General features: G+C 36.5%; 2 protein-coding genes across 7 annotated transcripts; one reads left to right on the top strand and one right to left on the bottom strand.

Annotated features, from left to right (window-relative positions):
• Positions 1–44,248: 44,248 nt before the first annotated feature.
• Positions 44,249–188,018, top strand: Nox4 (NADPH oxidase 4). 6 transcript variants are annotated; one of them, XM_027407585.2, is made up of 18 exons: positions 44,249–44,292; positions 51,375–51,470; positions 84,492–84,602; positions 86,142–86,226; positions 89,538–89,635; positions 91,760–91,787; positions 97,829–97,901; positions 102,234–102,314; positions 109,262–109,478; positions 111,407–111,571; positions 111,707–111,769; positions 136,839–136,899; positions 152,135–152,216; positions 161,860–161,979; positions 164,093–164,201; positions 166,692–166,760; positions 168,099–168,199; positions 186,038–188,018. In XM_027407585.2, exons 1-18 carry the CDS (start codon positions 44,257–44,259, stop codon positions 186,156–186,158), a joined length of 1,716 nt encoding a protein of 571 aa, XP_027263386.1. In that variant the 5' UTR covers positions 44,249–44,256; the 3' UTR covers positions 186,159–188,018. The 6 variants fall into 6 exon arrangements, with proteins under 6 accessions (XP_027263386.1, XP_027263385.1, XP_027263387.1 ...); XM_027407584.2 differs by lacking the exon at positions 44,249–44,292 and adding an exon at positions 50,454–50,802; XM_027407588.2 differs by lacking the exon at positions 44,249–44,292 and adding an exon at positions 50,776–50,802 and having other exon boundaries at positions 84,496–84,602.
• Positions 188,019–206,166: 18,148 nt separating this feature from the next.
• Positions 206,167–272,886, bottom strand: LOC100752294 (tyrosinase). Its single transcript, XM_027407946.2, has 5 exons — positions 272,068–272,886; positions 260,672–260,888; positions 248,120–248,267; positions 215,211–215,392; positions 206,167–206,393 (listed from the first exon to the last, which is right to left on the bottom strand). The coding sequence occupies exons 1-5, from the start codon at positions 272,884–272,886 to the stop codon at positions 206,167–206,169; spliced, it is 1,593 nt and encodes a 530-aa protein (XP_027263747.1).
• Positions 272,887–282,227: the final 9,341 nt, after the last annotated feature.

Genomic DNA, 282,227 nt, shown 5'->3' with positions numbered 1-282,227 from the left:
TCCTCTATGCACATGGAGCACATAAACTCACACAGCCACACAAACATACACATGAATAAGTGAATAAATTAATCTTGAAAAATTGCTATTGAGTTATTGACTTGAGTTTCATTAAAAAAAAAGAGAGACCAGGGAGGGTATGTGAGAAAATTTGGAGGGAGTATAGGGAAGGAAGAAATGTAAGTTTCTTATAATCTCAAAACCAAATTTATAGGAAAAATATTAAATGAATTTAGATTGGTGTTGGGAATTTCCAACAATTTCTGATGAGATTCTAAATATACTCCTGTCATTTTGTACTATGTACATATTTATGCAAAGTGCCTAACACTTTAAAATTTCAGTAGGTACTCAGTCTTTCCTTCAGCTATGGTACTTGTTTCTTAGGGACAGATGACAACATCCTCATTCCAGGCAGTAAGGAAGGGTGGAAGGGGTGAATGAATAGCAAGGAAAGCTACACTATGCCACTTCATCTTACATTACACAGAGAAGCTTTTCACTCACAGCCATGGCTAGCTCCAAGGCATGTATGGAATGGGTTTTCTACTCTGCATGTTCTCTGACTGCCTGAATATTTCATTAATTTGTAAGGAAAGAATGAACATCACTGTCATTGTGTTAATTAATAAGCTAACAATAAATCACTAGACTAACTCCTGACTTTAAATATAGTAAGTAATAAATATATTTTTAAAATAAATTAGACTCATGTCTCCTGGTATTTAAATGATTGAACAATCTTATAGGACTGTTGGCTACAAGCCATATGAATATTAAATGATAACATTTGAAAGTAATTATTTCTGTTTTAGAGCTATTTTCCTTGAATCATTCTTGGGCAATAATTAGGAAGCAGAATCAATTTCCTGTTGTCCATAAATTCAGTGTGTTGCAATGGCATTATATCTTCAGTAGAAAGATAACTATTCTCACTTCTCTTTCTAGACAGAAACATACTGAGTTCATAAAGGATAGTATAAATATGCTGACACAGTGATTTTTTTTCATGTATTAAATAGCCCAAATCCATTCTTATTGTTCTATATTTTTGGTACAGGAACATTCAGTTTGCAGCAAACATATTTTTTTTCTTTTCCTTTTAATTAAATTAGAAACAAGCTTCTTTTACATGTCAATACCAATACCAATCCCTCTCTCTCCTCTCATCTCCTGCCCCCCCAACTGACTTCCTATCCCAACCCCTTTCTGCTCCCCAGGGAGGGGATCTACAAAGTCTGTCATATCATTTGGAGCAGGACCTACATCCTCCCCAGTGTGTCTAGACTGAGAGAATATCCCTCTATGTGGAGAGGGATCCCAAAGTCCATTTGTGGACTAGAGGTAAATACTGATCCACTACCAGTGGCCCAATAGATTGTCCAGACATCCAAACTGACCTCCTCGTTCAAGGGTTCTATAACAGTCCTCTGCTGGTTTCCCAGATATCAGTCTGGGGTCCATGAGCAAACCTTTATTCAGGTCAGCTATTTCTGTGGGTTTTTCCAGCCTGGTCTGGACCCCTGTGCTCATCACTCCTCCCTCTCTGCAACTGGATTCGAGAGTTCAGCTGAGTGTTTAGCTGTGGGTGTCTGCTTCTGCTTCCATCAGCTACCTGATGAAGGCTCTAGGATGGCATAAAGGTAGTCATCAATCTCATTTCTGAGAAGGGCATTTAAGATAGCCTCTCTTGACTATTGTTTAGATTGTTATTTGGGATCACCCTTGTGGATCTCTGGACCTTTCCCTAGTGCCAGAATTCTCTTTAAACCTATAATGACTCCCTCTATTATGGTATCTCTTTTCTTGCTCTCCTCTATTCTTCCCCTGACTAGATCTTCCTTATGTCCTTCTCTCCCCTCCTCTTCTCCCCTTCTCTTTCATCTAACTCCCTCTCCCCTCCCCCATGCTTCCAATTAGTTGAGATCTTGTCCCTTTCCCCTTCTCTGGGGGACCACGTATATCTTTCTTAGGGCCCTTAGCTTCTCTGGCCCATAGTTTCCTAGCTTCTCTGGCATTATGGATTGTAGGCTACAACTTCATTGCTCTAGATCTAAAATCAATATATGACTGAATACATACCATTTTTGTCTTTTTGTGACTGGGTTACCTCACACAGTATGGTTTCTTCTAGTTCTATCCATTTTCCTGCAAATTTCAAGATTCCATTGCTTTTTTTCCCACTGAGTAGTACTCCATTATGTAAATGTACCACATTTTCTCTATCCATTCTTCAGTTGAGGGGCATCTAGGTTGCTTCCAGGTTCTGGATATTACAAATAATGCAGCAAACATCTTTGTCACTGAAGGAATTAAAATACATTTTATGTTGGCGATAGCAAAGTAAATATTAATTTCCATTTTCTGAGAAAGTTAGTGATGAATAGTTAATGATGAATCTATATGGAAAAGGATGAGCACCTAGTTTCCAGTTGGGAAACAGTCGTGATATTGAAAGTGGCATATCAGCATACAGTTTAGGTTAGTGATTAATTTTAAAAGAATTCTATTGACAGTTAGTGGGGGGTTGTTATAATTAAAGTTCTAAAGTGTGAGTTGGAAGGAAGTAATAGACCCTCGAAGAAATGATGAATAAACTTGAAGGAAAACCCATGGAGATTTCTCAGGAAAATGCTTACTTCACTAGCCAAAGGACCTGAATTAATTCACAACACTATCATAAAAAGCAGGTCATGGCAATACTGGACACTAAAGTAGGACACTAAAGATCCCGAAGCTTCGCTGATGAGCTAGTTGAGACAAATCATTGCGCCTCAGATCTCATATCCGGACATTTTGTCAAAAACACACATGGAAAGTTCCTGATCCACTACCTAGTATTCAACACTCAAGGTTGAATACTAGGCCCCATATATACATATACACTCACACATGCATAAATACACAAACCTCAAAGGAAAGTGAGATAAAATTATTGTCTAATGATAGAAATTCTCATGACATGCAGCACTGGGCTTTTACATTGTTTTCAATACATGTGTAGTAAGCATGTTCATTGTTATGTTGTTATGGAGATTTCAAAACAAACCCAAGTTTCCAACAGTTTTTTCTTCTTTCCTTTTTTTGTTTTTTGTTTTGTTGTTGTTGTTTGTTTGTTTTTTGAGAAGGGTCTATGTCATCCATTTGGCTAGCCTTGAACTCATAGAGATCCACATGTCTTTACCTCTCAAGTGATAGGATTAAAGCTGTGAGCCCCCATGCCTTGCCACCCTTTTAAATTTTTTAAAACATAAAATGAGTTTCATTTTGGCATTTTATACAGATATATCTTTCTGTTTTATCCTTATTTCCACTTCCAGAATGTTCTCCTATATCCCTTCCCCGTTTCTTGGTGGACCCCTTCCTCTCTACATCTAGTCCCGCCTTCGGTTTTTGAATCACATATGTTCCATTACCCTTTGCTGCTCCTGCCTCACCCACCATTAGACTGCTAGCTACTCTGTTAGAGACTCATTTCTACTTTCATACCATGTGGGGTCTACACACACACACACACACACACACACACACACACACACACACACACTTAATTTTATAATTATTTATGAGAAAGAATGATATCTATCTTTCTGAGTTTAGCTGATTTTGCTCAACATAATGATCTCCATTTCCGTCCATTTTCCCACAAATATAAAAATTCCACTGTTCTCTACAACTGAAATAAATTCCATTATGACTACATACCATATTTTGTTTGTCCATTCATCTTGTTGTTGTTTTGTTTTGTTTTTTTGTTTTTTTTTATAAACTCTATTCCAGGCAATCAAAAATAGGGCTACTTTCCCCATATACTTTGCCTGATCAGAGCCTCTTCTTAACTTGCATCTTTCAGTTCTTCAGTCTCTACAGCTCTCTCATGAGGCTGTTGCTTAACTTACACAGTAATAAGATAAATTCATGCTCCTTGACTGATGTTTCTGGGACCCCAATTAGCTAATTTTTAAAAACAATTCCTTCCCCACATGGGCTTCCATCCACAGTTTTCATACATAGAGATAAAATGAGATTCTTCTCCATTGATGGTCCATCCCTTGGGAGAATATCTGTCAAATGTCATGAAAATATGCAAGTGGATTTGAGACTTATAAGGACTTTAAGCTTGTGCTGGGGCTGAGATTGACAGAATCTTTTGAGCAGCCCAGCTTACCTATTGGATGAGGCTTTTGCTTTCCATCCAGTCTGAAAGCCATGAGTGAATCTTTGTTTGCCTTGCCTCTTTCTTTTCATATGTCTCCTGTCACTTTTTGGCTGGTCATGGTTACTTTTTTTTTTTCTCTATGAAGCTCTTCTTTTTCTCTTTTTGGGACTGAATCTATTTTTTTTCTTACTTAGACCTATTTTCTCTGACAGAAGGAACTTCTTTTTTTTTGCCACGAAAGTTAAACCTTTTTTTGAATATTTTTATTTTAATTTTAAATTATTTAAATAAATAAATTTATTTTATTTTAAATTATTTTTATTTTAATTTATTTTTCTTTAATAAAAAGATTATTTTACATGTCAATCCTAGGTCATTCTCCATCCCCTCCTCCCCTGACCCTCCCCCCAACTAACACCCTACCTATCCCATACCCTTTCTGCTCCCAAAGGAGGGTGAGGCCTTCCATAGGGGGCCTTAAGAGTCTGTCCTTTGTATTAGGGCATAGGCCCACCTCTGTGTGTCTAGGCTCAGTAAGTATCCCTCCATGTGGGATGGGCTCCCAAAGTCCATTCCTATGCTAGGGATAAGTACTGATCCACTACTAGGGGCCCCATAGATTTCAGAGGTCTCCTCACTGACACCCACATTCAGTGGGTCTGGATCAGTCCCATGCTGGTTTCCCAGCTATCAGTTTGGGGACCAAGAGCTCTCGCTTGTTCAGGTCAGCTGTTTCTGTAGATTTCACTAGCCTGGTATGGACTCCTTTGCTCATCAGTCCTCCTTCTTTGCAACTCTTGAGAGCCATCTTGGTTTGAAACAATTTATTTATTTATATATATATATATTGAAAACAAATGCTACTCTATTGAATTACATTCCATGTCTTCAAATGTCTTTAACTATAATGATAATAATATAAAGATGATTTAACTTTCTAATATATGAATTTACAAACACAGTTTAAGATCATTTGTATGACTTCAACATATTCTTCTAGTATGTAGGGTATAAAGCAGTATTTCCAGTGTAGCAAAGTTGACCAAAATAAAATGAGACCCCAGAATTAAGGTAGCATTTAGTATTATATAATGCCTTGTGAGGTCCTCAGAAAAAAACTCTTAAGATTTTGTTTAATATTTCTTTTATTTAGAAACAATCTTATTTTACGTATCAATCCCCTTATTCCATCACCCTCCCATGCCCACCACTAATCACCCCCAACACACTCCACACCATCTCCCCAAGGTTAGTGAGGTCTTCCATGGAGGATCCTCAAAGTCTGTCATATCATTTGGAGGAGGGCCTGGGCTCCTCCATGAATCTGGGCTGAAAAAGTATCTCTCTATAGGGAATGGGCTCCTAAAGTCCATTTTTGCACTAGGGATAAATACTGGTTCCACTGCTAGAGGTCCCATAGACATCCCAGGTCTCCTAATTGGCACCCACATTCAGATGGCTTGGTTCAACACTGGTTGCTCATGTGCTCTCACTAGGTCAGGACAGCTGTTTCTGTATGTTTCTCCAGCATGGTCTTGACTGCTTTGCTTATCCCCCCTCCCTCTCTACAACTGGATTCTAGGAGTATGGCTCAGTGCTTAGCTGTGGGTATCTGCTTCTGCTTCCATCAGCAACTGAATGAAGGCACTAGGATGGCAATTAAGGTAGTCATCAATCTCATTATAGGTGAAGGGCATCAAAGGCAGCCTCTCCACTACTGCTTAGATTGTTAGTTGGGGTTGTCTTTGTGAATCTCATATATTTTTGGTTGTGAGCCTAGCCTTTAATGGCTGAACCAATATGAGTAATTAAAAATAATTAAAAAATAACAGGCTCGTGTATATAAAAATATCTTTGTGGATCTCTGAACATTTCTCTAGTGCCAGATTTCTCTTTAAACCTATACTGACTCCATCTGTTAAGGTATCTCTTTTCTTGTTCTCTGCTACTCCTCCCCTGATCCCTATTGTTCTCCTTCCCCTCCTCTTCTCCCCTTCTCTTTTTTCTACTTCCTTCCCCTTTCCCCCCATGCTCCTAATTTGCTCAGGAGTTCTTGTCCTTTTCCCCTTCTCCAGGAGACCATGTATTTCTCTCTTAGGGCCATCCTTGTTTCCTAGTTTCTCTGGTGGTGTGGACTGTAGGCTGGTAGTCCTTTGCTCTATGTCTAGTATCCATATATGATTGAATACATACCATGCTTGTCTTTCTATGACTGGGTTACTATAATGATATATCTTTCTGCAGCCATATCTCCCCCATCAGGTTACCTCACTCAGAGTGGTTTCTGCCAGTTCCATCCTTTTGCCTGTGAATTTCAAGATTTCATTTTTTTTTTGCTGAGTAATACTCCATTGTGTAAATGTACTATATTTTCTCCATACATTTGTCCAGTGAGAGGCATCTAGGTTGCTTCCAGCATCTTCAACAAATGATGCTGGCATAACTTGATTCTAACATGTAGAAGATTGTAGATAGATCCATATCTATCACCATGCACAGAACTTACGTTCACATGGATCAAAGACCTCAACAAAATTCCAGACACACTGAACCTCTTAGAAGAGGAAGTGGGAGGTATCCTTAAATGATTGGTATAGGAGACCACTTCCTGAACATAATACCAGACAATAGAACAGACACTGATGTTGATTATTAATAAATGGTACCTCCAGAAACTGAGAAGCTTCTGTAAGGCAAAGGACACAGTCAACAAGACAAAATGTCAGCCCACAGAATGAGAAAAGATATTTACCAACCCCACATCTGGCAGAGGGATAATCTCCAAAATATACAAAGAACTAAAAAGGCTAGCCACCAAGACACCAAACAATCCAATTAAAAAGTGGGGTACAGAACTAAATAGACAATCCTCAATAGATGAATCTAAAATGGCTGAAAGACACTTAAGAAAGTGTTCAACATCCTTAGCCATGGGGAGATACAAGTCAAAACAATTCTGAGATACCATCTTCCTCCTGTCAGAATGACTAAAATCAAAAACACCAATGACAATCTATGCTGGAGAGGATATGGAGAAAGGGAACACTTCTCCATCGCTGGTGGGAGAGCAACCTTGTGCAGTCACTTTGGAAATCAGTATGTCAGTTTCTTAGGAAAATGGGAATCAGTCTACTTCAAAATCCAGCAATTCCACTTTTGGGAATATACGCAAAGGATAAATATTTATACAACAAGGACATATGTTCAACTATGTTCATAGCAGCATTGTTTGTAAGATCTGTTTCTATGGACTCTTCAAATAAAAGGCTCTTTTGGTATCTTGTTTTTCATTTTGGAACTTAATTATTAAGCAACAGAACTCTTCCTGGGTACCTGAGATAAATACCTAGCTTGAGTAAAACCTGATGATCTACACCTCTAATCAGGGAAAGAATCAGCAGTTCTAGGCCAATTTGAGCTACATAGTAAGTTCTAGTCTAGCCTGTCTCAATCAAAACAGAAAGAATGAAGGAGAGAAACAGAAATGATGAAAGGAAAGGGAAGTGAAGGAAGGAAGAATAGAGGAAGAAAAGAGGTCAGAGAGTTTCTTACAAGAGTAGAGCAAAGCCTCAGGGGATATGAACGATTACTTTCATGGTAATAGCCATGAAGAATTATTCCCAGGATACAGAAAAACCTTGGTGAAGGAATGCAACTATGCTCAAACTAAGCACTTCTATCCAGCTTGGTTTACCCTTTTTGATGGGAATAAATATTGGGATGCTGCTTTGGTTGGCTTCATTTCATGTTCATGTACAGGAACTGATACACCTTGTCCTTTTAGTTGACAAATTTTCATGAGAATCCCAACATCTAAGGAGTCAAAACTGCACATGGACCAAATTCAGATAATGAAATCTTGAACTTCAAGTCTGAGATTGGTACCATAATTAGTTAGAATCTATGGAGGGATAGAGAAGAAGAGGCTGGATTGAGAGAGAAAATGCAAATAATTTAAACATACTTTGCTATTCCTCCCAATGGAAGATGATACATGATCATTCAGCTTATCATGGGTAGAATCTATGACTGTTTGGGTCAACAGAATACAGTGCAAATGATGATGTGCTACTAAGGTCTCAAGACTTAGGAATCTTCTGGCTTCTACTCCTTGTCTTATGAAACACTCACTGTTTCTTGAAGCTCTGAGTCACCTTGTAAAAATTCAGAGCTCCGTATTCTCAGAAGGGAAGAAAATGAGGTAGGGAAAGGCAGGGAGTGGATGAGTAGAAACAAAAAATTAGGAATGAAGAAGGGGAGAAGGGAGGAGGAAGAATGATACAGTAATGGGAGAGACAGAAAAGCAGAGAGACACTAATATTTTAGTCTATATTCTCCACCATTACAGCAAACCACAGACAGAGTGGCTGAAACAACAGAAATGTATTTACTTCACTATTGAAGGCTAGTAAATGCAACATCTTGGCACCAGTCACTTACATTACAGGCAAATGCTCCCTTCCTAGCTGGCAGATGGTAGATTCTATCAGGTCCGATAAAAATGGCTCTGTTTCATGTGAACTTAACGTCAGAGAGTTCGAGCCCACAATTGCTCTTTTAAAGTTAAACAACAGAATGTTGGGCCTAAGGTATGACTACTGTGTGTCTTGCCTTAACAAGATATCTGCTCTAAAGTGTAGCTAATGAATGTCTCACCTTGACAACAGGATATTTGATTTAGGGTATGGTTAGTTGATGTTTTGGATAGTAAGAAGGTAATTATTCTTGCTTGTTCTTTGTATTTTGATAAGGAAGTCTTTTCCTCCCCCTTCTTTTTATTAGGTTATTTAAGAGTTTTGAATAATAAGCAAGGGTGATCCTAGTACTCACTAGATGCCCTCCAGACTCTATCTCTTCTTTCTTGTCTATTTTTTCCCTCAGTCTACATTCCCCTTCTCAGGTATGGACTGGACAAGTTGGCTGCTTCCAAGAGATAGCCTCTCAACATGGGTTACTACAAGATTCCAGTTGCATACTCATGTGATTAGGTTAGTAAAGCAGGGAGTGTGGAGTGGGAGTACTTGGAAACTCTCTGGTTGCTTCTTATAAGGGCACTAACTCCATAAAGAGGATCTCATTATCATCAAGACTTCATATAAACTTGATTGTGGCAAAAAGATCTTATCTGGTAGCAACATCATATGGGAAATAAGATTTTAGTGATTGAATTAAAAGGAGGACACATTCAGTCTATATTACCGGGCTTCCAGACAGCAGGATCACAGAGAAGTTACCCCTGCTGTGTTTTTTACTTAACTTCTCATTCAAGAGACTGTGAAATAAAAATAAAACAAAACAAAAATCAGGTAGTTGTTATAAGCCTATAATCATTGAGATTTAGAGCATAATTTCACAATAACATATAAATTAATTTAAAAGACAGTATATGGCAGCATCTTCCAAACACTCTGTGAAACAACATTTTTCATTTAAAGTAAATGAGTTCTCCAAATTAATATAAATACATTTTAATTGTGGATTTTCATAGGCTTGTAGAAGTGGAGCATGAACTGTAAACATAAAGACTCAATTTTCAGAAGCAAAATTTCACAAAAAGCTTTTTGTCCATATCATTAGATGCTTTACATAAGTAAACATTATAGTAACCCAAACAGTGGTTTGAAGTTTGCATGAAGACTTTCAGTAATTTGATTGTGGCATGGGGGGGGGTGTTTGATGGGGGATGTGCTTGTACAAATAAAGCCTGTCTGAAGTTCAGAGAATGGAGCTTGTTACTAGCTAACCATAAACGTCTGGAGGTCCATTCTCTGACCTTCAGACAGGCTTAATTTGTACAAGAAAGATATTACCACAGTTTGTGGGGAGGAAAAATTAAAATCATAATGCAGAGATTTTTTTCTTGGCATTAAGGTAAGATTAAACAACATAGAGCTAGATAGAAGTTACTCTGCATGCAACTGGAGAAGAAAAGCAATCATCAACATTTCCCATGTACAAATCTTTTGACATATAGCAGTGACCTGCCTGTAAAATATATTGGTATAACAGTGGCACAAATGTTATGGACATAACCAACCACCAACCACTTTGTGATTCCATGAGATGGAACCTACACCTGACACTGTTAAAGTGGATAAGAACCTGAGACCAGATAAGTCATGGGCCTAGGAGAAATATTTATACTATTATTTTGGTAAAGGAACATACCAATAAAATTACTCCTAATGGCATACCCTTAGATCAATGCCTCCCTCAGCCCTCATCAGAGAAGTTTTGTTTTATTTTGTTTTTTTCTTTTTTTTTTTGGTGGGAGGGGGGATGGAGCCATAGATTAGAAATAACATAGAGACCCACAGTGGACAATATTTGAAGAGTGACAGTCTTCAGAGCACTCAGTCCTAAATGGGATCTTTTCATCAAAGTCCTCCCCCAAAGGCTCAGGGATCTAGGTAAAAGAGGAGGCAGAAAGATTGTGAAAGTCATGATAGATGACTCAAAGGAAATAGTATCTTCCAAACACAACATGATTCATGCTCATATGAGCTCACTCAGTCCTAAATGGAATGTTTTCACCAAGGTCCTTCCCTCAAGGCTCAGTGACATAGGTGGAAAAGGAAGCAGAAATATAGTAGGAACCAGATGTGATGGGCCGCTCTAGGGAAATGGTATATTATGAACACAGCAGGATTGATGCTCACATGAGCTCATAAAGATTAAAACAGGACTCACAAGGCCTGCACAGGCTCAAGTCAGATATTCCAGCATTGAGAGGGAGGGTGGACATAGGCTCCCTTTCCTGATCAAGAAGCTATATGCAATTTATACCGATGGCAAAAAAAATCAATTTCCTACAATGGAGTCTCAGTAAATACATTACATACTTCAGGGAAAACCACTTGCCCAGTAGTAGCTGAACAACACAAATGAACTCAATGGTGTTTTGTAAATTCTCTGTCTCATTTTGTTTTGTTTGAACATTTTTTTGTCTTATTGGTTTTTTGGCTGTTTATTGTGTTTGTGGGGTTTTACTTTTATTTTTTGAACTGTATGGATGTCTCTTGCTTTTGTGGAGTTTTGTTGTTTGTTTTGTTTTTGATAGTTTGATTTAAAGAGAGAGAAATAAATGTCATGTGGTTAGAGAAGTGAGGATGATCTATGAGGATTTGAAGGAGGGAAACATAATGTATTAAAATGTTTTCAATAAAAATAAAATAAGGCAACTGTATTGGGTAATTTTATGTCAGACTGAAACAAGCTACAGTCATCAGAGGAGTCTCAGTTGAGAACATGCATCTATAAGATGCAGGAGTATGGACGTTTATAAATTTGTGATTTTAAACCATTGTAGGTGGTGTTATCCCTGGGCTTCTGGCCTTGGGTTCTATAATAAACCATACTGAGCAAATCATGAGGAGCAAGCCAGTCAGCAGCACTCCACCTTAGTCTCTGGATCAGCTCCTGCCTCCATTTTCCTGATATGTTTCAGTTTCTGTCTGATTCTGTTTATGATGAATTGTGATGTGGAAATTAAGAATGTAAGCTGAATAAACTCTTTTTTGCCCAAGTGGCTTTTGTCATGGTATTTCATCACAGCAATCAAACCCTAAAACAGTGTCTCAAAAAAAAAAAAAGATTAACCAACATGGAAATGAAATTATGAACTCTCAACAAAGCCAATGCATGTGTTAAAAACTTCCATGAGCACCACAGGGAGCAAATAAATGAGGCAGATTTGGTAAGATATTCTGCAAGTATCGGGAAACTAAGAGTGGGTTGTTTTCTCATTTATGATTTTTAAGCTGGAAGGCAGGTTGAGTTAATGCCAAATTACATGGTAAACTTATAAATAAAACCAGCAGAGGAGCTGAAGCAATAGATAAAAGCATGCCAAAGCAGTGCCCCAGCTAGTATCTGGTTTAAAATAGGATGAGAAAATAAAACAGATGTTCTGAAAGTACGTAAGTATTTTTTAAGGAATCAAGCATAGGAGGATGATTTTAGTAGAGATTTGAATCAGAGACAGTGATACAAACCATATATGCAACCAGTTTCTTGATGTCATATGTGTTCAGATATCTGAAGACAGTGTTGGGAACAAGAACCAAGAGTGAGTCCAGCAGAGAATAGAATAGAATTCTACATAATCAGCTCCAATCTGGAGAATCACAATTAGAATACAGAGGTAAGTGTGGGTGTAATGGGCTTGTTAAACTTTCTATATAGTGTAGATAAACATCAGGTGGGTAACAGGAATATATCTAACAAAAACTTTAGCCTCTCAAGGTCTTATCAGTAGTTTAGCCTTAAGGGTGTATTAGTTATTTCTTTTTCCTGTGATGAATTAATTGACAAAAGAAAATTAGAAAAGGCAGAGTTTCTCTTGCCTTAAAGGTAAGATCTTCAATCCATCAAGGCCCAAAAGGCATGGGATAAGAGTTGCTCTAATTGTGCTACTGGGAACATGATGTATGTGATTACATTCCATCCAGCCTGGAAGAAGGCAGAAATGGAGTTTAGTGCTCATCTCACTCTCTCCCTTTATTTTCTTCTTCCAGGACCCCAACTCAAGACATGGTGCCACTCACATTCAGAATGTTTTCTCTCCATAGTTAAAATAGTCCCTCAAATATGCCAGAACTGTGGTTCCTAGTTTATTCAAATCCAGTCAAGCTGACAAGTATTCCAAGCTCATTCCTTGCCAACTTGGCATAAAAATATCATGTTTGATCCATGTAAATTACAACAAAGGAATATCTATGTTTTGTGTTTTGTTTTCTTTAAAACTTAAAATAAAAAAAGAAGCACTTTTTGATAACTTGGAAAATGGAGTATATCTCTTTTGCTATAAATTCTTTTTTTGTTTTGTTTTATTTTTCCAAAACAGGATTTCTCTGTGTAGCCCTAGCTATTTTGCCCCCAGCTCTCTAGATCGGGTTAGTCTGGAACAGAGATCTGACTGCCACTGCCTCCTGAGTGCTGGGGTTAAAAATGTGTACTCCGCCAACCAGCTGCTATAATATCTTATACAGCATATGCATAAGGAGGTTTACAAACATAATACATAATTGTGTTCACAAACAGTGGACTGAAAGGATTTTTATAGCCATGGATTTGGTATTATAACTCATATTCCCTATTATACTTTCTTTTGTTTTTAGAGAGGGTCTTACTATGTAATTCTAGATAACCCAGAACTCACTACACAGACCATGTTGGCCTCAAACTCATCAAGGTCCACCTGCCTTTGCCTCTCTAATGCTGAGACTAAAGACATGTGCCATCATTCCTATACCTATTGAGGATATTGGACTTATACATTTTAACATCTAAGATTAAAATGTTATCAACTGGTAAAACTATTTGTCTATCACATTTGTTGAGCATTACAAAAATACAATGATTCCCAGGTTTGACTAAGGACATTGAGTGAAAATTTACCTCCAACATGTTGCAGTTTATCTTTGTAATTTTGAACAGTGTCAGATTTTTCAAACTATGCTGGATAGAGGTAGCACATGACTTTAATCCCAGCACTCGGACTCCGTAGGCTGAGGCAGGCAGATTCCTACGAGTTTGAGGCCAGTCTGGCTTACAGAATGAGTTCCAGGACAGCCATGGCTGTTACACAGAGAAACCCTGTCTAGAAAAAACAAACAAACAAAAGTTTCAAACTATGAGGGGCCACATCACTCTTGTCTGAGCTGGATCTGCCATTTTGGGGGCTTTTGATAAAACATATCATGCAAGTATGGCTTACATAGATCATTGTTGTGCATAGATGTGCATACTTCTATTTATATAGTTGCAATCTACAACTCTACATTCTTGAAGAATAATGTAATGTTTTATAAATGAAGATTCACAGAAGGGCTTTTCATTGCAAACAACTGGGACTAGGGAAGTAGATCAATTGCCTAGCATGTAATAAGCACTGAGTGAGTTCTATCTCCAATAAAACACACACACACACACACACACACAGAGAGAGAGAGAGAGAGAGAGAGAGAGAGAGAGAGAGAGAGAGAATAAAGAATGAAACATGTATCAGATTGTCAGTGTTTGATTTTTGGCTTCATAATTTTTCTATCCAACAATTGATAAAAAAAACTATCCAAGTAATAATTTCTTGAGTAATAAAATGGGGATGACAATACCTATCCTTCATTAGTCACACTATCTACCTAGTTATATTGTTTCCCATGATCTTATTAATAAATGGGAGTAGGAAAGGGAAATGGCCACAGAAAACTGTGAAAGGACTTGCAGCTGTAACAGTGAAAGTAACACTGGAAGTCATCATAGTAGCAATAATAGGAACATGCATTGTGTTCCTTTGATGCATGAGGCATTTTTCAAAGACAGGTAGTCTAACTTAATTTAGTCTTTACAGAAATCCTACAAGGTCTTTAGAGAAATACAATAAGATTGGGGAAAAGAGAGGCATGAAGACAACCTATTGTCATGGAACTGAAGAAGTAGAGAAAGACCACATCCAGGCAGACTACTGAGGACATGGATTTCACTAAATTGTGAACACAGTTTGTCAAAAGAGATTAAATGGAAGGGTAATGGGTCAGAGAGATAAGCCAAAAGCAGCTTGAAGGCAGTTTAGGGAAGTTTCCTAGATAAGAGGAGCCTGAATTTGAGATAAGGCAGATGCTAATGTTTTTATTTTAATTAAATGCTTTCATGTTTGGGAATTTACCTTTCTCCACAGATAGAAATAAACATGTTCCTTTGTTTTATTTTGCCCTTTTAATAGTGTTTAAGGGAAAATTATAATACACTGCATCACAGTGTGGCTATAGTTAATATTTTTACATTGCTACTGTTTTGTCAATAATTTTAATTTGTAGTCTGTTTAAGTATTATACTATTTGGTTAAATTCTTACTCATACTTTATATCAGGATAATATAAAAATAGCACAGTGCTCAGTCTTAGAGAGTAAGAGACTGAGAGAAAAAGGATGGGATTAGAAAAGGAAACCAAAGGAAAAGGAGAGGAGACGATGATGGTGATGATCAGTCATCCCCTGGCTAACTTTTGATAGTTCTTTGTCCAGACTCTTTGTTGGGAAGGTGGAAAAGATGACATCTCCATCCCTTAGTGGCTTAGCTGATGTTGTTCCTTGGGCAACTTTTTGGCCTGGAATATTAAAGAAAAATTAATGAGAGTTCCCTGGAGAGATTACTGATGTGTGTCTGAACTGAAGAACCAAGGTGAAAGGCAGCTTAAGAACAAATTGTAAAAAATGTTTGGAGACAGTAGGCAGTTTTTACTTAGATTAGTGGTTCTCAACCTTCTTAAGGCTGTCACCTGTAGATGGATGTTTCTGTCCACCCCAGTCCCACTGTCCATCAGTGCCAAATAAACACACAGAGATTTATATTACTTACAAACTGACTGATGACTCAGGCTAGCTATCTCTTAATTATTAACCCATTTTTAATAAACTATGTATTGCCAGGAGGTTGTGACTTGCCCATAATATTCTGGCATGTTACTCCTATGACAGCTACATGGTGCCTCCCTGGCAACTCTCTGTGTTTCTCCTCCCAGCATTCTCCTAGTCTGGTAGCCATGCCTATATTTCCTGCCTGACTATACCCTGCCTGTCCATTAGCCAAAACAGCTTCATTCATCAATCAATAAGAGGAACATATATTCAAAACATACAGAAGGACATCTCCCATCAGTCACCCTTTAATAAAGCTCCTCATATGGTAGTAACCCACTAACCATAACAATATTCTTGTTGTTATTTCATAACTGCAATTTTAATATTCTTATGAATGGTAATGTAGATATCCAATTTGAAGGATATCTGATATGTGACTCCTGTGAAAGGACCATTTCATACTCAGAAGGATCACAACCCACAGGTTGAGATCCACTGTTTTAGAAGAATGAAATTTAATGATTTTTTCTATCACCTCACTTAGAATGTGCTTATACAGGGTCAATGAGATGGCTCTCTGAGTAAAGGTGTCTGCCAAAACTAAGCTTGCCAAGACCCATATTGTGAAGGAGACATCTGACTCTTAAAAGTTGTCCTTTGACCTCCACAGGGTCACCCAAGAAAAGAGTAAATATAGTGCAATTTCAAGAAAATACTGTATTTACATGACTTTGACAAAGAAAAAATATAGGATAATTTTAAAAAATGTATTCCAAGTTTCTTCTGGGCCTAGCATTGCTATAGATCACATGAATGTGCAACATCTGTGGTTACCAGCATATGATCTGCACAATATCAAGCCAGCCTAGATCCCAGGCTACATGGCACAGGGGCTCTCCAGGTCTCACCCATTACTCAGGAGCTAGTGGCAGCTGATGGTTGGTGAGGGAGTTAGAATTATTCCCTTTGAAGATGTGACTGCTGGTAGATTTCATGCTCCAGGTGATGGCTCCATATGAGAAGCATTAATTGTGGCTTAAGCCCCCCCACACACACACACATGAACTATAAGGCCATTGGGAGATATGTGGAGGAAGTTGGGCTGAAAATGTGGCAAATATGATCATACATATGTATGATAGATAGATAAAATATTTGTATAATCATATGTATAATAGTCCCAAAATGAAAAATTATCAAAAAACTTTATTTGAATTGCATCAAGATATAAAAACTAGAGCAAGGAATCTAGTTAAAAGTTTTGATTTCCATATTGGTTGAAGCTAGATTATAAACTTTAGGTATAGGACATCAAAGTATTAGAAAACACAAAGTAAAACAAGATGTAGGCTAGGAACAGGGCTCAGGGGGCAAGAGATCTTTCTGGACAAGCATGAGGACATAAATCAGAATATGTCGGGCCCATTTAAAGAGTCAGACACATGTACCTATATATCCAGTGCTTAAATGGTGGAGATTTGAGGACCACTTAGGATTGTTGGCTGTCAGGCTAGCTGCAAATTCTTTTAGAGATCCTGCCTTAGAAGAATAAGGGAGAGATTGATAGAGCAAAACACCTAACATCTTGCTCGGATGTTTGTATGTGTACATGATCTCTCTCTCTCTCTCTCTCTCTCTCTCTCTCTCTCTCTCTCTCTCTCTCTCTCTCTCTCTCACACACACACACACACACACACACACACACACACACCACAATAAAAATGAAATAACAAGCCCTATGAATGTGTTGACAAAAAGACCCATACTTCATAATACACTGAAAAGGTCTTCATGTTTAATCCAATTAGAGATGTGCCATGGTGCATGAACATGCCTCATGCATCACTGGGGAAGCAAAAAACATTCAAACAGAAGTATGAGACTTAGAGTCAGGCATAGGGTCAAATTAGAGTTAATCTTTTAGTTATGAGATCTTCCTTCTTTATGTTGGGCAACTGGAGAAGATGCAGGTATTCTGATATAACATAAACATATGAGTGTCTGTGCAGTGGAGAGACAAACCTGGATGGATTGAAAGGGAGTCAGGATGATCAAGATAGATTCATCTGCCTGTATGCTGAACAATAAATGAGAGTTTATATGGTATGTCACTAACATACAAGATATTGTGCCTGTAGCTATAGAACCTTATTTAAGTTATATGTGAAGTAGACCCTTTGTCTACTACAGACAACCATGGAGACAGGACTCAAGTTCAAGTTAGTTAAAATATGTAACATATGATTGACCTAATAGTTATTTGAGCAGATTACTCCCAAAGGAACTTTTGGATTCTGATCTTAGTAAATCATTTTTAATCTACAAAGAAAGTTAAATGATCATTTATAACCTTGCCTTAGAAGTTAGATTTTTGCTGGGCATGGTGGTAAAATACCTTTAATCCCAGCACTAGGACTGCAGGACCAAGCAAATATCTGAATTCCAGACTGGCAGGGTTCATGGAGTTAGTTCCAGGACAGCCAGGGCTAAACACAACAAACAACAAGCAACAAGCAACAAACAAACAAAGTTTCTTTCATGTGTTCTACTCTGCCTGTTTGATTAACAAATGTGGAATTTCTATCACCATAATATGTATTCTTCTCAAAGATAACAACTCCAGTTTATGCTCAAGATGCTAAAAGTACTTGAGTAGGAAGACACATGCTTGACAAAATAAGAAGAAAAGAGGAAGAAGGGAAAAACAGAAAGGAGGACAATCTTTATGCGGAAAATTAAGGAATTTAAATATATAACACTGGCACTTGCTAGCAATAAAACAGTGAGGTCTAAACAGTGGCAAGAAAACCAAAAGGTAATTGATTGTCTATGTGTCAAATAGAATTCCAGATAAACACCTGTAATTCACATACCTCCATCTAGAAGAAAATACGGAGGATGAGAAGGATAAGGATGAAGAGGACAGTAATAATAAGTAACTAAGGTCATCTAGGCAGCTAGCTTCCAGAATTCAATTTGGAATAGACATGAATTCAATTTGATCCAAATCTTCTGTGGCTTTTGATATGTACTTACCTGAACTGCAATTATTGCCATCTTTAAATCACTGTAGCCTAGAAATGAAATATTCAGAGTGTGGGTGAACTTGAATGCATGGTGAGCGCTGTATACACTTAAAGGTCTCATAGTAATTCCAAGTTAGAAGCCTACATTTACAACAAAAGACGTAACTCTCTTGGAATCACATAGTCTTTGAATCCATGGAAATTTTGTCTGTTTAGCCTTTTGATGAAAATCAACTCTGGCATCCTTGCTGTTAGGATTCTTGTGTTACACATAGAGACAGCCAGCTGGAACTAACTGAAGCAAAACAGGACATTACATTATAAAGAAACAAGCAGACCATGAGTTCAGTAGAAAGAATGTGGTTGAGTCCTTGAAAGAAAAATCACTGACATGACATTATGAGACATGGAACCTCCAAAGATGCCCCTCAGTTCATTTTCTGTTTTTTTAATTAATTTTTATTTAAATTAAAAGAATATTATTTTACATATCAATCCCAATTCCCTCTCCCTCCCACCCTCCCCTTCCACCCACCAGCTCCCCATCACACTCCCACATTCATTCCTCATGGAGGGTGAAGCCCTCCATGAGGGGATCATGAAAGTTTGTCACATCATTTGGAGCAGGGTCTAGGCCTTCCCCCATGTATCTAGGGTGAGTATCCCTCCATAGGGAATGGGCTCTCAAAGCCCATTCATACACTTGGGAAAATACTGGTTCCACTACCCGAGGCCCCATTGACTGCCCAGGCCCCCCCAATTGACACCCACATTCAGGGTACCTGGTTCCCCAGCTGTCAGACTGTGATCTGTGAGCTCCTACTTGCTCAGGTCAGCTGTTTCTGTGGGTTCCTCAGCATGGTCTTGACCCCTTTGTTCATAACTTCTCCCTCTCTACAACTGGATTCCAGGAGTTGGGCTCAGTGCTTAGCTGTGAATCTCTGCGTCTGCTTCCATCTGGATGAAGGCTCTAGGATGGTATTCAAGGTAGTCATGAATCTCATTATAGGGGAAGGACATTTAAGGTAGCCTTCCCACATTTTCTGTTGGTCATCTACTGCTGGACATGAAGACCATAATTAAGAGTAGTAGTTTGTTTCCCCTTGAGACTAGCTCGGAGAAAACTAAATTTTCATTTTCAAATGATTATCAACTAGAGATAGCTTCTGGGTTATGGATGGAGGCACGTGTTCACATCTTTTAACTCTAAGAACCTATCTACTGTAGGTCTTTCTCATGCTGCCTCAATCTCTATTAGTTCATAAGGATGCCTGTACTGTTGTGTTTACAGGATCTGTTCCATCCCCTCTGGTTCTTATCCTTCTTCTGCCTCCTCTTCCTCAGGGTTTCCTGAGCTCTCAGGGGAGAAATTTGATGAAACATTCCTTTGAAGTCTTGAGTTTTGCAAGGTTTCTCACTCTCTATATAGTGTCTGGATGTGGGTCTCTGTATTTGTTTGCATCTTCTGCAGAAGGAAGCTTCCCTGATGATGACTGAAGAAGGTACTGATCTATGAGTATAGCACAATGCCATTGAAAGTCTTTTTACTAATATGTTCCTTTAGAAGAACAGTAATATTTGGTTTTACTCTAGGTCTCTGGGCTACCTAGTCTCAGTCTCTTGGTCACCCAGGCATCATCAGGTATAAATCTCAGCTCACAGAGCAGGCCTTAAGTCAAATCAGATATTGGTGACTACTTTCACAAGCTTTGTGACACCATTGTATTAGTGTATCTTGCAGTCAGAACACCTTTATAAGTCAAAGGGTTTGTAGTTGAGTTGGTATTTACATTTATTCTTTGGTAGCATGAAGATTACTTCATAGCATGTATTTAGGCAGAGTTAAAATTTTGCTCAGAATTTAGGAAATGGACAGACTTTATGTAACTAATCTGTAGTTCAATTTGCTAAGAAATCCTATTATGAAACAATTTGAGCTCCATTTCTTCAAATGATACCCTTATTTGGACAGAATTTCTGCTCTACATTCTTAAATCTACTAGCACATCAGTATGTAATCACCCAGAACATAAACAGCACTTTTTAATTTTAAGTTCTTCTTAGGGCTAACTTTTTTCAGCTGACCATTTTGCTTACATTTGGAAAAACTGAATCATAAACAAATTCCGCAATTTCTGGAATATGCCACTCTAAATTCTTATTGGGTTGTTTTGTGACAAAACTTTTCGTGGGGAGACACAATGCATACATACACTTACCCAAGATAGGGAACCCACAATAGACCACAATACAGATGCCACCGAAGTCCAATTTGGTGAACCAATGAGCTTTATTGGAGTTACTCACAAGAAGTTACTTATAGGAGCATTAATGACTCAAACACAGTTACATCACCAAAGGCCACCCCAGCATGTAAGATAGCTTACAAAGCTAGGAACCTAGAGTATACTACACAACAGATTGGAGCGTGTCCTTTCCAGGTGCCTCTTCCAGACAGCTTGGATACTTTCGTTTCTTGTAGGCAACTGGTCTAGTCTCAGAGTCTTCTTTGTAGCTCAGCTTGCTTCTATCTGAGGAGACCGCTCAGCTTTTATTATTTAATTTGGCAGGGAGGGGACTAATGAATCTTGTTACTTTTAGGGACATCCTGAAGTTATTTTGAGTTGTTTATCTTCCTGCTTAAGGATCTTCCTGCAGGATGGAATATGTTAATCTAGGAGGAAGCTTTTACACATCATGGCTAGAAATCTGTGTTATTATTTTGGATATTTAAAATGAATTTTGAAGCCAAGTTTTCCATGATATGCTAGAAGTTAAGATGACTCATAGTTGAAATTCTTCCCATGGGCATGGAAACATGCATGACTGCACATAACATTTCAAAGACTATCAAAAGTTCTCTCAAAGATTCTAATTAGATAAGTTACTTACCTAGCACAATTTCAGTTCCAAGCAAATCTTCAGCATTATGTTAGATGCTATTTCCAAGGTGCATCTTTCACATTTGGATAAAGCCCTTCACTGTTAGTAATTGTATGTCTTCATTTCTGTACACAGGAACAATAGCTGCTTGTATGATAAATGGAAATAAATGTCAGAGTGATTAGGTATGAGGATTAAATTGCTACCAAAGTGATTTTAAGTGCATTTAACTGATTTAACTTCAATACAACATTATTCACAATGACCAAGATTGATGAATGTGTTGGTGTGTGTGTGTGTGTGTGTGTGTGTGTGTGTGTGTGTGTGTGTGGAATACTTAATGGAATTTTATTCAGTATAAATAGGAGATTTTTCCATTTTGAAACCTGGATGAGCATGGAGGTCACTGTGCTGAATTAAATAAGCTATTCTGTGAATACACTCATCCGAGACATGTAAAATAGTTGTCTGAGTTAGGGTTTCTATTGCTGCACTGAAACACCATGACCAAAACGATAGTTATTTGGCTTATACTTCCATATCGCTGCTCATAATCAAATTAACTCAAACAAGGCAGGAGCCTGGAGGTGGGATATGATGCTGAGGGCATGAAGGGGTGCCACTTAATGGCTAGCCCGACTTGTTTTCTTATATAGCCCAGTACCACCAGCCCAAGGTTGACAACCCCACAATGGTCAGGGCCCTCTTCCATCAATCACTAATGAAGAAAATGCTCTTCAGTAGGATTTTATGAAGGCATTTTCTCAGTTGAGGTTCAATCCTTTCAGATAACTCTAGCTTTGTAAAGTTGACATAAACAGTAACCGGCACAATAGTCAAAGCAGAGAACAGAATGGTGATTGCCAGGAATGTCAAGTTTGAGGTGGGTAAAGTATAATCGATAAATTGATATGAAGTTCCTGTTACACAAAATAAATAAGTCATTGAGACGCACTACACAATATAATATTAAAAATACTATAGCATGAGATTAACATATTTTATGGTAGTTTTTTAAGAACAAAGAAAAAGGACAGAAAGAAATTTGGATATGATGGATATCTGTTACTTAATTGTGGTATTTTGTAAGTCTCACATGAGTCCAAATTCATCAAATTGTATATATTAAACACATGTAGTTTTATGTACCAGCGACACATCAATAAATTTGTTAAAAGATTGAAGTGTTGATATGTTTAAAGGGAAATGACAGTACATAATACATTTACATGATATGAATAAAAGTTAATTTTAATTTGTTCTGTTGAACTCAGGACTGGCTTCAGTAATGTTAACATGATACAGATATTAATTATATTTATAATACCCAAACAGAGGAGACTGATGGTCTTGATGAGAAGTGTGTTGCTTCAATATGTTTATGATCTAGGAAATTGTTTTGGTCTTAAGAGCAGTTGGGCTTGTTTGGAAACAAGCATGAGCTATGTGTGTGGACCATATGGAAAATCTGAAGTGGTTCTTCTCTTTATCTTTATTTTGCTTAGATGAATGACAGTCTTGGAAAATGAAAATCTTGGAAAATAATTCAAGTAGTTCTGAGCTCTCAGCTAGGGTTTAATGAAGCATTATTAATGTTGTCTATGGGGTTTTATATATTGAGAGAGGACCTAGGTTGTCTTCTGATACATAAGTACTTGCTATCAGACCTTATCTTTGCCGTGGGAATATCTCTTGGTAATTAGGCAGCCAGGAAAAGGCCAGCCTTAGAAAAAAGTAACCCTGGATTATGAAATTACTACCAGAATAAAATTTTCCCAAACTATCCACAAATGTGGGCAATGTATGAACGTTGATCTTGACAAGCTTAGTGGTGCTTATGGTGCAGATTTGCAACCTCAGTATCTTGGAGGCTGAGGCTAGAGGATGAAGAATTTGAAGTTAGCCTCAAATTCTTGTCTCAGTAAGATCTTGTCCCAGTTCTCTCTCCACCTTTCTCTTCACCTTAAAAATCTGTCTTACAGAAACAGAAAATAGAAAAGTGGCTATTAGAAGCAAGGCAGGCAGATGGGAGAGAGGACTGACATTTCACTTACACTGGTACAGTAAGCTTATTCTGCATGATGACCCTAGTTACTAATAGCACACTGAATGAATCAAATTGCTAGAGGAACTGGTGTGCGTGTGTGTGTGTGTGTGTGTGTGTGTGTGTGTGTGTGTGTGTGTGTGTGTTTGAGGATGGGTGTTGAAACTTAAGACCTCACACATGCATACAAGTAATCCACCCTTATACTATACTCCCAGCCCCATGATTGATTTGTAATTTTCTACTCTCAAAAATATAACAACTTGATGAGTTGATGAGTATGTTATTTAGCTTGAGTCATTCTTCTTGAAAAATATCACAAGCATAGAAGAAACATATGTAGTTACTATTGAAAGCTACAGGAAATAAAAATATCTTTTAAAAATGCTACACGATAAATAAAGGAATACTAACATCATAACATGACACAAATAGCATAACATGACATAAATAATTGTACTTTTAAGTGGTGCAGTATCAAAAATTTCAGAAAATTCTTCAGATTTCTGGAGGTGCAGCAGAAGAGCTTTGTTAAAATTAGGAAGATGTAATCTGCAGTTTTCACAGACAGAGAAAAGGCCCTCTGTTAACTTTGCAAATGATCAAAAGTTTAATCCTAGAATAGAATGTTACAATTTGCAATTCCTGGATGCAAGCCAATGTTTCTTAAGTAATCCGCATATGATGAGAGCAAGCTGGTAACATATTGCTGTTAAAAGTGAAAAATAATCCTTTATCAGAAAAAAAAAAAAAAACTCAAGTACTTTAGGATTGGAAAAGAAAAAAATCTGTTGCTTTTTCATTTTCTTAGAGTTTTTCTTAAAATGTTGGTGTTGTTTTGAAAGTATAATCACTGTATACAAGCATGTCATTTAATTCATTCCAAAGTATGTGCACTTGCTAGTAATCAAAACATTGCCTTTCAGCAGGATGTACTGATATCAGACCTCAGGAGACTGAAGCAGGAAGATCAGTACTTTCAGACCAGTTAGAGCTACTGAGTGAAACCATGAAACCATTCTCTCTCTCTCTCTCTCTCTCTCTCTCTCTCTCTCTCTCTCTCTCTCTCTCGGTGGTGGTGGTGGTGGTGGTGTGGTGGTGGTGGTGGTGGTGGTGGTGTGTGTGTGTGTGTGTGTTGTTCTTTGCTACATGCACTATAACTTCAGGGCACTCTATCATTATCTGTGAGATTTTTGAGGTATTTCCTTGGCCTTCACGCCAATAACTCGCTAATATTTTTTCTATGTTCTATAACCTTTGAATGAGTAGTGTGCCTCCTAGAGTAAACCTAGGAGAGTGAGACATCTGGAAGCCTGTGCTAATCTTTCTGGCCTTGACATCCAAGAGCGGAATCACATGGAACCCTTTTCATTCCTTCTCATTACAATAAGATCTAATTTCTTCAAAGCAGTCAACAGATTCCAAGAGGACAAATCCAAAGTTGTTTCTCGGTTGAGTCCTCTCCACATTCACATCATCTCTATTATGAAGGTTATGTATATTTGTCTTGCCAATTACTCCAAGGTCATCTCCAATGTGTGAGGTCTGACAGTGTCTGGACAGAGACATCTCAGATATTGTTCATTCTCATGTAGAATGACATCAGAGAAGTTCACTTGGGTAAAACTTTGGATATTGACATATCATGTTTCAGTTCTTCTTCCAAAGTTTGATGGCTGTGTGCCTTTAGGCAGAGTATTGAATCTCACTAAGCTTAACTATCATACCCACTATCTCAGTAACTTCTTTCTGTTTCTATGCTTTTGAAGCTGACTGATATTTCTTATTGATATGTCTTCAAATGCAAGGCAAGAGGTAGCTTAGGTTCCATAGCAAATACTTCTAGATATCATTTTGGAGTCATGAAATAATCTTGTATACTGGCCTTCTATCACCACTTCATGTTTGTTTCACAACTGTTACTCATTTCCCCGGTGTATAGTTATTGGAGGATACTGAAGTTGATCTCCATCTAAAGCAAAGCCAGAATGAGACAGAGGTATTTGTCATCTTTATCATCCCAGACAATTGTTGCCCCTCAAGGACTATTATAAATGGTTCTTGGAGATGGGCAAGTTGGGTGTCCCAGACTGACCTCTGGCCATTTTGTTCCTATGAAGTCAACTTTTAGTCCAGATGGAGGCTATTTTTAATTAATTGTCCTAATGTCTTAGAGACACTGTCTGTTATATTGGTAATCAAGATATATTGTTTCCTTTGTACTTCCATTATCTTCCATCTATGCAATTTTGTTGGAACAGGAAGTAACTAAATTTGTTAAGAATGATTTGTTCTTTGCAAATGTAGTCTGCTTATTGTGTCAGATTCCATTTTGTTGTTGTTGTTGTTGAGCAAAAGCAAGGCATCGTCATTTAAAATGGAATGAAGAGAACATACTGAAGGCATTTCTATAAAGTTCTCAGGGACACTTTGATCTCAGATAGAACGGACATAATCATTTTTGAATAGTATCAAATTTTCATTTTAATTATTTCTTTTATTTTTTGAGGTTATAATATAATTACACAATCCCCTCTTTCCCTCCCTCCAAATCCTCCTATATGCCTCTTTGCTCTTTTTCAAATTCATAGAATCTTATCTGACCTACAACCTCTCCTGTGTTCCCTTCTCTCTGGCCCTTCCCAACCCTTTCACCTGCCTTCATATTAAATTTATGGCCTGTTTTTTATTATTATTGTTACTTATATGTTAGTGTTTAGATTCCTCCTTGGTCTTTCTGTGAGACTATGGTACAACAACTCTCTACCATTCTACAGAGTGGTTCTTATTAACAGTCCATTATCAGTTGCTTTAGATGCTTAGAAAGCAGATAAATACTTGAATGACAGTTTTTTTTTTCACTGTTCAAAATAAGGTTAATAATCACCATGTGAACATTAAATATTCAGCTTCCTGAACAGATCTGTCATGGTAAACAGAAGAAATGTGTACCCTATCTCTCAGAGGTCCTTCTCAAAGACATGCCTCTAGGGAATTCAATAATGCAGGGTGTGTCTTTATACCAATGATTATGTCTTATCTCAGTGACTAAAATCTGGCCCAGTCCTGAGAACATTACAAACCCCACAATTATCTTTATTTGAATATTTTTGTTGAATATTTATTTTTCTCAGGATGAGTGATCTTTGAGAAGCTAAGGAAATTATTTTTTCAGAGATGCCAATGAAATTCCAGTCAACTATATTAGCAAAATTTACTTTGAACAGAAAATTGACTTCTGACCTGTGTTGTCTGTCAATAGATTAAGAAGAGAACAACACTTAACAGAGAGCCACCACTCATTTACAGGGACAATCATATCCCTTCTACAGACATGCCCCATGTAGGACTTTTTATAGGTCATTTCTGAGTTTATTTGTTCTACATGATGGCAGCTTAGGTTAGATAGCCTATACAACAGCATGATACTAAGGTTCTTTCAAATAAAGTATCCTAGGGGGTCAAGAAAATGTCAATGTGCTATTTTTAAAAGCACATCAATTTGAGCTCCCAGAATGAATATAGTCTAAAAAGTTGAGTGTTTAGTAACAATACATCTCTGCATAAACTATGAAGACAGAAGCTAAGTTTGAATTTGTTTATCTGGGAATGATTAACTATTTGGACTTTACTTCTTATTTGTTTTGATGTTATGACCTTTGAGTTAAACTGTGATTTTTCTAAAAATTCATTTTTCCTCAAAGTCACATCACTATATCCCTTGAGAATAAAATAATGCCACCAAGAAATGCCCCTACCAAAGTGATATCTGTAAGATAATATCATCTGTGCAAGTGACAGTGCTAGCATTTTGCAAACTAAGGAAAAAGTCAAAAGTGAATGAAAATGGCTGGAATCAAACATAATATTATACAAAAAATTCTAAATGTATGATTACATTTGTTTTTGCAAACTCAGTTGCAGAGTGGAATAGGCTTATGGACATCTTTTAGGAAAGTCAATCATATGTCTACATAGAAATGTAGTTTCATATGTACTAAACTAATTACTAAACATATATTATACATTTATTTTCATGTGTACATTACATTATCATATATCACTCATTATATATTTATTATTAAATAATCTATAAGTAGCTATTTCTCTGCATATAAACATAAAATACATATAGGCATTAAGTTATCGTTGATGAAAAATGAGAAGTTTGAAAAATCCAGGTTGATAAGCTTTGATGGGAAAACATTCCTGAAATGTCACCACAGTTAATGTCATGAATATACCTGCCCCTATCAAAAGACTCTTTGATCCCTTTGAATTCCCTCCTTGGTCCCTTGCTATCCAACCTCATTCCATCCTGGAAACAATAGTGAGATATTTTCTGCAAATAGAGAATACTTGTTTTTATTTTATTTTGCAATAATAAAAGCAATGGAACACACACCGAGTGCATGTGCACTCGCGCGTGCACGCACACAGGCACGCACACATTCTTTTGTGCTTAGAGCTTTTTCAATAAGAAAGTCTTAAGTTTCATATATGTAGGTGTTAGGAGTCCATTCCTAGTCCACAGACCCAGGAACGAGGTGAACCTCTGCCCTTACCCAACCTCAGTCCAAACCATCACTCACCCCGACCACCACCCCCCCCAATCCCCCACCCTCCACCCCACCCCCCCACCCACCCCACCCCGCCTGCGCCTGCCTGCTTGGGGTAGACACGCCCAGGCAGGGAGGAGCTCCCTGATCTCTGAATCTGGTAGCACCCCACTCTTCCATCCCTTTCCACCTACCGACCCAGGAACGAGGTGAGTGAGCCTCTGCCCTTACCCAAACCCTGTCCAAACCATCATTCACCCCGAAACCACCCCCCCCACCCACGGGGCCTGCGCCTACCTGCTTGGGGTAGACACACACATACAAAGAGGAGCTCCCTGAATCTGGAAACACCCCACACTTCCATCTCTTTCTGCCAACCAATCCACAACGAGTGAGGAGACTACCAGGAGAGGCAAGACCATCCAGAGTTGCAGACATTGAATTCCTGGCAGGAGTTGAGTAAGAGCAGAGAGTCACTCACCAAGTTCCTGGGTCAGTCAGTGGAAAGGCTGAGCTGAAATCGACAATTTAGTTGAAGAGAGGGAGGAATGAAGATCGAAGGGGTCTGTACCAGGTTGGAGAAACCCACAGGAACAATTGGCCTGAACAAGGGAGAGCACATCGACCCCAGATGCTGTCTGGGAGGCCAGTACAAGACTGATCCACACCCCTGAACATGGATGTCAATAAGGAGGTCTCTGCACTCCAGGGAGCCTCTGGTGGTGGATTAGTATTTTTCCCTGGTGCAAGAAGGGACTTTGAGAGCCTATCCCATGTGAAGGGTTACACTATGGCCCTGGACACATGGGGAAGGGCCCTGGACCAGCACAGGAAGATTTGGTGGACTTTGCAGAGCCCCGGTTGAGGGCCCTACCCTGCCTGGGGAGTGGTGGGTGGATGGGGTAGGGGGTAGGCTGGAGAAGGGGGAGGAGGGATGGGGCTGAGTGAAGGGAGAGGGAGAAGGAACTTGCATGTGAAACAAGCTTGTTCCCTAACTAGAACTAATAAATAAAAAAAGAGAGAGATGAAGAAGAGCATTTCATATTCATCACAGGAAAAGTCCATCAAGATGAAGTCTCAATCCTGAACATCTATGCTCCAAATATGAAGGCACCCACATTTGTAAAAGAAACATTACTAAAGCTCAAACCACACATAAAACCACACACACACACATACTAGGAGACTTCAACAACCCCCTTACACCACTAGACAGGACCACCAGACCGAAACTTAACAAAGAAACAAAGGATCTGACAGAAGTTATGACCCAACAGCTATCTATAGAACATTCCAACCAAACACAAAAGAATACACCTTCTTCTCAGCGCCACATGGAACCGTCCCAAAAATTGACCACAAATTTGACAGCAAAGCAAACCTCCACAGATACAAAAGTATTGAAATAACCCCCTGTATCTTATCAGATCACCATGCATTAAAGCTAGAATTCAGCAACAATGCGAATGGCAGAAAACCTGCATACTCTTGGAAAATTAATAACACCCAATTGCACCATTCCTGGGTTGAGGAAGAAATAAAAATACAAATTAAAGACTTCCTAGAATCTAATGAGAATGCAGACACAACATACCCAAACTTATGGGATACTCTGAAAGCAGTGCTAAGAGGGAAGTTCATAGCACTAAGTGCCCACATGAAGAAACTGGAGGAAAGTTGCATTAGAGAATTGACAGAAAAACTGAAAGCTTTAGAGCAAAAAGAAGCAAACACTCCAAGGAGGAGTAGATGCCAGGAAATAATCAACCTGAGAGCCGAAATCAATAAAGTAGAAACTAGGAAAACAGTACAAAGAATCAATGAAACAAAGAGTTGGTTCTTTGAGAAGATCAATAAGATAGACAAACCTCTAGCCAAACTAACCAAAAGGCAGAGAGAGAGCATGCTAATTAACAAAATCAGAAATGAAAAGGGGGATATAACAACGGACACTGAGGAAATCCAGAGAATCTTCAGGTCATACTTTGAAAACCTGTACTCCACAAAATTGGAAAATCTAAAGGAAATGGACAGCTTTCTGGATAAATATCACTTACCAAAATTAAATCAAGATCAGATAAACAGTTTAAATCGACCTATAACCCCTAATGAAATAGAAGCAGTCATCAAAAGCCTCCCAACCTAGAAAAGCCCAGGGCCAGATGGCTTCACTACAGAATTCTACCAGAAATTCAAACAACAGCTAATTCCCGTACTCCTCAAACTGTTCCACACAATAGAAGCAGATGGGATATTGCCAAACTCTTTCTACTTGTCTACAATCACTTTGATACCCAAGCCACACAAAGATATGACTAAGAAAGAAAACTACAGACCTATATCCCTCATGAACATCGATGCTAAATACTCAATAAAATATTGGCGAACTGAATCCAAGAACATATCAGAAAAATCATCCACCACGATCAAGTAGGCTTTATCCCAGGGATACAAGGATGGTTCAACATATGAAAATACATCATTGTAATTCACCATAAAAACAAACTGAAAAAGGAAAACCACATGATCATATCACTAGACACTGAAAAAGTCTTTGACAAAATCCAACACCCCTTCATGATAAAGATCTTGGAGAGAACAGGAATAACAGGAACATATAACAGGAACATATCTAAGCATGATCAACGTAATATACACCAAACCAATAGCCAACATCAAACTAAATGGAGAGAAACTCAAAGCATTTCCTCTAAAATCAGGAACAAGACAAGGCTGTGCACTCTCTCCATATCTCTTCAATATTGTACTTGAATTTCTGGCTAGAACAATAAGACAAGAAAAGGGGATCAAAGGGATACAAATTGGGAAGGAAGAAGTCAAACTTTCACTATTTGCAGATGACATGATAGTCTACATTAGTGACCTGAAAAATCTACCAGGAAACTCCTATGGCTGATAAACACCTTCAACAAGTAGCAGGATACAAAATTAACTCAAAAAAATCAGTAGCCCTACTATATACAGATGAAAATCCAATGAGAAAGAAATCAGGGAAACATCACCTTTCTCAATATCCCCAATTAACATAAAATATCTTAGGGTAACACTAACCAAAAAAGTGAAAGACCTGTACAATAAGAACTTTGAGACTTTAAAGAAAGAAATTAAAGAAGATACTAGAAAATAGAAAGATCTCCCATGCTCTTGGATAGGTAGAAATAACATAGTAAAACTGCCAATCCTGCCAAAAGCTATCTACAGATTCAATGCAATTACCATCAAAATCCCAATACAGGTTTCACAGACATTGAAAGAACAATACTCAACTTTATATGGAAAAATAAAAAACCCAGGATAGCCAAAACAACTCTTTACAATAAAGGATCTTCTGGAGGCATCACCATCCCCGACTTCAAGCTCTACTATAGAGCCATAGTTCTGAAAACAGCTTGGTATTGGCACAAAAATTGACTATTAGAGCAATGGAATCAAATTGAAAACCCTGATATTGACCCACCCACCTATGAATACCTTATTTTTGACAAAGGTGCTAAATCTATACAATGGAAAAAAGATAGCATCTTCAACAAATGGTGCTGGTACAATTGGATTCAGAAATGCAGAAAATTGCAGATAGATCCATACCTGTCACCATGAACAAAACTTAAGTGCAAATGGATCAAAGATCTCAGCATAAATCCAGCCACACTGAATCTTCTAGAGGAGAAAGTGGGAATTACCCTTGAACAAATTGGCACAGGAGACCACTTCCTGAACATTACGACAATAGCACAGACACTGAGGTCTGCAATTAATAAATGGGACCTCCTGAAACTGAGAAGCTTCTGCAAGGCAAAGGAAATAGTCAGTAGGACAAAACGACCACCCACAGAATGGGAAAGGATCTTCACTGATCCCACATCTGACAGAGGACTAACTTCCAAAATATATAAGGAGCTCAAGAAGCTAGCCACCAAAACACCAAACAAGGAAATTAAAAAGTGGGGTGCAGAACTAAATAGAGAATTCTCAACAGAGGAATCTGAAATGGCTGAAAGACACTTAAGAAAGTGCTCAAAATCCTTGGCCATCAGAGAAATGCAACTCAAAACAACTCTGAGATACCACCTCACACCTGTCAGAATGGCTAAAATCAAAAATACCAATGACAATCTATGCTGGAGAGGATGTGGAGAAAAAGGAACACTCCTCCATTGCTGGTGGGAGTGTGAACTTGTAAGACCACTCTGGAAATCAGTATGGCGGTTGCTCAGAAAAATGGGAATCAGTCTACCTCAAGATCCAGCCATTCCTCTCTTGGGTATATACCCAAATAGTGCATGTTCATACAACAAGGACATATGTTCAACCATGTTCATAGCAGCATTGTTTGTAATAGCCAGAACCTGGAAGCAACCTAGATGCCCCTCAACTGAAGAATGGATAGAGAAAATGTGGTACATTTATACAATGGAGTACTACTCAGCAGAAAAAAGCAATGGAATCTTGAAATTTGCAGGCAAATGGATGGAACTAGAAGAAACCATCCTGAGTGAGGTAACCCAGTCACAAAAAGACAAACATGGTATGTACTCACTAATATATGAATTTTAGACATAGAGCAAAGGATTACCGGCCTATAATCCTCTTCACCAAAGAAACTAGGAAACATGAAGGACTCCAAGGGCTAAATGGTCTCCAGGAATGGGAAGTGGCATGAACTCCTGAGCTAACTGGGAGCATGAGGGTAGGGGAGAGGAAGCTACTACAATAAGAACAAGAGAAGAGGAGTAGAGGAGAGGAAATGGAGGAGCAGAAATATTGAGTTGGGGGAAGAATAGAGGAGAGAGAGCAGGATGAGAGACAGCATATCAGAGGGAGCCACTATAGAAGAGATCTGGAACCAGGGAGATCTCCAGAGACCTACAAGGATGACACGATCTGACAATCCAGGCAATGGTGGAGAGGATAACCTAAAAGCCCTTCTCCTAAAATGAGATTGTTGACTTCTCTTTATGCCATCCTAGAGCCCTCTTCCAGTGGCTGATGGAAGCAGAGACAGGCATCCACAGATATACACTGAGCTGAAATCGGGAATTTAGTTGAAGAGAGGGAGGAATGAAGATCGAAGGGGCCTCTACCATGTTGGAGAAACCCACAGGAACATTTGGCCTGAACAAGGGAGAGCACATCGACCCCAGATGCTGTCTGGGAGGCCAGTACAAGACTGATCCAGACCCCTGAACATGGATGTCAATAAGGAGGCCTCTGCACTCCAGGGAGCCTCTGGTGGTGGATTAGTATTTTTCCCTGGTGCAAGAAGGGACTTTGAGAGCCCATCCCATGTGAAGGGTTACACTCTGGCCCTGGACACATGGGGAAGGGCCCTGGACCAGCACAGGAAGATTTGGTGGACTTTGCAGAGCCCCGGTTGAGGGCCCTACCCTGCCTGGGGAATGGTGGGTGGATGGGGTAGGGGATCGGTTGGGGATGGGGGAGGAGAGATGGGGGTGAGGGGAGGGAGAGGGAGAAGGGACTTACATGTGAAACAAGCTTGTTCCCTAACTAGAACTAATAAATAAATTAAAAAAAGAAATGTGATCTTCCCTCAAAAAAAAAGAAAGAAAGAAAAGAGTCCATTCCTTTATATTACTAAATTGTACCTCATTGTGTAAATGCACTCTGTGTTCTTCAATATCAATAATTTTTCCTTTAGGACTATGTAGAAACTTTTTACCTTATCCATTTTGCTAGTAGTCAGTACTTGTTCATTATAGTTTTAATTTATTTTGTCTTAATATCTAAGGTATTTTCCAATTATTGTTTACTGTTCACCTTCACCAAACCATTTATGCATTGTTAAATTACACTATTTTTCTTTACCATTATTTCTTTTTGAGCAAGGGTCTTACACTACATATTTTCTGTAAGTCTGATACTTCCATTTTCAGTCTCCTAATATGTAGTTTAGAGAACTGAAGTTACCTGTCGAGGTATCTCACCAGCCCAGGTTTCATGTTTTAATGAATTTTAATGTATCATTTCTTCTTCTAGATCACATCTTAGTTCTCATATTTATGAAAATTTTGCTTGCTTTAAATGGCTATGATTTCTCTTATTTTAACTATGAAGCTCTGTAATTGATGATTTTTACATTTATGTCTGTGATCCAATTTTGTGTGTCTATCCCCATAGTGTATAAGGTATAAATGGAATTGTCCTCTCTTCACTTACAACTATCTAAATATCTTAACACTTTATTTTCTTCAGCGTTTTCACTATGTACCAGAACAGGTATCATGTATGTGTGTCTCTATTTTCAAAGTGTGTTCATTCCCACTGCTTGTTTGGCTTCTATTCAGACTCACATAATTTTTTATTAATTTATTTTTTATATTCCAATCCAATTCCTCCTCCCTCCTCTTATCCTTGTCCCCCCACTCCCCTCCTCCTTCCATCCCCTCCTTGGAAAGGGTAAGGCCTCCCCTCGGAAGTCTATTAAATCTGAGCCATCATCTCTTTGAGACAGGACCAAGGCGCCTTTCCACTCCCTACCCCTGTGTCTAGGCTGGGCAAGGTATCTCTCCATATAGAATGGGCTCTACTAAGTCAGTTTGCGCATTAGTGTTAGACCTTGGACCCACTACCAGTGTCCTTCTATAATGTTCCAGTCATGCCATTGTCACCTATCATAAGGGAGACTTGTTCGGTCTTATGCAGGTTCCCCATTTGTCAGACCTGAGTCAGTGATCTCTCCCTAGCTCAGGTCATCTGATTCTGTGGGTTTCCCCATCATGGTCTTGACTCCTTTGTTCACATTATCAATCCTCCCTTACTTTGATTGTACTCTAGGGGCTTAGCACATTGGTTACAGGTGCACATCTTAAATGTGGACACTTGCTCAGCCAAGACATCCTCACACAGCAATAAGTTGGGCTCCTGCAGAATTCATTATACTTATTTTCCAATTATCACGGGAGACTTGCCCATTAACTTCTTTTGTTGAACATCTTGGACACCGTTTTGAAAGTTAATTCAGGAGGGATGTTATCAATATCCATGGTTTTATCATTGCTTCTGGTATCCATTCAAATGTTTACATGGATTACTATAGATGGAGTTTCTGTTCTGCCTGGTTCCACAGCTGTTTAGCATCAAATAAACACAGAGACTTACGTTAATTATGAACTGTTTAGCTGATGGCTCAGGCTTCTTATTGGCTAGCTCTCTCTTAAATATTAACCCATTTCTATTTATCTATGTATTGCCAAGGGGCTGTGGCTTACCTGTAATCCAGTATGTTACTCCCACAGTGGCTACATGGCATCTCCCTGGTGGCTTCTCTCTGCCTTTCTCTCCACAGAATTCTCCTTAACTGGTTAGCCCAGCTTACTCTACCTGCCTGGCTACTGGCCTTCCAATGTTTTATTCATCAACCAATAAGAGAAGCATATATACAGAAGGACATTCCCCCATCAGATTACTAAGCCTGTGCCTGCTGCATGGTGCTCCTGTGGGCCACCCTTCATTCGCACTGAGGAATTACCTAGTGTACTTCCATATGTGCATCACATTTTCACAGAATTATACCCCGTGACATACTCCTCTAACTGTCATCACTGAAATCACATCCTTCTGATGGCTGTGGGTCTGCACTCTATCCACATCAATAGGCTACTCTTCACAAACCCTCTCCCATACTGCACTTTCTTCTAGAATATTCTTCATCTGACATTATCAATCCCTCCAAGTCTCAGCTTCAATATTGGGTTCTTAGGAAAGCTTTTTCTAGTCATGATGTTCTCAGAAAAGTTATGTTCCTCTGCTATATGTCTACCATGAATTTTCTTATTGTAATTTATATTGTTTTCAATTTTACATTTATTTGTGCACTTGTGTTGAAAAAACATAGCTTCTACAATTTTGTTCATGTTTGACCTTTGTAGGCACAGAGTCCTTGTGCATTTTGTCTAGCCAAGAAGACAGGCATTAATGATTTCTAAACTAAGAAGTGTTACAAAGGAGAAAATGAAAGTGATTAGTGGAGTTTTACAATGAGGAGCTTTAATCCTATGATAAGCTTTTCTGAGAAAGCACGCTTTAATCTGAGACCTGGAAGATAAGTAACAACTGGAAAAGAGTGTTTGAGAACTTAATGCTTAGCTTGGAGAGAAGAAGCTCACTGCAAAGTAGGAATAGAAGACAGGTATATCCAATAAATTATCATTGTTTTATTTTCTTGAAGTTCAGAGGTAAAAGGAGAGAATTAAGAGAGCTATTAAAGCCAAGTGCAGCCATGTAATTATCAGAGAGCCTGTGTTTCAAACATATGGAATTACCTGAAAATCAATGTTCTCCATTCTTAAGATCTAGTGAAACATACTGAACATTACTTTAAAATGCTGGATTCTGTTTACAGATATCCCAACATGCATCTCCTGAGGGTCTTAGACAACTGTCTAAAGAAAACCATCCTCAGAACCTCAATTCTTTAAAACCAATATCCAAGCAAGCTAATCATAGTTTTGGTAGGTTCTAGATCCTAAACTCATAAAGCTACTGTTTAGCCATTATTTTTCATGTTAACTGCAACATCTCTGTTAAAATAATCCCAATATCTCTCTGATTTACTATAGTAACCTGTGATGTTATCTGTTGGCCATGGCCGCCTCAAATATCTTCTTCAATGGCATGGCCGTGCTGAAAGGCAAAGCTGATGACACCACTTCTCCACTTTAAATGTGTCCATCTTTTCCATATTTTGTCTTTGTACAGAGTCAAAACCTGTGTTGTATTTGTTGAAAATATTTTAAATGCACTGACTAATCACCTGTCCAGTTTGATTGTATATCACATTCCTTAGTATGTGTGTTCTGGGAAGACTTGTTTGCTTTTAACAACTGTCATAGTTAGCTTCACAATCAAGTTCACACAAACATAGACTCACATGGGAAGAGGAAATTGCCTACATAAAATTGCCAGTGACATGACTGTGGTGGGGCAATTTATTAATTGCTAATGGATGTAGGAGGGCCCAAACCACTGGGGGTGGTATTCATTGCTGGATAGATGGGCCTGGCCTATATAACAAAGGGAGCTGAATGTGAGCCTGGAAGCAGGTCAATTAAGAGCCTTCCTCCATGGTCTGTTTCAATTCATTCCATGAGTTCCTGTCCCAATTCTCCTTTTGGTGGACTGTACCTTCATGCCAAAAAAACAAAAACAAAAACAAAAACACAAATAAAAAAACCTTTCCATCCATAAGTTGTATTTTCTCAGTATTCAGTCAAAGCAGAAGAGAAGATAGCTAAGGCTGCAATTAGATCGATCAGGACATAATCTTTCTTCCAGCATAGGATACTTGTACATATTATTTTCTTTGTCTGGACATATTTTTTGCTACCACTCTTCTCTGCCTGACAATTGTTCTTAAGCTTTCAATATAATAATCGATTCTTTCTTAACACCCCAAGTAGTGGTAGACTTGGGTACTTTACATCTTATAGCACTGTCCATCCTACATGGCAACACTACCTATAAAAGTAACTGTTTATTTAGAGTTAGTTATAAAGTGGTCACTTTATAGTCAAGTAGATTGGGAACCATATCTACGGTCTCCATTTATTCAGCTTTTATCTAGCATGGTGGTTAACACAAATCACATTTTTAAATATATGTTAAGATAAATATTAATGTTATATAATCTATAAAACTTTAGAACCAGCAAATATATTACTTATCATGTAAATCATCTCACTAATTTGTTTTGGTTATTGTTTTTGTCCTTTAGACAGGGGTTCAAATAATCCAAGCTGGCTTCAAGTTCACCATAAAGCCAAGATTGGCCATCAATTCCTAATTCTCCTCACTCTGCCTCCTGAATCTGACTATTGATATATACATGCTGCAATACACATGAGCACCACAATCCTAGCAGTTTAGAGTCATTTGCTGTTGTTGTTTTAGATGGGTCTCACTGGCCTCAAAGCTATGGTAATCCTCCTACTTCTAGAGTACTGGGATTACAGATATGGACCATAATGCCCAGGTATATTCTACTAATCTCATCTACACAAAAGTTTAGCTATGGAAAAATTAGTTTCTCTGTCCAAAGGTAATAAAAAGTATAGTTGCAGATCAAGGATTCCACAGATCACATGTCTCCCAATTCTTAGTATATAGTTCAGTCCAATGAATCAAGACTGTCAGCTACATGTTTATATTTATTCCGAATTTTCAACTTCACAGTCCGATTTTTTTTTTTGTTGCTGCAGAAAGCAAAAGGAAAAAATCAGTACCAGTGATATGGGAAAAATGTAATTTGGTCGTCAATAAAAAAAACTAAGGCCAGATTTTACTTTTCATTGTGACTATTCTGGCTGTCACATTACTCCTATATGTTCTCTGCATACTTGGGTTCATGTTCCTTTAGTTAACTGACTAATGAATATCTGCACTCAAAATTATCATGAAGAGAACTGTACTTTTTTCTTATTTATATTAAGTTTGTGTGAGTAGGACTGTTAGGAGATTTATTAGAATGACCCTATAATATCTGAAAGAATTTAATTTTCTCTCTCTCCCTCTCTCTGAACACACACACACACACACACACACATATACTTGCACACATGCATGCACAAAGGAGTTTTATTTATGCTGGCTGGGCTAGCTATAATCCAAGGATGACCTTGGATTTTATATTTTACCTGCCAAGTCCTGGGATGTTCTATCATTTTGGAAGCATTTGCTAAGAAACAAATCTCCACATTTAACAAAAACTTAATCTATTTATGCTATTTTTTAAATTTTGGTGTTTAAATTAATGATTAAAAGCACTAGGAGAAATAAATGCAAACTAGTTGAATTTTTTAAACTTATATAGGATAGATACTAATAATATCAGCTGCAGCTGATGAGGAGCAGAGGTCCATCTCTCCCATATGGGGTGGGGATGGAGGCATGCAGGTGTGTGTGTGGGGGTGTATCTCTCTCTCCCTTACCCATGTTGTCACATGACAGATGCCTTATTCAATTCAAAACTCAATGAGAAGCTTCCACACCAATTGATATTCAACAATAGAGGAGTCAGAATTCAAATTCACTGAAAAATACTCAAATCTTACAACATTGCTATCATGAAATTAATGAAAGACATTTAGATAGATTGCAATACCAGATAATAAGATAAATGCTAGATATATAAAGATTTAGATATAGTCTTTGGTATTCTGGTAAACTAAAATGTAATATGAACATTAGGGAATTAATATGGTTGTTTGTCTCTATTTTGTCATCAGTCTTTGGTTTCATAATGCAGTTGTAACCATTGGAATATAGACTAAGTTATTATAGCAGTAAAAATTTCCCATAAATACAGTTTTACTACATCAAGGTGATAACTTTGTCTGCCTCTCATATTGTAGTCCACAAACCCTTGTAGAACTTCACCAGCTCTGTCTAAGAAGAGTTTGTTGTATGTGGGCAGTCAGTCATTTGGGAATCTATTTTTCCAAGCTTTTGGAATATGACTCCTCTTCTTTTTGTAGTTTATCAACATAGTTTCTTTTTCTAGTCCAAGGGAGGACATATGAAGAGAAAAGTAAATTCAAGCAATTCCTCTTTGAATGTCTGTGATCACAAAGCTTACCACATCATTTCTATTATTGTATATCCAGTCAACTTGCTCCCACCTCTAATGCAGGTTGGGAATTTGGCTAGGTAGTAATAAGCTCATGTAAACCTCTGGTATTTTACTATACAGTTGACTAGGGAGTATGACTAACCATAGATAGTTTTATGTTTCTGTCAGTTTGTCCTTCTAACTATGCAGGTATCTGTGCATTTCTTCTCCTGTCACAAATACTCTCATGTCTTATTCAATGGTGCTCACCCAAAAATTCATTTAATTACCACCTCAGCTGAAAAAACATAAACGAAGTTAAATGCAATCTTTTCCATCAAGCTTGGAAGTCACTCTTTATGATCTAGAGTCAGCTAATCACAATTTACAAGGCTATTCTGGTCCTGATAATTGATATAGAGGAATATTGAATCAACTGCAATGAAAGTACCGATGTTAGAAATGAAAAAAGTATAAATCACACAGCAGATTGTGGACCACCTTAGATGTTCAACTCTGAGAATATGTGTAATCTTACTGGTGAGAGTAGTTATTTGGTTTAACCAAGCTCTATTTCCTCTTCTGGTGTTTCCATCATCGATCCTCCCACCCCCATTCCCTTCAGCTTTGACTTCATACACTTGTTTTTCTTTCTATTTGCAAAAGGGCCAGTACTCTCCTAATTTAATGCTGTATTTCCTGTAATGATATTTTGTATAAACTACTAAACAGTACCCAGCACAGCCAAATACAGAACATTTCAAATATTTTGTTCTCTGTTGTAATGTTTTCAGTATCATGAAGTATCACTCTCTAGCAAGCTTCTATCTCTTCAGCACATAGTATGCTGAATTAACAGAGTTGAGATACATGGTCCTCCTATTGAGATATGTGAGTCCTAGGTTTCAGGCATGCACAATCATGGTCAACTTAGTACCATGGCTTTCTGCAGGTTATTGCATAAGTGCCTGATTTTTCAGGACCAAATTTCTGTTATTTTTCAATTAGTTTAAAATATTTTAATTGATTTAGAAAAACAAGTTTCTTTATATCACCTTCATATATAATTGATTGTATAGGATTCTCTCCCTTACTGCTACTCAGTTCACAACTCTCCAACACCCTCCCTTTTCTTTACTTTTTCACTCTATTTTCCCCTCTTTGAATAGAGCTTGGTTAAACCAAATAAGTATTCCCACCAGTAAGATACATGATATATGTTTCATGTATTTTATTGTCTTTTCATTCCTTCTCTTAAAGCCTCTTTTTTTTTTTCTTGCTCCTTCCCATTTTCTAGTTTCCTTGTCTTTACTAATAATATATACTACCATCTAGATACACATATTTAACATTTGGAAGCTATGCACCTTATGTGAGGGTCATCATATAGTATTTGTCTCTCAAAGTCCAGATAACCTCATTAGTTCCATATATTTTCCTGAAAATTTCATGAGGTTGCCTTGCTTTTGTCTTTTCTTTTGGCTTTTCATGACAGGATTTCTCTGTGGCTGGCCCTGGCTCTTCTGGAACTCACTTTGTAGACCAGGCTGGCCTCAAACTCACAGAGATCCATCCACCTGCCTCTGCCTCTTGAATGCTGGGATTAAAGGCATGTTCCACCACTACCTGGGCTGTTTGTTTCCTTTATTATAGAACAATACTGCCTTGTGTATATGTGCTGAATTTTTATTATCTATTGATGGACATCTAGGCTGGTTTTAGGGTCTGATATTTACACTAATAATATATAAGTACAAATCACAAGTTTAGATACAGTATCCTGAATAAAGCAGAGTTGTGTCTCTGTCTCTCAGAAGAAACAAAGGATGAGCATATAGTTGGGGCAGACAAGACTCATTTACAAGATCACTGACACTTTTATTTTTTTATTTTATTTTTGGTTTTTTTGAGACAGGGTTTCTCTGTGGCTTTGGAGGCTGTCCTGGAACTAGCTCTTGTAGACCAGCTGGTCTTGAACTCACAGAGATCCACCTGCCTCTGCCTCCCGAGTGCTGGGATTAAAGACGTGCGCCACCACCACCTGGCCACTGACACTTTTAATGTCCTATTTATTAGCTACTTTATATCGTATTGTCACTTAATCCATGTTTCACGATACTTCTAGTCTGTGAAAATGTCAGTTTTCATGTTTGCTTGTATATCCCATCAATTTATTTCCTAACTTGTTCCCTAGTAAGTTCTAAGTTCAATCCTTTGACATATTCTGAAAAACTAGAGTATAACTCAATGGGTTTGTATTTAGGAAACAATCTACCTTTGCTTTATGTTGGAGGCAGTTGCACAATTGTTCATAGCTGTTTTTATTCACTAATTATACATCAGATTCTAGGTACAGAAGAAAAATATTCTTGATCTCAAAATATTTGCAGCCTAAGTAGGGAAACTACCTAGAAAATTTACAAGAAATACAGCAAAATTAACTTCTCAGAGACAAGGCATCACAACAGACATGGGTTCATGTGAAGACTTCTGATCCTGCTGAGTAGAGTCCCTGAGGGCTTCTATTAGGAAAAGATAATTATTCAGAGTTTAAAAATTCAACAAACATCATCAAATTGGTATACCATGAAGCAAGAATCTCGGGAAGACATGGATGGAGATGTGAAAAAACAGGACAAGTTGGGAGGATAGAAGTAACTAAAGAATCAGTAAGGACAGAAACATATCATTGTGAAAGAATTATTGGAGTATAATTTTAGTAAGATAGACTTTTTCCCTGATTTTCATTTCCTTTACTCAAAGCAATTTATGAGTATATACTCACATTCTCAGATTGTGCTAGCCTCTGGGGGACATAGAAAAGAATATAAATAGAGATAGTGCTTATCTTTGGGGAACTTTCAACTTGGGAAAGAAATGAACATTAATCAATGGCACTCATTAACCAGTATATTAATCTATGGCATCAAGCTATGGAAAGGCCCAGGACATGAGGAAGCTTGGTGACCTCAAAGAGCAAAGAGGGAGCTTCAGTTTTCCTCATAAATCTAATGGAAACTATAATGCCATCCAGTGCCTTTGCACATTGTCTAATTGTTTGTTTGTTTGAGGCAACATCTTTGTACACATATAGACCATATTGAATTCAAACTTGCCATCCTTCTTGCCTACTGAGATTACAAGTATCTATCACATACCCAGGCAAATTGTGATAGTATTATAATCCTAAAAATCTTCTCATTTAACATGAGATTAATGATTTTGGCTTCATAGTTCCATGATACTTTTAGAAAGGGACATTTAGGAAGTAAAAGGATACTAGATCATCTTATCTTCTTAGCATTTCAAAGTTGTCCAAGTGTGCAACCAGAAATGTGGAATTAGGTGCTATGAATATTTTTTGGCTTTTGGAAATTTTCTGTTTGGAACATTAAAAAATAGAGTTCCACAAGCATTTGGGAATTATCCAGTCAATGGATGTGCTTAGGAGAAACAATACACCAAACAGGACAAATATACCACAAACAATAGACACCATTGTCTTCTGAGAATATGCACTATATTGGCAACATGAATGCCAACTGGCACATCTCTACACATCTGGAATGACTGTGAAGACTGCAAATCATAGTCATACTTGTGGTCTAAAGCAACAGCTTGTTCAGTAATGATGAGATGATGTAGAGAGAGAAGCAGGAATATTTGCCTCTGGGAATCTACTACATAGTGTTATGGCATCATGGATCATTGGTTATTTACTCACGTTCCTCAGTATACTCATGTGCAAACTGAAGATGGAGAAGGTTCCCCCAATTGTATGGAAGATACTTGGGGATGAAATGATAAAGGATCAGAAGTGTATTGTGAAATAACTGAAAGAAAAACAAATTTTAGTTTCTACTGAAGTTGAAGATGGTTAACATTTTGTAGATGGTATGTGTGTTGTTAGATTTGAAAAGTTTCTCTAATTGTGGAATGTTTCAGTTAGTCTGTGCTGGCAGTAATTCATTTTCTTATTTTGTAACAAGTCAATGGGTGCATTATTGTGGCACAAATGTGTATGCATTTTATAGACATAAATTGATGTTTAGTTCTTTTTTGCAACATTTTTTATTAGTTCAAAATAGGAACAAGCTTGCTTCACATGCCAACCCCTTCTCCCTCACCTTCCCTTCCTCCAGCCCTCGTCCCCAAACCTCCACCTGTCCCCCTCCCCATCCACCCTCACTCCCTAGGCAGGGTAGGGCCCTTGAAGGTAGCTGATGTTTAGTTCTTAATTATACATTGAAGCAATAATCTTTTTGTTAATTTTATTGGTCTATGAATTCCAAAAGTTTGCACAAGTCTTTGGTAAAAGGCAATTCCAACAAAAATGTGTTATTACTCAATTTTAGTCAAGACGTTTTGATTGAATTTTTTCCCCTGGAATTCTTAACTTGCCTTCACATTGTAAGACTTGTTTTTCAGCACAGCATCCGGTCCTCTAGGGCATGAGAGCCTCTCCAAAGTCTCTGTTCCTTCAGGAGCTGCCATAGCCATGTGAGTGCACAGGAGACATTCCCCAGAGACTGAGTCACATGGTGGTCTGCATTTGTTTTGTATAGAAATGACAGTGAGTCACTGTCTGGAACTCACCCCACTCTTCAAAAGCCTCCAGGCTACTTTTCTCTTGCTCTTTGATGGGTATCTTCCTTGCCAAGGGCCTTAGGGATAAGGTAAGGTTTCCTACTTTTTTATCCTGTTAGTTGCTCAAAGGTTGTGGATTTTCTATCAGTTGCACAGCACCTGGGAAGGGCTTTTCCTTGTTTCTCCCTTTTTGTTTCTTGGAAAAACACACATCGTCTTCCTTTTGAGTTTTAATACTACTGTGCCTTGGCAATCAGGCATTTGCTAACAAAGGGAGTAAACTTGAGAATTTTTTCTGCTCTGTCAATCATACTTCTAATATGTAATTTGTGGGTTCCTAAAAGAAATGCTATTTAGAAGTGCGACATTTTTATCCCTTAAAGTGGATTTCTTCAAAAGTCGAAAATAAGGCTGACATCTTCAGTCCAAAAAGAGAAAAAAAAAAGGAAAAAGAAAATTAACAGCAATTAATTTAAGTGCAATAATAGCAGAGTGATTAATAGCTGCCACTAAAAGAACTGGTATCTATTCTCAGGCCCCTTAAAAGTTATTTTATATAGAAAAATGCTTTTGCAGTTATGATTAAAGATCTTGATATGAGAAAATTATATACTTGAGTTCTTGTTACAATTACAATGTGTCTTTAGAGGACAGAGTAATGGCAGTTGAAAGAAAGGAGAATAGTATGACCACGGCAGCATAGTCAAGGACCAGGCATGCACAAGTCAAAGATTACTGTTAGCTACTAGAAGCTGGAGTGACAAGGAACAGATCTTCTACCAACACCTCAGTCAATAGTCCTGTCAACATCTTGGTCTTAACTCGGTAGCAATGACTTCAGATCTCTGAACTTCAGAAGTGTTAGGGAACAAAAATATTTTGATGGTTTGAAATGGAGAATTCTGCAGTAATTTGTAACAGCAACAGCAGGAAACGAATGCAAATGTCCACTGTCACAGATGCCTCATTTAACTTGTGGGAAAGATGATAGCCACATGGAGGTATATTTTTCTTTTTTTTAAATAATTTTTTATATTTGAATTAGAAACAAGATTGATTTACATGATGATCTCAGTTCCCTTCTCCCTCCTGTCCTCCCCTACCACCCCCCAACTAAAACCCTACCTATCACATAGCCTTTCTTTTATTCTTCACCTGACTCAATCTTTCTGCTCCCTCATGACCTCTGCATCCTTCCTCTTCTTCCCTTCTCATTCTTGTAGCTCCCTCCCCCCTCTTCCCATGCTCTCAATTTGCTCAGGGGATCTTGACCCTTTCTCCTTCTCCAAGGGACAATGTTTATCTCTTGTAGGGTCCTCCTAGTTTACTAGTTTCTCTGGCAGTGTGGATTGTAGGCTGGTAATCCTTTACTCTATGTCTAAAATCCACATATGAGTGAGTACATATCATGTTTGTAATTTTGTGATTGGGTTACTTCTCTCAGAATGGTTTCTTCTAGTTCCATCCATTTTCCTGCAAATTTCAAGATTCCATTGTTTTTGTTTTCGCTGAGCAGTACTCCATTGTGTAAATGTACCACATTTTCTCTATCCATTCTTCTGTTGAGGGGCATCTAGGCTGCTTCCAGTTTCTGGCTATTACAAATAGTGCTGCTATTAACATCGTCTTTGTTGTATGAATGTGCTTGTTTTGGGTATATGCCTAGGAGTGGAATTGCTGGATCTTGTGGTAGACTGATTCCATTTTCTTGAGGAGTTGCCATACTGATTTCCAAAGTGGCTGTACAAGTTGGCACTCCCACCAGCAGTGGAGGAGTGTTCCCCTTTCTCCACATCCTCTCCAGCATAAACTGTCATTGGTGTTTTTTTTTAGCCATTCTACAGGAGTAAGATGGTATCTCAGAGTTGTTTTGATTTGCATTTCCCTGATGGCTAAGGATGTTGAACACTTTGTTATGTGTCTTTCAGCCATTTTAGATTCCTCTATTGAGAATTGTCTATTTAGTTTTGTACCTCACTTTTTAATTGGATGTTTTGGTGTTTTGGAAACTAGCTTCTTGAGTTTTTATATATTTTGGAGATCAGCCCTCTGTCAGATGTGGGGTTGGTGAATATCTTTTCCCAGTCTGTGGGCTGTCGTTTTGTCTTGCTGACTGTATCCTTTGCCTTACAGAAGCTTCTCAGTTTCAGGAGGTTCCATTTATCAATTGTTGATCTCATTGTCTGTGCTACTGGTATAATGTTCAGGAATCGGTCTCCTGTGGAGGTATATTTTTCTATTCACCCTTATGTGGTTGTTGATTATCAAGATGAGCAAAAACGTTCTTACTTTACTAGGAAGTTACACTTGATAAAATGGAGTTTAAGAAAAACATAGGGTGAAAGATGGTACGAATATTGTGAATCATTCATCCATTTAATAAACATTTTATAAATCCATTTAATATGTCATGATTTGTGCCAAGATCTGTATTAAACTAATAAGAAGGGGTGTTTAGTTTTACAAAGCCTAGTTTATTAGGAGAGATAAACACATACCTGTCTAAAACTAATCTTGTGGGAAATACACAAGGAATTATGAATGCACCAAGGTCACACATCTAAATGAATCTGTGTGTTGATTGTCAAGATGCTGTTTAATGAAAGCAACATGCTTCTTTGCATACTACTGCCAGAAAGCAGTAGTAACATGAATTAACACATTTTCCCATGTATTCCCCCACAGAGGACATTCAATAGTGGCTTATGAGTTTAACAAGGAGGATATAATAACTCAAGAGCTTCTGTAAATCCAGGTTTGCTAGGACACACCTGCATCTCAACACTCAGGAAGCTGAGTCAGGAAGATTGCAGCAAACTAGAGGTCTTTCAGGGCCACATAGTAAGACAATTTTTCAAAAGCCAAAGCAAGAAAAAAAATCAAACAAACACAGCAATCCCTAGTCATGAAACATTTTATAGTCAGATACCTATATGATTGTCATGCTGCAAGCTGAACATTATCTCATTAAAAAGCATAGGTACTTATCACCTGAGTTTTTCTAATGAAATTTGTAACTGGGGAAAAAATAAGTGTGATTTTCATCATATTTAAGACACACTGTTAAAAAAAAAAAAGACACACTGATGACTGATAGAGCTACAGAACTCCCTTTTCATTTTTACATGCGTGTGTGTGTGTGTGTGTGTGTGTGTGTGCTTCTGTGTGTCTGTGAAGGCCTGAGGTTGCTGAATTCTTGATTGCCCCCCACAACTTTTATTTTCAAAGTCAAACTCTGTCTAATTTCATTAAACACACCTTTCACAAATGATTATGGTTTTTCAGGCTGAACATGGGCAGCCAAGTATTAACAGTATTTAGACACTTTCAAACTCCCTTCTTGGGTGGACTATCAAACTCAGAAAGACACTACAAAATCCAATGCAATCTATAATTGATGCTCTGAACAGAAGTCCAGAATGAAGGCAGACATTTCAGGTAAGCCCTGTTCAGCAACTTTTCAGAAGCTACTCTGGACTTTCAGGGAATGAAATGTAGGAAGAAGAATTGCCAATCAGAAAAACCATAGTCTTTTAGAAAAGGAACGGCTGCCTTTTAGAGGAATAGCATTTCAATAATATCCATGCAAAACTCAGTCACTTAGCACACTAGTAAAAACAATTTTAGGGGGTCAGGTCCAAACAGGTATCTTATTTTAAAGAAGTTAAATTTCTTAATGATAGAGGGTGTAGAGGATGTGAAAACAAACTTTTAGTTTTCCTACACTATAACCTATTTTGTGCTAAGGTGGCCAAATATATGAGCATCAGAGAATTCCCTCCTGGGAGACAAGAAGAACCTTTGAAAACAAAGAGAACAAGGTGTTTCCTCCATATCACTACATTTTGTTAGCAACATGTTCCCCACCCTGCAAACAATGAAATGTGTTCTGTGTGCTAACAGTATTGCTTAAGACAAACTGGCAAATCAAAATTCTACATTTACATAAAACTTGATAATAATAGTATTTCTAACTCTACAGTCAGCAGAAGCACACAGTTACCAAAATTTCAGACAGTTCTCCTAGGCTTTCTGTGCTTTTCAGCTTTTGCATCTCGGTTTTCTATATGGCTGTTCCCAACCTTGCCAATACCAGCTTCCCTCTTTTCCCTTGGGACATCTTCTCTCTTCTCTGCAATGGCCTTTTCAGGCTTCGGTTCTGGATTTGGAAGAGCTTGTTGAGTAGATAATCTCAATGATTATTGAGACTCAGCTTTCACTTGGGGGCTTTGTCTCCTCTAGCATTCTCTGCACACTTTCTTTTAAGTATGGTTGTAAAAACACAGGTAAGTGCTGACTTAGAGGATACAGTGGCCTTTGACATTGAATATTCTCACTTCTTCAAGACACTACCCTTGCACCATATTGTTTAAAGAAAGGGTTGCTCATTGAATTGGAGTTCACTGCCCAGTAAACCTCAGGGATATTCCTGTCTCTGCCTCTTCAGGATTGGGTTTACAAATTTAGGCTCCATTCGTAGTTTTTTTACCAAGGTGTTGGAATTGGAACTCAAGTCTTCATGCTTTGGCAAACATATTACTGACAACTATTTCTCCAGTCCCTCATAATTTTTGAGGGCAGTCTTTGCTAGTTCTAGATAGGCACTACCTTACTTGCATTGAACTTTCTGGCTTACAGGCAATGTTATTGGAAAAAACACGATCAATGAGTGGTCTCATGTAATACATTAGTAACTCTGCCCTATGGGGATGGCTTGCCGTTGTACTATTTGTTTCATTCTAAGTCAATAAAAGCACTTTGATTCTATAACCTCAAAATAAAAGAAGTGAATGGCACTTTTTTGTACAGCATTTTCTTGATTACAGGTTGACTACTGGCTACCCTGTTTCAGCTTTTGTTCCTTAATCTTTAGAGAAGGCAAATCCCCATAAAGTGTTCCTATGAGAAATGAGACTTTTGTATGCAGATACAAAGGATAGTGTCTGAAATTTAGCAGGAATATGTTTAGATTTGTATGGTCATCCAAAAATGATGTCTTTTATGTTTTTGTCCTTGTTATTATTTTTTTCCTGAAAGTAGCTGAGCCTTTAACACTTGTCTTTTATGAAACCTATCTTTCCAACTGCTGTGGTCTTTTCAGCACATTACATAGACATGACTGCTTTGACTACCTATAGACCTGGCCCCAATTAGTGAAGGAGAGTGCTGGAAGCACACCTAGTCTTTCCTCAGTGGTGGCACTCTTGGGGGTTTCCATGTGTGGTTTTCCTGCTTCTTTAGCTATAACATTGACAATAAGATATTAGTTTTGCTTACACGTAATCCAGTCCCAAACTCTTGTTGGAGAAATTTCCTTGATTCACTCATGCTTGAGACAGGTTATATATTAAAATGAGAAGACAGAAAGAAACAGGCATTGAAGTCAATTAAGACTTGATATGGATTTATTCCAGCCGAAGTTTGAAATCATTATACAGTTTCTTAAATTAATACAGATGAGGATATTTAATGAAGTAAGGACAGCATGGTTTTATTAAATTTTAGTTTCAACTATATTCCATGGTCAGTGTGATAAAATGAATTTTATTTTAAAAGAAAAATCTTGGAAGTCACAAGTTAAGTATGTTGAATGCTTTCCTGCCACCTGTTGAATATGTCAATAAAGTCACTGAGCAACGATTATGCTGCAGACACTATTTCAAACGATTAACTGTCTAATTAACTATGCCCATTGCACCCTCCTTACCTTTCCATGGACTTCTGGTATAAGTTTTGAGAGGTTTTCTTTTTACGAAGTTGATTTTGCAATTAGGCAGCATAAAACTCTGATTCCTAGAGGGAATCCGAGCTTCTCTAAAACTCCTGAAAATGACGTCAGCGTTAACACTTTGCCAGCGGAGTTTGTGTTTAGCTAAGTCTGGAAAGCTTATCTCTAGACGGGATGGGGTGGGGCAGCTGATAGAGAAGGGAGAGGCAAAGGGAGACCCGCTTATAGCCCTGAGGTGGTGTTTGTAGGTAGGGCCACTCACTGACGACTGGCGGGATAGAGGACGCTAACACACAAAAGGCTACTTCCGGCTCAAATTTCTTTACCGAGTTTCTTTCTTTTGGCTGAACTTTTTTTGGGGGGGCGGGGGGATGAGGACATAATCATCCCTAAGGAAGTAGGTGTGCGTGCGCCTGGATGCAGAGAGCGTCCCCGCATTTCCGATTCTCATTCACACGTGTGGGGGCGGGGTGGTCGTCTGCAGCTGGGCGGGCGGGGCTGGAGGCTGCAGGGGACGCCCCCACCTTCCCACCCGGGACGCCCTGAGCCGCCGCCACAACAACAGGCTCGCGAGACAAAGGAGTCCGCCCGGGGCGGCACGCGGGGCCAGGGGGGCGCGGGGAGGCGAGGGCGCGGCGCGGGTGGGAGCCTGGGCGGAGACCTCCTGCCCGGCCTCCGGACTCGGTCCAGCCTTTGACCCTCGGTCCCCCGCGGCCCCCCTTCAGGCCTCTCCCCGGGAACCGCTGTCCCGGCCTCAACTCACCCCTTTCAGCCCCACGCAGCGAACCGAGCGCAGCACCCCGGCGCCGGCGGCATGGCGGTGTCCTGGAGGAGCTGGCTGGCCAACGAAGGGGTTAAACACCTCTGCCTGGTAGGATGGCGGGCCGGGCTGGCTTGGCGCTCTGTCTGTCCGGCAGCGAGTTTGGTTCATTCTCGGAGTGTGCGCCTGTGGGATGAGAGTAGTGGAAGTTTGGGGGATTTGGATTCAGACTTCCTCACCTAATCACAACTTTATGCATTACTCGAGAGAACTTCCTGCTGCGGGCAGGGGAACTTCACTACAGAGTGATGGGGAGCCTATGTGGAGGAAGGGGGAGCTAACGCGGCTTTTCATTAGCCTTTCAAAGGCTTACCTCCTTTGCTCTTCCAATTGCTTCAGTTCTCTTAGGCTACGCTGGTGCCACTGACTTCAGTGTCAGTTTGCACTGGGCTTGGGAAAGTAAGGTGTCTGCAGATCACTCAGGGATGTATTTGCCACCAACCTTTATTTCAGGTGCAGGGGCTGAGTAAGGTCAGCCCTCAGAATGTCTTTTCCACTTTCTGCTTGAGCGTGCTTTTGGTAAACGCTGAGGTTGCATGTGCAGACCTGAGTCCAGTGAGTGCTTTCTATAGAGTCATGTTTCTTTTGTAATTTTTTGTTTTCTCTCTCTTTGACTGCTCTAGCTTATTTGGCTGTCCCTAAATGTCCTGCTTTTCTGGAAAACCTTCCTGCTGTACAATCAAGGGCCAGAATACTACTACATCCACCAGATGCTGGGCGTAAGTGAAACTGGGGTGACTGATCGAGTGGGTTTAAAAGAGCAGACTGCTACAGAATTTTGTTAATCCATCCGTTTCTCAGAGTAGTATTTGCTGTAAACATAAGAAACATGTTTCTCAGAAGCGGTCAGGCTTCTTGATTTATCGTTTGCTTCTTTAAGGCCCATGGATAGTATCTGCTAAAGTGAGGTGAATGAACCTGTTAGACCAGGCTATTAGTGCCTGAACGGGAAGTTGCTGCTTTTTTGCAAGTTGCACTAGGGAGCCCTGAAGGGTTTGCTTTTCCAGGAGGACCAGCCATTGACAGGCTATTAGTCTACACTTACCAAGGCTTTCCGCCTGCCCACCAGTCTGTTCAGAGGACTTCAGCACTGTTTTCTTTTACTGACAGTTCTCACAAACTGAGTTGTTATTTATTTCTGGGCAGGTTTTGGCTGGATGCCTTAGGTCATTGGCTGGGTATGGTTTTGGTCTGAGGACCCAGTCATACCAAACTCTGCATTGGTTTATTTCTTGTTGATATTTCTCTGGGTTGTGTTTCTAATGTCACTCTTCCATTCTATCTCCACCTTACTATCCCCTCCTTTGTATAAGGAGTCTGAGTTCTTGTAATCAGCAACAAAAAGTATGAAATGTGTTATGAAATCTCAGGGCACCTGAGGGAACAGATTTATCATCCTCACTGAAAGAGACTTGTTGCTTTGTTTTTCACAAATTTGTAACAATTTAAAATCACTTCAGCCAAATTCAGTGTAACCAACAGCTGTATCCTTTAGCCTTAGATCTTTGAGTAGTGATTAGCACATGTCAAGTCTGCAGTAAGTTGCAGCTGAATTAATTGATATCTAATGAAACAGAATACTGTATTTAAGCTACTGGTTATGACATCTTTTTAACATTTAATCCCTCTAGTTTTAACTAATGGGTTCAGAAAAATGGTGTCAAAACAAAAAGCAATCTCTTATTGAAGATTCTGAAGTTAACATATTTGTATTTGTCTTTCTTTCAACCCTCTAATTTCAATCTAGTTATCCAGGACTGTTCTATAAATTGCTTCCTAAATGGACACAGAGATTAAAACCTTCACTAATTTTTAAGTGCTTTACACTCTAATGCAAACCAAAAACGAAACCCCACAAGCAAACAAAACCAAGCAAATACTGTAGTGTAATAAATTCAGAAACTTTTCTCTGATGAATTCCCAAGGACACCTAGCCTTTCACCCTGCTTCTTGAAAACTCACTGCTCAAAATGAATTAATAAACTACATGTTTTTAAATTTGAGGCTTAATTCACTTAATACATAACTTGGTGAACAACTTGGAAAAAACACTTGAGTGTTACACTAGCAGAATGTCTTCTATTCAGGGTGCTTGTGTTACTATACAAATCTAAGACCTGAAAAAGCCATAACTCTGTTTTGGATCTTTACTCTAACACAATAGCAACATTTTTAAAAGCAAACTAGTTTTGTTAGAATCCAGCAAAGTAGTTTCTATGTACTCGGCTGCTGTTTAATTTAACTCCAATTTATGTTGGTGACAAGTCAGATATGATTAAGGTGGCATGTATTTGCACATAGAGAAAGGAACAGACAAAAGTCCAACACATTTTAACCACATTTTAAAATATGTTCCATTTTTCTACTCATTAGTAGAAAATCCTGCATTAGTGCTTTTGAGCAAATGATGTTGCAAATCAGAGAAGCCCAAGAACTGTTAGTGCATGGCAGAGACAGGATACATCGATATCAACTAGGTGATGGGGAACAAAAAGAATTGGGCTGATGAAGAAAGATCATTATGTCTTAGCTTTCTTGGAAACTCCAGGCTCATCACAGTCAATGGACCTCCAAGCTACCTATTTAGGCATCAACATTTCAACAAAACTCCTTGTAGACAGAGGTGGCCTTCCTTGGCACCTCTCACTTTCTGAAAATTACCTGTTATGAATTTTTTAGTACTGATTTATCAAAACTACTTGGAATACATATTTCAATTTACATATTGGTTTTTAATGAACAGGGACTTCTTCCATCCATAGTTTTGCTATTTACTTTGTGAAGGAGTATTTAATCTGATTTTAGTGGATAGTCTACCTAGGCTTACCTTTGTAGTCTTATAATGATTGTGCTAAGGTGTCAGTGAAAGAATTTACAGTTTGTTCTCTATTTCAAATGCAGCACAATGATGAGTTACAATCAGTTTTAAAATGTACATTTTGGTCCCCATGTTTTACATCTTTTGCATATCCCTTGTTTAATAACTTAAAGTTATACATGTGAAACAGGTCCACCATAACAGGAATGTAGAAATGCTGAGAGATACAGAGGTATTGTGATGCTTTAAGTCACCTTCAGGTAAATGGTAGGTTAAAAATAATGGTGATATTTCTAGAAATCAAGTTACATTGCATTAAAACACAAATGGAAGATGGAAGATGGCACTTGCCCCTCATGAATTCCTGAGTTCAAATGCCCATTAGGCACATAAAAAGTAAGAAGTATCCACAAGCTTCTATAACCCCAGGGCTTTGGGAGTTGGACACAACAGGCCACTGCGACGTGCTGTATGCTAGCCTAGCTCCAAGTTGGTGTGAGACCCTGCCTCAAGGGAATGAGAGGGATAGAGCCAGACACTAGGTATCCTCATGCATGGGCTCGTGTACTCAAACACAGACGTTTACAATAACTACACTAACTGAGATACATAAATACACACATATACCAAAAAGGAAAAAAAAGCACAAAGGGAAATAGTATACCCATTCTGCAATCATTTTGATAATAGCAGTAAGTGCACAAATTGGTGTCATTTATCTGTAAAATATAGTAACAAAGTTATCCCAGTGTGTCATAAACTAGAACGAGCCACTGAATATGTCTTATTACCATGAAGGTATAGCTACCCAGAAGCACTCATTAGTCATTGTGTAAAATTTCTACTTATATTGAAGTCAATTATTTATGAAAATTCATCTATGTATAATATGCCAGGAACTCTACAAGTGTTTGTTTTATCTAGGAAGCTATTCTACCTATTTTAGGTATGAGGAAATATGCACCAGTGTTGCTGTGTAGCTTACTCAGATATCTGTGGTCGTGGTGGTGGTGGTGGGGCAATGCTACAGTATTTTCTGGCTTCTCAGCTTTTCTCTTACATTACTCATTTTTCTAAAACTCTGCCCTGGTGTAGGTACTTACACCATTGAGTAATTATTTCTTCTTATTAGCTCTGTTTAGCAGAAACATAATGCAAAGCAAAGTAAAAAGCTACAGGCATTAATTGAAAAAATACATTTAGCCCAATAAATACAAGGTATCATTCTTTTGACAAATATCCATTATTAAAAAATCAAAGTAATATTTGACAGTTTATCTTGACAAATATTTGTAATAGCATATGCATTCTATTCTCATTTACATTATAACGTTATATTTACTCACAAAAATGTTATTAGAGATACTAGACTATTATTTAGATTTTACAAAACTTACATATAAAACACAGATTCACATACTTAAATGTTCTACACAAACAAAGTTTTTCTTATGACACAATGAATATCAGCTTTAAAACTTAAATGTAGGTGTCAGGTGCCTGTGGCATATACCTGTAGTGCCTACAGACTCTGCTACTTAAGAAACTGTAGCAGGTGGATTGCTTGAACTCTAGTTAACACAGTAGTGAGACCCTGTCTCAAGAATAAAAGTTAATAAAATTAATGAACAACAACATATTAGTCCCTTGATAATCCTAGGCAAAGTTAACACAACAAATCACAAGATGCAGAAAGTGGTTTGTTTTTGGGCATCTCAAGTAAAGACTTTGAAGGTAGAATATTCTTGCCTTGATAGCTAGGTGACTTTAATATTCTTCTTAAACCAAACTAGCTCAGTCATATATGCCTCTGGAACCAGTGAGATGACTCAGCACTTAAAATGATTGCTGCCAAACCTGATGAACTAAATCAATCCCCAGAACTCATTGGTGGAAATAATGTACTGACTTTCCTAAGTTATCCTCTAATCCACCCCCCCCCCCCCCCCCGCACACACACGGAATAAATGTAAAAATTAAACAAAGCAGAACAAAATAAAACACAAAAATCCCATTATATCTGCATTTTGATGACTTTATAGTTCCTTCTGTATTGTAGGAAGATGACATTGACTGGGAAGTTGTGGAATGATCCAATAGGTCTGGACCATACATAGATCTCAGAGTTCTGCTTCATGATCTGAACTTGTTGGTGGGACCTGATCAAAATTACAAGAAGACTAATTCTTAAACGTGGAGTGTTAATTTTAATGGCCATGTGATTAGTTTTAGAACAAATTTAAAGGTTGAGAAACTTTTGGCAGAGAAAATTCATTCTGAAGCTCTGGAAGATTAACTAAAGGTGAGATGAATATATTTTGGTAGGATTTCTTATGGTTATTTGTTCCCAGACTGGTCTGCTAAAGACAGAGAGGCAACATGGTCACGGCTGGTTTATGCTCAAGTTAATATGCTAATCAGGTCATGCACGCCTTAGGAGATGTTTAATTGTGACATGCTGTGTGTTTTGGAATCTTAACATTGGTCAAGAGAAAAAAAAAAATGTATTGAACCAAAGCCAAAAGAAACATCCAAACAAACAAGTAAAATCAACTAATAACTTCATTCAATTTCCCATAGCAATTTTTAAAATAAAGGATGTTTTTGAATATTTAAGGTGAAATCTGTTTCCATTTATTTAAGGAATGTAAAATGTGGTTACTTTTTTAAAGCCATATTAATGAATACCAATGTGTTATGAACTACCCTAAGAAAATTAATTTTCTGTTATTTCATATTGGTATAAAGCCACTGTTTGTAGTGTTAGATTCCTTAAGCACAATTTCTTTCTAATACATCATGTATTAAAAACAACATCAACAACAGCAAATAAACCTGGGCCAGCTGATGTAGCTCAGTGGTACAATGCTTGCCTAATATATATAATGCCCTGAGTTCTATCACCTGCAAAGGGTGTTTTTAATTGGTGTAAGTATTTCAATGTGAGGCAAGCATACATCTTCTAGTAATAGATCAAGTTGTCTCTGCTTTCTGTCTTGTTTGTAAGCAAAATGATTGTTTGTGTAAAATATTTCTTTTCTCTGTAATTGTTCTTAGTGCTATGATGAGAACGTATTTTTTTTCTCCTTTTCCTCCACAAATACTTTTTTAGATCTATTGCAGTGATGGTGCTTTTCTGTGAGATTTCCATTTTGTTGGAAGAAAGTTGTTTATGTTCCTACTCTTCTAGTGATATATAAGGATGACATCTCTAAGTACAGTTACTGTTTCTTGGTTCCTAGGGCTACCACATAGCATTTTAGGAGGCAGGTATCTGCCTGCTCCCAGTGGAGTCTGTGGTCTCCAGAAGAAAAGGCTTGGGATCTCAAGTCAGTGTTAGTTTTACAGCTTTGATTCTGCTGAGGAAGGAAAATAGACATGCATTGAATTTCCAAGAGTTCTTAATCATTAACTTTTTCTCTTTATTGCACAAAATATAAAAGTCACTGTCTAGACTTAGCCATGCATGGATTGAACTTGCAATTCAGAGATATTTTCAGGCAAATGTTTTTGTTGATGTTGAAATGGGAGAACATGGTCATGGACAAGTGAGAGGGACTATATTATGTTACTTTGAAAACAGTCACATATTCTTTATCAGCTCACACTATATAGCAAGGCATGCATTTTTTTTTTCTGTATTGGGAGCTTTGATGTTTTGTTCTTCTGAGACTGAATGGCTTCAGAATCACCATATAGCACAGACACAGACTGGCCATGACCTAACGATCCTCCCTCTGAGTACTGGGATTACACTGGTCCAGTGTGCTTCCATGCCATATTGTAGATTTCCTTTTTTTATTTTCCAAAATAGAAAATTAAAGTTTGGTTTGTTCATGGTTGTCCACTGAACCAGTGACTTGATCACTATTTAGTCTCAGGCCATTGGACTGTGAAGATGGCCATATACACCAGGTGACTTATGTTAGAGCCCTGGTTGCATATGTTGAATCTCTCTGACCTCCAGTCTTCATCCTCATCCCTCATCCCTCATCCCTCATCCCTCATGAGGGAGGGTTGACCACATTCAACCCTCCCTCATCACACACACACACTTCATGTGTGCTCACAGACACATACACATGGACACACAATAATAATAGCCGAAATTAAAGAGAAAGAACACATTAAACTCCACATTGTGTGAATCAGTAGCTTTTCATTTTCTTTGAAATGGTACTTGAAAGCATATGACATGTAACAAAAAAGGAATCTTAGTGACTTGCCTTCGAGGTAAAATATATTTTCAACATCATGATTGTTTTTGATTCCTCTTAAATTTCTAAAGAAGCATGAGATATTTTATGTACATTAACCTAATTCTACATATCAGAAATGTAGGGCTCAATATTTAACCTGTTTGTTATATATTTACTCAACCATTCATTTTTTCTCCAGTTTTTATTAAATCAGAAACAACATTATTTTACATGTCAATCCCAGTTCCCTCTCCCTCCTCTCCTCCCCTGCCCCCCACTGACACCCTACTCATCCCATACCATTTCTGCTCCCCAGGAAGAGTGAGGCCTTCCATGGGGGGGGGTCTTCAGAATCTGTCATATCCTTTGAGATAGGGCCTAGGCCCTCCTCTAGGCTCAGGGAGTATCCCTCTATGTGGAATGGGCTCCCAAAGTCCATTCCTATGCTAAGGATAAGTACTGATCTGCTACAAGAGGCCCCACAGATTTCCAAGGCATCTTCAATGACAGCCACATTCATGGGGTCTGGATCTGTTTCATGTTGGTTTCCCAGTGATCAGTCTGGGGGCCAAGAGCTCCCCCTTGTTCAGGTCAGCTGTTTCTGTGTGTTTCACCAGCCTGCTCTTAAGAACTCATCCCTCCTCTTTCTCTGCAACTGGATTCCAGTTCAGTTCAGTGTTTAGCTGTAGGTATCTGCTTCTACTTCCATCAACCACTGGATGAAGGTTCTAGGATGGCATATAAGTTAGTCATCAATCTCATTATCATGGGAGGGCATTTAAGGTAGCCTCTCCATTGTTGCTTAGATTGTTAGTTGGTGTCATCCTTGTAGATCTCTCGACATTTCCCTAGTGCTTGATTCTCTTTATACCTATAAGAGCTCCCTCTCTTATGGTATCTCTTATTTTACTCTCCTCTATTCTTCCCCCTATACAACCTTCCTGTTCCCTTATGTCTTTCTTACCCCTCCTAGTGGGAAGTACCTTTGAACAAATTGGTACAGGAGAATGCATCCTGAACATTACACCTGTAGCACAGACACTGAGATTGATAATTAATAAATGGGACCTCCTGAAACTGAGAAGCTTCTGTAAGGCACAGGACACAATGAGCAAGATAAAACAGCAGCCCTCAGACTGGCAAAAGATATTCACCAACCCCATATCTGACAGAGGACTGATCTCCAAAGTTGACAAAGAACTCAAGAAGCTAGTCTCCAAAACACCAAATAATCCAATTAAAAAGTGGGGTACAGAACTAAATACAGGAATCTAAAATGGCTGAAAGACACATAAGAAAGTGCTCAACATCCTTAACCATCAGGGAAATGCAAATCAAAACAACTCTGAGATACCATTTCACTCCTGTCATAATGGCTAAAATTAAAAAAAACAAAACAAAAAAACAAAACAAAACAAAAAAAAACCCACCAATGATAGCTTATGGTGGAAAGGATGTGGAGAAAGAGGAACACTCCTCCACTGCTGGTGGGAGTGCCAACTCATACAGCCACTTTGGAAATCAGTATGTCGATTCCTCAGGAAAATGGGAATTAGTTTACCACAAGATCCAGCATTTCTACTCTTTGGCATATGTCCAAAAGAAGCACATTCCTACAACAAGGATATCTGTTCAACGATGTTCATAGCAGCATTATTTGTAATAGCCAGAACCTGCAAGCAACCTAGATGCCCGTCAACTGAAGAATGGATAGAGAAAATGTGGTGCAATTACACAATGGATTACTATTCAGAGGAAAAAAAAACAATGGAATCTTGAAATTCACAGGCAAATGGATGGAACTAGAAGAAACCATTCTGAGCAAGGCAACCCAGTCACAAAAAAGATAATCATGGTATGCACTCACTCATACATGGATTTTAGACATAGAGCAAAGGATTACCAGCCTACAATCAACACTGCCACAGAAGCTAGGAAACAAGGAGGACTCTAAGAGGGATATACATGGTCCCCCAGAGAAGGGGAAAATGTCAGGATCTCCTGAGCAAATTGGGAGCATGGCGGGAGGGGAGAGGGAGCTAGGAGAATGAACCATTCATTTGTATAAATATACAAACAGCATTAAAATGGAAGCTGAGATGATCTTAAACATTTTCAAATTTGTTTTCTTCATTTTACAATGGAAATAGTAATATAAATAATGCATTGTTGAAGACTAGTGGAATCTAGACCACAATTACATCATAGGTTTTAATTGATTAAGTGTTCAATCTTTTAAATTAAACCATGTATCAGAGGTTTTCAATTTTTTGTTTTGCAGCTGAAAAACTAAATTACAGACTCCTTGACTTGGCAGTCATTCTGTTGGTTCATAGCCCAGTGTTTCTAGCTGGTGAATTTTCATTCTTGATTTTTTATTTTTAATTAGCTGACAAATATGAACTGAATGCATTTATTTCTCTAACACATTGTTTTGAAATATGTATATGTGTGGAATGGCTCCATGAGATAATTAACATACATTGTCTTGTCATTTCTGAGGTCAGAAAAGAAGCCTTTCTTTGCAGCATTCAAGAATATGATAGTTAGCTGCTATAGTCACCATAATGTCTAATTTATCTCTTGAACTTACTGAAATCTTCAGTAACCTCCTAAATAGCTGAAAATTTGTGTTTTGGGACCACAACTTTGCCTACTGCCCTTATCCTGGTAATGACCATTCTTCTCTTTGCCTCTGTAAACTTAGCTTTTCTAGATTCCATGTGTAATTGAAATCATATAATGTTTGTCCTCCTGTTCCACACTTATTTCACTTAACACATTAATTTCCAGGCTCACCCATCATGTTATGTAAGTGAAAGGATTTGCCACTTTTTGTTTAAACACAGAATAGTGTTTCATTGTGTATGTTCCATGTTTTCTTTTTATCTATTTAACTAGTGACAGAACTTGTCTTACCGATTGTTTTGCTCATATGTATCTAAACACACTAATATCAGGGTGGATCATGTGGAACTGCCATTTTTGTGAGTCAGTAACAATCAGGTATCAGCCATTATGTACAGTTCAGCCTGTAACAACTGCTACCGTTTGTTGATCACTCACATTGTTCCTGGTACAGTCCTTGGCTCATTTGTTTTTTAAACTTATTCATTCTTTATATTTAATTGAATTTTTACAATAGTCATGAAAGATAGGAATTTCAACACAATGAAATTTGAGAAACTTGGGTTCTCCATAGTTAGATAAAGTTCTACAGATCACTGTAGCTAACACATGTCAAAGTCTAATCTGAACCCTCATTGATGTGATAGTGAAAAACACTATTATCTGTTATCCAGGGCTTTCAGATATATTGTGTTGCAGCATGGAATTCTCTTGTACTTTTGTAGGTACAATGTATGTGTGTGTGATGGGGGAGGCACACCCATGCTGTGGCACATGTGTTGAAGACAATTTGTAGGAATAGTTCCTTTCCTGCTATTGTCTGTATGTATCCGAGGGATTAAACCAATACTCTTAGGTTTGGCAGTGAGTGTCTGTATTTACTGAGCTATATTGGAGGCCTACATTCTCTGTCCTTAACTGCATCCTCTTACCATGGTCTTGGATAAGGTTGTTTGGGTGTTTGTTTATATATTTATTATTATACCTTTATATTTGTCAGTAAGTACTTGATCATAAGTAAAGGCAAGACCTTTATTTTATTCTGAAAGTACTTTTGAAATTAATTTATTTTATTTTGTGTATGAGTGATTTGTCTACTCTTTATGTCAATGTACTACTTGCCTGCCTAGTGCCCAGAAAGGTCAGAAGACATCATTGGATCTGGGACTAGAGTATTAGAAGGTTGTGAACCACCATCTGCGAGCTAGAATCAAACCTGGGGATTTTTGGAAGAGTAGCAAGTGCTATTGACCACTGAGCCATCTTTCTAGTCCAGCTACCTTTATTTTGATTAATGTTCTTCTGTAATCCTTGTACCTTCTCCATGTCATTAGAAATCAAATAAATGGCCGGGTGTTGGTGGCGCACGCCTTTAATCCCAGCACTCGGGAGGCAGTGGCAGGCGGATCTCTGTGAGTTCAAGGCCAGCCTGGTCTCCAGAGTGAGTGCCAGGATAGGCTCCAAAGCTACACAGAGAAACCCTGTCTCGAAAAACAAACAAACAAAAAAAAAGTACTTCATTTTGATAGCTTAGGCTGTATTGAATGTGACCTCAGGGAACTGACTTTGTGAATTTTCAGGGACTATTTAGTTTGGCATGCATCAGAGGCCGGTAATAGTTGTAGTGACTGTGACTATAGTAGTCACGGAGGCCAAAGATGCTTTCCATTGAGAATTAGTCAGTGTGGGGAAATGTGAGGGAAGACAGTAGTACTGTGATGTGTCACACAGACCAAAGGGCTTGTTAAAATCTGTTAATCTCATGTGATGGATAGACTTAATTCTTTCTTTGTGTATTCAGAGAAAAGCTGAATATGGACAGCCAATCTTCTAGCTTATGATCTGTTTTTTTTTTTTTTTTTTTTTCCATGTCCATCATGCTAACTACAGTGTTTGGCATAGAAATAATTTTTTTTTTTAATTTCGAGGCTAATTTTGGAGAGGAAGATAAAGATCACTTTGTATTTTCTTATTACAAAGACTATGGGTTTTTTATTTCTATAGAGATGAGTTTAAATCATGGTTCAGGCATATTGGGGGGAAGTGTTACGACAGACTTTGTGTAGCCTGGATTGTCTTGGGACTCTTTCTCTGTAGACCAGGCTGTCTTTGAACTCAGAGATCAGGTTCAGGCATGTTTATGCATTTATGATTTGGGCAAATTAATGTTTTGAGACAGTCTAGTGATGGAAATTTAAGACTTCAACTTGCTTGAGAAAAGGCAAGTGCAATGCTTAGTATCAGGTACCTGAGTTCTTAGAAAATAAGTATTGCTATAAACACTCTATAATATTGTCTAGTATTATTGGTAATGACATTGTAGATGCCACTATATAGTAATATTGAGGATTATGTATGTTTGTAAGTGTACCTGCTAAGTGCAGTTCAATGACATAGAGATGGAAAGGATTTGCTGAGCACATAGCACATGGTTGTAGGGCAGGTTGGTTTGTCCGTTGTTCCATTATTTTAGTGCTTATAGGATGTTTTGTAAATATATACTCAATGATGAGGCTGTATATTTGCTGGTCAGCTGGAACATTCAAGTTGGAATCATTTGATTGATCTCTGGGTTCTTACCTGTTTCTTTTTGAGAGAAGAAAGTATATGTTGCTTTTTGTCATTGTCACAAAGTTTGTAGGGGCTTGGCTGATGATTGGGTAGAATTTCTGTTCGAGGCAGAAGAATTTTTTTCATTAGGAAGTCATTAAGAAGCCCTATTACTATTATTAACTGAATCCTTGGCTTTTTAACAAACAAGAAAAATAGTGATTATTTCATGATGTTGTTCTGATTCTTTAGATAAAGTTAAAATAACAGCAATGTTCATTGAAGCCTTTTCATGGACTTGAAATTGGCCTATGTTCCTACTATATTTTTTCCGAAGTCCTGAATCTTCTTCCAGGCAGGTCCTATTCATAAGAGGAAGCTAAAGAATAGAATTAAAACATGAAGCTCATTGTGTTATTTTTAGAATCGTGAAAAATGTCAGTCTCCTTCTTTCCTGTATTCTCTTCCTTTACAACCTTATATAGTAATTCATGTTACTACTTGATACCCGGGAAAGCACAAATATATTCTAGTCATATCCATGTTACACTGAGTATTATGACATGAAAGTCAAGGGTTTTAGGGGAACGGAAAGCAGCACAGATGTGAAACAAGTTATATACAGTTTGTGTTCCTTAACATCCAACAGGTTCTAAGGGTATTGCCATAGTGCAATGACTCCTAAAGGTCATTAAGAAACATTTGTAGAAGGGAGAAAGAGAAGGATTTTTCCTTCCTGAAGAAAAAATGCAGTTAACTTTCAATGTCAAACACACCTTATAATTTCGAATGTCACTACTGCAGTGTGATTTCCAATGTCTGTGCCATGTTTTAGGTAATGAAACTTGTTTAATAGTAAGCTACTGATAGAGGAAATACTTGGCACCTTGATCCTATTTCACTTTACATCTTCATATATAATGAAGTTTGTGCTATGATAAATTTAAATAGTGTGACATAAAATTTCTCATGAAGATAAGTTTCTTTCCAGTACTGGCAATGGGCCAAGGGAAGAGTAGATGGAGTGAGAAGACTGTGGATTTTGATCCAATTTGTTTGTGTGCATTTTTATAAATTATTAAGCTGAATTTGACAATGGTTTCTAGCTATAAGTTGATTTTACATATATTGTTTTATATGCTCAAATTTATTTCTATGGCCTTAGAAATTCTTTAGGATATATATCTGTAGATATATGTTAAAATTATTAAAATATTATTAGGGTTAATTACACATAGAGTAAAGGCAGAATGAAATGAATTAGGTACTCAGAGTAAAGCATTTTATATCTCTGAGAATAAAATAGACAGATTTAAAATTTAAGATTTGCTTAAGAAATAATTTGAGATGATGCCCTTTTTTTTGACCAGATTCCTTTTTCACATAATAGGATTTTCAATTTTGTGACTTCAAATTACAAGTAACCACATTTATTGAATTTTGGAAATCTCATTTCAGTTGGAGGCAAACAGACTGATAGTAGTTCAAGCAGGTTTCATTTTTCCCATCCTGTGCTTTTATGTCTCCTTGTTTGCCTAGCTCCTTGGTATGCTTCACCTATATACCTTCCTTTAAGCATGCCATCCCTGATTTCAGGAATGGAGATGCCCTAAGGAAAGGGGGTTTTTATATGAAATACGAAAGTAAAAAGTAGCATTTGCAGTTACAGATGAGTTAGGGTGATGAGGCTGCTTTTACCAAGTTTCATGGGGGTTTTGAACTTTGTCAGATACTTTGGTTTTGAGAAACATGAGCTTTGAATTCCATTTTCAAAGTACATTGAATTAGACAAAGTAAAAAATATCTGTTTTTCACCCAATAGCTCATAATGTCTAAAGGGACTAATACCTGGCAAATATCATTAGTGGTCTGTAATCATGGATTTCACTGGCAAGAAAAGAGTCTCCTGAAACCACAAGAATGTAGGATTTCAATAGGAAGAAGGTTCATTCTCTATTCGAGAGAAGGTGTTTGCTTTTGGGAGTTGTCTATATTCCATTTTTTAAAATCTCATTCTGCCCTTCTTTAGGGTTGAAAACGAGCTTGGATTGTGGAACCTTTCACTGAAATAACTGTTCGGATATTTTAATTCTGCACATCTTCTCAAATGTAGGAGAGAAAATGAAATTCTTTGAAGAGTTTTACCTGCTCAGACTGGATTCACCTTTTTAAAATTTTGCTTGAATAAAACTTGTCTATTCTACTTGAATATGTCAAAAGTAAGGAGAAAAATGCATCTTAAAGGAAGATTTTAGATACATAAAATTTAATTTGTTGAAGTGGTTTTGACATCCATTCTAATTTCTATTGAAAGCAAGTGCCTGCCATTAAACTTTTCTGAGCATGATGAGACTCTTAGTTCAAATGTCAAATATAGAAATAGTACTGAGATCAGGAATATCAATTTTAATGGTATGATATTGCACAAATAACATACATTTTATGGACATTGATCAAGTTGTGATCTTCAAATTATACTTTACAGATGCACGGATCAAGAAGATTCACGGGACTAGGCTCACTATACATTAATATAATTTTATTGTGGGGGAAGTCACACAAGAAGTGGATGACTACCACAAGTTCCTGCTCCAGGGATACACCCAGATTGCTCTCTGTGACTCCACTGGAAGCAAGAGAGAGCAGCCTGTGTCCTGTGCCCCCACCCCCACCTCAGACCTAAAACCACTCTCCCTCACTTCCGCACCTGTGACATGACCATGCCCAAATGGGTGTGGTCAGCAGTACACGTGTGGACAGGGTAGATACTACTTACTTTATATAATTTATTAAAATTACAGCATCTAGTTCCTCAATTTCAAGCTGAAAATATTGCTACTTGCTCTTTGGCTTTTAATTCTAGAAAGAATGTTGGGAAATTTTCAAAATGGTTTAATGATGAGGGGCGAGGCAATGACTTGGAATGGTTGTTTGTTGAAGAGTACCTGTGAAGTCACTATGTATGCAGTGATTGTAGTCAAATGTGGTGTCTCTGTTGCATGGGAAAAGCTGAGACTATCTGAGCTTTCAAGTTAACCATTTTCAGCAAGGTCAGCTGTACTCCTTGCCATTCTCAGGTCGCAGATCACTTATGTTGAAGGAAGAAAATATAGCAGTATCGTGTAACCAAATTCTCTAACTCTTGAAGCTTTGTTGTACCTTCCAAAACAGTAAAGACTTAGCGGTGGGCACAAACATCAAGTGCAAAGATATAATAAGGAGAGATGAATTATTTCAGTAAATGTCTTCCAGCCAAAGAAGTGAAGCCACTTCCTGGGTTTACTGTATGCATTGCTGTCCCTTGAAGCCAACTGAAGGCAGTTTTTAATGCTTTCTAGAAGCCAGAGACCTCAATTGAGGCCACAGGTGTTACTTGAGATACAAATTTTACTGCTCTGCAGCTAGTGATCTCTTCCTTAAACAAAACTGTCTGTAGAAACCCATGGACATGCTTATATACAACTCCGAATTCCATTCATGTTGAACATTAACTTTCCCAGACAGACACGGTCTAGAAGTGAATCACAGTTGCCCTGAGGGACTGGAATATGAAAGTCAAGCCAGATATAACTTGACAGAAATACCAAATTTTGGTATTGTTTTCTTCCGTGTAAAGAAAGAAGCTTTAAGTTCTCCTATAATAGCTGTGTGTTTCATTGTCTTGTAATAAACTTGCATTGAAAATGAAATGATCTTCATTTTTAGAAAGAACAGAAAAGTACATTAGTGTGTAACAGGAAGGATTTAAGTTGACAATAAGGAAGTCTGGATACAGAGTAGGATAGGTTCTAACTTTTTAGTTATATTTTTATTTTTATGAAGAAACAATTCATCAGCCCTTTCTATGTATTCATTTGGTGTGAATGCCTAAATAGTTTATTTGTGAATGTGCATGTGTATGAAAACGTTTGTTCATGTTCAGAAGCCAGAGATTGAAATCAAGGTGTCTTCCTCTATTTTGCTCCACCATATTTTATGAGACAAGATCTCTCACTGAACGTGGAGCTCAGTGATTGCTTGGCTAGTATGTCTGATCAGCAAACTACAGGGATCTGCCCATCTCTTCACTCTGGCACTAGGTTCCAGACAGGAATCACTACAGTTAACTTTTATCAAGACCCTGGGCAGGGAACTTAGGTCTTTGTGCTTGTGTGACAGGTACTTTAATGACTGATTCTCCATCAGCTTCTCCTCTGGAAATGATCACTTGTTTTGGAGACTTTCTTTCTCCTTAGCACTGTGTAAACTGAGAACATGAGTGAACTGGAGTCAAAACTTATGGAATAGTTTGAAGTTTCTAGGGCAGCGTGAGGCCAGAAGCCTGGTAGGATTATTTGGACTCAGTTATAGTTTATTACAACCTTAAGGATTTCCACTTTCATTTGTATTATAAGAAGTGATGAATGTCGAGTGAAAATTTTGTTGTTGCTTATTTTATTGTGTGTGTGTATGTGTGTGTGTGTGTGTGTGTGTGTGTGTGTGTGTGTGAGAGAGAGAGAGAGAGAGAGAGAGAGAGAGAGAGAGAGAGAGAGAGAATTTATGTATGTAACATGTAACAGTCCTGGCTGTCCTGGCATTTGCATGGATCAGGTGGCCTCCAGTTCAGAGAGATATGCCTGCCTCTGCCTGCCAAGAGCTGACATTAAAGGCGTGCACCAACGCCACCAGTGAGTGTAAGTTTCTTAACAATTGATTACTATGAACTATTTTCTTGTTGTTCACAGCATGTCAGTTATTATTGATTTGGTGAATCCTTATCAAAATCATTACTGTTTAATCTGATTTTTAAGTAGCTTATAACTGAAATTCCATTTTTATTTTATTTTTCCCCATCTGTCATTTCTTCTTCCTTGCCATTCTCCTTCCTCCTTTCCCTTCTCCCATCTTACTCCTTCCTCTTCATTCTACCCTCTCCCCTTCCTGGTTGTCTATTCTATTTCTTCCTTTTCTTTATGGTTCTTTAATCAAGTTTATGGACTCACACATATTAAGCAATTACTTCACTACTCAGCTAACTCTTGTTTTGTTTTTAGTGTGTGTGTATTGTATACATGTTGTGGGTATACCTGTCCATGTGTGCATGTATGGGAACCACAGGGAACACTAGTTGTCTTCTCTATCTGCTTTTTCTTTTTTGAGACAGGAGTTCTCATTGAGCCTGTAGCATACCCATTGGCTTGATTGGCTAGCCATTGAGCCTCCAGGATTTACTTGTCTCTTCCTTCCAGTGCTGTAATTGTAGGCCCACACTGCAATACTATATTTTTAATGGGTTCTAAGGGTATGAACTCAGCTCCTAATACTCATGCAGCAAGCATTTTACTGACTGAACCATCTCCCCACCTCTCTAGCACGTTTTCTTCTTGAATGAAGTCTTGCTGCCATGGAACATTCATTGTGTTCTAAATTCATATCCTTATAATGACTTATTCATTATATAAATGAAATAATGAAACCATTTACATTAGGAATAAAGAACTGGTTTATAGGCATAAGAACCATAGTGTCCCAAACATTTTTGATTATGAAAAAGAAAATAACAAATATCTACAAGAATTTGGAATGTTATATAATAAGCTTTTTCATGGGGTTGTCTTTTATCTGTGTTATTTTTCTTTTGATGACCACATTTTATTTTGCCTTTCATTGCTCAAACCATGTTTTTCCCAGTGAGTAGTTATTAAAGATAAATGTCTTTATGAATGGCCATGCATTTTGAGATCACCAAGAATACGAGGCCTTTGACATTTAACCTGTACTGACACTTGGTAACATAGGGAGATATGAAGAATCAAAAATAAAACAATCTGACATAGAAATGCAATGTTCTTTGACATGAAAATGAGTCACTGAGAAATGCCCCAGTCTTGTCAGAGTATCTGAAAAAGGGAGAAAAGATATAGAGTATAGAATGAGGTGTTTGCTCTAATAGGTTCTCATAGAAAAGTCAGTCTTGAGCTCGAGTTAGATGGCTGTTAACAGTTTGTCTGTTTGTCATGGAGGTTGCATAAGGTCAACATGCATCACAGATAGGCTAGAAATAGTGTGAGCTGTGGATAGAGAACCAGGATTTGTAGTGATAATGTGGCCTAATTTAAGCAAAGCATCTGGGAGCTAATCTGAGCCACATATGAAAAATATAGCCACATGGCCTTATGATATCATCAATTTGGCTTGTCAAAACCTACTTATAATATAAATTAAGACCAAAAATGCTTTGACCAACTGACCTCTGTAGACTTAGGAAAGAGTTCTGGTTGCTCTCAGATCTTTCCTCAAACTGAGCTTTGTTTAGTTACAGAATAAGTCTGAGCTGCTGGACACTGGAGAGTAGGAAATAACTGGCTACTTTTGGGTGATAATATAGAACAGTTCTGAATTCTAAGCCCAGATTTGAACTAGATTTCTTGGGTACTTTCTGTACCCTCTTTTTTCTCTAGTGGCAGAATGTCGTAGGACCATTCAGCATCTAATGGTTGCTTAGAACTTCCTGTGAATTCATTAGATGCAGATGAGTGAAAAAAAAAAAAAGCTCATCTTCACAATTGTAATGTGGTCCCTACTCTACAGAGCTGAAATGTGAAATCAGAGGGATGGGTATTAGAGGAACCGCATCATGTTTGTGGAGGGCTAGCAATGCCTGTTGCTAGGGACCAATGCACTTAATTCGGTGTCATTCACTTTTACTACATATTCCCTTGTGATGTGTGTACTATTGTTTCTTCATTTTTCATTTTCCAGGTGAGAAAAAAATGAGATTGAGATAGAATAAATATTACCTAAGTTCACACAGCTAGTAAAGGGACTTCAAACTTAAATTTACTGGCTTCAGAATGTACCCAAAACAGGGACAGCACAAAACTAGTTGTGTGTCTTGAAAGTCCCACCACAGAGATTTTGTTGTTGTTTTGTTTCTGAGTGTGTATGTGTGTGTGTGTGTGTGTGTGTTTAGTGTAATATATGTGCTTATGTCTGGTATATAAACAATTGTAGTTTGTGTGGTATAGGCATATGTGTGTTTGTTATAGATAATGTGGGTTTTATGAATGTGTATATGTGTGTGTGTGTGTGTGTGTGTGTGCGCGCGCGCGCGCGCATATGTGGGCCTGTGTATTTATATTCCAATGCAAATGAGAAGGACAGAGGACAATGTGAGGTGTCCCTCTCAGCCATGTTACTGTTAGACAAATTATTCATTATACTTGGGCCTAGGCTGGCATTATTTAAGCTCCCATTCTGACTTGAACCCCAGAGTGTTTGGGTTACAGGCATGTGGCCTTTTCTGGCTTTCTATGAGGGCTTCAGGAGTCTGAATTTAGCAAACACTTTTACCCACTGAGCCATCTCTTTACCCTGTCACCCATAATGAGATACAGAAACCTAGAAAGGGAAGTGAATTTATGCTTATTTTAAAGTAGCCCATCGCTGCATAGTGTGTTTCCACCCACAGTCAGACTTGGGAAACTCTTGTAAAGACTTACAAGTAATGAAAGGAAAATGGATGGTTTGAGTAAAAGGATGAACAGATAAAAGTGTAAGGAAGTATTGTGGTTTGGAGGAGTACTAGGTAAGGTGTCTAAATTCACATTCTCTGGCATGTAGTTAGGAAAGTGACTGTGTGGAGGGCATTTCACTTACCTCCCTTGCTTTTTATAATATGTTGCTGTGGTTTACTTAAATACAAACAGTAAGACGGCTGATGACTAGCCAGTCTATGATAGAGCTGTGGCTTTAAAATGTGTAAGAATTAGGCATTGCATAGGCTTTCACTTGGTCTAATTAAAATATGTTCCAGGGAAAGAAAATTCAATTAAAATTAACTTTACAGGGTAAAAAATGACATATATCTTGACAAATATAAATGCTGAATTACAATACAAATATGCTTTATAAACTCTTTGGTATTTTTATTTTTATTGTTCCTGGAAATGGCTTATTGTTGACTCACAAGAGAAAGCTACACAAGTGACCATTTTTATGAGATTACTATTAATACTCCCAAGACCTTTTCAGATGCCTGAGCAACAGATTTGCATAGTCCTTTGTTTGTAGAATGTCATATTTCTCTAAATTGTGAGGAAAATCCCCGTTGAGAGAAAAATGTTCATTTGAAAATTAATTCATCAGAAATGGTACCTGGTGTGTTCTGAGCTAATTCATAGAATTAAAAAACAAAGTCTTAATAGGTTGCCAAACATTTGGATCAACAAGCAATCCCCATGAATGTAAAGCTTTCACTTTAGGCTAAATTGAGAGGGAAAACAGAATGTTGGAATCACACCTATATAATTTAGTGAGCTGTGGCAGGAGCAAATTCTGTACCTACTCTCTCCCTTATTAGTTTTCCTTTCTCCTGTAGAAAAAAAAAGAGTCATGGCTTCATAGCAACTCTTGAGAATCAAGCTTATGCATCATGAACTCAAGGACAACTGTCCTTGGGTACATATAATTTGAAGTCTTAGAATGACAGATGCCATCAGAGTAAGGGATATGGTGATCTTCAGTGCTGTCCTGTGTCTCCTTTGGGGATTTGATGTCTCTTTTGTGAATTTGTTTAGCAGAGGTGCTTTAGGAAGTGTCTTAGATGATCAGTGACTCTTAAAATTGTTTCAAGTGTGATAGAAGCCTCCAATTATGTTCAACATGAAAAAAATACTATTGGACCAGGAAATCATACCCTTTTCAAGTCCTTTTATCTTCTGTTTTAGATATCCATTTCAGGAAATTGTTATCCAGTGCAGCTATGTGGGTGGAAGTTACCAGGAAACAGATTTCATCTTCTCATAAGAAAATAAAAAGCTTTGACAGTGGAACAGAGTGCTGTCTCTGGAAGAATTCAAACAGGATGTTTCCTTTTGGTTGGAGATTCTCAAAGAAGAGCTAGACCTTACGAGATGAGGCCCTTTACATTTTCTGGTTTTAAGACTGTATGTGCAACAGCAATGGATGGTGACAATACAGTGATGGGGGAAGACTTCCTATACAATTTTTTTTTATTTTTTTGTAACTCTTACCTGGTAATTATTCTTATTTTGTTTCTTTGTTTTATTAGAAAGAAAATTATTTTACATGTCAATCCCAGGTCCTACTTCCTCCCCTCCTTCCTTTCCGTGGGCTGTCATTTTTTTTTTTTTTTTTTTGTAATTCTTACCTGGTAATTATCTCCCCCCTTTATAATTTTTTTTTAATTCTTAAATTACTACTCATATTTACATATCCATCCCCCCATTCCCTTGCCCTCCCATCCTCCCATGTTCCCCACCAACCCCTGTAACCCAACCCCCAACTCCTCCCCAGGGATAGTTAGGCTCTCCAGGGGTACCTTCAAAGTCTATCATATCATTTGGGGGAGGGCCTGGGCCCTCCTTGCTGTATCTGGGCTACAATAGTATCCTTCCATAGGGAATGGGCTTCCAAAGTCCATTTGTGCTTTAGGGTTAAAGACTGGCTCCACTGTTAGAGGTCCCATGGACTGTGTTGGCCTCCTAGCTGGCACCCACATTCAGAGGGCTTGGTTCAGTCCAATGATATTTCCGTAGCTTTATGACTAGGGTCTTAATGCTGTCAGTAGATCAGGTCAACTGTTTCTGCAGTTTTCTCCAGCCCTGTTTTGCTTCCTTTGCTCATCCCTCCCACCTCTCCACAAGTAGATTCCAGGAATATGGTTCAGTGCTTAGCTGTTGGTGCCTGTTTCCCCTTCGAACAGCTACTGGATGAAGGCTTCAGGAAAGGTAACCAAGGTAGATATCAATCTCATTATAGGGGAATGGCATCAATGGCATCCTCTCCACCACTGCATAGATTCTTAGTTGGGGTCATCCCTGTGGATCCCCTAACATTTCTCCTATGCCAGACCTGTCTCCAAACCTTTACTATCTCCCTCTATCAAGGCATCTCCTTTCTTGCCCTCCTCTATTTCTTCCCTGTCTCAGTCCTCTTGTTCTCCTCCCCCCTCCACTTCTTACCTTTCCACGTCCTTCCTCCTACCCCCCCTCCTCTCTCCTCCCACTTTGCTCAGGGGTTCTTGTCCTCCTCGCCTTCTTGGAGGGACTATGCAATATTCTCTTGGGGTCCTTCTTGTTTCCTAGCTTCTCTGGAGTGTGGATTGTAGACTGGTAATCCTTTGCTCTATGTCTAAAAATCATATATGAGTGAGTACATACCATGTTTATCTTTTTGTGACTGGGCTACCTCTCAGGATGGTTTCCTGTAGTTCCATTCATTTGCCTGTGAATTTCAAGATTCCATTGTTTTTTGTTTTTTGTTTTTTTCCCACTGAGTAGTACTCCATTGTGTAAATGTACCACATTTTCTCTATCCATTCTTCGGTTGAGGGGCATCTAGGCTGCTTCCAGTTAATATAGTCTCTCTATAGATATCACCATAAAAAGAATCCTTAGAACAACAGCAGCAAACCCTAAAAATAGAGCTACATATATTCTAGCTGTATCATTCCTCACTGTATCCCTGAAGGAATTTAACTTTTCACACAGCTAAAATAACTGCACATCCATGTATAGATTCACACAGTCACAGTAACCAATTATAGACTCAGGTTAATGTCCATCAACAGGTGACTAAATAGCATGTATACACAGATATTAAGGCACTAAAAATAAAATCATTTCATCTGCAGAAAATTATGTGGAACTGGAGGTCCTTATGTTAAGCAAAGACAGACAGACCTATGGAGAAAAATGATGTTTCTTTCATATATATGCAACATAGATTTTTAAAGTACAGAAATGTATAACAGAGACAACTAAGGATGATGAATAGGGTCCGTGTGAGTAGAGGGGAGACAAGAAGGTAAGCAGGACATATGAAAGTACATTATTTGCATGAATTCCAGTGTCACCATGAAACTCTTTGCTTGGTGCAATCAATACATGTTGATAAACATAGAGCATGCAGGAAGCTTTAGATTTACAAGCACACAGATTATCAGGGGAACATAAACTTGTGGAAAACAGTGAGCAAGAATAAAGCAGTAAAAGGCAATGTATTGATAGGTGCACCTCATCACCAACTATTTGTGATAATGTATCTTCAAAAGTGCTGCCATTTGTAATCAATTACTAGAAATCTGCCCTATAAAATGGCTAGAGAAAGTTTGTGTGCTAGATTCTTACCTTAGGTGTTTTAATTTGTCTATCATTAGAAATGTTAATTATCCAATGATATGTAAATGCCCAAAGAAATGTATATAAGCCATTATCATATACATAAGCAATGGAGTATCATAGTATCATTGCAATTAAGACTAATATAACTGAGGGATATTTTGTATCGTGGTTAAAATGACATATTTAAGAATGTTGGTTGTTTAGCTCGATACAGCCATTTGAATTTAAGATATATTTGTTTATTTAGAAATTTTAGCATAATTACTTAATTTCCCCCACCCATTTCTTCCATCTACTTTCAGAAAATTGGGATAATTTTTTTCTACTTACTGATTAAAGGGAATTAAGCCCTACAATTCAAAAGACTATTTACTGAAGTTACACAACTCAATTAGTTATGTGTATATATTGTGAAATAATCACTTAAGTCAAGGCAATTAAAACATCTGCCAACTCAATAAGAAGAATTATACTTTTAGTAAAGTTAGTAGCAACATAAATTCCCTGACAAATCCTAGTTAATACTGATTCCCTTCTGTGGGTAACTCAGACATAATTGGCTTATAATGTTGCCCTTGGGTTAACACAATTTCATTTTTGTTATTAACTATATGAGGTAACATAGGTGCTAAGCTCTCTCCTCTTAGTTCCTTTAGTCTGTGCATTGACTGTAGTCAATTCCAGTCCCTTTAATGACTATTTCTCAGCCTAAAATGCACTTCCTCAGTGCCACAAATGGTCTGAATGTATGTAGCTTCTCCCCGTTCACCCCTACAGTGATGGTTTTAAGAGTTGAGGCCTTTAGTCAATGAGGTAAATATGCCAGAAGTTAGAGTCTGTGTGATAGAGGCTAGTGTACAATATGTAAGGAGAAAGAAGACATGACTATGGGGAAGTTGTCCTTACCTGACACCGAATCTGCTTTAGTCATGGATTTTGACACTGCTGGATCTATGAGATTAGAATGTTTATTGTTCATGGAGTGTTTAGTGTATAGCTGTCATACAGCATCAATAATGGATTACTTCACTTTGAATTGACTTTGGGATAATGTCAAATTCTAACCCAGGCATGCTAATACATGAGATTATTCAGGAAATTTGGTGTGGTAGGAACTTGAATTAAAAGGTTTACCTGTTCTATATAATCCTAAACAAGCCTGGACTGTGTAGACACTCTAAAACAACAAAACAAATCAAAAAGAGTAAAAGAAAGAACATTTTTGTTTAACAGAATCTGTATAGTTCTGCATGATATTTCCCACCTGATTCTCCAGTTTCATGTTTTCCAGCCCACTATTCTAACAAGATCTATTGACCAACATTAAAAACAAAATGATGTATATTGTGCATTGGCATGTAAATGCTTATAACTGCAGAAGCCAAATGAGGGTATCGGATCCCTTGAAACTGGAGTTATAGGAGGTTATGTGCTGCCCACTGTGGGTGGTGGGAGCCAAATTCAGGTCCTCAACAAGAGTAGTGTTTACTCTTAACCACTGAGCCATCTCTCCAGTCTCAGTATAGGCTAGGTTTAGTTAGTCTTTTTCTGTTTGTTTGTTTGTTTTGTTTTTTGAGACAGGGTTTCTCTGTGACTTTGGAAACTGTCCTGGAACTAGCTCTTGCAGACAAGGTTGGTCTCGAACTCACAGAGATCCACCTGCCTCTGCCTCCCAAGTGCTGGGATTAAAGGTGTGCATCAACACCGCCGAGTTAGTTTTATATACATGGTACTCCCATTTGTCATGTTCCACTATTCATACTGTTCTTTCATGTAAGATATGATTCATTTCTAGATTGGTTTGATATCCAAACAAAACTTCAGAAATTTGTTTAATCAAGAAAGACTGAGTGATTTATCATTTATATCTAATTTTCTGTCACAATTGTGCATACTGTATATTTCTCATTTATGGCATTTGTTACTGTTAAAGTACACTTTTGCATATCTGGCTATTTGATCAATATCTGCTTTCCCTGTTAAAATATAATCATCCTAAAAGCACTTTCTATTTTAGTGTGTATCACAGTAAATAGATGATGGATGAATACTGCAAGTTGAACACATTACATTTGCTGTAGAAATATAGAAAAGAACAATTAGAGAAATAATGTGTTATACAGTGTCACTAAGACACTATTTTATATCGTGCCTGCATTTTAAATCATGTTTTTACATTTCACAAAAGCTCTAAAATCTAGGATAATTCCATTACCATGTTATATTATTTCCGTTGCCTTTGCATTATTTAATTTCATATAGCTAATATTATATAACATTATGTTAGATTAGCTTTATAGGCAGCTAAGTAGCTAGAGATAGAAAGGAAGCAGCAGATTTAAGCTGCAAAGCCCTGTGTTTGAAAAGCCAGGGGTTTGTACCCAGATGTTATATTGTGTGATTTTATAATTGTGCAGTGTTAGTTTGGCCATCTTTAACAACACAACATAAAGCGGATGCCTTAAAAAGCAGCTGTTTGTTTCTTATTGCTCTTGCATCTATCTGGAAATCCAAGAACAAGCTGCCAGTGTGTTCAGTGTGACTATGAGGACCGTCTTTGTGCTTTGCAGATGGCTTCTTTCAGGGTGCAATTGAGCATCATGATGAAAATCATTAGCTATAAAGAGACACATAGAAAGACACGGGGCATGAACTAGCCTTTCCTTCTTTAGTGGTTCTCATTCTTTCAGGTGGAAGCTTGGTGTCTTTATGATGTTACTTTCCAATATGCTGAAGAATTTCACCTTGAGGACTAATGCTTCAACAAATAAACTGGGGGGGGGGCAGATCAAGCAGGGTAAACCAGAATTTAAATTGTATTTATAATCTTAAAATGACAACACACCAGGAATTCAAAGTTAATCATTAGGGACCTTGGAACAAACCATGAGCTAAGAAAATCACACTGCCCTCTAGTGACAACTAGCTTCCTGAGCTGTGGAAATTCTAGAGCTTATTTCAGAAGTGGAGGCTTTCAGAACCTATGTAGTGACTATATAGAAAGGGATGGGCTTAGCAAATGTTAATCAGGAAGTAAGGAGGTGAAATGCTTTCCTATAATATAATTTTTAAAATTATTTTTCTCTGTTTTCCTCACTCTCTCCACTGTTTCTGAATGTGTGAGTTTTGTGCCCTGTTAACTGAGGGGAAAGTTTTAGGTTTTTATTTTTTTTTTAATTTTTTTTTCTGAAAATGAACAACAAAGCATATTCAGGAAACATATGTGAGGAAATGAATCACTGGCAAAATTTCAAGTTGGATTTTGCATCATAAGAAAGGAAAAGAATTCCAAAATAAACTCTGTACTTCCCAAAGGGACATTTAAAGTCACTTTGATTTGAATTACTGTGTAGATTAATGCAAACAGAATAATTAAACATTTCCAGACATGCAATGCACTGACTAGTAATGAGGAAGGATATAATTTTTTTATAAAGTATTGAACCCCAAAGGAAACAGAGATAATTTATTTGTATTTTTAAAGTCCTGGACTTTTGTGATAAACTAGATTTTAGTTTACAAATTCAAGTTGTTACTGTCTTGACATATTAATATTACAGATAAAGTAGTCATCTATTTGGATTAAAATTTTCCTACTGTATGATATGCTGATGCCAGATCAAAAGAAATAACAGAATACTTCTCCGAAGGCTCAGATAAACAACAATTCCATCACTCTGAAATGATGATAATGACTTTTCTGATTGAGGTAAGAAAATTGTATTTAACATCTTCAATAGATAGTCCAGAGAAAATGATGTCTATGTGGCCACTCAAGTATATTCACCAAACTGTGACCCTAAGCTATGCTAACTCCTGATCTGGAATACTCTGGTCGACATAGTACTTTTATAATTATTGCTTCTTTGACAAACACTACTTGTTATCCCTTCCTCCTTGGGGAACAATATTTCATATGTTGACAACAACCCTAGCTTAGCAGACTTGATATTTTGCTAAGTGTTAATTTGGGACTCTCCGAGGCACAGACACATTCAGGACAAGAAACACATCTGCTTTTTGCAATTTTCTTAGTATTCTTGAAGGAGGTTCATTTGGTGCCTTCTTCTGGACAAATGTGCAGATGGGACCCCATCTATTATTCTTGTAGGTAGTACTACTATGATTTACATTATTAGCTGAAAACTATTTCATCAACACCAAAGAGTACTGCATTTCCAAATATGTTATACAATTTGACTGTGACTAAGTTGTATGAATGAGACAGAACTTATCTGTGCTGGAAATCCATTAGAGATGCAGAAAATAATGTTTCTGTTATGAATGTCAGCACTTAAGTTCTTGTTTGACAGGTAAAGAATTACTTTCCTCCTATATATAATTTATTTTATTTTGCTATGTTTTGTTGCTGCTGTTATCGTTGGGAGTGGTGCTGAAACAGGATTTCATCATACAGCCCATGCTGGCTTGAAACTTGTTATGTGTCCCTTACTTTCCTCAACTCACTACACTCTTACTTCTTTGGGGTTGTAGGCGTTTAACACCATTCCTAGCTTCTTATTTATTTTCAATGCACAGAAACTAGTCATTGTTGATCCTTAGCTCCCCACATAGTGTGATAGTTTAGGCATGGTGCCAGTTTGTTTTTATTCTCACTAAGACTCTAATGTAGATTCATGTTTTCACTTACAATTGCAGATGATTTCCATGTATACACTTGTGTATCCCTTATCATAAACACGTACTTTTCTCTTCATATCTTGTAAGAGATTTCTATTGTTATGAAGCTTGGATTCCTTGTTTCACTGCTATTGAAACAAAATATTTATGTCTCATATTCCCACTTACTGTTTTTTTTTTCTTTTTTTAAATTTAAATTAGAAACAAGCTTCTTTTACATGTCAATCTCAGTTCCCTCTCCTTACTGTTTTTCTAAAGATTAATTTTGAGCTTTTAATGTTTTGAGAAGTGATCACCTGTGCAGAATGTTTATATAAGCTCACCACTACAGTATTTTCACACGCGCACACACACACACACACACACACACACACACACACACACACACACACACACTCTCTTGAAAATTCATACTTTGTTTCCAATATTTAAGTCCTCAGCCATTCAAAAAATAATTATTTGAAATAGAGATATATTCTCCCATTTTTCTCATATGTGTGACAGATTTTCTTTTCATCGAATGTGCTCTTCCTTTGCCACTAATCACAGTGGCAATTCATATCAGTTCATATCCAATGCCATAGATCAGTAAACTTGTGTTTTATCTTTGTTTTGTTCCTTTGGTGATTTATCCAGCCACAAAAATAACACTCCAAATTACTACAACTTTGGAATAAATCCCTTTGTGCAAAGGTCAAAACCTTTTTTCTTTGTTAGTTTTTTATCTTTTGTGATTTAGCTTTTGTGCACACATTTTTAAATTAGTTAGGTTTCATTAAAAAATACTATTGTGATTTTGATCGACATTTCATTGAGTTCACAAATTAACTTGTTAAAGATGAGCGTCTACATTTATTTAGTATTACCGTGAAGAGCATAGAATATACACATCTGCTCACATCTTCTTTTATGTCTTCTTCTTGTTTGCTTTCATATGCAATTCTTACACTTTTATGTTAAGTTTATTCCATGGCAATTAAAATATCATTGGTCATGTAAAATTAAGTATTAAAATTTAAATATATTTTTTGCTTACCAAAAATATTTATGCTATCCTTTAGCAAAGCAGTTAACTTTTTGAAATACTAAATGAGTAGCCAGCCACTGCAGATCAATTGCTTATATTTTATATTAAATAATTATGATGGTTTATCTTTGTAACAAATTTGTCACTAATTTCTAAATATTTAATATTTTTATTATATACATATGTTTTACTTATATGTATGTGTAGTATGTACTGCATATGTCCTCCATACCCACAAAGTCCAGATGAAGGCTCCAGGTCCCTTAGAACTGGAGTTATGGATGGTTGTGAGCAAACATGTGGGAGCTGGGAACTGAACCTGGGTCGAGTCCTCTGAAAGAGCAGCAGGTGCTTTTAACTGCTGATCAATCTCTCTATCTCTATTTTGTATTTTATTTGGCAGGATCTTAGTGTTATTTTTGCAATTTTTAGTAAAAAAATGTATTTTTGATAATATATAGATACTATGTTTACATAATTTCCACCCTTTCTCTCCCCTCTCCAACTACTTCTGTGTAACGTACTCACTCACAACTTTATTACTTCTGCAATTATTGTTTCTTATTCACATACAACCTATGTCCATTTAGAGTTATTTATATGCATGTGTGGGCCACTTGAGATTGGATTATCTATTGGATTACCAATATTGGAGGCTCTTCCCAGGAAAAGACTAATTCTTCCTCTTTTTGCAGCCATTGATTGCCTTTAGCTCTTCATCTAGGGGTGGGGACTTGCAAGGTTTCCTCAACTATGTTGACATGTCAACTTTTATGCTCATTATTTATATTTTATTTATGCATTCGTATTATTGAGATTTCACGTGTGCAGAACACTTTTCATGTCTAGAAGACACTATCTCACATCAGGCATCCTGGTCCTCTGTGTTGTACAATCTTAATATCCCCTCTTCTGTGATGTTCCCTGAACCTTAGGTGTGTTGTAGTTGTACCAGTTGTAGTTGCATACCCCATGGTTACGTACTTTTGGCATTTTTACCGTTAAGGATCTCTGCAAACACCGTATTTCCATCTTCTGCACAAATAAGCTTCTTAGACAAGGGGTGATAGCTACTTGTGCTACTTTTGAATCTTTTAGGTTTAGAACTTTGGCTCACTAATTCTTTTCATTACAGACATAGCAGCTTCAAGATTGGTTAATTTAAAATTTTTTAAGTAATGTATTTAAATATTTTGTTGCTAAATAAAATGAACTGTAAATAAACTGTAAATAAAATGAACTTTATGTTTTCCATATTTTTTAATCATACTACTTTTGTGTCCCATTCTTTGATGTTATTTATAATTTTTTGATAGCTAGTTAATAAACAATGTGACTAGGTATCTCATAAAAGTCTGGACTTGATATTTGCCCCTTTAATAATTTATTTCACAGTCAAAGATAATATCTCCCATGGAATAAGTTGATTTATTTATTTATTTACTTATTTACCTTTAAAAAAACCCAGCTTAAACAATGAATGATATCTTAATAAATGTTTACTTGTAATTGTGTGTCAGTTTTGTATTGCTGTTTTACCACCAACAGAGTGATTTAAATGACAAAGATTTATTATAGCATAGTTCTATAGGTCAGAAGTCTAATAGCACTCAGTCCATTCTTTACCCTGGAATTCAAAGGGCTGAAGCGAAAGTATCTCCTAGTTGAGAGGCTTTGTGCAGAACTGCTTCTAAGTTACTGAAGGTGATGGGAAAACACAGTCCTTCCAGAATAGGACTGATCTCATGTGAATACCAGACCTTGCTTCTGAGAAACAGGGTGCGAAGAAACAGTAGACAGGAACAAGTCAGTGATGTAATCCTGGGGTTGAGAGCCAGGTATAAGGAGAGATTAATTGATGTAAAGATATTCTTTCCCTCTCTGAATGGCTTTATGAGCATCAAGGCAACGTAGGGAAACTTCAAGTCTGATGCCTAATCAGACACAAATCCATTATGAATGTGCTAACTGAAGAGGAGGTGGCCCTGGCTAGAACTACAGTGGTAAATCAGAATCCACGAATTTAGTGCAGCACACAGGCTTAGTAGGAAATGAAATTCAAGATCTTGGCTAGTGAGTTGTACTAGCAACTGAGACATGCTGCATGTGGGTCATGAAACTATTAGAGCTAACTTAGTACATTTCATGGTTTTCCTCCCATAGTCTTTGATGACTTTACTTTCTTTGTCCTGTTTTTAAAATGAGATGGAAAGACATAGTCTGGGTACAGAATTCACCTCCTTCCATTTCTGTTGCTTTGGGCAAACTACTTGACTTCATCAGATCCTTTAGTATATCATCTGCAAAATGCATGGGATAATTTCTTATACAAAATTTGAAACATCTTTGTTCATTGAAGTGCATATTGTACATCAGATGATCAGAGAGTGGTCCCGGCTGCAGTATTGTATACTGTGTCAGCTTTAAAGAGGTGAGGTTGTTGTCCCTTTTTTGGTTTATGTGTATTTTAAATAATTACTTTCATATTTCTTATGAAAATTAAGTTTGGAAGTTACCTTTGGTCATACATTTGGGGATACACATCACATTTAGTTGTTATAATTTAATGTTGCCTTTATTTCTTACCTCATAAGCAACGCAGCTTACTTAAGTAGCTTAAGATTGTGGTCCTCAACTCTGGCTGCATCATTAGATTCATCTGGAAAAAAATGTATACAGATACTACCCCAAGCCCTGAAGCTGTGAATTCCTGGCTGAGTGGCTCTTATTTTGTAATAGCTCATCATTTATGAGTTGGCAGAGCCTACCTTATAGAGCTGATCTGAGGTAAAACTCTGTTCCAAAAGAAACTGTTGCAAAGCTATCTTAAAGGCATTTTAGAAAGGTTGTACTCATAGGGAGGTCAGCATGCACTAAGAGAAACAGGAGAAAACAAAGGAAGTCAAAGGTAACAATATGTCAAGAATTGAATGGATCAACAAAAAAAGTGTGTTGGAAATTCCAACTGCACCATACCATTTAGTCCATTTTAATGAATATGTCCTGAGTCTTTCTCTAGTACTCCAGAATTTGAACCTCAGGCTTCTCTAATGATAAAGAACAGGGACAAAAAACCATTTTGTGAATGGAAGGCACTAGTAGGAGGGAAGATATCTAGGGAAGTTTTCTAAAACCACTTACTTCTAATCTTCATTGATCAGTCAGTGAAGTATTTATTGTGTTCTATTTGCATCTGTCCTTTATTTAAAGCCAAACTAAAGAGATAGTTTGTGCAGTGGTTAATAGCACAGGTACTTGAGCCAGAGCCCTTAGGTTGGTATTTTGGTTCTGTAACTTCCATGTTGGTTTTGGTTATTGTTGCTGTTGTTGGCTAAAATCTTAATATCAGAACGACATGTTGTTCTCTCATATGGAAGATATATTATTAATAGTCATTACATTCTAAAGTTTCCGGGGAGGGTTCATGTTAATAAATGCAAAGTAGCCAAATTGTGCATTACCAATAAAGATAGATAACTGTGTTTACCGACATCTATAGAATCTATTCTGTATAATTCTTCATTTATTAAAGCATAAAGAAATACTTTAACAGTGATCAAGTGGAAATGGATTTCCTAAAAATGCTAAAGCACAAACACACTAGAAAAAAACAACAATACCCTATATATTTAAATCAGTGAATCACAGTTTTACTAGATATGGTCTTATTTAAATTGGTAATTTGCAATCACATTCTTAACCTAGAGTGTGTTTAGTCAATTGAGCCACACACAGAAGAGAAATATTGTGATGTTACTTATGTTTGGAATCTAACAGTAGTTGAATTCAGAGTCAGAGGGCAGAATAATAATTATCAGGGTGTACAGTGGTGGACTGGGGAAGGAAGATATTAGTTGAAGATTATTAGTAGATGGGAGGAACAAGCTTTGATCGCCAGTTGAGCAATGTGGTGATTAGAAGTCAGTAATTTATTATGTGTTTCACAATGCCAAAAGGAGTGCAATTATAGTGACCTTAGTACAAAGAACTGGTATTGATGTGAAGCAGATAATGATGCATCCTTGTTAGGGTACCTTGGTCATCTTAAATTGTGTGTTTGTATACATATTTCACATTATATCTAATGAATGTGTACCATACTTATTTGTTATGTAAAAATAAAAGGATTTAAAAAGAGGTGACTTGAAAGAAGAGTGTTGAACACATGACATGACAGTCCAAAAGTAATGAGAGTGCTTGTTACACTGGGTTATCTGAATCAGCAGGCCGGAGGGTATTCAAGGGGAATATAATTTAAGATAAGGCTACAAGAGGAATAGAGTTACTGGGGTGAAGAGCTTGGAGACAAATGTGTGTGAATGAAGAGGCTGTGTAGAAATGGAGAGAGTTCCAGAGAGAGGGGAGAATACAAATGAGGTTCCTTTTAGAACTCTCCTGAGCTTACCAGTGAATACAGATTCCTGATCATAGGGTTGCAGAGCATACAGAGCTGAGACCACAGGCTTCTTAAAGCTAGGACAGTATAAAAAATTGACCCAGAAAAAAACTATATTAAAGTGATTATATCATTAGCAAAAAGAAGAAATGTCAGTTTTGTGGCTATTGAGAGCGGAAAAAAATTGTCCCTGCCCCTAGGGAGCTTTCGTGAGATGAAAGGGACCCTCATGGATTCTTGGAGGAGTTGGCATTTGTCAAGGTCCTTAGAGAGCAGGGAGAGACTTGCAGCTGCAGGCCAACACTGCTTTTCACTTGTGATTGGCTCTGTTTTGACCCTTGTCTTGTTTGTTCAGGTAGGATTGTGTCTTAGCCGGGCCTCTGCATCTGTCCTGAACCTCAACTGCAGTCTTATCCTTTTACCCATGTGCCGGACACTCCTGGCTTATCTTCGAGGGTCACAGAAGGTATGAAAAAATGTTTATGAATTTCTGTGGGAAAATCAAGTGTAATGATCACATGTTAGCTTTGCTGTTTTTATGAACTGATTTTATTTAAAAGTTTTCTTTTCAGTTGTGGCAAGGGGCACATTACTTGTAAAAGTGGTCAGAAAACTAATCTGCAAAGCTAGTCCAGGACGTGCAGACATATCACCCACCATGCTTTCAGATGCTAGTTTCAGTACTTCACAACTCTCCTGACTCCTAACAATTCTACAATCAGATACTGCCGATCTATTTTAAGCTTGAGAACCTGAGGTGTAGAGGGTATAGCCTGACCAAAATGAGAAATGAGTGACTGACAGAGCAAAAGTTAATTCCAGTTCTGAGCTCTTTCCTACTGTATCAGACCTCACCGAGCTCTAACTTTCCACTTAACAAAAATTCAGGCGAGCAAACCACAGTCCTGTGGCCCTTGAGTATTGCATGGGATGATTGCTAGTACGCTAGTACGTGCAATTTTTCATTGCTTCACACTTGTGGCTCCTTTTGAGCTATGCAAGAGGCTTAGATCAATGCCTTTATTGAACAGTGATCCTTACCTATAGTGTTTGCTGTTGCAAAATGAGAGAGGGAAGAAGCAAATGCTTTGTCATTTTTTTAAGAACTCAGCTACAGTTTTTTTTTTGTCTTTGATTAGTCTTTAGCATATGTGTGAGCATGCATACGTTTGCATGCATGTGTTGATTCTTCACCTTTAAAATCAGGGATGCACTGATAGATAATTATGTTCTCAGAAGTTGTTTTCAGAGATCTGTGAAGTGCAATGTTGATTTACTCAATCAAAACTTCTCAGTTTTTTTTTTTTCCAGGTAATTGTATTCAGAAAGGCTTTAATCTTAATGCGGATATTTATTGAAATAACATACCCTAGGTTGCCAAGATTCTTAAATGTTAGGATTTGATCCCTCTGGCCTCTGGCTTGATATGAAGAAAGGAATATAAGTGGCAGGAAGTAAAAAGTTCCCTCCCAGATTTTTCAGTAGGTAATACCCTTAAGAAGTTGCTGCACAGTATGAAGCACAGATATTCAAAGATTCTTAGTAACTATTTTTCTACAAGATCAAGAAGGTATTTAAAACCACAGATGTGATTGCTCTGACTTGAAAATAACCTTATATTTGCAACACAAAGGAAAGCATATGTTCTATCAAATTTAAACATTTAAAAATAGGTCAGGCTATCAGACAGTTTCACCTGCTGATGAAATTTGGGGACAAATGCTAGCAAAAGCGTTTGAATACGGTGATATTTGCTTTGAACAACATAAGATCACAATGTAGTCTCTAATATTTCTATCTAACACTATGTTTTTCATTTTTTTCAAATCAATAACATACCTTCTCACATTCATTTGAATGGCTTCAGTGAATAATTATGTCATAATTCTCTCAGTCTTGACTAACAGACTTGTGTCGTGTTTACATTTTTGATGATATTAGCAATGATGTAATGAAAAAAATGTGTACATATTTTGACTGGTTGTATTTATTCATTTTTATTTAGGTTCCAAGCAGGAGAACAAGAAGATTATTGGATAAAAGTAAGACGTTGCACATAACCTGTGGCATAACTATCTGTGTTTTTTCAGGTGAGAAAGCTGAAAAGCATGAATGTATTAGAATTGAACATTTTACCAATGGAGAATATTTGATTTTCTTCTGTATGTTCTCACCTACCATGAGCTTATTTGCTGATTTTCTATATAGGTAGTCACGCTTTTGTGAATTGGGAGAAAGTTCTGAAGGGAACTACAGAACATGGGAGTTTCTTATGGCATTTTGCATTATGATGTCCCGATGCTGGACCCAAGGTCATAGTGACTTTCTTATAATAGTAAATAGTTTCATTTATAAAGTTTAAAATAGAAGACAAAACATTTCCAAGTGTAAAAGTAATTTTGTGTGACCTAATGTGAATGAAAATTAGAATGTGAGATTTTCATTTAAAAATATGATTCTAGCTCAAGATATATTTGGCATGAATTTTTTTATATTGGTAATTGGGTAGAAGAATAGATTTCAAATATGTGTAATTTTATCTTGACTCATTTCATGTTAGCAAATGTACAGTGAGAAATTTTTAAGTTTTAATCTTGAACATTTATATACAATGTGCTATGGGTTTGTGCTTGTATATAGTGCCATGTACCCACCAATATAGTATCATATTCAATAGTTCCACTGTTCTAAACATACTCAGTGTTTTGCCAGTTTGTCTTTCTCTTCTTTTCTTTGACACTATCCTTTTCCTGTTCCTCTTTTTTGTTTTCTTTTTTTTGCCTAATTTTCCCTGTTCACTAAATAATATAATTTTCAGTTCCTTCCAGTATTTTTATTACTTAATGGCTCATATCATTTCAGGGTTGGCTGGTATTTGTTTCACTGTCCAGATGAACTACAGTTCATTCATTCACTCACCTATATCCTGGTTGCTTCCAGTCTTTGTCACTTATGGATTAAGTTGCTGTAAAATATTCTGTGTGTGTCTCTGCCTTTGTCTCTGTCTCCCTCTCCTTCTCTTCCACCCTTCCTCTGTCTTTGCATCAGTCTCTGTCTCCGGTGTATATGTCATATGAGTATTTTATGAATACAGGGTTTTAAGTTCTTAGGCTAAGTGTGAGAGGAAGATAAGTTGAATTTTATCACCCAAAGAGGCTATCCCACCACCAGTGAAACAGAATTCCTTTTTTAAATTGTTTTTTTTATTAATTTATTTTTTACATTCCCATCCCAGTTCAATTTGTTCTAGATTTCAGCCATTCTTTTATGTATGCGATTTACATGACTGCAGTTCATGATACAATTGTGAAACATTTTCCTATGCTCATTTATTATTTACATATCTCCTTTTGTGAGGTATCTGTTAAGACCTTTGACTAATCTTTTAATCAGATAAATTTTTAAATTATTGTTTTAAGTAGTTCACACCTTTAATTACAGCATTTGAGTCAGAAGCAGGTTGCTTTCTGAGTTGGAGACCAACCTGATCTACACAGAGAGGTCCAGGGCATCCAGGGCTATGCAGAAAAACCCTGTCTTGAAAAAACAAAACAAAACCAAACAAACAAAAGAGTCCCTTCTCAGGCCTTTGTATTTTAAAAATGGTTTTGCTCAGTCTACATCTTGTATTCTCATTCTTTGAATCTTTCCTGTACTGGATCTTCATGTAACTCTCACTACAAATAAGAATCAATTCAAAAGGAGATCAAAGATTTTAAATTTAGGTGGAAAGATATGAGCATTAGAAAGTTGGCCCCCCATTTAAGAGTGCTGCCCAATCATGAGGACTGGAGTTCAGATCCACATTTGGTAGCTCACAAAAGCCAGTAATTCCAGCTCCAAGGGATCTAGAACCATCTTATGGACTCTGTGTTCACTTGTTCATACACAACAATTGTGCATATACTCATGCAGATATACACAATACTAACAAATAAATTAAAATCTTTAAAGAGTATAACCCTGAAACTGCAGGAAAAACCAAACAAGGGGAGCATTTCAAGGCATTAGTGTGTGTTGATTTTTTTTATGGGCTTAATATTCAGTTTTTCCAGAACCATTTGTGAAAACCTATTTTTCCTCAATTTGTTGTCTCTGCTCCTTGTAAAAACATTATTTCAGTTGACTTATAGATCCTCTATTCTATTGTTCCATTTGTATGTTTTCTGTCAGGAACACACTCTTCCGAGTACTGTAACTTCACAGTAATTTGTGAACCTTGCTGCTTTTAATGCCACTCTTTCTTCCTGCCCTACTTGATTGCCTGACTTATAAGCCATACAAATAATCTTCTAGGATATTTGGCATTCTGAGTCTCCTTGCCTTTATTGATCTTTGTGGGTAATCCATAGTTCTTGGTGTTTCTGTATTTTATAGTCTAAGTTTCAGTGATTGGAGGCTTTTCTAGTTTCCAGGCCATGTTTTCATTTGAACCAATAAACTTCATATTTTATTTCCAATTGGAATGGTTTACTAGCAATCACAGAACATTTATGTCTTTCTTTTCTATCTGTGTCCTTTTACAGATAAATTTAAGATGAGTAGATGGGTCATGGGGCAAAAGCTATAGAGTTTCTTTAGTTAATGCATTACATAGAATGTTAATTTATACTTCACTTAACACAAAAACAGATTGGGGAAGGAAGTGGCATGGCGGCCTCATTGAACAGATTATTTGCTCCCTGTTTGCCTCCCTTGAGAAAATTTTCTTCCCTAGCTATTGCAAAATTTACTTGTCTCAAACCCCTTGTAATTTCCTCACACATGCATCTTTTCTATGGTCTCAGAGTTAGGTAAGCACTGTGTTCGCAGTGCCATTATACGTGGAGTGTTTGTCAAGGGGTTTTCCCTAGTTTTTCTTCCATAGTATGCCTCTCAATACATTACTGTTGAGCTTAAAGAATTATCTATTGATTGTGGAAAAACAACAGGTGGTTAAAAGCTGTTAAGTAGGCTAAGATTTGGGGATGGATGACAGTGGAGTATATAAGATCGAGTTGGCTGGAGCAATGGGGAAGATGAAGGATGTGCAACACAAAGATATCCAGGAACCAATTTAGTAAAGAATTGTATTTGTGTATTGGTAGACACAGAATGTCAGAAAGCAAGGGAGCAGGAGGTGGGCCAAGGGAGAGAGATCAGAGACACTGACTGTGATTCTTCTCTAGATCTTAACCTAAATTACTATGGTTATTTTGCTCTACCTTTTAAAATTTGAGTTAACTACATTCAGGTGATTTTTATTTTGTGTTTTAGAATAATTTCAATCTAACATGTCATTGCTTAGATAGCTATTGGAGTTTGATCCTTAAATACTTTATTGTTTGTGAAGAACTGTTGGCTTCTAGCCAAAGAGCATGTGTGCAAAGACCACTGACTTGTACCTCGTGTGCTTCCATAGGTGTGCATGTGGCTGCCCACTTGATGAATGCCCTCAACTTCTCAGTGAACTATAGTGAAAATTTCCTTGAATTGAATGCAGCAAGATACCAAAATGAGGTGGGTGGTCCCTGCCTTTCCATTTTCCTTTCACTTGTCGTTAGATAAGTAATGAGGGTCTGTGATTTTTACAGAAAATTTGTACCTTGCTGCTCCTTTGAGTGCTTTTAAAATGCAGTTGTCAAGTTGAGTTTTATTCCCTTTCAATAGAAATTGCAGGTAATTACTATTCTATAGTTTCTCCTGCTGAAAATGGGAGTTTGCAGTGTCTACTTTTTATATCCTGCAATGTTCAGAAGGTTGCCACTCAGATCTACTTTCTGACTCCCGACAGCTTTTGTCTAATTCCTCTTATTTAGCTGAGAGTGTCGACAGTGCCAATCTCAGGTAAAAATACTTTAATGACTCACTTACTGTGCTGGGGGGCGGGGGAAGGACACAGCTGTAGGTTGATTATTTGTGGATATTAAGTAATGAATTTATTTGACTTAAAATGTTAGTGTGTTTTTATGATTCCTTTGTTTCCATGAAATAGATGACCTGGGGTTGAATTTCCTAGCATCTGATATCTGACTTAGAGATGCTGTTCTTCCATGTGATCTCTCTTTTGTTCATGAGGCTGTATGTGTTGAGCCAGCCTCAGATGCACGGCACATGTCCACCCCTGGTTAGATCTCTGTGGCTTGGTATTTTCACATCGTCTTCAGAGAGTCATTGCTTCCAGAAGTCATGTCTGAAACCAAGCTGAAATCTTCTGTCTGACAGCCTTTTAATGATGAATGACAGTGACTTAACCTCTCAGTAAATGTTCCCCTCATTCCAGACTCTATTTTCTGTTCTACATACCATTAGGGCTTTCGCAACCAACACTGCTATCATATGTTTGATTGTCTTCTTAAAAGGAAACAATTGACAAAACAATAATAAATAATGAATACCTCAAATGACTTTTGATAAATCTCTTACCTCTAGGATCATCTGTAAACATGAGTATGATTTGATTAGTGTGAATAGGGCATGGGCATTGCTATTTTTAAAAGGATCACCAGGTGATTATTTGCTGCATAAAGCACTGAGAGTCACTGGACAACCTAGCTTACTAGCTTGTCAAGTACCAGCTCTCCACATGTTGTGATTTCACACTCAGTTCTGTTTCTCTCCTCTCCCTGAGCTATTCTCTAGCCTTTCCCACATTACTAATGGTTACTTCTTTCCAGTCCCACTACAGTTTCATTTGTGTAGCATCGCCTTTTATGCTCCTCTTTCTATATACTTCTTTAACACCTATATTAGTTTTCCTATTTTCTTTCTTTAATGATTTATTTATTTTCATTTTGTGTGCAGTGGTGTTTTGCCTGCATGTATGTCTGTGTGATCATAGCGAATGGAGCTACAGATAGCTGTGAGCCCCAATATGGGTGCTGAGAATGAACTCTGGTCCTCTGGAAGAGCAGCCAGTGCTCTTAACCCCCAACCACCTCTCCAGCACCTAGTTTTCCTATATTCATATTATCTATTAATTTGTAGTTGTCCAATATTCAAGTCTCTTTGTTATTTAGTCATGTGTGTGGGAGGGACAGGGGGTGGTGAGGCAGGATTTCTATGTGTAGCCCTGGTTGTCCCATAGCTCAATTCGTAGATTAGGCTGACCTCCAACTCACAGAGATCCACCAGCTTTTGACTTCCTGAGTGCTGGGATTAAAGGCATGGGCCACCATGACCAGTCTGTGTTTTTAGAATTAAAAATTGTGTTCAGTATTGAACACAATGTATTTAAAAGTTACCTTAGTTGTAGAGTCAGAACAATAATGAATTTCTAAGCTTACAATCTTCTGACAACGCAACATAATGAGACAATACTATATATTTAATTTTGTATTATAGCTTAAGCTATTGAGTCTTAAAGTCATTGAAGAATAAACATTACAAACAGTCTCTAATCAGATCAATGGTCAGCCCTTCTACCTTACCCAGTACTTTCCTTTTCTCAGGTGGGAAGACTTCTCTGGTTTTGCTTTTTATAATAAAAACATGTCCAGAGACTTAACCAAGTCTGTTACTCACACTGGTAGAGCAGTGCCCTAATTCTTAATACACAGAAATATACCTTGTAAATTTCTTGCATAGGTTTATGCCTTTAGCATTTTATTTTCCAGTCAAATGTTTTATTCTTTTCTTTCTCAGGATCCTAGAAAGCTTCTCTTCACCACTGGTAAGTTATTATTCATTGTTTTTCATTAGATTCACAAACAAATTAGTTGGATATAAGCATAGTCCAATTACACAATAGTTGATTAATGGTAAATTACAACGTTCTATAAGTGATGTTAATAATTTAGCTATGATGATACAGTGCCAACTGAGGGATAAAAACAGATAGTTTGGAGCTCAAATAAATAGAGAGTAAAAGAAATAGTGACATTGGTTGGGTGTACATTCTCTGCCAAGTTATTTTTTTCTCCATTTTTTAATTTAAATTAGAAACAACATTGTTTTACATGTAAATCCCAGTTCCCTCTCCCTTCCTTCCTCCCTTGCCCCCACTAACACCCTACCTGCCCCATACCATTTCTGCTCCCCAGAGAGAGGGAGGCCTTCCGGGGGGCTGGGTCTTCAGAGTCTGTTATATCATTTGGGATAGAGCCTAGGCCCTCTCCCGTGTGTCTAGGCTGAGAGAGTAACCCTCTATGTGAAATGGGCTCCCAAAGTCCATTCCTATGATAGAGATAAGTACTGATCTACTACAAGAGGCCCCATAGATTTCCGAGGCCTCCTCACTGACACCCATGTTCATGGGGTCTGGATCAGTTCCATGCTGGTTTCCCAGTGATCAGTCTGGGGGCCAAGAGCTCCCCCTTGTTCAGGTCATCTGTTTCTGTGGGTTTCACCAGTCTGGTCTTGACTCCTTTGCTTATTACTCCTCCTTCTCTGCAACTGGATTCCAGTTCAGTTCAGTGTTTAGCTGTGGGTATCTGCTTCTACTTCCATCAGCTTCTGGATGAAGGTTCTAGGATGGCATATAAATTAGTCATCAATCTCATTATCAGGGTGGGCATTTAAGGTAACCTCTCCACTGTTGCTTTGATGATTAGATGGTGTCATTCTTGTAGATCTCTGGACATTTCCCTAGTGCCTGATTTCTCTTTAAACCTATACTGGCTCCCTGTCTTATGGTATCTCTTATTTTGCTCTCCTCTATTCTTCCCACTACACAACCTTCCTGCTCCCTTAGTTCTTTGAAAGAAAAGAGAACCCTCATGCCTCGGCAAGGACTGCTTTGAATTGAGGCTGTAGCTGGTGTTGTAATTTACATGTCCTGGGTACCTGCTCTCAAAGTATAGTGGGGAAACATCAGACCATTGGTGCTAGTGCAGTTCTGATAACTGAGTTATCTGAAACTGATAAGCAAGATAAGATTTTAAAACCCATAATTGAGAAAGTCATTAAAATAACATGTTTTGGAGCTGTATTACAGTTTCCATATGCGTTTTATTGTTTCTTTTCTTTCTTTCTTTTTTCAAGACAGGGTTTCTCTGTGTAGCTTTGGAGCCTATCCTGGCACTCGCTCTGGAGACCAGGCTGGCCTCAAACTCACAGAGATCCACCTGCCTCTGCCTCCCAAGTGCTGGGATTAAAGGCGTGTGCCACCAATGCCCGGCTATTGTTTCTTTTAAAGAAAATTCACTGGAGGTCATTCAGAATGGGCAGTATTATACAATTATGTATTGTAAAGGTTGCTAATTAAACATCTTCAAATGAGCAGATATAAATAAGGAAACATGTACCAATATTATTTCTCAACAAATTACAGATATATGTTTGGCTTTCTCATTTGAGAGGCTCAAGTTATTTCAGATAAATAGGTATAGCTCATGTAAGCAAGTTTATGCAACTGGACTAGTGCCTTTTCTCTGTTTTGGATTTGTGTTCACAAGTGGTTAATGGATTAGCTTAGTTGCTAGCCAAGAGTATGTTACAGGCCATTCAATGTTTCAGGGATGATTGAGTGTTTATCACTTAGAGTACCCTATGCTGTAATTTCTATGTTGTTTTATCCTCTGGGATCTACCACTGAACCAAGATTTCCTTTTTTTTTACACCAGCTTCATTTTATATCAAACACCTAATGATACACTTTAAATATCCACTGATAATTAGCTGAACCCAAAAGCCACTTGTTTATCTCTTTAGTTTGATGCAGCAATGTACATAACACCCCATAGAGTAACACAGCCAAATTTTGCCTGTTTAGTTACATAACCTAGGACCTGGCATTTCTTTAATGTAGTCTCAACATTTACTTTTTCAGTCATTCTAATTACAACAGGTCTTGGTTTTCTTTACCTATTATATATTTTTCTTATTTAGTTACCTAAATGAAATAATGTACTTTGTAAATTTAGACCAGCAGTCAGTCTTGTGGGATTGAGTCCAGGTCTTGCACGTTCTAGGCAAACAGTCTTTGACTGAGCTTCGTACTCCATCTGAACTACATGGACTCTTAATCATTTTGAGAGACAGAATTTTGCACATCTATGTTCTTTGCTGCATTACTCACAGCAGCTAAGAAATTAAACCAGCCAAGATGAACAGCTGAAGAAATAATGTGATACATACCTGTGATTGAATTTTATTCATCTTTGAAGAAAAAATAAAATCATGACATCAATAGAAAATATGTGGAACTTAAAGTTATTTTAAGCAAAATAAGCCAGGGTCTGTGTGTTTTTTCTGACAGCCAAATCCTAGTTTAATTTGTGTGTGTATGTGTGTGTGTGTGTTTGGAGGGGTGTAGATATAGATCATGAAACCCAAAGGAAATCATGGATGGAGGATTGGAATCCTAAGTGGTAGAATGGGAAAAAGAAAGTATTACAAAGTGCTTGACATGGAAGCAGAATTGAGCAGCTGTGTGAGCTTAAGGGACCTGAAGGAGGAGAACGAGGAAAAAGGGAGCAGATTCAACAGGAACAAAGTATGAATGCAAATGTCATAATGAAACCCAATATGTTATATACTGGGTTTAAAAAAATGTAAAAATAATTTGGATATACAGATAAAAGCAACAACAAATTTTAGATAAAAAGATAATATATCAAAAAAAAAGAAAGAAAGATATGGCTTTGCCAGAGGAATCATTACAAGACCATAATGTCAGGCCATTTTTAACATTGGTTGGGTGCTCATGGACTTCTCTTTCATCTTCTAATGACAGGGGTTGAGCCAGCTATGATCTCTTCCCCTCTTTCCAAGCTTTCCCTACACATTTGCCATGTTCTGCTTCATTGAGGAAATTCTCTAATCAATGTGAAAAAGTATGTGAGCTCAGTGCATTTTTGATTATAGCTCTTTTGAGATGCTCTATTACACTAACATGACTCGTGGCTCTTCAAATTATGCTTACGACCCTTTTGAGTAACAGCAGTGAATATCTTAAGGAAATGGAAAACGGTGGGTCTACTCCAAACTCACCCATTTTTTAGGTTTCCTTCCATTAAGATGGTTTGTAGACAGATACTCACTGATTTTTGGCAGGTCCATAATAGCATATGAAACATTCCCACCAAAATAATTAATGAAAACATAGTGAAATTATTGGGGAAGTCCATCTGATCTCAAAGTTTATAGTGTGTAATAATCATGGATTCTAACATTTATATGGCTTTTAAGGATCAAGTAGAAGTTTTTGTTGTTTGTTTCTTAAATCTTTCCACACTTGACTAACATTCTCTGAATACACAAATATGGACAACACACTATTTGATTGGCTTTAATATATGTATATATTAGTTTTTATCAAAATCAAGACTTCAAATGTTTTTATTACCCTGCTCCAAAATATGGCCCTCAATTATTCTTATTACCTTCTGTGCCTTTGAGTAACTTGCTGGTTTTCATAACTAAAAGATAACATGAAAATTCTAGACTTTTATATAAAATTAATCAGCTTATTTCTATATTTTATTAGGTGAAAAACTTGGCCTTTTCCACTCAATCTAATAATCTATCTTAATATTTAACCCATCAATAGTTCCTATTTAACTGCTTATTAATTTTCCAGACATGTACAATCCTCTATGTACCTGTTGATGTTAATGTATCTATATTCCATGACTATTAAAAACAGCCATGAATATTCTCAGCAGAGTGTTTGGGTTGGTATATGCTTGTTTCTTTGAGTAGCTACTTTGGAAGAGGCCAATCAAATAGGGATGTTGATTTTAAATAGTCTATTGTCTGCCCTTCAGTGTGAGTTGGATTGATTTCTTCCCATGTGGCTGGGACGCTAGCTATCACTTACCTAGAGGAAATGGAAAAGGTGCTGTGAAATGAATACTATAGGAAAATACTACACAGAAGATATGCTTTGGATTAGGAGCATCAGGCGAGGGTATGCTTTCTGATGGTGCTAAGTCCATGGATTTAGAAAAGGACTCGCCCGGTGTTGGTGGCACACACCGTTAATCCCAGCACTCGGGAGGTAGAGGCAGGCAGATCTCTGTGAGTTCGAGGCCAGCCTGGTCTCCAGAGTGAGTGCCAGGATAGGCTCCAAAGCTACACAGAGAAACCCTGTCTCGGAAAAAGAAAGAAAGAAAGAAAGAAAGAAAGAAAGAAAGAAAGAAAGAAAGAAAGAAAGAAAGAAAACGACTCAAACCTTAAAGTGCCAAAAATTAGATCCCTTGTTTTTAATGCGACTCTTTAAAGTGATGTTTGTTTCTACCATAGAGAGTATTCTGATATCATTATTTTCTAATTGTAATAACATAGTAAGGGGTCTATTTACATTTAGCTTAGATATTATCTAATGCTAAATTTGTGCCTATAAAATATCATTAATTTTAACATGTCTGCAGCTTTCATTTTTTTGTCAAATGAATTTTATACTATATCAGATCATTGGTTTTATGTTTTGTAGACATTATTTGTATGTGAGGGGTGTAGATCAGAGGAAAACTTGTGGGAGTTGGTTTTCTCCTTTCACTGTGTGAAATATGGGCATGAAACTTAAATTGTCAAGGTTGGTGGCAAACACCTTTACCTCATGAGCTATCTCACATTCCCTACAGTGTTTTAAATATGAAGAGAAATTATATCTAGAAGCTTTCTTCAAATACAAGCATAGTTAGGACATATTGTAGAAGACGGGAACCCAGACTATAAGAGCCAGAGGGCCCAAACATTTGTTTCAAGATCCTGTCTTCTATACATAACTGGAAAGCTGCATCCATTAAACCGCTATACTATGATTGCCTGAGCACGATTGATATAATGACATGCCAATGTGAGTGAGGGAAATCTTACTTCCAGATGAAGAGCTATAGTAATCCATGGCAGCTTTAATTAAACATAATTTTCCCTAAAAGTATTACCCCCAAAAGACCCAGGGATCACTGCTAAGAGTTAGAAGAGGTGGACAAGTACAAGAAAGCAGTGTCATCTGGGTTCAGCAAGGCAGCTGCACAGATGAACTCACAGCAGTTGTAACAGCATGGTCAAGACATGAGCAAGCCTAAAATAGGCCAAATCCTAGCATGCAGAGGGGAGTTGGGCACGAAATTCCACCCCTAGCCAAGTAGATATTGGCAATTCTTTGCTGTTGGGAAAGGAAGGATCAATTTTCTCTAAAAAAGTAGTCCCTGATAAATCAACCACATTCCACTAGACGATCACAGATCAAAGAATATTTGGGTAGAACAAATTGTCCTTGTTGGGGAAAAGGTAAGAAAAGAAGAGTGGACACAAAATTGGGTGGGCGAGGAAACAGTGAGTCCAGAAGAGTAGGGGTGGAGAGTGAATATGATGAAAACACACAGTACGAAATTCTCAAAGAACTAACAATAAATTAATTCTAGTAGTGAAGTCCAAAAACATTACTTGAAAGTGAGACAGAAGGGAGGTGCTAGTTCAGTACAAGGAAGAGAGTACTGTGGTGGAAGTCATAGAAACTAACTGCTCTAGCATTCATTAATCTCATTTGGTAGAGTATGTATGTGCAAGTATGCATTCACCATTGTGAGTGGAGCATTAGGCAATGCAAGAATGGACTCTTCTACGAAAGGAACAAAAGGCTGAAATACATTGAGACTGTGCTGATTTTCTTAACAGATTGTTTGAGGGCATGTATGAACAGAGAAATACAATTTGAATTTGCTTTCCACTGAGAAGCGTACTAAACTTTAGACTTCAAAGACAATTCTTGGTCTTTCTTCCCAGTATGAATTAAGTTAAAACATACTTGTAAATACTTTACAGTTCCGGGTCTGACGGGTGTCTGCATGGTGGTGGTACTGTTCCTCATGGTTACAGCTTCTACCTATGCAATAAGGTAAGTGTCAGAGTGACCATTTTGTTTTCACCTGTCCATGTTGTCCAGCTTTCCTTTATACTCATTTCCGTACAAATAGAAAAAGTCTTGGATGACTAAAGTATTGATACATTGTAGTTAGTGGGTTATTGTGGGTTGTCACAGTTGAAGCAGAGTCATTTCTATATTTCATTTCTATTTTGGAAAATTACAGTCTTTGGTCATAAGGAATAATATTTCTGTTGAATACCAAGGGAAATAGAATTCTTGAGGATCTTTCATATTAAACACAATTGGATATGGGATTGAATTTGACCACATGTCCATGGGAATATATGCTTAAAAAATATTTTACATCTTATTACTTAGTGATAGTTTTTGTCTTTTACTATACCTGTTGATAGTTTTTTTTTTACTATTATATAAAATAGTATTATAAATAAAGCCACTGAAACAAAATTTCTGCATGCTAAAATGTTTAGAAACACTCTGACTCACATTGAGTTTTTTAGTTAAAATGTTTGGATGGGGCTTGGGAGATGACCCAGTTGGGAAAGCGCTTGCCACACAAGCCTGAGGTTTTGAGTGAAAACTCATATTATCAATGTACAAATTAGCCATAGTGTATATCTATCATCCCAGTACTGGGGAGGAGATAACTGTAGACAGATGGATAACTGGGGCTTTCTGGACAGACAAGTGTGTCCATGGGTACATGTATTTACAAACACACACACATACACCAAAATAAATTAACAAACAAATAAATTAATTAATTAGCTTGAAAAGTGTTAAATATATATCAGTGGCACTTTCATGTCTTTTTTCTAGGTGAGCACATACCATTTCAGAATAGAAGTATCTCACATATCACACTGAACTTTTTGCTTAAATAAAGCAAAAGAGAAAAAAAACCCAACAGTTCTTATAGCTTAAAATTTTTTATTATTTTATTGACTGAAATATGAATATTAATGAACAAATGTGTATGCATTTTAAATATAATTTGAAAATAATATTTTCAAATGATTCTGTTTTTATACATCTATACATATCTACTCATAATCACACTCACCACCCAATCTTCACAGAAGTTTAGTTCTGCCACGCTGTGTTTTATTTTTATAGACAAAGCCCCTTGCTATTGTTTACTATATGCCATCCCACCAAGATTACTCTGCTTCACATAAATGTTTTACGTAATTTCCATGTTAACATATCTTATTTTTCTGTCACCATATACATATATATTATTTTCTAAGACTCATTCATGTTGAGTTTTGGGGTTAACTTAAGGTTTTAAATGCTAAATTCTGAAACAAGTGCCATATTTGTATGTTTACATACATTTTCAACTCTGTCCTATGGACATATTTTTAGATGTAAAATAATTGGCTCTAAAGGTAAGTGTATTTTTGAGCTTCCTATAGAAACTAAATTATAAAGACTAGGTTTGGGAAAATAGGCAATTCTTCACTGTGGTTGAGTCTGAAATTGATAAACTTACTTTTAGTCAGCATTAGACAATTACTGATAGTATTAATATTTGACCTAGAGAAAAAAGAAAATTAGATATGCACATTCATATTATGAAGATTTTTGTGACATTGTCAAAGCACATGCTAAAAATTAAGTAAATGGGCAGGGTGTTGGTGGCCCACGCTTTTAATCCCAGCACTCAGGAGGCAAAGCCAGGTGGATCTCTGTGAGTTCGAGGCCAGCCTGGTCTCCAGAGTGAGTGCCAGGATAGGCTCCAAAGCTACACAAAGAAACCCTGTCTCGAAAAACCAAAAAAAAAAAAAAAAAAAAAAAAAAGAAAAGAAATTAAGTAAATGGAAAACAATTAACTATTAATTAAAGAGGATTTCTAGAAGTTGTTAGGGTATATATTAGATTCATTAAAAGAGCTCTCACAAATGTCTACCCTCTACCTCTAATATTTACTTAGTAAATATTTGCCCTAAACTCATGAATAAAATAAATCTATGTGCTTCTCACATATATTCAACAAATGATGCTTATTATTTTATTTTCTGTCCTCTAGAACAATAACACTCTCTTAGTTAGGGTTTCTATTGCTGTGAGAAAACACATGACTAAAAGCAACTTGAGGGGGAAAGGGCTTGTTTCTGTTTAGAATTCTCAGGTTTCACACTCCATCACCAGGGGACCTGAGTATAGGAATTCAAGGCAGGAACTTGGAAGCAGGTTTGCAATCAGCAGCTGTGGAGGAGGACTGCTGACCGGCCTCCTCCTCCTCATTTCCCTGCCTGCTTTATTGTACAACTTATTACTACTTGCCCAAGATGGACACCACCTACAGTGGGTTGGGCATCAATCATCAATCATTAATCAAGAAAATATCCCTGCAGAGTTTCCTACAGGCAATCTGATGGAGTCCTTTTCTTAATTACAGTTAGTTTTCCCAATAACTCTAGTTTCTGTCAAGTTGAAAAAAAAAAAAACTAGCTCAACAACTGGCCCTCTTTTCAAATTGACACACACTATATTACACAATATATTACTTTCCTTTATTGTTTATCTTCAAGGTCTCACCTTAATTTCAATGTCTCATAAAACATGGTTTCAACTTTAAAATTCACAGTTTTTAACATTTTAGTCTCTAAAATGTCCAAAGTCCCTTTAAATTCCAAAATATCTTTATTGTTTTCTCATACAAAATCAAAAATAATTTCTTATCCCAAAATGAAGAGCCTGGGCACAGTTCAAATCAGAGCAAAGCAACATCAATGTTCAACAGTGTAGAGCTCTGGGTCAGACTTCTTAGACCCATGATCTGGGCTCCCATGGCCTTCACAGCTCCACTTCTATGGTTCTGCCATCCCCAGATCATGCAGCTTATCTTATAGGCTCATACTACCTTACACAACTGCTGCAGTCCTTGGTGGTTTTCCCATGCTTCTAGCATCTCCATAATGCTGCAACCTGGGCTGTACCTTAACCAGATTCCTTTCTTGAGGTTTAGTTAGGGACTCTGACCCAGTCACATGATGCCAACCCTCAGCTCCTTTCCATGATTTCTTCAATTCTGGAGCTTTTACTCCAATTGAGTCTGTTCCTTCACCAATGGCTTCTCCAGGCCTCTAATAGTGCCATGACTCAGCTGCTCTCCATAACCCCTTCATTCCTCCAAAATCAGTACCACCTGGGAACCTTACACATTACCAAATTCAGCTGCTGGCCCGATCTTGGCCACCTCTGGACCATGGCTTATAAGTTCTGTCCTGCAGGAAATATTTCCCAGAGGATTTCTTTCCAGTAATGGTGGTCTCTTCTTAATCAAGGCCAATTTTACACCCCAGCTGACCAAAACCATGTATTCTTAGTCTCAAATATGAAATATCAAATAGAGTCTTTAAGGAACTCTCAAAATTCCCTCTGAAATTTTATAAGCCAGGCCAACATTATCTGCACTGTCTTTAGCAATAAAAGTTCGTATAGTAGCTTAGTACACTCTGAACATCCAATTTTTTTTTGATCCCAACATTCCAAATGGTTCCACAACTTTTTCCATCCCCACCCTTGAAATGCTCTGTTATTTCACAGAAATACCCCATTCCTGGTACCAATTTCTGTCTTAGAAAGGCTTTTTATTGCTGTGATGAAACAACATGACCAAAAAAAATGGTTTGGGGAAGAAATGATTTATTTCAGTCTACAATTCCAAATCACAGTCTATTGTCAAAGTCAGGCAGGCAGAAACTCAAGGTAGAAAGCTGGAAGAAGTAACCAAAGCAGAAAGAGTACTGAGATTTTAGTGATAATTTTATTTCTTTCCATTTGAGTTTTCCTTTAACTGTTTTCAAAACATTCTTTTTAAACAGAACATTATTTATAATGGAAATTACTTGGCAATTTAAAATTTTAAGATATATATATATATATATATATATATATATATATATTATATGTATGAGCTGAAATTGTGGAGTTAACCTTTGATTCCAGCATTCAGGAGTCATAGACAGGTTAATCTTTGTGAGTTCGAAGCCAAGCTGGTCTGCATAGTGAGTTCCAGAGTTAACATAGAGAGTTCCTGTCTCAAAAAACAAACAAATAAAAAGAAAATGCTACTAAAAAGGATAGTAAAGTTCTAAATCAGAATACACCATGATCTTTATTTAAATTAAGAAGCATATATAATTTTCAAATAGTTATCACTCATGAGTTTTGTTGGTACACCTGTGCAGTGATTAATACCATTTCAATAGATGGATCTTAGACAATTGACATTTTAGTGTTCTTCATATATGATACATGTTTTCAAAGTTCATGTTCCTTTGACGTGACAAATGTAAACCCAGACTGAAACAAACTGATTTGTTTTTTCAGAGTTTCTAATTATGATATCTTCTGGTATACTCACAACCTCTTCTTTGTCTTCTACATGCTGCTGCTGTTACATGTTTCAGGGTAAGTAAAACAATTTTGTACTTCCAATCTGCGTTCTCACCTCATGTACAACAAAAAGGAAACATTTGTGGTTAGGGGGATTATTTGCATGAGCCTGCAGCCCAGGACTCCACAAGGAATTCCCTCAGTTCAGTCAGCACCTCGCCTTCAAGCAGCTGATATCTGGGACTTAGAATACGCAAAATATAAATTCGACTTGTTTCAAATATTTTCTGATATGAAATTCTTAGGACTTTATGAAGATAATATTTTGAAGGCAGTAAGTGGAATAAGAAACATTCAGTAACTTGCCAAAATTTACTTCATTAATATAAACTTGATTGAGACACAGACGTTTTGAAGTTGGTTTTATTGTTTGTTTGTTTTGTTTTTTCTTTGTTTTTTTTTTTTACAGCAACACACTCACACCTTTTTGTGATCACACATCTATCAGAATTTGATGTTATATATATTGTAATATTTCTTTATAGTTTATGTGGCCTTACTCAGAACTGTAATCAATTTGTCATTATCTCTTCCTTGTTCCTCATCTCCCTGCTTTCTCCCTTTTCTGTCTACTTGGAAAGAGAAAAAAGTGATCATTTACTGCTAAAACCAATCATTCATTTTTGCCTTCAGGTATTTTATTATTATAATTTTTATTTGAATTAGAAACAAGATTGTTTTACATGTCAATCCCAGTTCCCTCTCCCTCTCCTCTTCTCCTACCACCCTCTCCCCAACTAAAACCCTATCACATATCCTTTCTGCTCCCCAGGGAGGGTGAGGCCTTCCATAGGGGGTCATCAGCATCTATCATATCCTTTGGGATAGGGCCAAGCCCCCCCCCCCCCCCGTGTGTGTCTTGGCTCAGGGAGTATCCTTCTATGTGGATTAGGCTCCCAAAGTCTACAACTCTGCTAGGGATATGTACTGAACTATTACTGGAGGTCCCGTAGATTTCCGAGGTCTCCTCACTGAAAACCATGTTCCTGTGGTCTGGATCAGTCCCATGCTGGTATCCCAGCTGTCCGTCTGGGGACCAAGAGCTCCCCGTTGTTCAGGAAAGCTGTTTCTGTGGGTTTCACCAGCATGGTCTGGACCCCTTTGCTCATCACTCGTTCTTGTCTGCAACTGGATTCCATTCAGTTCAGTGATTAGTTGTGGGTGTCTGCTACTATATCCACCAGCTGCTGGATGAAGGCTATAGGATGGCATATAAGACAGTCATCAATATCATGATCATGGGAGGGCATTTAAGGTAGCCTCTCTCCTCTGTTGCTTACATTGTTAGTTGGTGTCATCTTTGTAGATCTCCAGACATTTGCCTAGTGCCTGATTTCTCTTTAAACCTATAATGTCTCCCTCTATTATGGTATCTCCATTCTTGTTATCTTCTATTCTTCACCTGACTCAACCTTTCTGCTCCCTCATGTCCTCTAAATCACCCCTCTTCTCCCCTTCTCATTCTCCTAGCTCCCTCCCCCCTCCTCCCTTGCTCCCAATTTGCTCAGGAGATCTTGTTCCTTTCCCCTTCTCCAGGGTACCATGTATGTTTCTCTTAGTTTCCTGCTTGTTTACTAGCTTCTCTGGCAGTGTGGATTGTAGGCTGGTAATCCTTTACTCTATGTCTAAAATCCACATATGAGTGAGTACAGACCACATTTGTCTTTTTGTGATTGTGTTGGCTCACTCAGAATGGTTCCATCCATTTTCCTGCAAATTTCAAGATTGCATTTTTTTCTGCTGAGTAGTACTCCATTGTATAAATGTATCACATTTTCTGTATTCATTCTTCTGTTGAGGGGCATCTAGGTTGCTTCCAGGTTCTGGCTATTACAAATACGGCTGCTATGAACATTGTTAAACAGATGTCCTTGTTGTATGAATGTGCTTCTTTTGGGTATATGCCTAAGAGTGGGATTGCTGGATCTTATGTTAGACTGTTCCCATTTTCCTGAGGAATCGCCATACTGATTTCCAAAGTGGCTGTACATGTTGGCACTCCCATCAGCAGTGGAGAGGTATTCCCCTTTCTCCACATCCTTTCCAGCATAGACTATCTTTGGTGTTTTTGATTTTAGCTATTCTAACAGGAGTAAGATGGTATCTCCTAGTTGTTTTGATTTGAATTTCCATGATGACTAAGGATGTTGAACACTTTCTTATGTGTCTTTCAGCCATTTTAGATTTCTCTATTGAGAATTGTCTATTTAGTTCTGTACCCCACTTTTTGATTGGATTGTTTGGTGTTTTGGAGACTTGCTTCTTGAGTTCTTTGTATATTTTGGAGATCAGCCCTCTGTAGGATATGGGGTTGGTGAATATCTTCTCCCAGTCTGTGGGCTGTCGTTTTGTCTTGCTGACTGTGTCCGTTGTCTTACAGAAGCTTCTCAGTTTCAGGAGGTCCCATTTATCAATTGTTGATCTCAGTGTCTGTGCTACTGGTGTAATGTTCAGGAAGCAGTCTCCTGTACCAATTAATTCAAGGGTATTTCCCACTTTGTCTTCTAATAGGATCAGTGTGGCTAGATTTATGTTGAGGTCTTTGATACATTGGACTTCAGTTTTTTTGGATAAAGGTTTGTCTATCTTGTTGATCTTATCAAAGAACCAACTCTTTGTTTCATTGATTCTTTGTATTTTTCCTCCTAGTTTCCACTTTATTGATTTCAGCCCTCAATTTGATTATTTCCTGGAGTCTACTCCTCAGGGCTGTATTGGCTTCTTTGTGTGCTGGAGTTTTCAGTTGTTCTGTTAATTCTCTATTGTGATTATTCTCCTGTTTCTTCATGTGGGTACTTTGTGCTATGAACTTTCCTCTTAGCACTGCTTTCAAAGTGTCCCATAATTTCGGATGTGTTGTGTCTGCATTCTCATGGAATTCTAGGAAGTCTTTAATTTCTTTTTTTATTTCTTCCTTGACCCTGGAATTGTGCAATTGGGCCTTACTTAATTTCCATGCGTTTGTAGGTTTTCTGCAATTACTGTTGTTGTTGAATTCTAACTTCAAGGCATGGTGGTCTGATAAGACACTGGGGGTTATTTTAATTTTTTTGTACCTTTTGTACCTATGTTGCCAAATATGTGGTCGATCTTAGAGAAGGTTCTATGTGGCACTGAGAAGGTATATTGTTTTGTATTTGGATGGAATGTTCTATAGATGTCTATTAAGCTCAATTGGGCCATAACTTCTATTAGTTCCTTTGTTTCTTTGTTAAGTTTCTGTCTGGTGTTCCTGTCCAGTCCAGTGTTGAGTGTGGGGTGTTGAAGTCTCCCACTATAGTTTGTTTGGGGTTTTGAGTATTGTATAGTGAGGAGACTTTTTTTTGAGTATTATGTAGTGAGGAGAGTTTTTTTTTTTTTTTTTTTTGGTCCAGTCTTTTTGGTGTTCTGTAGGCTTCTTTTACTTTCATTGGCATGTCTTTCTTTAGGTTGGGAAAGTTTTCTTCTATGATTTAGTTGAGTATCTTTTCTGCACCTTTGAGTTGGATTTCTTCACCTTCTTCTATACCTATTATTCTTAGGTTTGGTCTTCTCACGGTATCCCATATTTCCTGTATATTTTGTGTTAGGGATTTGTTGGACTTCAGAGTTTCTTTGGTTGATGAGTCTAATTCTCCTAGTGTGTCTTCAACTCCTGAGATTCTCTCTTCCATCTCTTGTATTCTGTTGGTTATGGTTGCCTCTGTTGTTCCTGATTGTTTATCCAGCTTTTCTATTTCCAGCATTCCCTCAGATTGTGTTTTCTTTATTGTCTCTATGCCAGTTTTTAGGTCTTGAACTGTTTCCTTGAAATGTTTGTTGATCTTTTGTATTTTTTCATTTGTTTTTTCTTCCATTTCTTTAAGGGATTTTCAAATATCCTCTTTGAGGCCCTGTATCATTTTCGCGAAGAGTTTTTAAGGTCATTCTCTTCTGCTTCATCTGGTTTGGGATGTTCTGGTCTTGCTGGTGTATGGTTCCTAGTTTCCGGTGGTGTCATATTGGTTTTTCTGTTGTTGAATGTGCTTTCATATTGTCTTCTTCCCATCCTTTCTTCTGGTGGCTGTAGCAGGAGTCTCTTCCTCTCCTGGTGGGTATGGGACCAAGATTCCCTTCTGGTAGATGCAAACAGTTCCAATAATTTGTTGTCAGCCCTCTTCTTGTGGATGGAGGCAGGACTGTTACTGTGGCCTTGGCAGTCTCTGAATGTGCTGGAGCCTGCCGGCTAAATTTGGATCCCGTGAGCAGACCCCTGGCTCCAGTTGTCCCTGAGCAGGGCAGGGGAACCCTGCCTTCATGTTTGATTAAATAAAAATTTTGAAAAAGAAGTTCCTTTGCAAGTTGAAACAGTATATTTTTTATGGTTCAGGAGTTCAAAAAATTGTTAATTTTAAACAGGATTATATTAAGAATTTTAACAGTTTTTAAAGAAAAAGATTTTAGATTATATACATAACCAACAGAATAGCTCTAGAAGAATTAAATAAATCTATTTTATAACTGGATTAATAATGAGATGAAAGTAATTTTATAATGCTGGAGTATTATTGTATATATTTACAATACAATAATCATTGTATATTACATATATTTTTCATTTAACTCCAATTTTTACTAGAATATACACTGTTTCTGACACGAAGAAACTGGCAACTGGTAAATTTTGCAACTGTTTAAAACTTCTTTGGTTTCTTTTAAATTCATAATTGCATGTATGTAGGCAAGTTATTTTAAATTATCTATTATGACATTTCTAGGAATTCAAACAAATTTTTACTCTTGAAAATCCTACATAGCTGGTTGATGGTGGCACACACCTTTAATCCCATCACTCAGGAGGCCGAGGCAGGAGGATCTCTGTGAGTTCGAGACCAGACTAGTCTACAAGAGCTAGTTCCAGGACAGCCTCCAAAGCTATAGAGAAACCCTATCTTGAAATCCCCCCAAAACAAACAAACAGAAAACCCTACATAATATCATCCTCCAGTCTTTTGCTAATAGGAAGGATATGGAGCTGTTTGAAGCAATATTCATGCATGCATGTTAAAATTTCTATTTAACAGAGAACAATCTCTATTTGATGGGCACCCACGCTCTGCCCGTCAATGGATTGAATACTTAAGGTAAAGAGGGACTATCTACCAGAGGATCTCAGTCTCCCAGGAGATAATTGATTTGATATTTTTGTTTTTAAAAAAAAGATCAATAAAGAGCCGCAGGCTGTGTTTTCAAACTATAAACATAATTTATTTACAGGAATACTAGAAAATCAGGGAATAGATGAATCCATGTTGACAAGAAATTTTAGAAAAAAATTGGCTCCAAAGATGAGGTGATTTGATTTTTTTTGGCCACTTTTTCTGCTTACATAGATATTACCCAAAAAGGGTTGATTACTTCATGTGATTTTGTAAGGTTTTAATTGTAGAATTTCCAAATATATTTTGAACTAGCCCTTTTTCCCTAGTGCCAAACAATTTTCTTCTTTACAATTTTGCTTCCTATTTAAATGTCTAATAGTAATTGTTTAAAATGTTTATGATAATGATATGAGTTCTGATACATGTGTATACTTTTGGTTGATCAAATCAAGTTTTCCAGTGTCTATCATACATTAACCTCAAATGTACTTTTGGCTCCTGAATCTCTGTGTTCCTAAGGAGTAAACGCCTAATTCTAAAAAGGCACTTTTTGATGTGGCAAAGCTGAATTCCCACCCAGTTTCTTCTTTTTAGATCCCAAATTCACTTCTGTATAACTTGAATTCAGGGGTTTAAAGGTCTACACACATCATCATTCTTAACTTTTCTCATTGGACATATCATCAGTTAATATTGACTGAATGCTGATCTTTTAAGTGTGTGTGTGTGTGTGTGTGTGTGTGTGTGTGTGTGTGTGTGTGTGTGTGGTGTGGTGGGTGGGGATTAACCCCATATCTTCAAGCATTTCCATTCTAAGTGAGTCCTCTGCCACAGAGCTATATTACCAGTTCACTAATATTTACTTTATTGAGTTTTCCCAACAAACCTTCAGTTGCTTATTCCTCCTTTCACTGCTTGTCAGTGAAAACAGGGGCACAACCTAGGGCCAGTGTGTTGGCTCAGACAGTAAAAGCACTTGTTGCCAAATCTGACAGGCTGGGTTTGATTTCCAGAACCCTCATTGTAGAAGAAAAATACAGACTCCTGCCCGTTCTCCTCTAGCCTCCTCATGACACATGTGTGTGCCTCCAACCTTCTTATGACATGTGTCTGTGTGCATGCATATGTGTAAGTGCACATATGAATACAGGCATATGCACACACACATTAAAATAAATGAAATCTAAGAGAATGAAAAATTCAAAACTCAGAAATTAGAATATAGCAAAACAAGAAACAATGAGATGCCATTGTAAAGCGTCTTGAGCTAAGTTCACTGTGAGCTTTTCATGTGGTTGTGTTTACAGAGAGACTGAAAAGCAAACAGCTTTAGGGCTTAATGGTATGTAAAAATTGTTTTCATAGATGCAATATGCTTTGATGCTTGTTATTTTCATTTACTGTTTCTCCGTGAACCATGAAGTCTGTTTTATCTAGTCTTATCCATATCAGATATGATTCCTGTGTTTTTCTCTTATGCTTGAAGATGTATTGCAAGGAAGCTGTTTTTACAGCATTTATTCAAGTGAAAATGTGTAAGTGGCTGTACCAATGCCTAACAGGAGTCAAGCTTGTCCAATTCAAATAACAGCAAGAAGCTTGCACATGCCTTCCTCCACTGCACACACATAGCATTTGCTTGGAGAACAAAATGTTTTCTCCTACTTCTTAGTAAAGAGTTTATTTGAAATTTGAGATATTCTGAAATACATCACACATGGGCTGCTTTATGTAAAAGCTGCTTTAAGCCAACAAGAAAAGGAAACAATTGCTTCTCTTTACTCCATTCCAGCCCCTGACTCAGTCTCTTCTATCTCTCCGTTTTTATCCAATTTAACATAGTGGGCTGTTGAAGTATCAAACCAATTTAGATACCCACCCTCCTGGCTGCATCAGTCTTAACCAGACCCAGGATCAGGACATTTACTCACCAGAAGACTTCTCAGAACATTTTCATGGACCTTTGCCTGAAGGATTTTCAAAACCAGAAGCTCGTAACCAGAAAACACTTGTGAAGATTTGCCTGGAAGAGCCTAAGTTCCAAGCTCATTTTCCACAGGTCAGACTAATTCTGTGTCTAAAAGATCTGCTAAGTGTTTCATTTCACGTGACTGACATTGCTTTTAAACATGAATCTGAACCTGTGTTTTCAGTTACCATTTAGATAGAAAAGTGGTATTTATTTTTTGTGATGGGTATCTAATACTTCAAGGCAAGAAGCATTCATTTAGAATATGGAAAAATGTCTCATTATACAATATGACTGAAGTATGCTCCTTCTAGTGTTTGCTTCCAAAGACTACATAAATATATTATAAAGCTATTGAGGCATGCAGATTGAATAAGAAAAACTGAAAAACAAAACAAAAACAACTACCAATTGTTATAATATAGTTTTATAAAATAATATTAAAATTATAAATAATGATGATATTTGTTGAAAACTTACTACCATTTCTTGGCACTGTACTGATTTGTTGTGTACACATGGTTTCTTTAAGTATCCACAAGTAAAGTTTGAAGCAATTACTCAATTATTTGTTGAAGAAGTTGAACTTAAACCTGTATCCTGGCTAAAGCCTGTAAACAAGTGGTGGAAGGAAGTAGTGAGTAGGTGCAGGTCTTTAGCTTAAATACTGCTCGTGAAAAGTTCTCCAGGGATTCCACAAATACGGCAGTAACTTCTACCCACTCACACCCACAAACACACACCTCATGTCTACCCTTGTGGCTGAGAAAACATCTAAGTGAGGTCCACTATTCTGCATATAAAGTGGAGGAAGGGGTAGACTTGGGAAATTCTGCCTTAAATAGAGAAGATAGAGAAGTAACAAAGCTAGAATGAATTTCTAGATAACTTTGGAGTCAGCTGGCTCGTTTTATGCATGTCATATAATGATGCATATTAAACATGGCATGTTCCATTTTACTGATGTGGGGCCTAATCATCTATAAGTGACTGGCTCAAAATTGCAAGTTCACTGATTTGCAGAATTTAACCTGTCCTGCTTCCTCTTCAGAGTGTCGCATTCACTGTTACAGTTTGCATAGCAGTAGCAAACTGTCTACAATGAATGAGCAATGTCTGGAACAACTGTATAAATAAGTTTTCTATAAAGGGCCATTAAAATAAGGATGAAGCTCTATGGAATAAGACACCTGTAAACCTATAGTCAAGAGGCTGAGTCAGGCAGTAGGATAACGAGTCCAAAAGCATCATGTACTTACACAGTGAAGCTCTGTCTCAAATAAATAAACAAAACAAACATCTCTGTTAAGGTTGAAAGCTTTAAAGAGATGGGGGGTGGCTATACTGTGCAGTTATAGGGGAAAGATCGTTTTCCTAGCTATCTGAATTTCCCATTCAAAACTGCCAGTTTTATATAAATGTAATTTCATCATATTGTATTATGTAAAAGTCATAATAGGAACATGTTCAATGCATCCTACTTTCAAAACTCGAGATTTAATATTGTGTATGTAAATCCTATGTGCATCTATATACCTATGTTATATTTATCAAATATCTAAATATCTAGGGCAATGTTTTTTGTTTTTTTGTTTTTGTTTTTATTTTTTTATTTTTTATTTTTTTGGTTTTTCGAGACAGGGTTTCTCTGTGGATTTGGAGGCTGACCTGGAACTAGCTCTTGTAGACCAGGCTCAAACTCACAGAGATCCGCCTGCCTCTGCCTCCCAAGTGCTGGGATTAAAGGCGCGAACCACCACTACCCGGCTGTTTTTTTGTTTTTGTTTTTGTGGTTTTTTTTACTAAACATTGGACTGGTTTTATTTTCTAAATAATACTCAGATAAATATGATGTTTTTGCTTGTCTTTTTTTTTAATGAATTGCTCAGAGCATCAGCTTTGTTTTACTCATTCTTACCAATATCTTATTGCTTAAAATATATATTGATAGATCGTTACTTAGTTGTCTATACAGTCATGCATTTCTTGAGGCATACTTATTAAAAAATTTCTCTTAGACGTGGATTTGGATTTCTGGACCTTTGTGCCTATACTGTGCTGAGAGACTTTACCGCTGCATCCGGAGCAACAAACCTGTCACCATCATCTCAGTAATCAATCATCCCTCAGATGTCATGGAACTCAGAATGGTCAAAGAAAACTTTAAAGCAAGACCAGGCCAGGTGAGCCAGTGGTTAGTGGCTATGCAGATATCCTTTATCATTAGGTAACTTTTGATAATTACTAGACAGATTTATTGAAATGGTTGTATTTCTCTTTTGATCATTTAAAACATTATCTGTTTGTTGCTTTTTTAGTATATTATTCTACATTGTCCCAGTGTATCAGCATTAGAAAACCACCCATTTACTCTCACGATGGTAAGACATGTATTTCTTGAATTTTAAAAACTCTGTATTACAGAGAATCTTTGCATGTGTATACATGGGCGTATATATTTGTTTATCTGTGCGTGCATACATGTCTGTGTACACACATATGTGTGTCTATAAATGTATATATGTCTGAATATATGTTTGTATGTGTATATCACATGTGTGTATTGGTTTTACTTCATTCTAAAACTTATTCGAGAATCATAGTTTCTTTCAAGTCTTAGTAAGCTGTCTTTTTTTCTCCCCAAAGAACTGTAGTTTTCTATTGAGAAACTTTGAGACTATTTGTTCTCAATTATTTTCTGATTTCTTACTATTCAGTACATATCATGCTTATGTAAAATTTGTTAAAGCTCATTGATGTAAAGCATAGAAAATTCTTAGTTTCATTTTTCCATGTATGTTCAGGGATGTTAATAACTGTAAGAGTGCTTCTTTTGCATACACGAAACCCTGGCAGATTCCCTCCTTAGAACATGTGTATTGCATATGCTTATACATGCCTGTAGTCTCAGAGACAAGAGAATCCTATATTCAAGGTCATCCATGGCAACATAGTGATTTTAAGGACAATAAAATGCCATGGGATTCCATCCCAAAAAATATTTTGTGATATTTCTTGTGTGGATTATGCTTGGAAATCAGATGTGTCCAGTTTTCTTTAGAGAGCTGGCATAAAGGAAGGTAATGTGGAAGCATTAAAAATATAGGCATTGGTAAGAAAAGGCTAAATGCAGTAACGGAAAGGTGAAATGCTAGTAACTCCATAGATGAGGAAGACAAACTTAGAGAAATAAAATTGGATAAATAATATAGCTGCCTAGTAATGCTATCATTAATTATGTTTAACCTGCATTAGTATAATCATATAACATTTAACCTAATATTTTAATATATATTTAATATATATTTAATAATTTATTATTTATTATTATTTAATATATATTTAATAATATATATTTAATATATATTTAATATATAATTGCATATAAGCAATTACAAAAGGCATAAAGATATGCATTTTTATTTCCATGTATTATATATTTGACCATGTGCATCTGCTGTGTCCTCGCCTACTTATTCCCCCAGCCCTCCTTCTTAAACTCTTTCGGGCCACATGTAGATGATTTTATGTTCTGTGTAAAGTCTAGGATCCACAAGTAAGAGTAGGCCTTTCTATGCTTCTGAGTTACTTTATTGAGTCTGCTGAGCTCCAGTTGGTCTTCTCACTGTGTAGTATAGGTGGGCCTCAAGCTTATGTTCTCACTCTGGTCCTGGAGCATGAGGCGTATAGGCTTGAAACAACATCTGCAATTCAAATTTAAATAATTCACAAATATCACATAGAATAGAAGGATTTCTAATTTCTCATTTCTAAGTTGTTTTCTCCAGAATTTGACAAAGATAATTCCAGATACTTTGTCATCTACTGCTGTCACTAGCTCATTTCACTAAACACTATGCCCTGGATAATTTCTCATTCTACTACTACATCTATATACTCCTCATTCTTTTCAGTGGCTACATGGTTAGAAAACACAGTTTGCTGAATATTCCCTTTAATGACTGATGTTTAGTTTTTATTCATGTTTATGATAAAGGTAAGAATAAAGACCACATATTAAATGTATGCAAAAAGTGATTTCAAACACATCAAGGAAACAGGAAGAAAAATAAAATGATAATACCAAATGTTTATGCTTGGGGCTGAGGTTTTGGATGTGACTCCTAGATTACATGTATTAGATTGAAAATCCACAACTCATGAGTGTGTTATTTTACCTTTGGAACATTTGGCTCTCATTCTATTGTGATTAAATCAGTTTCGAATAATAGATTTGTGCGGGTTGAGTGAGCTAGGAGAACAGCATAAAGAATAGTGATGGAAGAACAGAAAGGATCTTCCTGTGCATATTACCATTGTGAGTTTCATTTCCAGCTTGAGTTCACTTGATAGCCTATTGATAGATAATCGAGATAAGGAGTTTATACTTAAAGAATGAAATAAACAAAAAGCATGTGTCAAATTGTTAGAATAAAACCAGGGGCCATATATTCAAAGGGGTTTTCTAAAGAAGACAATGATGCTTTTGCAGTATTTATTTCAAATTTTGTGTTCTGTCTATATGGATCAAACTCATTTCATAATCATCAAAGTAAAGTATTTTGTCATTTAGTGAGATAAACGAGTGATATTTATGTCTCTTGAGAAAGATGGCAGCGCTAGCAGAGTACAAAGATGGAGTCTTATTTACTTTCTCTGGAATGATGGGGAGTTATTCTGAATACGCTTTTGTCTGCTACTATATGGGCATTGACTTGTGTGAAAGGGCAAGCATTTGTCATGTGGAATAGTTAAAATGCAGACACCCACATGGTCTATAAAACTCCTACGCCCTAAGAACACAGTTCTTATCAGAAACCAGGGTGCTGTGTCTCACCTATTAGTACTCTGGGGACTACTGGGTTCCAGAAATATAATCTGATTATTAAATATTTGCTGTAAAACTGCATCTAAATCATGTTTGATTCTGACAGTTTTAAGACATATTTTCATTTCTCAGCTTGCATTCATCCATTAAACACAAAGCGTATCAGAAAAGAACACAGAAGTTGAAAAGGGAGAAAATACACAAGTAACTTTAGGTGGTTTAGGGATCGATCGGGTCATTAGAAATTTCCTTCAGAAATTCTTTCTTTTTGTGAGAGAGTTTACTTTTAAAGTTGTTTCATTGACATCGTATTAAATAGAGAACATGGGATATGAGAAAGAAAGGAGGCATTTATTGAATGCCAACTACAGAGTTAGAAGTGCCTTTCCATAAAAATATTTTGTAGCATGTTCTAAATGGAGAAAATAGCCATTAACCATTGGCCGGCTTCAACAAAACCATAAAAGGCACCTCACTTTAGCATTTATACTTTTAGTAAAAATGACAAAACAAGAGTTTTCACCTGACGTACAAAGAACAGAGGCTTCTAGATCAAACATCTCACTCCTCTAAGGCTTCTTTCTCAAGCCAAAATGAGAAACCCACAAGAAAGCAGGGTGTAGTAACCTGGCGGGCTTTTAGCTTACACATGACCTGTAGTGAGCTGTATTTTAAAATACAGTTCAGATCAGCACACTCATGCATAAGATAACGCAGTATGATTGCTGGGTTGTTCTTATTAATTAAATTAAAAAAAATGTGTTTTGGAAGCTTTTGCTTTTATTTATTTATTTTAACATCCTGACTTCAGTTTCTTCTCCCTGTTCTCCTCCCAGTGCTTTTCACCACCACCCCATAGCCATTCCTATTCAGTTTCTCTTCAGAAAAGGGCAGGCCTCCCATGGATGTCAACCAGCCATGGCATATCAATTTGCAGTGAGACTAGGCACCTCCTTTCCTATTAAGGCTGTATGAGGCAACCTGGTTGTATGTGTGTGTTGTGTGTAATCATCATGTAGGTGGTAGTACCTGTGGAGGTAACTGCAAAGACCAGAGAACCTGTCAGATCCACTGAACCTGAAATTAGAAGTGATTTTCAGCCACCTGACATTGGTGTTGGGAACTGAACACTGGTCCTCTGCCAAATCAAGTAATCTTAAATAAGAGCCATCTCTCCAGCAAAGCAACCTATTCTGGAAAGCTTAGTTCCTTGAACCTTTCAGACAAGAAAGAAGAAAAAAAAATAGCTAAAACAACAACACAGAATCCAATATGTTGAAGCATACTTAAAAGTAATTAAACTTCCCTATTCCATCACCATTAACCATAAGGGGGGAAAGAAAAAAAAAAAAAAAACAAACAGCAAACAATGTTCAGCATGCTATGAAATTCAAAGAATTTAAGGTGAGTGTAAGGTAACAGAAGGGGTTCGGATGGAAGGAAATGTAGGAGAAAGAAGATTAAATAAAATAAAGGAAATCGAATATAGGGAAGAATATTAAGGAGAGTGGGAAGTAAAAAAGATAAAAAATATAATATTAAAATAATGAAAGCTTTTGTAAAGGTGATTAGATTAATGCAAAGAAAAATATAGTAAAGCACTAAAATGAAAACCAAGAGAGGTTTTGCATGAGGTTAGTTTGTTGGGAGTTGTGCTCAGGACAGCATCCAGTAAGGCTTGACGAACAAGAAGGCAGCCAAAACATACCAGTGTGGTACAATAAAACAAGAGATCTCTAATTGCGAACTAGTGTTATTTCACAGTTGTCCTGTCTTGAAGTCAGGGCCCCACAACTTTTTATCTCCTAGTTCATCTGTGCCTGAATTTGAGATGCCTTCAGAACAAGGAAATTAGACATGGATGAGTTAGAAACTTTTTGAGTGAATATCAGTTTCCAGGATGAGGCCCAATTTGTAGCCATCTCCATAGCTGGAAAAGTTCCTGAGTGCCTGGATTCTGAAAGTTGAGACAGAATGAAAGGAAGGCGAACTATCTGGGCAGCACAACATGTCAATCACAAATATTATCTCAAAACAGTATTCTTTTGCAAAATAATTCCGTTAGAATCTGAAATGAAACATATGTCTCATTTATTAATATATTTAAGCTTCAACATCTCCTGTCCAACTTACATTTGAAGGGTAAAAAGTAAAAATTGAGGGACCAAAGTCACTGTAGAATATAATTGATAACAAAGGCTATAACCAAAACTCAAGTTTCATGATTTTTTTTTCTCTTTAGACCTTTGTTGGCTTAACACCTATACAGGATTTTATACTTTGTCCTAAGCTACTTACTCAGTGTATCTTGGCCAGTGTTTCCCAGCTATGTTCTGTAATGATCAAAGGTCTAGATGTTGTGTGTGTGCCCAAACTCATATTACAGTTGCATTTTTTCCTAATTTAAAAAACAAAATTAGAAATGAGTTTTAAGAAGTCAAGACTTAAGAAAGCATGAGATGTTATACTAACTACAAAATGTAGCATCTCTTCATTTTTAGCTGTGGTAGATGTTATGTCCTTTGATTGTTTTTTATGAATTCTCAGTTATAGAAATCATGTACAATCTCCTTTTTCTTTATTGACTCATTGATGCATATGTGAAGACCTCCATGTCTTTTCAGTATTATTTTTATTCAGAAAAAAACATGTTTTTCTGACATCTAAGTTGTATCATTCCCATTATTTTTAAAACTTGACTAACCTGATTTTCACATTAGTTTCCATGAGTCAGAATCTAGCAGCAGAGCTTCTGTTTTTGTCTGTACTTTCAAATAGCCTGTCTGCTTTTCCGTCATTTTTATGTCTCATGCTTTTCATCTCTCAGCTTCTTTGGGAATGTTTTTTATTTAAAGAAAAGGTAAAATTTTATAATTATTAAATTTTGTAACATTAAATGTAATTGGTTAAGTCTGTGCCAACTACTTTGGTTGTTAGTCTTAATCTCATCCATTTAGCTCTCAAGACTTGCCTTGTTTCACAGATCTTAGCTTTAGACACTGAGATGGAGGAGAAGGTAGATTGCCAGGAGCAATGTGTCATTATGTATTCTAGGCACAGTGGTGAAAACCACAGACAGTGGTTAGTATCCAAGGAACCTAACAAAATGTTTGAGTTTTTTGAGAATTAAATATCCCCTAACTCCTGTACCTCGGCTGCCTTCCAGGAGAAAAGAAATGTTTCCTCAGAGGCTAATGATAGCCTCTGTGATAATTGTGAGCTAAATAATCTACCATACAGAACAAATAGACTGGCTAAGATTAATTTGATTTATTCAGTCAATAGTTTTTTTTTGGAGGGGAGTTGTTGTTTGTTTGATGTTATTATTGGTTTTTTGTTTGTTTGCTTGTTTTCTATCTATCTATCTATCTATCTATCTATCTATCTATCTATCTATCTATCTATCTATATTTATTTATTTATATGTCTTTTCCACACAGGGCTTCTCTGTGTAACATTGGGTGTCCTAGAACTCTCTGTAGAGAGATCCTCACTCACTCGGTACTTGACTCTGCTCTCTGGCTGCTGCTCCATGTCTCAGTTCATCAGATTTTCCTCGCTTTCTCTGTTACTTATCCTCAGTTGCCCACAGCAGCACTCACTGAAGATAATGCCAAGGTGCACAATGCCCTCTTACTTTTAAATACAGTGACCATTTCGCAATGGTTAATGGTCTTCAGAGTTCAGCAAATTTTCATGATTCTGGTCATTTATTGAAACATATTTAAAAGTTTTCATTTTGTTCCCAGGATATCAATTTATCTGGCTTTCCTCCTCATTCTTTGACTACTTTGATTCAGTCTTTGTTCTTTTATTCTCCTTGTCATTCCCATGAGTTCTAAATATCAAGATGGACTATTGTCGACTCCCAGAATCTCTACTACTTTACAGCTGCACATATTTCACCAGTGTTTCCAGCTCTGAAATTCTGGTTCACATCACTAAGTGTTTCCCAGACATTTAAGGCGTTGCCCTTTTCTTTGACAGATAAAGCATCCCACTGGAGGGTCAGAATAGAGAAATGATATGCTATGACTTACTTTTTATTGTTAATTAAGTTTAGTCATTTATTTTGGATCCTGACCTCTGTTCCCTTACCTCTTTTCCCCCAATTCACTCCGCACACCCGCCCTCCACCCTCTTCCCTCCACAATCCATTCCTCCTCTGTTTCTGTTCATAAAGGAGTAGGCCTCCCATGGGTATGTGGCTTACTTTTGAGCAGACTCTGTTTGCTACATTAAGCATAGGCAAAGGAGCAAGAGTAGATACAGGAAGAGCAGTTAGAAGTCTGCTCCAGTTACACATGGTGATGACATTGGCCCTCGTGAGTGGGGCCAGATTCTGAATCCAGAATTGAAGTCTGAATTATCAGGACTTGTTTTTGCCCAGAAACTGGATTTTAAATGTGAAGAAATCAAGCTTCTTGCCTAAGTTTCTTCCTAAACAATTAGAGTTCTGTTAACTAAAGTAAACAAGCTTGGACTGGGGTCCAGGTTATGATGGGAATTTAAAAAACTCAGTTTCAATAGTGATATTTGGATAATTCATGCAGTATGCTTGCATTACTTATTCAATAAATCAATGGCAGTTTACTCTTTGCTTTCAATGGACCATTAGTACCAGACCCAGAGCCTTGTTGTTTTGCCTCTGCTTTCAGTAGGGTTTGTGGAATGATACTTGTCTTAATTTTTTCCTCTCATTGAGGTAAATATTGGGAGAGACAAGTTTATAAAGAAATATACATAGGAACTTTTAAACATCTTTGAACTCAAGCTCTTGTTTCCTGCCTCTGAGAGCTAAAATTCTCCCATGTTTTTATTAAATTTTGTTAATTATTTTTTTCCCAGCCCAATCACATTTTCCCCTCCCTCCCTCCTCTCCCCAGAACCTCCTCTCTCTCCTACCCATTCATTTCTCTTTTCTCTTTGGAAAAAGGCAGGCCTCCTATGTATATCATCCAGCCATGGCATATCAGTTTGCAGTAAGACTAGGCACTGCCTCTCCTATTAAGGCTGGATGAGGCAACACAGCAGGACGAAAGGATCCCGAAAAGCAGGTAACACAACATAATCAGCCCCTGCTCCCATTGTCAGGAGTTCCACAAGAAGATCAAGCTATACAGCTGTACATATGTGCAGAGGTGGGTCCCATGTAAACTCTCTGGTTGATGGTTCAGCATCTGTGAGGCCCTGTGAACCCATGCTAGTTGATTCTATGAGGTTTCTTGTGGTGTCCTTGGCCACTCAGGCTCCCATAATCCTTCAACCCTCTCTTCCACAAGATTCCCTGAGGTCTGCCTAATGCTTGGTTGTGGGACTCTGTATCTTTTTCCATCAGTAGCAGGATGAAGCCTGTCAATGACAATTGGGCTAGGCAACAATGTAAGTATAGCAGAATATCATTAGGAATCGTTTTATTTTATTTTGCCACTCATGTTTGGTTCTATATCATGTCTCTGGGATGCCAAGCCTCTGGGTCCTTGCCCTCCAGACAGTATCAGGGGTGGGCTAACTCTCATGGTATAGGTCTCACACGGAACCAGTCATTGTTTGGCCACTCCCATAATTTCTCTGCCACCTTTACCCCAGCATATCTTGTAATCAGGGAAAATTGTAGATCAAAGGTTATGTGGTTAAGTTAGGATCCCAGTCCCTCCAGTTGAAGTCTTGCCTGGTTACAGGAGATGGCCATTCAGGTTCCATAATTTTCATTGCTAGGAGTCTTAGACAGTTTCACCCTCATAGATTGCTGTGAGTTTCCATTGCACTATGTTTTTTGCTCATCCCAGTGATGCTCTGATTCCAGTTGTCTTTCCCAGTACTCCCATCTTTCATCCTCTGCACACCTGATTCCTTCTATTCCCATGTCCAAACCCTATCCAGACCCCACCACTCACCTGTGATGTCTCTTCTATTTCCCCTTCACAGTGAGATCCATGTGCCCACCCTTGTCAAGCCTTCTTTGCTAGCTTACTTGGGTCTGTGGATTGTAGCATTCTTGTCTTTACTTTATGGCTAATATCCACTTATAAATGAGAACGTACCATGGATGTCTTTCTTGTTCTGGGTTGCCTCACTCAGCACAATCTTTTCTAGTTCTATCTGTTTGCCAGCAAATTTCCTCATGTCATTATATCATTGTTTTTAACAGATGAGTAATACTCCATTATGTAAATATACAACATTCTCTTTATCATTTCTTTGGTTGAGGGACATCTAGGTTGTTTTCAATTTCTGGCTTTTACAAATAAAACTGCTGTTAACATAGTTGCACATGTGTACTTGTGGTATGGTAGAGCATCCTTTGGGTTTGTGCCCAGGAGTGGTATAGCTGGGTCTTGAGATAGGTCAATTCCCAGTTTTCTGAGAAACCCCCATAGTGATTTCTAAAGTGACTTTATAAGTTTGCATTCCCATTGTTCTACATCCTCTCCAGCAAGAGCTGTCACTTTTCTTTTTGATCCTAGACAAAATCAAAGAGTTATTTTTGATTTACATTTCCCTGCTGACTAAGTACTTCTCAGCATTTAAGGTTTCCCTTTTGAAAATTTTCTATTTAGATATGTGCCCCATTTTTAAAAATTGGATTATTGTTTTTTTTTTTTGATGTCTAGCTTCTTGAGTCGTTTATAAATTTTGGAGATAAGCCTTCTGTCATAAATGGGGTTCCTGGAGATATTTTCCCATTCTGTAAGTTGTGATTTTGTCCTATTGATAGTGTCCTTTGACATTACAGAAGCTTTTCAAATTCATGAGGTCTCATATAGTAATTGTTGATCTTAGTACCTGCATGATTATTGTTTTGTTCAGGAAGTTGTCCTGTGCCAAAATGTTCAAGGCTATTTCCCACATACTCTTCTATGAGGCTCAGGGTATCTGGTTTTCTGTTGAGGTCTTTGGTACACTTGGACTTGAGTTTTGTTCAGGATGATAGATATGGATCTGTTTGCATTCTTCTAACATACATGCTGATAGACCAATTACATCACACCATTTGTTGCAAATATTCTCCTTTTTTTTCATTGTGTATTACTGGTTTCTTTATCAAAACCATGTGTCTATAGGTATGTGAATTTATGTCTGAGTGTTCTGTTCTGTTCCATTGATCAACCTGTCTATTTTTAGGCCAAAACACTTCGGTTTTTATTACTATTGCTTTGCAGTACATCTTGAAATCAGGGATGTGGATACTTCCAGCAGTTCTCTCCATGTACAGGATTGTTTTTAGCTATTGTTTTAGGTTTTTATTTTTCTGTATGAAGTTGAGCATTGTTTTTCCAAGTTCTGTCAAGAATTGTGTTTAAAATTTGATGGGAATTGCTTTGAATCTGTAGGTTGTTTTTGGTAACATGGCCATTTTTCCTACTTAATCCTACGAGTCAATGAGCCTGGAAAAATTTCCATCTTTTATAGCTTCTTCAGTTTCTTTCTTCAGAGATTTAAAGTTCTTGCCAAATAGGTCTTCACTTGCTTGGTTAGTCTTACATGAAGATATTTTATATTATTTGTGGCTAGTGTAAAAGGGTTTTGTTTTCCAACTTCTTTCTTTGTCTGCCCATTTATCATTTGTATATAGGAGGGCTACTGATTCTTTTTTTTTTTTTTTTTTTTTTTTTAGTTTAGTTTGTATCCAGCCACTTCACTGAAGGTGAAGTTTATCAGGTGTAGGAGTTCCCTGATCGAGTTTGGGGATCACTTATGTATACTATCATATCATGTGCAAATAGCAAAACTTTTATTTCTTCCTTTCCAATTTGTATATCCTTGATTCCTTTTAGTTGTCATATTGCTCTAGCTAAAACTTCAAGTACTATATTGAATCCATATGGAGAAAGTTGACAGCCTTGTTTTTTTTTTAGTGCAATTGCTGTAAATTTTTCCTCATTTAGTTTGATGTTGGGTATTGGCTTGCTGTTGTTAGCTATTTTGCCTTTATTATGTTTAGGTATGTTCCTTGTATCCTTGATTCTCTAAGACTTTTATTAGGAAATGTTGAATTTCTCAAAAGCCTTTTCATGAATGAGATGATCATGTTGTTTTATTCCTTTTAGTTTGTTTATATGGTAGATTACATTGACAGTTTTTCATAAGTTGAACCATCCCTGCATCTCTGGGATGAAACCTACTTGATCATGGTGGATAATCTTTTAAATGTGTTCTTAGATTTGGTTTTTGATTTTTTTTTATTGAGTATTTTTGCTTCAATATTCATGGGGAAATTTGGTTTTTAATTCATATCTTTCCTGAGTCTTTGTATGGTTTGGGTATGAGTGTAACTGTGATCTCATAAAATTAATTTGGAAATGTTCCTTCCATTGTGTGGAATAATTTGAAATGTATTGTATTAGTTCTTCTTTGAAAGTCTGGTAGAATTCTGTGCTAAAATTATCTGGCTCTGGACTTTTTTTGGTTACAAAAATTTTAATGACCACTTTTCTATTTCCTTAGGGATATAGGTTTATTTTAGCAGTGTACTGATCTTGACTTAACATTGGTAAGTGGTGTATATCAAGAAAATTGGCAATTTCTTTAAGATTTTTCCAATTTTGTGGAGTACAGGCTTTTGAAGTATGACCTGATGATTCCTTGGATTTTCTGGGTGTCTGTTGTTATATCTCCCTTTACCATTCTGATTTTCTTAATTTGAATGTTTGATCTCTGCCTTTTAGTTAATTTGGGTAACAGTTTGTCTATCCTGTTGATTTTCTCAAAGAACCAACTCTGTATTTAATTGATTCTTTGTATATTTCTCTGTTTCTATTTTAGTGATATCAGCCCTCAGCTTGCTTATTTCCTGCCTTCTACACCTCTTAGAATTTGTTTCTAAGAGCTTTCAGATGTGGTGTTAAGTCATTTGATTAGCATGAAATCTCTGCAAATTCTTCATGAAGGCACTTAGTGCTATGCACTTTCCTCTTAGCACCACTCTCAGTGTGTCCCATGAGTTTCGGTATGTTCTGCATCCCATTTGTGATCATTGAATTCTAGGAAGTCTTTAATTTCTTTTTCCTTTTTAACCCAGTCCATGATTCAGTAGAGAGCTGTTCTTTTTCAGTGAGGGTATAGGAATGTCTATTGATTCTGTGGTTGTTGAAATCCAGTGTTAGTCAATAGTAGTCTGATAAGGTAGTGGGGGTTATTTCAGTTTGCTAATATAAGCCGAATTTTTGGAGAATTTTCCATGAGGTGCTGAGAAAAAGGCATATTCCTTTTTATTCTCCATTTTTTATTTAAAATAGAAACAAGATTGTTTTACATGTCAATCAATCCCAGTTCCCTCTCCCTCCATTCCTCCCCTGCCCCCTCAACTAACACCGTAGGTATCCCATACCCTTTCTGCTCCCCAGGGTGGGTGCTGCCTTCCATAGTGGGTCTTCAAAGACTGTCAAATCCTTTGGGATAGAGCCGAGGCTCAGCCCCTTGTGTCTAGGCTCAGGGAGCATCCCTCCATGTGGAATTGGATCCCAAAGTCCTTTCCTATGCTTGGGATAAGTATTGTCCCATTACAAGAGACCCCATAGATTGCTGAGGTCTCCCCACTGACATCCATGTTCATGGGGTTTGGATCAGTCCCATGCTGGTTTCCCAACTATCAGTCTGGGGACCAAGAGCTCTCCCTTGTTAAGGTCAGCTGTTACTGTGGGGAAATCCCCAGCCAGATCTGGACCCCTTTGATCATCACTCCTCCTTCTCTGCAACTGGATTCCAGTTCAGTTCAGTGTTTAGCTGTGGGTGTCTGCTTCTACTTCCACCAGCTGCTGGATGAAGGTTATAGGGTGGCATGTAAGTTAGTCATCGATCTCATTATCAGGGGAGGGCATTTAAGGTAGCCTCTCCTTTGTTGCTTAGATTGTTAGTTGTTGTCATCTTTGTAGATCTCCAGACATTTCCCTAGTGCCTGATTTCTCTTTAAACCTATAATGTCTCCCTCTATTTTGGTATCTCTTATCTTGCTCTCCTCTATTCTTCTCCCAAGTCAACATCCTTGCTCCCTCATGTCCTCCTCACCCCTCCACTTCTCCCCTTCTCATTCTCCTAGCTCCCTCTCCCCTCCTCTCATGCTCCCAATTTGCTCAGGAGATCTTGTCCCTTTCCCCTTCTCCGGGGGACCATGTATGTCCCTATAGAGTCCTTCTTGTTTGCTAGCTTCTCTGGCAATGTGGACTGTAGGCTGGTAATACTTTGCTCTATGTGTACAATGCATGTATGTGTGAGTACATACCATGTTTGTCTTTTTGTGACTGGGTTACCTTGCTCAGAATGGTTTCTTCTATTTCCATCTATTTGCCTGCGAATTTCAAGATTCCATTTTTTTTTTCCTCCCACTGAGTAGTACTCCACTGTGTAAATGTACCGTACCACATTTTCTCTATCCAATCTTCAGTTAATGGGCATCTAAGTTGCTTCCAGGTTCTGGCTATTTCAAATTGAACAGATAGATATCTTTGTTGTATGAATGTGCTTCTTTTGGGTATTTGCCTAAGAGTGGAATTTTTGAATCTTGTGGTAGACTGATTCCCATTTTCCTGAGGAGTCGCCATACTGATTTCCAAAGTGTCTGTATGAGTTGGCACTCCCACCAGCAGTGGAGGAGTGTTCCCCTTTCTCCATATCGTCTCCAGCATAAACTGTCATTGGTGTTTTTGATTTTAGTTATTCTGACAGGAGTAAGATAGTATCTCAGAGTTTTTGATTTGCATTTCCCTGATGTCATATTCTTTTGTGTTTACGTGAAATGTTTTGCAGATATCTGTTATGTCCATTTGACTCATAATGTTTATTAGCTCCATTATTTCTCTGTTTAGTTTTTATTTTCTAGATGACCTGTCCATTGGTGAAAATTAGGTATTAAAGTCTCTCACAATTAATGTGTGATGTTTGATGTGTGATTTAAGCTTTAGTAATGGTTAATTAACAAATTCGGGTGCCATGCTCTTGTTAAGAATTGAAATGTCCTCTTGGAAAATTTTTCCTTTGGGGCATAGATGTTTAAAACTGAGATATTATCTTAATGGATGTTTTTATTTGATGACTATGAAATATCCTTCTCCATCTCTTTTGATTAATTTTGGTTGGAAGCCTATTTTGTTAGTAGAGTTTTGTTAGTAGGATTTCCTTTTTAGGTTAATTTCTTGAAAATTCCTTTTCTAACCTTTTACTCTAATGTAATTTCTTCTATCTTTGGTGTTGAGGTACATTTCTGTAAGCAACAGTAGGGTGAATCATGTTTTCATAATGCATTCAATATTGATTCCATTGGTATTGAGAGATTTTAATGACCAATTATTGTCAATTCCCGTTATATTGTTGTTTTTGGTGGTGGTGTTAGATAGTGAGAGTTTGTGTGTGTGTGTGTGTGTGTGTGTGTGTGTGTGTGTGTGTGTGTGTGTGTGTTCCTTTCTTTGGCTTTTGCAGCTCTGTTTATATTTTAATTTTTTATTTAATTTTTACAAAATTATAATTTCACATGTCAACCCTTCACCAGCCTCCTCCTCCCTCCTCTTCCCATGGAGGGTAAGGCCCTCCACAGGGGCTCCCCAAATTCCACAACATCATCCTGGGCTGTACCTAGGCTCTCTCCCATGTGTGCAGGCCCAGAGAGCATCCCTTCAGGTAGCATAGGTTCTCAAAGTTCCTTCTTATACCAGGGAACAATACTGATCCACTACCAGAGGCCCCATAGGGTGCCAAGTTGCCCTTGTTGACATCCACTTCCTGGGGTCTGGATCAGTCCTGTGATGACCTCTCAGACAGCAGTCTGGAGTCCATGGGCTCCCCCTTGTTCAGGTCAGCTGTTTCTATGGGATTTACCAGCCTGGTCCCTACCCCCTTGATCTTCATTTCTCCCTCTCTGCAACTGGGTTCCAGAGTTCACTTCAGTGTATAGCTGTGGTTTTCTGCCTCTGCTTCCATCAGTCACTGGATGAAGGCTCTAGGATGGCATATAAAGTAGTCATCAGTCTCATTATAGGGAAGGGCATTCAGGGTAGCCTCTCCACCATTGCCTAGATTGTCAGTTGGTGTCATCCCCTTGTAGATCTCTGGAAATCTCCCTAGTGCCAGATCTCTCCTCGGACCTAAAATGGCTCCCTCTGTTATGATATTTCTCATCTTGCTCTCCTGTATTCTTCCTCCAATTCAACCTTTCTGCTCCTCCATCCCTCCTCTCCCCTCCTTTTCTCCTCCTCACATTCTGGCAGCTCCTTCTCCCCTAGCCTCATGCTCCCAATTAGCTTAGGATTTCCTGGCCCTTCCCATTCTCTGGGGACCATGCATTTTTCTCTTAGAGTTCTTCTTGTTTCCTAGTTCCTTTGGTGAAGAGGATTGTAGGCTGGTAATCCTTTCTCCTATGTCTAAAATTCATATATGAGTGAATACATACCGTGACTGGGATACCTCACTTATGATAGTTTCTTCTAGTTCCATCCATTTACCTGTGAATTTCAAGATTCCATTGCTTTTTTTCTGCCGAGTAGTACTCCATTGTGTAAATGTACCACATTTTCTGTATCTATTCTTCTGTTGAGGGGCATCTAGGTTGCTTCTAGGTGCTGGCTATTACAAATAGTGCTGCTATGAATATCGTTGAACAGATGTCCTTGTTGTATGAATGTGCTTTTTTGGGTATATGCCCTAGAGAAGAATTGCTGGATCTTGAGGTAGACTGATTGCCATTTTCCTGAGCAACCGCCTACTGATTTCCAGAATGGTCTTATAAGTTTGCACTCCCACCAGCAATGGAAGAGTGTTCCTTTTTCTCCATATCCTCTCCAGCATAGATTGTCATTGGTGTTTTTGATTTTAGCCATTCTGGCCGGTGTAAGATGGTATCTCAGATTTGTTTTGAGTTGCATTTCTCTGATGGCCAAGGATTTTGAACCCTTTCTTAAATGTCTTTCGGCCATTTTAGATTCTTCTGTTGAGAATTCTCTATTTAGGTCTGTGCCCACTTTTAAATTTCATTGACTGGTGTTTTGGTGGCTAGCTTATTGAGTTTATTGTATATTTTGGAAATCAGCTCTCTGTCAGATGTGTGGTTGGTGAAGATCTTTTCCCATTCTGTGTGCTTTCATTTTGTCTTACTGACTGTGCCCTTTGCCTTTCAGAAGCTTCTTAGTTTCTGGAGGTCCCATTTATTAATTGTAGATCTCAATGTTTGTGCTACTGATGTTATGTTCAGGAAGCGATCTCCTGTACCAGTACGCTCAAGGGTATCTCCCACTCTCTCTTCTAGAAGATTCAGTATGGCTGGATTTATGTTGAGATCTTTGATCCATTTGAACTTAAGTTTTGTGCATGTGACAGATACGGATCTATCTGCAGTCCTCTGCATGTCCAAATCCAGTTGTGCCAGCATCATTTGTTGAAGATGCTATTTTTTCCAATGTATAGATTTAGCATGTTTATCGAAAATCAGGTGTTCATAGGTGTGTGGATTAATATCAGTGTTTTCAATTGGATTAAATTGGTCTATCTGTTTTTGTGCCAATACCAAGCTGTTTTCAGGACTATGGCTCTATAATAGAGCTTGAAGTCAGGGATGGTGATGCCTCCTGAGGTTCCTTTATTGTACAGGGTTGTTTTGGCTATCCTTGTTTTTTGGTTTTTCCATATAAAGTTGAGTGTTTATTTATTGCCTGTGTTTTCTTGTGTGTCTTTAACCTTCCAGGGTTGGAGTTTTCTTTCTGTTGCCTTCTGTAAAGCTGGATTTGTGGCTAGATATTGTTTAAATTTGGCTTTTTCATTAAATATCATGTTTTCTCTACCTATGGAGATTGAATGTTTTGCTGCATATATAGTAGACTGGACTGACAATATTAGTCTATAAGACATCTTTCCAGGACTTCTGGCTCTAGATTCTCCACTGAGAAATCACTTATAATTGTAATAGGTCTGGCTTTATTTGTCACTTCGTCTTTTTCCTTTACAACTTTTAATATTGTTTTTGTTGTGTTGTTGTTGTTGTTGTTCTTGTGTTTAAAGACTTTCCTTTCTGGTCCAATCCACTTGGTGTTCTGTAAGCTTCTTGTATCTTTATAGACATATTGTTTTTAGACCAGTAAAAGTTTCTTCTGTGATTTTCTTGGATATATTTTCTGTGCTTTTGAGCTAGGATTCTTCTGTTTATTTTATTCCAATTATTCTTTGATTTGGTCTTTTCATACTGTTCCAGATTTTGTGGATGCTTTGTGTTAGGAATTTTTAGATTTAACATTTTCTTTGACCACTGAATCTATTTCTTCTATCATATCTTCAATGCCTGAATTTCTTTTTTCCATCTCTTGTATTCTGTTGGTGTTGCGAGCATCTGAAGTTCCTATTCACTTACCCAGATTTTCCATTTCCAGAATTCTGTTTGTGTTTTCCTCATTGCCACTATTTCCATTTTCAGGTCTTGAGTAGTTTCCTTCATCTTTTTGTTTTTGCTGGACTTTCTCGGCATTCTTTAAGGAATTTATTGATTCCTTTCAGTGGTTTGTTTCTCTTTTCCTCAATTTCATTAAGGTTTTTTTTTTTTATTTCCTCTTTAATGTCATGTGTCATTTTTCAGCTGTGTTTAAATGTTCAGGTTTTGCCCTTGTTGGAGAGCTGGATTCTAGTGGTTCCATATTCTCCTTGTGGTTGATTATTTTCTTATACTGACATTTAGGCATCTATGTTTAGGACTTATATTGGTTTAGATATTTATTCCTAGCTTTGTCTTTATTGGATGGGTATGTTGTTCCTTCTTTTTTGTTTTCTGTCTGGTCTTCTGTCCTAAGTGGCAAGGTGTTAGATGTTATGGTATTTATGGAGTCTTATGTCCAATAGCTGTTCTTCCCTGTTTTGTCATTGTTGTTTGTTTCTTTTATTGTTGTTTTGTTTTCCTGGCATGCAAGACTTCTGGAATTTTGGGTGCCAATGTTGCCTCTGTGTTTACAAGAACCTGTCTATGAGTACATGCTTGATCTCTGGGACTCCTCCTATGGTGTGGCTTTCAGTATACCAGAAGTTATCTGCAGAGAGAGGCAGTAGGATCTCTATGAGTTTGAGGCCTGTCTGGTCCACATAGTGAGTTCCAGGACAGGATCCAAAACAATACAGAGAAACCCTGTCTTGAAAAGCCAAAGAGAGAGAGAGAGAGAGAGAGAGAGAGAGAGAGAGAGAGAGAGAGAGAGAGAGAGAGAGAGAGAAAATGTTTAGCATCACCATGTTACATTAATGTGTCTAGCTTTGTGCTCTTGACTCATTGTTTCTTCTCATGCTATTTCAACATTCCTCATTTCTGGAATTATATGAGCTTCTATCATAGTATCTTGAATGTTTAAAATACCAGTCAATTTGTGCTTAGAATATGAATGAATCATGAAAGAATTACATGCTTTTGAAATCATACTTTCAGGTTCATCTTCTAGTATTTTATTCAAGTGATATTTAATGCAACTAATATTCATTTCCACCTTACATCCTGGGTATATAATATGCTAAAGTTTTTAAAACATATAATAATGATTTTGAACTCGTTATTGATTTCTAATCATTTTCAAACTATTAATATGAGCATAGTACCCAAAATAGCTCATACTATCACAAGGCAACACAAAAACTGTAGAGTACTTTTAGGTTTGGAGAAGTGAAGAAGTTTATTGATAAGGTAATTCAGGCTGTTCTCCTGATGGTTTTTGAATAAGTCTCAAAGAATTGCAGGTGTCAGCAGCAGAATCGAAAAGAAGTTATTTTAAATGAGCAGAGTGTGAGTAGATGGCGGGCAGGAAGAAAATTAAGATGTTCACAGTTAGGTTTTTTTTTTTTTTTTTTTTTGGTTTTTCGAGACGAGGCTGGTCTCGAACTCACAGAGATCCGCCTGCCTCTGCCTCCCGAGTGCTGGGATTAAAGGCGTGTGCCACCAACGCCCAGCTTATAGTTAGTTTTCTTGAATTAAAATGGATGAAACTGAATCATACAACAGTGATGGGAACAAATAGTGGGAACAACTATTTTGGCCTTTGTCTGTAGGATAGAACTTGTATACTATTGAATAAACTTTTCATCATTGTGGCAGAATACCAAAGAAGGCACCTTAAGGGAAGGGTTTATTTGGGCTTAACATCCAGAGCTTTCAGCTCATGGTCAGTAAAGTTGTTTGTGGTGAGACATCATGGTGTAATATAATGACATGGAAGAGCAGAATGTTCACTGTTCAGTGGGCAGTAAGCAGAGAAAGTCTTAGCAGGAACTCTGGGGACAGGGCTTCCAGTTCTCTTTCTCTGACCTGGTCTGTGTAGTCATAACTCATCCAGCCATAGACTCATCAGTGGATTAGCCAGTTGATGCAGTTACTGCCCCCATTATCCAGTTGCCTCAGTGGCTTCACCAGCTGGGAAATTGGGACTTCACTCAATATTATTGCTTTTCCATAAAGCACAAAAAAGATCATCTAACAAGAGATTCTGAGGTCAGACATGCTCCCTTGGATACGTAAAGAAATAACTCGAAAGTTGATTGAATCCTGGCACCAGGACTAATATGTAATACTATTATGATATTTGGGCCTCACTCCATAATTAATTTGGTTCCATGTCCAGATATATGAGAATTGAAAGAATATCGCTTAAGTATAAAAATAACAATTTCAGCTTAATTCAATTTAGAATGAACTATCTAGCAGGCAGTAAACAAAATGCAATATTAGAGCTAGAAAATCAAAATTAGTCACAGAGACAGATCACAAAACAATGGTCAAAGAACATTTGAAACGATAACTCTTTACGCCAGCCGCCTGAGTTCTGCCTCCACAATTGGGTCCCAAAATAACAAACATATTAATATTAATTACAATGCTGCTGGCCAATGACTAGGATTTCTTGTATGCTAGGTCTGTCTTAAGTATCAACCATATATATATATGGTTGATATATATATATATATATATATAATATATATATATATATATATTATAAATACTCATCTTATTGAGGACACCAGTGGCATGCGTCCTCTCTTCACAGGATCACATGGTGACTCCTGTATTTCCTACACTTCCCAGAATCCTCCTTCTCTCCTATTCCCCCCTAACTTGCTTCCCTATTGGCCAACGCTGCTTTATTTATCAACCAATAAGACAAACATACACACAGAAGGACCTCCCCCATCATATTCTCTTTTCTGTCTAAGTAAAAAGAAGGGTTTTAACATGAACATAGTAAAATAAATAACAAAACAGTTACACTTCTGACACCAATTAATGACAACAGGTAGGGCCAGTGACCAGGTTTACACCAGAGCCAGAATGACCCACAGATGTTCGCTCAGCCAGGTGGGAGACAGAAAAGAATGGTGCATGCATGCCTCTCTACTACTTAAACCCTTGCTAATTCACTCTGACCACACCCAAGTAGTCAGCCCCAAATTGGCATGGTCAGCAGTACCTCTAAACAGGATTACTCCCTACAAAATTCTGGTGATCAATTGTGATCTGTGATCCTTTTGTGTGATTTACAGAATTTGGTAACACTGAAACTTTCAATATAAACCTCAGATATAAATTTGAATAATTTTATTTATTTCAAGTTTTTTATTTAATAAAATCTCTTAAAATTTTGATGTTTAATAAGTGCATGTAAAGAGACATTATTTTATATTCCTAAAATAGATATCTTTTTATATTTTGTGCCACTACAAATTGTTCATGTTAAAAACCTAATGCCTTAACAAACAAATATAAAGAAAAAATCTGATGCTTCTAGTTTACCAAATAGAAATACAGACCTATTACTGAAACCCAACTTGGCAATTCTGGCACTTTTTAATTCTCTTAACCTTAATCTTAGGTAATGCATATTTGCTTATTTATTTTAAGATCCAGCATGAGCCAAGATCTGACCTTTGTGCACAGGAGGAATTTGGAATTCTATCTTAATCACTTAAGTTAAACTTTTACTTAAATTCTTGAATTATTTGCTAATTTTTATTAGAGTAGAGGTGTTTGATACATTTTTTCAAGGTATGTATGAAGTTACTCAATATTCTTGTCTCTTTTTTATTTTTTATTTTTATTGTTTTTATGAGAGTCAGAAGGGAAATCCAGAATACTGAATACCCCAAGTTTATTCTTCAACATTCTTAACTACCCCAAGCAAAAAGGGGAAAACGGCAAAAGACTTCTTTATCAAGATACAAGGAAGAAACAGATCATCTTCCTTAATTCTTCAAACATTTGGTAACCACACGTTAGACTAAATCTCTCATTACCCATCCTTGAAGGTTAAGAGTAACCACACCTCAGAGCAATTCTCTTGTTGTTTACATAAGACATCCATATCTAAGACCAAACATCCTACAGTAGCCATGCCTGAGACCTTGAGGTCTTATGACTTTAACTTTGGAAGAATAAGGATAGTTTTGAACTCCCTAACCTTAAGCCAAGATCAAACAGAACAATCTCTGTAGGCCCCAACAGCTATGTGGCCATCAATTTGGAAATTACCTATGGTTTTATATTATTAATCACTTGGTATGTATCTTCTTCAACATTTCATATATGTCAGTAATTACTGTGAGCATTTTCATTTTATTATGAACTGAACCACAAATAATTTTCTGAAACTTTTTAATGGAAATTTTATTAAGGATATTGCTTTATTATTTTCTAGGAAAAATTATCTTTGTCAGCTCTTCATTATTTCTTCCCTTTGAGACTTTTAAAGAACTAATTTTTAAAATCTATGAGAATTAATTTAATACTGAGCATACCTCTTCAGGCAGTTTTAATGACTCTGCATATTATTTATGAAAAGATAATGAAATATAATTATAAGATCTTCATTAATTTTGTCATACCACACATGTAGCTATTTTGTACATTATTCTTTCAAATATGGATCAATATGCTGAGGTAGAAGTTGGGTTGACATCTATTTTTTTTTAATTTAAGCATTATGAATGAGCTATAAGATATTATTCATAAAAAATGGATAGAAGTGCTCTCTCATTTTATCAATTCAGGACCAGGTCTACTTCTGAAGTTGCCAGCATTTTAGAGAAAAGGGCTTACAATGTCCTTTGAAATCTGTAAATACCTTCTGTAGTGTCTTCAATGAAAGAAGAGAAAACAAATTTAATATATGAATATTTAGATAATGTATGTATTCGTTTGTAGTTCGTTGTGAGATTATCCCAATATGAATATAAATTTGAGAATCCAGAAGCAAACTATTTTTTCTTCTCATTCTACTCTCTTCTTGGCTTACATTGTCTTTTCATTCATTTACAATGGAGGAAATAGCAAGTGGGCTTAGATGATCAGAATAGCATCTTTGGGTGTTGGGAAGATATGTTTAGTCGGTAAAGTGCTTGCAGCACCAGCATGAAGACCCAAGTTTGTTTCCTAGCACCTGTAGATGGTAAATGCCTTGCCATTCTGTCACCCTAGCCCTGGAAAGAAGCACGAGAAAGGAGGACCCTGGGCCTTGACAATTGAAGACTTGCAGTTCAGTGACAATATGCTGTCTAAAAAAAATAAAGTGGAGAATGCTAGAAAAAAGACCAGACACCAACATCTAGACTATATATGGGCAATTGTACTCTCAAATACCACACACACACACAGTCACACTGGTCTCTTATAACATTTTTGAGACTCTTGTTTTAGGCAAGCTCCATCTTTTACTATGTAGTCGGCTATGTTAATTAAGTAAAAGTGGTGGGTAATTTGCAAACATGATAGTTTTAAAATTACTAATGAAAATTGGATTTCTATTAGAGTTGTCCATTACGAGAATGTAGATGGAATAAATTGAGAATCACCATTATAAATGTGATGCATGAATTTACAAATACTTGATTTAGTATAATAATGGCTAAAACAGTATTTTCAGTGTTTAAAATCAGCTAATATTACATATTCTTGGTAGCAGCAATGATACTGCCAGAAAAATCAGTTTTAAATTATCAGTTTGGAAATTCTGTATTGTATCCTTATCTTCCTTACTGCACTTCTCTACAGAGTGTTCATTCTCCTTTTGGGGGTGGGGGTAGGAATTAAATTTTTAACTTTATAATATAATTACATCATTTTCCTTCTCTTTCCCTTCACCAATCAATTCTTTTCACACACCCCCACCTTGTTCTCATTCAAATTAATGGCCTCTTTTTCTTTAACTGTTGCTGTGTGTGGTGTGTGTGTGTGTGTGTGTGTGTGTGTGGTGTTTGTTCCTAAACATATCAATATAACCTGCTCAGTCCATATAATGTGGCTTGTGTGTGCATGTTTCCTTTGATGACAATTTGGTATTGGCTAGCCAATTATGTGGGGTTTTTCCCACTCTCAACATTCCTTTGTTGCTTGTAGTTCTTTGTCTGTAACACAGCCCCTGTATCTAAGACTCAGATATCATTGCTGAAGAGGGGGTAGCTAGATTGTAAGAGCCAGGAAAACAGGGAACTGGTGTAAGATTGTGTCTCTTAGAAATGTCAGAAAAACTACTACACCCATGAAGTCTCACCATCTTGGCTGCTTAAACATGACTAAACAAGGATATTACCAATAGACGTGTTAACAAAGAACAGGGAAAGCTAGAGATTCTTTTTTTAATTTAAAAAAATTATTTATCATTTTACATACCAACCCAAGTAAGCCCTCCGTCCCTTCTCCCACAGCCCCCTGCTTTCCCTCCTTCCCACCCCCATCCAATCCACATAATGGGTAAGGCCTTCCTTGGGGAGTCCTAACCCTGGCATACCAAGTTGAGGCAGGAACAAGCCCCTTCCCCTGTATCAGGGCTGAGCAAAGTATCCCAGCATCAGGAATGGGCTCCAAAATGTCAATTCATGTCCCTGGGTTAGGTCCTTGTGTCAGTGCCAGGGGTCCACCCAACAGATCAAGTCACATAACTGTCACCCATATTCAGAGGGTCTAGTTCGGTCCTATGAAGGTTCCCCAGCTGTCAGTCCATAGTCTATGAGCTCTCACTAGCTTGGGTCAGCTGTCTCTGTGGTTTTCCCAATCATGGTCTTGATGGTCTTGAGCCCCCTTGTTCCTATGATCTTTCCTCCCTCTCTTCAACTGAACTCCAGGAGTTCAGCACAGTGCTTGGATGCTTGGTCACTACATCTGCTTCCATTAGTTACTGAATATAGGTTCTATAATGACAATTAGGGCAGTAATTTATCTGATTAAAGGGGAAGGCCTATTCACAGACCTTCTCCTTTATTGCTAGGAATCTTAGCTGGGGTCATCCTGAGATTTTCCCTAGCCTAGGTTTCTCCCTAACTCCATCTTCTTGGTCGCTCATATTCCATTCCACCATCCCCACCCTTCTATATCCCCTCCAAGTAAACCCAGGAGATCTCAACTATTTTCCATCCCAGATTTTTATATGACCTCTTTTCTGTACCTTTGCTTTAATGAAGATACTGGTTTGCCATATTTAAAACCTAAATCTAATAGGCCCAGTCTAAATTCGGTCTTGTACTTTTGTTTGTTATGTTTATGTTCTTCACTCATAATTACATCCACAGTTTTCCTCATCCTTCCATTTCTCCCCCCTCACCTGTCCTTTCCCCCAAATCTACTACTACTGTGTATGTGTTAGTTGCTTAGTATCCTCATTTATAAAAGACATTATTCAAGGTTAATATGTCATTAAATAGATACAATTGTTATACAGTTCTTCACAAATAGTACTTGATTCAAGCTGAGTCTTCACTAGCAGATAATCATCTATAGTTATTAGATTTTATTTTCAGTTTCATGGATTTAATAGGTATATGCCCTCCAAATGTGAGTCTCTCCAACAAGACATTAGTCAACACTCCTAAATCAATTGGGAAGTTATTAGGATAATACTTCTTGATGAGTTCCATGCCAAAAAGTTTATAATCTACATCCTGTCATAACTTCAGGTTACTTAACACTATCAAATGAATTGGGAAAAAATACCCAGTATTGAAAAATGTTAAGTTTGGGGATTGTAAATAAGTAATTAGTTATCTGGAAAATGAATGGAATCTTTCCTCATCACCTGCTGAAATTTATGTCTCTTTGATTGCCTGGGTAATTTTTATTTTATCTTAATATGGAACCACAGAATAATATTTTTTACTTCCATTTTGAAACTCATTTGCCTCTATAGGTGCCATGCAGGTTTTTTTTCCTGAGAATGAAAAGACAAAATGTATTAGATGTATTTTGACCAGTATTATATTGGACATAGAAAATACACAATTTTTCATTCTCATTTGTCACTATGCAAACTACATAATATCTATGAGTAAGATACACAAAGATCATTATTCTTCAGTTCTTAGTTCTTCCTTCTAACTCTTATATTTTACATCATAAATGTTTTAACAGGATTTATATTTCAATAGGATATACTATTAAATTTTGTCTGTATTTTCTGCTTTATATGTTATTTATGGGTCTTCAGAGAAATTCAATTGTCCTAATCATCAGTCAGTATTGATTTTTCTGTCATATAAATTTTATCTTTTCCTTAACATTTTTTTCTATCATATAAGTTTTATCTTTTTCTTTCCCATTAGCTGTTGATCTGGGGGCTTGTTGTCAGGATAAAAGTTTTGATCAGATCATATACTTCTAGTATATAACAATCTTAATTGATTCCAGTATTTTTTTTCAGTGTCCTACTGAAACCAAAGCAACATTTGGTGTCCACTTTAAAGTAGTGGGAGACTGGACAGGTATGTACCACTGAAGAGCTTTAAATGCCTTAAAAAGAACGGAGCATAACAAAATGTACCAACAAAATAAATACTCAAATGTATGGAAAGTTAGAAAGATATTGAGCAATTTAATTGTTTCTTTGCTTATTTAGTTTTAATGTCTATATGATTTTCTTATAAGATTTATTTATGGAATCAGAATAATATGAGTGTCAGTAATTATATATAATACATTATTTATGGGATTTCCTACTGGCAGTAGTAAGAATGCTAAAACCTATTTATTGGAATCATGACTTTAATATTCATGGTGGATTTGAACCTGAAAATAATCAACATTTAGGTAGAATGTTGATTGAAAAGGTAAGGGAACTTGCTGTCAAGCTTGAGGGCCCAAGTTTGAAACTCAGAAATCACTTGGTAGAAGGAAAGAATTGACTTCTTCAAGTTTCCCTCTGAACTTCACACACATGTCATAACTGTTGTATACATACACAAAGTTGTAAAATTTTAAATAAATGGTTTGGATTGAGAAAAAGATAAAACACTCAATAATGACCTTTCCTTACATCTCTGACTCCATAACATGTTTAGAAAATAGTTACTAATTTTAATGGCTGGTCTTTTGATGATACTTTAGACATCTATTTAAGAAGTGCATTCATTATTTGAGAAATTCATTATGTTGAGTCCCAAACAAATAAATGAGGTATTATTTGTTATTATATTCTCCTGATCCAACACAGTGGCTGACAAATGTCTGCCTAGGAAATACTGGCTTGTGGTTTTTTTAAAGTGCTGTCAGAAGAAAAGAATGAAAGTATAAGAAAGAACATAACATTTTAAAATGCATTTACAAAAAACAACACTTTCCTTTGAGTAGATTTAGTGCAGTCTAGGGGTAAAATAAGAAAATTCATGGAGAGGATATATACTTTTAAAGTTTAGACATTGGGCTAATGTAGGAAGATGTAAGGAAAGATGTAAAATTTACAAGACAATTGCCCCACAATCAGCAAAGATAATAATTAACCATATTTGTGAATCAAACAAAAACCAAGTACACCAAAGTGATGCAAAATGAAGCAAAAACAAAATAAAAGTGTCAACCAAATTAAAGTAACTAGTTTGTTGGAGTAAGAATTTGGGTTCAGCTTGGTGAAGATCAGATGAATTCACACTAATCTGGAGACTTTGGTGAACCTTTGAAGAGTGTGAAACTCTCCATTAAAAGTAGCAATAGTGAGTTGCTAGTTCCCCCTTTTAGGATCAAAGGAAGACTTGTATATTCTTGGAAACAGGGCTGAGGGAATCAGAGGATTGTGTATTAAACCTAGAAAAGAATGGCTGTGAACAAAATTTAAGAAATTATCATTGGAAGGAAAGAAATAATTTAAAAATCAGAGAAACCCTGTCTCAAAAAGAAAAACAAAAAAATCAGAAAAAGTTAGGATTTGAGATAACAAGGGAATATTCTGGAATGAGGAGAAAGGTCATTTATGTAACAAGGTTATATCATGTAGTAAAATGTGTGATGTGAATAAATTTCTCTGTGTTTAAAGGCACTGAGTTTGGAAGATGAGAGTTGAGAAAAATGGAGAAAATATTCAGCATGCATCTAAACAAGAAAAAAACCTAAATCAATTACAAAGATTGACTGAAAAAAAAAAAAACATTGAGAACTAATAACCTTCTTGGAGTCACAAAATATAGGCTTAAGCAGATAAAAGTTATGCAGCGGCATCCAAAAGTGATGACAACAGTCCATCTATAGAGGTTATGTCATGGGAAGGTTAATTTTTATGATATACCAGGAATTATTGGAATAATTGAATTTGTTTTGACATTGTTTTAGAAATAAAAAATGGGGGAAATTTTTGCCAATAAGATCCTAATGTAGCAAAAATTAAGAATGGTAATTGATAGACTTCTGTACCTAAAGGAAAAGAACAAAAATATAATTTAATTCATAAGCCTAAGGAAAAGCTTCATGATAGCTAGTTACTAGCTATTGTGTCTGAGTTTTTCTCAGATTTATTTTTGATCACTGGTAGCTGGTTAAAATAAACAATTACTTCAATGTTTATTTTAATTATCTCCACTGGTAGCATATAATATTGTCAATTTTGCCATCATTTTTAAAATGTGCTCTACCTTTCAGACAAATGCAACATCATTCTATTCAGAGAGCTAAGTTCTCCCTGAAGTAAGACATTTTATACACATAATGGAGCCAAGCATGCATGTAGACATGCCCTAAATAATTCTGTCACTCATTTAAACAATATTTCAAAGGGAGATTTAGCTGCCAGGAAACACCAGAGTCACAATTATTGAAGGAAAAATGAGAACATTCTGCTGAGATCAGAAATCACTGAGTGTTCCTCCAAAATTAAAATTATGAACATAGCACTATGTATAGAAGTGAACATTAGAAGCCTTTTAAAGAAGTGATATTGCTTATTTATTAGTGTTTATGTATATTACGGTGTGTGTGTGTGTGTGTGTGTGTGTGTGTGTGTGTGTGTGTGTGTCCGTGTCTGTGTGTGTGCAACTGCAAATAAGCCATAAAGTGCATGTGGGAGTTATAGGGTAACAAGTGGGAGAACGTTCTTTCCTCCCCAACTAGATTAGGATGGGAGTCACTGTGTTTGAACTACAATCACATTTACCTGCTGAGCCATCTCTCTGGTTTCCTGTTGTGGGCTTTTGTCAGTGATCTTGCTTTGATGAAACATGCTCTGCCATGGGAAGTAAATATGAAATAAAGCAAAGATTTAGGTCTGTTCCATACTGACATTTCCGAGAGAAACCTACTATATAAGATGTACAAGGTGTAAATGAAATAGCTACATAGCAGGAGAGGAAGAGGCACCTAGTTTCATACTTGTCTGCATTTTCATTAGGAATCAGATCTCCTGATTGCATGAGTTACCCATTAAACTTAGAGGAATCATAAAACCTGTGCTAATTTTTCCCCTTTGCAATGATTGATGTTTAAGATAGTCAAAGGAATTGAATTGGTATTTTGTTTTTGTTTTTTTTGTTTTTCTTCTATAATTTATCATATATATGTTTCAAACATATGAACCTATATGACTATACTTCTGTCTAAAAATATCTTACCTATGCTAGATATGCTTATTGTACAATAATTTCAGAATTAGCATTTTATTCTGCTATCTTACTGGTTTAAATAGTTTTTTAAGAAAGATTTTTTTGTGTTTCCACAACAAAAGTGTTATATACACAATATCCATCCATAATTAATCTAAATTTTTGCTGTGAACAAATTCAATAACCAACAGGTAGGTAATCATAGATAGACATTAGATAGAGTGAATATTATATGTACCACATAATGACTTTTTATTGATTAATGATTATAAAATGTCCATATTGTCCATTATAGTTTGCAATAATAATTAGATATGGTTAACTTATAGAATCTGAAGTGAGAATTAAGGACAATGAAACACTGTGGATTTGCTTTTACTACACAAAGCCACATTAACAACAGTATAAAAAATGTTAAATGCAAATTTAGTGACAAACATCCACAAAAGAGATGCTGTCTACATCACTATCAAGCAGGCATGCTTCAGGAGCCCTCCTGTTGATTTTTCATGAAAAGACTAAGATTGGACATATGCTACATGTGTTAAGTACTTTCATAAATTTGTAGTTCTCCTTGTAAGTTAGACATAACCACATTAAATTATTTTGAGGTTAAGGTTGACAAATGTAACTCATGGGACTTATGACGTGTTTTCCATAATGAGATACATCTTTTCAATTAGTTGTGCACACAACGTAGAACTATGCCTTTAGTTTAAACAGTAGCTGTTATCTTAGAAGTTTAATTTGAAAAGTAACCTATTTGAAAACTTTTCATTTTGATAATTATAACTGATTTTTCAATTTATGTGATATTCAGCACATTCTATGTATTCTATAAGGGAATCAGTTATTGCATGATATGGTATTTTCCACAGCATTGCTGAATATCTAATCTTCCTGATCCCTCCCTTTTAATTTCAGTAAATTCTGATAACCATTTTGTGAAAAAATACTTTAAAATTTTAATAATTACTCAAAACTTCTCCTAAGAAGTGACTCTGACTCACCTCTTGAAGAATTCATAGTTCAAGAAGAACTATACTGGAGAACTAAACTCTGAGACATTCTGACAATGGTGACTAGCCAGTTGATTAGAAGAGAATAAAGAGCATTTGATTTACAGGCCACAGGTTTATACTTCAAAATAGAGTTGAACAGTTGTAACAAATGTTTCTTATATCCTTATAAGGATAAGGCACCTAGGGACATATTGATATAGTGTATAACTACTGAAATAATTGCAGCATATTTAATTATACCACTGAGTGATGTGGATAGCCAGAATGAAGTATAGAGGGCAAGATTTATACTGGCAGAGAGACAGAAATTTACAGTTATGCAATCAAAGTCCACAAGTGCCTCCAAAGAGACTTGATCCAATATGTATGTGGCAGACTTGAACTTCATGAACACTTCTCCCTTTTTAAAAGGAGGTAGGCAGAGAAGATGTTTATAGAAGATGACTAGGGGTCAGTTAGTAGATTTGGATGAACGAAATAGAATTTTTGTTTTGGTTCTTTCTAATTATAATGGAAATAAATGGTAGGATTAACACTGAGAATTGAGGATAAGGAATGTGTGCAATAATGTTGATGAGAAGGAAGACACAGTGACCACTTGGAATGTGAAATTGATGAGGGAATCCTGGTGTTTCTTCTCAGTTGTGCCAAGTAGTCCTCTGAGATGTGTGTTGCTAAATTGAAATAAGATAATTTAAAATAATTGTGATTTCTTTTGCAGTTATGGTTCACTGTTGCAAATCAGTAGTTGAGCAGGTGCTAAATTGGATTTTAATTGACATCAAACCACTTCTGAAAAAAAAGCATTAAATCTGTCACTTTGAATTCATTCTTTATACTATAGTTTGGAAATCTAAAAACATCATGTTAAGACTCTTTTCTTGAAACTCAGTAGTAACTTCTTGTTGCTTCTAGGTTGAGGGTGAGATTATCTCTGCCATATCCTAGACTGACTTTATGTTGGTATTCAATTCCTGTGGGAAGACACCATGACCAAGGCAATGTATAAAAGAAAGCACTTAACTGGGGGCTTGCTTACAGTTTCAGAGACTTAGCCATGATCATCAAGGTCAGAGGCACAAAAACATGGTGCTGGAGCAGTAGCTGAGAGCTTTACATCCTGATATGTAGACACCAGTTAGACAGTGACATACTGGGCCTGGCATGAGCTTTTGAAACCTCAAAGGTCACTCCCAGTGACACACGCCCTGCAACAGGGCCCTACTCCTGCAACCAGGGCTCCAACTCCTGCAACAAAACCACAGCTCCTACAACAGGACCAGACTCCTCAAAACAAGGCCACACCTTCTGATTTTCCAAATAATTTATGAACTGGGGACTAAGCATGCGAATATATGAGCCTATAAGGATCATTTTCATTCAAACCACCACAGACATTCAAATTCTAGCCTCTTTTTAGTCTGATTAACTTCTATGCCCATCAGATACATTGATTTTTTTTCCTTTCTCTTGTTTTTTCCTATACTATATATGTCTGGAGAACACACCTCCATCCAACTGGCTCGCTACCCCAACTGAGTCCACCCAGTGCATCAAAGCCCTATTTTACACAGATTAGAAGAGTTACATTAAGCTAACAATATAGAATTGTAGAATGGACAAAGGTGATATCCAAACTGATTCGGACCAGTAGTAATGTTAGGATTACCCCCACTAGGAATTACTAAAAACTGAATAATATGCTAAGATTTTTAACAGACAATGTAGACCCCCTTGCCAAAGTAGTTAAGTGCACTCGATGGCCAGAGTGGAAATAAACTGGACTTTATGTCCTACGGCAGATGAAGAATCTTGACCCTACTGCCTAGCCTTCATTATGTGTAATCTCTCACCATCAACTGTGAGGTCAGGCAATTCAGTGAAAATATTTTTGTGGTTCGGCATGACCAGTCAAGCCTTTTCAAAGAATGAGCCTCTGAGTTGGCTCCTAAATCTTGAGCAGAAATTGATTAAAGACCAGAGGTAAAAGAAAAACGGTCCTGGTAGTAGGAAAGCAAATGAAAGAGGAAGTCTGGGGTTAAGCAAACTGTCTCATCTCCTGGACCAGCATAGTTTACTTGCTGCTCTTTCCTGGTGCATGTGCTTCTATAGGCTTTTCTTTGGCCAGTATGCCCTCTATTCAAGAACACAGAGGACTCACTGCTGGGTTGGTTTTGAAAGATTTCAAAAGACCATGATTCATGGTATTAATTTTCATAGCCCAGGTTTTAGGTGAGTACACATTCGAAACATACATACACAAAATTTCTTGCATTCCCTTTTAGTTCTGAGCAAAATTGCCTATTCCTTTTTGAATATGAGCGTAGGTGGTATTAGAGTCTGTGCTGAAAGCAAAAACTGAATTAGTATCAAGCTGAGCCTTGATCACTTTGAGGTGTTTCTTTTGTTCAGTGCCAACACTGTTTAAAAATGCATTTGCTGTGACAATTGTTAAGTATACCATTTTCCTTAAAAGGCGGATTGTGTTGAAGAAAACTTAGTAGCAATAATGTGTTTATGCAAAAGTGCCTCTGATATTTGCTTTCACTTTCCTAGAACCTGTGTTTTCTTTCTTTTCCTTTTCAATGTTTTTGTTGTTATAACTTAGCATCCACAGCAAGAAAGGAGAATTCATATTTTAGGAGAAATCCAGTTGTAGACAGTGAATCATTGATGTGTTTAGAGGCCAAGAAGTCTGTTTGCAGTTTCCAAAAGCTTATTTCACTTTTTAAAATTGTATGTGTAACAAATAGGAAGCAGAATAGTGGGTCTCAAGGGGATAGACTTTTATCACTGCATCCCTTAAAAGTATAAGGGCCCATTGAAAATAGTTTCCCTTCTAATACTGCATTGTCTGGCTTCCGAAATGATGTGATTAAATGTAGCAGGTGTGGAGCCATGCAGATGGTATGTGTGGTTTATTCTCACTGTGCACTCCTTAGATAGAAGCAGAAAGGGAGGAAAGAAAGACAAGTAAACAGAGGATTTTGTCTCAAAAGAAAACTGTAGAAACCAGCAAACCAAAAAATACTTGGTGGGAGTTTTGTTATTTTTTGTTTATTTATTTATTTATTGCTTCTTTTGGGGTTTTGTCTCTCCTTCTTGCTAGCCAACTTACCTGTGGATTGTCAGGACTGTCCTGTCTGATTATTAATCTTATTACCAATGACAAACAAAATTGAGAAAATTGTTTCTAATCATTTTTTGGCTCTTTATTGATGTCAAGCTATAAACCTTTTCATGTAAGTAAAGTCTAAAATATCTCTATTCTGTATTAAATGGCAATGAAGGTAGAAACATTTTCATAAAATTTAGAGAATCTAATAGGAAGGAATATAGTTCAGGAGCTATAGCCAAGACGGGGGAGTGTTATGCCTCTTCTCTGGTCCAGCTGGTGCAACTCAATTACTAGCTCTGGTTATACATGTATTGTGTTTATGTTGTCTTCTAAAAAGTGTGTTCATTAGGTTGTTTTTTGTATCTGTATATAAGACAGAATGAGGTTGTATTTTGTTTTGCTCTTACAATGGCCTTAATATTTGCACAAAGTACTCTTTATAAAAGCCCAAACAGACAGATAACATTTTTCTTCTAAAATTGTTGCCTCCTTCCTTTTGAGTTTTATTAAAGGAGGTTTGGCTATATTTTTAAAAAGAAAATATTCTTGCTCTAGATATAGATTTCTTGATCTATCCAAAGTAGTCTACTTTGGATGCCTTTAATCTTGTTTTGAAAGCAATACTTTAAATAGAAGCTATTGTTATTCAGTACTAGTTACCATGGTAATGAACGAAATTATTTGATTTAAACAATCTTTTCAGAACAACGAATTTATCCTTTATCTCTTTAGTTTATATAGCTGTCTCTAAGTCTGCTCTTTAATTTCCATTATTATAAGTAATCTCTTTTGGTAAGATTACTGTGCATATTTTTCCTAAGTAAACAAACATCAAAACTTGAAAGCCATAGTTTTTAAGGCTGTAGGAGTAATGCTTCTTTTTTCCTCTTTAAGTCATTCTATAATCCCACTGACACCCCATTCATCCAGCATCTGTAATAACTTTGCAGTGGTGTTTGTTTTCAGCAGTTTTTTCAGTAATCAAAGTTGCCTTGATGAGAATTATATTCATAGCATGTGGCAAATAATAACCAATTAATAAATGTTTTGTTGAGCCGGGGAACAGAAGTAGAACATAAAGTAAAACCCCAACTTCCATAAATTACTCCCAATTCTAAAATGTCTTCCATTAGAGTTTTTTGGCCTTTATTCAGATGGGAGAAAAGGGAAAATTTCATCAAATGTATTTAATTTGTCTTGTAGTACAATGGATTGGGAGGATTTTCTCTATGCATATTATAAAACTTTCTTAATCTTCTTTTCTATTTCTTTCCTTTATTTTTTTCTAAATTGTCAACATGTTCAGCCAAGTTTGCAATTCTGACCTTCCAGACTAGTGGAGTTAGCATTTCTAATAATTGGGGTGTCTTTCTATAATATCTGTGTCTCCTAAACTTTACTTTTAACTCACTGAGTACCAGACATGAAGTAGCAGGGAAATCCTACTATCCTCTCAGGATTCTTTGTCTAACAAGTAAAAATGGAATCAAGGAGATGCTCAGGTACTCTAGTATAACGTGTGCTTTGTATCATTCTATAAAAGTGTACAAAACTGCATTGCACCAAGCTTTAGGCTATATCAGATAGTGGCACCTGTTCCAAGGAATCTGTGTCTGAGAAGACTTTTTTAACAGTGAGCATCTAATGTGCAATTCAGATGATTGTGAAACGTCTGAAACATGGGAAATGGTTTATTCGTGAACTTGGTCCTTCTTAGTGACATACACATGTGTTTTACCTAGTATTGGCAAATTTCATAGAAAATCTCTCTGTACAAAATGGTGACCTGCCAGTCTCATCTTTTGCAAATTGTTTTCCAAAGAAGCTGGTGCTGTGTTTTGTTTGTTTAATGTAACATGATTATTAGGAATCAGTACCTTTACAAGAAGAACAAAGAGTTATTGGATAAGGGAGAATTTGAGAAGCTGCTACTGTACAGGGTCAATTCAATGCAGATACAAGTACATTAAGCTTTAGAGACAATATTGATAATCAGAACTGCTTGTTGTGTAGGGTTGGAGGATCCTTGCCTTGTGCATTTACTGTTGTGTACTCTTCTGGGGAAATCACGGCCTTTGCATATAAGGCCAATTCAGAAAGAGCTTAAAGCTCATGATGTCTGTCTGACTGCATTCTCTATAGATAAGCAACAAGCCCTTTGAAGAGGAATATGAGAAAAATCTCTACTGACCACATCACAACTAGCATACTTTCTTCTTGTTTAATTATAAGATAGTAACATGAAATGAGTACTACATAGATCAGGTTGTCAGGAAGCAGGCATAAATCAAGGTGTCCAAGGCAAGCAGAGACATGTAGACACATGCTCTTCTACTGACTTTGAAAATTAGTACTAAAGGCTGAAGTAGGTGAGGGTTTATGCTTTCTTATGAGTTTAGGGTGTTTTAATTATTGTTTCTTTTAATAAACTCATTGTGTATAGTCAAGGTATACAATATAACATTTGGTATATACTATGAAATGACCACTACAAATAATCTAGTGTATAAGTTTCCATGTCACAATGATAACTTCTATTTTTATTTTTTGGTTTTTGAGACAGGGTTTCTCTGTGTAGCTATGGAACCTATCCTGGAACTCGCTCTGGACACCAGGCTGGCCTCGAACTCACAGAGATCCTCCTGCTTCTGCCTCCCAAGTGCTGGGATTAAAGGCATGTGTCACCACCACCCCGTGATACCTTCTATTTTTTTTTTTTTAAAGATTTGTTTATTTGTTATTTACATAGTGTTCTGCTTGCATGTATGCCTGCAGGCCAGAAGAGGGCATCAGATCTCATTACAGATGGTTGTGAGCCATCATGTGGTTGCTGGGAATTGAACTCAGGACTTTTGGAAGAGCAGGCAGTGCTCTTATACTCTGAGCCATCCTTTCAGCCTCCACAATGGTATTTCTTGTGTATGTTTGTTGATGAAAATATGGAATATATTCTTGTTAGAAATCATTTCTGATAACAGATGATTTCTGTTGCTTCCAAGTATTGTAAAGTACATACAAAGATTAGTCAGTGTTAGAAAATAATTTAAAATTTCATTATGAAATCACTGTAAAGAATCACAGTATAATAAAATAAGAACTGAAAGAATTTGTGTGTATATGCAAATGATCCCAGACAGAGAGACACACAGATAGAGGGTAGGTAGATGACAGATGATAGATAAATGATTAATAGATAATAGATAGATAGATAGATAGATAGATAGATAGATAGATAGATAAGGTACATGATACATAGACTGATTGAGAGACCAGAAAATGGGAATATGTTTCAGACTGGCTAATACCTCAGCTTCTAGGTAATGCAACCATTGTTATCTGGACACTGGAGCAGAGAACCAAATAGCTTCCCAGTCCAGGAAGCTCGAAAGTCTCAATCTAAGACTGAAGCTTCCTGGGAAGTTGCTGGTGTTGATGCTTCATCAAAAGGGTGAAGAAGCTGGAGTGTAGTGGTAGTAGCAAAATTCGAACTGACTCAGAAAGAAAAGGCTCACAGGCTGCAAACACTGTTTTCCTCAGACTTCTTTGACAACCAGAGTGCCAACTTCTCGGAAAGAGCCACTAACATTTCTCTCTCCAGCCATGCATTCTCCCCAAAACTCTCTAATTTTCTCACATGTGGATCCTATCTGGAAAGGCCTCCTGAGGTACACAGTGATATTTGAGCATATCTCTCATTGCATTCCAGTTGACTGCAAAGACCAACAGTCACATAACTGACATAATGCTTTCCTTGTTAAACATAATGCTTTCTTTCTTAAAAAAAAATAAATGTAAGATCTCATAAATATCATAATAGAATCACTTTTACAGTTTCTTTTTATATTGTCTATGGCTAGAGTCTATTTCCTTGACAACAGAACTTCTACTACTACAGGTTATATTCCTCCGTTTACTTTAAAATTTCTTTTCTTGCCAGGCGTTGGTGGCACACACCTTTAATCCCAGCACTTGGGAGAAATAGGCAGTTGGATCTCTGTGAGTTCAAGGCCAGCCTGGTCTACTGAGCAAGTTCCAGGACAGGCTCCAAACCTGCACAGATAAACACTGTCTTGAAAATCCAAAAAAGAAAAAAGAAAAAAAAACTTTTCTTATGCATTTTCAAGATGGAATCTCACTGTGTAGCCACAGCTGGCTCTTATTTCAATTCTCTTCCCAAATGTTATGTTATAGGTGTGCACCACCATGACTGACGTATCCCAGTTATTTTTATAACTAAGAAAGATCAAATGTGGCATGGGGAGCTTCAGTGCCCTTTAAGGATTTGATTTGGAAGCTTTTTGAAAAGGACAACTAAAATGGCAAATTAGATGTAGTATAAAGATTAAAAGAAAGAGGATAAAATTGTATATATTCATATAAATGTAAGAAATACCTTATTTTTGGGTGTCAATGCTATCACCTTTGAAGGGTGCTTTACATGACTTCCTTCCTTACCTGTGGTGGTTGAGTATTTACAATAAGTGAAGCATTCATTTTCATATTGGAGATAATGGTGAAGCAGACATGAAAAAAAAAAAAAGCAGAAACACAATGATTTGAAGTTGCCAAAATATGCCTGGTAGGGTCCCTCCAGCAAATACGTTCCTTCCCAGGATCTTAGCAAGGAGACTAATTAAGTTCTGTAATCAAAAGACTCTTCTTTGGCTACAAAGGAAAAACATTCATCAGTGTCGATTTTTCTCTTAAAACCATTTCATCTTCCCCTTCTTTGTAGTGATAGGGATATTTAATTATCATAACATGAATAGATTCCCATGGTTTTTGTTGCTGTTACGTAAAACCCTGTTGTAGTTAGTATACGGCACATTGCCAATAATTGGAAGATTCATCATTTTCTCACAAAGGTGAAAATAAACTGAGACATACTAAATGTATCAAAACAAAATTTTTAACCTGGGAAGTATTTTTTCTTATTTTGTTCTTGAATAATTAGCTATATTGTGTCATGATTATATATGCTGTGTACATTAATGTAATCATGTATAGGATATCTTCCAGGCCTTTTTTGTTGATTAAGTTAGAGAGAAATAAAAAGAAGTTGAAAGTCTGTAGAAGTTTGTGTCAATTAAGGAATCCCCGACTGGTGGGAAATCACTTCCAGACATCTCTTCCTCATTAGTCAGCTCATCACAGCATCATGGCAGCAAATCCCTTGGCTCTTGTCAGTGGCTTTAATAACTTCCTCTAAGATGCCCTGTGAAAGGCCTGAACAGTGGTTCTGGAAAACAGATTTTTCAAAGGAAATCCTGTGTCAGCTGAGGAAGCAAGTTAACTTTAGCATTTTGCTGCATGAGAAATAGCGTTTTGCTTTTCTTTCTCAGCAAATGAAAAGTCAAATTATGTTTTCTGTGGAATTGGATGAAGAATGGAATGGATGCTGATAATTGATGGCAGAAATTTGAGAGGCTGTATGTAGCATCACACATAATTTACCTTTATTTGCATAAAGGACAAACAAACATAAATAGTGAATATACTGGAATAGAAAAAGAAACCCTAACTGATCACATTTTGGAGCTTATTCATATAATAAAAAAATTTAAAAAAACAAAATTTCAAGCTATTAGATATTTATTTTGTATCTGGGAACTTTTCCTAACAGTCATACAAGACAGGTGAGAGATTTTTAGTAATGTTCACTTAATATTTTTCAAACTTGTTATGCATATATGTGTGTATTATTATTTATTTCTATAATATTATTCTCAGAAACTTTTCACCCTGGGTTTATAATCAAATGGTTTGGGGGCATATATGAAAAGAGACAAACACATCACTGGGAAAATAATGTATTAGAGTAGGATAACAGGCATTAAAGTTTACACAGAAACCCTGTTTCAAAAGAAAAATAGAATTCACATTTTTTGTTTTGTTTGATTTGATTTAGTTTAAGCAGACTTGGAAATCACTCTCCAAATTTCTATTCATACGTGTAGCCCCCAATGAAATCTGCTATACTTTTTAGACAAAACATTTTTTACATGATAAATAAAGTTCTTGATTTCTTTTGGTCCTAGGTTTTATTTTTAGGATCTATTTATTTTAGAAAAGGATTGGATGACTAAAATATTCAGACACACTAAATACATCAAAGTACTCCTTTAAGATAAAAGGCAAGGTCATGCATCATCAGCAATGGAAGCCATGACTCTAAAAGAGAGTGAGGTGTAAATAGAAGGCTTCTGAGGGAAGACAGGGAAGGGGAAATGGTTTAATTACAACCTTAAATAATAAAAGAAGTAATTTTAAAAGAAGAAAACATTCAAATTTCAAAAGAGCTGATATCATTTCACTCAAACAATACTACCTTCATAGATTAAAATAACAATATAACAGCTATTAATATTAGGTAATTTTTCAAAAACCATGGACTCAAATCGAAGAGTAAATGCAAAAAGAAAAAAATGGGTTCTGCAGCTTTGGAACTCTACACCAGACTAGAATTAGAAAACCTAATGACGTACTTGAATCCTACTACTTCACTGCCCAGTATGTTGTAAAGACAAGACAGAAACAAAATGGAAACGTGTGAAATGTTTCTGGTTGAACATGTGAAAGTTAGTTGTATGCCCCTTTTTCTCAGTTATACTTTTTGTCCTTCTGCTTATGCTTACAAGTGACTCTCCCTGTAACATTCAGAAAGTGGGAGGGGGCATTGTCATCAAGTGTAGATTTTTAGTATTTCAGGAAGAGTGCCCATCTTTAGTGTTAGTGAATTTACAGCAGCATAGGAATTTGAGGTTAGCATATTAGTGCAGCTTGATTGTATAAGTTGGTCAAAGTACTCACTCTGTTGATTTCCTGGCTGATACAATGAAACATGATGGTTTGCCTTGCCTCGTTTTTTGTTACTTTAAGTGTGTCTGCAATGCACGCAGCTAAGCAGTGTTAGTATTGCTAAGGTATAATTGGACAAGATTCCTCCCTCCCTTCTCTGTCATACCTTCTCCTTCTTCCCTTCATTGTGAACTTTAAATTCCCTGAAGTCCACTATTATAAATCTTAGTGCATGGTCTGCTCTTCTCATTAGATTACACCAAACTCATTCATTCAAGTATCATGATAATATAATTAGTACATTTGAAACATTAACAAGAATTCATTCATTATGCCATAATTAGTGCATATGAAGTATTCACAATTACTTACAATACCCCTTTTGCTTCTGTATTATGGAATACTTCTACCTCTTCCTAAAAGTTACCATGAAATGAAATTGACTACTTCATTCCTGCCTTCACTGGTTTCTCTGAGTTGTGCTGAAACAATGCATCATTTCATTGCCTTCTATCTCAACAGAATGCTATTCTGTGTATCCCCCCTCAAGAGTGTATTAACATGATTCAGTTTTTAGTTACATGTGAAAGCATTCAACTTCACTTCCATTAGTAAGTATCCTATTATACAAATATAACACAGGTTTCCATTTTCATGTTTATGAGAAATTTAGGTATTTTTGTTCATGACTGTTATAAAAATGTTGCTATGAATACCCTCATACTTGTTACATAATTACTTGTGAAAGCTGCTGCAGAGTATGGAATGGAAATATTTAGCAATTAGTCAATGCAAAGTTCACCTTTCCAGGATAGTCCTAAATCACTCTTCCAAGCTGTTTTAACAGCTCTGTATTATCAGCAGTGTATCATGACATGTTTGATCCTAACATTGACCTTAAGACACTGATTTCTGTCAGATGCCTGCCACGTAACACAAGAATGATAATTGGTGTTTCTCAACTCATATTACCCAAATTACTAACAGTGTACAACTCTCATATTTGTTGTAATATGTGTGTTTTCTGATCTTTCAGTGATAAGATTTTAACTCCATACCAAAGATAAACTTTTTAAAATATTTTCAGTTACTGTATTATTTTATTCATAAACTATATGGAGACAGCAGAAATCAATTCTAATTTAAAATTACTTTCATGACTCATTTTTCACAGTTGATATGTTTTCCCCTTTGACAGAACGATTCCGAGATTTACTACTGCCTCCATCTAGCCAAGACTCTGAAATTCTGCCCTTCATTCAGTCTAGAAATTATCCCAAGTAAGTAATGGGAGTTTGCTGGGTGTTAAGAAGGGTTAGAAAGGGAAGGATCAGATGCAGGCAGACATTGGTGCAAAGAAGAAATATAATTGTTCTTTGACATTTGTAAAAATCCTGAGTAAACTAGCCTAACCAGTTATGATCTCACTTATAATGCATGATCTTTGGCTCTTCAGAAGTGGTACAGAAGACCAAGCTCTACCTCTAAGTACAATGAGTTGCTTCTCTGTGCAAGCAAGAAGCCTCCTGTTTAGTGATACTGGCCCCTTATCTTACTTTCTGTTTTTTATTCTTTAAAATAAATGAGGAGTATTTAAATGGAGGTTGTCACCTTAGTTTTGTATTTTTTTTTAACTGACTCATTGCAATAAATTTTTTTGGTAAAAAAATCTTATGACCTAAAATATATTTTCTTCCATGTATTTCATACAAAGGATAATGTCTATGGTGCATATTTTACCCTACATAGACTCACAATTCTCAACCTAGTGTATGTTGCAAGATTTGGCACTTGGCTGAACTATAATTAGGTTGCATGGTTTCCTTTAATTGTTAGCATGCTCTGAATGTGAAAAATGTAACACATCATGGAGAATATAAAAATATGGTCTTCAGTTGAAATATACTCACGAAGTATAAAATGTTACTCATTAATAAAATCTATGTATGTGAAAGTGACACAGAAATATAGAGGATGAAATATTAAGGGAAAGTCATTTGAAAAGCATTTCCTAATGATTCTGGAGAACATTTTTCTAAAATATAACAAAGTTTCCTAATCACATTCTTAAATTCATGAACTTTCATTTGATCCATCTCCAAAACTAGGGGCATCTGTTCTCCAGAATTCAGGCACAGCACAGACATTGCTCTGTAAAAGTTTTCAGAGCGTGACTAGATGTCACAGTTGCGAGAACAAAACATATGACTTAAAAAAAGGAAAAGAGCACTTCCTGCAAAGGACACTGGGATGTGTAGATTAGAGAAAAGAAGCAGGAGTGACAAGTTTGATTGTCAGTCTCCGCTCAGGTCACCATCATGGTGTCTGAAAAGATGCTGTTTTATGATATATATTTGGATGATTTTATTTTATATTATTATCCTTAAAAACAGCTTGTATATACAAAATGTTTGAGGAAATTTGATATTATTTAGACATTTGACATTAAATTGGATAATTCAGACAACAAAATATGACCCAGTAGCTCTGGTAGGCTTAGTGCAGATATGTACAAAGTATTGTGAAAGTACAGGAGGAAATTGCTTCTCCTTTGTTTTTGCAAGAATTAAGTCCTATCAGCACCTAGCTAAGCATCACTGATCATAAAGAGGAATATTATTTATGACAGAGTTCAGAAGTGTTTGTGGCTTGACTGCCAAAGAACAACCTTAATTGTTTGGACAGTAAAATCTGAGTCTCAACCCAGTCTCATTTCCAACTGGCTGCTTTAAAACATCTTCAAATGATACTATTGAGTAATATCTCTAAAGCACAAGTCCTCAGATGACCTTGTCAGGTTTCATTTCTTTGCCCAGTAATCTTCCTTTCTCTCCACTGTATTTAGAGTTCTATTTCTAGAAATTCTCTCTCTTCAGTAGTTTTTGTTCAGTTATGAGAAATAAAAATTTTCTAAACATATTGTCATCCATAATAATGAAATATTAGTAACATATAGAATATATTTGTGTGCCAGCAATTATACTATGTGTTTTAAGTGAATAATCCCATAAAGTCTTTATCATTTGCCTAGTATTATTATTTTCAAATATTTTATGTCAGAGGATTGAGAAGAAAACAAGTACATGTTATAACCAAGTCATGTGGTGCCATTGGTTCTCAAACCCAGATCTCTGTGACCCCAAATTATAATTAATTATGGTATACTAGGTCCTATTCATTTTTCCATCCACCTTTTTATCCAACCATTCACCAAACATGTATTGGATACATACCACCTAACACTCCATCATAATTACGAATAGTATATAAATGACTAGGGTAGAGTGTATGTATTTGAGGGACCTAGAGTCCCCATGGGGATAATAGGAGTCATCTTAATGAATAGATCATACCAATATGTTAAGGCATATGTAGGGAAATATTGAATTATATTGATAAAGAAAAAAGAAGCACCCTTCTAAATATATAAAGTTTAATTTTGTTCTTGAGTAAAATTGTCCAAATGAGAACTTACTTAGTCAAATCCAAGAGTGTATTGCATTGGAAGTCATTGAAATGCTTGAAAATCTCAACCCAGCTGATGATTGTGTGGTTGATGTACACATCTGTAGGCACACTCTAGAGAGAAGAATATAAAGAGAAATGAAGATGGTTCAATCTGGCCTGCCATTTAAAGGAACTTGGACTTCATTGGGATGACACTGGAGAGTCATGAGAAGACTTTAGGCAATGGGAATAAAAGTATATATTTTTATACAATTAGCACGGGTCAAAAGTAAGATATGAAACATTGTCTGAGGGCACCATAATCTCCAATAAAAATTCCACATTCATGTAGCCAGCCATCAAAGACCCATGAGGTCCTTGTTATATGAAATATTCACTGGCTATCATGGGCTATCAGGAGGCACAATCAACAAAATGTAGTGGTGACTGACTAGATGGGTGAAGAAGAGAGAAATGGAGCATTTTGAGTGACTGCAAGCTTTTTTACTGCCCTTACGATGGGAAATAAATGACAGTTTCTATGACTATCTTTCTTTTCTCCTGTATTTTGATTGTAAATAACAAAGGTGCTTCCTGTTTACATGAATTTGAGGAAGGCACAATGTCTGTCTTAATTCTATGTTTCACAGCTTTATGCTATTAAAGCAAATGCTGTAAAACACGTGGCCTATATAAAGAAATGAATTCTCATCCTATTCCTTATTTCTCTTTGTTTTCTGTACTTTCTCAACCCTAAGCCTTGCCTCTGAGCATCAGGAAATATCTGTGTAGGATCTGCTTACTGAACTCCAATCTTGATGCTGTCATGGAGATTACTCTTCTTCCCAAGAAAGATGACCTGTTCATAGGATCTCTTTGCAGGATAATTAGTCAGGATGAAGCCCTTCCTATTGTGTTCCTGCTTATGTGATATGGGTGCTATTTTAGAAGTTTCTGCAACCACAACTATTTATGATGTTCTTTACAACACAGACTATTTTAATACTCCCTTTCATTGTTGGGAGTGACTCAGTGGTTAAAACACTTGATGCTCTTGCAGAAGACCTGAGAGTTTGGCTCCCAGTATCCACATCAGGGCATTTACAACAGTGTGTAAGAAATCAAGGACCTCATACCTCTACAAACTCCTGCCCTTACAACATGCACATATTTACACAGACATGCAAACACATAAAATCAAAAGTAAAATAAGTCTTTTTAAAATGAAAAAAGCAAACTGAGAATTAGTCTCTTGTCTTCACATCCCTACACTGTGGACATTTGTACTAGTGCGATTCTAATACCTAGCTGACAAGAAAACTAAGAATAATAACTTTTTGACTTGTATGTAGAATTAAATCATGAATATTCCTGATGCTATTAGTATTCATAGTCTAAGGAAGAAATATGTCAGAAGGGAGTTAGTCTGTTAATATTAGCAGGTAGTAAGTCACAGGGCCCTGAGATAGAACTCACGATTAAAATCTCCTCTTTTTGCAACTTTAGAAACCTGGAAGAGCACTACTAAAATCAAATGATTTTACAAAAACTGCGGCACTGATAAAATTTTAAGATTCTGTTTAAGAGATAAGTAAATCAAGGAGCTGGTAGTTGAAAGCCAGTAAGCAAACAAAAAGGACAACATAGTGACTGACAAGAGTAACTCAGACTTACTCATAAGAACCAGTTCCAGAGGGTCCCCGGGAGTCAGCTGGCTGGAGGTTAGCCTGATGCCTCTAACACTCTGAGGATGCAGTTGTGTCTAAAGAGATAGGCGTTGTGATTTGGCATCTGCATTCTTGGGAGGCTTTGCTGGTTTGTCCCTTCTCTGTTATTATTACCTGCCAGATACCTTTCAGTGTCTGCAGACTTTAGGTTTGTGAGGTTTTTGTTTGTTGGGGGCTTTTGATTTGTTTCTGACTTGTAGATTTTCCTGAAATTCTTCCTTTGTGAAGAGATCTTAAAAATCTAGCTTGGATGATTTTCAGTGCTACCTGGCATGTATGAACCCATGGCTTTGATCCCCAACATGAAAAGAAAACCTAAATAAATCTTAAAAATCCCATGTTGGTGTCTTTGGATAGAAACCACCCTTTTTTAACATAACAGTGTTTCTTGCTCTTCAAAATATTCTCAGCTCTAGACAAACAGAAAGTTATCAGACTTAATCCATGACCTCAGCTGCAATTGATGAAATATGTTCTATAAATGAATACTAAAATATGTTAAAAGGCATTCTTAAATGAATGTGTCAATTCATAATGGATATAAGAATATAATTTCAAGAATATGTTTGTTTTATGGTACTTCCTTTCCAGAAAAATTTTATCCTTACAGGCCCTTCAATGATAAATGGTTTTTGTGAAAGATTTCTTAACACTTTACTAGCTGTCTTTCTTCCCTTAAGTGAATATTGCAGTCCAAATCTCTTAACAAGGTCTTGCTTGTTTGCTTTGTATCTCTGTATCTCAAGGCTCAGTGACTCTTAGGTACACATGTGTTTTAATGAAGTGTACCACTGAGTTAAGTCTTTTGACCTCTACATAGTTTTAATCCAAATGTCATGGGCTTCCATGACCTCTCATGATCAGTGTATGCAAAATTATCACCTGCACTAGATCAGTTCTGCTGGGGATATCATGGTTGCTGTGAGAGCTTCCTGTCTTAGCTTTTATCCAGGATACTAACCTTGAATAGACCATCTTGGTGTAAGGCCCAGTTCTGTGTGTTTTAATAAACCCTCCAAGAAATTCTGATGCACATGTTTGCAACCCATTAAAGCAAGGCAGATTTTGAAGTCCATCTCAGGTTTTTAATGCTCCTTTGACACTTTTTATGGCTTTCACTGCTGTAATTATCTCCTGGGTGATCTAAACTGCAAGTCCATCATCTCCTGGGGAGTAGTTAATCATAATCATTTTTCTCCCAGATGAGGAAGAAATTGTTACCTGATGGATTGTCTAGGGCTATATGCCCTTTATTTGCCTAACCAAAATAAGTGGTGATTGACAGGCATGATTAATGTTTAGTCATTAAGGAAAGGAATACGAGAGATAGGAAATTCAAAAGGAATTTAGGGATGATCTTTTCTTTAAATAGATGTTGTTGTCTAGGAAAAGTCAATGTTTCAGAGTCTGAATTCTCATTAAAACAAAATGGAAATTTACTTTACCTGCTTTAAGTTATTTTGTGACTCTAGAGTGAAGGCATGTACAGGATAATCACTACAATTTCTGGAAAAGATTACATTTTAAATAAACAGTTTTTATTTTGATGATATTTTGTTTCAGGCTCTGAGGTAATACTTAAATCTGCTGCCCCTTCTGGCCTCCAAAGGGAACTGCATACATGTGGTATATATTGACATGCACAAGTATACACACACACACACACACACACACACACACACACACACACACACACACACACACAATAAAAATAACAAATCTTAAAAGAATGTAAACAGTTTTTTTAAAGTATGCATTTAAAATAGCATGAAATGGCTGTATACAGATCATAAATTTTTGTCAGTAGTAACTATAGCATGTTTGTTTTAGTATGGTATATGTCAAAGTTCCATGTAAAGACTTATTTCGTACTTGAAGTAGAAATGTGTGTTGAACATAATAAAGTTGAAGTATAAATTGATGCCTACAGCATCAACTCTGGAGCCCCCATGGGACCGAACTCACTCTCTGCATGGATGAGACAGTTGTGTAGCTTGGTCTGTCTCTGGTGCACCTGGAAGTAGGACCAGGATCTATCCCTGGTGCGTGAACTGGCTGTTTGGAGCCCATTCCCTTTGGTGGGGGAATGTCATACTCAGTATTAATGCAGAGGAGAGGCACTTGGTCCTCCCCCAACTTAATGAAGACTCCATGATGATAGTTGGGGTATTCACCAATCTGATTACAGGGGAAGGCCAGTTCAGTTTGGGCACCCTCCCCACTATTTCCAGGAGTCTTATCTGGGGTCATTCTTGTGGATTCTTGGGAATTTCCATAGTACCAGGTTTGTCCCTAACCTCACAGTGGCTCTATCAAGATATCTTTTTCCTTAGTCTGGGTTACCTCACTCAGGAGGGTTTTTTTTTTCTTCTCTAGTTCCATCCTCATCTTTAATTTGCTATAATATCAGTCTAATCCAGAGAGGCAATAGCAAATGCCTGGAGAGAAGATTTTTGAAAACTGTCTCAAATGACTGTCTAATCAACTCCATCTTAATAAACAGCTAAAACAATTTATAAAATACAAATGTAAATTATTTAAGAAAGAACTTTTTAAAAAATGTAGAATGTGCATATGTAGTTTGGTGTGGCTCATAGTAATATATGGCTCCTTCTCTTACATATGCTGTCCTTCATAATAGAACGTTTCCCACTTATCAGCTGACTATCTCTATATCTCAATTGCAACTTTGTGGAAGTGAACACTTACATTTAGTCACTATAATCTTGTCACATATATGATAATTGTAAAATCTAGGTACTAAAGGCCATTACTACTCATATATGAAAGCCAAGGTATTTTGCACATTAACCAACTTAAATGCTTAAAACATATAGATTTAAGCTATTTTCTTGTCTCTCTCTACCTCTCATAAAAAACTAAGTCTCATTGGGTAACCTGTCACTAGTGATTCTGTAATCATCTTTTTCCTTCACCAATGATTGGACACTCTGTGTGTGTGTGTGTGTGTGTGTGTGTGTGTGTGTGTAGTGTGTATTGGCAGTGGGAGATTGAGCAGTGGATACTAAGTTACAGTTAAATGAGTGGGAGTTTCTTCTGTGCTGCTGCACAGTCAGGTTACTATAGGTAATAGGTGTTATATACTTTTAAAGATAGTACACAGAATTTGGGATTCTGAATATATTCACAGTAGTAAAGTAATAAATGTTTAAGTTAATATGACTAAGCTAATTTAAATGTTTCTTAGTAAATTTATGTTTCAAAATGTTACATGGGAACTTGTCTATATGGAAGACTTGTAATTAAATGCTACCAATTTATAACAAATTGTTAAAAGTGTTTTGAATGAAAAGCAACTGATTCGCAGCAGTCCATCATAGCAAATACCTACCGCTCCCATGTTGTTTTGAGCTTAGTTCATTTCTTCTGTTTGTGCTGTGCCTCATCCCAATGGCATACCATAGACACACTGATATCATAAGTAGAAACTGTCTCTGATGTTTGTGTTGCATTCTACAATTCCTAATAGGTTTTCTCTGTGTCATCACATCTTGTCTCTTTTACAGATGAAGGAAATGGTGTTTGAACATGAACCCTAGAACTTGACCTTGCTAAATCTGTGATCTCATTCCTAGTAAGTGGCTGGAACTTCAAGTTCTAGTGTTCATGTTCAAAGCTATTACAAAGCACCAGAGAATAGCTATGTGAGGAGGGAGGAGGATGTGTTGTTTTAGAATGAGACACTTAGCACAGAGTTCTTTTTGATGGCTCCTTAAATTATTTGTTGACGAAGTATAAATATCACTGGTGAAGTTTGCAAAGAAAGTTTCTTCTTTGAACATATCAGTACATTCAATTAGTTTATCCTTCATCTAACTCATTTGGTGTGGCATTCAGATGAAGATGAAAAAAATTGTAGGATAGGTCTCAAGTTATTGTTAGTCTTCAGTGAGAAAACCCTTAGTCATACTAGTAATTCATACATAGTTTATGTTTTTTGCGTAAATGTAAGATTCGAGTTAAGTAGACAGGATAAAATTTGCATATGTAACTATGTAAGGTATTTAGTAATAGGATGTCTTCCTACATTAAGCATATCAACTTGGGGGATTGTTTCTTTAGGTTAAAGGGGTTTTCATTTCTTCCTTTACTAGATACAGTATTTTAAGTGCCACATTTACAAGTTTTCTCTCAGGATAACACACATTTGTTACCTAGGATGGCCTGAGTTCTGTCAATGTGAATAGTTAACCTTGATATAGAACTTCAATGTGGTGCAAAGTGGTGAAGCACTAAGGGAATTGGTTTTCTGCATATGTAGCATCTTCTGTGGGTGGTGGGAATCTCTTGGATGGCATCCTTCAAGCAGCAATGTAGATTCAGTCTGTTTATCACCTATTGGTCAACACATGGTTTTTAGATGCAAAGGATGGGAAATGACATTTGTCTGTCTGAGATAAAGCAAATTGTATCTAGAACTCAATAAATAGAACTATCCAAGTAAGCCACTATACTCACAGATACCTGGAAAATAGAGGCACTCATGTGAAAGTGAAAAGCAAAATCAAATACAAGCAATAACTAAGAAATGTCATGAAGCCCAGAATTTTAGAAATGCCTACTCATGAGTTTATTTTGCAGACATTTAACAGACACCTAATCATTAACTTCATACACATATAGTCTTATGTGGCTTTCTGTTTAAGAGGTGTCCAAACATAAATAACATGTAGACAACCTTCTATATAGGTATATTGTTTGAATGGATATAATGGAAAGGAGTTACAAAATGGTAATGTTATATATACATGGGGTCTATGTTTCTTTCTTGACAAGATATCTAAAATGACACAAACCATAAAGTATGGTCTTTTCACATTAATCACCAGTAACTGTTTTGTACTCTTTTGACCATAAAAATGAACCTTTCAGACATTGGGTATGCAGAAGAAAGGGTAGAAGAGTCACAATACCCAAGTGAGACAGCGTCTCATAATAAGCCTTTCCAGTTCCAAATTCATTTGCCTCATATTTGCCAAAACAGCCACTCAGTCAAAACAGATGAATGGAATTTGAGAAATGTGGTGTTTTTTGGCTGGACATTTGCTTCTCTGAATAAAGTCATGGTCTGTTACTAAGAAAAGATGGATGGATACTAAGTGGACAATTCGTGATCTCTGTTTACAGTTGAACACAAGCACGCGCGCGCGCGCACACACACACACACACACACACACACACACACACACACGCAACGCGCACATGCATGCACACATACACACACTTATGTAAGCACACACAGAGCAAGGGCAATTTCTTTTGTGATTTCTTCATTATCTCCTGTACTTATTTATTTAACTAGGGCAAGAGAAGGAACAATGTTAGATTCTTCTCTTTCTACCTGTAAGTTTCTGTCCCCACAGTGCATATGTGAATAAATATGTCTGACAGATTATTTGCTACTAAAGGGTACACTATCCAGTTTCAACATAGTGAATAGACTAGTATTTTCATTTTGTCAGTTATCAAATTAAAATATGATCAAAGCTTTAACTGATCACTGCTCTTTCCTAAACTTTCAGTTAATTTAGAAATGGATGGAAGTTCTTGTTTTTCTATCAGTAGTTCAAAATGAATTACTTGTTCATTTGCACTTGTCACTGTAAGAAATAGTGAGATAATGCCTGAGCCATCAGAATACATAGAATTTGGATTCAGCATGAATGGCTGATGTTAGAGAAAATTAACTTATTTTCATTTTTCCAACATTTGTCTGCCCTCTCTATAGGTTGTACATTGATGGTCCTTTTGGAAGTCCATTTGAGGAGTCACTGAACTATGAAGTTAGCCTCTGTGTGGCTGGAGGCATTGGGGTCACTCCATTTGCATCGATACTAAACACTTTGCTGTATGTCACTTTGATCTATTTTATTCCTCAAGATAGAGAAATTTCGATATGCAAAGAGTTCTAGTTCACATATAGAATAGTTCTTTACAGAGTTTTCCCGCTCACTCTTCAAGAAATTCCATTTTCCAATTAGTGAACGGGAAAATTCAATAACTCTCAATACATAGTATGTAGCTCCCAGCATGCTGCCTGTAAAAAGAAAACCATCTTCTTTTCCCATTAAGAGTTACTCACCCTCAGCCTTCTTTCTTGACCTCCTCATGATGGTATCACTGTGCATTCCTTTGGGAACAATTATTTTGTGATGTCTTCATGACAATCTTAGAGTTACTAGGGATAAAACAATGAATGGAAACATGAACTGTGCTGTTAGAAAGTCCACATTTAATTAGGGCAACTTATAAAGTAATAAGAAATTTATAAGGTGGATTATTTCTGAAAATATCAAGCACAAAGAAAAGCTCTCTAAAGGTCAGAGAGTATTTTAAAAGAGGGAGGCAGAAAGAAACAGATTATAGAGACAACGATGGAAATGTCTTCCTCCAGATAATATGTGACTATTGCAATCATGCCTCTGTGAGTCAGCAGAAGAATGTACATATCCATAGCAAAGTATGGGTGAAGGAGGGTCTCTGGTGGTCCTCCCATCATTGCCAAACTACATGCTACTGATAGACTCAGCAAAAGAGAGAGAGACAGAGACAGACGGACAGAGACACAGAGAGACAGAGTGACATCGCATTCACTTTTGTGAATGGAGTCTGGACACTTCCAGACTCCAATAGTTAGTTCAGTCCTATGGTCACAAAAATGGGCCTGGTTAAACTAAATGGGCCACAGTTCAAACAAGAGGTGTGAATCTGGGAAAAGAGTTGATAGGGAAATAAGGGGGCTGATGGTGATAGAGGGAGAGAAGATAGGATTAGGGGGAAGTGTAATCAGAATGCATTATAAGCAAAAATGTTGACTAGATTACAAAAACAATTGTCTGGGGTAATTATAAGGATATGTTCAGGGAAAGCTTTTATGAGAAGATGATGAACACATCATCACCTCATCCCTTCATTTATTAGCAAATTTACAACAGACTGAAAAATAAAAAAGAAATGTCAAAGTTGAGATTGCCCAACTGGGAAATACTGAGAGTATTTTAGTTTCAGGATTATAAACAAAGGTTAATTATCACCATAAAAATACAAAGTGACAGCAAAAAGATGCTCCCAGGCTGTTTCCATTGGCTACTCAAGTAGACGAAATTCACCTTTAAATATTTGAGGGAATATTTTAAGAAGAAGGAAGAAGACACAGCAGCAGCATGACTCCTTGGCTTAGTGAGGAAGGTCATGAGTTCAAGATAAGCTTGGGCTACATAGCTAGACCTGTCTCAAAACAAAGTATAAATGAAAGATATTTTTGAATAATGTTTTATTTAATTTTCAAGTATTAAACTAGATGTGATTTGGGGACATGTTGGAGACTCTTACAAAAATAAGCATGTTCCAATCCAGAAATCATTTGTTTCTGACAACACATTACAAGTTATTTTCATACTCAGTAGTATGAAAAAAGGAACATTTTCTTAACCTCAAGTCTGCTTCATAGTCATAAGTAGGCATCCAGACTTGGAAATGAGAGTGGCTGGAATGTATTACATAGTGTGTGGTTGTGAAATTTTTATTAAATTATTATTATGAACAGGATAAACAACCAAATTTCTGGAATGGTTCTGCCTAAAAGTGAGGGCAAGTCTGAATAACCTTTTGACCCCCACACAATGATACAGTTCACTGAAATGGAGAACTTGTTTTTCTGAGACTCATGAGCCAATGTTCTTCTGATCCAAGAGTTCTGTTCATGGTCTTGAAGTGGAAACAGGTGATGTGCATATAATACTGACAAATTTAGCAGTTGATGACATGTTGGAGTTAATGTATTGTTTACCATAACTAGCAGTAATAGTAAATATTGTGTGACATGATGACATGGAAGTGGTTGGGTTTGGGGTGTTAGTTTGCTTCTTGTTGGCTGCTTATGAATGAAAATGTTCAAGAGTAGGTAGATTTTGTATTGTTTATCCAATCCCAGTCACAACTTCACTTAATTGATTTTAAAGGGATGACTGGAAACCATACAAGCTAAGAAGACTGTACTTTATCTGGGTATGCAGAGACATTCGATCATTCCAGTGGTTTGCAGACTTGCTCTGTATGTTGCATAACAAGGTAATGTCAGGATGGTCATTTTTTTTAATTATGTAGTTTTCTAAATAGTATTTATTTTTATATTTTCAAAGCAGGAAATGCTTGCTATAGAAAAAAGATCTCTTCTATCTAAAGCCAAAGGTAACATATAATAAAAACAGATGTACATCTTCTCAGATGTGAATATTTGTTAATATATGTGTGTTTTTACAACATACTTTTACACATAGTTCTACATTTTGACATAAAGTACTCAACATGGATGGATATATATGCACATGGCTAGAAGTGATGAGAGAAGATAAAGGGACCACCGCAGACACTACAGCATCTTCTAAGCTCACTTACCAAAAATTTGTTCAATATTTTTTAATGTTATAGTCAGCAGGTTCCTTAACACACATACATTATTAAAAATCAAAATTTTTATTTATTGCTCAGAAATAATAGTATGCATCCTTCACTTGCCCTGCCAGTAATACTTTGTATTCATATTTATTGAAAATACATAAGTAAAGTTTATATTATGTGAAATACTTGCTACAAATACTTCAGTTGAGTAAAGTAAAATCTCTCTTGCTAATTTACCTACCAAGTCTATGTCACTATAATTAAGAAAGCTATAGTATGTTAATTTTTTCATCAAATTATTTTAAAACCTATAGCTACATCGTAAATGCTGTGTGACTATTAGTGAGCATAGAATCAATTCATTGTCTTTAATAATATGGAGAATTCCATGGCTCACTGTGACTGACTTATCATTCCCTTACTGTTAGCTACTTTGTAACTGTAAAAAGTTTTTCAGTGATTATCATTCACATACCTCGTTGCATTATGTTTTTCATGGATGGAATCAGTCTTGTTATTATCCAGCAAATATCATTAACTGTCAACTGTGAATTAGGATCTGTCTTTGGATCCAAAGATATATTAGGTAACAAAATAGTAAAGTTTTTTTACCTTTATTTTACTAGTAATAGGATAGACAACTAAAACAGTAAATATGCACTATGTGTGATTCTGAAATTTCAGTTAGGGCCAAAAAGAAAAGGAAAGTAGAAGTATGTCAATGTTGCAACAGAGCGCCTGTTTACTTAAGGAGTGTGTTCAGGAGTGTCAGTCAAACAAAATTCTGTGGCAATACAGGCAAGAGTGGATTGACTAAGCAAGGATCTTGGTAGCAAATTCAAGACAGGAAATTCAACATTACAGGAAGTACTATGATACTGTCATATGTTTAATGCAATAGAAGGAAAGGAGGGAGGTCTGTAACATAAGAAAAGGCAATAGACTCAACAGGAGAGTTGTGTTCATGTGTTTATGCATGTATATCTATTCATTTATGAATGTGTGTATGTAGTACTCTAGGCAAAGGTAGATTGCAGACTTTATGTTAGAAAAGGAGAGTTATAAATACAAATTTACTATTATTGAAGATGTGGACTTGTACAAAGTATTCCTAGAAGTATTATTCACAATATTCCAAGAAGCAAACATCTCTTATATGACTGATGGAAAAACAAAATAGAGTGTATTTATACACTAAAATTATTTAACCTGAAAAAGAGAACTCTGACACATGCTAAAACCTGGGTGGACTTATTTACCCATTGCATTTAGAAAAGAACTTAGAAAATACACATTTCTTTATTGAATAAATATGTTACTTTGACCAAGAATTTCAGATTAGCGTTTTTACTTGAAAAACAATAATTACCTAACCTAACAGCCAGAATGCAGAAATCATTATTACTGTTAGTTGACTAATTCATTAAATGGGTGGGCCACTGTTCATCATATAATTACATAGTTTATGGTTAATCAGAAGAAATTAAGATGAGATAAACTCTAACAAAAAACACTCTGATAATTGAAGTGATGTAATCCAAATACGAAAGGACGGATACTTTATGCCACCATTTACATGAGGTACTTGGGATAGTTCACTTTGTAATTAGTTAACATAGAGTAATAGTTTCCAGGTGAGAGCAGGAAAGGAAAGCCATTGTTTCCCTTTTTCTAGGTTACTCGTTTGCCAGTGTAGCTCTTGTCTCACACACTTTTTACTCAGGGAACGTCTGCAGTGAATGAATAATGAATGTCAAGCAAGAGCGCATGTGCTCATTCATTGATGAGGGAAGCCATGGGTTAAAATTTAGGGCCTCGTAGAGAATAAAATAAAGTATGTTTAGAAGGGACTTATAGCAATAAGATAGTGCTTAGCATGATTTATGATGTGTCTTTAGGTGGAGATGATTTATTTCTTCTACCAACGTCATCATCATCCATAAATGTCATCAGTAGATCAGAGCAAGTTATGAATGTTAGGACCTGTCACCTGTCACATGTCTGTCTGTGTATTTATTGATAACCTTTCAGTTTCATGCCTACTTTTATTTACTGTCATAAGCCAAATTATCTATGGTGTTTTAGAATCACATATGCTAGGTAGAAAGTGAGTATTTGGAAAGAACTTAAATGAGTCTATTCATTTTTATGTTCACTCAGTTTTGGCAAGAAAACAGACCTGACTATGTGAACATCCAGCTGTACCTCAGTCAAACAGATGGGATACAGGTATGTGGCTGGATGTTATTGTTAGTTAAATGAGCCCCTTGATAACAGATTTACTAGAAGAGCTGTACTAGGAGAAAATTTCAGCAGGAGGTTTGAGCAGAAATGTCCTAGAGGAAAGCCTCTGTTGGCATCTATCCAAAAAACTTGTAGCTTGTCCTTGAAGTTGTGCCTATCCATTCTTCTCACAACAGGCTACCACAAACTTTTTGATTCCATCTTTTCTCTTTGGGGTAATGTCAAGTTCTTTGTCTCTAAGGAGAAATCAAACAATAAGTGAACAACGTTGTAATACCTTTTCCATAGAGGAAAGGCCTTCTATGGCGAGAAAAGATAAAGTCATACCTAGTTAACCTTAGTCCATCCCAGAGAAATCAAGCCACCATGCCTTATTTACTACAAGAGAGAGCATTCAGAGAATTTCCCATAGATCATTTTGTGTCATCTAAACTAATTGGAACAATGTCTGCAATTAGGCTCTATATTTTGATTGCAAACTAATGTTTAAAAATAACAGATAACAGAACTCAGGAGGCAGTGGCAGACGGATCTCTGTGAGTTTGAGACCAGCCTGGTCTATAAGAGCTAGTTCCAGGACAGCCTCCAAAGCCACAGAGAAGCCCTGTCATGAAAAGTCCAAATAAATAAATAAATAAATAAATAAATAAATAAATAAATAAATAACAGATGGCTGTATAAGGTGGTGAATCTTGGTGCAAATGTTTTTCCAGATTTAAAAAATAACTACTGTGTGTGTGTGTGTGTGTGTGTGTGTGTGTGTGTGTGTGTGTGTGTGATTTCCCTCTGACTGTGGACTGTCAGTTAAGAAGCAGTGTTTATTCTTTGCAAGAATGAGCCATTAACAGTCATTGGTTGATAGGGTGAAAATGTAGAGCCCTGTTGTCTTGGGAGGTCTTGTCTAGAGTTAGTCCCCTGAATTTGTGATAACAATTTGTGCTAATTTAGTCATATAATGAGAATAATATGACAACTGTACTTAGGTACAAAGATATGTCAATGACACTTCATTTAGAGTTCATTTAATTCTATTCAATGAATAGAATCATTCTTTATCTTACTTTAAATTTATCAAATATGAAGCAAATAACTAAAATCTAGATATATCAGCAATTTTAAAAATGGCATTCAAAAGGATCTGAATTTTAAAGGAAAAGAAAATGAATGTGACATTTTGAAATGGTTGTACTTCATAGATTTCCATTTCTTATCTTTTGTCACAGCAATTTGGAAGGAAGATATAGCCCAAGTGAATTCATGTAAGAGAAATGTGTTATTTATCTAAAGCTATGTCTTATAAAACACGTGCTTTATTTTTGACAGAAGATAATTGGAGAAAAATATCACACACTGAATTCTAGACTTATTATTGGACGTCCTCGTTGGAAGCTTTTATTTGATGAAATAGCAAAATGTAACCGAGGGTAAGTAATATACCTCATAAAGTTTACATATGACTGAAATCAAATTAAAATATTCCTGGTCCATCCCATGAAAAGTATACAGATGAGTTGCGAATATTTGTTGTTTACAAATAGCAAAGTTAGATAGTTAACACCCTAAATGCCAGGAATACTGAATAATTAAAAGTTGGTTTACATAGTTGATTAGACATACCTACCTACTTTTAAATCTGTGTACTCACTTTAACTTGGACATTTGTTTTCATAGTGGTTTCCAGACAATCTGGGTAAAAGATTTTCAATGTCATTTTGGTAAACAAAGGAATGTCACCAATACATCTAACAATAGTTACATTCAGAAATTACATTTTCGTACTTTGTTATCAGATTCAAATTTTTTCAAAGTTCTTATTTTAAGGTTAACTATTAAAACCAGAAGTATTCCCAAATACATTTTTTCCTTCTTACAAACTAGACTTATCAAGAATCTTAGTGTTATAGATGTGCCCATGATTTGAAGAAATAACTGTGGAAGGAAAGGCGTTTACATCAGAACAGATGAATCAGTCTGTGTCATTGAAATTCCCATAGTAAAGTGCATTAGCCATAAAATCCTGAAAGGAATTTTGAAAATCGTGTGCCCATGAACATCTAAGTTTGTAACATGAGTTTAATATTCTGATGTTTCATGAGTTGTACTGAAAATTTTGCAGATGTGGACATTTTGCAATTAATTACTTTAAACATATATACTGGAATAAAAATGTTAAATCCTTGGTTTTAAAAATGGTGCTTGAAAAAGCTCTTGGCTAGCAATTGGACATTGTACAACATTTCCTCTTAAACTTAAATTGCTGTTTATTTCATTAACCCATTGAGTTCTCTTAGAATCCAATTTAGTTTTACAACTGAAAAGCTTACACCTTCATTACTAAATTGATATTACTTCTGTATCAAATATACACACAAATTGTAATTTCATTTACAAAATACCCTATGAGCAGCTTGTTCACATGTTAATATTTTTCCTCTGACTTTAAGGTTGCAGTTACTAATATGAACTTTCAATTAGTGATGTAGACATGCTTGGAAATGTGTATCATTGTGGAGGTATATCATTGTGAAAGAATTGTGTAGCACATACTTATATATTATTATGTGTATTGTTAATAATAATTATAAACATTTTCATTATATTATATATAATTATTATATTATATTAACTATTAATATTATTATTATATGGTTCGTAGTATAGTCGAACTGTTTATATCAACTTCAGCACAAATTCATGAGCACTGTTCTGTACTTATGTATTAATGGCAGCTACAGCATCAGTAGGTAGGGGGAGCTTTTAGTTCTGCTTCCATGGTATAGTAGCATATCATCTGTTTGATCAGTCTTTGAAAGCTCATTATGTAGTGCGTCAATGTAGTTGAATAATTCATAATTGTAAAAGTACATGTTGATATATACAGAGGCTATTTAAGCAAACATGCTTAAAATATGTGACATATCTCCAGTTCTCTATATATGTCTATCTATACATGTGTTTATTTAACTACACATACAATAGAGTCCAGTGTTCCTATTGCTGTAATGAATAAAGCAATATAAGGGTAAATGAATTATAAGAGAAAATAATGCATAGTAAACCAGACATGTCTTAGGTCGCTGTTTTACAGTAAATCTTGTTTTTTAAGTAAGTAAAAGGAATGCACTGTATAATAACAAAATGTGTAGTATAATAAATATATAAACCTACTAACATCATGGTCATTTACTATCAAGTATTATTATCATGCAAAATAAATTTTCATCACCAAAAACTTTGTAGTTCTGTTTCATGTATGGGACCACAGTCCTATGTGTGATCAATATTTGATAGAAATTTTATTTTTATATATGAATGTATATAAATGTCATTGAAATTTTTATGATTTTAAAAATGCATTTTGACATATATAGAAGGTATTGATTGTGCACAGGCCATCTTGTGAGAGAAAGAGCTTTAAAGAGGACCTCCTAGCCATGAATGCATGGATTGAAAAGATCAATAACAACAATAACACACAACCTTCAGACCAAGTAAAAGCTCAAGCTAGTCAAGCTGGGGTGTGGGGGGAGACAAATGGCCTCTGGCAGTGGATTAGTATTTATCCCTAGCATACAAATGGACTTTAGGAGTCCACTCCACATAGAGGAATACTCTCTCAGTCTAGACACACTGGGGAGGGTTTAGGCCCTGCTCCAAATGGTATGACAGACTTTAAGGATCCCCCATGGAAGGCCTCACCCTCCCTGGGGAGCAAAAAGGGGTTGGTATGGGATGGAGGGAAGGGAGGGGAACTGGGATTGACATGAAAAAGAAGCTTGTTTCGAAATTAAAATTGGCCTAATTATAATTATAAAAAATTTAAAAAGTAAACCACAAAAAAGCCTAAAAAAAGGAAGAAAGAAAGAAAGAAAGAAAGAAAGAAAGAAAGAAAGAAAGAAAGAAAGAAAAGATCACTAACTCAATATGACCTCTGACTTCACCCTCAGAGATTTTGGTGTCGGAAGTCAAAGGAGCCAAACTTAGAAAGAATTAAAGCTACGCATGTGTTTCAATTTGAGGCATGTTTGAAATTCCTTCAGTTGCATTCTTCTTCCTTTGAAAAAGTACTTTTCAAAGGAAGAGAGAATGACTGTTTACTATTTCAAAGTGGAGATAATTTGTAAAATTCATGTGCCTAGTAAAGGTGAATAACTTAAAATTGTCAACCTCGTTTGAACACATTCTTTCACCTCATTCTCCAGTGTCACCTGCACTAGGTGTGATAATTTTGTCTTACTCACCTGAGCCTTGGTGCAGACACTACAGACATGTTCCTCATTATTATTTACTGAATTCTGGAAAAACATTCTTGCATTCTTTTCCATACCACATTGCTGAAAACTTTGTAAGTTTCCTTAGCTCAGATCTGAATCCAAACTCCAATGTATTGGCTCTCTTAAAGGAAATCGGGTTGAGATTATCAACTCTCTCCATTAGTTTGTAGGAATCATTATTTGTCATTAAATTGACATCTAAGAAAGACTGTGTTTATTTGTTCCTTTCTTGGGAAACTGGTGTGAGAAGAATGAATATGCACCAGCTACTGTTCACACTCTGCGCTGATCTTTGATGTGTGTATTTATTGTGAGACACGCATGTGAAATTAATTATTTTAATGAGTTTTATATATTATCCTTGGAATGATGAGTCAATATCTTAAGAATTTTCAGTGAATACTACAAAAATAGAAGGTTTCACTTATGATAAAACATTTGGTTAACCTCAAGCAAATCAGTCACTGAAACAACAAAATAAGAGATACCACAAATACATACATTTAGCTTTTTAACACTCTATGTTGGACAACCTTTTTATTTTTAGAAAATGTTAATTTATTAAGTCAGTGGCATCCCTTTATTCCCTATATGATACAGTTTGAAAATTTAGGTGAAACTTTCTATGTCCAAGAAGTGGGAGCTCTTAATTCATTGTTAGGAACTCTTTTTTTTTTTTTGTATTTTTTTTATTAGTTCAGATTAGGAACAAGCTTGCTTCACATGTCAATCCCTTCTCTCTCTCCCTCTCCTCCCACAACTCTCCCCCCAAACTCCCACCTGCTCCCCACCCCATCTACCCTCCACTCCCCAGACTGGGTAGGGCCTTCATCATCTTGGGCCAGACCTAGGCCCTCCCCCATGTGTCCGGGCCAAGACTCAAAGTCCCTTCTTACACCAGGGAAAAATACTAATCCACTACCAGGGGCCTCCTAGAATGCAGAGGCCTCCTCATTGACATCCATGTTCAGGGATCTGGATCAGTCCCTTGCTGGCCTCTCAGACAGCAGTCTTGGGTAGATGTGTGCCCTCTTGTTCAGGCCAGCTGTTTCTGTGGGTTTCACCAGCCTGGTACCAACCCCTTTGATCTTCATTCCTCCCTCTCTGCAACTAGGTTCCAGAGTTCAGTTCAGTGCATTTCTGTGGGTGTCTGCCTCTGCTTCCATCAGCCACTGGATGGGGGCTCTAGGATGGCATAAAGAGTAGTCATCAGTCTCATTTAGAGGAAGGGCATTTAGGTTATCCTCTCCACTATTGCCTAGATTGTCAGTTCCTGTCATCCTTATAGGTCTCTGGAAATCTCCCTAGTGCCAAATCTCTCCTCAGACCTATAGTGGCTTCCTCTAATATGGTATCTCTCATCCTGCTTTCTCTCCTCTATTCTTCCCCCAACTCAACATTTCTGCTACTCCATTTCCTCTTCTCCCCTCCTCTTCTACTCCTCTCATTCTGGCAGCTCCCTCTCCCCTACCCTCATGCTCCCTTCACATTCTCAGGGGTCCTTCTTGTTTCCTAGTTTCTTTGGTGAAAGACACTTAATAAAGTGCTCAAAATCCTTGGCCATCAGAGAAATGCAACTCAAAACAATCTGATATACCATCTTACACTAACCAGAATGGCTAAAATCAAAACACCAATGACAATCTATGCTGGAGAGGATGTGGAGAAAAAGGAGCACTCTGCCATTGCTCATGGGAAGGCAAACTTATAAGACCACTTTGGAAATCAATATGGCGGTTGCTCAGAAAAAATGGGAATCAGTCTACCTCAAGATCCAGCAATTCCCCTCTTGGCCATATACCCAAATAATGCACGTTCATACAACAAGGACATATGTTCAGCCATGTTCATACCAGCATTGTTTGTAATAGCCAGAACCTGGAAGCAACCTAGATGCCCCTCAACGGAAGAATGGATAGAGAAAATGTGGTACATTTATTCAATGTCGTACTACTCAGCAGAAAAAAGCAATGGAATCTTGAAATTCACAGGCAAATGGATGGAACTAGAAGAAACCATCCTGAGTGATGTAACCCAGTCACAAAAAGACAAACATGTTGTGTACCATGTATGAATTTTAGACATAGAGCAAAGGATTACCGGCCTATAATCCTCTTCACCAAAGAAACTAGGAAACATTGTTAGGAACTCTTACAGAAGCTCTGAGTATGTATGTCTTGGTGCTGATTAGGTTTTATCATCTTGACACTATCTAGAGTCAGCTGGGAAGACAGACCCACAGTTGTGTAAATGCTTCCATACTCGGCCCACAGGGAAGACTGTGGGAGCATTTTCTTGCTAATGGTTGGTGTGAGAAGGCCCATTCTGAGAGGTGCCACCTCTGGGCAGAGATGTTATTCAGTGTATAAAAGGGTAAATTAAGCAAGCCCTGGAGATGAAGCCAGTCAGCAATGTTCTTTGATGATTTTGGTTCATTTTCTACATCCAATTGTGGCCCTGAGTTCTTGCCCCTCCATGATGGTGTACAAGCTGTAAGGAATCTTTTCCTCCTTAAGTTTTTTGCTCCCTGTGTTTCTCATAGCAATGGAAAATAAAATAGGACAGTGTGTAAAGTGATAGGTGTACATACATATGCAACATAAGCTTTAATTTTTTAAAGAAAACATGACTCTATAGAAGATAATTATTTTTTCTATCATTAAAAATGTTTTCAAATTTGTCTTCATTTTACTTCTCACATTTTTATAATGGACAATTTCCATGATATTCTACACTACTCTATTATAAAACAAAGATAATGTGACTACCACTGCCTTAATTAGGAACATTTAGGTCCCTCTAGTTCTTTACTGTTTAAAATCCTAAGGAAATTACTTTCTTATGTGAGTAATACAGTATTTTAGGGGAAAAAGTCCGGGTTCAAAAAATACTCACCTGTATGCCCTGCCTCAGGAAAGAGTCAGCTTTCATTCCGTGGCTTCTTTAAATTCATAAAATAAACTATGGAATCAAAACATGCTCATGAAGAAAAGAGGATATTTTGAAGTTACCCCCCTTTTCTTCATTATTTTATAGGTGAATCGTAACCTCCAAATACAATGACTTATTGAATGCTATAATTTATGAGTTGATTTCAGAAATTAACTGCTTTCTCCTGGCTGTGGGTTCAGTGTGCATTTTATAGTTTATAGCTTTCCTCAAATAGCAAGATTAACTGCCTAACGTTGCAATCTGTCTCTTAAAGGGTGGGACTTGACAGTGGGGTGATGATAGATACTCCCTGATCTAATATTTCAACTCTAATATCATGAAGGCACCCATAACTCCTTTGCCATATCTTCCTTACTTGATTTGTTTGTTTTTGTTTCTCTGTATGCTAGGGATAGAAGACATGCTTTCTATACAAATGCTAAACCACCATTCTATTAATAATAGTTTTTAAAAAGCATAAAGGGAAAATCTAACAATTACTTTCTAAACCTTATAACATTTAATAACATGTCAGAACAAACTCTACTCCCTCAAATTCAGTTTTCTATTATTTATCATAGATGCATATATTGTATTTTAATCCATGGTATGTATTTTTTATGCAGAGGAAAATAAGATAGTATTAAATATAGGTTAAATGTTTGAGGCCATGTTTTTATTTTACTATTTCATAGAATTTCCAAAGAACTATAGGCTAAGGAAGCCACTGCTAGGTTTGGCACTCACATGTGCTCCCATATCCTTGAATCAAGTCACCAGAACCTGCCAGTACTGGGCTACGGATACTATGTAGAATGAACAAGTTCTCATCATCTGACAACCACACCCATACTATACATGGAAAAGCAGGTGTTTTGTATTAAGAAAGCATACACTGGCATATTAAGCGTTTGTGGAATTAATCTCAATGTCTGTTGTCAGACAGTGTTCTCTGCTTAGAGTTGACTCCATCCATCTTGTAAGTATTTATAATTGTGTATCTGTATATAATTGCCATGCTTTAGGGGACTATTAAAATGTAGTACAAATGTATTATAAAGATTAATTGTAGATATTTAGAATGTTGTAGGATTTTGCTAAGTTAGAGAAAATGACAGTGGTGAGAATGAGACTCTTCAATTATAGGAATAAAGGACACCATATGTGAGTGAAAACATGAAAGCAAACAAAAAGTCCATGGTAAGTGAGTGCTTTAAAAATAATGGTGCAATTATCAAGAGGAGGTCTTGTGAAATCAAACACCTGCAAAACTAACTTGGTAAAATTTTCTGTCAAAGAAAATAATTATATTATCTCATGATTGTGCAGTCTAAGTGCAAATGCTTGCAGCCAGCCATCAATTCTTCTTCGTTTTAGCAAAACAACACTGTGGTTTTAATAGAATGCATGGTTTCTTAAGCATGGCAGGATGTATTTGCACACTTCTTTTCTTTTTTCTTATTTTCAGTTTAATTACCATGTAATTGCCTAGAATGTTAAGGGATACACATCATGTTATCTTTGGACTCTTCCATAGTAAGACTATTTAACACTGCAAATTTCTCTTTGACCTCAGTTTGTTTAGATCTCTCAACTTTTGTTGAAGTTCTCATTGTTATACAGGTTTAAGTAATTTTAAATGCCATGTTTATTTTCTTTTGTCATTGCAATATTTAGAGTTATTCTGATAAGCTCCTGAATATGCAAATATTTTGAAATATAGTTTGATTATTTATATAGATTTGTTTCAAAATCTTCTGGTCATGCTTTAAACAAGTGGGCTGGAGAAGAGCACATCCTGTCAAATTTGTAGATATAAAAATTTAAAAACTACATTTATTCTTCTCCTGAAAATAGATTTGTTTTCATATAATATATCCTGATTATGTTTTATCCTCCCTCCACTCCTCCCTGTTCCTCCCGACATTCCCTCCTTTCTAGATCCACCCTTTCTGTCTCTCAGAAAACAAACAGGCTTCTAGGGGATAATCATATAATATTATTAATATAATATGTAATTAATATGTTAAAAAGATAAACAGTTAAGAATAGGACAAAAACAAGCAGAAGGAAAAGAACCCCCAAAAGGTACAAGAAACAGGTATAGATGCAGAGACCCATTTTACCAACTCAGATATTTCATAAAAATCACTTAACTGGGAGCAATAATATATGTACAAAGAACTTGTAAGGTTAATGTAAAATAGAAAAATAGTGATAAAATAAAAGATAAATTTAAAAAATAAAAAGCCCAGATATGACATTATGAGACAAAGAACCTCCAAAGATGCATTGGAGTTCATTTTCTATTTGTCATCTACTCCTGGACATGCAGCCTACCCTTAAGATTAGTTTCCCCAGTGAGATACCCTTGGAGAAAATTAAATTTTCATGTGCAAGTGGTTAACAACTGGAGATAAGTTCTGAGTGAAGGATGGAGGCTTGATTGTGTCCACTTCTCCTTTCACTCTCACAGCTTAACTGGTGTAGACCCATGCAAACCCTGTGTATGCTGACACAGTCCCTGTGAGTTTATATGTGCAACAGTCCCTTTGTGTGAGGAAGACCTCATTTCCTTGATGTCCTCTATCCCGATTGGCTTTTACATTCTTTTGCCTCCCTTCCTCAGAGTTCTCTGAGTACTGAAGAGAGGAATTTAATGAAGACATCCCATTTAGGGCTGAGTATCCCAAAATCTCTCTGTCTCTGCATATGGTCTTGTAACAAGAAAACCCAGAGACTGATATTGAGGTTCAAGCTGAAGATCAGAAAAGCAAAGCAGCCAAGCCACTAGCTTTTACCTTTACCTAAGGCTGAAAGGGCTGATTCTGTCTCCATGAGCTCTCCACCCAGCCTCAGACGCTGCCTCTCCTCAACATTACTGGAGAATAAATCTCAGAATGAAGCCTGAGATATTGGGCTCCTGTCTTTTATATACCTGTCTAGAGCTGGGATTAAAAACATCAGCTCTAATTCTCTTTTGGACCTATTCAATCTTCTGTAGACCAGGGTGGCCTTGAACTCAGAGAGATCCATCTGCCTGTCTTCTGTATTCTGGAATTAAGGGTGTGTGCTACCACTGCCTAGCTCTTCTATGGCTAGCTAGTGTGGGTGCTGGAATTAAAGTTGTGTATCATAATTGACTGACCTCTACAGCTTGTGGCTGGCTTTGCATCCTGAACCCTCAAACAAGCTTTATTAAATCATAAACAATATACCACCATATTGTCTGACTTTGGTTGCTATATTTGTTCTCACCTGTTGCAGGAGAAAGCTCTGATGATGGCTGAACTAGTAACTAATCTATGAATACAGCAGAATATTATCGAGAGTCATTTTATTGCTATGTTCCTTTAGCAAAACAATAATATTTGGTTTTACTCCATGTCCCTGGACTATGTAGTCTCAGGTTCCTAGTAACCCAGAAAACATCAGCTATGAGTTCCATCACATGGGCCAGGCCTTAAGTCAAGTCAGATATTGTTGGTTGGTTGCTCCTACAAGCTTTATGCCACCATTGTGCAGATCTGTCTTACAGGCATGATAAGCTGACTTGGTGTTCATGTTTCTCTTTTGGTAACATGTAGAGTCCCTTCTGGTACCAAGAACACTATCCCCTAGGAATGATGGCTGGAGATGGGCATTAGCCAACTTCTCTGTATTCAGTGAGTTGTGTGGGTGTTGTTTTCAGCAATGGAACCTTACTGTCAGCTGTGAAAAGCAATTTATAGTCTTGCCAACTGCCTGTGTTGTTTGTGGGCTTCCTATGGAACCTTATGGCTAACAGCTCTATTAGATGTAACCTAACCTGGTACTGGAAGCTTCATTTGGTGACAAGAGAAGTCCAGGTGCAGCTCTGTACCCCTGTTATTTGGTGATTTTATTTAGATCATCTTCATATATGTATATATTTTAGGATGCCTCTGCTGTATTAGCTTTGCATACTACCATCCAAATAGCCCTTAATATTAGTTGTCTCTCCCATATATCCTCCCTCATCCCCTTCTTCCATCCCATTCTCCAAGTGGAGAGTTTGGAACCTTTCTGAGATATGGGTAAGTAGGAGAAAGTCAGGTCATTTAGGAGCTTGTTGTGACAGGCAAGGCAAGTAGATGTAGCAGATCCTGGCTCTGTATTCCCTTGATATTGGAGTGAGAAAATTTCACTTTCTACTGTGGTTGTTTGTTGACAATCTCGATTGTCAAGTTGACAGGATTTAGAATCATCATGGAAACAAATCTCTGGAGATTTGTGTGAGAAAGTAGATAAAGTTTACGTAAGGTGGAAACAGCCACTTTTGGCTATTGTCTCCCAATGAATGAAAAGGGTAAAGTTGCTGAGCAGCCTCATTCAATGCTCCCTGAAATTTAGGATATGTGAATATGATGACATTTAGTCCCTCAGTTTCCTACAGTTGTGCCTTTCCTACCATAATGGACTATGCCTGCAAGCTATCAGATTAAGAAAAGAAAAGACTTAGTTGAAAACTACCTTCTTAAAAATTATTGAGATAATTTGTTTCCCAGGATATGGTCTACCTGGTGTGGCATTTGCATTTGAAAAGATTTTTATTTCATCATTATTAGCCAGTTGAAAAGTAAATAATAAATGCCAATAACTTTGATTGGTTAATGGTAATGTTCAAACTTTTAGTATATTCATGGCCTTTCTGTCTACTTTTCTTACTGTGTTGAAATCAACTGTAGTTCTAGGTCTGTCAGTCTTTGAAATGCTAAACATGTTTTCTTTTATTTTCTGTGCATTAAAACTTTAACTGTGTTTACTTTGAATTTAATAGAAATATGGTTGTGTAATATCAGTTTAATTCTACTAGTTTCCTTTGTTTATCATTTTGTCATCCCCTACATTTCTTTGGATTGATTGGTATTTTTATGAGAGCATTTTCTCCAGTATTGGCATATTCATCCTGCCTGTGTGTTTATTTCTTTCTGAAATAACTGCTTTAGACCATTGGTTCCAAAACTTTTTTCTTTTTTGAGCATCATGGTGTAACTATAAAAAACCAAACTCTTGAACCCATTCCTGAGTTCTCAATTTTGAATCTCTTGCATCTGTAGAGCTGTCTGAGTTCTGTGAAAGTCCTGTGCTGATTGTAATAGAGGCAAAATTGGAGGAATTTTGTTCTAGATGTCCAGTGCACATCATCTTTTTTTTTATACTATACTATAAACCTATTTTATCCTGTTAGGTGCTTCCATACCTCTTCATTCATTTTTCTGTTGCTGTCACTTCCTTTACCTGGCTATAAACCTCATTCCTAGTTTTTCTTTTGTTTTTTGTTAGTTTCAAAATCCAAGTAGGTGTGAAAAGAGATTAGAAATTATATAAACTGTGTTTTATATTTACCCATATGTTTACATAGCCTGAGCCATCCTGAATCAAATATTAATCAAGATAATCCCCAAAACAATGTTTGCTTGCATTCTGATTGAGACAATCCATGTACCATGGCCTTGCTTTCAGATGACTCTCTGCTGTGTCAGTTTGAAAATTAAGGATAAGCAGGACACCATTTGGTAACATTTTGCTTCTTTCTGAAGAATTTCCTTTAACCTTCCTTGTAATGGTGTTTTTTTTTTTCTTAAAAAAACTCGGGTTTTGTTAGAAAACTTTTTATTCTGTTTTCATTTTCAAAGAAGTTTCTATGAAATATAAGGATGGCTTGTCATACAATAGATGCCATTTTGCTTGGTTGGAACTTTGAGATGTCACTCCACTGCATTCTCTTTTTTTTATTTTTTTATTAATTCAAGTTAGGGTACAGGCTTGTTTCACATGTAAGTCCCTTTTCCCTCTCCCTCCCCTCACTCCCATCCCTCCTCCCCACCCCAACCCCCACCCCACCCCATCCACCCACCACTCCCCAGGCAGGGTAGGGCCCTCAACAGGGGCTCTGCAAAGTCCACCAAATCTTCCTGTGCTGGGTCTGTGCCCTTCCCCATGTGTCCAGGGCCAGAGTGTATCCCTTCACATGGGATGGGCTCTCAAAGTCCCTTCTTATACCAGGGAAAAATGCAAATCCACTTTCGGAGGCTCCCTGGAGTGCAGAGGCCTCCTTATTGGAATCCGTGTTCAGGAGGCTGGATCAGTCTTGTACTGGCCTCCCAGACAGCATCTGGGGTTGATGTCCTCTCCCTTGTTCAGGCCAACTGTTTCTGTGGGTTTCTCCAACCTGGTACAGACCCCTTAGATCTTCATTCCTCCCTCTCTTCAACTAAATTCCAGATTTCAGCTCAGTGTATGTCTGTGGATGTCTGTCTCTGCTTCCATCAGCCACTGGATGAGGGCTCTAGGATAGCATAAAGAGAAGTCATCAATCTAATTTTAGGGGAAGGGCTTTTAGGTTATTTTCTCTTCCATTGCCTGGATTGTCAGATCGTGTCATCCTTGTAGGTCTCTGGAGATCTCCCTGGTTACAGATCTCTTCTCGGACCTATAGTGGCTCCCTCTAATATGGTATCTCTCATCCTCCTCTCTCTCCTCTATTCTTCCCCCTACTCAATATTTCTGTTCCTCCATTTCCTCTCCTCTACTCCTCTTCTTGTTCTCTTACTGTGGCAGCACCCTCTCCCCTACCCTCATGCTCCCAATCTCAGGAGTTCATGCCACTTCCCATTCCTGGGGTCTATTTATTCCTTAGAGTCCTTCATGTTTCATTTCCTAGTTTCTTTAGTGAAGAGGATTATAGGCTGCTAAACCTTTGCTCTATGTCTAAAATTCATATATGAGTGAGTACATACTATGTTTGTCTTTTTGTGACTGGGTTACCTCACTTAGAATGGTTTCTTCTAGTTCCATCCATTTGCCTGTGAATTTCAAGATTCCATTGCTTTTTTCTGCTGAGTAGTACTCCATTGTATAAGTGTACCACATTTTCTCTATCCATTCTTCCGTTGAGGGGCATCTAGGTTGCTTCCAGGTTCTGGCTGTTACAAACAATGCTGCTATGAACATGGTTGAACATATGTCCTTGTTGTATGAACATGCACTATTTGGGTTTATACCCGAGAGGAATGGCTGGATCTTGAGGTAGATTGATTCCCATTTTTCTGAGCAACCGCCATACTGATTTCCAGAGTGGTCTTACAAGTTCACACTCCCACCAGCAATGGAGGAGTGTTCCTTCTTCTCCACATCCTCTCCAGCATAGGTTGTCATTGGTATTTTTGATTTTAGCCATTCTGACAGGTGTGAGGTGGTATCTCAGAGTTGTTTTGAGTTGCATTTCTCTGATGGCCAAGGATTTTGAGCACTTTCTTAAGTGTCTTTCAGCCATTTCAGATTCCTCTGTTGAAAATTCTCTGTTTAGTTCTGCACCCCACTTTTTAATTTCATTGTTTGGTGTTTTGGTGGCTAGCTTCTTGAGCTCCTTGTATATTTTGGAAATCAGCCCTCTGTCAGATGTGGGGTTGGTGAAGATTTTTTCCCATTCTGTGGGTGGTCGTTTTGTCTTACTGACTGTGTCTTTTGCCTTACAGAAGCTTCTCAGTTTCAGGAGGTCCCATTTATTAAATGCAGACCTCAGTGTCTGTGCTACTGGCATGATGTTCAGGAATCGGTCTCCTGTGCCAATTTGTTCAAGGGTAATTCCCACTTTCTCTTTTAGAAGATTCAGTGTGGCTGGATTTATGGAGAGATCTTTGATCCATTTGCATTTAAGTTTCGTGCATGGTGACAGGTATGGATCTATCTGCAATCTTCTGCATGTCCAAATCCAATTGTGCCAGCACCATTTGTTAAAGATGCTTTTTTCCATTGTATAGATTTAGCACCTTTGTCAAAAATAAGGTGTTCGTAGGTGCATGGGTTAATATGTGGGTCTTCAATTCGATTCTATTCTTCTATCTGTCTATTCTTGTGCCAATACCAAGATGTTTTCAGAACTATTGCTCTATAGTAGAGCTTGAAGTCAGGGATGGTGATGCCTCCAGAAGATCTTTTATTGTAAAGAGTTGTTTTGGCTATCCTTGGTTTTTTATTTTTCCATATAAAGTTGAGTCTTGTTCTTTCAATGTCTGTGAAAAACTGTGTTGGGAATTTGATGGGGATTGCGTTGAATCTGTAGATGGCTTTTGGTAGGATTGCCATTTTTACTATGTTGATTCTACCTATCCAAGAGCATGGGAGATCTTTCCATTTTCTGGTATCTTCTTCAATTTCTTTCTTTAAAGTCTCAAAGTTCTTATTGTACAGGTCTTTCACTTTTTTGGTTAGTGTTACCCCAGATATTTTATATTGCTTGTGGATATTGTGAAAGGTGATGTTTCCATGATTTCTTTCTCATTGGGTTTATCATCTGTATACAACTCCACTGCATTCTTACATGCGTATTTTGAGACAAATACTGACAAGTTCACATTTCATCTTCTGTTTATGTTTTATGACATAGGAGGTTTTTTATCCCCTTCTACATACTCTTAAGTTTTTCTCTTTGTTCCTTGAAATTCATGTGATTCTTGGATTTATGGGTTGTTTTTTCACATCAAATTTGAGAGATATTTGCTAACTAACTCCTCGGCTTTGTCTTAACCTTCCTTCTCTCCTACAGTGGTACAAATTGAACACATGTTGAAATAGTTGCTGTGATTCCCAACGCTACTGGCAATATTTTTCTCAGTGTTTGCTATCTATAGAATTTGATTTGTATAGATTTTAATGTTACAGTTTCAATTTTATTTCCCCCTGTTTTGAATGCCCATTACTATATTATTAACCTATCTAGTGTTACTAATTATACCACTTATATTGTATTCAAGCCCATGCTTCGTGTTTAAATTTTAACTTAATCTTCTTCTTAAGAGACCTATGTACAATAATAGTCATAATCTCAGGCACTAAAGTTAGAATTTCCACATAAGAATGGAGGGAAACAAATCAGTCTATAATACCACTAAGTAGATATTGTCTTTTTTTTTATATTCCTGAGGCTGTGTGTGTGAGAGAGAGGCAGGGGAGTAAATACACTGACTACATGCTGTAGCATTCACCTATAGACAGACACAAGCTATTCTGATAATGTTTAAGTTCTGCCCATTTTAAGGTTTGGATGCTAAATGCCAATTTTAATTTATTTTTCTCTACTGTGTTGGATTTGTTGTACCATACAGCTCCCCTACTTTGTTTCAATTTGCTGTTTTGAAGGCTTGCTGTTTGGTTTCTTACTACAGATGATGATCAGTCTGAAGTTTAAGGCTATTTTTATCAACATCTCCACTAACTACCCTTTGCAAATAAAGGGCCACTAACCAGGGACCATGAGGCATGGTTCTTTCCATTCTTGTTTGTGGTTTTATGACTCCCTCACAGGCCTTTACGAACATTGAGAAGTATTTGACCTACTGACCTTTTTAGTCCTCTGACCAAATTTATGTGGTTGAAAATGACCAGATGATTTTTCAGCCCAGGATTTGAGGTTTCTACTTTCCAGAACTTTGGATCTTCTTGTTATAGATCTCCTATCTTTTCTTTAGTCTTTTACGTGGCTTATAGCTGCATTGGCCTCCACAAATTCCTAGGTTTTTGATTTTTGGTATTGTTGTAGTTGTGTGTTTTTGTTTGTTTGTTTGTTTGTTTATTTGTTTTGTCTCTTTAACCCAGAGATACTTCTGAGGTTTTGTACATTGTCCTTTAGCATACAGATTATTGCTGGGAAATAAGCAATGATAAACATAGGCTTAGGTTATTTTCTTTATTTTCCCCCCAAGAGATAATAGTTATGTGTTCAGTTTCTGAAATCCTTGCTTCACACATTTTGGTGTATTTGATAAATATAAAACATTCGATAATTTTATATATGAATATAGGGTATTTGGGTCGCATTTAAGTCCCACTCCTCCTAAGTCCTACCACAGCACCTTCCCAACTTCACATTCTCTTAAAACAGCAAAACTGTTTGTACTGTCCTCATCCACATGTATATGGGCCTCGAGGGGAGCATGGTTGACCTACCAGGGACCACACCTTTAAAGAAAACTGTCTCTCCCTCTCCAGCATCCATCAACTGTCAAGAACTCCTCAGCTTAGTGTAGTGTTTCTTGAGCCCTGTCTCCATGCCACAATGTTGACTTGCCTGTTCTTGGGTAGGTCTTGTACAGACAGATAATGCTGTCATGAACTCATGAGCATAGTAGTCCTGTCATGTTTTTACTCTAGTTCTCCCTACACTCTTGCTTTTAAAATCACAAATTCTTCCATCATTGTCCCTGAGCCATAAGGAGAGGGTTGTGGCACGGATGCCCCATTTGTGAGAGAGGACTCCACAGACACTAATTCTCTGTACCTTGACCAGTTGTAAATTTCTACATTAACTACCAAACATTGTACCATTTCATGCTGAGTCCTGAGATCTGAACTAATGTATGGGTATAAAGATATGAATTGAGTGGTTAGATTGCAGTACTATGGGCAGTAGAGTACAGTGGGCAGTACAGTACTATGGCCATTTAGCAGAATAATAGTAGTGAGTAAATCCCTAGAGCCTGTGAGCTGCCGTGCCATGGTTTCTTACCCATATTTACAATACTATGCATTCATTCCTCCTGTGAAGTAGGTCTTAAACCTAATCAGAAAGCGATTGTTTACATTTAATTTTTGTGATTATTGCAACCATTGTTTATCTTGCCACACTGGTCTTTATTGTAACTCCTGGTGTTTACAGCTGGTTAAGACTGTGGATAACATTTATCTCCATCAGCCTACATCGAATCTTTTTGGACTGTGAAAGCTATTTATCAATGAGAAAGCTTCCTGACCAGTAACAACTTGATTTCTCAATTTCCTGTGACCAAAATGTATAGTATCTTCAGCAATAGCATCTTACCATGGAGTTCTGATGAACAGCCAAGAACAATGACAATAGCCTTCATTGTTTTGGAGGGTCTCTGTGACACCTCCGTCCAACATCTCAGGAAAGGCTTCCCACACCTGGCACTAAACTTTTTATTTGTCAACCTGTGTCTTCTTGGAGTAGCATGATCTCTGGTGTATAATAACAACAATTAAACTTTTCATATTAGTGTGTGTGTGTGTGTGTGTGTGTGTGTGTGTGTGTGTGTGTGTGTGTGTGTTGGGGGGGGTGTGAAGTTTATACACTGGTAGGTTTGTCATAATTCAGTGGTTGAGATCAAGATCAGGGCTTCACCCATGCTTGGCAACAGCACTAACGCTGAGATATACCTAAAGCCCTTTCTCTGGTTCTCTAATGGAAGAGGATGTCTCCATTATACCACCATGACTTCAAGTAAATGTTCTGTTTTTATACTTCCTAGTTTAATTTTGAAAGTGAAGAGTCTTAAAAGTTTTTTCTGTATTTGTATTTTTCAATAAATTCGGTCTTTGTCGTCTGCTCCCCATCATATTGTAATAATGAGGGCTGTCTGCATTTGTCTTTATTGGGATAGGTAATGTTAAACATTTGATATCCTAGAAGGAAGCTGGTGCATATCAGTAAACTTTGGAGGAAGATCAAATTAAAATATTTAATTCTTGGGGTTTATTTCTTCCATTTGTTAAAGATACATGGTTTTGATTACTGAAGGAAGTTTTATGTTAGAAAATAATAAAATCCATTTGTCATTTCTCTGTGAATACATACATACATACATACATACATACATACATACATACATATATATATATATTCCAAGTGGATAAAATTTTTGCTTTCCAATTGGTGGTGACTTTTCAGTCTCTATTTTGAACTACAACTATGCAACTCCATGTGAAAAGTTTAGAACAACACATAAAATTCCAGTTAAAGAATTGTCCTCTATTCATTCTTTTCTCTTAGTATGCTTCCCAGTGCCATGTAGTGAAAATAAAAGACACACTGCATAATTTCCACCAGCCAATTTATGCTCTAATTACATTTTTCTGAATTCAGCTATGAAGGTCCATAATTGGAAAGTTGTTTTAAAATGTAAAGCAGCAAGAAATTAACTTTTCCAATACCTTAAACCCGTGTTCATATAGCTAAGTGCTTGTCATATTCTGCCAAAGTTTGTACCTGATTTCCCATTTCTTCTCTTCTTTTTCCAGGAAAACAGTTGGAGTTTTCTGCTGTGGACCAAGTTCGATTTCCAAGACTCTTCATAATTTGAGTAACCAGAGCAACTCATATGGGACAAAATTTGAATACAATAAAGAATCCTTCAGCTAAAATCTTAGGAGACTAATCTTTTGAGGACTCTAAAGAAGGAACAGTGCAATTTCTATAACTTGGAAACTTACCTGAATCAAACAACTGTGCTATGCCAAAGAATATCAAGGTTTCCTTATTTATGATTACTTAAAGTGAGAATTCAAAGAATGTGGCAAAATGACATGTTTAATCCTGAAAATAAAGAGGCCCTGAAGAATATTTGTTGGTGATTCACATTTTGATGGGCAAATTAAAAGAATGCTGTTAGATGCACACTGCTGATTTTTATGGAAATTCCAAAAACTCTCTTGTGAGGAACTTATCTCACTTGCTCTGAAGCTGATAGCTGCAATCCTCTTTAAATTGTTTTTGGTTGAACAGATTCAGGATTGAACAAAATTAAAAATTCATTGAAACTTAGACTCCATTTTCTATGTTGTACATAAGTGGAGTAGCTTTAATTTGTAAAGGATCCAGACAAACACTTGGAGTTTGAAACTGCAGCACAAAACTTTGTATCGATACGGGTACTTCATGTCCACTTCTAATCGCTTTCACTACTAACTATATGGTCTCCCTTTATTGTTTCTCCTCTACACTCGCCCAAGCCTTCCGCCCATATTGATATGGTATCTCCTTTCTAATTTTTGCACCTTATCCACTACTAGGGAAATCTGCACTCCCTTAGCTGACCTTGGACACAATAATGTAATAGAAATATTTTATCACCAATTTGCTCAATTGAGTCCTATTGCATAGTAATAAAAACTGTAAAAAGATAGCCTACTAAAGTGCTTTGTTTAGTTTATGCTTAGACTCCAAAGAGTCTTGTATCTTGCAGTGAATCCTGAAGCACAAGACCTCTCTCCTTTGTCTCACTTTGCTTTCAGCCAGAGATGTTGAAGTAACATTCCTGAAGTGGGATCCTCACTTTGCTTTCTACAAAAGAGTAACTACTTCAATATTTATTCAAATTTAAGCTAAGAATCACTAATATTATGTTTGCACTATTTGTTATCTCGGTGAGTTATTAGATTTAAATTTCCTATTTCTGTGACCCAATCAGTTTATGACCTCTCATTATGTAATATTCTTGAACTAGAAGGAAAACCTACTTTGCTACCTTAATAATTAAGATATTCTTACAGTTTCTCAATTAATTTGGTCAATAGCTAGTAATGCTATCAAGTGTAACATCTTGCTGAAATCAGTCCTTGCCTCATTTTTGGCAGTCTTTTGCATGTCAGATAACAATGATAAATGCTGTTATTATTTGGTTTTGGTGAGATTCACCACTAGCAAACAAGAATACTAAAACATCTAGCACCAAATGACCACATTATATTGAGTTACACATAATTTTTTCCCTTTCCTTGAATCACTTTCTTATTCCTTCTATGGGCAATGTGCAATGCTCATGTAAATTGAGCTCTGAGTACGTCTATATGCCATTGTATCTTGGCCATGCTATCCAGATTAAGATGGATTTTCCTAAAAAACATTGATCAAAAAGAACTCATCAAAAGAAGTGAGTTTGATCCAGGCTTGATGTGTAATACTGACTCCTTATTGATCATAACATTCATGTAATTAATTATGTGAATTTGTCAGATTTCAATCATTCAGATCAAGCATTTTTGCAAAGAAAGATTGTCTGCAATATTGGATAAACCTCCTTGCCTAATCTAAATTCCAGTGTGTGTCCAAGCATCTATATGTTAAACATAGTTTTTTTTTTGAACAAGAATAAAATTAAAGCTTTATCACTCATATAAAAAACAGCTTTATTTTGACAGATTATTTCTATGGTGGCCATTGTTGTTGTGTATGCCTTAAATCACTAATTTTGATGGCAATAAATATTAAAATTGAAATGTCCATGAAATCTCTGTAAGTTTTCCTTTAATACACATAAATTAGCAATATTGGGGGTGTGGGTGTTCACTGGTTTGTGAAAAGATGAGAATTATTGAAGTACAGTAAGTACATTCTGGCATGACAACCTTACGAATTTAGATTCTGCAGCTACTAATGGCATAGTCAAGTCATTTGGCTGTGGGTTAAGATTTTTCATTTGGACTCAGTTGATAATATTTTAGTACTATTTTTTTAATTTGATTTGAAACATTGTCTTGTAGAATTGTCCTCAAGCTTGCTATATAACCAAAGATAGCCTTGAACTTCTGTTCTTCCTGTGTCTACTCCCCAAGTGCTAGAATTAAAAGCGTGCAATGGCATAAAAATACAATTATTTAAGGAACATATCTTTTTGATAACATAATGCAAATCATGCTGTGTTATATAACATACTGGATATAATCTGAGGGAACAAACATTCTCAAACACCAAAATCATATATTAAAGAATCTCCAGAATGTGATTTCTACTGTGGGTCTTTCTCCTTGCGCATTCCCTTTCATTTTTTTTTAAAGAAAATGTCAATAATTTCTAGGTTTATACGAACACATTTTTGTTTGTGGATAGAAAGAATACTGTTTATATGTTTCTAAGCAAAGAATTCAGTGGTGCTTTCCACCAGTTTTTAATTTTGCATCTAATTTAGTTAAGGGAAAGAGGGTGTGGTTTTACAAATAACTAAAACCAAAAACCTCAGATATATATATACCACTTGTGTACCACTTGTGTGCCTCTTGCCTGTGGTACCAGTAGAAGTCATCAGATTTCATGTATGCATCTGTATATGTATGTGAGCATGGATGTATGCATATGGATGTATGCACGCATGTGTGCATGTATACAAATACATAACACACATAAAGAGAGGGAGAGGAGACTATAACCATGCACATGTTTGAGACACAGTTTTCTTTTCAAGGTTAATTTCTGGTAAGAAAGAAACACTGCTTAATTCTTCATTTGTTGAGTCAAAAAATGTCAGTTGAGTGATTGTGAAATTATAGGTGCTCTTAAAAGGCATGGTGGACAAATCGAATGCTGAATTGTTTTTTGTGTCCCTGTGTGATTATGACTTATCCAATCACTGATTCCTTGGACCACTTACAAAAAACAACAACAAAAACAATGGATTTCAATTACAGGAAACTGTTAAGAGACTTACTAGAGACAAAAGGTGGCATTGCCATCAGTAGATAGTACAATTACAATGATGCTAAGTAATGTTCATTATATTTAAAATAATTTTTATATTTAACATATTTTATTCTTAGAGAATGCCATACATTCATGCAATGTATTTTTACCATATTTATCCTCTTTTCCTCCCCCTAAATCCTCCTGGATCTAGCTCATACTTTCTATCACCCACTCTCTTCATATCCTCTGTCTTTTTTAAAAATCCACTGAGTTCAACATGTGTAACTGTTCTATGACACTGTTACTGGAGAGACATTAACAAATGTCTGCTGGTGCCTGATATGGGACTGACTACAGACCAAAGTAAGTTACCACCCAAGTCCAACTTGGTGAACCAATGAGTTTTATTGGAGTTTCTCACAGGAGTATGAGTGAGGGGTTATGCACAGAAACATAAACCAAAAGCTCAGCCATCACGAGTGACATCTACTCACACCTGGAAACCTGGAAACCCAGATCTCACTGCACAACTTGGAGGTAGTTTGAAAGGATGAAGAGTCTCTTTTGTAGGCATCTCAGTTGGTCTGAGCATCTTCTAGGAAGTTCTGTATCTTCCAGATGATTTGGCTTCTGTGCACATCTTCTAGTCAGATGTTTTGGTTCTGAGAGTTTTGACCCTCAGCAGTCTTTTATGGTTTATATATGCTTGGGGATAGAGCAACCTAGTATATCTGGTCTGTTTCAGTGACTTCCTGAAGCCTTTGTATTGTTTGCTTCTTGATCATAATGGGATCTAGTGCATGATGAAAGAGTTAACCTCCCTTTATAATATTCTGAGTTTTGAGAATATTTCCTCCAGGAAGAAATGCTTTATCTCAGAGGAAATTGCTACATCACAACCATCCATACAGACGTGAATGTGGAGCCATCCATGGGAGAATGACTCATCTATTGGGGACCACACTTCTAAAGAGAAGAACTAACCCAACTTCCTCTCTAAGCCATTATCTAGGAGTGGGAGCTCATGAGTCCCTCATTCCTCCATGATAGAATGTTGATTGGCCGTACCTGCTGTGAGTTCATGAGTGCATCACTTCTGCCATGTCCAGAAGACACTGTTTTGACACCACCTTCCACAAACCTCTGCCTCTTAAGTCTTCTCATTCTCTTTTCCATAATGTTTTCTATATCTTTGGGGAAAGTGAGATAGATGAGCCTAGCACCCCACAGATAATTATTTACGTCATTTTGTCCAGCAGGTAAAGCATTGCCATGGTAGCCTGATGACCTAAGCTCTATCTACAGAACCCATACAGACACAAATCCCAGAACTTGTACATCAGGAAGGCAGGCTCATACAGAAGTATTGCTAGACTCTTGTAGAATAGCTAACCTGAAGTATGTAGCACAAAAGAAATGATAAGAAAGACTACCTCTTCAGAGTAGGAGGAAAGAGCTGATTGCCAAAAAGTTTTTCTCTGACCTCCACAAGTACAGCAAAGCATTCATGTACCAATCTCTCTCACCTCCCCTTCTCAAATAATAAATATAACTGTTACTTTTTCTTGTGGTAGCTATGATATTTCCACATTCAGTTATGATACAGTAATATAAAATGCTGAAGTTAGAATTCTTCTTTTGTACTTAAAGTAACTGATGCCCAAAGAGAGACTGTGACATATTTTAAGATATCCACTTATAGAATAATTCAGTCTTTAGAAATCTACTGACAGGTTCGTTCTACTTTGCTATTAAATATACATTCCATTGAATATCTAGCCCTGTTATCTTGAATCTCTATAAATACCCTATTTTATTTGGGATGGGAGATGACATGAGGAAGATCATGTTTTCCATGATTGGCAACTATGATAAATGGCAAGGATCCCTAGAGTGTAATCTTGGACAATAAAAAGTAAAATTTCCAAGAAATCTTAATATTTATAACACTCTGCTTCCATGTATATCTGCACACCAGAAGAGGGCACCAGATCTCATAACGGATGGTTGTGAGCCACCATGTGGTTGCTGGGAATTGAACTCAGGACCTCTGGAAGAGCAGTCAGTGCTCTTCACCTCTGAGCCATCTCTCCAGCCCCAGAAATCTTAATATTTAATACTTTAATTTTAAATGCAGGCTCAGTTGCAAGCCATGACTTTGAGAACTTTCTGGTCTCAGAGAAACAATTTGATATGAAAACACATGATTGTTTTCCTATCTTTCTGTGCCTGTAACTTGCTACTTGTCCAACAGAGCCAGAGTTTGTAAAGCAGTGAAAAAGAAATAAATGAAATAAAACAATGTGTGTCAACCATCACAGGACAGTGAGAATCATTGTTTCACTATATTTAAACTTTTTTTCCATTACCCGCAATTTCACTCCATTGTGCGTTCTTTTTAATGAACAAAATTTGAAAAAGCTGTAAAACTAGGTTTCCTAAAGAAAAACAGAGTTCTAGTAAACTGCAAAGAAAGGTCAGTTAAAGAAGAGGAGGGGGAACAAGTTATGCATCTTTTTAAATTTAGAATAAATTAAGTATGTTGGTCTAGATATTGTCATTTAAATGCAGAGCACTAATTCATATACTTAGGAATTGGTCAGGTCAAAAACATTCTCTTAAGAACAATGTTAGAAATGTGGGAGAAATTAGAATTTTGTAAACATCAGGACAATTGTGTTTGTATCACAAAGCATACACAAATGTGCAGTAAAACTGAACATCATTTTGACTTGTTTTGTTTATCGGGATTTTTTTCACATTTTTGTTGATACTAACATTTAACAGAGCCTTTGTCTTTTAACAGAATGTATTTGGCTTCTCTAAGAAACACCAACTCCATGCATTGTCTAATATAATAATAGTAAAGGGAAGGGTGCCATCCATTGCTTATTCATTAAAATTGCTATTGTAACTTCCTATCCCAAAATTCTTAGGGAATGCAAAGCTCAACATATGTAGATATTAATAAACACTATTGTATTATAACTGTAAATTTCTTCATATATAGTGACACTCTCATTTTAACTGTCATCTAGTAAATAAAACTAAGTAATTTACTTTAGGATGAGAAATTTGCATAGTATATAGCATTGGGACTTTGTTCATAGATTTTAAAATATGGCTTGACCAATGCATGAACTAAGAGGAAAACACTTCTTTTTAAAAAGATTTTCAGTTGGGTCTTGAATGTAAAATATCTTCTTGTACCTATCTTGGAACATAACCTGTAATGCATTCTGTAATGTGTGATGGAAATATTATGACTATCTGTTTCAGCAGGGTACTAGCTATTGAGTCAACTTGATATTTATAAAGATATATCTACTGCTTGCATGGATGCCACTATACATTTATTTAACATGTATCATTAACATCTCTACAATTGCCGTTAACATGAAACTTTATTTCATTTAGTTATAATTTATTTTTAGATCACCTGTGATTTATTTAAGAACTAAAATTATCCATGCTTCTCATATTCTCTTAAATGTATAGTTTCTACTGCAGTGTGTTCCATCCAGAAATGGCTACACCAATAAAGAAAACTGACTTTCCTCCTCTAGGAAGCTTACCTGATAGGGGTGGAACTTCTTACCCTCATCCCCTCACCATGGTGGGAGTTTTGTCTGGCATGAGCTGATGTAGGTTTTGGGCATGCTACCAACAACTGCTGAGAGTCCAATATCAATTGACCTTCTGTGCCCAGAAAACACTATTTCTGTTTAGTCATCCTTCATCTCTGACTCTCAATATCTTTCTATCTCCTCTTCTGTGTGTTCAGAGGAAGACTTGTGATAAAGTAGCTGTCTATAAGATGTATTAAACCACCTACAGCTTATCACAGAAATAATTCTAAATAAGAATATGTAATAAATTCATCGTGACTTCTCTTTCTCTTTAGAACAAGGTAAAGGCACTTTATAGATCTTTTCCTCTCACCAAAGATATTTTGCATTATGTATTTGAGAATCCATACTATTATTTAGGCTTTAAATTTCAATTATGTTTGTAAGGGCCCAGAGGATGACCAACAGACAAAGGGAGGAACCACTGGGTCACAGAACAGAAAATAAAAAGGTGGGAGACCAACAATAAAGAAAAGGGGTGAATGGATTACTTAAAAATGTCACAGGGCTGATTAACACCTTTTCTATTCATCTAATACCAGGGGATCCATGGAGAACTTAGGACAAGAATTTAGACAATCTTCAGTTCTAGTATTGTCATTTTTAACCACAATAAAGAAACATTGCACAATGTCTTGACCATGTTTAACAATGTGTGCATCTTTACCATCTTTATGGCTGATAGTAAGAAAAGCATGTTTGAATGAAAATGAAATTCTGCAAGCTTATGTAATGACATTTTCCAAACTTAATAGTATCATAGTGATTAGCTACTATTGAAAGAAAGCATAACCCTGTAATCAAAAGTTGAGGTGTGTACTGTGTCATTTAATGCTACAACAGCTCTAGAAAGCAAATGAAGGTTGGTAAAAAGATTTAATCTCCCTCTCTTTTAAACTAATTTTGTATTTTGGTTGGAAAATTGCCTGGAATGTCTATCAGAGATAGTTTGTTGTTTTGGCTGTTTTTTTTTTTTTTTAATCTTGAAACCTTTATGTGCTGAGTCTAATATTTTAGGTATATTTTGAGGTGAGTTTATTTTATTATGCTTAATCTTCCTATTTGTTTCACTAAAATTAAAACATTAAATATTTATGAAATTTTAGAAAGTCAAACCTAAGTATATTTTGTGCCAAGAAAAAAATTGTAATGTGCTCATTTTGAAATCCCTTTACATTTGGTCATTTTAAGTTTCAGCTTACCTAAATGCTGACATACTGTCAAACTTCACACTCTTGTAATGACTCCTACTCCCGCTCACCACCACTCCAGTGTTAAGCAAAATGAAGAATAATAGAGAAGCTCCAACGTTTGTCTGACATTTGGATAGGTGGGAAATGTGATACTTTCATCAGTTTGCCTGACATTATCTGAAAATTGGTTTCACCGATCAGTAATTTGTAGACAATAATTTTCTCTAGGAATCATTCTATTTTGTTTATCTATGTTGAGTGAATTTTAAAATAATCTCTAATTTACAGTCAGCTGACTGAGTAAACACGATTTAGTATTCCTGAATTTGGTGATATTAGTTATCAAAATATGCATCATATTATACACAAAGTTGGAATGGGATGATTTCTTTGTTCAAGAAGAATGAAGAGAGTTTTGCTTTAGAATAAGAGACTTTACACTATTCCTGTTCTTAAATAAAAGTCCTTTACATTACAGGATTACTCTTTATTTTCTCGTTTAACAACCACTCCTTAGTCAAATCAGAATCTGCTGTGTTCCAATTTGCAAAACATTTTAATAGTGATAACTGTTGTAGGGTTTAAGCAGGTTATTTCATTATGTGGTACTGAATCCTTTTTTTCAAATCAATTCTTACCATGTGGCAATCTTTGAAGTCATTTAATTTCAAAGAACCTGCTTCCCTGAAATGATGCCTTGCTCCTTCTTTTCACAAGGCTGTCATACAATCTGTAATGAGCATTTTAGTAGGTCAAGTTCAAATGCATTTAGAAGACGAGCTCATCAGTTATGTGCATACATTCTTCATCCACATTATCTACTTTGTGTCACAACAGGGGTCAGGAGTACATGCATTAATAGCATGAGTGTTGTAAAATTGGTCAGTAAGAACACAAAAAATAATTAGGAAAAAATGGCTTTGGGGTGTGTGTAATACAAATCAAGGAGCTTTTGATTCAAATCTAAACACTGAAGATTAAAGTATCTCAAAACGCTCTTTTCTATTCATATTGATTAATCTGTTGAAAGTAATTTATTTACTAAAGCCTCAAGGTATAAAAACATGAGAAAGGTAGTTTCTTCAGGTATTCTTTAGTGCAATAAAACTAGAAAGAATTTTGTAAGTAGCCTGTGTGTTTCTATTTGACAGGGTCATGTTTACTACTTTCTAGTGAGTGTGATCATCAGGGAAGTGGGAATGGATACTATAGAAGTGGATCACATCACAAGTGGTGCATGAAAGGAATATTTTACTTAAAGCAATTGCTAATTATGACAGATTTCAAAGTTACTTACATTCATCTTTACAAAGCAATTTCTGAAATTAAAAGTTTATTTATTTTGACAAATTTTAATGAGAAGCTTATAACAAATTTATATTTCAAGATGTTTGCCTCCCTGTGTGCCTTGGGTTTCTTTCATTATGGCAATAATAACTGACTCATTTAGTCTTTCAAAATCTCTTATTGGGCTATTTGGGTGTGAGGATGGAATGTGGGGTAGTTCCTAGCTTTGGTATTCCAAAACAGGTTGAAGTAGAGTATCTCGTAATGCTTCGCAACAACACAGCTTTTGTTAAGACTCAGACAAATAACCCTAGCTGCAAATGTCATCTGCCACTAACAGGAAAGGCAACAAAAAAGAGAGTGAGAGCAAATGAAGCTTTGTGAGCCACAGCCACACCCTGGAGGTTAAAGGAGCTATTGAAACTGTACTATGGAATCTTCTCTCTTCAGTAGTGTCAACTTCCTTCTTTACATAGGTTCTCAAGCCCAGCTCTGGCTGTAAGACATTTTTTTCTAGGATTCTAAGGTATATATTTCACTTAATATGTACCTGCTTATATCCTTGGACTTACCTGGGCTCTTTGTTGGTCTGTTATTCATTTGGATATTAACCTGTCGGTATGATTTGCATTACTTGTTATCCATCCAGTACTCATTATCTTTCCTAGAAAAGATTCCTCTGTGACACTATTCCATCTTCCATAAGGAGAAAATTGTGATGCAGAATCAGCTGTCTATAATGGGATACTAGGTCGAATTTATTCACTTAAAAAGTGCTGTAGGGCACAGACTCTGAGAGCACTAATCAATAAATGGAACCTCCTGAAACTGAGAAGCTTCTTTAAGTCAAAGGATATGGCCAGTGACACAAAACAGTGCTACAGAACGGGAAAAGACCTTCACCAACCACACATCTGACAGACAGCTGATCTCCAAAATACATAAAGAACTCAAAAAACCTAGATACCAAAATTACAAATAACACAGTTAAAAACTGGGATGCAGGTCTCAACAGAGAATTTTTACCAGAAGAAACTCAAATGGCTGAAAGACACTTAAGGGACTATTCAACATCCTAGTCAACATGGAAATGAATTCAAAATGACTCTGAGATACAATCTTATACCTGTCAGAATGGCTAAGTTCAAAAACACTGTGACAGCTTATGCTGGGGAGGGTGTGAAATAATGGGAACACTCCTCCATTGCTGGTAGGAATGCAAACTTGTACAGCCACTATGGAAATCAGTATGATGATTTCTCAGAAAATTGGGAATTATTCTACCTCAAGAACCAGCAATACCACTCTTTAGCATATGCCCAAAGGATGCAAGCATCACCACAAGAACATTTGCTCAACTATGCTCATGGCAGCAATATTTGTAATAGCCAGTACCTGGAAACAACCTAGATGCCCAGCAAATGAATAATGGATAAAGAAAATGTGGTAGGTACATTTACAACATGGAGTATTACTCTGTGGGAAAAAAAACTGACATCTAGAAATTTGCAGGCAAATTGATGAAACTAGAAAAAGACATCCTGAGTGAGGTAACCCTGGCCCAGCAAGACAAACATGGTATGTATTCACTCATGAGGGGATATTAGATGTAAAGCAAAAGATAACCAAGCTACATTTCACAACTCCCAAGGAGCTAGGTAAAAGGGGGGACCCTAAGAGGGACATACATGGAGGGTCCCAGGAAGAGAAAATAGTTGAGATCCCCTGGGTTTATTGGGAGTGTAAATGGGAGGGGATTGGGGAAGGGAACATGAGAGATCAAGAAGACAAGCTGGGGAAAAAATGGAGCAGGGAGACCAATGAAAGAGATATCTTGATAGAGGGAGCCACTGGAGGTTAGGGAGAAACCTGGGGATAGAGAAATCAGGAATCCACAAGGGTGACCCCCAGGTAAGACTCCTAGCAATAAGGAAGCTGGTCTCTGAATAGGCCTTCCCCTTTAATCAGATTAATGACTGCCCTACTTGTCATCGTAGAACCTGTGTCCAGTAACTGATGGAAGCAGATGCAGTGACCCACAGCCAAGCACTGGCTGAGGTCCTAGAGTTCAGTTGAAGAGAAGGAGGAAAGAACATAGGAACAAGGGAGCTCAAGACCATGGTGGGAGAAAACCACAGGGACAGCTGACCAAAGCTAGCAGAAGCTCAAGGACTATGGACTGACAGCTGGGGAACCTACATGGGATCAAACTAGACCCTCTGGTTGTGGGTGACAGTTATGTGACTTGATCTGTTGGACAGGTCCCTGGCACTAGCACCAGGACCTAACTCAGGTGCATGAACTGGTATTTTGGATCCCATTCCCTGGCTCAACCATGATACCCTGGTGGAGGTGTTTAATCCTGCCTCAACTTTGTATGCCAGACTTTGGCCTCCCCAAGGAAGGCATTACCAGTTCTTAGTAGTGGATGGGATGGGAAGGGTAGAAACAGGGGGAGCAGGAGAAAGGAGTGAGGAAGAACTTGAGTTTGTGTGTAAACTTTAAAAAATTATATTTTAAATAAAAAATCCAGAAAAAGAATTGCTGCAGGGACAGGCATAATAGCTTCTGTAATCATAGCAATTGTGAAGCTGAGGCAGGAGAGTTACTGTGACCTCTAGGTCAACTTGAACTACTGAGTTAGAAACTAATGCACAAAAAAAGAAAATAAAGAAAGAATTAATGACAGGTAGTAAGGAGAGAAGGGAGGAATGGGGAAAGAAGGGAGGGGAAAAGAGGGAGTAAGGAAGGGAGGGCAGGTAGGAAAGGAAGAAAAGAAGGAAGGTAAGAAGGAGGGAGAGAACTAAAGGAAGGAAAGAAGGAAGGTAGGAAGGAGAGAGGGATGAAAGTAGGAAGCATGGAGGAATGAAAGAAGGAAGGAAGGAGGCAGGGAGGGAGGAAGGAGAGAAGGAAAGAGGAGAAATGCTTTGGATAGTCTGTTCTCATTCTTGACAGTTTTGTTATGTGAAGTTGCTTCATACAGCCTCAATTAGTAAAACCTAAACCATTGCTCCCAGTTAGGTTCTTTTGAGCCTCTGATGTCATTTTCCTCAGCCAATGAATGCATAACCTTTGATATTTGTGTTTCTAGATTAAAGACAGGCATATATCTATTAAGTAACACATTTGAAGACTAGAAAAATAGGTCAGTGGCTGAAAACTCTTGTGGCTAAGCCTGAAATCCTAAATCAGATACACAGGCCCAATATGGTAAGAGGAAAGAAACAATTACAAAAATAAGTCCTATGTCTTCCACACAAAAAAAATCATGCCAAATGAATGCCCCTCATGTACACACATTGAATATACATACATAAATATGATAAAATGTTAAAAATGTAGTTTAATTTGATGAGCATTGTACTATTGGCCAATAGTGCTATAAATCACAGTTGAAGAAAATTAGCTAATTTTATTTACTTATTTATTTGCCTCAAAGCATGAAGACAGACTTTTTGGGTTGAGTTTGGGATTTTTCTTGCATGTTTGCTTTGCTTTTTTATTATTTGACAGTTTCATGCATAAATTCTGCTAATTTTAATCATTTCATCCCCCATTTCCTTCTGCCATTCTCCTTGCACTCCTATGAAAGTTGTTTTCTTTTTAACAAGTGCCCTTCCTACTTTCCTGCCTTCTTTTTGTGTGAAACCTCCTGAATATAATTAGTTGCTTAGACAATTATGAGTGGTAGATTGAACTTGGGTGGCTTATTGGTGGCTATACAATTGAAGAAAATGGCACTCCTTCCCATAATAGCCATTAATTAGCCCCTAGAGAAGGAGTCTCATAAGCCATTCCCAATCATGATAAAATGTCTGCACCCCCATGCTTCTGCATATTTTATACAGGAAAATTGCTTCAGTGAGTTGATGCATGTTATAGTTGCATCATTTATAGAAGAATTCTGTTTTTTTTTTCTGTACACCTATCTGTCCTCTGTCTTTTACATTATTTCTACTCACTCCTCCACCAATCTTGCTTAAGCTTCAGAGGAATTGATATATATTTCATTTAGCACTGAACATTTCACTGTCATATATTCTTGGCACCTTTATGAGTTCTAAGTGTTTCCATTAGCCACCAACCGTGATATGAATTATGCCTAGTGTGTAAACTAGAGTATTGAGAATGGCATTTAACACGGCGGGTTATGGTAAATGTGGTCTACAGTGGTAAGGATAACTGTTCCAAAAATTCTTCCTTCCTTTAGCTGTCTCATCATGTCCTCCAGCCCATATCTTCCATCTATCTCCCAATCCTTACTTTAACCCAGAGGGCAGACTGTACTCAGGGAAAACAAAATGTACACTGTCCACCGTTTTAAATTACATTTGTAATTACTCCTAGTGATCAGTATAGAAGAATCACCTTGCCAAGATCAACTTTAGAACAATATCTGATCTGATAGCTCCTATACAGCTGCTCATCCAAGAACATTCAGATTAGTGACAACATGAAGCAGAATGATTTCATTCTATATTTCATTCTTGAATCCACATCTTTCTGCATCTATAGAATTCCATGACTTACTGTATAATGTTGCAGTTATTTTTAACATGCTGAGACAAACTCTGAATTTAAAATTATGCTAGCTAATGTAAAAATCTGTTACCACCACTCCTCCACTGCTGATGGGAGTGCCAACTTGTACAGCCACTTTGGAAATCAGTATGGCGACTCCTCAGGAAAATGGGAATCAGTCTAACACAAGATCCAGCAATCCCACTCTTAGGCATATATCCAAAATAAGCACATTCATACAACAAGGACATCTGTTCAACCATGTTCATAGCAGCACTATTTGTAATAGCCAGAACCTGGAAGCAACCTAGATGCCCCGCAACTGAAGAATGGATACAGAAAATGTGGTACATTTACACAATGGAGTACTACTCAACAGAGAAAAACAATGGAATCTTGAAAATCGCAGGCAAATGGATGGAACTAGAAGAAACCATTCTGAGGAAGGTAACCCAATCACAAAAAGACTAACATGGTATGTACTCACTCATATGCAGATTTTAGACATAGAGCAAAGGATTACCAGCCTACAATCTACACTGCCAGAGAAGCTAGTAAACAAGGATGACCCTAAGAGAGACATACATGGTCCCCCAGAGAAGGGGAAAGGGACAAGATCTCCTGAGCAAATTGGGAGCAAGGGAAGAGGGGGGAGGGAGATAGGAGAGAAGGGGAGAAGAGGAGAACAGTAGGGGTGAGGAGGACATGAGGGAGCAGAAAGTTTGAGTCAGGGGAAGAATAAAAGAAAACAAGAAAGGAGATATCATAATAGAGGGAGATATTTTAGGTTTACAGAGAAATCAGGCACTAGGGAAAGGTCTGGAGACCTACAAAGATGACACCAGCTAACAATCTAAGCAACAGAGGAGAGGCTACCTTAAATGCCCTCCCCTGATAATGAAATTGATGACTATCTTATATACCATCATTTAGCCTTCATCCAGCAGCTTGTGGAAGTAGAAGCAGACACCCACAGCTAATCACTGAACTGAACCGGAATCCAGTTGCAGAGAAGGACGAGTGATGAGCAAAGGGGTTCAGACCAGGCTGATGAAACCCACAGAAACAGCTGACCTGAAAATGGGGAGCTGTTGGTCCCCAGACTGATAGCTAGGATACCAGCATGGGACTGATCCAGTCCCCAGGAACGTGGGTTTCAATGAGTAGACCACAGAAATCTACGGGACCTCCTGTAGTAGTTCAGTACTTATCCCTAGCATAGGTGTGGACTTTGGGAACACAATCCACATAGAGGGATATTACCTGAGCCAAGAAACATTGGGGTGGGCCTAGGCCCTATCACAAAGGATATGATAGACTCTGATGACCCCTATGGAAGGCCTCACCCTACCTGGGGAGCAGAGTGATAGTTAGGGTTTTAGTTGGGGAGTGGTAGTAGGGGAGGAGGAGAGGGAGAGGGAACTGGGAGTGACATGTAAAACAATCTTGTTTCTAATTCAAATAAAAATAAAGATGGAAAAAATCTGTTCCCACCAATTTGAGCTATGAAAGCATATACAATTATATTATTCACATTCCAAGCCCATCATATTTTTAGATACAACTTGAGCATCAGTTAGTTAATTCAACAACTGCCATGAAATGTCATTAAAGTTGGGATTATTGGCCTAACATACTAGAAATGCCTTTTCCCTGTGGACTTGAAAGTATCTTTTATTAAAGCAGTCCACAATCAGCTTGCCTCTCCTCACCTGGGCAACAGAGTAGAGCTGGCTGGCCCTGGTGGTATGGGTGTAGGTGAGCTGGCCCCCAAAGGCATTAGAGCAGTAGAACTGGTCCCTCCCTTTGCTTCTTACTGCAGCTGATGAGCCATTCAGGGTGGTGCTGGAGAGCTCACCCTGGTGTTGAGGATGCAGGAGAGCTGGTGTGTGAACCAACCCAAAAACCACCCAGGCCCAGAACCAAGGCTATGAGTTATCCCATCCCAACATCCATCCCATCTATGATCTTCTGAAGCAAATGAAAGGAATGGACCTGAAACCCAAACCTTCAGGATCTGCATGACACAGGACAACAATTAGATGCCCAAGGAGAGCTCTAGTAAGGGCCCAGTACCGATACTATAAGAGAAAGCAGACGCCATTTACTTCTAGATTGCTTAGGTCCTACATGAGTCCCTTTTTCTTTTCAGACAGTTTGGTGGCTTTGCCATTTTCTTCAGTCCTATTTTTAACAATTTGAATACATTACCTCTACTGTCTGATACTGCAAAGGTCAATGGGTTTTGGCATAGTTTGCATAGCAACAATTTTGAATCATACAGGGTAGTGTTAGGCAGAGGTTAAGATTTTATATGAAATGTCCTAAGAGTAATAAAGATACATATATGGAGAATGTCAAACAAAATAGCTAGGGAAATGTAGGGGAGTTGAGAGAAGTGCATAACAAGTATTTGCAATTCTCTCAGGTGATGGACTTTTCTTTTTTCAATTGCTTTTAGTTTTTGATATTATAATATAATTATTATTTCTCCTTTCTATTTTCTACCTCCAAGCACTTCCATATAGCCCTCCTTGTTCTCTTTTAAGTTCTTGGCCTCTTTTTTATTAGATATTATATCATGCATTTATGTGAATGTACATACATATATAGTCCTAAATATAGCTTGCTCAGTCTGTAGAATGTTGCTTGTATGGATGTTTTAAGGAAGGGCCAGTTAGTGTGCTCTTCCCTAGGGAGGACTATTCCTCCCACTCTCAGCATTCTTTAGTTGCCTGTGGTTCTTTCTGTAGGGTTGAAGGCTCCTGGGCTTTCCCATATCCACATTAGCATGTCTACTGTTGTGGCCTTACTCAGCTCATATTTATGCAGTCATGTTGGAGAGACTCCAGTGTAGTTTCTGTCATCATGAGGGTCTCACAGAACACTCCTGATCCACTGGTGCCTACAATCTTTCTGCCTGGTCTTCTGCAATGATCACTGAGTCTTAGATACCAGACTTCTTTTGTTGATACACCCATTAGAACTGGAATCCATGCTGGGGGTTGGTGGCACATGCCTTTAATCCCAGCACTCTGGAGGCAGAGGCAGGCAGACCTGTGAGTTCGAGGCCAGCCTGGTCTACAGAGAGAGTTCCAGGACAGCCTCCAAAACAATACAGAGAACCCACCCCCCCAAAAAAGAACTGGAATCCATAATTCTACTTTTTTAATTTTACTTTTCTAAACTATTTCATTGAATTTTTTCTTACTATGTGTTTTGACCATGTTTTCCCATCTTAAAATTCCAATTCCTCTCAGATCCTCCCTACCTACTCATCCAATTTTATGTTCTCTCTGTCAAAAGAGATAGACAAAAGTAATATCAACAGAAAAAAATGCACACAAAAACATAAAAGTAAAAATCAAAGTAAACAAACAAAAGATTCATAAGATGAAAATGAGTAAACTAAGCAAAATGAGACAAAATACATCCACAAAAGTACCATTGAGTTTGTTTCGTCTTTGGCCAAGTACTCCTGGGATGGGGTCTGCCCTGCAGTGTAGTTAATATTCCCAGTACAGCTCCACTGGAGAAGCTCTTTTTCCTTTGCCTGCCAGGTTCAATTGCAGATAGCTTCTTGGTCAGGAGTGGTAGCCTGTGTAAACTACCTCCTCTCAGTTCTGGTACCCCATCTGGACTGTGAATGCTGCCACAGTCTTTGAGTTCATTTATAAATATTTTATTAATTTTTGATAGAGTGATATATTTCTATCAAATCCTCCTTCAACTTCTACCTTGTGCTCTCCCCAGATCCACCACCACCTCACTGCCTCCTCTTCTTCATTTCCTATTGTCTTTATTTTTAAATTTAATAACTCATTGACTCTAGTGTGTGTTGTGCATAAGCTACTGATATGGAGGCTTCCACTGGAACATGATGGATTTACCAGGAGATATAATTATGAAGAAAACTGACTCTCCCTCCCACAGAAACTATCAACTATCCACAGCTCATCAATTAGGAGCTTGGTCTAAGGACTTCCTGCCTACTCCATTGTAGAATGTTGCTATTACAAAAAAGGCCTGAAACAATATACTGAAGCATATAGAATTTAAAAAGCACTTTAAAAGCTATTTAAATTATTGGTATGTAGTTTTCAACAGCTAAACAATTTGAAATCCTTGGTGGTTCTTGTAGCCCATTTTTAATTTACATTATATAGCATAAACTGCCAAAAGATTTTGAAACTAAACAATACAAGCTTAGCAAAGATGCTTCTTTCATAATTGTATCTCAGGACCTTCTAGAAGTCTAATTGAAGGGGAGTAGAACATCATTCTATTGACATGCCCTCAAAATAGCACAGACTCACAGTGGATCAGTACATGGTCCAGAGAGGCTCTTTTTATTTTTTTGCTGTCAAATAAATTGCTCTCATAAATGAAAGCTTACGTACACACGAAAGACAATGGAACATCAATGACCTCTGCACACTGTCACCTAGAGACACGGGCTGAAATGACTTGTATCCAACACACATTCATTTCTACAGATAGAGAATTATGTGTTTGGTTTGTTGGAAAAGATAAATACTAAAACAACACTTTTAAAATCATAAAACCCAGAAGTTGGGGTAAGAGAATAAACACAATGCCAGTTATTTATTTCTTCATAACAAAATATGACTTAAGATGTGGCAACGGAACAGTCTCAGGATAGAAAACAAAGCAGCTTATAAAAGCCACACAATTAACAAGGTTAAAATATACATGGTTAAAAAGAATTTAATGAAATTGTTAGATAGCTTGAAATGTAAATGATATAATTTTGTTGTTATAATGAGAGTCAATATGGAATCAAAGAGGTTTTATGGAAGATGTGGCTGCTACACACATAGATACCTTGAGCCACTAGAGAAATAAAACAGTATTTTATGATGACACGAAATGGCAAAAGAGGTAACTGTCTTGTGATAAAGGGGAAAACTGAGTTTATAACGATCCCATCAGCTGTAAGGAAAATATCTTGGGGATATTTTTATGTCAGTGCTTTGTAAGAGAGTGTTTGAGAATGCAAGCACAGCTTGTGCAAGGCCCTGGATTGATTTCTAGTACTGCAAATAAGCTTTGTAAATGTGTCTGCAAAGTCATTCAGGACTAAGAGTTTTTTATTTTTTATTTTATTTTATTTATTTATTTGGTTTTTTGAGACAGGGTTTCTCTGTGTAGCTTTGGAGCCTATCCTGGCACTCACTCTAGAGACCAGGCTGGCCTCAAACTCACAGAGATCCGCCTGTCTCTGCCTCCCGAGTGCTGGGATTAAAGGCGTATGCCACCAACGCCTGGCTCTAAGAGTTTATTTTAACAGCAAACTTTGGTGAGTCATGGCAAGAGTAACTGTCTGAAACCTGACCCATACCAATCCATGCTGAAACCGACCCAACCAGTGTGCCCTGAGACTGGATGTGGCCCTAGCACTGTTGCTTCAGAATCCAATGCAGACTGTTTTCCTCATTTCTGTTCTTATTCTTTTTGTCCTTCTTCCTTATTATTACAGATTCCAGTCATAGAAACTTCAAGGTAGACATGCCACTGTAATCATCAATTTTGATGTTTTGGTTCTTTTTCCCTTATTTTTTTTTTTTACCTGGATAAAGTGTAGGTAATAATGTTTAGTACTATCTACTCCACACAAGGGCCACCATTGTATTAGGGAGTACGTTCTAAACTCTCGCCTGAGACGTCTTCCATCAGACACAGAATTTATATAAGAGAGTTAAAATATGACAAGTAAAGAAGGCTAGCAAATTATTCTCTTCTATTACTGGTTTCTTCCTAATCATTAATTCCTAACCATTGATAAAATAAATGAGCAATTTTATCTATCCCAGACTTTTAAAATTGTCTGAATCAACTAAATACACACACACACACACACACACACACACACACACACACACACACACACACACACACACACACAAGGGGCGGGGGGGGTAGAAGAAAGGAGGGAGAGAGAGAGAGAAAGAGAAATAAAATATTTTTATTTTCTTTGAAATTCAAAATGAACTAAGGAAAACAAAATTGTGCTTCAAGTTCATAGGCATCACTGATATAGTTTCATTATAATTTTAAGCAATCAGGAAGCATTTATCAAAATCAACCCAACTAGTTTTAAGACAAATTTTATTCAGATACTAGTAAGAGTGACTTTTTAACAAATATCAGTCTTTCATTGAAACCTAGGGCTTGGGGGAAAAGAGGGGACCGAGCAAAAATAGTAAGACAAATAGCTATGATCTATATTTTGTATTGGATTAAAATTGTGGGAGCGATCTCCACCAACATATAGGTAGACTGAAGTAAGACCTTTCAGCCCCATTCTGTTTCCTAGGTTGTTCATAGACGGCTCTGATACAGCAAGCTGTGGTAATCATCTTTTTCCATGAGGAGTGGTTGTCTTTCTTCCTGGAGCTGCCTCTTCTTGCGACAGCACAGATGACTGCTGAGCCCTACCAGAGCTGCAGTAACAGCAGCTCCCACCATTGCTGCCCCAAGGAGCCATGGCCAGATCCTAGTGGCTTGCTCCAAGTAGGGCTCAATATAGTTTCTGTAAAAGCCTGGATCTGAAATAGAAAGAGATCATATCACCATCACCATCAGCAGCTTTTGGGTACATTGAAGTCAGATGCTTGGGTGTGAAAGCAAGCTCTTTTACTTACCAAACTGAAGAGTTTGGGGGAAGTTAACCTAATTCTTTTCAGGCTCAGTTTCCTATTTAGGAAGGAAGGAAAGCAATTCTCTGCTCTAGATCCTTTGAAAGTTGTATAATACCCTTGATATGTAGTATCCTTAAGTATGATTGCTACAACTCCTGATGACTGTGTGGCAATACTGCAGATCTATATAATACACATTTTATTATCAACTATTGATGACCTCTGTGATAATTTAAATTATTATTTGAGAAACACTGATTATACTGCAGTAGTCTCAGAACAGTCCCAAGGAGCCTAGGACAAATGTATAAATATCTGGGTTTTTTATAGCAATTTATGTTTTCAATTGTGTGTGTGTGTGTGTGTGTGTGTGTGTGTGTGTGTGTGTGTGTGTGTGTGTACATGTGCATTCAGGTGCCACAGGGGCCAGAAGGTCTGAGATTCTCTGGAGTTGAAGATACAAGTAGTTATGAGCGGCCCACGTTGGTGCTAGGATTTGAACTCCTTCCTCTAGAAGAGCTAGCTCTCTTAACTGTTGAGACATATCTCCAGCTCCACAACTTTCAATCTTTTTTATTAAAAAATATTTTCATTTTATATACCATATCCACTTCCCTTTCCCCATCTCTTGCCCCAGGATCCCACCATTCTCAACCCCCCATCCACTACTCAGAGGGGGTAAGATCTTCCTTGGGGGAGTCAACAACGTTTGCTATACCAAGTTGAGGGAGGAACAAGCCCTGTATACAACTTTAGGGCATATACCCAAAGGATGCACAACCATACCACAAGGAGACATGCTCAACAATGTTCATAGCAGCATAATTGGTAATAGCTAGAACATTGAAACAACCTAGATGCCCATCACCAAAGACAAAAGGTGGTACATTTACACAATGGAGTAAACACAAGTGTAAACAAAACAAGGCATCTTGAAATTTGCAGGCAAATGGATGGCACTAGAAAAAAGTATACTGGGTGAGGTAACCCAGACACAGAAAGAGAAGCACAATATGTATTCACTCATAAGTGGATATTAGATATAAAACAGCTTTAAACCTTAAAACAACATATTTTAGCCAAGGGAATTTTTGAAATAATTTTGATTAAGGAAAGCTCCTACCCTCCTCATGATCTATAATTATTTCAAACCCCTAAGAAATTTGCCACTGGGTTGGGATCAAAACACTTGTGATTTCTGCCATCTATAAATAATTTTCTAATTCTTAAATTACTCAGTTCAGATAATATAAAATATGCATTTTGAAAACAAAATGCTTGCTGGATTCCCTAGCATTCTTCTTGAATTTTTTGCTGAAGTCAAATTTGACTTTTAGTTTTGTAAGTTTCTTATAAGCATTTCAGTCCAAGAAGCCTTAAACTTCTAAAATGTTACAGTTCTAACTCTACTAGTACATCCATGACATTGTATTAGAGTTACTATTTATATGTCTATATTCTGTATGATTATGATACTGAATCCTTGAAAGCCCAAACTATGAATTAATCCTGCGATTTGATTTGAGTATCTGAAACCCATGAGAGATTAAATGAATACTCAATGACTGAATATACTATTCGACTCAGAAAAGGTAGTGAAGAAATATGACAAGTTGATGTGAAGAAATGTACAAACAACATTTGCCAGTGGAAAATGAATCATAAATTAGGCCATGTTTACTATGTTTTGATGTAATGTTTATAATGTGCTTATAAAATAAATTATATAATTGACCATGATTTATTTAAAATCAAGAAAAAAGATGAGGCATTGGCTCTAAGAGAAAATTAATATAAGAAATATCTCTAAATGAAAACATGAGAACAGAACAAAGAAGACATTCATGGAACATAGAAGGAAATAACATTAATAATTCTACTTTTGAGATTATAATATTATTACAACATTTTTCCCTTCCCTTCCTTCCTCTAAACCATTCCATAAACCCTTAATTGCTATGTTTTAAATTCATGGCCTCTTTTTTATTAATTGTTATTAGATGCATGCATGTATATAATATATATATATGTATGTATATATTATGTATATATATATATATGTATATATTCCTGAATAAAATATGCTCAGCCTGTAAAAAAAAATAGAAGAAATATCTCTGTCTGATTCAACAATAGAAAACCTAACAAAACCTCAAGACATGGATTTCTCATCAAGTGACAGAAATGTCCTAAAGAGATGGAAGAAACAAAATGGGTTTGTGAGATAGCTAAACTCATTATTTATATATGAAGATTCCTGCACTAGAATTAATGAATTAAAAGATATTGTCCTTTATCAATATTTACAAACATGGACATAAAAATGTTACAAGAGTTATGGTAGCTGATTTGGGACACTAGACTGGGTAGAGCATGAGGGTGGAAAATGAGGTCTTTGTTTTTGTGTTTGGAAAAGCCTAGCTTTTAAAATAGAATACATTATTATTTGACAAAATGAAATTAATATATATGTCTACTTATATAATTTATATATGAGAGTAATATATAATAGGAATCAAAATTGAGACAAATGTAAGTAGAATACATTATTGTCCAACACCTAAAAGAAATGTAGTATTATACAGTTCATAAGTGTGTTACAAAAAAGAACTAAATTTAAAAATTGTCTAAAGTAATGACAGGATAGTAGTACTATGTATTTGAGACATGAATGATCATATAATATGTTAAATATAGTATACTTTTGTTAGAAAAGCATAAGATAAATTGAATATTATGACTATAAAAATTAGCTCCAAATAAATACAATGAGACACAAATAATGGCCCTACTATTACTTATAGACTTAAAATATGCAGTAGTTTGAAGGAATATTTAAAATGTTTATGCATCTGAAATATCTCTAAAGCCCATAGAAGTTATGAAGGTAATTTGAATGAAAATGGATTGCTTTGTTTGCTTGTTTATCATCACCAGAAAAGACAATAAAGGACTGACATGAAAAATAAAAGGCAAACCTCTACAACTGACTGACACTAATTTAAATAATCAAAAACTGAAACCAAATGAAAATGTAAAAATCATTTTCAGGAATCCAGAATGTCACTATTTAAAACAAATTTTAAAATATTTTTGATAGTGAGACTTAAATGGCTAGATTCACTTGCTCTTAGTTATTTAAATACATGTTCATTGTAAATGTGTGGTCAGTATGTAACAGGTTACATAATAAATACTATTTCCTTTATGTCCCATGGATCAAACCTAGAGAGCAACAAGTGCTCTTAACCACTGTGCAATCTCGCCAATAACTTATTTTACTTTAATAGGAACCTATAGTTAAGAAACATCGGATATTTTTAATCGACTGAACTTTAATGTGTTTTTAGTTCTTAAAGACTGTGGGACTTATAAACTCTTTATTGTATTTTAAATTGTGGTATCACAATTAACATGGCATCTTAGGAGCAAATGAGGAAAGAAATGACAAAGTTGAGCAGTGAGGTATTTGTGTCACTTTGACAAAGAGTCAATTTTTCAGGCTAGATTTTATGTTAACTTAAAACAAGCTAGGGTCATCTGGAAATATGGAGCCTCAGTTCAGAAAATATCTCTGTCAGATTAGCCTGTAGGTAAGAGTGTGGGATATTTTCTTGGTTAATAATGTGGGATGTCCTAGGTCATCGTGGAGAGTGTCATCTCCTGACAGGTAGTCCTGGGTTGTATAACAAAGTAGGCATCTTCCACCCACAATTTGTCCTGCCTGAAGATGTGCTGGGATAAGGGTGGCACAACCTGAGGAAGTAGTCAACCAATGACTGATCCAATTTGAGGCCAGTACCACATGAGGGAGCCCATGCATGGCATTGTCTACATGGCCAAGAACCAGAGGCCAGATAGCCTGGAGACCTAGGATAGAACCAAACCTAACAAATCTGGCCAAAATGGATGGATGGATGGATAGATAGATAGATAGATAGATAGATAGATAGATAGATAGATATAGATAGATTTTATATGTGTGTAATAGATAATATCAATGAAAAGATTCCTTAAGATATTGTGCCCTACTCATAAATCAGAACATAGCTGCATCACCATCAGAGATGATTCATCCAGCAACTTATGGAAGCAAATGCAGAGACCCACAGCCAAACATTAGAGTTTGGGGAAACCTGATGAAGAGAAAGAGGAATGATTGTAGGAGCCAAAGGGATTGATGACACAAAGGACAAGACCCACAGAATCAAATAAGCAGGAGTTATTTTGACTCATAGAGATTGAAACAATTGTGGAGCTGGTATGTGTTTTAGGAATGCCAACTGCGTACATGTTATGATTGTTCAACTTTGTGTTCAGTGGGAGTCGGTTTGTCTCTGACCATTTTGACTGCTTCTGGAACACTTTTTGTCCTACTGGGTTGCTTTGTCTGGCCTTGGCATGAGGTTTTGTGCCTATCTTACTGTAACTTATTGTAATGCTCTGTTCTGTTAATATCTCTGGGAGGTCTGCTTATATCCGAAGGGGCAGAGAGAAGTTGATCTGGGGGAAAGGGAGGGGAGGAGGTAAAAGGATGTCCTATATGAGAGAAGAATAAATTCAACACAGAAAGAAAGGAAGACAAAAGATAGGAAGGAAGGTAGAGAAAGAGAAAGAGAGGAAGACAAGGAAGGAAGGAAGAAAGGGAGAGAGAAAGGAAGGAAGGAAGGAAGGAAGGAAGGAAAGAAGGAAGGAAGGAAGGAAGGAAGACAGAGAGAAAGAGAAAGAAAGGAAGAAAGGAGGCTAAGCAAGTAGGAAGGAACAAGTGGGTCAGCACTATCACTCCATGGCTTCTGCTTCAATTCCTAACTCTAGGTTTGTACTAGAGGTTTCCTCTGTGAATTCCCTTAGTGGTGGACTGTTTCCTGGAAGTGTAAATTGAAATAAATCTGTTCCTGACCAAGTTGCTTTTGGCGATGGTGTTTGTGACAGCAACAGACAAGTAAACTTATTATGAAAGCTCAAGTGCTTTCACATTTTACTTCTATTGTTTGTTCTGTTATTTAATTTCTTCCAATATATTTTGATCAGATCATTTCACTTCAGCATGTTCATTATCACAAAATCATCGACTTAAACAACTTTCTGTATTTCCAAAACAAATTTTTGACTTTTCTTTCCTTGCTCTTTACTACTGAGCCACATCAGAGTATCTTCTAAATATTTTTAGTGCCATTCCTTTTTGAGTAAATTGATAAGTTTACTCAAAGTTTCATTATTATTGCCACACAAACCATTCTAATTGTTTCAGACCCTGTCACTTGCAGTGTATCTTCATTTTCCCCACAACAGACACATAGTGTATTTTGAAATCATTTCCCTAATTTAAGGAATTTAGGCTACATAGCTTAGATTGTGTGTGTGTGTGTGTGTGTGTGTGTGTGTGTGTGTATCTTTGAAAGTGTGTTTGAAGACAATGCTTTGGTGATCATGAACACTGAGTTCACTAGAAGGAATCTGAACAAAAATATTGAAATAAGATGCATTTGTGTAGATAATAAATAACTTATTTACAATGTTGTGGTAGTTTAAATGAAAACTGTCCCCAGTAGGTTCAAGTATTTGAGCACCTTGACTCTAGTTGGTGCACTGTTTGAAAGATGTTAAGAAATGTTTGTAATGTGATCCAAGCTGGAATAAATACTTCATCCAGGGCACACTTTGATTGTTTATAGCCTCACCCCATTTTCAGTTCTTGTTTGCTTATTTTCTGTATGTAGTTATACAGTCTGTCAGCTTATTGCTCCATACATCTACTGCTATGCATTTCCTACCATTATGGATGTCAAGACTATGGAATCCTAAACAAGAATACTCTTTCTTTGATAAATTTCTGGTCTGTCCTTTAAACAGTTACTTCTGAAGGAAAATCACTTGCCACACAGTTTTTAAAACACCAGTAAAGTTGAATGTAAGAGGAAATATTTGACAAATTCAGACATTAACAGCCCTTAACCAAAAAAAAAAAAAATACTTAAGTAGTTATCACCATGAATACCTGAATGATGAATAATGACCCTCTCGAACTAAATCATTTAAAAGGAATTTAAATTTTATTTTAGAAATCTTAAAGCTTAGCAATGAATAGCAATAAACGTTAAGTACTATGAATGCACAAAAGAAACAATAATAATGATTCATAAGATAGAAAGTAGGCTATTTCAGTGACTTATTTAAAATCAAATTTCTCTAAAAAGTTAGCTATGTAAGTAATTCACAGCTGTATGAAAGCATAGTAAATAAATAAAGTATTTGAAATTAATTTTGTTTATTTTAAAGTATTTAGAATAAATGTATTCCACCTCCTCTATTTTACCACTCAAGAATGTTTGTTACCATTGCCTTAACCATGTGTACATGAGGGGGGGATGATGAGTCGGGTGAATGTCTGGAAGGCAATGTAACAACCAAAAGAAACTACCATGGAAGAATAGGAGTATCATTCTATAGATATTTAGTATAGATAATTAATATTTGCTGATTACTAGCTTCGTAATTTACAGATAGTGTTTATCTTTATGTGACTCAACTTGTCATCTTATAAGACTTAATATACACAACTAGAAACTGGAATTTTACAGATTATTCAATATAATAGTAGACATGTTGATGGTTCTCTCATATAGGTTTAAGGGCCAATTATCTGCTTGGAGCGTCAAGCCTGTGTATCCTACTGCACTGAGAAATATTTACCCTGATGTCTCCTATCTCATCACTCTACAGCATAACAAAACCAGAGTCTCCCCCTTGTTCCTGGACCTTCTCCTATTATTCTCACATGCAACAGGGAATTATGCTATAATTTATTTGTGATATAAGTTTAAAAACTTGAAAAGAATCCTAAATCTTTTTATTCACTCAGCATATATCTGATTTGACAATCATTTTGAATTTTTCCCTCAAAATACAGTGAAGAACGAACTGTTCCATGTAACACACTCTGATAAACCTGCACTCATACAAAGCACACAATTTGTGTTAACTTTTAAGAAATGTCTCAATGTCATTTTCTTTGTTCATGTCACTGAATAGATGAATTCAGTATTCCAAAATTACAGTGATTTTCTTTGATTTTTGTTTTTCTGTCCTTTTCTATCTTTAGCTTGCCTACCAATCCTCAAATAGTGTCAAAGTTGAAAAATGCACAAATCACTATTGCCCTATCTGTACACTGTAAGAGTTTGCTGTTGGTTGAGTCTTTGTACTTCTTTACACAATCTGTTGGACTTCCACATGGGATTTAGTGCTTACTGATATCCAGATACATTAGTCATTGAAGTAGAATTGAAATTGGTTCTAAGAACTAGGAGTTTGTTAAGTTCACACATTTGTCTATTGTTTCTTTTTCTATTCATCTATTCATGTTTCTTTAACTTTTCAAAAATTTAGCAAAATAATAGTGCTTCTTGAATACCTCTCACCCATAAACCATTTGTAGTTTTATATTTTTTCCTTCTAGCCAACACATACTACAGTGAAATTAAGGTGTGCTAAAAACAGTGTCAAAATTAGTTCCCTTCATATATTGCTATTTAACATTTACGAAGTCACGTGAGTTCTATACAATTGATATGCCACCTCTTTTTCTGGAAAATAATACATATCTAATAAATAATAAAGTGAATACATAATTAATGCATGGATTTATGCTTTAAATACAATATATTCACCCCATGACCCAAAGACTGATGTTTAAAGATTTACCTGCCAGTTAAGGTTTGGGAATTGATTATATCATGGGGATTCTGGCTATATCAGTTAATTAATCAATGATGAGTTTCCAATATAATGGGGCATATTTCAGAGGTGCTTGAAAGTAGAAGGTAAGGCCTTATTGGCGGAGGCAAGTCACTGAAAGCTTGCCTTTGAAGGCTATGTCTTACATATGAGTTCATCTTTCTCTGTACTACATACTCACATGATGTTTCTACATTTCCTTAGACCCAAACCAATGGAACTTATAAATTATAGTCTGAAATCTCTGGAACCATGAGAAACACAATTTCCTTAGTTTGTCTTACTCAGTCATTTTTCATTGCAATGGTCAGGTAGACTAGAATAGCACATAGTTTCTTTATGGAATAGGCTTTTAGTACTACCTATCCCTTCTTTGTCATGAAGATATTAACATACTTCTACATAGCAAGATCAAAGCTCAGATCTAATCCCAGTCCCAAGGGTTTTAACCAAAGGCATAGTAATTAAAATTAAAAAGTATTATGAAACTTATTATTAGTTAGTATTAAAAGTTCTCAATACTGCATGGTAATCCTAACAAGAATCTCCCAGTGGTTGATCATAAACTGCTTGCTTATATCATACTGCATGCACTGAATTATTTAACATGGTTCAGAATAGTCATTGAATTATTCTTATCTGAATATATAACATGAGTAAACTGTGATTCTGAGAATTGAAATAATACCCTTAGCTCATAAAAGAGCCAATTGATAAGAGTTATGGCTCAAAAGCATCCTTATCCTATACTCTTCAATAATTTACTTGTACAAAACTCCCTATAGTAGATAGAATAGTTATAAATTTAGGAATCCTTAAAATTTGGTTTGTAAATGACAATATAGTGGTATAATATGGATTGTCAAGGAGTTTTGAAAAAAAACATTGCATACACACAGGATGTTTTTTACTATCCTGAAAGAGGTTCAATAATAACCTCTTTCAGGTTTAGATTCCATAGTTCATCTGAAGATAGCTGAGCCTTACCTGGCTCCTGTAGGTAGCTGTAGTCATATCCCAGATCCTTAGATGAAATGAAGAAATCACCATTTCTGTAGAGTGGTATGAAAGGGACCATATAGGATTCTCTATTATGGCCAATAGGTGCATTGGCTTCTGGGTAAACTTCCAGAAGAGGACGGTGTCTTCGAAGCCATTGTTCAAAAATACTATGGAGGGAAAGGTTAGTCAGATTCAATAATATTTTATTTATAAGATCAATATTTTATATTCTTTGAAGACAACTGTTAATATCCCAGGATGAGAACAAATTCTGACTATCTTTCAACTTTAACAAATTATCATTTCACACTCTGAAGAATGTTATTCATCAGAAATGATAGTGAGCATAACTTCAGGTTTTTTTCTGATGAAAAGAATTATAATCACCTATAGTGACTTCTATAGTCACTTTAAGTCTTCAGAATGCAACTTTGGGTTGCATGGAATTTAGTCATAGTCATAAATTATCTGTAAATTTTTACAAATGTAAGGAGAATCAAAAGGAAAACCATATAAAACTAAGTTTAAAAAGTACTAGAATTCATTCATTTTTGTTTTGTGGTGGTTATTTCAACCTTTGTCTTATATTTGTAAAAGGTCATGTTTTTTGAGGCAGAGCCTACCTTCAATGATACAGGGTGAAACAGCCCATTTCCAGCTTCCCCTAAAGGTCTTATGTGACCATATGATTACTATGCAGACATTAAGATAAACTAGCCTAGAAATAGGAAATAGTGGCACAAAGAAACAAAGACAATGGGAATCCTTAGTACTAACCAATGGCAATCTTTGAAACAGCATCAAGTTTTCATTGGCAGCAAAACTAGTTGTACCAGGAAAAAAAAATCCATTCTGAACTGTTATGTTCTTTAGAATGTTTGCTCTGGAATTTGTAGATGTTGCTCCTTTTGTTCTCATTCATCTCTGAGTTTGTTACACTAAAGTTTTGTGAGCTAGCTAAAAGCCTTCTAGCAAACTTTTCTATTAAAATAAGTCATTGTTAGTTTTTGTTTGGTACAATTAAAATAGGTAATAAATGGATCAAAAGAGTGAATAGAATGAATTAAAATTCAGTCAGTAAGAGAATTTATAGAGAGAACTTAGAAGCGTGACAAAAAATAGATTTGTGTTACAAGATTGTGTATGATAGGAATAACAAACTATCTGGATGGAGTTCAGGAACTTTCTTTTGAGCAATAGTTTCAGGTTCTAATAAATCATGACCAAAGAAATAAAGTACTGAATATATTGGGGCCATAGTCACCCCATCCTCATAATCCAACAGATCCAAAATCCAGTGTGATAATGTTTCCCTGAAAGTGCCAAATAAATAAATTACTCCTAATTTATATTTTACCTTAGGGAATCAGAAGTTAGTTCATGGTAAAGAACCAGTTGTGTAAAGGGAGAATGATAATACTTGAACAAATAAAAAAAAACTTTTACAGTTTAAAATACACCAAACAGAAGAAGAAAACCAAATAGAATGAGCACATTATTTTTTCCTAGGTATAAACTAGTTTTGTTAACTGGAAATCTGAACTTCAATCACTAGCCCACTCAGTATTGGATTTTCACTTGTGTATTAATGAAGGGTCATTGATACACACAAAAATCTGGCCCATGAATACCAAAAGTTTTCTAAGTTAGTTTATTATTAAATGTATATTATTATTAAATGTATATATCTATTGTAGTTCAACTTACTTCCTCTTCAAAATTGACATTTCGTTTTTTTCTTTAACTACTACTCATATTAACATATTAATCGCCCCATTCCCTCACCCTCCCATCCTCCCATGTTCCCCACCGCCCCCAACCCACTCCCCAACTCCTCCTCAGGGATAGTGAGGTCTCCCACCAGGGACCTTCAAAGTCTGTCAACTCGTTTAGGGGAGGGCCTAGGCCCTCCTTTCTGTATCTGGGCTACAATAGTATTCTTCCATGGGGAATGGGCCCCCAATGTCCATTGTGCTCTAGAGATAAAGACTAGGTTCACCTTTGGAGGTCCTATAAACTGTCTTGACCTCGTAGCTGGCACTCACATTCAGAGGACTTGGTTTGGTTCAATGCTGTTTCCCCAGCTTTATGACAAGGGTCTCCATGCTATTAGTGGGTTAGTGGGTCAGGTCCACTGTTTCTGCAGGTCTCTCCAGCCCCATCTTGGGTCCTTTGCTCATCCCTCCTCCCTCTCCACACCTGAATTCCAGTAGTGTGGTTCAGTGCTTAGCTGTGGGTGTCTGTTTCTGCTTTGAACAGAAACAGGATGAAAGCTCTCCTTCCTCTCTCTGCCCCTGGGCTTCCACTTTGGTCAGGGGTTCTTGTCTCCATCCCCTTCATCAAGGTATTATGCAATCTTCTCTTGGGGTCCTCCTTGTTTCCTAGCTCCTCTGGTAGTGTGGATTGTAGACTAGTAATCCTTTGCTCTATGTCTAAAAATCAAAGATGTGTGAGTACATACCATGTTTATCTTTTTGTGATTGGGTTACTTCACTGAGGATGGTTTCTTCTAGTTCCATTCATTTGCCTGTGAATTTCAAGATTCCATTGTTTTTTTTTTCCTCTGGGTAGTACTCCATTGTGTAAATGTAGCACATTTTCTCTATCCATTTTTCAATTCAGGAGCATCTGGGTTGGTTGCAGATTCTGGCTACTACAAACAATGCTGCTATGAACATATTTGAACATATGTCCTTATTCTATGACTGTGCATACTTTGAGTATATGCCCAAGAGAGGAATTGCTGGATCTTGAGGTAAACTGATTCCCATTTTCCTGAGAAATCGCCATACTGATTTCCAAAGTGTTTGTACAAGTTTGCACTCCCACCAGTAATAGAGGAGAGTTCCTCTTTCTCCACATCCCCTCCAGCATAGATTGTCATTGGTGTTATTAATTAATTTTAGCCATTTTGACGGGAGTAAGATGGTACCTCAGAGTGGTTTTGAGTTGCATTTCTCTGATGACTAAGGATGTTGAGCACTTTCTCATATCTTTCAGCCATTTTGGATTCCTCTGTTGAGAATTCTCTATTTTGTTTTGCACTCCAATTTTTAATTGCATTGTTTGATTTTTGGTGGCATGCTTCTTGATTTCATTGTATATTTTGGTGATCAGCCCTCTGTCAGATGTGGAGTTGGTGAATATCTTTTCCCATTCTGTGGACTGGCATTTTGCTTGTGTCCTTTGACTGTGTCCTTTGCTTTACAGAATCTTCTCAGTTTCAGGAGGTCCCATTTTTCAATTGTTGATCTCAATGTTTGTGCTACTGATGTTATGTTCAGAAAGCCGTCTCCTGTACCAATTAGTTCCAGGGTGCCCCTACCTTTTCTTCTAGGAGTTTCAGTGTGGCTGAATTTATGTTGAGGTCCCTGATCCCAAAATGGACATTTCAATGGCATGAAGATGCTGTGCAGATTAAACAGCACCAGTCACAGACAGTTTTGTTAAATGGTACCATTTTCCCATGAGCCCTCTTGCTCATTTTCTTCCTTATTATTTTAAATATACTAGTAAAACTTTACAATTGTTGAGGAAAATGAAATATGCTATACAGAAATATGAATACCGTCTCTAATGATTGTTACATTTCTGGTAGGCAGAGTTGGGAAAGAGACGGCTTCTAAATGATTGATTTTCTTTGGCTCTCAGATTTCTCAACTGACAAAAAAACTGGCTTAAAAGTACAAAATTCTATGTAAGACCTATCAGGTCATGAAAATATTTAGTATTATCTTGTACTATGATCATCAAAAGAGTGTTTCTTGTTAATGAAATGTAATTTACAAAATACAAAGAAGCCAAAAGATAAGAAATACTCATGTAACTGCTTTATATCTGGTTATTGATGTATGTGCCTATAATATTCCATATATTCTTGAATATGTTTTCAGATTCTAAATAAGTTTTCAACCATAAGGAGAATCTTTGACAATAATCCTTTCCCATCCCCTACACATTGATGTAAGAAGAGTCCAATATGAAGTGGGTCATTAGACTAGGGCTGGAGGTAAATTTTGTACCTGATATCAATTGAGAAAAATTACTATTATAGTTTAATTTATAAATAATTTTGTTTATATCAAGAAATAAAAACAAAGCTTTTACCTAAGTAGGGCAGGAGCATCAATCCTTAGCACTAGATTTAATGGATGACACCATTAATTTGTTTATTACCTTATCAACCTTTGAAAATGAAGACATTAGTCTTCATCAAAATCTGCACTGGTAGTTCTTCTCTTCAGTTAATTTCATCAAACTGTGTCTAGAATGGCTCCCATTGAAATACTATTAGTAAATTGGATAACTATACTGACAGCTTTTGGGAAAATCTTATTGAAAATTCATTTGAAGTGAATCTGGATAGTTTCTGAAAGTCTGAGAGATAGCCAGAAAGACATTGTAGAATTAGGAAAAACTGATCATAGAAATATGAAATGATCTGTTTCTCAGGTAAAAGTAATATAAAACATTTTTTCCAAGTCTTATGTAATGTCCTTACTTACTCTTGTCAATACCATAATAAAAATACAGTGTGAAGAATGATCTGTTTCTTTTAAACCCATACAAAATTGGCCAGGTTTCAGGACAATTGATGAACCTAAAGAATATGGCTAAAATATGCCATTTGCAGCTGGATCCATGAAATGGTAACAACACCTAAACACTTTATTGAACTTGTGGAGACTTATTGTAGACTGAGGTGATAGTGATAAATTTCTGGGGCAGCAGTCAAAGGGGAATTACAGCTTACATTATGGTTTCCCATCCAGGAAATCTACAAATTTTTGATAATGAAGGCCCTCAAAATTAAGATAATTGAATACCTCAAAAAAGTAACATGAATGCTCACACTAATTGTGTATTTATTTTGATTAACTAAAGCCAAAATTTAAAGCATGTTAAAATTAAGAAAAACTGAAGAGACAAAGCAATCTTCAGAATACCAAATCAATCTCTACGTTTGGGATTATCAAATATTGAATTCAAAACTATATTAATGATATGCTGAGTAAACATGGAAATATATACAAACATAAAGATGATTTAGTAGAAACTTCCCAAACCCCAAATGTAAAAAGAAGAGAAGAACAAAATAAAAGAGAGTAGGAGGGAAGAAAGAAGAAATAATAAATGCCATAAAGGAGAATTGCTGAAGAATTTTAAAGATGTAGAATATCAGAATAAAAGAATGGACAAAACAGGCTGGATATACTCCAATAAAATAACTTGGGCCTTTTGGAGGAATGGGAGATACATGCATCCAATGAGTATGAATACTTCATAGTGCTATGGAATATGGATGTGTGTCTGTGTGTGTGTGTGTGTGTCTGCCTGTGTGTGTGTGTGTGTGTGTGTGTGTGTGTGTGTGTGTGTGTGTGTGCGTGCATCTCTGTGTGTGTGTCTGTGTGTGTGTGTGTGGTGTGTGTGTGTGTGTGTGTGTGTGTAGTGAGAGAGAGACAGAGAGAGATAGTAAGAGGCAGGAGAGGTAGAGGGAGAATATTTCAGAAGGACAGGTGAGCCAACAGAAATTCTTGCCAATTGCTAAAAATAAAACAGTTTAAATTAAAATTTTAAGTAGTTTTGGCTTATAATCAAAAATTTAAAATAAATTGGGTGTATTCACACTAATATAAATGAATAAACCAATAGGGATAATATATACATTTGGCATGTGAAATACTCTCAAATAGTTATGGAGGTGTCAACAAGCTGGTTATAACCAACACCTTGCTCTCTACTTACAGGCAGTACATGAGGACTTCCTTCTGAATGATGCAATATCAGATAGTGGTGGGATTTAGCATTTTGAGGAATCTGTCAAAAACTGCCTCAAACAAGCAACATATGTTCAGATTCACAGTGATAAGTTTATTATGCATCTCTGATGTGATATGAAGTGAATGGTGCTTTACTTTTGCTATATTCTTAGTACAGAATATTTGAATCCAATGGACTAGCATCAGAAAAGTACTATTGAAGGACATTACACAAAACCCATAAAGGATCAGGATGTCTAGACCAATAAATAAAAATGTGAAAAACTCTCACAGCCTAGAAGCCCCTAAGAAGGCCTGGTGATTAAAGGTAATATAGGGTACTAGTCAGGCTACCAGCCAAATAATGACATTAGGTGATTTCTAATATGAATAAAGAATGGGCTTTATCTAATTGTAATTTATTATTGTTGGTTTACTCACTGCCATAACTGTTCCATATTTTTAAAGATGTTATTGATATGGTAAATGTGGTATGATCAAAACCCAGTATTTTATCTAATTAGCAAAACTACTTTAAAACAAAAATGTACTAAATAAAATTAAAAGAGGGGCCTTAAAACACTTGGCTATTTAAGAGCCAATCTACTTTAGAACACCTAGGAGTAACCACTCAATAAAAATGCTGCATACACAGACATAAAAATACATTTTATTCTAATAACTCATTTACTTAAAAGAGATTAATATCTCCCAAGTTTTGAGCATTTATAATGTATGTGCTTTTCCACTATATCTTTTATTCCTTGAAGGCTTAGGTCAAATACCACTTCTATGAGATATTGGGTAAGAATTAATTTTTCCTCCTTTGAGGAAATGCATCACATCATTACAATTCCTAAATACATGTTTGATGTTAAGAATACCTTCACCTTTACTTTCATTCTTATCTTTTTGTCTAACATCAAGCGTACAGAATTCACTGAAAGCAATCATGTCACCTCAATGATTATTATATATCATATATTTACCATAGTGCTGTGTACAAACCAGGTTCTGTGGTTACAATCATTCATACTCACCCATAAATTTTACAGGCAATTTATAAGGAACTATGCACTTAATTTTTGGTTGTGAGCCTAGCCTTTAATGGCTGAGCTATCCCTCTAGCCCCTATGCACTTAATTTAAAAACAACAATTTTACAGGATTTTTAAAGTGAGTATAAATTAGCTATTTTAGGAATTGATCAGAATTGGAAAAAGGAAGATTGCAAGAGATGCTGGTGATTTTGAACCACTCCTGACTGAACCATTCACTGATCCTCACCTGTTACCCCACTGCCTGCAATGTATCATCACAATGGCTGGGTCTGAAGATACAAAGCCAAGTGAGGAACTTCCCTTGTCTTCTAAAAATCTGAAGTTGGGTCCATAATTCAACACAGTACATTATGAATGCCACACAATAATCAAAACCTTTTACACCTTAAGAGAACAGTGAAAGGAAAGATAGATTCTGCTTGGGTAGGAATGTATCAGATAAGGGGACCTTTTGGTGACATTTGGACATAGTTTTGAGAAATGATTTATAGAAGTCTTGTGCTATAATAGAAAGGGAAAAGACAGGCCAGGAAGACTGCAGCTCAGGCATAAAGAAGCCCATGACTGTATAGTGGCTCAGAACTGGATGGGAATGTATGTGCCAGTACATGTGTTGTAACAGATAATGTTAGGTCTTGTAAAGAAGCAACTGAGTCTAAATAGTACTGTGAAGCTATGAGCTTTTATTGGAGGAGATTACACAGAGGAATGACAGTCATATTTAACAGACATGTTAACAGAAATGGATGAAAAGCCAAGTTTTGGGGATTAAAGGGAGTGAACATGTACAAAGGGCATATTCTGTTTAAATGGAAACTTCTGGTGGAATGTGGAGTCTCTGCCTGTGTGGGAAATAACAGTATCTCACTTTTTCTATTTTCTAATGCCTCTAGTTAATAATGGAACCCATTGAGAGAGTATTCAGAAAGTATTTTTTGGTTGTTTTTCAACACAGGGTTTCTCTATGAAAACAACAATCTTAAAAGAAAGTCACATTTTAAAAGGATAGATTGTCAGACATGAGTAACTTTAAATGAAAGTGAATAAAGGAAATATGAAGTTCAACTGAGTCCAACATCAACTGATCACCATTAAAAGTGCATACTTTAAAACTGTTTAACTTAGTAAATGAAAGGGAAAAGCAATTCTTGGGGAATGAGGAGGAATTAAGATGAGATTAAAATCACTTAAACCAATGAAGTTTGGAGGAACTGAGCAAAAGAATTAAAAGGAGGAGTAAGAATGAAGTTTAAGAAATAAAGACACTGAAGTTTTAATTTTCCTTCCCCATAGACAATTAAACATATCTTTTGGGGCAAGCACTGCACCGTGGACTATTTGGAAAGGAAGGTGATTGTTATGTGCAACTAAATTGAAAGATTTTTGTCGTTGACAGAAATTAAATTCAAGCAGAATGAATCAGGCTGTACTCATGAAGCACAGTCTGAGAGATGGACTCTATGAAATGGTGTCATAAAAAGCTGGCTCCTCTAGACCATTCTGAATATAGGTAGGGGACCGGCTCTACATTTGTTTCTCAATAGAAATATTGATTTATCTTTAGAGCCTCAGTGCTCTAATACATGAAATCATAATCATGAGCTTTACCTTATCTCCTTCATTAAGCTCCCATTAATTTTTTCAATACGTTTTCCATGTACCCACTATACGTCAAGCTCTAAGGTTAGTTATAATAACCTGTAATGTCACAGAGTTCATTTTGTGTAGTGATAAAGATGTGTGAATATTCAAACAATATAAGTGATGTGCATGGAGACATGTAGATAAAACCTGTGAGATCCCAACAGGATGAGTGGTGAAGATAAAAAGTGTTTCTCAGAAGAGTATAGTTAAGTTGGTTGGGAAAATTATGGAGTAGAAATGCATTCTAACTATATCCTCAAGTGAAGTCAGAGCATAATAACTGGAAAATATAAGATGTAGGATATGGGATGCAATGTAGAATAATGCAGGGTCAATGAGAAAGGTGGGAATGAGTAAGAGTGTTAAACTCTTTGTTAGCACAAAGAGAGAATATGGATTGCACTGTGCGGGTCAATCTTCCAAGTAAGCACATCAAACAATGTATGATCATTGTTGCATTTGAAATTTCTAATTATGACCATGTTGTTATATGTATTCTATGTTATATTATAAAAATATATATTTCAATGTTTATTGGCTATTATAGGATATGATAGAACCAATAATAAATAAGGCAATGTCTCTATATGAAAATTAATATAATTAACTGATCTTATTCATAGACCCATATCTATGGATCCAACCACCTGAGGATTAGAAACACCATTTAAAAATGTTTGCAACTTTAATCCCAGCACTCGGGAGGCAGAGACAGGCAGACACCTGAGTTCAAGGCTAGCCTGGTCGACAAAGTGAAGGCCAGCACAGCCAGAGTTGTTACACAGAGAAACCCTGTCTCCCACAACCACAACAAAAGCAACAGCAACAAAATGCACATGTACTAAGGATGTGTAAGATATTTTTTCCTTCTCCCTAAACCACACCACATTGAGGAAAGATTGTTTTAAAATTAAAAAAGAACCTCTTTCAGAGCACACATACTACAAGATACAAGTAATCCATGAATTATAAAACTCTATGAGATGAGGTTTATAAACTATCCTCAAATAGCACAGCACTGAATGTGAGGGACTTCAGCATCTGTGAATTTAGGTGTCCTGAAGAAAACTTAGGACAACTTTATTAATTTTCCCATGACAGTTATTCTGCAATTCTTCCTTCGACTATTCCTCTTAATTTTGCACAAACTATTTCAGTGATTCTTAATATTCCTTTTAATTTTTGAAACTACTTTTATCTTATTGTTAAAATTAACTCTCATGTAAAAGCAAATTGCACATATTCATGGGGTGCCAAGTGAGATCTTTGAAGCACACGTGTGGCAAAGTGTTAGATTGGTGTTATTTAATGTCTATTAATATAAATATGTATATGAGTATAAGATATGCCTATATTCTAAAGTGTTGTTCCTTTGTAGTGAAATCATTGAAAACACTTTCTATAGACTTTCTCTTCTTTATTCTGTGACTTTTTGAAATATATTGTTCAGTGCCATTTCTGTGGTGACTCCATTCCTCTCCACTTGTTAACAGATGTTAATAATTAGCCTTATGCTTTCAACTATTAGATCAAAGTTTTAGATTCCACATATGAGTGACAATACACAGAGCACCTTTATCTGCCTGGCTTGCGTCACTTCATGCTACAATGCAGGACTTTAATCTTTTTTCAGTTGTTTTAGTAAGAAAAATGTAACTAGTTTTATTTTCCTTTACAGAATATACCTGCATTTTAAATGCAGCCAATATGAAAATTTTTGTTGAATTTTGTTTGTTGCATTCTAAAACCCTATGATGGTGAAAATACCTTGGACCTAGTTTTAACCTTGAATATGACTAGTATTTATTTCCTAGATCTATGTAAAACCAAAATTTCACATTCTTCAATGCATGTCCTTTTAAAAATAGTTTGAGTTATAGGTTCACATGCCTTACTATGATGAAAAAATAACTATTCTGCTCAGTAATATTTCCGACTTTGTTGGATGGTTCTCTTTCTTCTAGTACAGTGCCAAGTGTTTGGAAATGCAAGAAGGGTTATTAGTAACACTCACAGTATCACAGTAGTGAGAGTTAGGTTAGATACACTACATGCAAAGTGGTATTCTAAGTCATCTCAATCCTTAAAATTACTTTTATGTTATTTTTGAGTAATATCCATATTTTACAGATCAGAAAACTGAATGGCAAAGAGGACAAGCTTACCTATCCCTTAAACAACTAATACAATATAGTTTTTCAAATAATGATTCAAACCAAGCAGTCTAGAAGTAGTAGATGTCTTTGGCCTTATTGAGGTACTATCTCCCAATTGCATTTTCATTAACCCCCACACACATAAGTAAGCAAGCAAACAAAAACTGGGAGCTTAAATGGCATCCCTAAATTTATTCAGTTAACACATGGAACAGTTGGGGTTAAAACCATCTCTGTAGAACTCACTTTTCCATTCTACCAAATACTTCCAAGTGTGTGTTTTGCAAACATAAATACATGCAGAGTAAATTTTGTAAGCAAGTATCATGTAATTAGAAAGGAAGGAAGGACAACTTTGAGAGTTACTGGGTGAAAAATTCTGTAACATTTTGCATAGAAATGAACAGTTCTTATGTATCCCCGCCTGGATCCATAGAGCCTGAACTGGAGCTTGTTGATGCAACAGTCCAGCTACATCTACCGGGGTGAAGAACCTATATTATGCATTTCCTTAAAATATTTATCCATTAGGAAAAAGGCACTTATAGTTTGATATCTTTGTTTATTTATATTATACTATATCTTTATTTCATAGCAAGAAGTCTTGATTCTGAGGTAGAAGGATGTCTTTAAGTTCTATAGATTAAACATCATCATAAATAGTAATAATAAATAACTTCAAGATGGACTTGATATTGGAACATTTTTGACACAATATTTCAACCAAGAATACCAGACAATACCCTCTTTATCCTCACTCAGAGGTTCACAATCCTATACCAATTCTCTATACATGATTAGCTTCCTTACTCCTTTCCCAATTATGTTAAACTGTACTGAGCCCCCTCCCCCCACCCAGGATTACAATGGAGAAGTTCATGATGGTGATGAACTCCTTATTTGTGTTTGCAACTATTCCCTCCGGACCACTGTACATATGACAGTTCATATGTAAATTTTAACCTTTATAGTTTTACAAGTTAATAGAATGACTTTGTGGGAACCCAAATAAATTATGCATTCATCCTTCCACCTAATAACCTACTAAGAGACAGAAGATTCTTGTAGTCCCAGATGCACAAATGATGCAATTCCATAGTCATTGGTACTCCTTCTGCACCCGTTATCAGCAGGTTCTTTACTTTTCTTGTAGTTCTAGATTTCCTGCCAATAAAACTCCCAGAAGTCTCCTTTATCCTCTTAGATTGCCACTTTATGCATACTCTTACCTGGTCTGCAAATCCCTAATTTCCACAAAATTGTTGGAAAATAAAGTAGAATAAAATGAACACCTTCATTTAGTTTATTTGGATTAGAAATTAGAGGGGAAATGTATGATATAAATTAAATAGCAAAACTCTATGTACCTTTGCCAGAGGACTTTGAGTTAATTTCGTACACAGTGGAAGTTGTAGTTACCATTTGTTCAAGACAATGGTGTAAAACAATACACTGCTTGAAAGATTTATTTAAAAGTGTTGTGCAAGAAGACTTTTTAATTCTATTTTATTTTTAAGATTTGAGGTAGGGGACCAATACATAATGGTGTGGTTAAGTACCAAGGGCCTATACTAAATATAATAGAAGCTAGAAATAATGTATGAAGACAGGGCAAAAAAAAAAAAAAGCAAAGAAGTTCACAGATGTTTGTACACCAGGAATGACATTTGTAAAGAGAAAATTGACTATGAACACAAATGTTTCTTTCCAGCTAACAGCAAATATTCTATGCATGCCTCCGTATATTTATAGTGTATAATTATAGAAACATATGGAGCACAAATACACAAGTTATTTATACAGCAAAATCCTGATATCATTGGAATATAAACGACAGACAAAAATAGTGTGTTTAATCTAGCTTAATGAATGAAGATAATGTAAAGCATCCTTCAGAAAGTGAGTTTATCCGGGGTTGACAGCCTGACATTTGACTTATAACAAAGGGTCCTTACTATCGGAAATCAGAACTCAAGAAAACACAGATGAAAGGCGAGAAAACAGACTCTTTGTTTTTGCTCTCTCTATCTTCTCACCTGTGTCTATTATTTCCTTGTAGTGAAAATCCTCATTTATCCATATCCAAATCTCTTCCTTCTCCTACTCATCCAATCTTCCCCTCTAATTTCAGTAATTTAAAAACAAAATCATTCCTTAGAATGGCTATTGATCTATTTGTCACCTAATCAGAAGTTTTAAAATGTAAACTGACATATTGAGCAACGGGAAAATCTGTTACTCTGTTTGAAGGAAGAAAATAACAATGGGAAAAGGATTTCTATTTACTGTGCCAAGGAATGCTCTTTATAGAAGTGGAGACTGATGGAAAAAATAATGAATCACAGACAGTAGAGCACCAAGACACTTGACATGGAACATCTGGAGAAGGGGCAGAGACATCAGCCAAAGGGACTTGTGAAATCTTTATAAATGTCACAAGTTGCTATCAACTTTTGCCTTTTTTCCCTTCAGTAGTGAAATTTATGAACCTTGAAATGCCCAATTAAATAGTATTAAGGAAAAAGGTAACATGAAGAAATATTTGGCTTACAATCTAGGTGCTCAGTGAGGAGAATTTTTAATGACAAAAAAAAAATGACAGTGATTAGCAAATCCCTCTTTCTGTACACCTGACAAATTTGTATTCAGTGGTTAGAGGTGTGATCTTCTGGACTGAAATCTTTGCTCGAACTGCTTATGTATCCTGTCATTTAGAAATAATAATATTCCTTCATTCTCAATTTCCTGTAGCTTCATAACATCTTCATTTCTTTTAAAGAGGTGTTATATCAATAAATGTCCAACTCATCACTTTTGGTTTGTGCTTAAAACACTTGAGGCTTTCTAGTTTTGAAAAGAAGAATAGACATAAGAAGTCAAGAATGATAAGAATATCTCAGAGGATTTGGTATATAATGGGTCTGAGCTCAAAACTGATATCGGATGAATGAAACTTGAAAACAATCAAACATGCATTTAACTCATTGGTATCATTTAATGTGGAAAATGCCCCTTTCAAAACCCAATTTTCTTCAGAAGGAGATTTCTTACATTTATAATGTAGTTTATATGTATAACAGAATATGGGGGCTTGAAAGAATGATGTCTTTTACTTGGGAGATGATAAATATTGCTGTTGATTTATCACAATTTCCAAGCATTTGCCATGCAAATGAGCAACCAGTAACAAAAAGGGCAATTGTGTACACATACACACACACACACACACACACACACACACACACACACATATATATATATATGTATATATATATATATACATATACATATATATATATATGTTTGTGAAGAATTATGGAATAGAACTGTCATTTAGCCTTCAACATTGTCTGATGGAATTCTTAAAATTAAGAAACTGTTATTCACGGAAATCTTTTACACATTAAGAAGACGAAGAGTCTATGTGAATAAACTCCCTCACTTCCTCTGATATGACAGAGATAAGTAGAGGATAAAATTATTTTGGAGAATCTCGTCACATTAAGAGCAAGTGTATTACAATCTATGAGCAAGACATACTTGATTATTCCAGAGATTCATTAAATTTACTGCATCAATATTTCTGTATTTTCAATATGCAAATATTGCTTTTCTCGGTTAAAATTATTCCTAACTCTTACTTACCCCAGCTGCTTTTCAGGCTGAGTCAGAAGAAATACATATTCCTGATGCTATTTCTAAATGACATCCAAGAGTGGTTGATTTAGTATGAGATCTGGTATTCAGAGTCAGATGGGTGACTAAGATTATACTTTTAGCAACTGATCTGAAAAAGGGGGAGCTCATGAACCCAAGACTGATAGATGGGAAATCAGCATAGGACTGATCCAGACCTTCTGAATGTGGGTGTCACTTAGGAGGCCTGGGCAATCTATGGGGCCTCTGGTATTGGATCAGTATTTATCCCTAGTACAAGAATGGACCTTGGGAGCCCACTCCACATAGAGGGATACTCTCTCAGCCAGACACATGGAGGAGAGTCTAGGCCCTGTTCCAAAAGATATGACAGACTTTGAAGATCCCCCATCAAAGGTCTCATCCTCCCTGGGGAGCAGAAAGCAGATTGGATAGGGAGTCCTTGGGGGGCAGTGGAAGAGGGGAGGGAGAGGAAACTGGGATTGACATGTAAAACAAGCTTGTTTTTAATTTAAATAAGAAAGAAAAACAAAACAAAAACCAAGCCAAACCAAAAAAAATTATAGTTTTAGGAAATCTACATGCATGACATTTTTCCGTCAGAGGAAAAATGTTTACAAACTGTCAGTCATTTTAGGAATATACTGAGACTAACTAGGCAAGATGCTAGTGGTTCCATTCATATTCTCTATGATAGGCCACTGTTGATTTGTAACATCAAAATTGTAGTAGGCTTGCAAGAAAAAAAAATAATTGGTTGTGTGGAGAGGACTATTTGCATTCCTTAACTAATTCATGTTTGTACTTTATGGTTGTATATTTATTTCTAGTTCTAGACTTATCCAGTGTGGACATGAATACAGTTCATTCTCAGATTCAATAAAATACAAATACCCATTCCTTCATACATGCTACTTCAGCATCATGTGTGTGAGTTTTGCACATGTGGCGTTTTAAATTTAATTTCACAACAATTAGTGATAGATTACCCATTGATTTCTATCTTATTATATAAATGAGACAGATGTTCAGTAGAATGCATTAGCTATCTCAAGCTAAACAAGTCTTGGAAAAGCACTGGATAACTAAATAAAAATTATGTGAAATTGTGTTGTGGTAAACAAAGTCTCTAGAAATCATCATATTAAATCAGCATCACTTTTTAAAATCATTTCTTTTATTTTGGAGATTATAATTACATTAGTTTCCCCTTCTTTTCTCCCCCCTAAAACTCTTCCATATATGCTCCCTTGCCCTCTTTCAAACTCACAGCTTCTTTTTTCATTAATTGTTGTTAAACACACATACACACACATGCACACTCACACAATACCCACAAACTCATGCTTCTAAATACATGTAACCTGAACAGTCTGTAATATGTTACTTTTATGTATATTTTCAGGACTGACCATTTGGTATTAGATAAGCCGTTGATGTGCTCTTTTCCTGAAAAATACTATTTCTCCTGCTCTCAGCATTCATTAATTCCCTAAAGTTCTTTGTGTGGAGTTGAGACCTTCTGGGCTGTGTCTCCCTGTCCATCTATTTAGGAAGGTAATTGTTGTTGCTGTCTTTGGGGGAATATTACAGAAAAAGAAGAAAAATGCATAGTAAGAGCCAGAATATCAGAGTCAGGTTTTCTGCTATATGATTATGCTATCTGATTAATGTTAGAAGCTACATGAATAACTCTCACAAATATGACTACATAAACATGAACTGAACAAGATCAGAACTTGTTTTATGTTTAATGAGTTAAATCTTAATGAACTAATTAGACCGAGAGCAATGAAGTAGTTAGAATTCTAAGAAGCCAATCCCAGGAAAACATAACCATTTAATTATGCTTTTCTACAAACAATTACTGATTGCCCATGAGAAAGACTGAGAAGCAATTGGAGGATCATCTGGCCTGTTATCTTAAGAAACATCAAGAGTTTCTGCAGAAGCAGATATTCTCTTGTCATCAAGAGCACAGGGTGTTAATGTGCACCTACTGAAGGGTAAGTATAAGATTGCCTATTATTATGGGTCTTTCTGTAATATAAAGCAAAGAAATCTGCTGCTGGGAAATGTGAAAAGGGTCTGCCTTATTATCAGCAAATAATAGGTGTGTCTTAGAGCTTTTTTCACAGACTCCATGCTATTGTGAGATGAGGTTAATACATCTTACACTGGTCACAGCAACACCCATGTTCAATTCTAGAGTGCTACACTGGCACAAAGCTAAAGCTGTCTTTTGATAGAGCAGAGGCAGAACATGCTCTCAAGCTCTTCAGCAAAATAGTTTCAGTGTCCTGTATGAGAAGAATTGGAAGACCATTAGCTTTCTGGTCATTGTAGGAAGTGGCAAAGATTGTTACCAATGGGACAGATAAAGAAATGCTAAAAGTCCCTAACTTTTGAGGCTGAGATGCACAAAAGCAATAATAAATGTATGCCAACACAGAATGGAAAGCCTACTTGGATTCTGAAATAACAGTGAAGATATGAGAAGGCCAGGGGTAGAAGGTTCTTTCCAAATTATTTATGACCTGTTTAATGCTTTGACTAGAACAGAGATACTATAATACCCTACCAACCCATATCTCAGATTCAAGAACTTAATGTTAATTCATAATTGGAGGGATTTAAGGTCTATAATTCATCAGAGGTACCCATAGAATTTATAAAATACAAAACTGACTGAAAAGATTCATTAATGTTGTACACTAATATCATAACACAAGAAGACCTGTGTTCTTGTCGCTGGCAATAATTATTACTTATCTAAATATTTATTGTACTTTTATACCTTTGTCAATCAGTCATATATTACTTGCAAAACACAACAAAACAATTGCAATTCACACACACACATGTCTGCGTGCACACACACACACACACACACACACCCCACATTGTTAAAATATTAAAAACAAAAGACAGAGAAAGTCCAGATGTTGATCTTCTAAAATAGGTTGGTTATTGAAATAAATTATTTTAAATGAATAACTTTGGGAATGAAAGATGTAGAGACAACATATATGATCACAGGAAAGCTTTCATACATATAGAAACTATAAAATGAATTACCTGAAAAACTAAAGGAAAAATATGTAACCAGAGATGAATAATATGTTTCATGGGGATATTAGAAGATATACTATACCAAAGGGCAGAATCACAAAATCAGAAGATTTTATGTGATTAAAATTAAAATCTCATTTATTGTTTATTATTGCAATTCAATGAGGAAATAAGAAAGAAGGGAGAAGGGGAATAAGATGCAAGAAGAGGAGGAAGTGTAATAGGAGGAAGAGAAAAGAGAAGGAAGGAGGGAGGGAGGAATGGAATGAAGGAAGGAAGGATGGAATGAGGGAAGGAAGGAAGGAAGGAAAGAAGGAAGGAAGGAGAGAAAGTGGGAAGGAAGAAAGGAATGAAGGAGGGAATGAAGGAAGGTATATCATGACCACAGAATAGGAAGCAGTGGATGAAAGGACAGGTGCAGAAGAAATAGAGGAAAACTGGTTGTATTTTTGAAGAAATAGTCTCTAACTATTTTTTCTAAACTTATAGAGTGATCACACAAAACACTAAAAGTCTCAAAATTGTAGAGAAGGAAAAGAAGATTGAGAAAGAAAATACAATAAAATAAGAATGAATAATAGAAGAACAAATAGGACTAATATGGGAGTGAGAGAATCATTAGAAAATATTTTGTCAACCATGGTGAGATATTACAGATAAAGAGAGAGAGAGAGAGAGAGAGAGAGAGCGCTTTTTGCAATGCACTGCCCTAAAGAGACATTTCCACCACTAGAGCTCAGAGAACCTGCATAGCAAGACTGTGTTAAAAAAAAAAGACAGAAGAGGCTGTGTGCTCTATTTGAGAGTAAGATAAGAAGATCTACCCAAATAGGCAAAAATATTAAGATAACAAGTCTAGCTAAAATAATATTAATGCTAATTTGAACCAGAAATAATAGGAATCACAAGTAGAAAAACACTTATCTAGAAGATATAGTTATGGAAAGATGTCTAAATCTAGCAATGACACTTGACAACATATAACATGATTCAACTATGAGAAAAAAATAGACACATTGACCAATATTAGCCAAAGTTCCATTTTAATACCTTGATAACTTGTTATTTATTTATTTGACTCACCAATCGATGTACCCCTCCCTCACCTCCCCCTCCTTCCATCTCCCCCATTTCACTCCCATCTACTCCTCAGAAAGGGTATCAACACCTTTTTCAATAAAAAATGGGATAAGTAGACAAAAGATATAATTATATGTGAATAGAATATCTCTATTGAGTTACTTGCAACAACTACAGTATAACACATGGATTTTTATATTCAAAGGAAATATTCAATATAAGAAGTCCTTATATGGATTTCAAAATAAGCAACAATTGAAATGAAAACAGTATATTTTTATCAACAACAGAATCAAAATGGAAATTAACACCAGAAAACTATCAGAATGGAGAAAATGTAGCACAATATTCACAAATATTTTGTATGTGGAATATTTAGAAATCAAATTAATAGTATGAAGTTATAACAGTGATTAGAAATAAATTTATGGTATTGAAACAATTTTATTAAGACAAAGGATTGAAGTAAGTGGGATGAATCTTCTTTATTAAGGGACAAACATAGGAAAAGAAAAATTCAAAGTCAAGTAAAAGAAACAAAATAAAAGTCCTGAAAGTGATGGAACAAAAACCATGGAGAAAACTAGTTAAGCCTAAAGCTGTAGCTTATAATAAAAGTAAATGGTGCTGATAAACTCTGTTATCTGGGTTATAAAAAATATTAGAAGAGAAATTGTACTATCAAAAAATGGCTGTGGGGTGTGACTACAGAAAACATATACACTAAAGAATTTAAAATCCCAAAATTTGATGGGCATTGGTGGTGCACCCCTTTAATCCTAGCATTCGGGAGGCAGAGGCAGACAGATCTCTGTGAGTTCGAGGCCAGCCTGGTCTCCACAGCGAGTGCCAGGATAGGCTCCAAAGCTACACAGAGAAACATTGTCTCAAAAAACAAACAACAACAAAAAAAATCCCCAAATTTGAATGTCTTTGGCAGCTGTTTGATAACCTGAGAAAAATGGGGATTCCATGAAAATCAAAAACTACTAAATTTATTCAAGAGGAAGGAACTTATGAGAGTTATATTCATTCAAACAACTGAATTTATTTTTGAAAGGCACACTACAAGGAAAATTCTTATTTTGTCTTACTGATAAATTCTTTCATATGTTCAAGAGTGATATCAGCAGTTGGATATAAATACTTCCTGAAAACAAAGAGGAATAAACATATCGTTTTGTGCAGCCAATATACTTTGATGCCAGTGGGAGGTAGGGCTCAGCATAAAGAGGAAATGCATTATGCAAAATGACTTAGCAACCAAACAAATTTTATAAAACAGAGATTAAACATTGTCCTTAAGGAACTGTAGTTCAAATTGACAGACTTTGCTATCTGTATATAATGCTTACATTAAAAGTCTACCTTGGGGCAGATTTAATGTTTTAATATTGCTGGGAAGGAAGGAAGGAAGGAAGGAAGGAAGGAAGGGAGGGAGGAGGGAGGGAGGGAGGGAGGGAGGGGAGGGAGAAGGAAAGAAGGAAGGAGGAAGAATAGAAGAAAGGTCCTGTCACTGGCAAGTAAATAAACATAAATAGAGATGTTTAAGGACTTTTATTCTTGGTAGTATTGATGTTATTAACTTCTGTCTTGGTTCCTTGGCAATAACTAATCTTTTATTATTTCAATTTTATTTCAGAGAAATTGCAACACAGACAACTGAAATGAAATTCCGCTTATGTTGAAATTGACATGATTGATTCCTTTGCCACATAAGAAACAAAATAGCTATCCTAGACAGAAGAAAGAACCCTGGATTGGTGGTCAGAGGATTCTGAATAAATTCTCCTCTTAATCACTTAATCATGTGTGGACTTTGAAACTCAGTATCAATTCTTCAAAATCTCATTGATTTATTACTTAAAATAAATTATTGCAATTTTTGAACTAATATTAAGTGAAAAACAAAGGAAGTGGTTTAAAGTGCTGCCTTCCTTTTGAGTCTATTTTATTTATTTGCTTTGTCTATCTTTTTTTTAAAATTCAAACAAGATGTCTATTTTAAGTTCCTTGAATTGTGCTTGTGCCTGATACCTCTTCTACTTTTCTTTTGGAAGTTCCTTAGTGTGTTATGTTCCACTAACATAAGCACATCTGTTCCATGAACTTAGTAAGTTTTAATATTATAGGCCTTTTTGCACTTACTTTTGAGTTTTATTCTCTGTTGTTGTTGTTGTTGTTGTTGTTGAGTTTTATCTTTAATTACAACCCACAAAATTAATGATGTGCAAATCTAAGATTGCAAGTTCTTCAAGGCATTAGTCATCATCCAGGTCTGGGAAACACACAGCTTCATTAATTTATTGAATTTGTTTTCACAGTACATTCATTCACTTATGGTGCAGATTTCCAGGAACCTCAGATTAATGAAGGAATTTCAGTCTTTTCCATGTGTTCAAGAACTTCATTTTTGTCAAAATTCTAGCCATTGAGTTACAGAGATTAATATCCTAATAATCAAGGATAGGAACAAGCCTGCTGTTAGAGGTAATATATTTTCAACTTCTTTCTTTTTCCACAATATGTTTGAGATTAGTGTTTATTAAGATAGTTGTTACATGTATGCAAAATAATCTTTAGTATTTTATTTGTTGAAATTTTATCTGTTTATCTTAAGATAATTCATATTCTCTCAGTTTAATACCATTTTGAGCTACTTTCTGATTTTTGTTAGTTCTTTGATGGGGAAGGTCCTTCTGTGTATATGTTTGTCATATTGGTTGATAAATAAAGTACTGTTGGCCAATAGGGAAGCAAGTTAGGCAGGACAAAGAATCAAGGAGGATTCTGGGAAATATAATAAAGACAAGCCTTATGATCCAGGCAGGAAGTGACATAGCAGGCAGACTCAGAATATAAGCAGGGACAAGCAGGAAATCGCTCTCTTCCTCCTCTTTTCTTCTCTGTGGAGCCGCCATGTGATCTGGGAAGAGGACCCATGCCGCCGTCATCCTCCATAAGATAAGTCTTTATAAATATATAGATTAATGGCTAGAGTTGACACTTAAGACAGAGCAAGCATATAAGAAATCCTAAATATTGGCCAGCAGCATTGTAACTAAGTCTCTGTGTGTTACTTGGGGCCCTAAAGTGGTGGCAGGCAGAACTTGAGAAGCTGGCGCAAAGATTTATCGTTACAGTTCTCTAATCTTTTTCTTTTAGTAACTTGTTTTCACCTTCCTTCCACACCTTTGCCAAGTCCCACTCCCCCTTTCCTACCCACCCAACTTTGTGTCATGCCTATCTTTTTTTGAAAAATTAATCAAATCCAATTTCTCTTGCCAGTAGACTCTGGGATTTGTGCCCTTCCACTGCAGTGTGGTCAATGTACCAAGGATTACATCCTTAATAATAGATGATTCCCATTCTCCCAGCTAACAGTTGTCAATATCCTCAGCTAGGAGCAAGACATCTGATAATTTAATATCTTTCTAGAACAGAGGAATTTTTCTATCTAATAATTACACAAATTATAGATTTAAAATTCTAAAGAACACTTTCTCAAAAGAAATGAAATGTCATCTCTTCCTTACAGCACATGATAGGCTGAGACAACTCTAGGAATCAGAAAAAGAGCAAAAGAAAAAAAAGGGCATACTGAAGGTCAGCAGGTGGATTTTAAGGAGCACCCTGCTCTCTGCTGACTCCCTTCACACTGTTTGCATTTCAGTGATATGAGCAAGGGCTTTGATGGCCTTGTTTTTGCAGACCTCGCAGAAAAGGAATCATTGTGATTAAGGTATTCTCTGTGATTTCCCTTCCCAAAAACATTTTACTTCTGGTTTGTTAAAGTAAATATGATAATGTCAATCTTAAATTTTGTTCTCAAATATTAAGGGAATCTTACTGCTTCTTTTTCTTGTGAGAAAAATCACATTTTAACAGATCCTATTCTTTTGATCAATGTACATATTTCTCTGATGAATAAAGATGCAGTTAAAGAAAACTACTTGACTAGCATTTCACACTGATTTACTGGGTGTAGTAACATGTCTTTTTCCACATCCAATAGCTCTGTACTCCCCTTGTTATTCTAAATTATGTGACAGTTTGTACTCAACAAATGTATCTTGGCTTGATGCTAGGGATAGAAATAACATTTGTATTATGCATCTTCTATTTTGCCAAAAGTACATGACGGAATTTTGTTTTGCTACTTAAACAGAAACACACAAGGAATCATAATTATATGAGTAACATAAATTCATGAAATTAAAAATATCAGAAATAAAGTGGAAAATTAAATAAGATTTCCTGTGAATATTTTGTAATTTACTAGTTATTATTTGCTTAATTATCATTTAAGAACAATATGGAAAATTTCACTTAAAAATAGCTTTCGAATTGAAGCCATGTAATTTTGCACAATTTAATTTTTAAAGCAGGTCAATGTTCTTCACTTCCATTTCTTCTACCTTTCCTTTGGCAAAATTGCTATAAATTATAATCTCAATGGCCTGCCATTTATTATTATCATCTTCTAAAAAATATTTTCCTCTTTGCTCTTGCTATCACATTATTAAAATATTCTCTCTAGTTCAACATTTTCTGTTCCTATTCCATCTACCTTCAGCCAGAGTTTGATTTTTATCATTACAACATCTTAAAAGACTAAATGAGCTTCATACCCAAATCAATATATTGAAGTACTAATCTCCAGAACCTCATGGTGTGACTAGATTTAAAGGCAGAGTCAGAGACTGGCTATTAAGTTATGTAAGTCATTATTGGGAGGTGAAATCAGATATGACCTGTATCTAAGGAAGAAATAGATACCATACATACTGGACAGTGATGCACACAGAAAGAATTCTACAGAGAATTCTACAGAAAAGATGGCCATGTACAAACCAAGGACAGAAAATCTCAGGAGAATTCAACTCTCTTGACATTGATTTTGATAATTTATTCTTTGAACTATATGTGTATAAATGTCTGCTCTTAAGACATCAAGTTGTGTTACTACGTTCTTGAAATAAAAGATTGAATTCCCTCTCTTAAGAGGACATATTTCTCATGTGACTATCTTTGAAGTCTGAGCTGATAAGGTGGCAGACCTTGGAGATGAGACTTCCAAATAAAACAGAGGTCAGACAGCTAGGAAGCCTGCCTAGGACCTAACTAGACCCTCTGTAATGGGTGATAGTTGTGTAACTTGGTCTTCCTAAGGGACCCCTGGCAATGGAACCAGGTTTTATGCCTGGTACATGAGCTGGCTTTTTGGAACCCCTTCCCTATGGAGAGATGCCTTGCTCAAACTTGATGCAGAGGGGAGGGGGGGTTGATCCTGCCTCAATTTAATGTGGCAGGCTTTATCCTTTCTAAGGAGTAGATGTGAGGTGGATTGGGGAGGAAGGTGTGGATGGTGAGAGTAGGAGGAAAGAAGGGGGGGTAACTGTTGTCGGTATGTAAAAATGAATACAAAATTTAAAAAAGAAAGACAACTTAAAAAATATACAGAGGTCAGCTGAAAGGACAATAATGGGTGGTATATATGGAACTGTACTGCATAATATCAAGCAGGTTGTAAAGAATTGCACTATTTTGTGCAATTTTTCTGTCATTCTATTGATGAATTAAATGACATAAAGAAAAAACTTTGCTCAAAACTTTCATAAATTCTTTTCTTTCCTTCTTATGCTCCCAAATATCCATCACTAATTTAAAAGTGATTACTGCTGGTACCACTGAATTGAAAAAAATAAAAACAAAATAACAACAAAAAGATCAAAATACCTCACTTTCTCAATACTACATTTGCATGTATATATGCACATACTCTCTAATCTTTTCTTTTTAAACCTGCAAAAGTCAGACACATCTCACTTATAGGAAGATTTCACCTACTCTTTGTTTTCAGATCTCAAACGTTAATATGGTTGTTTCTATAAGAACACCCCCCCCCCGTAGGTCTATATACTTGAATGCTTAGTCACCAGGTAGGATAACTACTTGGGAAGGACTAGGAAGTATGTCCTTGTTGGAAAAGTTTTGGCAGAGTTTTGATGAGGAGATATATCAGTGGGAAAGGGCTTTGAGATTTCAAAAGTCCATATCACTTCCCTACTTCCCCACTCGTTGCTCTTAGATCAAGATATAGAACGCTCCAGTGTCATGCCTGTCTGCTTCCCACCATGATAATCATGCATTCTATTCTTCTCTGGAACCACGAGCTTCAAATTAATTGTTTTCTATTGTAAGACTTGCCTTATTGTCTATTCATGGTGATAGAACAGTAACTAAGACAGTCAACCAAAATGCTGAGGTGGTTTCCCACTATTTCACTGTATCTCTTTGTCTGTAAAACTTACTTCCTAACAGTAAAGACTTTTTAATATATCCTATCCCATTTCTGTACCATATTATTGTAATAAAGTCCAGGAAAGCCCAAATAAAGAGAAGTCAGATATTTATTAGGGAATCACTCATGAATAACAAAATAAGGTAGAGAACCATGGTGGTCTTCTGCCTTGAGCACTGGATACTGTGACCTGATCAATGGCCACCTCCTAAGGGAGAGTGAGAGCTTGCTTCCAGTCCACAAATAGCACCTGAAACCCCATCCAGAAGGGGCTGTTACCACAAAGACTATTGGCTTAATGAGTTCCCACCACACATTTGCAACATTGTTCTAAAACGTTTCCATTCTGGCTTCCTGTACTCTAAGCAGCTACCAAGTCTGCTGTAGCAGGAGATAGTACCAGGTCTATCAGCATCATTTCATTGCTGTTTTTAGAGATGTAGGCATATTTTTCAATTTCCTTTCTTGGTATGGTATTTTTATGTTCTTATGTGGATTTTAGGACTTCATATCCTGGTGCTCCTCCTTTGTTTCTAGTCAATCCTTCTGAGACTGCTTCCTAATTAGCTTACTGCTCCCTAATTAGCTCATTATCTAAAATTATGGGCTGATTTAAAACATTTGGATCATTACTTCTACTGTACTCAGTGCCTGGGTAATTTAACCTGTTTCAATGGTTTTAAGCACTATGTGCTAAATATAACCAAATGAAGGTTTTCAAATTTATTCTGATTTTGAATAACGCATGTCATGATCCAACTTAGCAGTTGGAATCACCTATTAGATATCTACTTGCAATATTAAAAATGACTCATATATTGATAAGTGAGAAATCTTTAATTTTTCACTGAATTTATTACTTATGTTGTCTATAAGCATCTCTCTATATCATTTTTTCTTTCCATAACGTTCCTAATCCTGAAGTTTCCTTTGGTCTTTCTTACCTTTTAAATTATTAATTCTAGTTAAATCAGTATCATCATCTATTGCATCATAAGTTCTATTGTTTTTACCTCTGAAATAGACACAGACTGTTTTCTTTCCATCAAACATTCTGTCTCCTATGTGGTTGATAATATTTCTTTTACTTGAATTAATGCCACGGAAAGATCTCATCAACACTGAAGTTCTCTTCCAACAATCAGTTTGTCTCAGCAAGCAAGACAACTTTAAAAATTTTAATCAAATCATTTCACTTTTGTCAATACCTGGATGTTACATAACAATCTTTTTGTATACTGTAGAGAAGTATCACTCTGACTGGTTTAATAAAAAAGCCAAATGGCCAATAGCTAAGCAGAATGTGGGTTGCAGAGAGAATACTGAGTAGAAGAAGGCAGAGGTGCCAGGGAAGGCTGAGCAAGCAGAATGGGCTATGCAGAGATGAAAAAATAAAGTCACAAGACAGTAAGTAAATTAATATAAATTGGTTAATTTAAGTTATAAAATCTAGTTAGATATAATCCTAAGCTATTGGCCAAACTTTCATAATTAATAATAAGTCTCTCTGTCATTATTAGGGAGGTGATAGTCTGGACAAAAATCTGCCTATATATGGTGCCCAACATGATGCATATATTTTCATATAACACCTGACAAAGCTTTTATAAAAAGTTCCAAACATGCAAAAATGGAGGCAAATGCTGCTCACTGGTCACACAGTCTCTCTTGTGGACCACAGTACAGAGAGGCACGATCTAGCCACTGCCTGTGGGCTTGAGCCACTGCATGCCATGATCCAAGCTGCATGTCTGTTTAAAGTTTTGTTCATATGGACCATTGATATCCTGGCATAATGCTGACCCTGCAAATTGATCTGTTGTCTCACCACAGCCTTAAAAGGAACAGTTTCTACTAATCACAAATTGAAACATTTAAAAACTGCTAGATAAAACAAACATTTTCTTGGAAATGGGAAACTAACAGAGCTGAATTAGAAATTTTCGTATTGCTTTTTAAAAAAATTTTTCATATACATATACATATACATGTATATATACATAATATATATATGTATATATATTTTTTCTTGAATTTATCTTTTAATCCCAACCCTGTCTTTCACCAGATTCCCACACTGATCATCTTAAGCTTCTCTAATCTTTTCTAACTTTGTGTAAACCTTTCACCCTGAGAATTTTGCATGTATGGTTTCTATTTCCTGAAATCATACTCATCAAAGGATGATCTATAATTGACTACTTTTTATGATAAAATGTCAAGTAATAACTCTCTTCATAAAAGAAGGTGGCTACATTATTGTACTCAGCTGAAATGTTCAGCCAGTAGTCGTTTGTTTCTATGTCACATTATAACGTTTAACTAATTTGGGGGGAGTTGAGTGAGTGTTGTCTCAACAGAAAAGGTTTTACTTTTAATCCCAGCACACAGGAGAAAGAGACAGGCAGATCTCTGAATTTGAAGCCAGCCTGGTCTATGTAATGAGTTACAGGACAACTAAAGCTACATAGTGACACCCTGTCTCAAAAATCCCAATAATAATAAAATAAATAAATAAGCATCTTAATGGTAAAGACTGTTTTGTAACTGAGATTAGTTGTAAACATATACTAGTCCCAATAAAATCTTAGGGGTTTGGTGTGGACCTCAGTAATAAAGCACTTGATTTGTACAAGGTCTTGGATTTCATCTAAAACACCACACATAAACACACCAAAACACAAAAGCTGTAACTTCATACAGATACTAATATTTAAGCCTTTTTCTGGTTTAGTAAAGGAAGGTTTGGGTAATAACAAGTATTACAGTAAAGATCATACAGATGGATGATTTAAAATCAGTATTTCTTAGTACTAAAACCTGTGACCTTAATCATATGACGTATGGTCTGCAGGGATCCTGTTTTCTGGCCCTTTGATTCTTTGGACAGCTTTCTTGAATCTTATTTGTGTTATTACAGAAGTTCTGACCTCTGAGTAAAGGAAGATGAGATTTTTCCACAGTCCTACTCCTTTTTTGCTTGCCTTGGTTAAATGTACTGTTGTCATGTTAAATATTCTGCCCTACCTCAGGGAAGTAATGCTTTGCATTCCTCTGTACACTTAGCTGCAAACTGTCTATTAGGGGATTATACTGCCTGTGCTCTTTAAAAAGTTTGGATGATGATATTAAGATTATCTTCAAATTTAACAATTCAGTGATAATGATGAAGATCTATTTTTTCTCTACTGCTGTCAATGAAATATTTAGGTTAACAATATTGTAACCCTCCTACTGCTAAAGCACATTGATCCTACAAAAATTTGAGAGATTTTCTTCATTATAGGACATGTCTTACTAGTCATAGCAATTGATTCCTTTTTCATAACATAGATTACAACTCAATGTCCGTGGATATATATTTTATCCCACAACAAATGTTATTGATAACCCATAGAGGCTTTCTGCCTAAAAATTCTCAATTATGTGACACTTTAGGAAGTCTCAGTGAATGGCTTCTATGTATAATTGTTAGATTCCAGAGGTGATCAATATATAGACCCTGTCAGCAGAGAGCTCAACATATACTGGGAGATACACACATGAATCAATCTAACAAAGGCAAAATGTTTTAAGAGCTAAATGTAACAGGACAAAGAGCTATGGAAATATGGTCAAATATGATTATAATGGCACAATGGAAATTCTTTATAGCTAATATAATTCAGAGAAGAAAAAAGAGGCATTTTAAATCTGGTCATAATCTAATAATAAGAGAAGAAACAAACACAGGGATGGTCCCCCTCTGACATCCCATCTGATGGCAAGAACAGAGCTGCACATATTTCTCTGATTTCTGAGATGACCCTGATTTTTCTGCCTTTCTGAGCAAGCTTCAGCTCCAGTCACCAGTTGGGAAGCAATCTGCTGTTCATTCCTGAAGTACCAGGGACCTGTCTTGCTGCCACCATTCTGCCTGGACTACTGTGCTGCCAATTTGCTACAGCATCTGACTTGAGGGCATATGGTTTGGGAAGCCTTCTTAGCAAGTTAGCCCAGGGGATGCTGGGTGAGTAGAGTGTAAGGAAGGCAAATACAGCCAAGAGGTCACTGCAGGAATGATAATTAATCTGAGGCCAAGGATGGAGACAGGTTCACTATTCCTAGAATGCATTATTCATTCATGTAGGATTGTCCTTCACTCAAAACATATGTCTCAGAGAACTGCTTAAGGAAGATTACCAGTACTGGAGAGCACTGGGAAAATGTCAAATAGAGACTATGCAGTGATTTTTAAATATCCTTCTTACTGCTTTCTTCTGTATAATGTGAGTCTCAACTTTGTAAGTTGCAATGCTCTCATAAAGAGTATCACTACCATCATTTTGTGAGGAAATAGGCCCAAAAGGTCCACTGATTTCCCAAGGCACATAAGAATTTAATCATTTTTCTATCACACGATTTCTTTATTTTTTGGGCCTAAGATCTTAAATATGAACTACTACAGGTAAGAATCTTATCTTGCTCTTTCTCTATCTCACTTGGTGATTCCATATGTCTATCCACACAATCTCACTGTCATGCCTAATAACATTAGACTAAGGTTTAAGAAGCAGTTAAAATGGCTGGTCTAAGCTGGGAACTCTAATGGGCAATAGACCCATTTTGGTCAATCTGGTTTTAGATGGCTAGTTTTATAATTCCTTCTATCTGGACGGTATCCTTCTATAGCAACCACATTCCTGAACTTCTTTTAAAACACCCACTGTGATGATAATTCTAGCTTTCCCATTGGTATAAGAGTATCCTTTGTCTATAAAGACATATATTTTTCTATTAAGTATTTTATGAGGAGATTAGTAGGGGGGGACTTAACTCTCTATAACAGTACTATTTATTTATTTATTTATTTATTTATTTATTTATTTAACAGTACAACGTCATGCCACTTAACTAACATAATGGCAGATTCTGTAGGTATTAAATGAGTCTGTTTACACCATACACAGAACTGGGTATACAGCTACTTCTTCTGAATGTTACTTGCACTTTTAATATTTTAGCAGTTTTTATAATAACTGAAGCTAATATGGTTCTTCTTTAACTACATATTTCTTTATGTGTTATGTTAGCTGTGGGATGAACATTTTTACTCCCAAAACCACCAACCAAAATAATAGGCATGTTTCAAAGACCCTCCAGACACAATTATATTTCAAAATAGTGATTATTTGCTTTGTGAAGGTTACATTGTTAGTGTTGTGAGTTCAGGTACTGAACAGGATGCCTGTGTGTTTTTACGCCCATGGTATTTTCTTCTTCACTCCCAAATGTCTTTGCATATTAAGTCACAATTACCACAGTAGCTGCATTTCACCATATGTTACTTAATTTTTGTTATATAGAATAGATGTAACTAGGTGGGTATGCAAAATATGTAGTGATTGTTTCCTGTGCAAGTCTATTATAGCACATAGAGTATAAAAAAAGCTTCTTATGTTTCCTGAATGTACAGACAATTGGTTGCATGTATGCAGAAGTGTGCTTGCTTTTAAAAATTTAGAGCCTTGAGTTTTTACGTGAACAGAAAAACCATGTCTTCATGAAGCTCCTTTCTGCTCCCAGACATTTATCTACAGTTTATGCTACCCACCAACAATCCACTATTTCTTGCGGAAGGCATCGTTCTCTCAAAGGGTGAAAATGGAAACATATCTAGCAAACTAAATTACTTAAAATTGAGATGTGGATTTTTAAGCTTTAGCACAGACAAGGAATTTCAAAAGGAGAATTTGAAGACCAGCTTGTGCAGAGAGTTGATAGGAACATTTGCATGTAGAGCTCTCACCATGACAGGTTTTTCTAAAATGGGAAGCCATTTCAGAAGCTGAGGCTAGACAGATATCATCTGATGTATACCAGAATATGCAGTACCTTGAGCTGAACTATCTATTGGAAGTCTTCTTTAAACCAATGTCTAGTGGAAGCCTTCATTAAACCAATCTATGAAGCACAGGCTTCAAAATAACTATATCACCAGAAATCACTTTAATAAAAACTGGTAAGAAAACAAACATGTTTAATACATTTTGAGAGTTGTAGGAAAACAAATGCACATTTTCTTCCATTCCTTTGGGTTTTTAGAAATGATTCTATCATTGACTTATTACAGAAGAATATTTCTCCATTTCTAAATATTAATAAATTGAAAAACTAATCAATTTGAAACTGATGTCAAAACCAGAGATGATTCATTAACATTTCTTTATGCTTTCTTCTCATTTTTTATTAGGCAGAATAATACATATTATGACAAAATAGCAAGTTGAAGTAGTGTAGCCTTCATTCCTCAATTTATAATATAAACAACACTTTGTAGCCCATCAATTATAAATTCATTGACATTATTTTAGTGGTCACTAAGTTTCCCATTAGCATTCAGGAGCTACTACAGTTTATTTTGTGGAAGGACAATAGGAAATTCATTATTGCAGTTCTCCTACCCATTTTTCTAATTAGCACATTTTATTGTGCATTGTAAGCCTTCATTAATTACATCAACTGCAGATTACTTGTTGTTATGCTGAGTATAGAACAACCAAATCATGACTGATCAAATTAGACTTAAAAATAATAACTGAAAATATGTTTAAATAAACTAGTTCTTAGATAATTACAATGTAATGAATTAATCTCTATAGAAAAGGGAAGAACAAATATCTCTGGACTTAAAATAATTCAGTATATTCCCAGGAGAGATGAAGAAAGCCTTATAGGTAAATATGTACTTAAATTATCCTTTGACTTCTAAATATTGGCACAGCCCATTGACCTATGCTTATGAATTATTTCAGTTATGGAGAGCATATAGTGGGTGCCCTATTCATTCTAATTATTTCTTGAATAGCATTGAATGAATACATAAAAATAAAGAGATCTTCTAAAATATTGGTACCTAGTAACAGTAAATAAGTTTGCAAGATTCCAAACCTCAATAATACATGCCATTCCTTTATAGTACTATTCTTGCTATCATTTACCATATGCAAACTTTTTAAAATAATGTACCTGTTGAATAATGGTTATTCAAATTGCCAGAGAATAAGAATATTACAGGTCACTATCATAGAATATCATTAAGTTTATTTCTTCTACTCAGCATTGTGACCACACTGATATTGTCATATTATTTCTATTATGTACACTCTCCTATGTGTGGCTCTATGGTTGTCAGTAGGTCAGCTGTCTCTTACTGCTTACTATTCACAAATCTGTTTAGTTAGTTTCATTGCTTGATTGCTTGCCCCTTATAACCTCTGAGTTCTTCATAACTTCTCCTAAAGACCATATTTAGAGATAAGAAAAGGAAAGCAGAATACTTCTATGATTAGTTTAAACTCCCTATGATATTCATGGATGAATTCTAGATATTAACAATGCTTTACATCCAGTGATCCATACTGGTAGTAACCATTCCCAGCACATTGCTGTTTCTGTGAAAATACTGTACTGTTAGATAGCAGGCTAGATGAAAGCTGATTTTCCAAGGTCCAAATTGCTAACACATTTACCATGTCTTTTCACACCCTCATATCTGTTTGCTTTAAAAATAGTAAGGAACCAAATGAGTTCCATAGCATGCAAATTCCTATGAAACTTTAATGTGTCTTTATCTCTTCTATGAAAACTGTCATTATTTTGTCCTGTGTACACAGATGATTCCCTATATTCCTAATTTTATTCTTCACAGCATATCTAAGGCTTTCAAGTCATCAGCACTGGAACCACCAAGCCTATGAGGAATCAAGCTAGTACTTTGGAGTTCAGCATACTGTATCTCAAGTCAACTTGAAGTTATTGACTCTTTAGTATTAGATTCCAAATCTGTTCCTTTGTCCTAATCTAATATCAAATAAAGGGTGGCCTATATTGTTCCAAGATATGGATGAATCCACACCTCAACTTATAATTGTAACCTAACTTGAATTTTTCTCCTTCCTTATCATGTATTACCATTTACTGATTTCTCTTTACTAAATATTACTTCTATAAAGAATTTGCATTTTTACCCTTAGCTTACAGTCTCTCAGGATAACAAACCACCATAATTTATCAGATTTGTTACGATAACTAAAGTCATATATGGTAGTCACACTGACTACCATATATGTCACACATTTAAGTCCAATGAACATACAATTTATGAAGAAATGTCAACTAACCTGTCCACAAAAGCATGATGAAGAAGAAAAATGGGATCATTGGCCGATCCCTGGACTTGGGACATTGTTCCATTCATATAGATGTGCAAAGCATTGTGCATTGTGCTTTGAGAAGAATCTGCTATTCCTGTGAGTGGATTGGCAAATCCTGTTGATGACAAGGAAAGTTTTAAAGATTAGTTTACCTAAATGATTGAAAAATTTAAGTGATTATCTCATCTCATCTATAACGATAGAGAAAAGCCTGATTTTAAATAACAAAATCAATTAGTAAACTCATTTGATGTTGGATTCTGAAAAACCATTGAGACCTTTGCCAAACTAAAAGGTGTTAGGTTAAGTACACTCTGTGCAGATTAATCAGTGAGATAGGCTGAGCCAATATAGACTACCTCATGGTGCATCTCTGTTAAGTCATTTTAATACTACACAGTCTTAAGAAACTTTATAATACTTAGTGTTCCCTCTCAATTAAATATGTAACAAACCCTTGAGGAGTCCTTTGTAGTGTCCTTGTAACCTCTTATTTCATGTTCTAACAAATATTTTAATTTTGGATCCTCGTTCCAGAAGAAGCACAACATTTCTGATCAACCTTATTGTCATTCATGTGTAATTGTCCTAGAGACATCAGCTCATAATGTTTTCAATCCTGTAACACATTCATTTCATGGCTAATTAAGACTCATTTTCAAAAACAAAATCAAGTTCTCATCTTTCTGTAAGGTCACTGTAAGAACACACAATGCTTTCCACTGTAATTTGTTATCTACAATTGTGAGGGGGGATTTTTTTCTAAGAACTTGAAATTATTAATTTCACAAAATTCAGAATAATTATATAAATTACTTTTTGCATTATTGTAGGTTTCTAAAAAAGGATTTAGCACAACAAAGAACTGCATACATTTATGTATTGAAACAGTTAATTACAGAGTCTAAGCTATTTAATGCAATGTTTTACTGTCTATCCTATGTAGCAACAAACCATACCTTATCAGGGAACATAGTCTATATAGGAATAGACTTTAAGACTTTTATTTTTCATCATAATCATAGCATGAAATAAAAGCTTTAGAACTTCATTTGATATACAGTCTCAGATATTTTAAGTACATCCTAATTATTTTATCAGAAATGCAAATAATTTCAGAGAAGATAATTCAGAAATATTGCAAATTGTATAAAATTTTAAAGTAAAGAACCTTTTAAAAGTTAACAACCTAATGATTTAATACTGACATTCATTTCTAACCACCAAAATGTACCCATATATCTTAATATTTTATAGCTAATTTTATTTACTTGCTTAAGCATTTATTTACCATGGAATTATTATTCTAAATGTTACAAGTTTTATGGTAGGGATATTTTGAATGTTGGTGAAGTTTAGGAAGAACAAGGAGAGGAGGGTGATTGACAACAAAGCAGTGTCAGTTATCACAGTGCATGGTACACTTGGAAACTGATAAGAAAATTGACTGTAAGCATTCAAACTGAGGAATGTAAAATACATAAAGCAGCATAATGATGCTTAGTTTGACTTAGTTATTCCATAATTGTATATACCAATATCATAATATCATGTGTCATAAATATAAAATAATTTTGTCAATTAAAAATAAAAATAAATTAACCTAACAAAGTAACTTAATCATTAACATCACACACTTTAGCAATATCAGCACAAATATTTGTAATATTATTTGTTTTTGACATCATAGATATTTTTACCACTTTTGGAAAATGTTATATTAAAAGTAGACACAAAATTACTTTTTCTAAATATAATTATGCAAGCGGAATTTGAAAGTGCAGTACTGTCAGGAGACCTTCATAATCTCTCAGTTACATGTGTTTTAGATTATTGTAGTAGGATAAATACTTAGAAATAAATTGTATACATACTCTCTGTATCAAACATTCAAATATCATTCATGTACATAGTCTCATTTGAACAACAGAATTACTTGACACTGGATAATATTGCTGTTGTCCCAGTTTTACTGATGAGAAAACAGCAGTTTATATGTTTATGTAACACATCTAAAGTCTAACTATTGTTTGAAGAACAAACAAATGAAACAACTATGATTGAATTCAAAACATGTGATCTTTTTCCAATAGCAGGTTGCATTTCTTCCAGTACATCAGAAATGTCTCAAGAGTGAGATCAAATAATTAATTTTGACTTTTTATAACCAATATCAGAGTCTCAAATATTTCTGTTTTAAAAGGAAAATGTCCAACTGAGATGGAGAATAAAAAAGATAATCTCCATAAAACCTATGAAGTTACATGTGAACTTGTGGACTCACCTCAGAAATCTCTTTGTTCTGTGTTCTTGGAATGAGTTTGTACACTTGCTACTTTCTTAGTCAGTTGCAATAAGGGAGGTACAGGGTGTTAGAATGGTATTGCCTTTGCTTGTTCTGAGAATTCCTCATGTACAGAGAACACCCCAAGCCAGTAGGGAACATGGTAGTAACCCTAGATGCCAAAATGGCTCAAAATTCTTTACAAATGACAGCAACAATAGCTCAACACATTGCAAGTTTTGCCTTTAATTTCATGTGTGTCTTTCCAATGGGAAATTCAGGGACTGTTTTAGATGAATGGCAGTGGGGAGTTTCGATTTGTTAATCTATCTCCTCTCCTCTTTTATTTCTCCCCCAATTCTCCTCTGGAGATGTTTAGCTTATTTGTTTATCTTAGATATGAATGTTTATCTCTGATACCTGGAGATTTAGATTTAATTGTTTTAGTATTGAACTCAGTCACTTAGAGCCTTAAAAGCACCTAAGTGATTCTAATGTGCAATCGGGGTTGAAATTTACTGATTTTTACTAACTTGTTCTTTGTTCTCTAAACCTAAACTTATGCTTCAAAATATTTACCTCTGAACATATTATTTCCTTCACATGAAATTTTTGTCTCCTATATTTTGATGTTAAAACAATAGCCAACAATAATTCTACCTTCAAAATCTTACTGTGAAAACTTATGCTGTAAAATATTTTCTAAGAAGTAGTTGCTCCATATTTTCTTGAAAATGAGGTAGTTACAATACAGCAGGTAATACAAAGGCCTTTTCATGTATATTTTCTTGTTTAACCAGACATTTTTCTTTCCATGATGTGGGATCATAGGTGATTTTGAACTTACTATATTATGCCTCTTAAGGATTGAAGTGTGAAAAGAAATGTGACTAAATTTTCACTAGAACAGAACATATTAAACTTACTTGGTTTTATTTAACCTGAAGTTGATATTTATATTATATTAATATTTCAAAGTTATTTGGAAATAGAAATGAAGAAAGAAAACAGGACAGCAAATTCATCTTAGTGCACATGAAAAGCTAAGTGACTCAGACTCTTTGACAGATTTTCCTCCTAATTTAATCTCCTAAGAAGAGACTTAGCAGAGGATTATGAGCATCACAATTTCCAAATGACACAATGATTTGGGGAGATTGAACTTAATGGCTAGGTACTTTTAAAGGGGTCACAATTAATACAATTTACAGCAAGCATACAAAATGCAGACCAGAAAATATAATTTAAAGTAAGTCTTTAGGTATTTTGGAAGCAATCTAACTTCCAGTTTTCTAAAAGAAGATGTGATCTTGAAGCCATAAATGGTATTAGTTATCATTTTTATTGGAACTACTTTTCAAAAATCGTGTGTGTGTGTGTGTGTGTGTGTGTGTGTGTTGTGTGTGTGTGTGTGTGTGTGTGTGTGTGTGTATGCTTGTGTGGGTCCATGTGTGAGTATTGGTATTGAAGTAGAAGTCAGAGAACAAGTTGGTGTGTTGGGCCTCATCATACAACTTGTTTGAAACAGGATATTTTGTTTGTCACTGTGTGTGGAAGAGATATGGCTCATGAGTTTTGTTGCGTCCTCTCACCTCATTATTGGAGTCCTAGAATTGCAGACATACAATTTCTCGTATTTTGTGGATTTGGGAGATCTCAACTTTGTTTCTAATGTTTGTGCAGTAAGTACCTTTATCCACAGAGCCATTTCCTCTGCCCTAGAAACGTCTTTGACTTGATTTCAGACAACTGTGCAGTTGTAGGAAACAAATCAAGGGGTAGTGTAGTGTAGTGGTTGGGGAGTGTTTCTCACTATGTAAAGATTATGTGAGTGAAAACCATGATTTTTAGATTTCAAGAGAGTTGTCACAGATCCAGCAGCATTGTCCATAAGGTTCAGATGCTCTGGGCCTCACTGAGAGAGACACAGTCAGAAAGGGATAGAGCTTGGCAAGTGTGGCAGCAAGTGCTATAGATGGTTTCTTCTAATTCTGGGTATTGTTAGTCATAGTAATGTCTATAAGCTCAAATAAGTAATTCAGTATGATTGTTCAATTGCAGTTTTAAATTATTACCATAAGCATCAGTCTAGTTTCTTGGTAACTTTGTATATCCAGTGTATTTTCAATACTTAACGGGAATGTTATCAATGCACAGCAGTCACATACCTGTCAGTTGTCCACTTACTTTATTATTACTAGACTATCAGTGTGTCCATAATAGAATTTTATTCTACAAAGGTAGTGGTCAAAGTATTCATTTAAATTTTTCCAAAACTTATTTTAGTTTAATGTTTTCTGTTTGGAACCCCACAGAAGGGGGGAAGGAAAGATTGTAGAAGACAGAGGGGGTGGAAGAAACCAGGGGGACACATCCCACCATATTAACAAATTGGGGCTCATATGGGATTACAGAGACTGAAACAAACAGTACAGGCCTACATGGGACTGAATCAGGTACTCTGCATATATGTAATAGTTGTTAATTTGATGTTCTAAAGAGACAGTGGGATGGGTATATCCCTGATTCTTTTCCCTGCTCTTAAAGCTCTTTCTTACTATTGGGTTGCTTTGTCCAGCTTTGTTATGAGGTCTGTCACCTAGTATTAGTGTATCTTGTTTGGTCCTGTCTGGCTGTCATCCCTTAAAGTCTTGCTCTTTTCCAAAGAGGAAGTAGAAGGGGAGTAGATATTGGGGAGAGGGAGGTGGTGGAGGAGCTAAAAGGATCAGAGAAGGAGGAAATTGTGGTTAGGATGTATTGTATTAGAGAAGAATCTATTTTCAAAAACAGAAGTGTTTTATATTTCTTAAGATTATTTTTTGTGTTTGAAGAGCCTCAAACATACAGGATTATACAGCAGTCACTTACAAACAGTACAAAACAAAAAAATCCCCTTGATCTCTTAAAAAGTTTTACTTATGTTACTGTCTTCATTCCTGCTCTTCAACTATGGTTGAATTAAGAGTATATACTCCATTTGGTACAGTCTATATATTATATTAAAACTCATAATTTATAAATGATAATGCTAATTAATTTTGAAACAGTGGTGAGGAATTAGTTATTCCACAGCACTTTGCCCAAAGTAATTCTTATTTTAGTATTTAAAGTTCTGTGTCCTTGACACAGGTGGCTTCATGCAGAGACAAGTGAATACTCTTCATACTTGATTTAATGGATAGGTTTTGAACAAGGTGATTTCTTTGGTTTGAGTAAGAATGGTACCCCAAGGCTCTTATACTTGAATGCTTAGTCCTAAATTGATGGAGTTTTTGGAAAGGATTAAGAAGTGTGGCTTTTTGAAAGGAGGTCTATCACTGGGTATGCACTTCAAGATTTCAAAAGCTTATGACATTTCCAGCTAACTCTAAATTTCTGTGTGTCTTCTCTGTCTGAGTCTCTGTACTTCTCTCTCTCTCTCTCTCTCTCTCTCTCTCTCTCTCTCTCTCTCTCTCTCTCTCTCTCTGCCTTGTGCTTGTAGATAAGAATGTAAACTCTCAAAGGAGGAATCAAGTTCATGACAAGGAAACCCACAGAGACAGTGACCTGAGATAATGGGAGCTCACAGACTCTAAACAAACAGCCAGTGCACCTGCATGTGACTGACCTTGGATGTCTGCCTGTAGATGGCAGTTCTTTAGTTTGGTCTGTTTGTGCAGTCCCTCTAAGTGGGATAAGGACCTGTCCCTGGTATATAAGCTGACTTTTTGGAACCTATTCCCCAAGCATGGGATTCTTTGTCCAGCCTTGAGGCAGGGGGAGGAGTGATTCTGCCTCCACATGATCTGACATGCTTTGTTGACTCCCAAGGAAGGCCTGTCCTTTTCTGAATGATGGAGTGGATAGAGAGGGATAGATGGGTGCTAGGGGAGTGAACAGGAACAAAGGAGGGAGGGGAAACTGTGGTTGGTATGTAAAATAAATTTCAAATTTTAATTTAAAAATTGTGGCAAATATAAAAAAAAAAGAACATAAAACTCTCATCTAGTGCTCTTGAGTAGGTTCCTTGTGCAATTGCCTGCTGACATGTTCTCAGCTATGGTGGTCATAGACCCACTGTCTTTAACTGTAAGCACCAGTAAACTCTTCTCTGAGTTTTAGTAATAGTGTCTTCACAGCAATAGAAAAGTAACTATTTCAACTTTTACTGGAATCTGAAAATTGTGTGTGTGATGTTTATCCTGACATTGGGAATTGTCAGGAAACAAAGTTGGATGGATTTCCAAGGTTCTGAATACCAATTGGCTCTCTCAGCAGGACTGATTCAGTTCCCTGCATAACATTAGACATTTTCTCATTGTAGCTTAAGTAGATTAAATTTCACACTAACTGAGCAAATGAAGACTGAAACTATTGAATAATCATGAAACATCATGCTTTCCATGTCTTTAAAATGGCTATGCCAGAACTTTGTCCATAAATATATTTCCTACCTTTGAGGAATTAAATAAAAATTTGAGAAATTAAGTTGTCTAGCACCTCATATGGCAGAGAAGCACTCTACTACTGAGATACATTCTTTCTCGGATTTAACAATGTTTTTACCACACTATGATAAAAGATACTGCTATTTATTGTACTTTATCCTTCTACATAAGTAGGTAGTATAGTATGTTTCTGTATGTTCTTGGGAAACTAATTCTTTATGGTACATCTGTAATGAAGATATTGTATAATGAGGTTTCAGAAGATAGAATAAAAACTCAAAGAAGATAAGTGCTTTGTTCCAGATATTTTAGCTGTGGCAGAGTTGGAATTTGAGTCAATTCTATGTCAGGCATCAGATCTCGGGTTTTTATTATAGTCTCTATTATTCTCTTATTAATGTGGAGCTATTACTTTCACTAAAAGCTAAAATTGGTAATACATTTTCTGCTCAGCTTATGTTTTTCTTCATAGCTATCATGTTGATTGGTATGAAACCATGAAGCCCCTCTTTTCAAATTATACTCTCAGTATAGGGAAGGCTCCCCTAAAAATAAATCCTTATTTGGATGAACTTTTCAAGGTTGTTGTCACAGGACAACCTCTGACAATGAGCCCTTGATTAAGAACATTCGCCTACTAAAAGCGTTATTTAAAGGAGTCTTTTTAAACAATTTTTTGCATATGATTACTTAATCATGATCTAGTTCTTAACTAGAAGAAAAAATTGTCCATGCTATATTCAATAATTATCCCTAGTTTCTATTGAGAATATCTTGAATGTAATTCATTTTTTATGATTCTATTTCAATAAAAACTATGTTTATTTCTTTTTGTAAAATATGTATGGATGTTTAGGTAAGAGCGTATTCTTGAAGCCACTTGTCATGACCCAAATAAGAAGAGTCAGTATTAAAAATATGCTATGTTTGAATGAGAAAGATATGAAAGCTTTTCTTTAGAAATCCATGCTCCTGGGAACATGAGAGGCAATATACCAGAAAGAAGTCAGATAAAACACTACTCATCAATGCAGCTCCCTAGGCAAAAGAACAGCAGCATAAACTCCATCCTAAAAATTATCCAGGTTACCCAGGTGAAAGGAGACAGCAGTCTCACCATCAAGACAAGTCCGGGAACTTCATAAGCTTTGAGTACAGGAGATTCAACTTTAATGAAATGATGATTCATCTGGTGGGCAAGTCAATTACAGAGAAGAATATCATTTTATTCCTCTGTATGACTTGAAGAGAAGTGACCTGGTATTAGCCTGAGAGGGAATATAATGTGTAAATCAAAACTATCTTGAGACCTTTAGAACAGGGAGCAAACACAAGTCAGGGAACTTGATTCAACTACAACACCAGAGTGAGGTATAGTCTTGAAACTCAGTTACAAAGCACAGAAAGGTTAGATGTTGATGAGATATTGAAAATTCAGTCAGCAGGAAGCTCAGATCAGGCAGTGAGCTGAATAACCTCTGCCTGAGTGGCTGGAAGCTAATTTCATTAACTGAGGGTACAGCATTAGAGCTCAGTAACCCTGTGTTTGAGATCAGCAGGTAGATCAACCTCCGGAGCCAACTCTTTGCTGTTGCTTTAAATCCTGTGAACTCTGAATTACATCTCTCCAGTAAGGTAATTAATAAGATACATTTCTAACTTAAACTTCAATTTTTTGACACTTTCATATATAAGTACCATATTTACATAGTTTCCACCATTCTCTCTCAACTCCCCAAATTATGCTTCAATACATGACCACGTCTATAATTATTTTTACCTGTGCATACAACCTCCTAAGTCCAGTTAGTTTCTTGAATACATATGTGTTTAGGGATGACTACTTGGGATCATATAACAAATTAGCGGTGACCTTATCCCTGGAGAAAACTTATTCTCCTGTCAGCAACCATTGATTTCCTAGGGCTATTCATCTATGAGTAAAGACTTGTGAATTTTGCCCTTTTCATCTTGACAACTCAAGTGAGTTTTTCATTATGAGGGGTATATTGTTTAGGTCATCATATTGTTGAGACATCTTGGATGCAACATTCCTGAAATGTCTAGAGGACACTATCTAGCTGCAGGTGTTCTGATCCACTGGACATTACATTTTGTTTTCTTTCATGATATTCCTTGAGTTTGTGTAGGGATAACATTGCAGATGTACCCCTGGACATCTCACAGTTACATATTCTATTTATTTTGACCAGTTATGAATATTTGTGGCATCTGACCACAAAAAAGTGCCATCACTTTTCTTCCACTTAAGGCTTTAAAAAATGAAATGCCTTGCCTGCACTATTTCCAATAAATAATATAATAATAACCATTATTAAAAATAATATTACTGATTTGAAAGTTTTGACAAAAAAACAAAGCAAACAAAAACCAATAATGAAAACCAAAACCAACCAAACCAACAAACAAAAAACATGATGTACTCAAGTTCATTAAGGGCAGAGCCTGTTTGAAGGTTATTAATGTTATCACTTGGAGAACTTTTGTTAATCATGGAAAAGTCCAGGGAAACATGCAATCCTCTCAGACAGTCAGTACCAAACTGACTGTTTACCGGCTATGAGGTATCATGGCACCATCAATTGTCTTCTTATATTTAGTTAAAAAAAACTAAATTAATACTGTCAACATTTTTAATAAAAAAATTAAGTAAAAATATAAAGTAATGGTTTCAATATCAACTCTATATAGATACGTATTGTAAATATTTTGGTCTTCTGCCCCTTCACTGCCCCCTTTACAGCTGCTTCCTCTGTTTCTTCTTGTTAACCCTAGCATCTGTCAATTTGCAGATGCTCCGTTTATTCTATTTATCATTCCCCTTAATATCTCTTCCTTTCTAATATGATCCTCTTTCTAGCTTCATTACCTACATATCTACAACTATAAATATACACATTTGTAAAAGAACACAAATATATGGTTTTAAATTTATGCTTTGCAAATGAGGGAAAATGATATCATTGTCATATGAGTCTGACTTATTTCACTTAATTATTTCCAATGTCATCAATTTCCCTGTAAATGGCATGATTTTGGTTTTCTTTATAACTGCTTATATTTCCATTGTTTGTATCTAAAACAAAGGATTAGGGCAGACAGTGAGGTCTGAAAGTCCCTTTTCCAAAGATTGCAAAATTAGTATAGAAGAAATGGCTATTGACCAAGGGCAAGGCTGGGCACCTTTAAGGCCCAAGGCCAATGCGTAAAAATAAAGCATGTTGCAAAAAAGCCAAAGCTATGCAAGTAGGCCAGAAAGCTCCTGAATTGTAGTACATTGTCTAACATTGTTGTCGCACTTCCCAGCCTTTCTTCTGCTTGGGACCACTTCTGATAGAGGAAGTCTTTTTATTCTAAAAAAAAGGGGGGGCCTTCTGCCCCAACTATGTATTTCTCCATTTCCTGTCTAGGGATTCAAGAACCTGGAACTTCCCAAAGTTCTCTCCATACCACTGTCTCTGTATACAATATTATATGTACCATAGTATACAATATTGTATGTACCACATATTGTGGTACATACAATATTGTATACTATCAGGCAACTCATGAACCATATGTGTCATCAGAATGCAATGTTTTTGCATTCCTAACATTATCTTTAAACAAACTAGATTCAGGTTTGAGGCTGCCACTCACTTGGTGACCAAGGATAGCCTCATTATTTAACTTTGCTGAACCTGTCATTCCTCTTACAGCTGAGCATAATGGTATAATTCACAGAAGACATTCACAAAGTATGAAACAGCATCATATGAAGTGGTTGGCAGGATGCTCTGCACACTGCAATCATTGTTTTTTAGAGTATCATTTTATTGTTGTAAGAGAATAAACATTACAAGCATAATTTTTATCATAACAGCAGTCACAAAAGTTTATCTTCACGATGTGGCTTTCCTTTCCTATATTACTTATGGGTATATGGTTTTAGGATTATGGCTTGGAATGAAAGAAGAAAAGAGGAAGTGTTAGCAAGGGCCGCACCATTTTATAAAGCTCCTTCATAATGATTGAACTGTGACAATTTTCCTAGATAAATAGCTGAAGTAAGTTTGTTCTTCTCACTTATTATCTGTTCTACAACATAGAAACAGGGAATGACCATCACGAAGTTTGTCAATCACTTAACATTCTTTCATTGACTACTGAGTGGTTATACCTAGAAATGCCAAAATTTGGGCCAAAAAGTAAACATTTTAACCTCATTATTCTCTTCTGTCATATAACTATTATGACTTGCCAATGGACTGTGGGCTTTGATTTGGAAGAGAGCCCCCTCTGTAGTAGGTTTTTCTCCAAGTAAAGGTCTGCACTGCCAGCAGGTCCTGCTTTCTCTTGTCATTATCAGTCTTGTTATTTTGCTGACTTTTCAAAACAAACAGTAAACACATTCCATATAGTAGAAAAAAAGAAGTTAGGGTGCATGCAACACACTGAAGACAAGGAAAAAGTTTAATAAAATTCTGTCTATGGAGGAGATGAAGACTGTCTGCATGGTAGATTGCAAAGGACTTTTGGAAGGCAGCATCCAGTGGTAATTTCTGTGAGCTTTGCCAGAGACTAGCCCCTATATTTGCTCATGTGTGGAATCTGTGACTTGAATTCTTTAATTTTTGTTTGTTGATAAGTTTGTTTCCCCAATGCTAACTAAAGTGAATGTAATGGACATACAAAAGGATCTATCAGACAAGAATGAATGGGTATTGAAAGGAAGATGTGAGTAGATGGAGAGATATGCTGAATTACAGAGTAGAAAAGGATATGAGAAACCACCTCTAGTGAAGTACAGATGATGGGCTATAAGGACACAGACTTGAATTGATATGGACTGTATTTGTATTGCATTTATCGAGACACAATGGCCTTAAATAACCTAGTATCTAGGTATTTTAAATCAAAGAGAAAGAAGCCCATTGAAATCATGAGAAAAACTGTCTTTCCATAGTGCTGTATCTATAATTCCACAGTGCAAACAGCTTCAATGATGGAATGATTTTACTTTGTACTAACATGCCTTTGTTGAAACACCTTTGCTCCATTCACTACTGGCTCTGTACTGAGAATTTCTGGAAAGATTATGGGACTACAAAATCTGGTTGACAGAACAGGTTAGAATGTTGCAAGTTCAGAATCAAACTATCTTGGCCTGTCTTTAGCCCACTAATAACCATTTATAGTTTTCATTGTATATAACCTGACATCTTTGTGTTCATTGGGAAAATAGTTTGTAATATACAGACTCCCGCTTATGACCAATGAAAAGTACAATAGGGTCAGATGACATCTGGTATCTATGGCTTAGTTTTCTCTGCTCTTCTGTAAGTCACCTATCTGATCTTTGATCTGATGTATTTGCAAAATTCCTTGACCCATGGTTTTCTTTGTTCTATTACTGTAAAGCTTCATAGAACTTGTAACGTGTTAGAAAACAGTATTGGAGGAAGCTGATGCAATGTTCTGGGTCATAATAACTTACTTTTTGCTTCAGAGAATGTCTCTCTTTTGTTAATTTGAGACAAGAGCTGTTTCTTTTGTGGAAAACTGCCTGTTGTCCCCACTTTTTTCCATGGTGGGTAGAATACATAAATTGCTTTTGTATCATCAAACTGATGGAATATGATGTGATGTTCTGAGCTGGCAAGGTTTACTATCAATACGTGTATATGCAAAGCATAGTGTTACACAACTCACAAAACTATCAATGCAAAATATATGTAAGCCTAAAATCTTTAAGAAGAGATTATAAACAAGGAGAAAAAACAAAATTAGAGAAAACAAGGATATTACCTTCCAATGTGTTTCTAAAGCTGAAATTGGCAGTTCTATCCATGGAGCCAGATTCATATTGGGGTAAATTCAGACAGAATTCCACATCTGCTGAAGATGGGAGCCTCGGGGTTTTGGTTTTGTCATGGTTTCCAGGATTGCGTATCAGTGGTCCCTCAGGTGTCCCATCGCATAAAGTCTGACGGCTATTGTAGTCTTCTGATCTGCTGCAGATGATCTGTGAAGAACACTTTGTGTTAAATGACTTCCCTCTGAGTCAAGTGGAGAAGGAATGAATGTTGAAATACTCAACACTACCTTCACTCAGTTTCCTGACAATGAGATGAAAATGTCAAAGGATTCAGTGCAGTTTACAGGACAAATGATGGAATGTTAAACCCAGGGTGGTGTTCTAGTCCTACATATAGCAGTAACTACATGTAGCATGGAAGATAATGAATTTGTTTTTCTGCCAGGGCCATCCCTGGTTGTAGACAAGTTCAAGCAGAGGGAGTAAGGAGTTGGCAAGGGAAGGAGATGAGCCAGGTCATGATAGTTGAAGACTCTTGCATCCTGACTGACTAAGCAGCCAGAATGCTTCTTTCTTTATACAGAATTTAGTAAGTAGGGATACACTCATATTGTTCCAAAACATAGATCATATCATTTTTGGTTTCTGGTACATGTTACACTTCCTCTTGCTCATCTTTTGGTCATCATTAATAAACTATGACAGAACCGAGTTATCATTTCCAGTCACTTTCCCTTAAGTTTTGACATGATTGATAAACAGAGTTATCATTTTCAATGATTATCCCTGGAATATGATAAGCTATTCTCAGGCTAGTTGCTTTTGTGGCCTCAAGGACACTAAACCAAAACAAAATCTTTAAGCCAGTCTGGCATATTGCCATGTCCCAAGCAGTGTATTATTAATTCTTAATGGTCAGAGTTTCCACAAAAAATCCTCAAGTCTAAGCTGCTATAGCTATTGTTCAAATTCTGGCATAATACAATATTTATCTTTTATAGACTTTGTCTATATGTCTAATCCTGGAGTTCTGCTCTTCCTTGATCATATGACTAATAGTGGTTCTGCATGTGCTAACTTTTCTAAGAATAGGAGGTCCTGACACCATTCTTTTGTCATCTTTTTACATTATGTTTTACTTATCAATAGAAGTTTCTGTGTAGGGCAGAGGTAACTTCAGCTAATCCACTTATGTTGCTGTATATGCCACATAATTGCCTGAGTGCATAGTGGCAAGAGTCTTGAAATCTGATCTGTAGCCAGCTCATCTAGTCCACTGAATCTTATTGACCTTTTGAGTTTACTTTGTTTTGAATGTCTTGTTCTTGAGTAAGTACAGGGACAGATGTTTCAAGAATATCTCACTGCATCATAAAGAGACCTCTGGCTTCTATATGCATGTCATAACCTCTAAGGCATAAGAAAGATATTCAAGTAGATAAGGATATCTCCCTAAGAGCAGGAGAGGTACTATGTTCGAGACTTTCCTGGGGCAGTGCAGAAGTAGTTTTCTTGGGAGAAGGCAGAAATGATTCATAAGAAAATTCCCATCAATGCAAGATTGCCAAATTGTACAAACATTAAACTTCACCCAAACATGCAACAAGTGGAGATCAAAGGAAAGGTGGCACGGCAGCCATCATATGGCTCAGCTTCCCTGGATCTTTGTCAAACAGCTGTGCTTAGCCTTGCTGTGCCAGTTTCTTGAGTCTTATACATCAAATTGTGATCAGAATGAGTAGTTTATATAAATATTTGAGATACAGTTGAGTTGTGAAACCTCTACTATATGTTAATTACCATTTGAGGTACTAGCCTTGTGTTATGATAGTAAAAGCAGTTACTTGTTTGTGTGAAGTCAAATTTCTATCACATGTGCAATAGTAAACACCTAACAGAAACATTTATAAAAAATAGTCAGTAATAAAAAATACTGGTGATCATTCCACTTCATGGATTTTTGTTTTTGTCATAATATCCATTTTTAATGTCTGGTTTGATATACAAAATAGTCTTACTCATAAGGAACTTTCAAAGCCTATCAGTTTCCTAATTCCTGTTACTCTCAGGTAGACAGTTATTTTAAAAGAATCATAATTCTTCACACTTTTACAGGAGAAATTTTAAGGAGCCATGTTGCTATTTCATTTGTCATGTAGCAATACTTTCTATATCAAGAAGTAAAATGAGGATCAGAGAAGTTATGTGACAGTTTTAACACAAAAAGACAATGCTTTCATCACAAACTAGGTTTTTCAGCTCTATATTTATTATGCTTTGAGTGGTTATTCATTCATTTACTTATATTTGTGTGTGCCTATATATATGTGGCATGCACACAAGTATGCTAGTGTGTGTGTGTGTGTGTGTGTGTATGTATGTGTGTGTGTGCAGGTGTGCATGCACATATACATGTTTGTATATGCCTGTGGAGGCCAGATATTGAAGTTGAGTGTCTTTCTTCAGTCATTCACTATAGTATACATTAAGACATGGTCTCCCTATGGAAAAGCACTCATTCACTTGGCTAGTTTGGCTAGTGAAAAAATCTCTGGCAATTTTCCATTTCCATTTTGCAAGCAAACTAGCAAACTATACTAACAGGGAGACACCACTCTCACTCAGGATTTAAGAGGGTGCTGGCTATCTAATCTCTAGTTCTTATGCTTGCATTGCAAGTTCTTTATTTTCTGAACCATTGCTCCCTTTCCTCTCTATGCATTTGTAACTCATGCAGAAGAGTTCAACAGCCAATGCTTTTAAGCATTTTTATGTTAAAATGAGCAACAAAATTCCAGTTCCTCGTCTAGTTGGTATATGATTTTGGCAAACAAGACACAGCACTGTGAGATAAAACTTGCTTATTTGAGGAGGAGAACCCTTATAAGATGAATTATTGTGGGCTGCAGAGATAGCTTAGTGGTTAACACACTGTCCGCTCTTCCAGAGAGCCCAGGTTCAATTTCCTAAACCCACATGGCAGCTCATAATTGTCTGTAGCTTCAGTTCTGGGGGAATCTGACACCATCATACCAATGCACATAAAATAAAATTAAATTAATTATTTTAAAAGGTTCATTATTATACTTAGAGGGGAGAAAGGAAGAAGAAAAGAAGGAAGATTGGCATAGGGGCTTACTTTGGAATATTTCAGGGAGGCAGAGTCTGTACTGACAAGCCACAAAAGGTCACAAAAAACATGGCTCCAGTCGGGTGTTGGTGGCACATGTCTTTAATCCCAGCAGAGATCCCATCAGAAGCAGGTGGATCTCTGTGAGTTCGAGGCCAGCCTGTTCTCCAGAGCAAGTGCCAGGATAGGCTCCAAAGCTACACAGAGGAACCCTGTCTCGAAAAACAAAACAAAACAACAACAACAAAAAACAACATGGCTCCATTTTATGAATTACAGTTGTTGATAGCTCACGGTATAGTTGGGAACTTTGTGAACACAAATTATGCTAGTAAATGCCTCCCACAATAAAGATAAGTGCCTAAAATTGTAGTCTAATTTCTTCTTGCTTTTAATTTTAATTACCTCTTTGAATGTCTATCTGAAAATGGAGTTAGTTATGTTAGGGGTTCTAGCTTCAGCCAAACAATTTTAAGGACACACATTAAGTTCATGGAATGATGTTGGTAAAAATTAACTTATGCTATTAATCTTCTGCCCATTTAGCTATCATTCTGTAAGCCCTGAAACAATCTGCTCCAACTTGTACCAAGCTCAGAGGGCTTCATTCTTTCCAAACTCTCCTCAACAAGAATGACAATGGTAGGTGGCTCTTGGTGTTCCTGCCAGTAGCCCACAAAGAGTGGAGACTAGATGGGGGTGGAACTGCAGGATAGGCAGTGCCATTTAACATTACAGAAAGGTAAAGATATTTATCCTAAGAAAAGGGCTATCACAAGAATAAAATCATATTGAGTCTCTATGGATGCTTCCTATCTCCATGGCTTCACTGTGAAACACAAATTCACAGCAAAAATTATTCAGAATTTCAAGATAAAAGTTACAAGTGGATTAATTCTCAAAACAGGTCCATTTCTGAGTTGAGTAAACTGTTCATTGTCCTAGTTTGCATTTTGTTACTGTTATCCAAGACTGACCAAAGCTAGCTTAGACAGACAAGAGATATTTGAACCACAGGATAAAGTCCGTCATAGGGAGAGGTGGTAGTAGAAACCTGGAGGCAAGAAATGAAACAGAGACAATGGAAGAATGCTGCTCACTGTCTTGATTCCCATGACTTTCTGGGACTTACTAAATTATCCTTCTACAGCTGAGGCTCACTCACCCACAACTATCCAGAGTGGCCTGGCTGTTCCCACATCAATCATCAGCATGAAAGTCCCTATTAGGAAGCCAACATGCAAATCTGTTGGAAGCAAGTACTTAATTGAGACCCTTCTTCCAGGTATATCAAAATTTGTGTAACATTGACAAAAACTAACCAGCTGTAATCCTGTGCTTGATGTAGAACTCACTTCCATGAATTCTTTGTCTTTTTATTTATATTCTTTGGTCATATGTATGAGTTAGTTTCATGACTTACCCACCAATTACATTTATGGAAATTCTCATATCCTAGGCTTATATATCTGTTTAATGACTTAAAATTAAAACACAGTTTTCATAAATTGTAAATATATTATTTACATCAAAAACCATTGTTTTCTCTGTACTTTCACACAGCCTGAAGTTAAATCCAGGAGAAAATGGGTTTTATTTTGTATGTTGCCACTATTTTCTGTTGAGATGACTCTGCCAAACATTATTTTCATTTCTTCCTCCAAAACAAGTCTTTAACCTGGCTAGTGTCTGCCACACATTCATCCTATGTGATCCTGATGCTGAGGCTACACTGCTACCTCTACTCTGCACATTGCTTGTGTTTCTTTGCACTTCAATATTTCCATGCCTAAACATACCTAAACACAGATATATTCACATGGGTCCAAGATAATACCTATTGTACAGGAGCAAAAAAAGCCAACAATTATTACGTGACTGACTCAAAAATATCTGAAAAATGAAATAGTTGTAGGGATACATTCAAATCATGTTGCTTATTGCAGCCGGAGAATCCTGATTCAAAATACAGAATGTTGAAACTCTATATGACATAAGAAGTGTTAATATTAAGTATTCTAAAAATTGCATCCATTATCTATAGGCTGTATGTATAAAGTATATATGAAACATAAATAAATTTCCTATTTAGGCTTGGGTCTCATCCTTAAATTGTCCACTTCTTCACAAATGAAGATATTTGAAAATCTATAAATACAGCATTGCTTATTTAAAGCTTTATCGACTTCATTTTTTTTTTCATGAACGGTTTCATAAAACTAGTACACCTTCTGCTCTGAATGTAATAGGTTGGACATCTTTACAATGCCAATTGACTAGACACCATGGCTAGGATATAGAGGGAGTCATTTTCATTTTTCTTTGACTAACAATCCTCAGGATACTTCCAAAAGGTCTTTTTGCAGAAAAGACTCCTACAGCAGACTCAGTTAAATTAGATAGATTGGATGGAACTCTTTTTGCTGAAATGCCAACAGTCATGTGACTAAGTGCTTGGGTCATGGAGGCATTAGTAATGCAGAAGAAAGATACTATGGGTTGCAAAAATAATGTAGAAAACTTAACTCCAACTTGTTTGTGTTTGATTCTATGGCAGGAGTAAGGATAAAGAATTATCATTGTGGTTATGTGTCCTGGAGGTTGTATTCAGAAATATAGTCTAATGTCAATTGTATTAACACCATGGCCTCAGGCAGGTCACCCATCCTTTCTGTCAAGGCTTTTCATGTTCAGATGGAGAGTGTAATGACTCTTTATAGGCTCAAGTAATCCAACATATTTAAAGCACAGGATGCAACACTCTCTGGCACCAGTGTAAAGGAGGCAGTAACTATGCCTGGGATCTAGCTCAGTTTTAGGGCACTTGCCTAGCATGTATAAGGCCCTGTGTTCTACCTCCAGGCTGCCTCACCCCTAAAAATGCCAAAAATTATAATTAGATATAAGATATTTAAGTTAGTTTTATCACTATATATATGAGTGTTGATTGTCCATTATAATAACTGATCCTGATATATCATTTAAAACACAGAATTTCCTACACTTTGAAATTAAAACAATATGGCAAAGACTTAACAAGTAATTTTACATGCACTGATTACTTTAAATTGTTTTATAGTAGTGTTATATTGAGCTATTGTACCTTTGAGGAACAAAACTATCTTTAAACTATCTACATATCTTCTTGGGGGGGGTTGGTAGGTAAGTTAGAGAAGTCTATACAAATTTATGCTTATGTATATCAAAAGACAATGGCTTTCACAGTATAGTACATTGCTTTCTTGTCCGTTCAGTTCTCTCACTAGCATAGAAAACAAGCATATATGATAATAACACTCTTTTCTTGTTGAAAAATATTAAAGTTCATGAATTTTAAATGGCTTGTTTAGTAGTGTTTGGCAAATGTCAGAAGTTGGACTGAAGTCAAGTCTTCTGGTTGAAAGTTTGGTTCTTTTTTCTTCCAACCACATATGATGTGTAGCATATGTTAAGAGAAGCAAATTCAAATATCTGAGTCCAAAGAAGCAAAGAAAGGAACACAGAAGGCACAGGTGTATGAGTATGGAAGGGGAAACCTGATAAGTGTTCTATTCAATTGTAGGATGCAGCAACAAACTACCAGCTCTTAAAAACCTTCAGGAGCAAAGGTTCTTTATGGTATTTGAGTTTTTCACGAAAAAAAAAAAAAGAAAGAAAGAAAAGAAAACACTAAACCATATGACATTCCACGAAATCTTTCATAAAGAAAAAAGAGAAGCTGTTATTTTGTGGAGCTGTTGTCATGGTTACCTAAACCCATGACTGTCTGCTGAAATGTGACTTTGTTTTTTTTTCCCCTGTGGCTTCCATGTGATATGCTTCCACCTGATGAGTGAATTCCCTGGCTGCCCTTCACTCACATCTATTATCAGGAACTGTTTTCCTCTCAGTTGTGATTCATTGAGACAGCTCTCTTTGACACACCTTTTCTTCTTAGTTTAGCTTCTCTTGTTTGCATAACATTATATCTAATGGTGTTGAGCACAGAATATATATTTTGTATGTAAATGTCATTGAGCACCTTCCTTTTTCTAAAAATTACTGGACTATTTTAATGGAGACAGGTATGCTGCTACTTGAAAATGTTTTTGAGAATAAGCAAAGAAATGAATAACAGAATAGGAAAGACTGATTGCACATTAAACCTTATTTCTAAGAAAATTAACCTTAATTATTTGATTGTATGTTCTATCTCCTCTCAGAGAAAGATTGCCAGGTAATTTTTTCATCTCATATAATGTTTAGATTGTTTAGATGTATTATTATCTATACCATATATTTTCATGTACACATACACACACACACACACACACACACACACACACACACACAAACAAACAAACACACGATGACCAGCAAGCACGTCACAGAATGTCTTATCCTAGTACTTAAGCAAATACTGTCTGTTGGCATGTTTGTGTCTTTCACATTGGAAATTCAGTGCTGTAAAATATGGGCTGAGATATCAGAAATCCATCAGGATAAGAATTAAATTTCTCTGATTTTCATTTTTGTTCAATTCAGCATGTATTTATGAAGCACATTCTGTTTGTTTATCATTGTCCCAATTTATATATATATATATATAATATATATATATATATATATTTCATAAATAGTTTCTACCTTGGAGAATCTGACAGTGGTGGGCAGAGTTGGGCTTAATAAACCATTCACATGTTCTGAAATATTACAGAAGCTGTGAGATAAATCTGCACAAAGTATGGAACAATGAGAAGGAAATCAATTCTATCTGCCATAAATAAAAGTGTTTTTCTTTCTCAGTGTTTGGAGCATATGAAATTTTTTTTACCTTTTATGTGTATGGGTGTTTTACCTCATGCATGTCTGTGGACCATGTGTGTGTTTTTGCCCATAAAGGCCAGAAAAAGATGTTGGTTCCCCTGGTGTTGGGATTGGAGTTACAGATAGTTGTAAGCCATCCTATGGGTACAAGGAATCAAACCCAGAAAACTTAAGGTAGAAAAAGTAAGCACCTATCTAATTATACACCCACAAATTAGTTTCTTATTAGACTGCTTTAAACATATAAACACAGTTTACTTAAATAGAAATGGAGACACAGCCACTTGGGTTCTGCACTCAGGAGTTTTCTTTTTTGTTTGTTTTGTTTTGTTTTGTTTTCTTCTTCACACATCCTCTTACTGTTTCAGGTCTATTATTTATAAAATGTGAGCATCCCATGATATACCACAAAAGATCTCTCAGGTTGGAATGGATAAATACTGTTCAATCTCTAACATCTCCTTTTGTAAAGAAATCCCTTAAGTCAATCAATGAGGAGAAGCCCATATGAAATGGGCTATCAGCCTAGCTAATTTGGAAGGTATTAACAGGCTCATTTTAACTTGGAAGCTATTTGATCTCGTCTAACACAAAACAATATAGTTTTTAATTTGAATGTTTAATTTAGACAAAAAGCATTCAAATTAATGGTGTGTTCATTACAAAAAGTGTGTTTTTATAAAGGAAAGAGAAAACTAAACAATCTCCATATTAATTAAAATCTGTAAATCTTAGTGCTGGCTGAAAATTAGAGCCACATAAAGTGCTTTAAAATACAAGCACCCTTGGAAGGCTGAGGCAGGAGGATTGCCGTGCTTTAAGGACCAGCCTAGGCTATAGAGTGAGTTACGGTTCAGCCTTAGGCTACAGTGTTGGAACTCCTTCCCAAATGAACAAAAATGCACAGTGGAACTTTACAATAAATCTGTTGATTTTGTGTTTCCAGCAAGTAGTTAGATCACTGATGTTCAAGCAACTACAGAGCAATGACAAAAATTGTAGATGGCTGTAAATCTGAGAGACTGAATTAATGCAATGTAAATATTAATTAATTCATTCATAATTTTATGTCTATAGGTGTCTTATCTGCACATGTGTCTGTGCACCATATATTGGCCTGGTACCCAGGGGAAGCCAGAAAAGAATGTCAGAGCCCTAGGAACAGAGTTACAGATGGCTATAACTGCCATTCGGGTACTGGGAATTTAACTCAGTTGTCTGATAGAATAACCAGTGTTCTTAATGTCTAAGACATCTTTCCAGACCCGAACACTTCTAATTTGCTTTGATTTTACTTCTGTATGTGACTATTCAGTTTTCTTTTGAAGTGATAGTTCTTGTTCTTTGGTGCATATTCACTGACCAGGGCTTTCCTAAGGATATTTCCATGGAAGCATAAAATGTGTTTTGATCATATACCCTCCTCTCAAGCCTTCCAGCCCTCTCCTAATGGGAAGGGACAATGAGAGTAAAATATTCCTTTTTGAAGTACCTTAACAGGAGAGTTTGTATGAATAAAGAAATCAGACAACATGAGTTAGTTTATCTAGCCTGTCTGCAACTATGTATCCCTGAATAGTGTTCAGCTTAGGTAGAGCAAATATTTATTCATTTAACCTCATTTTTTTAAAATGTTGTTTGCTTGCAAAGATTTTGTTCTTTTCTTTTGCTAATTATTTTTTCTTTTATTTTGCTTGTTTTTTTTTCAGTGATTTTTTTCTTTCACCTTGCTAATTCTATGTAAAAGGCCTTTTCCTACACAGCACTATAATTGCAGTACAAGTTTATAGTCAATATTGTAGCAGTTATAGTTCATGGCTAATTAAGTCAGATAAGTATATTGTGGCTTTAAATTTCTATTTTGATTTGTTTTATAAGAAAATCATAGAGTTGATTGTAATCATAGGATGAATTCAATACTCACAACATGATTAAAAACATTAAATCTGGGTATCATATGGAAGTAGACTCTTTGTGTAATTAAATATTAATTTATATCTGCTTAATGAACTCAGTGTATATATTACAACTTTTGATAATTTATATGATCCTCCAACCTTTCTATATCAAGTGAAGCTATGTAGCAAAACAAATATTGTATATCTAAGAGAATCCCTCATTCAAGAATGACATAATTTATAACAATAGCCAGGAAAGTAGAGAGCTAGATGAGGGGTTTGATGTTCATCAATTAAGGTAGAATAACTGAAAGCATATAGCAATAAAGTTTTCCAGCAATGTCCCTCCATATAAAGTACCACTAGGTTAGATAAACAGTTGACACCATCAACACCAGAAATTAGCAGCTGTATTTTACAATTGCACCTTTGAGAGGCTCCAATTTGGAAGTGTGTGAGCATCAGGGATAAAGTGAATTTGTATTTCAAATTTGTCAAGTATCGGGCAGGCTGTACAGTATTCTTTTCATCATGTTTGAATTGATAAAATAGTTGCATTATGAATTTTTTAGAAGAAAAAAACAGAAAAACATCTCACACTTGAGTTTATTTAAAGGAAAAAATCTTAACATTCCTTTCTTTATCTTTTGCCTCTAATCCAGAATGAAGAAAAGTAATAGGAGAAATGGGAATCAAATCAAAGGAGCAACCACTTAATTCTAATGTTTGTAAAGTAGAAAGAAGGCTAACTTCTTCATCCTAATGAGAAAAGATATCATAGCTGGATCTTTACAAAAGGCCAGTCGTGTCCCTGAAAATAAAGGGGTGAGTCATGTATCCATTGTACCCATGAACAAATACCATCTTTGCTATTTACTAATAGTGCTGTCTTACAATTTTAACAAATTATGTATATCTTATAGCTTTAAGATGGGGAATAGGTTGATATTAGATGCACATTAAATCAGTTAATGTATATAAATACTTTCAATAGAGATTCACGTATTCTAAATACTCATTCAGTAGACTTTAGTTACTTTTTAAATTAAAACAACTGAAGACTTTGTATCCAATCCGTGTTTATCAAGAATTCATGTAATAAAGGTCATCATTGATACTTAGTGAATTATTCCAGCATTCTCCCTTGAAGATTCTGCTTAACTAATCTGTGTTAGTGCCAGGAATTTCATTTTTAAAAGTATATCATATGTATTTTATTGGTAATATTAATTTTATTATTCAAAAACATGGACTAAGATAATCTGGTTACTCACCCCTTCCTAAATAACTCTGAGCTACTGTTTATGCCAGATACCATCCTACATGCTAGCAATACAGTGGTGAACCAAGCAGGCTTTGTTCATAGCAGATTAGAAATCTAATTATGCTATTAGATATTAGATGAATATACATTAATTGTGATTTTTTGTTGTTCTAAAAAGAGTCAAGACATAAGAATCTTTTAGTTAGGGACTTTTTCTACACTGAGATTTGTTCACAGAGAACTTATGAAGAAGTAACCTTCCTCTCTAACTCTGCATGTCAGTCTTACCTGCCAGGAGGAGAAGAAGGATGCTGGGCTAAGTAGATTAGGGTTTTCAGGGTGGCGACCTCCCAAGTACTCATCTGTACAAATGTCACAGTTTTCGGCATCCCGCCAATCCCAGTATGGAATGGTGAAGTTCTCATCTCCTGTTAGCTCTTGTATTTCTTGTTCCCACAATAGCAAGAAAAGTCTGTGCCAAGGCAGAAACCCTGGTGCTTCATGGGCAAAATCAATGTCCCTCCAGATTTCAGAACCTCCAAGCAGGGTGTCTCTTGACACATAGTAATGCATCCATACAAAGAGGTCATAGACGCTTATATTACTAAACATGGGTATTGATCCATTGTTCATTTGGCCATATGTGCCTGTGGGGATGACATAGACTGGGCTGATAGTATGTTTTGCTAAATTTAGGTAAGCAAAGAACTTATTCTTTTCTGGGACAGTCAAATCAAAGATGTTTCTTCTAATTAAGAGTCGCTTCTCTGTGCAATTTGATCCCCCAAATCCAAACTTACAGTTTCCGCAGTTGAATCCCATGAAGTTGCCAGAGCACTGACAGGTTCTATTATAAAACACAGAGGGCCAGGACTCACGATCATCCACCCCTTTGAAGGGAAATTGAGGTCCAGAGGGTGCACTGGACAGAAGGATGTCCTGGCAAGAACCTCTGCCTGAAAGCTGGCCGCAGGGACTCCCATCACCAGTCCATGGTGGACAGCATTCTTTTGCCATCAAGTTCTTCACGGAGGCACAAGTTCGAGGGAAGTGGGCAGAAGAGATCTGGAAGCTCCACAGAAGGCAATACAAAACAGCCAGGAACATTTTCCCCTTTAGATGGTCCAAGATCTGCTTAAATGGGTTAACGAGAGTCACAGACTTCTTTTTTCAGCAACCCCTACAAGTGACTATCACATGTCTTGGCTAAGACCTATATAACCACTCCCTCTTCCTACATCAGATACTCTCAATCTTTACCCTTAGCTTTTATCTTCTGGAAAGCACATGACTAAATTTTCCTTGGAGTTTTGCACAGAGCCCACAATGAGGTTGACATAAGACATAAGCAGGTATTTTATTCTAATTGAAACGAAATTAGCAATGACTGGAATTTGCAAGTGAGAAATAATATCAAGAGTAGATTGTTTCTTGTGAATAAAAATCAAGAAACATCTGGATTCTGAACACAAGGCTGTTGCCTTCAGGGACTGTAAGTTGATAACAGCATTCATAGAAATCCCTTTGCAAAGATTTTTTTCAGAACTCATAGATTAATGCTTACATCTGACTACTGCTGAGTTTATTATTTTATAGAAATTATCACACTAAAACAGGTACCTCTCAATTTTCCTTTATTACCTTGATGAATTTTCTGACTATTACAAAGGTAGCTTACTTTGTTATTGTGGTAAATTGCTTGTGGAAGTTCTCCAATTCAAAAAAGACACACACACACACACACACACACACACACACCTCTCTCTCTCTCTCTCTCTCTCTCTCTCTCTCTCTCTCTCTGTCTGTCTGTCTCTCTCTTTCTCCATGCTATTCTTTCACCCATAAACTCTGGAAGTCAGTAATGGAATTATTGGATGCTTTGAACTACAGAAGAATGAGAATGGTCAAGTAACACTGGTTCCTGTAAGGATTCCTTCCCTGTGCTGTTTCACACTAAAAGCAGGGCTACTGTCAGAATTTAGAGAGCAGGGAGAAGGAAATGAAGGTTTGAGGAAACCATTCTGTCTGAACCCTGGAGCAGAGGAGATCTAGATAAAACCATCACATTGCTGATGATACCGGAGTGTCAGTCTGCTCTGCGTCTTCACTTCTCCCCTAGGGTTCCTTTCCGTTTTAAAATGTGTTGACTCCTCCATAGTATTCTCTTGGGATTCAAGGCAGCCTTTGCAGGTTGAAGGAGCAGCTTGTGGGTGCAGGGAAAGGGAAGTTTCCATGGAAACTGTCTCTTGCTGGGGTCTGGAAGCTCTCACATGATCCCATTCAGGAGGCTTAGTCCTTTTTTTCCTTTTCTCCCCTTAGAGATTAACACAGGACTCCTTTACCCTGGGGAGTTTTTGTTATGCATTACTTGTAGCCACTTGTGACCTTCATTAATCCTCTCCCATCTAGTTGCTGGTGGAATTCAGCTTCTTGTGTTTAATTTAATTGACAACTTTTTCTTTCACTTGTTCCACTGTCAGCAATCTCTGCAAAATTGCTTAGAAAGTCCCCACCATGCTTTACCTTTTCTTTCCCAAGTCTATTTCTGAATTTGTAGAGCCTGCTTAGAAGACAGACTAAATGCAGTTTGCTGCCTTTATTTTCTTCAGAGGGTTTGAGTCACTTAAACTAACAGTTCTCTTTGGTCCTCATCAATGTAGTCAGTCCATTGCCTTCTCTAGCTTACTAAGTGATAATCCTATCGCTAGTACTGGAATTTACACATTTTTCCCTTATCTCTAGATGTATATTCTGTAGGTATCTTCAAGTTCCAGAATGTGATAATGGACCGTCTATCCTGGTTTACTACTGTATACCCTAAGACAGACTTAATGCAATACTACAGTGTTAAAGCTAGGAACTTACTAAACACACTGCACGTTTTTATTGATAATCTCTTGGGCATTTGGTGAGGACAAAATTTGAATGTTATAGTAAGTAAAAAAGGACAGTTTTCACAACAGTCAAGAATATCTTTTTTTAATCGCAATTTATTTTATTGGTTATAGCTATGTATGTTATGATAAAGCTCGAGGGGGACCTTGTCCATGGGACCTTGTCATGGTGCGAGAAGGTGACCAACTCGAGAGCCAAATAAGCCAGGCAGACGGAGCTTAAGTGAGAAATTTTATTAGAAAGGGAAGGGAGGGGAAGGAAAGAGAAAAGACATAAAGAGACACAAAGAGAGGACAGAAGAGAAAAAGGAGACAGGAAAAGTCCTATCTGCCCCAGGGGAACAGTGGGAATGAGAGCACAGGGAGAGGGGGAAGAGAGAAGAAGAGACGAGCAGGAAGACAGCTTAATTAGGCAGAGGTTGTTGCACCTGAGTGCAAACTAGTACTCACGGAACACTGGGCTGACCAGGGTACTGCCTGAGTGCATTCTGCTGGGTGCTAGGGGCATGGTGACTGAATCCTTACAATGTATATTTGATTTTTTTCTGAATTAAACAACTTTTTGTATTTTCTATAAAAGAAGTTCTATGAAGAAAAATGTAGGTGGGTCTACTCATTATTAGTAGAGTTGAAGAAGAATGTTTTCTGGGAGAAAAAATATTTCAAGACACAAGTGATGGAGTCAGAATTAAGAGTAGAAAGACAGGAGTGTAAATTTTTATAGAAGATGTTCTTGAATTAAAGCTTCGATTGGAAATGGAATAACACTCTCAAGACTTCTAAGGGCTATCTGTAAGGTGCCTGCAGTCACAAAGCAATAGAGATGAAATGTAAGGTATACACTTGGACAAGCAAAAGTTTTGAAGCAGTTTGAATGTAATCCCAGGGAAATTTAAAACATCTTCATATACAAGCTGTTGAGATGCAATATGAGGAACGAATTAGATTGAGAATTGAAAAAACTATTAGATGAGTGATGAAATACATAAGGAAACATATGATGTTGCTTGGACCAAAGTGATAATTTGGAGATGAAAAATGCTTAGGCTTGTCTTGAACGAGCTATTTTGGCAACCTGACCTTGAATTCCTGAACTTCTTGTCTCTGCCTCCCTAGTGCCAGATTATAGAAATGTGCAACTCTCCATGGCTCTTACTAAGCAGGTCTTTAGTCATTTTTTTGTTTGCTATTTGGAATTTTTTTGTCAACTTGATGGAATCGAGAATTACTTGGGAGATGGTCCTCTAGGCATGCTTAATTAGACAGATTTGTGTGAGGAGACTCAACTTAATTGTGGCTGGGACCATTCCCAGAACATGAGATTCTGGACTTTATAAAATAGAGAAACAAGGTGTATATGCACATGCATGTATTCTTCTGTGCTTTGTAGTTGTGGAAGTGGGGTAAGTGCTTCAGTCTCCTACTGCCTTGACTTCCCCACCATGATGGGCTACAACTCTTGAACTGTGAGCCAGCATAAACTTGTCTTATCTAAGTTGCTTTTGTTACAGTATTTTTTTATTGTCACAGCAGAAAACAAAAATAAGACAGTACTCATTCCAGGATACCTGAGTACTGTAGTTTCTACTTTTCCTTTTTTGTTGTTTTTAAAAAAGATCATTGGCTTGAAGTGATTCAGACTTTCATATAATTTTCTAGCAAAATTTTGTGTTTTATTATTTTCAAGAATTGCATCTTATAGACATTATTTTGCTAAAGATTTCAAAAATGACTTTCTTTCTAATTTTATCACATTTGCTAATGATTTCACATGATTCTTATTTTACATTGAAGTGAATTTTGTGGGGTATAATATGCATTTTTTAAAAATTACAGCTAGGTGTGTGTGTGTGTGTGTGTGTGTGTGTGTGTGTGTGTGTGTGTACATGAACCAATGTGTGCCAGATGTTTAGGGGGTAATCAGAAGATTCATTTCTTGTGAGAGGAGAGGCGTTTCTTTCCTTCAGCACATGGATCCTGGGGTTAAGCTCTGCAGGTTGACAGGGAGTGCCTTTCCCTGCTGAGCCATCTAGCAGTTCCTGATGCATATGTTAATGATCACTATATTTAGGCATACCTGTATGCATAGATACAGATAAATGGAAACATTTACAGTGAATAATTCTCAATAGTTGTTGTTTAGACACCCTAATTTTTTATAAATATGGAGCTCCTACAATGCCTAAAACCTTACAGATTTCAGGTGGTAAAATGTGGAACAAGTCATTGACCGTGAATTTGATGTTCTGGTCAGACATTCTTATTTTTTGGTTAAGAATTTCTAAGTTAGTAAATTTTAGAGCTAAACAATGGGGAGAAGAGTAAGACTATAATTAGGATTTGTTTAAACAGTTCCATTTATCATAACCTTATTATGCCCAATTCTGACATGAGGTTCTTTATCATTTTAAATGACCTAATATATGCCCAACACTTAATATAAGTTCTGACATACATTTAATTATTTCTTGCCATGCACATTCAGTGTTTTTATTAATGACTGAAAATTGAGTGCGTGTGATGTTCCTCATTACTGAATACTCATTACTAAATAACCAGTTTCAGTGGACAATGCTAGATAAGTATTTTATTAGATATACTTAAATACTATAATTTGTCCCTTCTCTGCCCAGCAATCTCGCTTGCTCTGTCTCCAATTAAAATATTGTTCTCTGAGACAGGAGGTTTCGTAATTGCACTGACATGCCATGCTTTCTTAGGACTCAAAGATTAGCTCATTCTCTTTCTCCTTCTCCAAATGAATTCTTCCCTATTCACTTGCATGATTTCTGGTCACCCAATAGTATTCTGTGGCATTGCTGCAGGAGGACCTGTGCTGATCTACAGGCTGTGGGATGTTTGTTAGAGTCTTGTGGCAGGAGTACTTTGGTGGATTGGAGCCAATGAATGCCACAGAAATCACAACAACACACAACAGATCTCATGCAAAAGATTTATTTCAAGCGGCAGGGTGGTTGAAGGAGTGAAAGGTAGTTTCAGAACAGGGATAAGAGAGAGAAACAGAGACAGAGAGAGACAGGCAGATAGAACAGGAGACTACCATAGACATTCCCACACAGAAGCCTATACAGGAGAGGAAATGACCTAGTATTTACTTGGATTTTAACCAACAATCATTTTATACAGTACTATTGAGAAGACTGATAACTTGTTTGGGCAAGGATGTACAAATTTTTAAAATTTCAATAGTAAAAATAATTCTGTATGGTACATATTATGTCTGACTGTTTTCAAGACAATTGATGTTAATGTTTAAGAGAAAGTTAGTAGCAAGTTGTGAAGGTCATAGCTTCCTGTGTAGCTATAAATAGCTAGATATTTCACTTTTATTATATTATCTTTCACAATGATGATAGTTTTATTTGCCGATTGTATTTCATTGCATTCATCCTTCTATTTTATATCTGACCTTGTACAAAATGTTTTTATAACTGTTTTGAAGGCTGTCTTTGAGTGCTTTACTGTGTTCTGAATTAATATCTAGAAAAAAAGGTATGCCTTGCTTCAGTTTGAAGTAGTCTATTTTGAAATATATCAGTTATGTTAAACACTAAAGTTGCATTACATTTTTACCTCCATAGGATATTTAAGGATTAGGAAAATGTGGTCATCACAATGCCAAATAAATTGTATTTTGTATATCTTAGTTGAACTGTCTACACATTATCCAGAAGGCACATATCATTAATTTTCTTTGAATCAAATTTTTGATTGCATGCTTTATACTACCACATACACACAAATTCTATTACCTACTTAAGACAAACATTATACTAATGTGGATAGTATATATTCAAATAGCAGTACCAAACAGTAAAATTTACTGTTACAAGAACAAAATTTACAATTTAGGAGACATCATAAAGAACATAACTAGGAGGAAGTAAAGAGATATAGAATTGTAGGATGGCTTCTATAAGCCACCAAAACCGTTCAGAACTTAATAGAAACCTAGATAATAAACAGATATTCAAACCTAAACTGTAAAACATTTGGAATGTAAATAATCTTTAAAAATCTTTTATTAAATTTTTCTTTAACAATTTCAGGGTTTTCTGATTAAGAATTCAAGAGAATAGTATACATCTTTGGGCACTTAGAAAACACTTGAGTTGTATGAATTTAAATGATAAAGAGTAGTAGATTCTTCTTAAGTCCCAAGTCCTCCTCAGTTATGTGTGTTTCACTGGGTTCATAGTAAAACACACAGAATATCTCTGGTGTACAGGTTCTCAAATCAAGCATAAAGTACTTGATTTTCACTATATCAGTTGTGCCACTGTTGTAGCAGGGAATGCATTTTGCCTGGTATGTAGTATGTTGACTGTGTAACACCATCAATGCCTTTTCTCTCATAGCAGCCTTTAATGCACTTTTCAGTCTATAAAGGCTGTCCAGTGGAAAGATTCCACTCAATACTAGTAACTGTGCAGATTCTAAGAGAGATGGTACCTAACTTTCAGGGTTATTATTGTTCAGCAATATAACAGTACTCTTATTTGAGCTCAATGCATGATGCTCCATATTACATTGCTCTGGTTTGCACATTATTATTATTGTTATTATTGTTATTATTATTATTTGAATGAAAGACATGTGGGAGGGCTTCTTTAACATTTCCATTTGCCCTATTTTTTTCTCTGTTTAAAAAAGGTCCATAGAAACCTCTTTATCTCCCTTTTATCTAAAACTTTAATTGGAATGTTCATCAAAATTTTATTGCCAACAAGTGTATAACAAAAGTGTTAAAAGCAGTACAATTGAGTTTTGTTCATTGTATTGGAAAATTAATGGATGATTTTCTATAGTAAAACAGGCTTGGGTTTTTATTTCATTTTGAAGTCATTATATAATCCTGGAGACCTTCTACAGGAGCCCAAAACATACTGGCAGGGGCTCATGATGTCAAAGTGAAAACCAATGTTCTCCTTGCCTACCTGACCAGGGTCTTTTCTATAGTTGTGTTTTTCTTGATTTTTGTCCTCAATAAATTCTAGGCAAAGAAAAGAAAAGAAGGAGAAAGGAAGACAGAAAGAAAGAAAGAAAGAAAGAAAGAAAGAAAGAAAGAAAGAAAGAAAGAAAGGTAAGCCAGGGAGATTGACTTTGGAAATAAGTTCATTTTTTTGTGCTGTTCTGTTGTGCTTAAATTTCAGCAAATGTCTAATGAAATTGTATCTTTCCACATCTGTAAAATATTAGTGATTTTACTTGCTTTGTCCACTTCTGTAGATTGTTAAAAATAACATTATATTTTCATAGCTTAAGAAAATGAAAAACCTTCATGAACATAATTCTTGCAAGTGCCTGTGCTTACTTACCTGGCAAAGACACCTGAAATTGCCTTGATGAATTAAATCAGGCCATGTTGGTGGGGTCACATTGCTGTGATAAATTTTTGAGAACAAGCAGTCTTTTTATACCTTTCTCAGAAACAGATTATCATGACAATTGTCAGTATCAACACAGTTGATTCTATTTAATCACCTTATATCTTTCTTCTGAACAAGTTCATATCTTACTGCAGACACACATTCATTCTACCCATCCTGAATTATTGTGCTCAAGGCTTAAGAAGAACATGAATCACGATCTACTTTTAAGCAGTCGTAGTTCTTCCTCCATTAAGTAGATTAGATAAATGCTTGTTTTGTGCTTTTATTTATGAAGCACTAACTATGACAGCAGAGGATGGCAAGGAAAAACAAGCTGAATCCTGACTTTGTAGTAGAAGTTCACTCTGTCTAGGGAGTAAAAAGATGGGGGCATGATTTCAGGACAGTGTTTTAGATCTATATTATGAATATTGTGGTATCAGCCAGGACCCTAGGAGGAAGCAGCTGACACACTCAGGCTGATTCTTTGAACAGAGTTTAAGAAAGAAGCTATTTACAATGGTGGGGGTAGGGTTGAAGGAAAAGAACAGAGGATAATATGTTGAATGAAAAGAATGGCCAGAGAACAACTGTTGAAACACAGACATCACTGTCCTGACAGAGTCAGCTGGCAGGAACCATGACCTCAGAGAAGGATGCAAGCTACTTTTTGCCCATGTGTCAGAGAGGAAGCTGGGGACTTTTGGCTTTGCTCGTTTTCTGCCCCTAATCTAGCTGTGAATGAAATCAAACTCACGTCAGAGGATGAAGGAGTCTATTAATGCATTTATTGACTATCAAGATCAAAAGACCCAAAACAATTCAGAGAAGGACAGAGTGGCTTTGGAGGCCTAAGAAATGATACTCAACACAAATGCCACTTATTATTGAATATTAATTTTTAAAAATACCTTTTTAAAATATTTTTCTAATATTGACTTTCAAAGAATAAATAAGGATCAGAAAGTATAAAGTAGTATGGAATAGTAACTGGTGGGTGCAAGTGAATAGTCACTAGTGCAACAAGATAACTCTGGTTCATCAGCAGGTCTATATGTTTGCATTTGTACTCAGGGAAATAGTGATGCTTTGTGGAAACACAACTCCTACCTTCTATAAATGGGCCTAAGAGACAAGACTATTAGGAAAGACTACCTGTAGAGGCATTCTTAACCATGAAAGAAGAGTAGAGTAAATAGATGAAGGGGATAAAAAAAGGAAAATGTTGCCAAGTATAGGGAACTGAAAAAAAATGTATACAGATTACAACATACTGCCAAGGTTTCAAGTAACTGGTCAAATTAGAAACAGAAGATAAAGAGCAATGAGAAAAATAATAGCAGGGGTCGTAACAGATGTGTTAAAAGTCATATTCTTTACAGTTCATGATGTTTAGGTTTGGTGATTTATATAAACAAATGGCTTCAGGTGAAAGTCTGAGATTAAATATTAAGAGATCATTTCAGAGACACAATGTGCTTACACATTATTGAATCCTAATTCTTAATTGAATATAACTTCACAGGTCTAAGCCAACATTGATTGGAGTTTTATTCTGTAGTGGATAACAGTAATTGGGGAGGTGCCTCGTTCGTCAAATGCTGAGCATAAGATAATGAGTGCTCAGCCTAAAATGTGATATCTATATGTCCATGTCACATACACACCAAGGCCAGGGAAACATAACTGAAGAAAAAGCAGAAAGAATATAACAGGCAGAATATGATGGTGTAAATGGGACATGTCATCCATAGGCTTATGTATTTGATCACTTGGTCCCCAGTTGGTGGTGTTGATGGGGAGGTAATGGAACCATTAGGACTTGGAGGGTAGCTAGGACATTTACAGTATTTAAAGTATTAATTACTTCACTCTAAAGAGTGCTTTGGGAGTTTATCATCTCACTCTAAATCCTGTGTGTATGAATGAAAATGTAATCAACCAGCTTCCTGTTTCTGCTACCTCTCACCATACTTTCCCCACAAGTATCGACTCTATCTTTATGGAACCATAAGCTAAAACAAAATGTTTCTATATTATTTTTGTTCATGGTATTTTCATCACAGGACAAGACAAATACCTAATACATGGAGGATGGGGAAGGATACTATGAGATGCTATCTCCTGGATACAGCATGGCTATTGTAATCATAAATTATCA

This window comes from Cricetulus griseus, chromosome 3, assembly GCF_003668045.3.
Source record: "Cricetulus griseus strain 17A/GY chromosome 3, alternate assembly CriGri-PICRH-1.0, whole genome shotgun sequence".
In the NCBI taxonomy this organism is placed as follows: Eukaryota; Metazoa; Chordata; class Mammalia; order Rodentia; family Cricetidae; genus Cricetulus; species Cricetulus griseus.
The sequence above is the reverse complement of the archived record's forward strand: the minus strand, read 5'-3'. Positions and strand labels throughout refer to the sequence as shown.

Excerpts from the sequence above, each read along its gene's own strand:
- Nox4 (XM_027407584.2), top strand. The coding sequence starts at position 50,746 with ATGGCGGTGTCCTGGAGGAGCTGGCTGGCCAACGAAGGGGTTAAACAC. Across the intron at positions 152,217-161,859 it reads CAGTCTAGAAATTATCCCAA|GTTGTACATTGATGGTCCTT; the intron begins GTAAGTAATGGG and ends CCCTCTCTATAG. Across the intron at positions 168,200-186,037 it reads ATAGCAAAATGTAACCGAGG|GAAAACAGTTGGAGTTTTCT; the intron begins GTAAGTAATATA and ends TTCTTTTTCCAG.
- LOC100752294 (XM_027407946.2), bottom strand. The coding sequence starts at position 272,886 with ATGTTCCTGGCTGTTTTGTATTGCCTTCTGTGGAGCTTCCAGATCTCT. Across the intron at positions 260,889-272,067 it reads CCTTCTTCTCCTCCTGGCAG|ATCATCTGCAGCAGATCAGA; the intron begins GTAAGACTGACA and ends TGTTCTTCACAG. Across the intron at positions 215,393-248,119 it reads CATCATGCTTTTGTGGACAG|TATTTTTGAACAATGGCTTC; the intron begins GTTAGTTGACAT and ends TTCCCTCCATAG.